Below are 288,358 nucleotides of genomic sequence, written 5' to 3'. Positions count from 1 at the left end.
CTGCCTTGTTGCAGAGGATGGGCGTCATCATCAAGAAACTTATGGACGAGAATGCCATGCTTCGCATCGAGCGCAACAGGCTGGTGGAGGAATCCATGGATGCTGCCAAGCAGCATATTAAGGACATGAAACTAATGAAAGAGATCATCGCCCGCCGCGAGAACTAGTCTCCGCGACCTGCAGCGCATAAAGAATGTAGAGATCAGCGAGCCAGATCGTTGTATGCGTCTTCCTTCTTCTTTTGCCCTTGTGTATTTCGGGCGTAGCCGCATGTGGCTTTTCTAATTATCTTCCTAATTATGTAAGACAATTATTATCCACTCTCATCATCCTTATATATATTCATCGGTCTTGCTATAAGTTGTAGTAGATTCTATATAGGTTCGTCGGATCTTACATCAAGATCCATGCACAATTTTCTTTTCAGATTTTCTTTTCTCTCTCTTAAATCTCAGTCGAGTGAGACATTGCCACACCATTAAACAGAGGCTCGGGCGCCATTAATGGAGACCTTGGGAGAGAGGTGGATGGCAGATGGAGGTCAAAGGGCTCGCACGCCTCCCGTACTCAAATAGCTACCCTGCACGGCGCCTCCTAGCTAATAAAAAAGGGGACGCGTGGCGCAACATAAATGGTAAATAGAACGCCCATGGTTTCAATAATACTTGTGTTTCCGATTGTAACGTGACAGCACTTGTTCCAAAATGACTTTGTTGATTGTTAATGTGTGCGCCTTCGCAAATAGGATAGCAAAATTACCATAGCATGTTGGTGCCATGTCATGACACCAAGCCAAGTTTCATGATTTTCATGCGTGTTTCAGATTTACAGGAATTTAAAAACCAAGTTTCTCAATGTTTCCAGCCGAGCCATGACGCCCAGATGTTTGAATTTCATTCCCATTTCTGGCATGGGACCTAGAAATTTACTTGAGGACACACATGTGATTTTTCAACCAGCTTTGGTGCACTGGAGCATGTGCTTGTATTTAAATTTTGAATTATGCACAAAAGGTGACACGTTCCCTCTCAGAACCACGAGCCTTCTTGAGAGAAGCTCCGATTTGCAAGAAACTTATACCAAAACTTGTTCCTATTCTACAATTTTTTTACCACAGCATGGTAGTACCATGACATGACACCATGCCAAGTTTCATGATTTTCAGACATGTTTTGGATTTACAAGAATTTTAAAACCAAGCTTCTCAATGTTCTCGGCCAAACCACGATGCCAGATGTTTGAATTTCATTCCCATTTCTTGCATGTGACCTAGAAATTCACCCGAGGACACACACGTGATTTTTCAATCAACTTTGGTGCACGGGAGCATGTGCTTCTACTTCAAATTTGAATTATGCACATAAAATGACCAGAAACTCAATTAATGTATAAAAAAGGCCAAACGAACCCGGAATAATTCCAAAATTTAACAGGGCACTCATATAGTTCTATGTGGCCTCTGTAAGAAAATTTGGGGGGAGGCAGCGTATATTAGAAATGCCGTTAGACATTGTTATTTTCACGTCAAACCCGTTGACCATCTTACATGACAAAAATAAGCCGATTCTCACAATGATAAGTTAATGGTCTCCAGCACAACACACCCCTCAAATAAAACTAAGCACCCTGGAATTCTTTGACAAAACCAAGCACCCTGAAATTCTTTGACAACTAAACTACTAGCTATATGATGTTGGCCATATATATTGTACGCATATAATGTGAAGAAATGAGTGGTAGTACTATACCAACTAAAAGATGAAATGTACGAAATATAATGAGAAGAAACATAACATAGTTCTGCTGGGGGCTCAGCACAACACACCCCTCAAATAAAACTAAGCACACCTGAAATTAAACTAAGCAACTAATCAGGTAGACACTGCATTAGAACCACCATGAGCAACGACACTGCCACCTTACTTGGACTCCTCATCCACGTCCTCGACTTTGTCCTTGTCCCTCTTCCTCTTGGCCGATACTTCTTTGCTTGAACCGCACACTTGGCTCTTGCTCTTCATCCACCCCTTGTAGATATTGAAACAAAGGTAGCCATCCATTGCAGCATAGTGGATGTGGTCTATATCTAGTACATTCCACTCCCATGCATGATAAAACTTGAACGGAGGTTTCTTCAGTGTAACGTACGAAGGATGAACCATGGCTCCTGCCAGGGTCATCATTGAAGGCTGATCACGGGAGGGCACCAGCCCTTTCTTCTGGAGGTCGAAGGGGTCGCCTACAACGAGGCCTATCCGACCCAGGATTTCCTTGTCATTCCTAAAGTCTACAGTAAAGAATTTTACTCGGCCGTCCTTGAGGAAATTCTTACAATCGTGGCACTCAACGTCGACATGGCATATGTGGTAGACCAAGCATAAGTCATGCACGCAAACCTGGATCATGGCGGGCTTCTTCTTCTCTGCCTCCTTTAGATTCTTCTCGCTTCCCAGGACTGTGGTGTACTCAACATCTAGCCCAGCGACCCACTCATCATTTGAGTTTTCGAACATGCGTTTGAAGCGAGAAAGGCATTCTTTCACCGTTGCAGAAGAATGGGTATAGATGACGTCGAACTCATCACTGGTGATGGTTCTAACCTTGTACTCACCGCCGATCATGGAGATTTAGGCGCCATGGATTTGGGAGGAGGGTTAGGATTAGTGGAACTGCCGTAATGTGAAAGGACGGGACGACTAGGAGCGGTTTATCGATTGTAAAAATGTCGAGTGGGGGGGGGGGCGTGTGCGAATGGCAGGGTAGTGGCTTGCCTGGTGGATAAATGGATTCATGCACAGTACTATGGGGGCTCAATTAGATGTCATGTCTACTCGACACCCAATTAAATGGCTTTCGATGTCATGTCAAGTGTCGGGAAAATTACAGGTGATACAAAGCTTTCCATTCTCCCATGATACGGGCTTCCGAGAGTCCTTGGATCTGAGATCGAACGGTTGCATGGCGTGATTCTAGACCTATGGGTGAATATCCTATCCTGGAGGGTTATTCTGCAAATTTTCAGCAACTTAGCATGCGACCGTTTGATCTCAGATCCAAGGGCTGCCAGCAGCCCGTATCATGGTCGCGCCTACCACGACCGTCACCTCGCTCGCGCGGCCGCGCCCTTGGAGATTTAACACAGTGCGTTAGGCTATCTGATGTTGGCATGTCATACATAGTCATCACTTAGTCACTCATACAACAAGGTTAGCTATAAGGTTGGCTATAAGAGTTTTTTTTGTTTACTTCTCTCTATCTCTTTCTTTGTAGTATTTATTGAATTTGCCAAGGAGTGAGCTCTTCCAATGAAATGGTGCTTAGATGAGGTGCTATGGGCATTAAATGGCTTAGCAACTCAAGTCCACAATGCTTAGGTGCTTAGTTTTTTGTTGCTAAGTTTGCTTCATCTAGGTACACGCACTTATCCTGTTTCTTCCAGGGGTTACCAAACTAGTCTGTCTCTTCTTAATTAACTTGCCACATCAGACTTTATGCCTATGTGGCAGGCTTAGCACCTGTAGGATCAGGTACAATAGTGGGCTATAAGCCTGCTTTACATGGCATTTTTGCATATCTGGGGGAAAGAGGCAAGGAAACAGTGGAGCAGTGGGCTCTCAAGCAAGAGCCAGCCTCTACATGGTGGAGCATCGGGAGAGGCACCTGTATGGAGGTGGTCAGGAATTAGGAGACTCAAGCCGGTTGTAGCACCGCAGTTAAAATGATAATGGCAAGTCAAATCACTCGGCCCCACCTGTCCAGCAGTAATTCACTATCAAATCACATAGCCCTACGTTTGCAACAGCCTACTCCCTCATCTTCTCGCATCTCTGTCGAACCGACTAGGTGGAACTACCCCGCCTACCGCGTGGGAAAAGCCCCGCCCTCGACTTTTAAATACTCCCTCCGTTCCTAAATATTTTTCTTTCTAGACATTTCAAATGGACTACCACACACGGATGTATGTGGACATATTTTAGAGTGTAGATTCACTCATTTTGCTCTGTATGTAGTCACTTGTTAAAATATATAGAAAGACAAATATTTAGGAATAGAGGGAGTAGTACATTATACTAATTTTGTATCCATGGATTGCGCCATGGAGCAAAACCTCAAGAAAACGGCGGTACACATGTACGGAGTATACATCATGCCCGTCGCGTTCGCGTCGCACCCCAGACGGTCGGTCGGTCTGTCACGCCACTCTTCGAATGGAGCGTGCGTCATATTGCATTTGCACACACATGTGGGACTGCAATTGAGAACCGACCATAGGCACACTTCCCGGCCCCACAAGTCGGGTGAGTTAATAGAAGTAGTACATATGTTGGTACCTGGACGATCCATGCAAGACACGGAAGATTAGTTCGTCCATGCATGTGACCAGACTCCAGCAGACACGCCTGGATTGGCTATCGTCTACATATCGTGTAGGTTGTGTTGTACATGGTTGTAGTTCTTGTGAGAAATCTAAAAAAAGAATTCTTGTCATCTCACAAAATTAGGTGTCATGTGCTTCGGATCACTGCGAGGGTTAAACAACGACAACTGAGTTGGGCTAGTCATTGGGGGCACATGCACGAAGACTACTCGGCTGCCATCTAGGTCAAGCGGGCTATGTTAATTAGGACATCTATCGACGGACCCCTTATCTACGAGTTTATCTTTAATTTGAGCTTTGATCCTCATCTAGTTTGTCCATGGGGATTCATCTTGTCTCCTTTGGGCAGTGAGGTTACGATTTCTTGTCATGTGGCATTTTTTCGTGTTATATGTTATACTCTGGTGCTTCAGATCAAAATGACGACAACTGTGCCTCTGGGGCACGTGCATTAAGACTTCTCGACAGTCATTGCCGAGGTCAAGCCGGCTCCGTCCGGTAGACAAAATAAAACTAGTACTCCACTATATAGGCAGGAGCCTCCGCGCTTGCTTGCTAGTGTTGCTCTCTTCACACTGTCTCGTCCTCTCTAGATCTAAACACAACAGCGGTGGCCACACACTCTCTCTCTACTCACCGCCGGTCACAGATCTAGCCGGATCCTTTCCGCCGGGGAAGGTGAGAAGGTGCAATGTTCACGTGGTTGTCCTCGGCGATGGCACTTACCCACTGCCGGCGTGTCCCGATCAGCGTGCCTTTCCGTTCTCTCCCAAGCATTGCTGGCAAGGGAGGGCCTCCCACCCCTTCTTCCTTGTTGTCGTAGTGTGGGCAGATCCGGCCTCCCGCCGCCCACCTAGCGACATCCCGGCGACCCTCAGGTATAACTTCCTTCGAAACCAGCCTTGCTCTACTTCCCGAGCTCCTGACATCGCTGCATTTGTATCTTTTACTATTTCTCAGCCCCCCTCATGTAGATAGGATCGATCGGCTGTTCGAAAACCACCTAATTTTTTACTGTTAAGAGGTAAAACTAGTTAATGCACTCGAATCTAGTAGTACTTGGTTCAAACAAGGAAGAAAGGGGGTGGGGGTGGGGAAGATTTGTTACCTGAATCTAGGACTTGGTTGAAAGAGGAAATAATGGGGGCAAAAAGTAGCAGAGACTGGCTATCCAACTGGTCTCTAGGTCTAATAGGGAAATGAAGGGAACGCAGTACAAACTCAATATAAACCCGATCTATTGGTTGAAAAAGGAAAGAAAGTGAGGACTAGGGGACAAGTCAATAGAGTAAGTCCAGCACTAGATTTGCTAGCCTCACATAGTATAAGGTGGCTATATACCGAACAAAAATGGGACCAACCCAGATATCCTCTTCTGATGTTTGTTGCCCTGAGCCGCTCATGTAATGCCACTGGTAAAATGTAGTAGTTGAACTGTTAAAAGTAACACTACTGGAATCCACTTCTTTGCTGTCCGCTAGCTGACGGCAAAGAGCTTCTTTGCCGTTAGTTCTCCAAAGCAGACGACAAAGAAATAGCTGATGGCACATGTTATTTTGCCATTAGCCAGTACTTTACCGTCAGCTCGCGGATGGCAAATAGTTCTATGTCGTCAGTTGGTCGATGGCAAAGAACTTTGTGGGCCCACAGACGCAAGGCTGTGGCTAGGTCAACTCTTTGCCATCCGCTGGCAGACGGCAAACAATTCTTTGTCGTCTGCTAGGCTGACGGCAAAGAGGGTAGGGGGCCCACCCGGGCACTGCGTTGAATCACTAACCTTCCCCCGCCGTGAACGCCTGCTTTCTCTCTCTAACCCACCAGTCAGCCGCCGCCCCGTCCCCTGTGCCCATCGCCGCCCCTCCCCGCCGTCCTACCGCCCTGTCGCCGCCCCCTCCCGTCTGTCGCCGCCCCTCCCCGCCGTCCTGCCGCCCCATCGCCGCCCCCTCCCACCCGTCGCCGCCCGTCCACGCTGTCCTGCCGCCCCGTCGCCACCCCTCCCCGCCGTCCTGCCGCCTCATCGCCGTCCTGCCGCCCCCCTCCCGTCCATTGCCGCCCCTCCTCGCCATCCTGCTGCCCCATCACCGCCCGTCGCTGCCCCCTCCCGCCCGTCGCCGCCGCCCTCCCACCCCGTCGCCGCCACTCCCTGTCACCGGCCAACCTCTTCCAACTCCCCACAGTGAGCCCCCTCTTCCACTTCCACACCCCCCTTTTTTTTAGATATTAGATATAATTTTAGATAGTTTACATATTAGAAAAGAAGAAGGAAAAAAGGAAAAGGAAAAAGAAAAAGGAAAAGAAGAAAAAATAAGAACAGGAATAAGAAAAAGAAGAAGAGGAGGAGGAGAAGAAAGAAGAAGAAGAAGAAGAAGAAGAAGAAGAAAAAGAAGAAAAGAGGAGGGGGGAGAAGAAGAAGAGGGAAAGGGAAAGGGAAAGGAAGAAGAAGAAGAGGAGGAGAAAAAGAATAAGAAAAAGAAGAAGACGAAGACGAAGAAGAAGAAGAAGAAGAAGAAGAAGAAGAAGAAGAAGAAGAAGAAGACGAAGAAGAAGACGAAGACGAAAAGGAAGAAGAGGAAGAAGAAGAAAAGGAAAAGGAGGAAGAAGAAAAAAAAGGAAAAATAGGAAAAAAGAAGAAGATGGGAAGAAGATGAAAAAGACACATTTTTATACTTTCTTATTTAGGGTTCCACCACGTTTTGCAGTTTCTTTCTTGTCTTTAGTTGAATGTTTTTATACTGCTAGCTAGTTGCCTAGTTTGCTGACTGAAAGAAGTTAAAATAGTTATTATATGAAATTCAACTAAAGTCAACATTTTTGACGACTAGTGCTACTAATAAATTCAACTAGAGCCATCATATGTCCACAAGTGCATTGTTTTTTGAATGAGAAATGATAACTTGGTGTGGTTGATTATCTTCTGCTCAAAATTTCTTATGTTATAATGTTGTATGATAATGTTGTAAGGGTACTAATTGGTCTCTTCTGCTGCTTATCAGAGATGGGGGGAAGCCGCCACCACAGACTCCGCTCTGCCACACCGGAGTACGAGTTGGATGCTTTCGAGTTCTTCAGTATCATACTTGGGACTTCAGTATCATCCACGAGGCAGGTATATAAAAGGAGAGATCTCCCCTTCACCCATCTCATTATGATAACTCTGTTGTTTTGCTACATCACTCATTGTCCCAAACTGCAGAGGCTGCCTGACACTTTTACGAACATGCTGGATGAAGATCCACCAAATAATGTGAAGCTGCGACAGGCCGGCAGCGGGTTTCACAGGCTGTGGGATGTGGAGTTGGTGATCAAGGAGGGCCACATGTACCTGTGTTGTGGCTAGGAGAAGTTCTACCGTGCCTACGACCTGCGGTAGGGGTACTTCCTTCTCTTCAGGTATGACGACGCCACCATACTCATCGTGAAGGTGTTCAACGCGACTATGTGTCGCATGCGCTACGCTGACGACGATGATGCAAGTACGTTCTGCCTCTTCTTATTCCTCTACATTTGGCTTTGTCTCGCATCGATTGTTAATGGTCATTGTTGCATTTGGACAGGCAATGGGAGCAGCAACAGCAATACTGGCTACAGCCAAAGCAGCAGTGATTCTGGCTGTAGCAAAAGAAACAGCGATTCTGGCTACAGCAAAGACAACAAGGAGGATGATCCGGACTGGAGTGAGGAAGAATAGGAGCAGAGTGGGCATCAGGCTGAGGATGACCTAGCGATGGTGGTGGCCGACCAAGGGCAAGAGATGGTGGTGGCTGACCATGGGCAAGAGATGGTGGTGGCTGAGGATGACCTAGCGATGGTCGTGCCTGTCCTGCCTGAAGATGGCCTCGCGATGGTGGTGGTGCCTGACAATGACCACACACTAGTGGTGGTGCCAGCGATCCCACAGCTGGGCAACATGACCACGCCAATTGTGGTAGAAGACTACATCCCACTGCCTCCACTACCTCGCCGCACTTGGCGCATCAGGCTGAGGAAGGAGAACGAGAAGAACAATGAGAACTGAACTATGTCAGGTATGTTTGATCTCCAAAATGATCTATATATACTTAGCTTTGTTTCCTCCGAAATGACATAAGTTAGCTCTAAGTTAGCTCTAATATGCTTAGTTACCTATGTTAGCTCTAATATGCTAAGTTATCTCTACTATGCTTAGCTTCCTATAGGTTAGCTCCAAAATTACTTATGTTAGCACAAAATGACCAAGTTTACATAATAAGCTTATAGTCTTCTTCTTCTTCTTCTTATTCTTCTTCTAGTCTTCTTCTTCTTCTTCTTCATTTTCTTCTGGGTTAGCTACATTTTACTTATGCTTACTTCTTATAGTCTTCTTCTTCTTCTTCTTCATTTTATTCTTGTTCTTCTAACATCTTGTTTATCATTTTGTATATTTGATTTAATTCACGGAAGCTTGCATGGATGGAGTGCTTCTTTTCCATTTGTGCTTTTATTTTGTATGAACTTGCATGGTTGGAACTTGTTATATGGATGGATGGATAACGGTGTTGGATGAACAATGTGAAACTTTTGTAATATGTAAGGATGGAACTATATATGTGTTGGTTATGTATGTATATATGATGAAACTAGTGTGTTGGATATGCTTGTTGTGTATATATGTATATCTGTGTATATCTGTGAATTGCTGTCAAATTGAATGAATTAAATTAAAAACAGGGATGTGCAGGCTCTTTGCCGTCAGCTAGCTGACGGCAAACATGCCACGTGGCAGCTACCTATGATTCCTGGGACTGGCATGTTTGAGCACTTTGCCGTCTGCCAGCGGACGGCAAAGACCTTAGCCTCTTTGTCGTCCGCTAGCTGATGGCAAAGCACGCCGTTAACCCCTAACAGCTCTCACCCCACCTCACTGCCGTCCACGATCTTTGCTGTCTGCTGGCCATCCACGGCGGACGGCACAATCCTTTGTCGTCCATTTCCAGGAAGCGGACGACAAAGAACGCCTTTGCTGGCACGTGTTCATCCGGACATTTTGTCGTCTGCTGGCGGACGACAAAGAAGTTTGCCGTCCACCATGGCGGACAGCAAAGAAGCTGATTCCAATAGTGTAAGGACACGTTAAACCAATGTTGTTTTCAATGTAATGCCTCCAGTAATATGAATCAATGGCACTTTTTTCATGTCCTGCTAAATTTCCCATTAAGATAAGTTGCTTCTTTTCGTTAGAGATGCAATTGTCCTGGTCCGCCTACTCTCTAGGAGCTTCATGACCAACCTTGATGTTGCTCAATTTTATTGCAACTAATGAAGAAGAATCTCTATGGGTTTCATTTTCTGATGGAAATGGAACCCGGGCTGGAGCCCTTTTCTTAAAAGAAGAAGAAGAAGTTGCTAGCTCATGGGACATTGCTTCATTTTAGGTGAACTGCACCAAAAGGTCCCATGAATTTAATCATCCATGTTGGTGACTGGTGTCATCCCTTCTTCGATGGCGTTGACTGCAGATATGGTTCCCATCACGAGGTATGTTCCTTTTTGGTCTGACCGTTTGCCAAAGATCCTGCATGTTGGTCCTGCTCTTGTGCTACTGTTTTGGCACTGCCATTATTTTGCACCTTAATCTAGTGGCACTATTATTTTGAGGCAATTTTTTGGCACCGCTAGTACCACTATTTTTTATATATCGAAAGAGGGGGTTCCCTCCGATTTCACTAAAGAAACCCAACCATAGAGAACCATTATCCGACAACATCTCAGTGTAAACGGGCAGTTATGCAACTACTACTAGAACGGACTGAGTACTAGCAGGAGACAAGTTCACCACATAAGCTAGGCAGGTAGGGGGACACAGCACCAGCTCAACCAAGTTTGGATTACAACCCAAATGCTACCACAGAAACATCAGGGGGAAGATAGGGACTGAAAAAGCCAGCTTCAGCATCCCAGTCTAAGCACCCCCAGCCTTCATCCTTGCGACGCACGGTACACCTCGTTTGCCACCTTCTCGACCCTAGTGTCACTGATAAAATGAAGTAATAATACAGTTAAGATAGAGCGAGTGTCCTCTCTATCATTTCATTTCCAATGTAGATAAAGAAAGTGCTTCTCTTTGTTAATGTATGTTTCATCAACTAGTCCCATTGTTAATGTTTAAGCGTTTCTACAAACTAGGGTGCTTAATTTTAGTTGATCTGCACAAAAATAGAGATTTGAATGTCTCAAGGCTCCTCCTTGTACTACCGTTGTACACTGATGTTCATCACTGGCAGAAGGTGTATCGGGGAGACTTGGGTCGATTTGCAGTATGATGTAATATTTTCTTCTGTTTATTAGTGTATGTTTCATCAACTAGTGCCACTATAATGTAATCATGCCTTTTCATTATCTGATAAACAGGGTTATTCAGCTGCATTTTGGTGGAACTGCACAAATGTATGGATGGAACCGGCATATATGCAAAGTGCGAGGTGCCAAGTAAAAATTACCAACACCAACCCTGCTCCATCTAAGCATTGGCATCCACCACCATCAGTGGGATGTGTGGCGCTCACTGTGGACGGATCTTTCTCGGCAGCAAATCCTCTAACCAAATACTAGTAGCTTAGACTTAAAAAAATACTAGTAGCTTATATTGGCGGTTTTCTAGGGGTGTACTCTTTTCTGAAAGAAGCACCAATCTATTTTTCTTCATTTGTACACAGTGTCACAGCTTTGATCCAAAGGTCTAGAGCTATTTTAGGGTGATTGGCGTAGTACTTGGAGACTGATTGTAAGCATGATTTTTATTAGTTGTCACACTGATTGTAAGCATGAGCAGATGGAAGATTAGGTTAGTGCAAAGCTTACCTTAAACCCTACCGACGCCGTTGAGACAAGGCGATCGTCGAGGTAACCGTGGAGAACGGCGGGGAAGCGATGTCGTGCCATCCGGCCTCCTCTTGCGGTAGGAGAACGAATACTCCTATGGCTTCGGCTAGCTCTACACCCTCACGAACGGCACACCGTACTCGATCGATTCGTTATCCTCTGGGTGCTTGACCTTTGACATGTACACCCACCACCTCCGCCTGACTTTTGCCTCGGGCGAATCTGTCTACTCCATCGCCCAAAGGAGATACTCGATGAACTCGAAGGACTACGGCGTGACTGCCGCCGAGGAGTACATCGCCGCCCTCATCGCCGTCATCTCGCTCTTTCACATACATTGCCACATGGCCCTCACCGTCCTCGAAATCTCTCACTCATTGTCAAACCAAGTAAGGATCTCCTTCAACCTGGCTAACTTTGCCTAGTCGCCGCCGGCGATCTGCCTGATTCGCCGCTGCATCCCCTCCATAGATGTCCTTCTGAGTGGTCCGTTACTAGCTTTGGAAGATGGGAGGAGAGACGGTGGTCTTGCAATAGAGAAGAGGGAGAGGCGAGATGGTGGTTTTGGAATGGAGATGATGGAGAGGACAGGGGTGGTTTTGAAATGGAGAAGAGGGAGAGGCGAGACGGTGGTTTTGGAATGGAGATTATGGAGAGGAGAGGTTCCCCTGCCTTTCGGTCGCTGATAGGTGATTCTCAGAGAATAAACTGCAAGTTTCAGTTTCAGATAAGAAACTCCAAGTTCAGTTTCAGATAAGAAACTGCAACTTTCAGAGGCAGAGCATTTATGTTAACACGACCTTTTCAAATAGTGTTAACATCATGCTGGAAGTTTTATTCATGGTCGAAACTGGAACTACCAGCCAGTTAACATCACGCTGATCAACATTCATGCATAGCACATCTTCATATGATGCACAATCAAAAAGATATGCTATTTTCAAGATGCCCACACAATGTCGAGTGTGCGAAAAACAGAGAAAACGAGGGATGAAGTTTTGGCAAGTGTTGGACGTGGTGTGCGTAGATTACAATTGGGACCCACATGTCAATAAAGGCAGAGGCAAAAATTTTGGAGATATTTTCTCTGCACAGGTGGAATCGAACCTGGGCGGAAGAGCTGTTGGGTAGTGTCACTCGGCCACTAGGCTAATTCAGTTGTTTCGTTACTAATAAGGAACTTCCTCAGGTGGTCGGATCTTCTCCTATGCCTTTGTGCGCTCACCGTGACGCCGTTGTCTGCCATTGTGAACATGCTGAACAAACAAGAGGAATCTGGAGAGGACTGTACATGGAGAGGCGGACAACCAGGACCCACCAGGTCTATGGCCGTACACAAGCAAGTGCCTCATCGAAAAAAATACTTCCTCCTAATGCTATACCGACGTTGGGGCCCACGGGTTTGTCAACATAGTTACATTTTTTAGGTGCTTCAACGTAATTACTATAGAATATAAATTCATAACGAAGCCGGGGAGCTGGCAGATATCATTTATTATCACTGGGGCAGCAAGTATCAGCTAGGTTTTGGGCTGCCCCATCTAGGCTTTCTTTTTTAACATGCGCAGCCCACGACCTCAGATGGGAGGTCCATAGGCCTGTTTGTATTTTCTTGAGGGCCGTCATGTATCGACCGACCTATGGACCTCCCATCCGAGGTTTTATTTTTCCTGAAACATCAGCAACCCAATTTATGTATTTTTTTTGAAGAAAACGCAGAGGTCTGTTCTGTTTTTCTATATAAGAATAGGAACGCCTGGTCCAACTTGTTTCCCTTCTAACTATATTATATATATTTAAATTATTTTAGATGTTATTATATATTATTTTTATTGTCATCATATATTTAACAGATACTTACATATGTAATAAAACAATATCCCACATCTTATTAACTTATAAAAATAATTTCTTAACAATAAAATCCTGGATTTTTTTGGCAATGAAAATCCTGGTGATTGTGTACAAAAGCTTGGTAAGATTTAAGGACCAATGTAATAATAAATCACTTATTATTTAAATATATATATATATATATAACAAAATGCTCAGCCCCTTTTTATTTTTTGATAACATTGCTGCGCCCACCCCAACATTATAATTATAATAAGCCCAGCAAAATCGTGTATTTCAAGAAAGTGCAAATGGGCTGTAATTTTTTAGGAAAAACATAAATGGGCCGCATGGATGCTACATTATTTGTTCACCCAACCCAGCTAATGGACTGTAATTAAAAAAAGATCAAATGGATTGTAAATTCTATCCCGCAAAAAAGACTTGTAAATTCTGAAAAATGGGTTGAATACGTGCCACATTTTTGGAGGCTGAAATGTGGGCCAATAGGTTGAAGCCAATGCAAGTCGTTGTCAACTTAGTCAACAAATGATTCTGACATCATTAGTCGTTGGATTTACATCCAACGACCGGCATCCATCTTCAATCTCTCGTCTTCTTCCTCTAGCGCCGCTAGGACCACCTACTCCCGCCTCCACCCCTCCACACCTCCTGTTCTTCTCCACCGACTACCGAACCACACCGCACCAGAACCAGTTAACCCTCGTACACGTCTCCGTCTGTGACTCTACTCCCGCGTCTTCCCATCTCTGGCTCGTTGCTGTTCGGGGCCTCGCCGTCGTCTAGCACCTTGGATGCGCTCGGTGCGGAGTAGTCAATGTGGTCAACGAACAACACCATCGGAAGTAGACTGTGCGTGGAGAGGCTGACAGCTGGGTCCATGGCCGCACGCAAGGAAATGCCTCCTTATTACACGCAAAATAATGATTCGTCCACCTGACAGCTGGGACCCACTAGAAGGGCCTCTATATTTCGCGAAAAACGTTCGCACCGCTCACAGGTCCTACCCACCAGCTATATCTTCGCACAAAAGGAAGTGCCTCCTTATTACGCACAAAAAATGAATACCCCCTTCTAGCTGGGACCCACAATAGTGGGAGGCTGACTTGTGGGCCAACTAAGTTGACGGGGACGGAGGGCTTTGTCAACTTAGTCAATATGAACGATACTAGCTCCAGTGACCGTATGATGTCCATCCAACGGCCGTAGTGCTTCTTCAACCTCTGGTCTTCTTGCTCCAGCCGCCCAAAGCAGCGCCGGTCGTGCCTCATGCTCCTGCCTCCCGTGGCCGGCTGCGATGCCGCGGAGGCCTCACCACCCCTACTACTCCCACCGCTGGCCAGGCCATCCCTCTACTCACCCACACCCCCTGTTATTCTGCGATGACGGCAGCTTCACACCGCAGCGAACCAGCAAACCCTCATTGTCGGTGTACTAGAGTAGGGGTACCCTAGTATCCCGAACTTGTGCACGGGCAGTCGCAGCGTCCCGCGACAAGGCTTGCCGGGTGACCGCCAAGATCCTCCGTGGTTCCTTTGGAGCCATTTAAGAACAAACAAGACCCCGGCAAGAGGAGCTTGCCGGGAAGGCTAACAAAAGCATCCCAAGACCCCGGCAAGAGGAGCTTGCCGGGAAGGCCACTCAAGGCATTTCAAGGAACTTGCCGCGGCGCACCACGCGTTTCGGCAAGACCCGGTGAGCGACAAGCTCCCGGACGCGACAAGACAACGACCGCGGCAAGGCGCTTGCCGCGGCAAGCCACCTCTCCGCGCCCGCGCTCCAGCACATCCACCAACGTGTCGCTCTGGGGACCTTCCAGGCGGAAGGCTGTGCAGCTAGGGACATGCGGTGGCAAGCGACGCTGACAAGATCGCCATCGTGGCGAACGGTGGCATCCCTGGCGGTCCCTTTTCGCACTGTTTAGGCGACACAGACGGGCATTTAAGGCCCTTGTCCCCTCCCGTCAGGGTTAGGTATGATACACTGTAGCAGGTAGCTGTGCCTACCACAGCACCTTTCCATTTTTGCCCTTTACCTCCGTTGCCACCTGTCGGTAGCCCCTTGAGCATATAAAAGGAGGCCCGTGTGCAACGTAGAGGGGGGTTAGCCAGTTCGAACACTCATGCTCGGTCTTGCTAGTCGCTGGTGTGTACTGTAGCACCCCGCGCTCCCGAGCTAGAAATCAATACAAAACCACAAAGCAGGAGTAGGGTTTTACGCATCCGTGCGGCCCGAACCTGGGTAAATCGCTCGCGTGCTTCGCCACGATTTGCTCTTTGCACGATCTCCGCCCCCGCCGAACCGAAAGGGACCCGGCCCGCCGGTCCCATAGGTGCCCGTGATCAGCACCCCGGCATCTTTGGCGCGCCAGGTAGGGGGCGTCGAAGTTGTGTGAACCAGATCCTGCGTTCTCACGAGCTAGATCTTCATCATCTTCATCAACATGCCGCCGAAGAAGAAAGTTTCGGAGGCAGCTGCTCCGTCCGCACCGAGCCAGCCACCGCCGGAGCAAACGGTTGGTGGGGCAGGCGCCGGCGGAAGGACACGCGTCGACGAGGGAACTCACGGTGCTGCCAGGTCCCAGGACAAGGCTGCGCTGCCCATCGGCGGCGTAGCCGGCTCCCACAATGACCGGGCGCACTCCAAGACCTCGGTGTCCGTGCATGCACCGCGCCCATCTCAGGAGGCGCGGGACCGGCAGCGTCATGGTACTCACGGTACCATGCGTTCGCTAGATCAAGATCGAGCTGGTGGATCTCGGAGCGCTCAGGACCACCATGCACGTCAACCTGCTGGCGCGAGCGAGACACGGTCGCCTGGACGAGATACTGCTCCTTCTAACGTAGTTAGAAGTCCGAGCATATCCCGCTCCTCGCACCATTCGCCACCGCCACCCGCCACCGCAGCAGAAGCTCTGGCGCGAGCTCAGTTGCTCCTAGACTACCCTCCAGCGGCGGACAAGATCGACGACTGGAGGGCCACTATCCAGAGTCTCATCGGCTTCGCCAACGGCGACACTCCACGGCAGCCGAGCACGTCTCAGCCGTAGCAAGCCAGCCAGGCACGAGCCAGAGACGACAAGACTGGTGGGGGTGCAACTACTGTGCACTCTCCACCCCGAAGGCCAAGATCGCCGACTCGCCGGGTCTACCTCGACAGCGACTCCACCACGTCGTCAGATCCGCGAGCTCGTCGCGATCAGCGCCAAGTTCTTCAAGAACGACAACAAGAAGACGCTCGTACTAGCATCGAGCGCCGGAGAGAAGCGCGGCGTCAATCAGACCAGCGCGCTGGGCCCTCTGTTGACATGCATGCGCCAGGGGAACCAGGTGACTTGCCGTACACGGTAGGTTGCCCTGCGTTCACTCGTGAGCTGCGGCAAGTCCAGTGGCCCAGTACGAAGAACTTCAAACCAGATGTACCAGAGAAGTACGACGGAAGTCGCATCCGTCGGAGTTCCTCAGCATCTACACCATCACGGTGCAGGCTGCTGGGGGGCGGGACGACAAGATCCTTGCCAACTACTTCCCGTTGGTGCTCAAGCCCAACGTCAGGTCCTGGCTCATGCACTTGCCGGACAACTCCATATCCTCCTGGGCTGATCTATGCCATCAGTTTGTCGGCGCCTTTACAGGCGGCCACAAACCTCATGGCCAAGAGAGTGATCTTCATCTGCTCGTCCAGAAGGAAGGAGAGCCCCTTCGAAAGTACATTCAGAGGTTCAGCCGTGTACAGTACAACATCCCAGACGTCCACCCCGCTGCGGTCATCAGCGCGTTTCATCAGAACCTGCGTAACCGCAGGATGCGGGAGGAGATGGCGATGCACAGGATCAGAGACGTCAGCGAGCTATATGCCCTGGCCGACAAGTGTGCACGCGCTGAGGAAGGGAGGCGACTCCCCGGAGAGAAGATCGGAGCAGAAGGATCTGACAGTGAGGATGCTGCCCCGGCAAAGAAGAACCTGCGGCGGAACAAGAAGAAGAAAGGCAAAGAGGTGCTAGTCGTTGAGCAGTCCGGCAACGAAGGTGGCGCCAAGAAGGCCAAAGTTGGTAGCTCCGGCAAGGAGATTGCCGCGTGCGCCAACTGCCAGGCTGTGGCGACCGCCGACAAGCAGGACGGCTCCGACAAGCAATACTGCAAGATTCACCGCACCAAGGGCCATGACCTCCAGAGCTGCAAAAAGGTCGAGCAGCTTGTCCAGCAGCAAAAGGCTGAGTACGAGCGGCGAGACAAGGAGAGGGCCCAAGGTGGTGCTGCAGAATCTGGCAAGAAGCGCGCCGGTCGAGGAGGACGCCGCAGTAAGGCCAAGCAGCGGCAAGGAGACAGACCTCCCCGTGGCCGCGACAACGATGAAGACGACGACGACGACGAAGACATGGATGATGTCGAGACCAGTGAGCATGAGTTTTAGAAAGCCACAGAGGTCTTGTGCATTGACGGCGGCGCTTCCCTGCACACTTCACACCGCCAACTCAAGCAGTGGGTGCGGGAAGTCAATGCAGCGGAACCACCTGTCGAATCGCGCAAACTTCTGAAATGTTCCAGCATGCCTATCATCTTTGACATTGAGGACCACCCTGATCGCACAACTGCGGTCGAGTGTTTGCCGATGTTGGTTTCACCAACTATCCGCAACCTCAAGGTCACCAAGATGCTAGTTGACGGCGGGGCCGGCTTAAACCTGATCTCCTCCGCTGTACTCCAAAAACTCCAGATCCCCGACAGCGAGCTTGAAGAGACCGGCACATTCCAAGGAATCAATCCGGGAAGGAGCAAGCCGAAGGGGAAGGTCACGCTGCCGGTAACATTTGGCAGTGAGCTAAACTTCAGGACTGAGAAGGTCACATTCGACGTTGCCGATATTCCATTGCCTTACAATGGGATACTTGGCCGTCCAGCACTCGCCAAGTTCATGGCAGGCTCTCACTACGCATATAACATGCTGAAGATGCCAGGCCCGATAAGCGTCATTTCTGTCCCCGGCGACAAGAAGGATGCTCTTATCTGTGCCGACAAGATCTACCGGGAAGCAGCAGCCACGGCAGATCGCAATCCACTCGCCACTGAAGCTCCCGGGGGGAAGAAGACCAAGTCTAGCAAGAGTTCTGATGCCCACTCCGGCAAGCGCACCTCTTCGGAGTGCTGCGCTGCCGTCGAGGACGCACCATCGAGCTCCACCGGCAAGTGCAAGAAGACGATGGCAGCTCCGCCAGAGACGAAGAAGGTATCCGCCAAGGAGGACGGCACTGGTGGTACCTTCACCATCAGTGCCACGCTCGACCCTAAATAGGAAAGCGCGCTCGTTGCTTTCCTGCGGGTGAATGTCGACATGTTTGCATGGCAACCGTCTGACATCCCCGGTGTTCCCAGGAAGGTAATTGAGCACCACCTTGCCGTTTGTCCCCATGCGCGGCCCGTCAAGCAGAAAGTCAGGAAGCAGGCAGTGGAGCGCCAAGAATTCATTGCAGAAGAGATCAAGAAACTGGAAGCAGCAGGCCTTGTCAGAGGAGTGCTCCATCCCACGTGGTTGGCCAATCCTGTAGTCGTGCGCAAGGCAAACGGGAAATGGAGACTTTGTCTCGATTTCACCGATGTTAACAAAGCTTGTCCCAAAGACCCATTTCCTTTGCCGCGCATTGACCAGATTGTTGACTCCACCGCCGGATGTGATTTGCTTTCATTCCTTGACGCATACTCAGGATATCATCAGATCTTCATGGCAGAAGAGGACGAGGAGAAGACTGCATTTATTACTCCATGTGGCATGTACTGTTTCGTACGGATGCCTTTCGGATTAAAAAATGCTGGTTCGACATTTGCAAGAGTAGTCCATGTTGCTCTTGAGCCACAAATACACAGAAATGTGGAAGCCTACATGGATGATATAGTGGTCAAGAGCAAGGACAGAGCAACCCTGATTCAAGATTTAGACAAGACCTTTGCAAATCTGCGCAAGATCAGCCTCAAGCTCAACCCAGAGAAGTGTGTGTTTGGAGTTCCCTCCGGCAAGCTTCTCGGGTTCTTCGTGTCTCAGCGGGGAATTGAAGCCAATCCCGACAAGATCAAGGCCATTGAGCAGATTGAAGCACCAAAGCGCGTCAAGGATGTAAAGAAACTTGCCGGTTGCGTGGCTGCTCTCAGCAGGTTTATATCTCGGTCTGCTGAGCGCGCCCTGCCGTTTTTCAGATTATTGAAAAAGGCAGGTCCAATGAAATGGACTCCAGAAGCGGAGGCTGCGCTGCAAGACCTGAAGAGATACCTGTCCTCCCCTCCAATACTTGTCGCACCTAAGCCACAAGAGAAGTTGCTGCTATACATAGCAGCAACCAATCAAGTGGTTAGTGATGCGTTAGTAGCAGAGAGGGAGGCAGATGATGAGCCAGCAACCGCGGCAAGTGCATCCAGCGACAAGCAGGGAGCCTCCCCGACAAGCTCTGGTCCCGACAAAGATGAATCTGCGCAGATACACGACGAGATACACAAGAAGATGGTGCAGCGCCCAGTTTACTTTGTCAGTTCCCTTCTGCAGGGGGCTAGGTCAAGGTACTCTGGTGTGCAGAAATTGCTTTTCGGCCTTCTCATGGCCTCGAGAAAGCTGCGCCATTACTTCCAAGCACATGAGATCACAGTTGTCACTCGCTTTCCGCTGAAGAGGATACTGCAGAATCCAGAAGCGACAGGCAGGATTGTTGAGTGGGCACTGGAACTGTCAAGCTTTGGCCTCAAGTTTGAAAGCACTTCAACTATCCAGAGCAGAGCATTGGCGGAATTCATAGCAGAATGGACGCCAACACCAGATGAAGAAATTCCAGAAACGAGCATCCCCGACAAGGAAGCAAGCAAAGAGTGGCTGATGTACTTTGATGGTGCCTTTTCGCTGCAAGGCGCCGGCGCTGGCGTGCTGCTTGTCGCACCCACCGGTGAGAACCTCAAGTACGTAGTCCAGATGCACTTCCCCAAAGAGCAAGCAACGAACAATACTGCAGAATATGAGGGCTTGCTTGCCGGTCTCCGGACCGCGGCAGACCTTGGGATCAAGAAGCTCATTGTCAGGGGTGACTCACAGCTTGTCGTCCGTAACGCCATCAACTGGACAGGGATCTTTGTGCTCAAGCTGGCTCAGCCGTCCGTAACGCCATCAACTGGACAGAGCAAGAAGAGGAAGTTGGTTTCTGGTGACTATTTGCCGGCAGAGCTCCCCGAAGCCGCCGCCAAGAAGGTCTCCAAGATCAACACCAAGAGCGCTGAGGAGCAGTCTGCTCCGGCAGACCCTAGGGTTTGTTCCGTTGAAGCAAGAGCTCCCGACAAGTTTTGCTCCGGCAAGCTTGCCAGGGAACGTCACGCTCCGGCAAAGCCGCAGGTTCTTGCCGTAGAAGCGGATATTCCCGCAGCAGTCTCCAAGATCAACACCAAGAGCGCTGAGGAGCAGTCTGCTCCGGCAGACCCTAGGGTTTGTTCCGTTGAAGCAAGAGCTCCCGACAAGTTTTGCTCCGGCAAGCTTGTCGGGGAACGTCAAGCTCCGGCAGAGCCGCAGGTTCTTGCCGTGGAAGCGGATGTTCCCGCAGCCGCAGATTTTCCTTTAGTCCTTGTTGTCGAGCCACAAGCTCCAACATGGGCACAGCAGATTGTCCATTTCCTTCAGACAGGAGGACTTCCCGAAGAGCAAGAAGAAGCGGAGAGAGTATCCCGGCAGTCAAGTATGTACCAGTTTGTCGACAAGACACTGTACAGAAGAAGACTCAACGGTGTGAAATTGAAGTGTATTCCCCGGGAAGATGGACAAAAGCTGTTGGCAGAAATACATGGAGGCATATGTGGTCACCACATTGGTGCAAGAGCACTTGTCGGTAAAGCTTTCCGGCAAGGTTTCTTCTGGCCAACAGCCCTCCAGGATGCAACTTCACAAGTAACCAAGTGTGAAGCGTGTCAGTTTCATTCCAAGCAGATACACCAACCAGCTCAAGCTCTCCAGACGATCCCTTTATCCTGGCCATTCTCGGTCTGGGGGCTCGACATCCTTGGCCCCTTTCCCCGAGCTGTTGGGGGCTTTGAGTACTTGTACGTTGCAATCGACAAGTTCACAAAGTGGCCGGAAGTGGAACCAGTGAGGAAGGTGACAGCACAGTAAGCAGTCAAGTTCTTCAGGTCGATTGTTTGCCGCTTCGGGATCCCTAACAGGATAATCACCGACAACGGCACGCAATTTACGAGCCGCACCTTCACGGAGTGCGTCCAAGATCTTGGCGCCAAGGTTTGCTTCGCTTCTGTTGCTCACCCGAGAAGCAACGGTCAAGCGGAGAGGGCAAATGCTAAAGTGCTGCGCGGGCTCAAGACCAGAACTTTCGACAGGCTGCACAAGTGCGGAAGAAACTGGATCGAGGAGCTGCCGGTGGTTCTTTGGTCGATCAGAACGACGCCAAATCGAGCCACTGGACAGACACCTTTTGCTCTAGTCTATGGAGCAGAGGCAGTTATCCCCACAGAACTCGTATACGGGTCACCTCGAGTGCTCGCTTATGGTGAGCTCGAGCAAGAGCGGCTGCGACAAGATGACGCGCTGCTCCTTGAGGAAGACCGTCTTCAGGCTGCTGTGCGAGCTGCTCGCTACCAGCAAGCTTTGCGCCGCTACCATAGCCGCAAAGTTAACGCCAGAAGTATCGAGGAAGGCGACCTTGTTCTTCGGCGCGTTCAGTCCGCCAAGAATTCCAACAAGTTGACGCCGAAGTGGGAAGGCCCTTACCGGGTGAAACGAGTCACTAGGCCTGGCGCTGTCCGCCTTGAGACCGAAGATGGAATTCCGGTGAGCAACTCCTGGAACATTGATCATCTTCGTAAGTTTTACCCGTAAGGCACGGTTGTCGGAACCTGTTCCGGCAACCACCTTTTGTACAAGTCTTGTCGCTGTTGCATGTAATCCTTTGTACAAAGCCAGGCGCAGATCCCGCGCATAAGTAAAGCTCATGTGCTCCGCACATTTTGTTAATTTTATGCTTTCTATTTTCTGGCATATATGATCTGACACTTTGTGCAGCACCTACTCCACGGTAAGCAATAACGAGCCATAAAGCTCCATATCTGTATTGTCTCTTCTTCCTTTTGAAAGCAAGGTTCCCCTCGCCCACAAGTTTGCCGTGGGGGAAAGGAGAAGACGATGGATGGTATGGGCCAGGCGTCGTTCGAGGAAGTTTCGCCTTGCCGGGAAGCAAACAACAGAAAAGCTAAGTTGCCAAAGTTTGAGCAATCGAATTTTTTAAATTTTAAGTTATCTCCCTTGAACGACCACACTTTGTATGGGAAACCTGTGCGCGGAGGAACCAACTGATAGCTAGTTGCGCCCCTACTTTGTTTCGATTCCGCTCAACAACTTAAGTGAGCTGCTAGCGCCCTTACTTTGCTTCGAGTCCGCTCAGCAACTTAAGTGAGCCGCTAGCGCCCTTACTTTGTTTCGAGTTCGCTTAGCAGCTTAAGTGAGCTGCAACTAGTTGCGACAAGGTTTCTTGCTGGTAGCGGCACCGCCAGCAAGCTGCTGACGTTCCGCACTCAGCGCTCGCGGCTCAGGTGCCTACACCGGCAAGTTCCCTAAAAGCATAGGGCAAAAACATACAAAGGGAGGAATCAAGTAAAGGGAGTAACGTTGCAATCATTGCCCACAATCAAGTTACATTACAAACATAGCTTGTCGCAGCTCTAACAGATTGTTTTCATGACATGATGGGCAGCGACAAGAAAAGAAGAAATGAGCGGCCTAATCTACATGATCGCCTTCGACCCGCTTGATCCCGCTCACCTTGTCCACAATGGGTGCGACAAGGGCCTTGAGCTCCTCCAGATCAGCTTCTGGTGGCAAGGACCTGAGGATGTTGGTGAGGCGGAGGCCCGGATTGCGGAAGGCCACCTTCATCAACACTTTCTCGAGGGCTCCTGCGCAGATCTCGCGCGACTCGTCAGCTAGTTGCTTGGGGATCCTCTCTCGGAGTCGCTGAAGGGCCGTCGCCACGCCCTTGAAGAATAGGACGAGCTTGGCGCTGGGCTGGAGGTTGTCGTCGGAAGGATACCCAAGATCTTCCATCCCCAGCTGTGCCAGCTCCTTGTCGATATCTGTGGCAGCGTTCACCAGACTCTCCGTCCAGTGCGTCACAGTCTCCCTGAAGGTGTTCTGGGCGGTGGCAGCGGTCTCCATCAGCGCCTTGTCGGCCTTGATTTCCTCCTTCAAGGCCGCCTCCCGCTTCTTGGCGCTGTCCAGAGTCTTGGTCAAAGTGGTTAGTTTAACTCAAGATCCACGTTGGAGACCTTGGCGGCGCTGAGCTCCTTGCCCTTCTCGGAGAGATCGGCCTCCAGCCGCGCCACCTTCGTCTTCAACTCCTCCTTGGCGGCCTCGGCGGCGGCGGCAGCGTCCTCCACTTGCTTGAGGGCTCCGCCAAGCTTCTCCTCGCGCGAGGCAAGCTCCTCCTCGTGGGCGTCGAGATTGACCTTCCGCTGCGCCAGCTCGCCCTCTTCCGCGGCTAGCTTCACAGCGGCAAGTCGCTGGCGCTCTTCGGCATCAGCCTTCTCGAGGAGAAAGGCCTTCCGCGCTTCAGCGAGCTGCTCCCGCTCCTCCGCCAGGGATCGGAGGGCTTCCCGGTGGAAACCCCCGAGCTCGTCCGCGCGCTTTTCAATGTCTTCTCCCGCCTTCGCGACAAGCGCCTCGCGGGACTCCAGCTTGGCTTGTCGCGCGCGGTAGAGCGACATCAACCTGCGCAGCAGCCGCTCTTCTTCGGGCTCATTGCTGCTGCTGCTTGGCGCGTCGACCAGCTTCAGCCCCGCGGAGGCGAGCACTTCTCCGTCGAAGACCTCCCCTTCGACCGGCACTCTGGAGCTTGATGCCCAGGGAAGATTGATGAAGACGTCGTCGCCGGCCTTCAAATAAACGCCCGGCTGGGGATCCTTGGAACTTGGCGCTGCGGCTTCGGCGGATGGGTCGGCGGTCGGCGTAGCGCCTAGCGCTCCTGCGGCCTCTGGGCCGTCAGTACGATCGCCAGATTCCTCGCCAGTTGCTGCGGCGTCAGCCTTGGCGGCCTCTGCGCCGGTGGCGTCTCCAGCACCGGCTGCTTCGTCGGCGGCGACCTCTGTCTCCATCTGCTCCGCAGCGGATGGATCTGACGGCCGGAAAAGGGGAGAAGAGTCAAACAGAATCCAGCAGAAACCCATAAAGATCAAGAAAAGAAGGATCCAAGAGAAGTTTTGAAGCAAGGGGAGTACCTGCACCAGGCTCTGCGGTCGTGGTCTGCGTCGCCGGGGGGCCGCTGGCGCTGTCCCTCGCCGGAGAACCCTCCCTTGCCAGAGACTTCTCCCTCACCGGGAAGCCTTCCCTTGCCAGAGAATTCTCCCTTGTCGGGGGATTCTCCCTTGGCTCCTGGTGGGGCTGCTCGGCTCCTACACAAGTCAACAAGCAGATATCAGCAAAGACAAGTACCCATGCGCGCCTCGCCGCGGAAAATAATTCACACACTTACGCTGGGGGCTGCCATGGAGGAAAGTCGCCGGCTCCGGCGAGGTTGTCTCGGGCGCGCCACCTGTTGTCGCAGTGGGCTCGTCCTCAATGATGATCACCGGGGCCTTAGCTCTCTTTGCCGCTCTCTAGGCCAGAGTCCTAAAAAGGAACAGATTCAGGGAAAAGCAAGTGAGAAACAAGACCAACAGCAAGAACTGAAGAAATGCAAGTACAACAAGAGAAGCTTACTCTTCTTCTTCCTCGTCCGAGCTTAACGCGGAGAAGTCGAAGCCCGGCGCGCGCCCGGCGAGAGGAGGCGGAGGAGAAGCTTCCCTTGGCCGCTTGGCGGGAGCAGTGGCGGCGGTCTGAGACGACCCCGCTCCGGCTGTCGGCGCGGCGTGAGTAGCGGCAGGGACTGAAGCGGTGGTCCGGCTAGACTCCGCTCCAGTTGTCGTCGTAGCATGAGGCGCTCGCGCGGCAACGGTGTTTGCCATGGTCGAGTGTGTCACGCGGCGTGGCGACTGTTGGCCCGCTTGCCGCTCCACCACATCACCAACCTTGCGGAGATGCCTTCTTGGTGGGGATGGAGGCTCTGCTTCTGGTGGGCTGTCTGAAGACGAGGTGGAAGAAGAGTCAATTTGCAACGAGCCGCTCGTGTCCTTGGCGGGCTCGCTCGGCTCGGTGTCTTGCCCGGAAAGCCCCTTCTTGCCGGCAGGCTCCCCTCGCTCGGCACGGCTTGCCGCTTCTGCTGCATCGGCCTCCTCCACAGTGAACCTGAACTCGCCCGTGGCTGCGGCTGCCGCTGCCTCCTCCAGCCTAGTGGCGATGAGCGCCATCTCCGCATCCGTGGTGTCGCGGGTGAGGCTGTCCTTCTCGTCGAGGCGGATTGGCACTTCCACCAAGTCGTCGAAGAATTGCTGCACGACCTCATCTGCAGGCTCCTGCCAAGTTGGCATAATCCCGTGCGAGTCGCACTCCGACATCATTGCACGGATGCGGTCGAGCGCGGAATTGTTGCACAAAGGCACGACGCCCCCCGGCAACCTGAACACCTCGGGATGCTGGGGGTCATATTTAAACAGCTCCTGCAGCACCGCGTTGAGCTCCAGGACTATGAAGTTGTAATTGAGGCCTGGCCGCAGCCTCATGATGTCTGCCGCGTTCTTGAACTCCCAAGTGGGCCTCCCCCGTTCCTGCAGGGGGGCGATGCGGCGGCGAAGGAAGTCTGCGCCAACAGCGCCAACAGTAAGCCCGGCAAGCCTCAGGCGCAGGATCCTGGTGACAGCAATCTTCAGCCTGGCGTCCTCCGGAGCCATGTCACTCCAGTCGCTGCCGCGTGCTACTGGGGTTCGGCGTCGGATGGTAAATGGCTGCGGGCTCTCCTCGTCAATCCAGCACCAATCAGCTCTCCACTCCTCCCACTTGCCGCAGAATTCTCCCTCCAGATAGGTCTCTTTCTTGCCGGGCCTTGAGATCCAGGCAATCCCGCCGGATAGAGGCTCTCCTCTCTCTACTCGGGGTATGAAAAAGTGGCGGAAGAGGGCTACGTTGGGAAGGACTCCGACAAAGTTTTCGCAGAGGTGTGCGAAAACTGCCATTGTCAGGACGGCGTTGGGGGTGAAGTCAAGGAGATGGAATCCGTAGGTGTTCATGATGTCGCAGAAGAAATCAGAGAAGGGCGGGCAGAGCCCGCAATAGAAGAACAATGCTAAGAAGGGGTACCCATTCGGAGCCTTCTTCCAAGCGGCGGCGGGGAGAACCTTTGTGCGCGGATGCGCGCGCGTCTCCGCCGACCAGAACAGATAGTAGTTCTCCCTCAGCTCCTTCGCGCCGAGCTTGGGGGGGGGGGGAATGGACTGCTCCTTCCGCAGCGCCGCGAGCCGCTGCGCCTCGGTCGTCTTCACGGTCTTCCCCTTGTCGGCTTTTGGAGCCATGGCGGAAGTAGTGGAGGAGGTCGACAGCATTGGTGGTGCTAGTGGCGATGGGGGCGGAGCGCTTCTCTCTCTCTCTCTCAGCTTTGGGGAGGCAAGGGAGCGGCCGAGATTTCTGAGATTGGGAACGGCAACGGGCGAGTGGGCCATCTGCCCCTGTTTCCCCTGCTTATAAAGGGGGAGGGGGCGGACGTTCCGCATTTCCGAATAAAGAAACCCCCACGACCTCTCCCACGACGCCGCATTCAACGCGTGCCGTTCGGGAAGGGCGCGGTGGATACGGAGTGAGATACGGCGTAACCTAGGCCGCGCGTGCCCGTGCCCTGTTTTGGGCCTGGCCCAACAGTGCTCAGCACCGTGTATGGCCCAGGCCCGGGGGCTCCTGTCGGTGTACTAGAGTAGGGGTACCCTAGTATCCGGAACTTGTGCACGGGCAGTCGCAGCGTCCCGCGGCAAGGCTTGCCGGGTGACCGCCAAGATCCTCCGTGGTTCCTTTGGAGCCATTTAAGAACAAAGTGTCCAAGCCAAGAAGACAAGACCCCGGCAAGAGGAGCTTGCCGGGAAGGCTAACAAAAGCATCCCAAGACCCCGGCAAGAGGAGCTTGCCGGGAAGGCCACTCAAGGCATTTCGAGGAACTTGCCGCGGCGCACCACGCGTTCCGGCAAGACCCGGTGAGCGACAAGCTCCCGGACGCGACAAGACAACGATCGCGGCAAGGCGCTTGCCGCGGCAAGCCACCTCTCCGCGCCCGCGCTCCAGCACATCCACCAACGTGTCGCTCTGGGGCCCTTCCAGGCGTACGTGGCGGAAGGCTGTGCAGCTAGGGACGTGCGGTGGCAAGCGGCGCTGACAAGATCGCCATCGTGGCGAACGGTGGCGTCCCTGGCGGTCCCTTTTCGCACTGTTTAGGCGACACAGACGGGCATTTAAGGCCCTTGTCCCCTCCCGTCAGGGTTAGGTATGATACACTGTAGCAGGTAGCTGTGCCTACCACAGCACCTTTCCATTTTTGCCCTTTACCTCCGTTGCCACCTGTCGGTAGCCCCTTGAGCATATAAAAGGAGGCCCGTGTGCAACGTAGAGGGGGGTTAGCCAGTTCGAACACTCACGCTCGGTCTTGCTAGCCGCTGGTGTGTACTGTAGCACCCCGCGCTCCCGAGCTAGAAATCAATACAAAACCACAAAGCAGGAGTAGGGTTTTACGCATCCGTGCGGCCCGAACCTGGGTAAATCGCTCGCGTGCTTCGCCTCGATTTGCTCTTTGCACGATCTCCGCCCCCGCCGAACCGAAAGGGACCCGGCCCGCCGGTCCCATAGGTGCCCGTGGATCAGCACCCCGGCACTCATACTCCTCTACACGTGGGCATCCACTGCGGCATCTTCCCCGGCTCCGCGTCATCCCCTTCCTAGGCCTCACCATCGTCCACTGCCCTGGTGCTCTCGGCGCGACGTGGTCATCGTGGTCAAGGAACGACTTCCATCGGAAGAGTACTATACGTGGAGAGGCTGACAGCTGGGTCCACGGCAGCCGCAAGGAAGTGCCTCCTTATTACGCGGAAAATAATTATTCCTCCACCTGACAGCAGGGACCCACTAGACGAGCCACCGTATTTGCCGAAAAAAAAGCTTCCCCCCTGACTGCTAGAACCCACCAGACGGGCTATCGTATTTCATGAAAAAATGTTCCCCCCGCTGTCAGCTCGGACCCACCGGAAGTGCCTCCTTATTACGCACAAAAAAATGAATACTTCCCCTGCTAGTTGGGATCCACCTTGGTGGGTGGCTGACTTGTGGGCCTACTAAGTTGACAGGGATATAGTGCTTTGTCAACTTAGTCAATATGAACGATTCTAGCTCTAGTGACCGTACGATGTCCATCCAACAGCCGTACTGCTTCTTCAACCTCTGGTCTTCTTGCTCCATCTGCCCAAAGCAGCGCCGGTCGTGCCGCATGCTCCTGCCTCCCGTGGCTGGCTCTACCGTCGCGGAGGCCTCACCACTCCCTACTATTCCCATCGCTGGCCAGGCCCTGCGGCGACGGCAGCCTCACACCGCAGCCGAACCAGTGAACCCTCGTACTCCTCTCCGCGTGGGCTTCCGCTACCGCGTCTTCCCTGGCTCTGCGTCGTCCTCTTCCTAGGCCTCGCCGTCGTCCACCGCCCTGGTGGTCTCGCGCAGCGTGGTCAACGTGGTCAAGGAACAGCTTTCATCGGACCTGGACTATACGTGGAGAGGCTGACAGCTGGGTCCACGGCCGCAGCAAGGAAGTGCCTCCTTATTACGTGCAAAATAATTATTCCTCCACCTGACAGAGGGTACCCACCGGACGGGCCACCGTATTTCGCAGAAAAATGTTTCCTCCTGACTGCCGGGACCCACCAGCTACATATTCGCATGCAAGGAAGTGCGTCCGAGCAAAAAAAATGATTCTCCTCGCTGACTGCTGGGACCCACTAGCTACATCTTCGCACGCAAGGAAGTGCCTGACAGTCGGGACCCACCTGGTCAAAGCGTACGTAGCATTGTCATTCTGGTCGCGAACATGTATGTACATACTGGTAGATGTAGAGGCGTGCACGTGTCGTAGCAGAGGCGCGCACGTAGCATGTACACGCACGTACAACGGCCAGGGTGCAAGAAAGTAAATACGACCACATACGTACATACGAGCGGGGTCTCGAATGCCTACCCGCGTGTACGTATGGCCAGGGCTCGTGTACATGGCTGGGTCGGAACGGAGAAACAACGTCGTCATTGTGTTCATGGGGAGCCAACCGGCTGGGTCAGAACGGAATGCATTGTCGTGTTCATCGGGAGGGCTTGGACGGAACAGCCGATGGAAACAAGGCCTGGCGTACCGCAGAACAGAGGAAACGACCTTGTGTTCGACCGGCCACGGTCGAAACGGGATCCTGTTCATCGGGAGGGGTCTAGCGTACCGCAAAACGGAGGAAACGGACCTCCTACAGTCGAAACGGGGGTCCTGTTGATCGGGAGGGGTGTGGCATACCGCAAAACGGAGGAAACGGACTTGTGTTGGAGCGCTACGATCGAATCAAGGGTCCTGTTCATCGGGAGGGGTGTGGCGTACCGCAAAACGGGACTCCACGTGATACTGTTCATCTCCACCGTCGACCCCCTCCAGCCTCCATGGGCTACTGTTCATCCACCGTAGACCTCCTCCAGCCTCCACCTGTGACTGTTCATCCATGGGCTCCTGTTCATCTAGCCTCCACCGTGCACTACTCCACGGGCTATTGTTCAACCAGCCCTCTCCACGGGCTCCTGTTCAACCACCTCTCCACGGGCTACTGTTCATCCAGCCCTCCACCATCTACTGTTCATCCTGCCCTCCACGGGGTGGTCTTGTTCATCCAGCCCTCCACGGGGTCTTGTTCATCCAGCCCCAACCGACTCGATCGATCGGGGTCCTGATCATCCAGAGGCAACACCACGGGGTCCTGTTCATCCACCCCCACCGGGAACTGTTCATCCAAACCCCCCAGCAACGCTCACTGTTCATCCAGAGGCAGCATCGATCGGCTTCAGTTAGCAGCAGTAGCAAAGGAATCGCTCGATCGGGTTCAGTTAACAGCCATCGATCGATCGCTCGGGTTCAGTAATGTGTAGCCTGCAGTGCAATCGCTCGGGTTCAGTTAGAGCCCAATGCCTCGCTCGGGTTCAGTTAGAGCCCAACGCCTCACACCCATGCGCGTGCGTGTACGAGAGAAACGCTCATCGCTCGGCCCTGACCACCCACTGTAACCGGGAACACCCCAATATTTTCCTCGCCCTCGCTTCTACCACGGTTTTTTCCGTCATGGACGGCCCAAAGAATGTCATGCAGCTGCGTCTCCGGCCCGCCCAGGACGAAAAACCGATTTTCTGTCATGATTTTTTGTCATAGAAGTAGGACCCCACCACATCTATGATGATACCGTGTTTTGTCACAATTATTGTCATAGAAGTGTCATAAGTATGATAGAAATTTTTTTCATTCGGCCCAAAATGTCACGGATGTGTCTTTTTTTTGTAGTGGAGAGACATTCATATAGTGTCATATTCTGTTCTAGTATCAAGTTGTAATATTGAGTTGTAAGTAAATAAAAGTGTGATGATCATCATTATTAGAACATTATCACATGTGAGGTTATCAAAATAAAAGTGGCCAAAGAAGCCCCCCCCCCAAAAGAGAGAGGCCAAAGAAGCCTAAAAAAAGAGAGAGAAACATAAAAAAATGAGAGAAAAGAGAGAAGGGACAATGTTACTATCCTTTTAGCACACTTGTGCTTTAGAGTAGCACCATGTTCTTCATATAGAGAGTCTCTTGAGTTATCACTTTCATATACTAGTGGGAATTTTCATTATAGAACTTGGCTTGTATATTCCAATGATGGGCTTCCTCAAGTGCCCTAGGTCTTCATGAGCAAGCAAGTTGGATGCACACCCACTTAGTTTTAGTTTGAGCTTTCATACACATATAGCTCTAGTGCATCTGTTGCATGGCAATCCCTACTCCTCGCATTGACATCAATTGATGGGCATCTCCATAGCTCGTTGATTAGCCACGTTGATGTGAGACTTTCTCCCTTTTTTGTCTTCTCCACAAAACCTCCATCATCATATTCTATTCCACCTATAGTGCTATATCCATGGATCACGCTCATGTATTGCATGGAAGTTGAAAAGGTTTGAGAACATCAAAAGTATGAAACAATTTCTTGGCTTGTCATCGGGGTTGTGCATGATTTGAATACTTTGTGTGGTGAAGATGGAGCATAGCCAGACCATATGATTTTGTAGGGATAACTTTCTTTAGCCATGTTATTTTGAAAAGACATGATTGCTTTATTAATATGCTTGAAGTATTATTGTCTTAATGTCAAATGATAGACTATTGCTTTGAATCACTCGTGTCTTAATATTCATGCCATGATTAGATTACATGATCAAGATTATGCTAGGTAGCATTCCACATCAAAAATTATCTTTTTTATCATTTACCTACTCGAGGATGAGCATGAATTAAGCTTGGGGATGCTGATACATCTCCGTCATATCTATAATTATTGATTGTTCCATTCCAATAATCTACAACTTTCATATACTTTTGGCAACTTTTTATACTATTTTGGGACTAACATATTGATCCATGCCCAGTGCTAGTTCTTGTTTGTTGCATGTTTTCTTGTTTCGCAGAAAATCCATACCAAATAGAGTCCAAACGGGATAAAAACTTATGGAGATTATTTTGGAATATATGTGATTTTTGGGAAGAAGAATCAACACGAGACGATGCCCGAGGGGGCCACGAGGCAGGGGGCCACCCATGACCCTTGTGGCCACCCCATAAGGCGGTTGGTGCCCTTCTTTCGCTGCAAGAAAGCCAATATCCAGATACAAATCGTGTTATAATTTCAGCTCAATCGGAGTTACGAATCTCCGGGAATATAAGAAACGGTGAAAGGTCAAAATCTGGAGCGCAAAAACAGAGATAGACCGAGAGACAGATCCAATCTCGGAGGGGCTCTCGCCACTCCGCCGCCATGGACCAGGGGGTAAACCCTTCTCCCATCTAGGGAGAAGGTCAAGGAATAAGAAGAAGAAGAAGGGGGGACCTCTCCCCCTCTCTCCCGGTGGCGCTGGAACGCCGCCCGGGCCATCATCGTGTGACGGCGATCTACACCAACACCTTCGTCATCTTCACCAACATCTTCATCACCTTCCCCCATCTATCTATAGCGGTCCACTCTGCTGCAACCCACTGTACCCACTACTTGAACATGGTGCTTTATGCTTCATATTATTATCCAACGATTTGTTGCCATCCTATGATGTCTGAGTAGATTCTTGTTGTCCTATCAGTAATTGGTGAATTGCTATGATTGGTTTAATTTTCTTGTGGTTATGTTGCTGTCCTTTGGTGCCCATCACACGCGCATGGATCACACCATAGGGTTAGTTGTATGTTGATAGGACTATGTACTGGAGGGCAAGAGTGACAGAAGCTTCAACCTAGCATAGAAATTGATGCATACGGGATTGAAGGGGGGCCAATATATCTTAATGCTATGGTTGGGTTTTACCTTAATGAACATTAGTAGTTGTGGATGCTTGCTAATAGTTCCAATCATAAGTGCATAGATTTCCAAGTCAGGGATTACATGCTAGCAGTGGCCTCTCCCACATAAAACTTGCTATCGGTCTAGTAAAGTAGTCAATTACTTAGGGACAATTTTGCAACTCCTATTACCACTTTTCCACACTCTCTATACTAACTTTATTGCTTATTTACCTAAAACAGCACCTAGTTTTTAATTACCCGATCTTTATATTCTTGCAAACCTATCCTGTTACACCTACAAAGTACTTCTAGTTTTATACTTGTTCTAAGTAAAGCGAACGTCAGGCATGCGTAGAGTTGTATCGGTGATCGATAAAACTTGAGGGAATATTTGTTCTACCTTTAGCTCCTCGTTGGGTTCGACACTCTTACTTATCGAAAGAGGCTACAATTGATCCCCTATACTTGTGGGTTACCAAGACCTTTTTCTGGCGCCGTTGTCGGGGAGTTATAGCATGGGGTGAATATTCTCGTGTGTGCTTGTTTGCTTTATCACTAAGTAGTTTTTATTTTGTGTTCTTGTTTTCTACCTTTAGTTATGGGTAGGAAACGCAAAATACCAAAAAAATAGTGGTACCTACTGAACCAATGGTTGAAGAACCACTCAAAATCTATCACACTACTAAAGCTTTTTAATTGGATCATCTTCGATCCCTATGTGCTCGGGCTGAAACCCCAACTAGCTTAGTTGAGGGAAAATCTTTAGATGAGCATGCTTGTTATGTGCGACACCACATATCTGAAAAAGGGAAACTTTTACTGGATCAAATTCATCGTTTTCAGTGCTATGCTTGGAATTTATGTGAAATATATGATTGTACTTGTTGTTCTAAAGACCCTAAGAAACACCTTCCTTACAAATGTGAGTTTAGTGATAATGGAATCGTATCTTCGTATACTAAGGGTGTTTATAATTACTATGATGTTGAACAAATTAAAGAATTTGTTGCTTTTAGGGGTACTTGTGAAATTGCTTCTTTTATTGAAGAGTGTGATACTACTCTCTACAAATCTGAAAATTTGGCCATACTTAAATATTGCTATGATAATTATGCTTCTAATCCTTATATTAAACCATATATTGAGGACCCCTCCGCCGTCCAAGAAGAGACTAATATTTTGCAGGAGTCTATGGAAGAAGAAATTAATGACATTGTGAGCTCATTGGATGAAAAATATGAGGAGGAGAGCAAAGAAGAAAAGGAGGAAGAGCGGATTGATCACCCGTTCCCACCATCTAATGAGAGTAACTCTTTATCCCATAAATTGTTTAATTCCCCTTTGAATTTACCGAAGGATGAATGCTATGATGATTGTTATGATCCCGTTGATTCTTTTGAAATATCCCTTTTTGATGATGCTTGCTATGCTTGTGGCCAAGATGCCAATATGAATTATGCTTATGGTGATGAACTTGTTATAGTTCCTTATGTTAAACATGAAATTGTTGATATTGCACCCATGCATGATAGTCCTATTATCTTTTTGAATTATCCCGACTACACTATATCGGAGAAGTTTGCCCTTATTAAGGATTATATTGATGGGTTGCGTTTTACTACTACACATGATGATTTGGATAGATATAATATGCCTAGCTTAATGGCTTTAAAGAAAGTGCTGCCAGGGAGACAACCTAGAAGTTCTAGAGAGTCATTTATTTCTGTTGTGTGCTTTTATATAGTTTAAAAACAAAAAATAAAGAGGGGAACCCAAAACTTCTTCAAAAAGAAAAGCGAAAGTGAGAAAGATGAGCATTGTTAAAGTGGGAGCTAGCCTTGAACTTTGTTCATGCGCACGGAAACTTTGTGACCCTTGATTACAGAAACTTTTCAACAAAAATAATTTTCCCCTTCTACAAATCCATTGTACCATAAAAATAACGTGCCAAGATTTCCCTTTAGGATGTTTACATTGCTTGTTGGTTTGTGCGGTGCAAAACAGAAACTTTGGCTGTAGTGCGCGATTTTACATTTTTTAATGCAACGTCAACTAGTTCTGAAACCTTTTGAAATATATTTCTATACAAATTTTTTATTGTTTCTAATTTTTTCAGAATTTTTGGAGTACTATAAGTATGGCGAATGTTCATATTACTACAGACTGTCCTGTTTAAGACAGATTCTGTTTTTGATGCATAGTTTGCTTGTTTTGATGAAACTGTCGATTTCTATTAGTGGATTAAGGCATGGAAAAGTTATATTACAGTAGCTACAATGCAAAAACAAAATATGAATTGGTTTGCAATAGTACTTAGAGTAGTGATTTGCTTTATTATACTAACGGATCTTACTGAAATTTTTGTTGAGTTTTGTGTGGATAAAGTGATCAAGGATCGAGGAGCTCTCGATAAGAGGAGAAGGAGGAGAGGCAAGAGCTCAAGCTTGGGTATTACCAAGGCACTCCAAGTAAATATTCAAGGAGACTCAAGCATCTAAGCTTGGGGATGCCCCGGAAGGCATCCCATCTTTCTTCAACAAGTATCGGTATGTTTTCGGTTTCGTTTCGTTCATGTGATATGTGCAAGTCTTGGAGCGTTGTTTGCATTTAGTTTTCACTTTTCTTTGATGCACCACGCTGGTATGAGGTAGTCCATGGTTGATTTATAGAATGCTCTTTGCACTTCACTTATATCTTTTGAGTATGGCTTTATAGAATGCTTCATGTGCTTCACTTATATCATTTGAAGTTTGGATTGCATGTTTCCCTACACATAGAAAAACGCCATTTGTAGAATGCTCTTTTGCTTCACTTATATTTGTTAGAGCATGGGCATATATTTTGTAGAAAGAATTAAACTCTCTTGCTTCACTTTTATCTATTTACAGAGTTGACAGGAACTGGTCATTCACATGGTTAGTCATAAAATCCTACATAAAACTTGTAGATCACTGAATATGATATGTTTGATTCCTTGCAATAGTTTTGCGATATAAAGATGGTGATATTAGAGTCATGCTAGTGTGTAATTGTGAATTTGAGAAATACTTGTGTTGAGGTTTGCAAGTCCCGTAGCATGCACGTATGGTAACTGTTGTGTAACAAATTTGAAGCATGAGGTGTTTCTTTGATTGTCTTCCTTATAAGTGGCGGTCGGGGACGAGCAATGGTCTTTTCCTACCAATCTATCCCCCTAGGAGCATGCGTGTAGTACTTGTGATCTACGTTTGGATTTTCCCCAAAGAGGAAGGGTGAAGCAATATAGTAGTGGATAACATTTCCCTCAGTAGAGAACCAAGGTTATCGAACCAATAGGAGAACCATGCAAACACTCATTGACAGCACCTACACACACAAGAGCAAATACTTGAACCCAACGCGCGCAAGAGGGTTGTCAATCCCCTTATACTCGTTAATTGCAAGGATCAAATCTGGTAATAGGTGATAGATAAATTGCAAAGTAAAGTAAAAGATAGAAAATTGCATCTAGGTGTTTTTGGTTTTAGCAATATGATTATAATAGACCCAGGGCCATAATTTTCACTAGAGGCATCTCTCTCACAAGAATAGCATTCGGTCGGTAGACAAATTACTGTTAGGCAATTGATAGAAAAGCGCATAGTATGACGTTATTCATGGCATGATCATGTACATAGGCATTACGTCCATGACAAGTAGACTGATTCATGCCTGCATTTACTACTATTACTCCACTTCAAGAGTGCTTCTATGGTTGCCTCTCTACGTATTAAGTTCATAACAAACAGAGTAATGCATGAAGTATGATGACATAATGTAGACAGAATAAAACCAAGTAATATGATTAAACCTCGTTGTATTACCCTTAGTAGTATGATGACACAATACAAATACATGCCTCGCTACCCCTGCTATCGCTGGGTGAGGACACCGCAAGATTGAACCTACTACTATGCACCATTTCTACTAAAGATAAATCAACTTTGCCAAAGAAAACCCTAGATCGGAAAGAATTACATAGCTATAACAATCATACATAATAAAGTTCAGAAAATACTCAATTACTTTTGATGAATAATCTGATCATAAACCCACAATTCATTGGAACCCAAGAAACACACCGCAAAAGAAGATTACATTGAATAGAACTCCAAGGAGAACATTGTATTGAAGATCAGAGGGAGAGAGAGAGAGAGATGGAGAGAGACAAAGACAGAGATCTAGCTAATCACTATCGACCTGTAGATCTGTGGTAAACTACTCACACATCATCGGAGGTGCAACAAGGTTGATGTATATGCCCTCCATGATCGATTCCCCCTCCGACAGAGTACCAGAAAAGGCCTCCAGATGGGATCGTGGAAGAACAGAACCTTGCGGTAGTAGCAAAATTGCTTCCGCCGGTTCTCTAGGGGTTTTCCAATATTTGAGAATTTATAGTGTAGGAATTAGGTCGGACGGAGCCACGAGGGGGCCACAAGGCATCAGGGCGTGCCCTATTTCCTTGTTGTCTACTCGTAGATCTTCTGGTCCTCCCCCGAAGCTTGGAGCACGGAGGAAGGAGAGACGGTGTAGATCGTCGATACATATCCCCGCAACTCAGATTTTATAATCTCCCAACCGCGAGGATGTTCTCCCTTGGACAGTCCCTCGGACAGCCCTTCGGGAGACCTCAGATAAAAACTCGACCAACCTCGAATAGTCCTTCGGGAGGCACATGGTTAGATCCTCGGACATAACCTCAACATATCTCTCGAACTAAGATCAAAACTACGACCTCTCTACCGGGTTGCACAAATACGATGTCAGCTATCCGGAAGGGTTTCATCGTCCAGAACTAGGCCCTACCGAAGACTAGACAGCCTTCCGGCTCTACGAAACTATTTCATGTGAGTGTGAGAGATAGAAGATCATGCTGAAGGAAATATGCCCTAGAGGCAATAATAAAGTTATTATTTTATATTTCCTTATTCATGATAAATGTTTATTATTCATGCTAGAATTGTATTGATTGGACACCTAAGTACATGTGTGAATACATAGACAAACACTGTGTCCCTAGTGAGCCTCTATTTGACTAGCTCGTTGATCAAAGATGGTTAAGATTTCCTAACCATGGACATGAGTTGTCATTTGATAACGGGATCACATCATTAGGAGAATTATGTGATGGACAAGACCCACGCATTATCTTAGCATTATGATCGTTCAGTTTTATTGCTATTGCTTTCTTCATGTCAAATACATATTCCTTCGACTATGAGATTATGCAACTCTCGGATACCGGAGGAATGCCTTTTGTGCTATCAAACGCCACAAGTAAATGGGTGATTATAAAGATGCTCTATAGGTATCTCAGAAGGTGTTTGTTGAGTTGGCATAGATCGAGATTAGGATTTGTCACTCCGAGTATCGGAGAGGTATCTCTGGGCCATCTGGGTAATACACATCATAAGCTTGCAAGCAAATCACTAAGGAGTTAGTCACGAGGTGATGTATTACAGAACGAGTAAAGAGACTTCCTGGTAATGAGATTGAAGGTATGAAGATACCGACGATCGAATCTTAGGCAAGTAACATACCGATAGATAAAGGGAATAACGCATGTTGTCATAATGGTTCGATCGATAAAGTTCTTTGTAGAATATGTAGGAGCCAATATGGGCATCCACGTTTCGCTATTGGTTATTGACCGGAGAGGTGTATCGGTCATGTCTACATAGTTCTCGAACCCGTAGGGTCCGCACGCTTAACGTTTGATGACGATATTGTATTATATGAGTTATGTGATTTGGTTACCAAATGTTGTTCGGAGTCCCAGATGAGATCACGGACATGACGAGGAGTCTCGAAATGGTCGAGAGGTAAAGATTGATATATAGGACGATGGTATTCATACATTGGAAGTGCTTCAGAGAAAACCGGATAGTCATCGGAGTATCGGTCACCCCGAGAGTATATTGGGCCTATTGGGCCACAAGAGGGGAGCACACCAGCCCACAAGGGGCTGGCACGCCCCCCATGGCAGCCGACCAAGTGCGGAAGTAAAGGGGGAGGATTCGGCCTCCCCTTCCTTCTCTCTTCCCCCTTTCCTTTCTTCTCCGGCAATTAAGGAAAGGGGGCGCCACTTGGGGAGGACCCCAAGTAGGATTCGTCCTACTTGGGGCACCCTCCTGGCTGCTCCCGCCCCACTCCCACCTGTATATATGTGGGGGCGGCCCTAGCACACACGAGACAATAGTTTTAGCCGTGTGTGGCGCCCCCCTCCATAGTTTACACCCCCGGTCATATCTTTGTAGTGCTTAGGCAAATCCCTGCGAAGATAACTTCACCATCATCATCACCACGCCGTCATGCTGATAGAACTCATCTACTACCTTGACGACTTGCTGGATCAAGAAGGCGAGGGACGTCACCGAGCCGAACGTGTGAAGAACTCAGAGGTGTCGTATGTTTGGTGATTGATCGGTCAGAGCTAGAAGAAGTTAGACTACATTAATTGCATTGTCAAACGCTTGCGCTTATGGTCTACGAGGGTACGTAGACACTCTCTCCCCCTCGTTTCTATGCATCTCCATGGATAGATCATTGCATGTGCATAGATTTTTTTTGTTTTCATGAAACATTTCTCAACAGTGGCATCATGAGCCAGGTCTATGCATAGTTGACATGCACGAGTAGAACACAAAAAGTTGTGGGAAGTGATAGTCATACTACTTACCACCAACGTCTTATTTTGATTCAGCGATATTGTGGGACGAAGCGGCCCGGACCAACCTTACATGTCTACACACATGAGACTGGTTCCACCGACAGACATGCAACTAGTTTTGCATAAAGGTGGCTGGCGGGTGTCTGTTTCTCCTACTTTGAATCGAATTTGACTGCGGCAGGTCCTTGAAGAAGGTTAAAACAGCAAACTTGACAAAACACCGTTGTGGTTTGATGCATAGGTAAGAACGGTTCTTGCTAGAAGCCCGTAGCAGCCACGTAAAACTTGCAACAACAAAGTAAAGGACGTCTAACTTGTTTTTGCAGGGCATGTTGTGATGTGATATGGTGAAGACATGATGTGATAAATGTTACTGTACAAGATGATCATGTTTTCTAAGATATCTGACAACCGATAGGAGCCTTATGGTTGTCTCTTTATTGTATGAAATGCATCAAAAGCCATGTAATTGCTTTACTTTATCACTATGCGTTAGCGGTAGTTGTAGAAGCAATAGTTGGCGAGACGACCACGACGCTACGATGGAGATCAAGGTGTCAAGCCGGTGGTGATGGAGATCATGATGATGCTTTGGAGACGGAGATCAAAAGCACAAGATGATGATGGCCATATCATGTCACATATTTTGATTGCATGTGATATTTATCTTTTATGCATCTTATTTTGCTTAGTATGGCGGTAGCATTATAAGATGATCCATTAGCTAAATTTCAAGGTAAAAGTGTTCTCCTTGAGTATGCACATTGCTACATTTCGCATGTTGAGACACCACGTGATGATCGGGCGTGATAGACTCTATGTTCACATACAATAGGAGCAAGACAGTTTTGCACATGCGGAATACTCGAGTTAAACTTGACGAGCCTAGCATGTACATACATGGCCTCGAAACACTAGAGACTGAAAGGTCGAACGTGAATCATATAGTAGATATGATCAACATAGAGATGTTCACCATTGATGACTACTCCATCTCACGTGATGATCGGACATGGATTAGTTGATTTGGATCACATATCATTTAGATGACTTGAGGGATGTCTATCTAAGTTGGAGTTCTTAAGTAATTTGATTAATTGAACTTAATTTATCATGAACTTAGTCCTGATAGTATTTGCATATCTATGTTGTAGATCAATGGCCTGTGCTACCATTCCCCTAAATTTTAATGCGTTCCTAGATAAAGCTAAGTTGAAATATGATGGTAGCAACTACATGGACTGGGTCCATAACTTGAGGATTATCCTCATTGCTGCATACAAGAATTATGTCCTTGATGCACCTCTAGGTGGAAGGCTCCTGCAGGAGCAGATGCTGATGTTTTGAACATCTGGCAAGCTCGATCTGATGACTACTCGATAGTTCAGTGTGCCATGCTTTACGACTTAGAATCAGGACTTCAAAGACGTTTTAAACGTCATGGAGCATATGAGATGTTCCAGGAGTTGAAGATAATATTTCAAGCAAATGCCCAAGTTGAGAGATATGAAGTCTCCAACAATTTCTATAGCTACAAGATGGAGGAGAACAATTCTGTCAGTGAACACATACTCAAAATGTCTAGGTATCATAATCACTTGACTCAGCTGGGATTTAATCTTCCAAATGATAGTGTTATTGATAGAGTTCTTCAATCACTGCCACCAAGCTACAAAGGCTTCGTGATGAACTATAATATGCAAGGGATGGAGAATATAATTCCCGAGCTCTTCACAATGCTCAAAGCCGCGGAGGTAGAAATCAAGAAGGAGCATCAAGTGTTGATGGTTAACAAGACCACTAGTTTCAAGAAAAGGGCAAGGGAAAGAAAGGGAACTTCAAGAAGAATGGCAAGAAAGTTACCACTCCCAGGAAGAAGCCCAAAGCTGGACCCAACCCTGAAACTAAGTGCTTCTACTTCAAAGGGACTGGTCACTGGAAGCGGAACTACCCCAAGTATTTGGCGGATAAGAAGGATGGCAAAGTGAACAAAGGTATATTTGATATACATGTTATTGATGTGTGCCTTAGTAATGCTCTTAGTAGCGCTTGGGTATTTGATACTGGTTTGGTTGCTCATCTTTGTAACTCAAAACAGGAGCTACGGATTAAACGAAGATTGGCTAAGGACGAGGTGATGATGCGCGTCGGAAATGGTTCCAAGGTCGATGTGATCGCCGTCGGCACGCTACCTCTACATCTACCTTCAGGATTAGTTTTAGACCTAAATAATTTTTATCTGGTGCCCTCGTTGAGCGTGAAATTATATCTGGATCTTCTTTAGTGCGAGACGGTTATTCATTTAAATCAGAGAATAATGGTTGTTCTATTTATATGAGTAATATCTTTTATGGTCATGCACCCTTGAAGAGTGGTCTATTTTTGTTGAATCTCGATTGTGGTGATACACATAATCATAATATTATGCCGAAAGATGCAGAGTTGATAATGATAGTGCAACATATTTGTGGCACTGCCATTTAGGTCATATTGGCGTAAAGCGCATGAAGAAACTCCATGAGTATGGACTTTTGGAATCACTTGATTATGAATCATTTGATACTTGCGAACCATGCCTCATGGGCAAGATGACTAAAACTCTGTTCTCCAGAACAATGGAGCGAGCCAATGAATTATTGGAAATAATACATACCGATGTATGCGGTCCGATGAGTGTTGAGGCATGCGGTGGGTATCGTTATTTTCTGACCTTCACAAATGATTTGAGCAAATATGGGTATATCTACTTAATGAATCACAAGTATGAAACATTTGAAAAGTTCAAAGAATTTCAGAGTGAAGTGGAGAATCATCATAATAAGAAACTAAAGTTTCTACAATCTGATCGCAGAGGCGAATATTTGAGTTACGAGTTTGGTCTTCATTTAAAACAATGTGGAATAGTTTCACAACTCACGCCACCTGGAACACCATAGCGTAATGGTGTGTCCGAACATCGTAACCGTACTTTATTAGATATAGTGCGATCTATGATGTCTCTTACGTACCGATTTACCACTATCGTTTTGGGGTTACATATATGCATTAGAGACAACTGCATTCACGTTAAATAGGGCACCGTCTAAATCCATGGAGATGACACCGTATGAATTGTTGTTTGGCAAGAAATCTAAGTTGTCGTTTCTGAAAGTTTGGGTTGCAACACTTACGTCAAAAGGATTCAGCCTGATAAGCTCAAACCCAAATTGAAAAAGTGCGTCTTCATAGGATACCCCAAGGAAACAATTGGGTACAAATTCTACCACAGATCCGAAGGCAAGATCTTTGTTGCCAAGAATGGAACACTTCTAGAGAATGAGTTTCTCGCGAAAGAAGTGAGTGGGAGGAAAGTAGAACTTGATGAGGTAGTTGCACCTTCTCTCGAATTGGAAAGTAGCAGATCAGAGAAATCTGTTCCCGTGATGCCTACACCAACTAGAGAGAAAGCTAATGATGATGATCATGAAACTTCAGATCAAGTTACTACTGGACCTCGTAGGTCGAACAGAGCATGTTCCGCACTAGAGTGATGCGGTAATCCTATTCTAGAAGTTATGTTACTAGACCATGGCAAACCTACGAACTATGAAGAAGCTATGATGAGCCCAGATTCCAATAAATGGCTTGAGGCCATGAAACACGAGATAGGATCCATGTATGAGAACAAAGTATGGACTTTAGTGGACTTGCCCGATGATCGGCGAGCCATAGAGAATAAACTAGATCACTGATGGCGCGCGTTGCCGCGCCCATCCATTTCTATGATGGAATGATTGGTACTACCATAGGCACACAATGTTTTAAGTGCATAAACATAGCCATATTTTGTCGGTAATGAAAGTTGGAATCTTTTAAATCTTCATCGGTATGCATAAATGGAGCACAATGTTGATAACTAAAGAGGTGAATTTTATTTGGCCTAAAGAGGAGAGTGAGATAGGTATGGAATTACAAGTCAGGACTCACATGGGTTTCAGTTTTCTGGATTGAAATATGTATTAGAAGATTGGTGATAAACCCAGAGTAACACTCAAGGCAAGATATACAGTAGACTAACTGTTACAAAAATAATCATGCTTAACGTAGACTCCTTCCATACCAAGTATAGAGAACTAGCTTTTAACCCTTTAGTATATATCCTAATTAATTGACTGCAAACTCTATGGGAGTAGAAAATTTCATCATTATATGCAAGTATGTGTGTGATGCGCCATCTGTGTTGTCGCGCCTACCCATGTGTTCGATAGAATGATATAAATTTTGTAAATACGTATAGATATGAGAAATGTAAGTTATTTTTTTGTGGATAGTATAATGTGCACAATGTATATATATCCATATATTATATATGTAGGAAAATGCAAGCATGTTCATATAAGCTAAGAACATGGGACTGATGACAACATGACAACATGATCGAGGATGATATATATATATACATATATATATATATATCTGTGTGTGTGTAGGAAAATGCAAGCATGTTTGACAGGATGAATCAAGTCCTCAATGGATTAATATTTCATATTAATTATCATTTGCATTTACTATTTTTCCAATGAATAATATCATCCACTAACAGTATTTTTCCAACCAATATTATCATCCTCGATGGTTGCATATTTTCTCCGTGTAAAGTACAACATACCAATAGCGGGACATCATGAATATTAGCTTTGGTCCATATAAAATTTGATATATTTCACAACAATCCATAACCAAAATAAGATAAGGATGGATATCACATATGTTTAGAGGAAGATATAGGAGTGCATAATACATGAATGAACCCCTTGCATCAATGTGACAAATTTTTTAACAAATAGGTGTAACATTTCAGTCATATATAAAGTCCATTTTTCCTGGTGGGATGTAGGTTTGCTTGTCGCATTCAACCCTGAATGATGAGCAAGCTTATGTACATGCAAAGTAGGCCCATCATAGTGAGTAAACTTATGTTCTTTGTACTACCTTAAGAGTTGATGAATAGATCGGAATTTTTTCTCGCAAAATAATTATTATTATTATGACCCATAGTATCTTCTTTTTACATTTGATTTCTAGTACGTAATACTGCATCGTTGTCCATCTTTCAAAGTTCCGATTGTTGATTTTTCATCATAAGGTGTGGCAAACTGGATTCAACAAAAACTCTGAATCGTTTCTAATCTCAGTGTTATCATAATCTTCCCTGCCAAACAATCATAATTTTTAAAACTTAAAAGCAAGAAATATATATGGTTAAATATTCTACTATGATAGAAATGCACAGAAGAGAAAGAAACCTGATTGTGCCCCAATACTTAGCTTTTATCTCTTCATTGGAATAGTAAAAGACAGTACACATGCATGAGCCAATAGCAGATTGATCAGTTATTGATAATTGTTATGTTTTCCTCATTTGTATGGAAAGAACCTTTGGCATCATAAATTAAAAAAGGAGCTCTTGGGAAAATTCAGTCATAACTAAACAAGATATCTCAATACAGAAACCAACCTTTGTGTCTTTGGACAGATTCTTAATTAATGCAGGAATCAATCTCTTCCTGTCTCTTCTCTTGAACAATGATCTAAGAAATATCAGCAATAGAATATACCATAAATAGGATTGGAAAGGAGGGGGCGTTCAAAAGGGACTCACCAGTACAAACCACAGCCAGATCTGGGCTCTCATAGGCAAAGAAGACATGACATCCATGAAAGAAACAAGGTGGAAACAGAAAGGGCTCCTCACTACTGCAAGGAATGTCTTGGGATGCGTCCTACACTGCATTCTCGTCTCATCAGGAGAAACATAGTGAAGGTAAGATGATTTTACCTCTGGCGCAAAAAGGAGGAAATTGATTCAACCTATCTGCTTCGCTATCGCCTCCACACTGTATGCTGAGTTCACACAACCTTGACAGCGAGCAAAGGGGCCAGATCAAGAGAAAGCAGATGGGAGGGAGATGTCGTGACGCCTTGGTACTGGGATATCATCACGACGGCGAGCGGACCTAGGGCAGAGGTCACGACTTGCGAGAGGAGAGAAGGAGGACTCATGCGGTGTCGATTGCTTAATCTTCTCTAAAAGGCCGAGGTTGGACCAGTTAACCAGAGAATCCCAATTTTGTTATGGGAGCAGCGGCCCGTTCTCATTTGCAGGTACTGTTGCGCTCTAAGGTTGATCCGACGGCCGAAAACTGACACGACTATAGATCCGACGACCAACAATACTAATGGCCTTAGAGGGCTGGAACAGTGCTCGGTTGTAATGTATCTAATGGATCTTCAAGAAGAAGAGTGACACTGATGGTAATGTTACTGTCTACAAAGCTCGACTTGTCGCGAAAGGTTTTTGACAAGTTCAAGGAGTTGAGTACAATGAGACTTTCTCACCCGTAGCGATGCTTAAGTCTGTCTAAATCATGTTAGCAATTGCCGCATTTTATGATTATGAAATCTGGCAAATGAACGTCAAAACTGCATTCCTTAATGGATTTCTTAAAGAAGAGTTGTATATGATGCAACCAGAAGGTTTTGTCGATCCTAAAGGTGCTAACAAAGTGTGCAAGCTCCACCGATCCATATATGGACTGGTGCAAGCATCTCAGAGTTGGAATACACGTTTTGATGAAGTGATCAAAACATATTATTTTATACAGACTTTCGGAGAAGCCTATTGAGGGAGTCCTGGATTAGGGGGTGTTCGGGTAGCCGGACTCCTGGACTATGAAGATACAAGATTGAAGACTTCGGTACGTGTCCGGATGGGACTTTCCTTGGCGTGGAAGGCAAGCTTGGCAATGCGGATATTCAAGATCTCCTACCATTGTAACCGACTCTATGTAACCCTAACCCTATCCGGTGTCTATATAAACCGAAGGGTTGTAGTCCGTAGGCAATCAACTCCATACACAACAATCATACCATAGGCTAGCTTCTAGGGTTTAGCCTCCTTGATCTCGTGGTAGATCTACTCTTGTACTACCCATATCATCAATATTAATCAAGCAGGAGTAGGGTATTACCTCCATTGAGAGGGCCCGAACCTGGGTAAAAAACATCTTGTCCCTTGTCTCCTGTTACCATCCGGCCTTGACGCACAGTTTGGGACCCCCTACCCGAGATCCGCCGGTTTTGACACCGACATTGGTGCTTTCATTGAGAGTTCCTCTGTGTCGTCGCCTTTAGGCCCGATGGCTCCTTTGATCATCAACGACGATACGGTCCAGGGTGAAACTTTTCTCCCCGGACAGATCTTCGTCTTCGGCGGCTTCGCTCTGCGGGCTAATTCACTCGGCCACCTGGAGCAGATCGAAAGCTACGCCCCTAGCCATCAGGTCAGGTTTGGAAGCCTAAACTACACGGCTGACATCCACGGGGACTTGATCTTCGACGGATTTGAGCCACAGCCAAGCATGCCGCACTGTCTCGATGGGCATGATATAGCTCTGCCGCCGAACAGCGCCTTGGAGGCCACATACACATCGGTTTCGACCATTGATTCGGAGCATACTACGCCGATTGAGGATCAGCGGTTAGACGCTGCCTCAGGGGCTGCGATCTCAGAGGCGATCCAGCCGAACTCCAGCCCCGCACTCCACATGGCCCGTGACTCCGAGGATCCGGACTCCTCCCCGGACTCCGAACCCCCCGCGCCCCTGCCAATCGAATCCGATTGGGCGCCGATAATGGAGTTCACCGCTGCAGACATGTTTCAGCATTCGCCTTTTGGCGACATCCTAAACTCTCTTAAGTCTCTCTCTTTATCAGGAGAGCCCTGGCCAGACTACGGTTAGTGAGGGTGGGATATGGACGATAAGGAAATTCAAAGCCCACCCACCACCCACTTTGTAGCCACTGTCGACGATCTAACCGACATGCTTGACTTCAGCTCCGAAGATATCGACGGCATGGACGACGATGTAGGAGACGAACAGGAACCAACACCTATAGGGCGCTGGAAGGCCACCTCGTCATATAAAAGATGGAGATGGCGATGGAACAGTGGGGGATGACGCCCCCAAGAAACAGCCAAAGCGCCGGCGTCAACGGCGCCGCTCTAAATCCCGCCGAAGCAAAAACGGTGATTCCGGCACGGGAGATAATACTACCCCGGATAACGCCGAAGAACACCCACCTCAGCAAGATTCGGCACAGGAAGATGGAGAAGCCAGCCCTCATGAGAGAGCGGCAGACCGAGAGGTCGAGGATGACAACTATACACCTCCCTCCAAAGACGAGGCAAGCCTCGATGACGACGAATTCGTCATACCATCAGACCCTGCCGAACAAGAGCGTTTTAAACGCAGGCTTTTAGCCACGGCAAGCAGCCTCAAGAAAAAGCAGCAACAGCTTAAAGCTGCCCAAGATTTGCTAGCTGACAGATGGACTGAAGTCCTTACGGCCGAAGAGTATGAACTGGAACGCCCCTCCAAGAGTTACCCGAAGCGCTGGCCGCTACCCCGATCAGAGGAGGAAGCACCTACATCACCAGCGCATGACATGGCAGACCGGCCACCTCGCGGCCGCGACAGAGAGGCCCCTCGGCCCTCCACCCAAGCCATGCCCCGACACCGCTCAACTAAGGCACGGGAAAATGCGCCCGACCTGCGAGACATACTGGAGGATAAGGCAAGACAAACAAGATCGATCTACGGATCGCGCAGGCGCCCTACGGCATGTGACAATGATCTTCACTCCGGATACAACAAATCCGGCCGGGCCGAACACAACAGACATAGCGCTTCCGAGCTACGTCGTGATATAGCCCAGCACAGAGGCGCCGCACACCCGCTATGCTTCACGAATGAAGTAATGGATCATAAAATCCCAGAGGGTTTCAAACCCGTAAACATCGAATCATACGATGGCACAATAGACCCGGCGGTATGGATCGAGGATTATCTCCTTCACATCCACATGGCACGCGGCGATGATCTACACGCCATCAAATACCTCCCGCTCAAACTTAAAGGACCGGCCCGACATTGGCTTAACAGCTTGCCAGCAGACTCAATCGGTTCTTGGGAGGACCTGGAAGCCGCATTCCTCGACAACTTCCAGGGCACTTACGTGCGACCGCCGGATGCCGACGACTTAAGCCACATAATTCAGCAGCCAGAGGAATCGGCCAGACAATTCTGGACACGGTTCCTAACAAAGAAAAACCAAATAGTTGACTGTCCGGACGCAGAGGCCCTAGCAGCCTTCAAGCATACCATCCGCGACGAGTGGCTTGCCCGGCACCTGGGACAGGAAAAGCCGAAATCCATGGCAGCCCTCACGACACTCATGACCCGCTTTTGCGTGGGAGAAGATAGTTGGCTAGCTCGCAGTAACAACTTATCAAAGAACCCTGGTAATTCGGATACCAAGGACAAAAGTGGCAGGACACATCGGAATAAGCAAAAACGCCGCGTTAACAGCTACAACAATGAAGACATGGCAGTCAATGCCGGATTCAAAGGCTATAAATCCGGTCAGCGGAAAAATCCATTCAAAAAGAATACTCAGGGCCCGTCCAGTTTGGACTGAATACTCGATCGCTTGTGCCAGATACATGGCACCCCCGAAAGGCCAGCCAATCACACTAACAGGGATTGTTGGGTGTTCAAGCAGGCAGGCAAGTTAAGGGCCGAAAACAGAGAGAAGGGGCTGCACAACGACGACGAGGAGCCCAAGCCGCCGAACAACAATGGACAGAAGGGCTTTCCCCCACAAGTGCGGACGGTGAACATGATATACGCAACCCACATTCCCAAGCGGGAGCGGAAGCGTGCGCTACGGGACGTATACGCGATAGAGCCAGTCGCCCCAAAGTTCAACCCATGGTCCTCCTGCCCGATCACTTTTGATCGAAGGGACCATCCCACTAGCATCCGTCATGGCGGCTTCGCCGCATTGGTTCTCGACCCAATCATCGACGGATTTCATCTCACAAGAGTCCTCATGGACAGCGGCAGTAGCCTGAACCTGCTTTATCAGGATATAGTGCGGAAAATGGGCATAGATCCCTCAAGGATTAAGCCCACAAGAACGACCTTTAAAGGCGTTATACCAGGTGTAGAAGCCAACTGTACAGGCTCAGTAACACTTGACGTGGTCTTCGGATCCCCGGACAATTTCCGAAGCGAAGAGTTAATCTTCGATATAGTCCCGTTTCGCGGTGGCTATCACGCCCTGCTTGGACGAACCACATTTGCAAAGTTCAATGCGGTGCCGCACTACGCATATCTCAAGCTCAAGATGCCAGGCCCTCGAGGAGTAATTACGGTCAACGGAAACACCGAACGCTCCCCCCGTACGGAGGAGCATACGGCGGCTCTCGCAGCGGAGGTGCGAAGTAGCCTTCTCAGGCAATTCTCTAGTCCGGCCATTAAAAAACCAGACACTGCCAATCGCGCCCGGAGTAACCCATAGCAGGACCGCCTATCACACTCTGAGCAAGCATAGCAATGCGGCCCCAACCCCAGCTATCACGACATAGCGAAACCAGTACCTCGCGTACATAACTACGCCCTTGAAATACCATGGGCACAGGGGAAGGGGCACAATAACGGCACGCCCAGAATACGGCTTAAAACGTACTAGGGGCTGCCGGATTCTCTTTTTAATTTTTTCTTACCTTCAGGACTCCATACTTCGGACGACCTGTTCGGCAATTCGACTGCCGCACAAATGATGCAAGATCCAGGGAGGCAGACAAGCCATGCCGCACTATGGAACTCCCAGGTGGTCTCTGTTACGACCGGTATACCTATTTTAAATACAATTCCGCGGCCTGCCCCCGATCAGGACATACTGAATAGTCCAATATCTTTTGCTTACCGCACTATTTGTATCGTTCGGCTTTGATAAATAGCCTTTATATAAACAATGCATAGCTTTTGTCTATTTTCTGCATTACTCTCTTTTATATATGTTCATTAATGACATGTTGCACCCGTACACTGTGGTACGACAAGCACGCCAGGGGCTTCAGTACCCTTTAATATGGTGTGAGAAGTCCGTACATTTACACAAGTGCGGCACCCCGAACTTATAGCACTATATGCATCGGCTCCGAATCATGATTTGGGTCAATAGTTGGGTTTGCCCGGCTCCTATGTTTTGGTGCCTTACGTTCCGCTATATCGGCTAAGGTAGCACTAGGAGAACCACTGCAATTGTGCCCCGGTTAAGCTGGGTTAAGCACCTCAGTGGAGAAAGCTAAAACTGACTGTCATGATGAGGTGAGAGACCGGTCGCTGTTCGAGAGGTTTTTTCGAGTCCCCAAAGACTTATGCCGCTTCGAGCGAGGAGCCGGATTTGTCCGGCCAAGGCGTGGATAGCGCCCCGAACTCGGTCTTCCGAACTAGGGGCTTCGCCGAAATTTAAAATTATAAAGTTCTATGGCTAAGTGAGAGTGTTCAAGCATTATAGTCCGATTGCCTGGTTCGTTGTGCTGAGTGCCTCCCTTGAAGGACCCAACTATGGGAAAAAGAGCGCTCAGGTTTATCCTGAACACCCCAGCACTAGTGGCATGGGGGCAGAAGCCGATGACTGGCCATCTCTCAATTTTTTGATAAACGGCCGCACAGAAAATAATATTTTAAATTCAACAAGCATTGCTTAAGCGCCTATGAACAAGTTTTCAGCGCATAGGATAAAAACGAGCGAGTTTATTCAAAAATTACATCCTTGATACATTCATCCACCACAAGGCGGGCACCCGCAAGAACATCCTTGTAATAGTTCTCGGGCTTGCGATGCTCCTTCCCCGGCGGCGGCCCGTCCTTCACAAGCTTCTCACCGTCCAGCTTACCCCAGTGCACCTTTGCACGGGCAAGGGCCCGATGGGCACCTGCGATGCAGACGGAGCGCTTGATGACCTTGAGCCTTGGACAGGCCTCCACCAGCCGCCGCACCAGCCCGAAGTAGCTCCCAGGTAGGGCCTCTCCGGGCCATAGCGGAACTATGAAGCCCTTCATGGCCTGTTCGGCCGCCTTGTGGAGCTCGACCAGCTGTTTCAGCTGGTTGCTCAAGGGCACAGGGTGTCCGGCCTCAGCATACTGAGACCAGAACACCTTCTCCGTCGAGCTGCCCTCTTCAGCTCGGTAGAATGCGGCGGCGTCGGATACGCTGCGGGGAAGATCTGCGAATACCCTTGGAGAACTCTGGATTCGGGTAAGTAACAAGTAGTTTACTTTTATATTTCTGCTTTGCATAAAGAATTCTTTACCCGCTGCTATCTTCTTAATCTCCTCCAACTCTTGGAGGGCCTTTTGGGCTTTGGCCTTGGCAGACTTGGCAGTCTCAAGGGCCGCCGCGAGCTTGGACGCTTGGGTCTTTGACTCAAGCTCCAAACTCTCATGTTTTTTCATGAGAGCATGAAGCTCTTGCTGCACCTCGCCGACCTGAGCCCCAAGTTTCTCTCGCTCGGTGCGCTCCGCGACCGTTTTCTTTTCGGCCTCGGACAGCGCCTGCTTGAGGGTCGCCACCTCAGTCGTGGCCCCTATAATAAGCAGTGCAATCCTGTTATTTTTTGCAATCACGCCTCTCTATAGGCACTTTTTCTGTAAGGTATTTCCTACCTTCTTTTTCCTCGAGCTGCCGCTTGGCAAGGCCGAGCTCTTGCTCGGTCCGCTTGAGGTCCTGTTTCAGGACACCCACCTCCGCAGTCAGTGCGGCGGTGGATAGCAGCGAAGCCTGCAAACGCATATTGACTCTTTATTGTTAGACTCCTACGAAATTTACTAGATCCTCTATTCGGCTTTTCTTTCCGAACGCCAAACAGAGCATCAGGGGCTACTGTCTATGCGGTTATATTTTTACTTACCTCGAAGCCCGTTAGGAGGCTAGCGCAAGCTTCACTCAGTCCGCTCTTGGCGGACTGAACCTTCTGGATCACCGTACTCATAATAGTATGGTGCTCCTCGTCGATGGAGGCGCCGTCAAGCACCTCGAGCAGATTGTCCGGCACCTCCGATTGGACGGAGGCCGCCGGCTCAGAAGGCTTGCTCCTCTTGGAAGGAGTTCGCCTACCGCGGTCCGGAACTGTTGAAGATTCCAGCGCGGTGTCCGACACAAAACCGGACTTGGAGCCCTGGGGGGTCTTGCCCCCTTTACTCCTAGGGTCCGGGAGGTCACCCTGCGGCTCCTCCAGGATCACCTCCTCCTGCCCCGGAGCTCGTTGCGATGCCACTTCGGCGTCGTCCGCCGTGCGGGGGGAGACAGCGGGCGGAACTGAGTTCACGTCCGATGAATCCAGGGAGCCGCTCGACGACTCGTTGAGTTCGGCCCGGGGCGGGCTGCGTAATTATGTTCGACATTAGGGAACGTTGTCCAACAAAGGAACATCATGAGTTATTCTGATATCTGAACTTACGATTTCGCCGGACGCTTGGCCCTGTTTGGCCGCTCCTCTTTGCCCTCTTCGGCGTTGGGGGCGTAGTCCGGCGGAGGGGTCTTCCTTTTCCTAGACCCCTCGGCCTCCCCCGTTGGGGCGGCCTTCCTCTTCTCTCCTCCCCCCGCTAGGGGGGGAGAGGTTTCTTCTTCCTCCTCCTCGTCTTCACGGGGGGTGCGTCTCGGACTCGTCGTACGACGAGTCCGACACCACCATATGCCGGGAACTCTTTCGAGTCCCCATGGCCTTCTTCTTCTTGGCCTTCTTCTCCGGCACCACATAAGGTGCCAGAACCAGCAGCTTCGCTAGTAGAGCGGGGGCTGGGTCTTCGGGCAAGGGAGCTGGACAGTTAATCGATCCGGACTTCGCCCGCCAAGCCTGTCAAAGGTAAGGGAGATTAGATCCCGCATAGAGTCAAACTATGAAAAAACTTAACATCCTGTAAAAGGTGAAAATAGCTTACCTCGCTAGCATGACGCTGCGATCTGTATCCGCGGTCCTCGGAAGCGGATGTGGGAGCCTCGGTGCCTTTGGTTAGCACCTTCCAGACATCTTCATACGTCGTGTCGAAGAGCCTGTTAAGGGTTTGGTGCTGCGCCGGGTTGAACTCCCACAGATTAAAGCCCCGTTGTTGACACGGGAGGATCCGGCGGACGAGCATAACCTGGACTACATTGACGAGCTTGATCGGCTTGCTCACCAGGGACGGGATGCATGTCTGCAGTCCGGTCACCTCTTTTTCGTCGCCCCATGACAGGCCCGTCTCTTTCCAGGACATAAGCCGCGCGGGGGGTCCGGATCGGAACTCGGGGGTTGCGATCCATTTCGGATCGCGCGGCTCGGTGATGTAAAACCACCATGATTGCCACCCCTTCAGGGTCTCCACGAAGGAGCCCTCGAGCCATAGGACGTTGGCCATCTTGCCCGCCATGGCGCCTCCGCATTCCGCTTGGCTGCCGCGCACCACCTTGGGCTTGACGTTGAAGGTCTTGAGCCAGAGGCCGAAATGGGGGCGGATGCGGAGGAAGGCCTCGCACACGATGATGAACGCTGAGATGTTGAGGATGAAGTTCGGGGCCAGATCGTGGAAATCCAGGCCATAGTAAAACATGAGCCCCCGGACAAATGGGTGGAGTGGAAAACCCAGTCCGCGGAGGAAGTGGGGAAGGAATACTACCCTCTCATGGGGCCTTGGGGTGGGGAGAAGCTGCCCCTCCTCGGGAAGCCGGTGTGCGATGTCTTTGGACAAGTATCCGGCCTTCCTTAGCTTTTTGACATGGCCCTCCATGACGGAGGAGACCATCCACTTGAATCCCGCTTCGGACATTGCTGGAGAAGGTTGAGGTTGGAAGTGCGGGCTTGGGCGCTGGAGCTCGAGTGCGCAAGAGATGGATAGGCAAAAGAGGAAGAAGGCGTAGGTAAAAGGGTGGATCCTTATCCCCTTATATGGGCGGATGCGGTTGTGCGTCCCCACCAGCCTAGTAAAACTCGCTTGCCTCCCAAGCGCCGTGATAAATGGCGCGGTTGGGTTACCCACGTCCGTATTGATGAGAATCCCGTAAAGGGGGTACACGATCTCTGCTTTGACAGGACGTGCCAAGGAAACCGCCTCGCAAAACATGCTGAGGTGGAAAAGTAAAAATGATTCGAGTAAAGGACTTGGCCGTAGTGTGATGACGCACTGCGGAATATGTCGGCAGATTTGATTTGTGTCAATATTATTCTCTCTATGGCAATATGTGGAAACTTATTTTGCAGTGCCGGACACTACTCTTGGTGTTTACAATCTTCTACAAAGGACTTGGAGGAGGAACCCGCCTTGCAATGCCGAAGACAATTTGCGCGCCGGACTCGTCGTCATTGAAGCCTGGTTCAAGGGCTACTGAGGGAGTCCTGGATTAGGGGGTGTTCGGGTAGCCGGACTATACCTTCAGCCGGACTCCTGGACTATGAAGACACAATATTGAAGACTTTGTCACGTGTCCGGATGGGACTTTCCTTGGCGTGGAAGGCAAGCTTGGCGATGCGGATATTCAAGATCTCCTACCATTGTAACCGACTCTATGTAACCCTAACCCTATCCGGTGTCTATATAAACCGGAGGGTTGTAGTCCGTAGGCAATCAACTCCATACACAACAATCATACCATAGGCTAGCTTCTAGGGTTTAGCCTCCTTGATCTCGTGGTAGATCTACTCTTGTACTACCCATATCATCAATATTAATCAAGCAGGAGTAGGGTATTACCTCCATCGAGAGGGCCCGAACCTAGGTAAAAAACATCTTGTCCCTTGTCTCCTGTTACCATCCGGCCTTGACACACAGTTCGGGACCCACTACCGGAGATCCGCCAGTTTTGACACCGACACCTATATTTACAAGAAAGTGAGTGGGAGCTCTATAGCATTAATAATATTATATGTGGATGACATATTGTTGATTGGAAATGATGTAGAATTTTTGGATAGCATAAAAGGATACTTGAATAAGAGCTTTTCAATGAAAGACCTCGGTGAAGCTGCTTATATATTGGGCATCAAGATCTATAGAGATAGATCAAGATGCTTAATAGCACTACAAAAAAATACACTTCCATGATGATACGTGTTTGTCACAGTAGGTCACATTTTATGTCATGCATGTACATCCATGACAAATTTGTGACAGAATCAAGATAGTCATACATTTGATGTCATAGAAGTGTTCCATGACATTACCAAAATTATCATCATGGAAGTGTCCACTTCCATGACGATAAATCGTGCGTCACAGAAGTGCTTTCGTCAAGGGTGACCGACATGTGGCATCCACCGTAACGGAACGACATTAAGCTATCGGGTCCGGTTTTGGATCCAATAACCCGTTAACAGCCCCGACCAATGGGGATTTTCCACGTGTAAAATCATCGTTGGCTGGAGGAAACACGTGTCAGCTCACCGTTGGGACATATGTCATCCACTCATTGGACCAAAGCGCCTGTGATACGTCGACACGTGGCACGGCCCAACAGAGGCCTATTCCTGTGAAAAGGCCGGCCCGTTTGACTTGGTCAAAAGGTGGCGAGCCAACCCATGACAAGCCTGTTAACGACCTGTTCGCATATAGCCCAGTTACAGCCCGCTAACCCAGGGCCCGTTTACGGCCTATCCGAATTAGGCCCAGTAGCGTCATCTGGGCCGTCCAATATAATTCTAGCCCGTTTTAACTTCCGGCCCATGTATGGCCCATGACATCTTTCGGCCCATATGAGGCCCTTAGTAACCCTCAGCCCATTAATGGCACGTGGTGAAACTGGCCCGTAATGAACAGTGTATCAGTTTATACCCATTGACGGCCCATTATTTTGTTGGGCCGTTTCCAGCCCATGTTATCTTTCGGCCTTCTTAGGGCCCATTTATTCTTGGGCTCATTTCCAGCATTCGTTTACTTATGGCCCGTTACTGTCATCGTCTGCTTATGGGCCAAATTCAGCCCGTGGTTACAGTCGGCCCGTTTGTGGCCCGTTAATACGTTGGGCCGTTTTCATAGCGTCATCAAATAGAGCCAATTAATGACGTCCCGTTATGGTCGGCCCATGAACGGACAATTTCAACTCTAGCCCATTTATGGCCATAATGTGGTCTGTTATTGGCCCATGTTTGGCCAACCGATCATACGGCTCGGAGAAGGCCCATTGATGATACGACCCGTAGAAGGCCCATTGTGTCTAAGGCCCGTATAAGGCCCATTGTTTCTATGCCCCGTAGAAGGCCCATTGCTTCTACGACCCTTAGGAGGCCCATTGTCAGTGTCAAAACCAGCGGATCTCGGGTAGGGGGTCCCGAACTGTGCGTCTAAGGCGGATGGTAACAGGAGGCAGGGGACACGATGTTTTACCCACGTTCGGGCCCTCTTGATGGAGGTAAAACCCTACGTCCTGCTTGATTAATATTGATGATATGGTAGTACAAGAGTAGATCTACCACGAGATCATAGAGGCTAAACCCTAGAAGCTAGCCTATGGTATGATTGTATGTTATTGTGTCCTACAGACTAAAACCCTCTGGTTTATATAGACACCGGAGAGGGTTAAGGTTACACAAGGTCGGTTACAAAGGAGGAGATATCCATATCCGTACTGCCTAGCTTGCCTTCCACGCCAAGTAGAGTCCCATCCGGACACGACACGAAGTCTTCAATCTTGTATCTTCATAGTCCAATAGTCCGGCCAAAGGATGTAATCCGGCTGTCCGGAGACCCCTAATCCCGGACTCCCTTAGTAGCCCCTGAACCAGGCTTCAATGACGATCAGTCCGGCGCGCAGTGTTGTCTTCGACATTGCAAGGCGGGTTCCTCCTCCGAACATATCACAGAAGAGTTTGAATACCAGGATAGTGTCCGACCCTGCAAAATAAGTTCCACATACCACCGTAAAGAGAATAATATTTCCACAAATCTAATTTGCTGACTTGTTTTGGCAAAACGACATTATACCATGGCTCGGTGATTATTCGAACCGTTTCCTTTAACTGGCCCCGCACATAACGTGAGGCAGTTTTTTGACACGTCTTGTCAAAGCAGAGATCGTGTCCCCCTTATTACGGGATTTTCATCAATACGGGCGTGGGTAACCCAACCGCGCCATCGATTACGGCGCTTGGGGGATAAGCGAGTTTTACGAGGCTAGTGTGGACGTATAGTTTCGGCCGCCCTTATAAAGGGACAAGGTTTAACCTTTTTCTACCCACGCCTTCTTCCTCCTTGCTCATCCACTCTTGCGCACTCGAGCTCCAACGCCCAAGTCCACATCTTTCTCCTCAACCTTCTCCAAACATGTCCAGAGCGGGAGGCAAGTGGATGGCTTCCTCCGTTACGGAGGGACACATCAAAAGCTGCACGGAGCCGGATACCTAGCTGCGAATATCGCGCATCGGCTGCCCGCTGCGGGGCAGATCGTCCCTACCCCGGAACCTCATGAGAGGGTAGTTTTCCTCCACCTCTTCCTCCCCGGACTGGGGTTTCCCCTCCATCCATTTGTCTATGGTCTCATGTTCTACTACGAGATGGACTTCCATGATCTGGCCCCAAACTTCATCCTCAACATTTCAGCGTTCATCATCGTGTGTGAGGCTTCCCTCCGCATCCGGCCCCACTTCGGCCTGTGGTTAAAGACCTTCAATATCAAGCCGAAGGTGGTGGGCGGCCAATAAGCAGAATGCGGTGGAGCCATGGTGAGCAAGATGCCCAATGTTATATGGCTTGAAGGCTCCTTCGTAGAGACCATAAAGGGGTGGCAATCGGCGTGGTTCAACATCACTGAGCCGCGAGACACCAAATGGGTGGCTGCCCCCAAGTTTCGATCTGGATTCCCCACATGACTCACTTCCTGGAAAGAGAAGGGCTTGTCGTGGGGTTCATCGGTGGAGCTGGATGGACTCCAGAAATGTATCCTGAATATGGCAAGCAACAAGTTTAAGCTTGTCAACATAGTCCAGGTCATGCTCGTCCGCCGGATCCTCCCGTGCCAACAACGGGACATCAACTTGTGGGAGTTCGACCCGGCCCAGCACCAGACTCTGAGCGAGCTCTTCGACACGACGCACAAGGACGTCTGGAAGGTGTTGTTCAAGGGCGCAGAGGTCCCTCGCTCTCTCATCGAGGACCGCAGGCTAAGCGCGAAGCGCCGAGCGCATTCGGTGAGTTCTATACATCCGGTAGGATATTTTATTTCCCCTAGCTTAATCATGCGCGGGGTCTGATCTCCATGCCTTTGACAGGACTGGGTGGAGACGTTGGGGCAAATTAACTATCCGGCCCCTCTACCCGAAGACACTGCGGACGCTCTCCTTACGGAGATGCTGACTCCGGCCCCTTATAAGGTGCCGGAGAAGACCAAGAAGGCCAAGGGAACCCAAAAGAGTTCCCGACACCAGGCGTCATCGGACTTATCGTCCGATAACTCCGCGACGCACTCCTCCTCTGAAGACAAGGAGGAAGATGAAGATGCTCCCCCTCCAGTCCGGGGAGACAAGAAATGGAAGGCCGCCCTTACTGGGGGGGAAGGGTCCAAGAAGAGAAGGACTCTCATTCCGGATTACTCCACCACCGCCGCCGAGGGCGAAGACGAGTGGCTGCTCAGGGCCAAGCACCTGGCGAAGTCGTAAGTATTCGGATACCAGAGTAACTCATAGCATTCCTTTGTCGCACTGCTTCTCCTAAAGCGGAATTATGATTATGCAGACTGCCACGAGCCCGTATCGACGTATCGTCGGACGGCTCCCTGGGCTTGTTGGATATTGATAGCGATCCACTTCCGACCGCCACCTCCCTTTGCCCTACGGACAATGCCGAGGTATTGTCTCAAGAGGCACCGGGTCGAGGGGAGACAGTCCCGGAGGCGCCTCAAGGTGACCTTCCGGACTCCGGGAGCAAAGGGAGCAAGGCTCCTGAGGGCTCCGTGTTCGGCCCTCAGCCGAACACTGCACCAGAACCTCCAATGGTTCCGGGCTCCGGCAGGCGGCCTCCTTCCAAAAGGGGCAAGATGCCTGTGCCGGTGACCTCTGTCCAACCAGAGGCACCGGACAATCAGCTGGGAGCGCTTTGCAGCGCTTCCATCGATGAAGAGCACCACACTATTATGAGTGCGGTGGTCTAGAAGGTTCAGTCCGCCAAGAGCGGATTGACTGAAGCCTGTGCCAGCCTTCTAACAGGCTTTGAGGTAAGTGTTTGAAATATAGGAAAAATATTACCGCATGGACAGTAGCCCCTGATGCTCTGTTCGGTGTTCAAAAAGAAAAGCCGAATAGAGGATCAAACAATATCGCAGGAGTCTAACACAAGTATGTCTATATGCGTATGCAGGCTTCGCTGCTGGCCGCTGCCGCACAGACTGCGGAGGTTTCCGTATTGAAGCATGACCTCGAGGGGTCCAAGAAAGAGCTCGGCCTTGCCAAGAGGCAGCTCGAGGAGAACAAGGGTAAGTAATACCCTGTCTATAGATATGTATATATAAAATAAGACGCGATTGCAAAATGACAGGATCATCGTGAATTTGCTAGTGGCCACGACCGAGGTGGCGACCCTGAAGCAAGCGCTATCCAAGGCCGAAAACAAAGCGGCCAAGGAGCGCACCGAGTGGGAAAGGCATGAGGCATGAGTGGGCGAGGTGCAGCAAGAGCTCCAAGCTCTCGTGACAAAGCATGAGGCGTTAGAGCTTGACTTGAAGATGCGGAGAAGAAGATTGATGCGGTGAAGAAGATAGCGGTGGGTAAGGCATTCTATATGCAAAGCAGGCATGTGAAAGTAAATTACTTGTTACTTACCCGAATCCAAAGCTCTCCAGGAGCATTCGCAGATTTGCCCCGCAGTGTGTCGGATGCCGCAACGTTTTACCAGGCCGAGGAGGGAAGCTCATCGGAGAAGTTGTTCTGGGCCCAATATACTGGGACCGAACACCCGGTGCCTATGAGAGACTAGCTAAAGCAGCTGGTCGAGCTACACAAGGCGGCTGAATAGGCCATGAGGGGCTTTATAGTCTGGCTATGGCCCGGCGACGCCCTTCCGAACAGCTACTTCGGCCTAGTGAGGCGGCTTGTGGATGCCTGCCCATGGCTGGAAGTCGTCAAGCGGTCCGTCTGCATTGAAGGTGCACGCCGGGCTTTCGCCCGTGTGAAGGTGCAGTGGGCCAAGATAGACGCCGTGAAGCTGATCAAGGAAGGGCCGCCGGCGGGCAAGGAGCATCGCCACCCCGAGATGTACTATGATGGTGTCCTGAAGGGTGCCCGTCTCGTAGCGGACGAGTGTGCAAAAGATGTAATATTTGAATGAACTTTCTCGTGTAATCCTGTATTATGAAAACTTGTTCATATGCACTATGTAACGCTTGTTTGAATTTAAAATATTACCTTCTGTTCGGTTGTTTATCAAATCTGAGAGATGGCTAGTCGTCGGCTTCTGCCCCCATGCCACGAGTGCTGGGGTGTTTAGGGTAAACCTGAGCAATCTTGTTCCCATTTTTGGGTCCTTCGAGGGAGGTGCTCGGCACAACAAACAAGGCAATCGGACTAATAATGCTTTATCACTCTCACTTAGCCATAGAATTCTATAATTTTAAATTTCGACGAAGCCCCTAGTATTTGGAAGGCCGAATTCGGGGCGCGATACACGCCTTAAGCCGGACAGGGACGACTCCTCGCTCTAAGCGGCATAAGTCTTTAGGGACTCGAAAACCTCTCGAACAACGAGCAGTCTCTTGCCTTATCATGATAGTCAGATTTAGCTTTCTCTACTGAGGTGCTTAGCCCAGCTGAACTGGGGCACAATCATAGTAGTTCTCCCAGTGCTACCTTAGCCGATATAGCAGAACGTAAGGTACCAAAACATGGGAGCCGAGAAAACCCAACTATTGACCAAAGACATGATTCGGAGCTGATGCATATAATGCTATAAGTTCGGGGTGCCGCACTTGTGAAAGTGTTCGGACTTCTCACACCATATTGTGGGGTACTTAAGCCCCTGGTGTATTGGTCGTACCAAAGTGTACGGTTGCAAGGTGTCATTAATGAACACATATATATAAAAAAGGAAGAATGCAATAATAGTCTTAATGCTATGTATTGTTTATTCAAAAAGGTGCGTTAGAGCGGAATGATACATGCAGTGCAAGAAGAAAAAAGTAGGACCATATCCCCTCCAAGGGCAAGCTGAGGAATAATGTTAAGGCAAGTATTTCACTCGTTATCGTAATCCACCTGGGAGTTCTGTTTTGTGATGTAGCTTTCTGCCTCCTTGGTTGCTGCATCATGTGTTCGGCAATCGTGCTGCCGTACAGGGTTTCCAGAGATTAATGTCCTGAAAGAACAATGACAAAGCGGGAAGCCCCTAGTGCGGTTTAAGCCGCGTCTTGGGGTGTGCCGTAGTTGTGCCCCCCTCCCCACCTGTGCCCATGGTATTTTTAATGCGTAATTATGTACGCGTGGCACGAATTTCGCCATTTGGCTGGGGCCGGGGTGGGGGCCGCATTGTTATGCGAGCTCGGGATGTGCCAGGCAGTCCAGTTGCCGATTACTCCGGGCGCGCTTGAAGGTGTTCGGGTCCTTGAACGCCGAACTAGTGGATTGCCTTAAGAGGCTGCTTTGCGCTTCCGCTGCGAGGGCCGTAGTGTGCTCCTCCGTTCGGAGAGAGCGCTCTGTGTTTCCATTAACTGTAATGACCCCCTGAGGTCATGGCATCTTGAGCTTGAGATATGCATAATGCGGTACTGCATTGAATCTCGCAAATGCGGTTCGCCCGAGCAATGCATGATAACCACTGCGGAACGGGACTATATCGAAGATTAACTCTTCGCTTCAGAAGTTATCCAGGGATCCGAAGACCACTTCCAGTGTGACTGAGCCTGTGCAATGGGCCTCTACACCTGGTATGACGCCTTTAAAGGTCGTTTTTGTGGGTTTGATCCTTGAGGGGTCTATACCCATTTTGCGCACTGTGTCCTGGTAAAGAAGGTTCAGGCTGCTGCCGCCATCCATAAGGACTCGAGTGAGGTGAAATCCGTCAATAATTGGGTCTAAGACCAGTGCGACGAATCCACCATGACGGATACTAGTGGGGTGGTCCCTGCGATCGAAAGTGATCGGACAGGAGGACTATGGGTTGAACTTTGGGGCGACTGGCTCCAACGCATATACGTCCCTGAGTGCACGCTTCCGCTCCCTCTTGGGGATGTGGGTTGCATATATCATGTTCACCGTCCACACTTGTGGGGGGAACCTCTTTTGTCCTCTGGTATTCGGCTGCCGGGGCTCCTCCTCGTCATCGCTATGTGGCCCCTTATCTTTGTTTTCGGCAATTAACTTGTCGGCCTGCTTGAACACCCAACAATCCCTATTGGTGTGGTTGGCTGGCTTGTCGTGGGTGCCGTGTATTTGACACGAGCGATCGAGTATACGGTCTAAACTGGACGGCCCCGGAGTGCTTCTTTTAAATGGCTTTTTCCACTGACCGGGTTTAGAGCCTTTGAATCTGGCATTGACTGCCATATCCTCGGTATTTTCGCTGTTAATGTGGCGCTTATGTTTGTTGCGACTTGACATGCCATTGCCATCCTTGGTATCTGAAGTACCACAGTTCTTTGATATGTTATTACTACGAGCCAGCCAGCTGTCTTCTCCCGCACAAAAGTGGGTCATGAGTGTCGTGAGGGCTGCCATAGATTTCGGATTTTCCTGACCAAGGTGCCGGGCTAGCCACTCGTCGCGGATGTTGTGTTTAAAAGCTGCTAGGGCCTCTGCATCCGGACAGTCGACGATTTGATTTTTGTTTGTTAGAAACCGTGTCCAGAATTGCCTGGCCGATTCCTCTGGCTGCTGAATTATATGGCTCAGGTCATCGGCGTTTGGTGGTCGCACATAGGTGCCCGGAAAGTTGCGAGGAATGCGGCTTCCAGATCTTCCCAACAACCAATGGACTCTGCTGGCAAGCTGTTGAGCCAGTGTCGAGCTGGTCCTTTAAGTTTGAGTGGGAGATATTTAATGGCGTGTAGATCATCACCGCGTGCCATGTGGATATACAGGAGGAAATCCTCGATCCATACCGCGGGATCTGTTGTGCCGTCGTATGATTCTATATTTACGGGTTTGAAACCCTATGGGATTTGATGATCCATTACTTCGTCTGTGAATCATAAGGGGTGTGCGGTGCCTTTGTACTGGGCTATATCGCGATGCAGCTCCAATGATTCTTGCCCGCCGTGTTCGGCCCGGCCGGATTTACTTTTGATGAATCCGGCGTGACGATTATCGTCTCGCGTAGTGGCGCGCCCTTGTGATCCGTAGATCGATCTTGCATGTTTTGCTTTGTCCTCCAATACGTCTCGCAGGTCTGGCATATTTCCCCATGCCTTTTTATTTGAATGGCGTCAGAGTGCAGGCTGAGCTTTTGGCTAGAATGCCTCTCTGTCGCGGCCACGGGGTGGCCGATCAGCCACATCATACACTTCTTCCTCCAGTCGGGGTAGCAACCTGCATTTTGGGTAACTCTTGGAGGGGCGTTCGAGTTTAAATTCCTCGGTCGCCAGGACTTCAGTCCATCTGTCAGCTAGCAGATCTTGATCAGCTTGAAGCTGCTGCTGCTTTTTCTGCCGACGCTTGAAGCGCTCTTGTTCGACGGGATCCTCTGGCACGACGAATTCGTCATCGTCGAGGCTTGCCTCATCTTCGGAGGGAGGTATGTAATTATTATCCTCTTCCTCTCTATCTGCCACTCTCTCATGAGGGTTGGCTTCTCCATCCTCCTGTGTTGGATCTTGCTGGAGGCGGTTGTCTTCGGCACTGTCCGGGGTGTTGTTATCTCCTGTGCCGGAATCACCGTTTTTGCTTTGGCGGGACTTAGAGCGGCGCCGCTGACGTCGGTGCTTAGGTTGCTTCCTGGAGGGGTCATCCTCCGCTGTCTCGTCGCCATTGCCTTCTTTGGGTGTGTCCACCATGTATATATCGTATGATGAGGTGGCTGTCCAGTGCCCTGTGGGCAGTGGTTCCTCTTCGTCTCCCGCATCGTCGTCCATACCGTCGATGTCTTTGGAGTCTAAGTCGAGCATGTCGGTTAAGTCGTCGATAGTGGCTACTAAGTGGGTGGTGGGTGGGCAGTGAATTTCTTCGTCATCCGCATCCCAATCCTGCCGGACATAGTTCGGCCAGGATCCTCCTGACAAGGAGAGAGACCTTAATGAGTTCAGTATGTCGCCAAAGGGCGAGTGTTGAAAAAGATCCGTAGAGGTGAACTCCATGATCGGCGCCCAATCGGATTCGCTAGGAACGGGCACAGGCGGTTCAGAGTCCGCGGCCGTAGAAGGATCCGACAGTTTGACAACATGGCTCTCGTCAAGGGTAAGGTCAATATCCGGCTCGATCGCCGCTGAGGATACAGCCTTCGTTACGGGGTCTATCCACCCGTCTATGGATGGCGCAACTGGCTCCGAATTGAGGCTCGGAGCGGCTGCCGGTGCGATCTCCTGAATGTGGTCCGAAGGTAGAGCTAAATCGTACTCATCGTCACCGCGTGGCGCACAAGGCAGGGGCTCGAATCCGTCGAAGATCAAGTCTCCGCGGATATCGGTCGTGTAATTTAAGTTTCCAAATCTGACCTGATGGCCAGGGGCGTAGCTTTCGATCTGCTCCAGATGGCCAAGCGAGTTGGCCCGTAGTGTGAAGCCGCCGAACACAAAGATCTGTCCGGGGAGAAAAGTCTCACCCTGGACTGCATCGCTATCGATGGTAGAAGGAGCCATCAAGCCTAATGGCGACGACATAGAGGAACTCTCAATGAAAGCACCAATGTCGGTGTCAAAACCGGCGGATCTCGGGTAGGGGGTCCCAAACTGTGCGTCTAAGGCGGATGGTAACAGGAGGCAGGGGACACGATGTTTTACCCAGGTTCGGGACCTCTTGATGGAGGTAAAACCCTACGTCCTGCTTGATTAATATTGATGATATGGATAGTACAAGAGTAGATCTACCACGAGATCAGAGAAGCTAAACCCTGGAAGCTAGCCTATGGTATGATTGTATGTTATTGTGTCCTACGGACTAAAACCCTCCGGTTTATATAGACACCGGAGAGGGTTAGGGTTACACAAGGTCGGTTACAAAGGATGAGATATCCATATCCATACTGCCTAGCTTGCCTTCCACGCCAAGTAGAGTCCCATCCGGACACGAGACGAAGTCTTCAATCTTGTATCTTCATAGTCCAACAGTCCGGCCAAAGGATGTAATCCAGTTGTCCGGAGACCCCTAATCCCGGACTCCCTCACCCGTGTTAACTACAATAAATATGTAGCCCATGGTTAATGTGGCCTAGTTTTAAAAAACAGGTTATTGCAGCCACTAGCAAACTGCGGAAAAAGAACAACACTGACTACAAGAAAACAAATAAACAAGACAATAAGGAAATAAATAAGCAAGCAACTTACGCTAGGCTATCACGGCTATTACACATATTACATCCACTGGGCATCAAAGTTCGCCACCAGTGCAAATATAGGGAACAAAGCAGCATATAAACACCGCAGTAAAACAAGTCCAAAAATGAAACCACTTCAGAAGAGCTCAAGAAACAATATCCTGGGTACCCATAATGCTGGCAAGATGCTTAGCAAGCTTATTAACTTTCTCTTGTTTGGCGCTTAAATCCTCCAGCACTTGTTGTTGCACCAGAAAGTATGCATCTGAATTCTGCAGGGACTTCCTCAGTCCTTCGGCTTCCTGTCGCATAACATCTGATCGACGTCTTTCAACTTGAAGTTGAGACTCAAGAAGCCGAACTCATTCAGGCAGCGAGTTCGTAGAGCTGGTGCCAGCAATAGTAGCCAGTAACTTGAACACTACATCAAGACAGGACTTTGGGGTTGTCTCAGTGTTTTCAATATATTTTTTATCAACTTTCTTGGAGACCAACAGGGATGTCTCACTATATTGAACCTTATCTGCATTACTTCCTTTACCATTGCATAACGGGGTTGCTCTTCTCCAATATTTTATCCGCGTTCTAAAAGAGAAACAAACAAACACATCACAGGTTTACAATGTAGTATATGAAACTCATTTTGGTAAACCAGTTCAGTATTAAGGTGGACAGGATAATAGCATGTAACAAACATATATCTATGTAGTATGGTCACTGTATGGTCTATAACATTCTAGTTTATGTTGTCAAATCAAGATAGATACAGTTCGACTCATATCTATTTAAGACAAAGAAGCATAGACAGAATATAAGTGTGGGAAACTACACAACAATAACAACACTTGTAATGTGCATGGCATGAGAACATAACTGTTTATTCAATTGAAACTAAAATCAACATAGAGCAAGTTACAACAGCAAACACGTTAAAGAAACAGGTTTAAACATACCTGTTGCGCCATTGGAGTTTCAATTGCATCCTTCAAATTTGAAATTAGTTGGTATGAGTAAATACAGTCATGCAAGAGCAAAGTAGTAAGAACCATAGCTACGGAACCTGACCTGAGAACAATACTTCTTCTACTTTAAGCGTTGACTTAGGGTTTGGAGTGGTGGTCCTCATGCTTTGGGCACAGCAGTTGCCTCACTAACTGTTCGTATTTGGGTGCTCTGTGGTGGAGATGGTGTTGTGTCAACGGGAACTGGGTTACTATCTGCTGGGGTTGGGGTTAAAAGGGGTGTAGCTGGTTCTCTGTCCAACTGGCTAGGGGTACAATCTGCGTGAGTCTGGGTTATGTGTGGTGGGGCTGGTTCTTGGGCAAGTACAACCGTGGTTCTATCTCCATCGACAAGTAGCACGAACTTTTCTGAAGACCGTGTTTTTACTCCCACAGATACTGCCATCACCCCCTCCAATTGAAATGGCTGATAAACAAGAAAAGTAATTGAATGTGCAGACATTGTAAGATAGACAGGTGCAATGGATAGTAAGGAAGAAAACAAGGCATGAAATAATTCACATTTATGTGGTCTAACCAAACAGAATAGCAGGACATAATTTCACATATATGATAGCTAATTAAACAGGATAGCATGACACAATTTCACATGTATGATGGCTAACTAAACAGGATAGAATGACATACTTGAAAATATGATGACTATGTAAACATGATGACATGATATAACTATACGATGTGTCTATTAAAGTGGTTGGTATGCCATAAATCACAAACATGCCATCGATGGCAACATGATGACATGATATAATTCACGGATAGAATGACATAATTCAAAATATGATGACTATGTAAACATGATGAGGTGGTATAACTATATTATGTCTTTAGAAAATGGGTTGGCATGCCATAATTCAGATACATGCTGTCTATGTAAACATCATGGCATGATATAATTCAAATATATGATTTATATACTAGGGAAGTGAGCAGAGGGCAATCGCATATATGATGTGTCAACTAAGGAGATGGCATTCAATATCGTGTATATGATGTAAAAACTAAGCATTGCAATACAACATATGCATGATATGAGTAATATAACCCTGGCAAGTTTGAGCATACACCTCAGGGGGATAATAGGACTGGTCATCTGCCTCTGAATCCTCCTCTGAAGAGCTATCTATAACCAGAAATATACACTACAAAGAAAATACACTTCCGTGATGATACGTGTTTGTCACAGTAGGTCACATTTTTTGGCATGCATGTACATCCATGACAAATTTATGACAGAATGAAGATAGTCATACCTGTGCTGTCGTAGAAGTGTTCCATGACATTACCAAAATTATCATCACGGAAGTGTCCACTTCCATGACGATAAATCGCGCGTCACATAAGTGCTTTCATCAAGGGTGACCGACACGTGGCATCCACCATAACGGAACATCGTTAAGCTATCGGGTCGGGTTTTGGATCCGATAAACCGTTAACAGCCCCGACCCATGGGAAATTTCCACGTGTAAAATTCTTATTGGCCGGATGAAACACGTGTCAGCTCGTCAGTGGGTCAGATAGGCACCTATGATACATCGACACGTGGCACGACCCAACAGAGGCCCATTCCTGTGAAAAGGCCGGCCCATTTGACTTGGTCAAAAGGTGGCGGGCGGCCCATGGAAAGCCTGTTAATGGCCTGTTCACATATAGCCCATTTACAGCCCGCTAACCCAAGGCCCGTTACGCCCTATCCGAATTAGGCCCAGTAGCGTCATCTGGTCCATCCAATATGATTCCAGCCCATTTTCACTTATGGCCCATGTATGGCCCATGACGTCTTTCAGCCCATATGAGGCCCTATGTAACTCTTGGCCTATTAACGGCCCGTGGTGAAACTGGCCCGTAATGAACAGTGTATCACTTTACACCCATTAACGGCCCGTGGTGAAACTGGCCCGTAATGAACAGTGTATCACTTTATACCCATTAACGACCCGTTATTCCATTGGGCCGTTTCCAGCCCATGTTATCTTTCGGCCTTCTCAGAGCCCATTTATTCTTGGGCTCAATTCCAGCATTCGTTTACTTACGGCCCGTTACTGTCATTTTCTGCTTGTGGGCCAAATTCAACCCGTGGTTACTGTCGGCCCGTTTGTGGTCCGTTAATACGTTGGGACGTTTTCAGAGCGTCATCAAATACGGCCTATTAACGATGGTCCGTACGGTCGGCCCATGAACGGACGATTCCAACTCTAGCCCGTTTACGGCCATAATGCGGCATGTTATTGGCCCATGTTTGGCCAGTCAATCATACGGCCCGTATAAGGCCCATTGATGATACGGCCCGTAGAAGGCCCATTGTTTCTACGGCCCGTAGAAGGCCCACAGTTTCTATGGCCCGTAGGAGGCCCAGTGTCACTACAGTAAATATTAGCCCATGGTTATTGTGGCCTATTTTTAAAAAATAGGTTATTGCAGCCACTAGTTAACCGCGGAAAAAGAACTGCAATGACTACAAGCAAACAAATAAACAAGACAACATGGAAATAAATAAGCAAGCAACTAACGCTAGCCTATCACGGCTATTACACATATTACATCCACTGGGCATCAAAGTTTGCCACCAGTGCAAATATAGGGAACAAAGCAGCATATCATATACATTGTCCGTGAAAATTGGCCACCAGCGCAAATAAACGCGGCAGCAAAACAAGAGCATAACTGAAACAACTTCAGAAGAGCTCAAGAAACGTTATCCTGTGTATCCACCATGCTGGCAATAAGCTTAGCAAGCTGATTAGCTTTGTCCTGTTTGGCGCTAAAATCCTCCAACACTTGCTGTTGCACCAGAAAGTATGCATCTGAATGCTCCAGGGACTTCCGTGGTCCTTCCGCTTCTTGTCACAACATAGTTGATCGATGTCTTTCAGCTTGTAGTTGAGACTCAAGAAACCGAACTGATTCAGACAGTGAGTTTGAATAGCTTGTGCAAGCGGTAGTGTCCAGTAACTCCAACACTAAACCAAGACAGGATGTGTCACTATCCTGAACCTTATCTGCATTACTTCCTTTACCGTTGCTTAATAAGGCACTCTTCCCCAATATTCTGTCAGCATTCTAAAAGAAGAAACAAGCAGACACATAACAAGTTTAGCATGTACTAGTATATGAAACTCATTTCGGTGAACCAGTTCATTAGTAAGGTGGACAGGATTAAACTACCAAGTCTTCTATTGCCAAGCACTAGTACATAATAAAAGCATCAAACAAACATATATCTATGTCCTATAGTAGCAATGGAATCTTAAATTAGAACAGTTGTTCTTCAGGTTTAGGCACTTGTTCTACATGAACAGAGTACAGTAAGACGCAAGAATATAATACTTAAAAATAGAAAATGAGCTCATAGACCTTACCACATTCTTGGTTCGGGACCAGTACAGAACAAGGCATTCCCAGTCATCGTCCAGTAAATGTGTCTCAGGAGAACGTAAGGGAATTTGATGAGTTTCTTTGCCGGTGAAGTACGTTTTCTTCAGGTAATTCCGATACTGCCACCAAGCATTCTTGAAGATAGCAGAGGTATTAGCACAGGTTACCTCATCCTGAGTTTCCAAATCGGTCCTTCTCTATAGAGAAAAATGGGAAAATTTGTTGTATTATAACCATCATGGAGGTAGGATGTATGGGACGAAGCAAAGTAATTGCCATGAATAACATTACTTACACATAACTCCTGGACAAACACCTGCAACTGGCATTTTCCTTCATCTTCAGTATAATATTTCCAAGATGGGAAGATATGCACATACGATTTAACAACATCAAATGCAATAGATGCTAAACTACGACTAGCTGGTTGTGCTTCCTCCACAGGAATAGGTGTACTAACTGGTGGAGTTGGGGTTCGCCGTGATAGTACTGGCCCTTTGGCACTGGAGCTTCCTTACTAACTGCTCTTGTTTGGGAGCTCTGTGGTGGAGATGGTGTTGTGTCAATAGGAACTGGGTTACTATCGGCTGGGGTTGGGGTTAGATTGGGTGAAGCTGGTTCTCTGTCCATCGTAGTAGGGGTACAATCTGCGAGATTTTGGCTTATGTGTGGTAGGGCTGGTTCTTGTGCAGGTACAACCGGGGTGCTATCTCCACCAAGAGGTAGCACTGTTTTATTTGAAGACCGTGTTTTTAGTCCGCTAGATACTGGCATCACCCGCTCCAATTCAAATGGCTGATAAACAGGAAATATAGTTGAATGTACAGACATTGTATGAGAGACAGATGCAATAGATAGTGTGGAAAAAAGAGGGCATGAAATAGTGGACATGTATATTGTTTAACTAAAACGGATAGCATGACATAATTTCACCTATATGATGTCTATGTAAACTGGATAGCATAGCATAACATATTTCAAAGATATGATGAATAACTAAACAGGATCGCATGACATAATTCACCTACATGTTATCTAAGTAATCAAGATCGCATCATTTAATTCACATATGTGATTTATATGCTAAACAGAGGGCATTCGATATGATGTCTGGAATAAGAACATGGTGTTGAATACTGTGTATATGATGTCTAAACTATGCAATGCAAGACACCATATGCATGATATGAGCAGTATAACCGTGCCAAGTTAGAGCATACACCTCAGTGGGGGAATAGGACTGGTCATCTATCTCTGAATCCATCTCTGAGCAGCTATCGGGACCCAACAAGAGATCTGCTTCGACAGGTAGCACTGTCTGCTCTGAAGGCCTTGTTTTCACTCCAGATTTTTCCATCTCCCACCCAAATGGCTGATTCACAGGAAGAGTAGTTTAATGTACAAACATTATCGACAAATGGAAATGTAATGAAGAAAAGGATGGGCAAGATATCATTCAAATATATGATGCCTGGTTAAACAGGATGGCATAGCACATTTCACATATATTATGGCCGGCTAAAAGACATGAGACTGCATAATTCCCATATATGATATAGAAACTAAACAGGTGGCATTACAGAACATGTCTAAACTAAGCAGATGACATATATGATGTCAAAAGTAGGCACTGCAAGGCAACATATGCATGATATGACTAACATCATCATGCCAAGGTAGAGCAAACACCTTGGGGGGTAAATAGGAGTGGTCAGTGGCGTCCGAATCCGCCTCAGAACAGATATCTTCCTCTGGATTACAATCTGGAGAGGGGTGGGGAGGGTTTGCCATTGAACCCACCATGGAGCGATGTCTGCATGACATTGTATTGCCGCACAAAACTCTTCTCTTTTTCTCTACATGTTCAGCATGACTGTGTACAATATCTGACATGCATACGAAAAATATGTGGTGAGATTATGTAAGGAGAGCATGCAGAAATTTAGAGTGATGGTAACAACCAGTGGATCAATGTTTTTCCATTGAACCAAAATAGCCCTAATGGATCGACGTGAATGTATAGTAATAAGTGATGCAACAAGTGTACAACCTCTTTGCCGTAGCCGTGTCGACCTCAGCATCATTGGGTTGGTCATTGAAGTAGTTGAGGTAGAGGTGGTTGTCGGAGGTGTGGAGAAAGATCTAAGGAATCTGTAGACGGCGTCCAGGGAACTGCTCTGTTGTGATGGATCGTTCTGTCGTTGGAGCAGCTCCGGTGAGCCGTAAGACGTCAAGGCTGAAGCAGCACAAGACAGACATCGTCAATCTCAAGTGGGATTCTAATAGCATCTCCAATAGATGATGTAAAATGGATGTAAAATTAACATCACCAAAAACCACCTGACTACAACAGATGAGGTAAAAACTGTTGACTCTGAACTTAACTGTCGAAACTGAAATTTACTGTGGAATCTGAATGCTACTGTCGAAACTGAACGCAATTGTAGCAGAGAGGCACTTGACATGTAGTTTAGGGAGGGCCTGCAGTTCATCTTCAACCTGCACCCCCCTGAGCCGCCAGCCACCACCGGCCGAACTGCCGGCCCCAGCGCCGCCTCGCCGCCCCGAAACAACTCGCCATCGCCGCCCCAGCCAGCCCTCTAGGCCCCCCGCCCCCCCACCCTGAACACTAAGATAGATAGTGGGGTACCTCTCCGGCGAGCCCCCGTCCCCGTTGCGGGTGGTTCTTCCTTAACTCCGGCGAGCCCCCCCCCCAACCCCAGAAAATAGACTGACCCAAAAGTCGACTCAGTCGACTGAAGTGTGGCTTAATCGGAGCAGAGCAGCAGCACGAGCGAGGGGGAGAGCAGCAGCAGCAGCTGGGCAAGCGAGCGATCGAACGAGAGCCGGAGCAGCAGTAGCAGATCCGGCTGGTATGGACGCCGCCGCCGAAGGGGCCTCGCACTGGGGGAGAGCCGCCGTGGAGATGTCGCCCGCGGCGCCGGCTTCAAGGTAGCCGCTCCATGGGGGTGCGGGATGGAGCACCATAGGCGCCAGGAGGTCGAGTTAAGGAGAAGGTGTGATGCGATGAGTGTACAACCTCTTTGGTGGCGCCGAGTAGGCCTCGGCTTTGTCCGAGGAGTCGGTGAGGATGTTGCGGTTCCGGTGGAGCAGGTTAAGGCGGCATTGTGGGGATGGAGCAGCCGCGATAGGCGAGGCGATCGTCGGAGCAGCTCCTTGGAGGTGGAGGACGGGGCGGCTGAACCGGCGGGACGGCGAGATGGACGACGGATCCTCATCCGGGGAGGTGGACGAGGGACGTCAAGCTGTTGCGGTGGACGAAGTCGTCGGGGAAGAGGCTCCAGCTGGGCAGCGGTGACGTGGCAGATGGAGGAGGGTGGGGTTTCGTGGCTGGAGCGGAGAGGTTATGGTGGCCTGGGATTTCGAATGGCGAAAAGGGGGCGATGGGAGGGGGTGAAGCATGACTTAGGAACGCACTTGTCCAAAATGTAGGTTGTGTTACAAAAGTACCCCCCACCGATTTGAACTAGCGTCCCTTTCGGCTCATGGTTAGAAGGGGGATTTCGCGTGTCAGGATTTGGCAGCTGGAGGGAGTTTTCGCGCGTGTTGTAATTTCGGGATAGCAAGGCGCGGGTTGTGAAGGCGCCAGTTTTAGGAGCACGATATCTGAATTTTCGGGATATAACAAGATGCGGGTTGAATTTTAGGGACAAGCCTAACGTGTACTAATATTGTACTTGTACGTACCAAATCAATTCGCACTTCCCTCAACCAAAAAGAAAACGAAAAAAATAAAACTATTCACACCACACAAAGAGAGAGTCTTGCCCCATTTTACTATAGAAATACTATTCAAAGCTACTCCCTCCTTCCATCTATATAGGGCCTAATGCATTTTTCGATGCTAACTTTTACCAAATATTAGAGCAATGATATATGACAAGCAACTTACACAAAGCACACCGTTAAATTCGTCTGTGAAAGGTTCTTTCAATGATATAATTTTCATGTTGTGCATGTCATGTACTATTAATCTTGTCAATAGTCAAAGGCGGTCTTAAAAATTTCATTACGCCCTATATAGATGGAAGGAGGGAGTATGAATCCATGTTATGTCCGATTAATTTTTTTCGCTTGCTGTATAATGCAAGTAACCTACTCATACCAACATTTTAGTGCATTCCAAATGTCTATACTACCGCTGCAATTCGAACTAAATTTGAATTCGTTTCTCTATTTCAATAAGAATCTACAATCATGATTGTTGCCAACTTCAACCATCATAGTTTCCTTGCTATCCATGAGATATAAATCAGACGGCCTATAATGCAGGATGGCAGGCACACCATCATCAACAACTCCGTTTTTTTATGAGTGGAGATAAAATATATTAAATGTAGTATACCATGTTGATAACCACACCATGTGTATCACCGTTATATATATTCACACATCCGTCGGTTTGAAACACTATGATAAATTCTTCAAATATCCGAATTCGCTTTTTATAATGAAGTATATATGATCTATATTCATCTTTTACACTCACACAACCCTCTTATCTTTGTAGCTAGCGCTAACTTTCTCTTATGCATGCACACGCCTGCATCCCTCTCACCCTCCCTCAGCATTCTCTAGCTCCATCGCGAAAATTCGTCTTTTCACTTTAGGTCGTTCACCCACGGTGTGTGTAGGCCCCCCAACTCCTTCTTTACGGCACACATCGATCGATATGCCTCTCTAGCCAGGTGTGCCTAGCACAAACACAAGCTTCCCATCTTCTCTTGTCACCGTCCATGCCTCACTCCCACCACTATTTTCATCGTTCTCATACTCGCACACTCCTCCCCCTCGATATAGTATGCCTCTCGTACCACCTCCTACATGCATCCCTCTCTCTCTATCCTTCTCCTCGTGCCTCATTTGCTCATAACACACACATGCATGTATACCGATCGATCTCCCAACATATACCTAGATCGACTTTAACTACCCCCATCGATCGACGTACCTCACAAGTTATGTCTCTCCTTTCTCTTACAAAGGGCGATTGATCTTCCTATGTAGTTACGTCAGCTTACCACAGCCACATCGTCCCCCCTCATCATTCGTGCATGCCTCCTGACCCGTCTCTCACACGCACGTGCACAGACAACAAGCAGCCATCTCCTCTCTTATTGATATTGCGGGCGTGCCCTCCGCTTGTCTAGCAAGCCTATCCCACCATTTGTTAGAAGCAACTCCACTACCACCCCCTCCAACACTCTAGCTCTGTCTCTCTCCCAACCTTATTCATCTCCTGCACATATGCATGGATGCCGATCGATCTCCCTTAATACATGAGGCAGATCGATCTCCTTAATACATGAGGTAGGCCTCTCTCCTCCTCCACACATATACCAGCCATTGTACCTCTATAGTTAATTGGGCCTCCCTCTTCCCCCACCACACACCGATAGTCGAGCGCTGCAGGTAGGTATCCATGCCACAGAGACAAACTGCACATGTCCCATCTCACGTTCCAGTAGGCCAACCACTCTATATCTTTGACGTGGGCACACACAAATTCGATGGCACTCTTTATCGATCGCGCACGCGCGCACACACACACATCATCCCTCTCTTCGATTCTATGGACACCTCAAGCCGATGATACCTCCGCTCTCTTCTCGTGGATCGCCCCCTCTATATATATGTTATATCCAGGACTCTATTTCACACACATTGCATATGTTAAATTTTTTGATTGACCCCCCCCCACACACAAAAAAAACTCTCAAGAACCCACACACTATATCTCTCTAGGTTTGTATCTCTCTCACACAACCCCATGTAGGTGGTGTACGTATACAAGAAGAGAATAGGTGCACCGTGCATGTACTCACGCTTCGTGCCCAGCCACACCCGCGCGGGTACACGGTGAAGCTCATTTCTTTACGAAATGGCAGCCCACGTGCTAATTTGAACGCCTGTAGCGGTTGTTTACCTAGGGAGGTCATGTACCACGCGTGCACAAAACAAAGTTCGACTTGACGCGTGTCGCGTTATTTTTAAATAAACTTATAGCGCTCAATGGCACGTACATAGAATATAAAACAATTTTTATGGAGGAAAAGGTAGTCCGCTCTTTAGAGTATCTCACACAAGGCTCCGGTGGCCTCTCTCTGTCTCACCGTTGGTCACTAATCCGGCTGCATCACGTCCTCCGGGGGAAAGGGAGTTCGGTGGCCTCTCTCTCTCTCTCTCTCTCTCTCACCGTTGGTCACTGATTCGGCCGCCTCTCGTCCGCCGGGGGAAAGGGAGTGCGGTGGCCTCTCTCTCTCTCTCACCGTTGGTCACTGATCTGGCCGCATCCCGTCCACCGGGGGAAAGGGAGGAAGTGCATCGTTTCTCTGTTCGACGGCGCCGAGGCAGCACGTCTCGATCTGCGGTACACGCCGTTCTCTTTGACCAAGCTCCGGCGCGGCAGGGCCTACGCCACCTGCTCACAGATTCCGCTCGCCGCCGCTCACCTAGTTACATCCCGATGACCTCCAAGTATCCCCTCCGGCCTTGCTCCACTACCCGTTTTCCCACGTCGCTGCATGTGGATCTTCCATAGTTCTTTGCCCAAAACGTAGCTCGTCTGGCGTACTTTCCATATTGCATTCTCGTCCTCACACCGTTTTAGACAAACACAACCGTGTTGTTATCTTCCCTTAGGACAAGGAATATGCTTCTTTTTTGTCGTCGCATGTGTCATCAACTGTTATTGGCCAGTAATTGTTTCCTTTCTACCTCTTTTTTTTGTAAACAGGGCTATCCATTTCACGTCGTTGCTATTGCGACCTTTTGGTGAACTACACAAATCACTTTTTTCTTAAGAGTGTTTTGTGCAGTTGTACTAAAATGTCACACGGGCAACGTCTCTACATTTCAGTGCGACTGCACAAAGGGAGATTGGTTTTGCTCTATCCTCCTCATCCAACTACGAGCCTAATCTTCTCCAACTAGTTAGTCTTAAGAGAGACTGCAAAGGTGACCAACTTCTATTGTGTGTTTATTGTTTCATCAGCAGTCCTCTATTATCGTAATCACACTTGATATCTTTGGAACAGGGACGCTCAGCTCTATTTTAGTGGAACTGCACAAAATGATCAGAATGTTGCATGCTCCAGACAGCTACTTTTTTCCCAACATGCCTTGTTGATTTAGACAGAGCTAGGGGGACGTTGCTGCCAATGAAAGCATGGATCAATTTTAATTTAACACTTTCTCACAACTTTGTCTTCAGTTGTGATGTAATTATGAGCTCTGATCTTCTAATAATTGACATGCATTAGCAAGGAAGTTAGTTTTTTATTGTTTCCGAAAGAGCATCGATGGCAAGACATGCGAAACAAAAGTTGAAAGCTCACACCATTGTACAATTTCATGTCACTAGAAAATTATTTGTATAGTACGTCAATTATGTAAACAAATGATGGAAGCTTAATAGGTTTGCCAGAAGCCTCTTCATCATCCGGGTCCATGTGCCATGCAAAAAATTATACTCCTTCATTCCTAAATATTTATCTTTTTACAAATTTCAAACGGGCATATTTTAGAGTGTAGATTCACTCATTTTGCTTCGTATGTGTACTCCCTCCGTTCCTCAATATTCTATTCGTCTTAACAGAGATTTCAACAAGTGACTACATACGGAGCAAAATGAGTGAATCTACACTCTAAAATATGTCTATATACATCCGTATGTGCCAGTCCATTTGAAATCTCTAAAAAGACAAATATTTGAGTAGTCACTCGTTGAAATCACTAGAGAGACAAATACTCCGGAGTATATATAAGAACCGAGGGGGTACTACACAACTGCATGGGAGACTCAGCCCGGTCATTGCGCCGCATTAATAGTGAGTAATTGATACGTCCATTTTGCATCATGCTTTTATATCGATATTTATTGCATTATGGACTGTTATTTCACTTTATGTCACGATACTTATGGCTATTCTCTCTTATTTTACAAGGTTTACATAAGGAGGGAGAATGCCGGCAGCTGGAATTCTGGTCTGGAAAAGGACCAAATATTAGAGACCTATTCTGCACAACTCCAAAAGTCCTGAAACTCCATGGAACGTCTTAAAAGAAATAAAGAAAAATCCATGCCAAAGATGAAGGCCAAGGGGCCCACACCCTACTCACGGGGGTGGGGGCGCGCCCCCCTAGGGCGCGTCCCCTACCTCGTGGGCCCCCTGGTGGCTCTCCAACGCCCATCTTCTCCTATATGAGGTCTTTCGATGAGAAAAAAAATAAGAATGAACTTTTCCGGACGAGACTCTGCCGCCATGAGGCGGAACCTTGGCGGATCCAATCTAGAGCTCCGGCAGAGCTATTCTGCTGGGGAAACTTCCCTCCCGAAGGGGAAATCATCACCATCGTCATCACCAACGCTCCTCTCATCGGGAGAGGGCAATCTCCATCAACATCTTCACCAGCACCATCTCATCTCCAAACCATAGTTCAACTCTTGTATCCAATTCTTGTCTCAAAGTCCGGGATTGGTGCTAGTAGGTTGCTAGTATTGTTGATTACTCCTTGTAGTTGATGCTAGATGGTTTATTTGGTGGAAGATCGTATGGTCAGATCCTATATGCATATTATTACCCCTCTGATTATGAACATGAATATGCTTTATGAGTAATTACGTTCGTTCCTGAGGACAAGGGAGAAGTCTTGCTATGAGTAGTCATGTGAATTTGGTATTTCGTTTGATATTTTGATAAGATGTATGTTGTCTAGCCTCTAGTGGTGTTATGTGAACGTCGACTACATAACACTTCACCATTATTTGGGCCTAGAGGAAGGCATTGGGAAGTAATAAGTAGATGATGGGTTGCTAGAGTGACAGAAGCTTAAACCCTAGTTTATGCGTTGCTTCGTAAGGGGCTGATTTGGATCCACATGTTTCATGCTATGGTTAGGTTTACCTTAATACTTTTTTTGTAGTTGCGGATGCTTGCAATAGAGGTTAATCATAAGTGGAATGCTTGTTCAAGTAAGAACAGCACCCGAGCACCGGTCCACCCACATATCAAATTATCAAAGTATCGAACGCGAATCATATGAACGTGATGAAAACTAGCTTGACGATATTCCCATGTGTCCTCGGGAGCGCTTTTCCTATTATAACAGTTTGCTCCGGCTTGTCCTTTGCTACAAAAGGATTGGGCCACCTTGCTGCACTTTATTTACTTTTGTTACTTGTTGCTCGTTACAACCTATATTATCACAAAACTATCTGTTACCATTTATTTCAGTACTTGTAGAGAATACCTTGCTGAAAACCGCTTATCATTTCCTTCTGCTCCTCGTTGGGTTCGACACACTTACTTATCGAAAGGACTACGATAGATCCCCTATACTTGTGGGTCATCAAGACTCTTTTCTGGCACCGTTGCCGGGGAGTGTAGCGCCTTTGGTAGGTGTAATTTGGTAAGGAAAAAATTATATAGTGTGCTGAAATTTACTGTCACTCGTTACTATGGAAAGTAATTCTCTGATGGGCTTGTTCGGGGTATCTTCACCCCGACCAGTAGAGCAAAGAGTTGCTCCTCAACCTACTGAACCTATTGAAAATGAAATTCCTTATGAGTATCGTTCGGGTAAGATAGAAAAACTGCTAGCTAATCCTTTTACAGGACATGGAACAAAGCATCCTGATGCGCACTTAATATATGTGGACGAAGTTTGTGGATTATTTAAGCTTGCAGGTATACCCAATGATGTTGCTAAGAAGAAGGTCTTCCCTTTATCTTTGAAGGGAGACGCATTGATATGGTATAGGCTATGTGATGATATGAGATCATGGGACTATAAAAGATTGAAGCTGGAATTTTATCAAAAGTATTACCCTATGTATCTTGTTCATCGTGATCGCAATTATATATATATAATTTCTTTCCTCGCGAAGGAGAAAGCATTGCTCAAGCTTGGGGGAGGCTTAAATAAATGTTATATTAATGCCCCAATCATGAGCTCCCGAGAGAAATAATTATGCAAAGTTTTTATGCTCGGCTTTCTGAAAACAATCGCACCATGCTCGATACTTCTTGTGATGGCTCTTTTATGATGAAGACTATTGAATTCAGATGGAATTTATTGGATAGAATTAAACGCAACTCTGAAGATTGGGACCTCGACAAAGGTAAAGAGTCAGGTATGACACCTAAGTTTGATTGTGTTAAATCTTTTATGGATACCGATATTTTCCGTAAGTTTAGCACTAAATATGGACTTGACTCTGAGATAGTAGCTTCTTTCTGTGAATCTTTTGCTACTTATGTTGATCTACCTAAGGAGAAGTGGTTTAAATATCATCCTCCCATAGAAGTAAAAGTAGATGCACCTATTAAAGTTGAAGAAAAGACTGTCACTTATAATGATCCTATTGTTCCTACTTCTTATATTGAGAAACCACCTTTCCCTGTTAGAATAAAGGATCATGCTAAAGCTTCAACTGTTGTTCGTAAAAGCAATATTAGAACTTATACACCTCCTGAACAAGTTAAAGTAGAACCTAATATTGCTATTGTTAAAGATCTCTTGTCTAATAATATTGATGGGCATGTTATTCAGTTCGAAGGTGAAACTGCTAGAATTGCTAAACCTTGTGATAAAGATAAACATAGACCTATGGTAGGCGTGCCTGTTATTTCTGTTAAAATAGGAGATCATTGTTATCATGGCTTATGTGATATGGGTGCTAGTGCTAGTGTTATACCTCATGACTTATACAAAGAAATTAAGAATGAAATTGCACCTGTTGAGTTAGAAGATATTGATGTTACTATTAAACTTGCCAATAGAGATACCATTTCACCAATTGGAATTGTTAGATATGTTGAAGTCTTGTGTGGGAAAACTAAATATCCTGCTGATTTTCTTGTTCTTACTTCCCCACAAGATAGCTTTTGTCCCATTATATTTGGTAGACCCTTCTTAAATACTGTCAATGCTACCATAGATTGCACTAAGAACGTTGTTACTGTTGGCTTGGATGATATGGTTCATGAGTTTAATTTCTCTAAATTTAGTAAACAACATCGTGAGGAAGAATTACCTAGTAAGGATGAAATTATTGGTCTTGCTTCTATTGCCGTACCTCCTAGTGATCCTTTAGAACACTATTTGCTAGACCATGAAAATGATATGTTCATGAATGAAAGAAGGGAAATAGATGAAGTATTCTTTAAACAGGAACCTATTCTGCATCACAACTTGCCTATTGAAATCTTAGGGGATCCTCCTCCACCCTAGGGTGATCCCGTGTTTGAGCTTAAACCTTTGCCTGATAATCTCAAATATGCTTATCTTGATGAAAAGAAGATATATCCTGTTATTATTAGTGCTAACCTTTCAGAGCATAAAGAAGAAAGATTATTGAAAACTCTGAAGAAGCACCATGCTGCTATTGGATATACTCTTGATGATCTTAAGGGCATTAGTCCCACTTTATGTCAACATAAAATAAATTTGGAAGCATATGCCAAACCAGTTCGTGATCCTCAACGACGTCTGAATCCTAAAATGAAAGAAGTGGTAAGAAAAGAAATACTAAAGCTTCTGGAGGCAGGTATAATCTATCCCGTTGCTGATAGTGAGTGGGTAAGTCATGTCCATTGTGTCCCTAAGAAGGGAGGTGTTACTGTTGTTCCTAATGATAAAGATGAATTGATTCCACAGAGAATTATCACAGGTTATACGATGGTAATTGATTTCCGCAAATTAAATAAAGCTACTAAGAAAGATCATTACCCCTTACCTTTTATTGATCAAATGCTAGAAAGATTATGCAAACATACACATTACTGCTTTCTGGATGGTTATTCTGGTTTCTCTCAAATACCTGTGTCCGCTAGAGATCAATCAAATACTACTTTTACATGCCCTTTTGGTACTTTTACTTATAGATGTATGCCTTTTGGTTTATGTAATGCACCTGCTACCTTTCAAAGATGCATGATGGCTATATTCTCTGGCTTTTGTGAAAAGATTTGTGAGGTTTTCATGGACGACTTCTCCGTCTATGGTTCCTCTTTTGATGATTGCTTGAGCAATCTTGATCGAGTTTTGCAGAGATGTGAAGAAACTAATCTTGTCTTGAATTGGGAAAAGTGCCACTTTATGGTTAATGAAGGTATTTTCTTGGGGCACAAAGTTTCTGAAAGAGGTATTGAAGTTGATAAAGCCAAGGTTGATGCTATTGAAAAGATGACATGTCCCAAGGACATCAAAGGTATAAGAAGTTTCCTTGGTCACGCTGGATTTTATAGGAGGCTCATTAAGGACTTCTCAAAAATTTCTCGGCCTCTGACTAATTTATTGCAAAAAGATATACCATTTGTCTTTGATGATGACTGTGTAGAAGCATTTGAAATACTTAAGAAAACATTAGTCTCTGCACTTGTTGTTCAGCCACCTGATTGGAATTTACCCTTTGAAATTATGTGTGATGCTAGTGATTATGATGTAGGTGCTGTTCTAGGGCAAAGAGTTGATAATAAATTAAATGTTATTCATTATGCTAGTAAGACTCTAGACAATGCTCAAAGAAATTATGCTACTACTGAAAAAGAACTCTTAGTAGTTGTATTTGCTTGTGATAAGTTCAGATCTTATATTGTTGATTCTAAAGTAACTATTCAAACTGATCATGCTGCTATTAAATATCTTATGGAAAAGAAAGATGCTAAACCTAGACTTATTAGATGGGTTCTCTTGCTACAAGATTTTGATTTGCATATTGTTGATAGAAAGGGAGCTGAGAACCCCGTTGCAGACAACCTGTCTAGGTTAGAAAATATTCTTGATGACCCACTACCTATTAATGATAGCTTTCCTGATGCACAATTAAATGTTATAAGTACTTCTCATAGTACTCCATGGTATGCTGATTATGCTAATTATATTGTTGCTAAATTTATACCACCTAGCTTCACATACCAACCAAAGAAAAAGTTCTTCTATGATTTAAGACATTACTTTTGGGATGACCCACATCTTTATAAAGAAGGAGTAGATGGTGTTATTAGACGTTGTGTACCTGAGCATGAACAGGAACAGATCCTACGCAAGTGTCATTCCGAGTCTTATGGAGGACACCACGCTGGAGATAGAACTGCACATAAGGTATTGCAATCTGGTTTTTATTGGCCTACTCTCTTCAAGGATGCCCATAAGGTTGTCTTGTCTTGTGATGAATGTCAAAGAATTGGTAATATTAGTAGACGTCAAGAAATGCCTATGAATTATTCACTTGTTATTGAACCGTTTGATGTTTGGGGTTTTGATTATATGGGACCTTTTCCTGCCTCTAATGGATACACACATAGTCTAGTTGTTGTTGATTATGTTACTAAGCGGGTAGAAGCTATTCCAACTAGTAGTGCTGATCATAACACTTCTATTAAAATGCTTAAAGAAGTTATTTTCCCGAGGTTTGGAGTCCCTAGATATTTAATGACTGATGGTGGTTCACAGTTTATTCATGGTGCTTTCCGTAAAATGCTTGCTAAATATGATGTTAATCATAGAATTGCATCTCCTTATCACCCACAGTCTAGTGGTCAAGTAGAGTTGAGCAATAGAGAGCTCAAATTAATTTTGCAAAAGACTGTTAATAGGTCTAGAAAGAATTGGTCCAAGAAACTTGATGATGCATTATGGGCTTATAGAACTGCATACAAAAATCCTATGGGTATGTCTCCGTATAAAATGGTCTATGGAAAAGCATGTCACTTACCTCTCGAACTAGAACATAAGGCATACCGGGCTATTAAAGAGCTCAACTATGATTTTAAACTTTCCGGTGAAAAGAGGTTATGAAAATGCCAAGTTGTTTAAAGAAAAAGTTAAAAGATGGATGACAAAAGGATACAAAAGCGTGAGTTTAATATAGGTAATTGTGTATTACTATACAACTCTCGTTTAAGATTTTTTGCAGGAAAACTTCTCTCTAAATGGGAAGGCCCCTATGTTATCGAAGAGGTCTATCGTTCCGGTGCCATAAAAATCAACAACTTCGAGGGCACAAATCCGAAGGTGGCAAATGGTCAAAGAATTAAACATTGTATCTCAGGTAATCCCATAAATGTTGAAACCAATATTATTGAAACCATAACCCCGGAGGAATACATAAGGGACACTTTCCGGAACGTTTCAGACTCCGAAAAGGAATAGGTATGTGGTACGGTAAGTAAACCGACTCCAAAACAATTTTTAAGGCAATATTTCTCCGTTTTGGAATATTTAGAAAAATAGAAAAATAAGTAGCAGCCTGGGAAGGACACGAGGGCCCCATGAGGGTGGTGGGCGCGCCCTACCCCCCTGGGCGCGCCCCCTACCTCGTGAGCACCTCGTGTGCATTCCGGACTCCGTTTTCTTGCACATTACGTATTTTGGTCGGTAAAAATTCATTCTATATTCTCCCGAAGGTTTTAACTCCCGTATCATGCAAAAACCTCCTGTCTTTGTTTTGAGTTGTCCCGTTGCAGATTAAATCAACATGTCTTCCCAGGATTCGGAAGGAGAAAGCTATGTGGATGATTACTTAGCAAATCCAAAGGTTTATGGAGATGTGGAACATAATGGATGGACCACGGAGGAAGAAGAGGACTATGAACCCAAGGAGAAGGAGGAGACGAGCTCAGATGAAGATGAAGCACCATTACCTCAACCTGGGGACATGCACGTGGAGTTCAAAAAGTCAAGTCTCCCTGATAGGGTAAAGAAACCCAAGTTCGAGTTTATCCCTTTTCGTCTCTTGCAGGAAAATAAGCAGGACCTATGCAAAAAGATATTAACCCTGGAGTGGTAAATTGATGATCTGAGGGATCAAAATGTCGTCCTCAAGCGCAAATTAAGGGAGAAGACTAAGCCATCAACTAAGCCAACAACACCTCCACCTTCTTCACCGACAGAGGAGATATAATCACATGGGTATGGGCACTCCCCTTGGCAACTGCCAAGCTTGGGGGAGGTGCCCCGGTATCGTATCACAATCACAACTCCTATCTTTACCTTTTTCTTAGTTCGATCCTATTAGTAGTATCTTGATCTAGTAGAAAAAAATTATGGCATGATCTAGTTTTGAGTTTTGCCTTATGATCTCTCTATGTAATCGAGTCCGTGAGCTATATATAATAAAGATTAGTGTTGAGTCAAGGGCTTGATTATTTTTGCCATGATCTTGGGTGAATAAAAGAAAAGAGAAAAAGAATAAAAGAAACAAAAAGGTTCATATTGATCTTATTGAGAGTGATGACTTCACATAGAAAGAGTATGATGATTAAAAGTTGTTGAGAGTTGGCAGACATAGCTTTGGTCATTGTTGCAATTAATAGGAAGTAATAAGGAAAGAGAGGTTTTCACATATAGATATATTATCATTGACATCTTTTATGATTGGGAGCACTCATTAAAATATGACATGCTAAAGAGTTGATGTTGGACAAGGAAGACAACATAATGAGTTATGTATTTCTTATTATCTGAGATAAAGTATGTTGTCATGGATCCTCTAACTTGTTGAGCTTGCCTTTCCCCCTCATGCTAGCCAAATTCTCAGCACCAAGTAGAAATACTACTTGTGCTTCCAAAATCCCTAAACCAATTTTTCCATGAGAGTCCACCATATCTACCTATGGATTGAGTAAGATCCTTCAAGTAAGTTGTCATTGGTGCAAAGCAATAAAAAATGCTCTAAATATGTATGATTGATTGGTGTGGGAGAAATAAGCTTTATACGATCTTGTGATGTGGAAGTAATAAAAGCGATGGACTGCATAATAAAGGTTCATATCACAAGGGGAAATATAAAGTGACGTTCTTTCGCATTGAGATTTTATATATCCAACCATAAAAGCGCATGGAAACCTCTGCTTCCCTCTGCGAAGGGCCTATCGTTTATTATTATCTTCTACCTTATGCAAGAGTCATGGTGATCTTCACCTTTTCTTTTTCATTTTATCCTTTGGCAAGCTCAGCATGTTGGAAAGAACATGATATATATATATATATATATATATCTAATTGGATGTAGGGGAGCATGAACCATTATTGTTGACATTACCTCTGAGGTAAAAGGTTGTGGGGCAAAACTATAAGCCCCTATCTTTCTCTGTGTCCGATTAAAACTCCGTAACCACAAGTATCGCGTGAGTGTTAGCAATTATGGAGGACTAAATGATAGTTGAGTATGTGGACTTGCTTTTTAGCTCTCACATAGACTCTTTCCGATGTTATGATAAATTGCAATTGCTTCAATGACTGAGATTATAGTTTGTCGGAGCCCAATAAGGTTTATGATTTATACTCTTGCATTGTGAATATATCATCACTTGAACATAAGTAATCATATGACAAAATCTATATATGTTGTTGTTATGAGAATAATCATGATGCCTTCATGTCCGTATTTTATTTTTATCGACGCCTCTACCTCTAAACATGAGGACATATTTATTGTTATCGGCTTTTCTCTTGAGGACAAGCGAGGTCTAAGCTTGGGGGAGTTGATACGTCCATTTTGTATCATGCTTTTATATTGATATTTATTGCATTATGGACTGTTATTTCACTTTATGTCACAATACTTATGGCTATTCTCTCTTATTTTACAAGGTTTACATAAGGAGGGAGAATGCCGGCAGCTGGAATTCTGGTCTGGAAAAGGAGCAAATATTAGAGACCTATTCTGCGCAACTCCAAAAGTCTTGAAACTCTATGGAACGTCTTAAAAGAAATAAAGAAAAATCCACGCCAAAGATGAAGGCCAGGGGGGCCACACCCTACTCACGAGGGTGGGGGCGCCCCCCCTAGGGCGCGCCCCCTACCTCGTGGGCCCCCTGGTGGCTCTCCGATGCCCATCTTCTCCTATATGAGGTCTTTCGATGAGAAAAAAATAAGAAGGAACTTTTCGGGACGGGACTCCGCCGCCACGAGGCGGAACCTTGGCGGATCCAATCTACAGCTCCGGCAGAGCTGTTCTGCCGGGGAAACTTCCCTCCCAGAGGGGGAAATCATCACCATCGTCATCACCAACGCTCCTCTCATCAGGAGAGGGCAATCTCCATCAACATCTTCACCAGCACCATCTCATCTCCAAACCCTAGTTCATTTCTTGTATCCAATTCTTGTCTCAAAGTCCGGGATTGGTGCTAGTAGGTTGCTAGTAGTGTTGATTACTCCTTGTAGTTGATGCTAGTTGGTTTATTTGGTGGAAGATCGTATGTTCAGATCCTATATGCATATTATTACCCATCTGATTGTGAACATGAATATGCTTTGTGAGTAATTACGTTCGTTCCTGAGGACAAGGGAGAAGTCTTGCTATGAGTAGTCATGTGAATTTGGTATTTCGTTTGATATTTTGATAAGATGTATATTGTCTAGCCTCTAGTGGTGTTATGTGAACGTCGACTACATAGCACTTCACCATTATTTGGGCCTAGAGGAAGGCATTGGGGAGTAATAAGTAGATGATGGGTTTCTAGAGTGACAGAAGCTTAAACCCTAGTTTATGCGTTGCTTCGTAAGGGGCTGATTTGGATCCACATGTTTCATGCTATGGTTAGGTTTACCTTAATACTTTTGTTGTAGTTGCAGATGCTTGCAATAGAGGTTAATCATAAGTGGGATGCTTGTTCAAGTAAGAACAGCACCCGAGCACCGGTCCACCCACATATCAAATTATCAAAGTATCGAACGCGAATCATATGAACGTGTTTAAAACTAGCTTGACGATATTCCCATGTGTCCTCGGGAGCGCTTTTCCTATTATAAGAGTTTGTTGCGGCTTGTCCTTTGCTACAAAAGGATTGGGCCACCTTGCTGCACTTTATTTACTTTTGTTACTTGTTGCTCGTTACAACCTATATTATCACAAAACTATCTGTTACCACTTATTTCAGTACTTGCAGAGAATACCTTGCTGAAAACCGCTTATCATTTCCTTCTACTCCTCGTTGGGTTCGACACTCTTACTTATCGAAAGGACTATGATAGATCCCCTATACTTGTGGGTCATCAGTAATGAGCAGTCAAATCATAAGCCCCACCTTTCCCACTGTAAGTTGCTCTGAAGAAGCAACCATTAATACGCTCTTCTTTGAATCCGCTCATACTACTCCATCCGTCACTGTTTATACAACGCGCTTCAGAAAAAAGAACAAAAAATCTGTGGGACCAAGGCGACTAGCGACCGGCCTGAAAAATAGCATTGGTAGTTATAGCACGACATCTATTACTAGAGGGAATAATGCGTACACACATGCATGCAGTGCTTCCATCCCGATACACACATGCATGCACTCCGTAGTAGTACAGTACATGGAGAGAAAATTGTGGACTTGATTGCGGTTACCACACCCTAATTAATTGAGCATCAAACCAAATGCGTCTAAAGTCTCTCTGGTGGTGGAAATGCATTGAGAGAAATGCATCATAATGAAGTGCGCCCTGTAAACTGTGACGGAGGGTGGAGTAGTATGAAGGTGCAAAACCAAGTACGCATACTATTGCGCTTTGCTCTTCGCCCCTTCGTGAAGTCGAACAATGATGGTACTCCACATGTTGGGTACTACAGTGTATGCCTCTGACAATCTGACACCGAATGGACTGATGCATGTCCACCGAGGGTAGGTTGCATTAGTCAAAAGGCGTAAGCGAGCTTCACCTTGTCCTGCAAGCTTCTCCTCGTTCTGCGAGTTGATGGGACACACCAAAAAGTAGTGCTAGTCCATACTCCCTCCTTTCCGGTTAATATGGCTTAATCTTTTTTGCGGGTAAATGAGAGAGCTTTATTCATATATAAGCATTCTTAGGACGATCAGCCAAGACACTGGTCACTAGGAAGCGAGGTACCCCGCAAAAAAAGAAGTAGGAAGCGAGGTGTTTCATCAAGCCAGCTCTCGGCCACATTCAAAGTGCAGCAAGCACGGTTCGCACGAAGATGCGCCGCAAGGTTTGCTGACCTGTTTACATGCTGAATAACAAAAAAAGAGGAAATATTACTAAGCGCTACTATTTTTAACAGGATATGAGCCAGAATTAAGCGAGAATTGTGGCGAGTGTTCCATGCAATCAACTTCCATTATCACATGCGAGAACCCTCGAAGAGAACCAAATGTGTTGAAGATTGCTTTATCACATTTTAAAATTATAATAAGAGTGCAGACGCTCCTCCATCCGGTTCCTAGTACTAGTATAGTACGTACCTTTATGGACTATAGTAGTAGTACTAGTAAACTTTGTGCTTGGCTGTTCGGGAAGTCGAACAATAATAGCACTAGTAGTATAGTGTATGCTTCTGGCAATCTGACACCGAATTAACTATTGCATGTCCACCGCCTGAGCGAGGGAGAGCTTGCATTAGTCAAAAGTTTCTCCTTGTCATGCGAGCCACCGCGCGCAAGCTTCTCTCGTCCCGCAACCTTCTCCTCGTTCGGCAAGTTGACGGGACACAGCAAAGTAATGCTAGTCCATGCTGCCTCCTCTCCGGTTAATATGGCTTAATTTCAAACGAGATAAATACACTGTCTGTCACTGTATATTTGTAAAAATACGGTCAGTGGACTTCATAATACGCTCATTGCGCTCAATATACATATTTTCCGATGGTCATACGGTCACTAGCTCACCCTGACTGAGTATGTGTGTGCATGCACATGTAGGTTGAGCACTTGAGCGTGACCATGTGTGTTCCGTCGTGTGCTCGGACATGCATGCATTAGGGCGTCGCGCGCGTTTTTGCATCCATGTGTACGTGTGACTGTTGCATACACATAGGGGGAGTACGTGTAGGGGCCACTAAGGAGCAGTCAAATCACAGAGTAAGTTAGTCGAAAGAAGCAACCATCATTTCACTCTTGAATGACACATACGCAATATAAAATGGTTGATATGGAGAGAAAAAGAAAACCACTATATATACACTAGCAGGAGCCTAAGCTACAAGCCTGCTTGCAAGCATAGAACGACGGGCCTGATCCCGTAGCTAGGGGAAGGGAACAATGTTCTTCGTAGACATGGTTGACATCGGCGAGGGAGAAAACCCACAGTCGGTGCGTCCCAATCAGGGGTCACCGTGGTATGGGCCGATGCCGCGTCCCAACCGCCCTTCTAGCTACAGCCCGACGTCCCAGGTAGTCCATCTTCCTTTAGGAGCCGGCTTGCTCCACTGCCGTAGCTCCATCTCCATGTCGATCTTTCTCTACTTCTACAGGTTTCTATTTGTGATGAGCTTATGTCTCATGAACTAGTGCCAGTACTATTATTCTAATCACACTTCTTCAATATCTTTGCCATCAGGGATGCTCAGGTCGATTTTAGTGGAACTGCACAAAAGCATCGTATGATCCGAGGGTGCCAGCCGTTTTTCCTTCCCGACATGGAAAGTGCTATGGAACAAGAGGTACCAGAAGGTGGAGAACCAAAGAGTGCTGCTTCTATTGTTGCTGACATTCTCACTAAAGAATCTCCCTCTAGCACATTCCTTTGACAGGTTCTACCTAGCCAGGAAATTAAATCATGTTTAGGGTTTAGGGATTAAGTCGTAGTGACCCCATCAGTAGTTTTTCTATCGTACATGCTCTCACAACTTTTTTCTTTAGTTGTGAAGTAAATATTGGCTATGATCTGTGAATCATTGAGATGCATCAGCATGCGTGTTAGTTTTCCTTTGTATTTGATGGAATGTTGTAATGAGGCAACCTTGGAATAGGAATGAAAATGGAGTGGAAAAGTTTCCGTTTTTCCGGAGAAAAAATGGAAATGGAGAGAAACCAATGTTTCATTTCATTGGATCGCGCCATCGAGCAAAACCAACGTTTAAATCACGTCTGTCGTGTTCGTGTCTCACCCTCCTCCACGGCTCGACCCCACACGGTCGCTCGGCATGCCACTCACGGCAAATCGAGTAGTATACCATAAATTTCCCGCCTGCTTGTCGATGGATCGCGCCATGGAGTACTAGCACTACTGGAAGAGATTGACGAGTTGGGGGAGGACAGCTAGCTGTAGCACGGGCTCCCAAGAACTTACTACTGGAAGAGATCACGCATGTTGTAGCCGGCTATTGCGACCTTTGAACGCGGAGCAGCCGCGTGCACCCGGAAGCGGCGCGGGCGACGCTTTCTCGGCCGGCGCGCCGCAATCAATGCCGGCGCCAGTGAGAGGTCGCGTCCGCTCTGGCCGGGCATGAATGCGACACTGATTGTTTCGGGCGGGAAGCACGCGCGGGTGATGAAGAGGGTTCGGGTTGGTCAGGACCGGCCGTGGCAGCGGTCTGGACGTGCGCAAACAAGAGATGTTGTACGTTAATATTGCTGCGTATATAATTAACAACGTAAATAATGTGCCAGTTGGACAAATATGATTGGAGATGGAGTTGGAAATGGAATTTTACGTAAACACGGATATGCATGTCTATGTCTATGTGTGTGTGCGCGACGACTCTCGTGACCTGGAAGCGGGGGCGTGTTTTTGATCGAGTTTTCTTTCTTGGTATGTTAGAAAATCAGTTTGTCTAATTCACATCTAGATGTTATTTAAGGATATCACATCTAAGCTCCCACAAGTATATAATGTATCAACAAGAAACAAAAAAACTAGGAAAAGACCACAAACAGAGTGGACATCAACTTATATGTGACATAACTATGTCACATCTAGATGTGTCCTAGACAAACCCTTAAAAAATTGTCCACCAGTTTTCGTTTCTTTTTTCCGGGAACGTGCGTATTCTATTTAAAACCACTGCTATGGAGAGATTTTTTTTACTCCATTATACCCTCTTGTTTGATAGAGTTTCTCGCATCTCGCTCTCTCACCATCTCCATATCAAAACAAAATGACAGTGTCCACTCTATCTCTCTCCTCACCGGTGGTCACAGATCCGGCCGAATCCCATCTGCTGCGGGAGGTGAGGGGGTGCAGCATTGACGTTGTCGCCGTCGGCGACGGAGGAAGCCGATGCGCACCGTCCTCTCGGAGCCGGCGCTGGCGCATACGAAGATCCTCCGCGCCCTTGTTCGCTGCCGTCATGTGGGCAGATCTCGCCCACCCGCCTAAACGACATCTCGCCCACCTGAGGTATAACTTCTTGTACTGGTCCAGCTCCCCAGGTCGCTGCGTGCGGGTTTTATTCTATGCGACTACTCCCCAGCTCCCCGTGCATAGTAGCTAGGGTTCGTCGGCTGGTCCAACATCACCTACTAGTACTATTATAGAGGAAATGCCACTCAAAAAGTTGTCCTCATTTATGCCTCGGTGGAGGTATACATGTTGTTTCGACAAAAAGTACATGGTGGTTGTGCGGTCATTGTCCATATGGTGGTAGTACTATCACTGGTTAAATGAAGAAATGCTTTTTTTCTCGGGTATCCTGGTTTAGTTCCCATCAAGATAATTATGATGCTTCTGTTTGTTGGTGTACTTTTCATTAATTCTTATTGACAATTGAGATGTCCTTGCTAACCCTTTTTATATTTTTGGAAACAGCGATGCGTGTCTCCATACCCGGGCATGTCTTCCTCAATTTTAGTGGAACTGCACAAAATTGGATGGCCATTGTTGTTCCGCCTCACTATCCTCTGTCACGTGGTTCTTCCTTCCTCGAGCTTGATTACTGAGAAGAAACAGACCACGGTGAGGATTTGTCGAACTTCTTAGGTGCCTCACCCAAACTTGATGCCAACTGGATGATGCATCACCACGATGACCTATCGATGCTCATGGTTGCGCCTCATGGTTGCATCGGCTGGTGAAGCTGATCGATTTTCGACAAAAAACAAGCTGTCTTCCATCAGTGCTCTTTGCTTGTTACGCACAAATATGATATCCTTCGTCAGTTCACCTTGGTTGCGTTGGAGACGCAGTCGTCTTTCACGTTGGTGCAATTTTTGCTAGGGTTTTATGACAGGTGGGCCCAAAATGTGGCTGGCTCACCTGTCATATAGCCAAAAGCAGGTGCAGTGAAGGCACCGGAGCTTAGTCCGTACTACAGTAGTATATATATATATAAGCGGGAGCCTCAGCGCTTGTTCGCTAGAGTTTGCACTCTCCACACGCTCGCCGCACTACATATATGTTACACGCTGGAGGCTCGGCATTCATTTGCTAGGGTTTGCTATATTCAGAGTCTCTCACCCTCTCTTCACCAGATCTAAACAAGACTGCATTGGACTCTTGTCTCTCTCTCCCCCCTCACAGCTGGTGAAGGAGGCGTCCGTATCCCGTCGCACCGGGAAGGGGAGGAGGTGCAGCGTTCACTCTATCGCCTTCGGCGAGGGAGGCAATCCACTGCAGGCTGCGCTGTTCTCTTTCACCTAGCGCCTGTGCAGGAGGGCCACTGACCCCTTCTTCCTCGCTGCCGTACGTAGTGTGGGCTGATCCGGCCTCCTGCCGCACGCCTTGCCACATCCCGACGACCCTAAGGTATAAGTTTCTTTCAAACCGTCGTTGCTCTAGCTGCATGTGGATCTTTTTCGATCTGTCGTCGAATCTAGGTCTTGGTTCAAAGAGGAAAGAAGGGTGCCGTGGGCTGGAGCAAGAATCTAGGACATTGTTCAATGAGGAAAGGAGGGGCGGAAAGTAGTATAGACTGGCTATCCAGCCGCTTTGTAGGTCGAAAAGGGAAAAGGGGGGTAACCCAGTACACACATCTGTAAGGAACCGATCTCTTTGTTGAAAAGGGAAAGAAACTGGGGGGTCGGGTAGTTTGTGCACGACTAGATTTTCTGCCCTCACATAGGAAGAAGGTTCAAAGAGAACAAATATGGGACCAGCGCATATATGCTACTTGGCTACATACTCTGCATCACCCATTTATACGTGTGGACACACATGGTGCTGGCATGTCCCATGCAGCTATTTTGCTGTTGTTAATCTCAGAATTAACTACTGATCTGTTTTAAAAGAATTTCTCTATTAATATGAATCAATGCAGCCGTTTTAGAAATGCTACTGTCCTATACTTTGTTTTCCATCAAGATAAGGTAGATGCTTCTTTTTGTGGCCGCATGTTTCATCCTCCTTTATTGGCCAGTAATGGTTTTCTTTTTTGCCTCTTAAAACAGGGATATCTATTCAACTTGTTGCTATAGAAAACTTAAATGTCACACCGGCAACTTTGCTAGATTTCAGTGCAACTACACAAAACTTGATTGGCTTTCCTATTCGTGTTGGTAGATTCGTATTTTATGTTGGTCGTCTCATGAAAGGTCAGTACAAGCCTTCATCCACATGATTGTGTAGTGTGCTTTGAGATGCTGTGCTACTTGTATTGGTACTGTTTTAAATAAATGATGAATTGAAGCTATTGTATTGCTGTCTTTTCCCATTAAGTAGTGAACAAAAATGGGACCAACCCAGACATGATGCTTGTTGCTTTGTTACAACAAATTCAGCATCACCCCCTTTATAAGCCAGTAATTGATGCCACTCTCAGAATTAACTACTGAATCTTATTTCAAAACGGTAACACTTGTTAGGGATTGGCGGGATTACCATTTTTGTGGCCGCATGTTTCATCCTCCTTTATTAGCCAGTAATTGATTCCCTTTTTGCCTCTGTTTATACAGGGATATCTATTCAACTTGTTGCTATTGTGACATTTTGCTTCGCTACCTGAAACACTTTGCTTGATTTCAATGCAACTGCACAAAATGAGATTGGATTTCCTATTTGTGTTGGCAGATTCGTATGTGATCTTGTGTGCGTCATGACAGGTTGGTACTTGCCTTCATCCACATGATCGTGAAGTGTGTTTTGAGATGATGTGCTACTTGCATTGGTACTGTTTTAAATAAATGATGAATTGAAGCTATTGTATTGCTGTCTTTTCCCATTAAGTAGTGAACAAAAATGGGACCAACCCAGACATGATGCTTGTTGGTTTGTTACAACAAATTCAGCATCACCCCCTTTATAAGCATTGTCGTTCTTTATACATGTTGAAACAAGGCATTGTTAAGGTAATGTCTCAGTCAATATGAATGAATCACACTGATGGAGAATTGCTACTCTCTTGCTTTGTTTCCCATTAAGATAAAGTAGATCAGTATATGTTTTTCTTCTGGGAGTACAAGTCATCAACCGTTATTTCTTAGTAATTGTTTCCCTTATACCTATTGTTGCTTACAGGGATATCAAAATTAAAGCTCGGTTTTATTCCAACTTCGATTTTAGTTGAACTGCACAAAAGGAGCCAATGTGTAAGGCAAACTGCTACATTACTGGGTCTAGTTGGTCGTTCCACTTTGCAGAAAGAAGCAGTCACTGTTTGCACTACATTACAGAAGGAATGACCGAGAAGCTTTACAGAGTATTATTAGACACCGGCGACATGACTAGTCTGCAGAGACCATTGGCAATTTAACAACACGTGGAGTGCCCTGGGCAAAAAGTGCCCAAACAAGTACAAAAGCTACGACGGGACTCCACGATCATAGGCATTACATATTTTGAATGGGAAAAGCTTGTCGAAGTTTAATCATTGATGTTAGCAAGAAGACGTTAGTTTAATATATTGGAATTGGAAAACCTTGTCAAAATTTGCTCATTGATGTTAGCCAGAAGACATGCATTTGATATTTTTGAGTGGGACGCCCTTGCTGTGAGCAGCGTCGAGTGTTTTTTTCCTATTCCTATGTTCAATTTAGAAGTAAATAGTTACTCTGCTGAGATATTCCTGTGTTAAGAGTTTGTTCTGAATATTGTCTATGTAATGCGAGGCCTTGTGTTTGATTGCAAAGTTGAGCTTGGAATGTTGTGGCATGCGGCATCGCAAGCTGTTCACCATGCCTCCTGAGAATAATGCTTCGTATTTTTTTGCATGTCGATCTAATGCTAGTGATTTGCTTGTTAAGAAGATCATCCTATTTTGTTGTTTCCATGCTTAAGAAGTTCATCGTCTGATGTTTCATTCATAGCCTATACGACAAGTCGGGTAGGTTAGACGTGAAACCATATGATCTTCCGACCAACTCATGATATTATGCTGTGATTGGATCGTCGTTTTCCAACCAAAACTGCTTGTAAAACTGACGCTTGTAAATTAAAGCAGATGGTCTCGGGCGAAGGCGCTTGGTTGGTTGATTTCGACTAGTAAAATATTGGAAGTACTTGACACACGATAAAAACGCTAAACGACACTCGGACGATTGCTAATCCAGCCGTTAGCTGTTGTTTCAGCCTTGCCCATGGATGGCATGATATGCACGTTGTGCATGTATCGTCTGGTAATGTCGTCCATATAGCAGTGCTCGTAAAATATACACTGGTCTCTCAAATTACACGCGTAACCCGCCGGTTTTACTTACAGACCTCGGGCCGTCGGTTTCATTACACCTGTATTTTACACGTTGTTTTCGATGACGAGTAAATTACACTTGTATGTTAATACAGGTTTGAAATAAACCAGAGCTCCCAAGCGCGGCCTTACCGTTTCATGCCGTCTCGGTTTCTCGAAGGTGCTCATAGGTGTCCGATGATCCTGGCTTTTTGAATGAGTAGCGGGCGCTGTATCAGACCATCCATAGGGCCCGCGAGGCCCTCTCCGTTGTCCTTCGAGTTGTTGCGCTCGCCGTGGCGCCGAGCATTTTTAACATCGTCAACGAACATGAGGATTCAGGAGATGACTTTATTTTGACTGGATGACACTAGGGACCCACTAGGGCCATAGCCGTACGTACGCAAGTGCCTCCTTATTATGTACAACTATATTTTTTTTTGCTTTCTCCTGGTTTCCTGACATCATAGTCCCACACCATTGTCAACCTATGTAGTCAATATAAACAAGAGAATTGCACAAGGTGCGGCCGACAGCTGGGACCAAGCAGCTCGAGCGGTATTTGTGTTTTTGAGGCATGAGCACTGCATAGTTTTTCTTAGCGATGATTTCGCTGTTGTTCAGAGGAGAGCAGGGTATTAACTGGGCGGGATGTGGCCCGTCTAGCCCAGGCCAGATATCCAGCCCAGATACTAATTTTTTCAAGATGAAAATGGCTAGCCCAACTATACGTATTTTTGAGGCATACCCAGGCAAGGTCAACTTGTTATTCTCCGCCCCGTTGGGCTGCAAATCTTTCCTAGGAGGGATGCATTAGGCTTAACAGGAAAATGGGCTTTAAAAAATAATAAATTGGATGTAATTATAAAAACTGGGCAGTAACTATAAAAAATGCACCAAACACGAAATTATTTTATAAAATATTATTTATGGATTTTGAAAATCTTAAATTTTCATTGTTGCGCGCACAATGTTTCGTTGGATTTTTACGTAATACAAATTTATATTTAATCTGACTTGAAATTTCGGGATAAAAATATTTCGGAGCCCATCAAAATGTGGGAAATTTTATTGAATTCTGTCTTCAATGGTTGGTTGAAATTATTAATCACTGTCCTAGCTAGAAAATGGGCTATACTTTTAACAAACTGTAAATGGGCTGTTGTAAATTCCATTAGATTTCCAAAATGGGTTGTACATTCTTACAAAACGCAAATGGGCTATAAGTTCTCTGCCACACACTTGTGGGCCTACTAAGTGACGCGTCCCCTAAAAAAATAAGTTGATGCGTATGCAAGGCTTTGCCAACTTATTATAGTCAACACACGGTTCTAGCAGCAGTGGCCGTCGGATGTCTATCCAACGGATGTCGTGCTTCTTCTTCAATCTCGGATATTCTTAGCTTCGGCCGCCCAAAAAATGATTCCTCCCCCTGACATCTGGGGCGCACCGTTTCGGAGGCTGACCTGTGGGCCTACTAAGTTGGAGCGTACCAAGGGCTTTGTCAACTTAGTCAATAATAAACGTTTCTAGCTTCAGTGACCGTACGATGTCCATCCAACGGCCGTAGTGCTTCTTCAACCTCTGGTCTTCTTGGTCCAGCCGCCCAAAGCAGCGCTGGTCGTGCCGCCTGCTCCTGCCTCCCGTGGCCGGCTGTGCTGTCGCGGAGGCCTCACCGCCCCCATACTACTCCCACCGCTGGCCAGGCCATCCCTCCACTCACCCACACCCTCTGTTATTCTGCGGTGATGGCAGCCTCACACCGTAGTCGAACCAGTGAACCCTCGTACTCCTCTCCGCGTGGGCTTCCACTGCTGCGTCTTCCCCGGCTCCGCGTCGTCCCCTTCCTAGGCCTCGTCGTCGTCCAGACCACCGCCCTGGTGCTCTTGGCGCGGCATGGTCAACGTGGTCAACGACCGACTTCCATCGGAAGAGTACTGTACGTGGAGAGGCTGACAGCTGGGTCCAGGCAGCCGCAAGGAAGTGCCTCCTTATTACGCGCAAAATAATTATTCCTCCACCTTATAGCAGGGACCCACCGGATGAGCCACCTTATTTCGCGAAAAAACGTTTCCCCCCTGACTTCTCGGACCCACCGGACGGGCCAACGTATTTCGTGAAAAAAAATGTTCCCCCACTGTCAGCTCAGATCCACCGGAAGTGCATCCTTATTACGCACAAAAAAAATGAATACTCCCCCTGCTAGCTGGGACCCACCATGGTGCGAGGCTGACTTGTGGGCCCACTAAGTTGACTGGGACGGGGGCCTTTGTCAACTTTAGTCAATATGAACGATTCTAGCTCCAGTGACCGTACGATGTCCATCCAACGGCCGTACTGCTTCTTCAACCTCTGGTCTTCTTGCTCCAGCCGCCCAAAGCAGCGCCGGTCGTGCCGCATGCTCCTGCCTCCTGTGGTCGGCTCTGCTGCCGCGGAGGCCTCACCGCCCCCTACTATTCCCACCGCTGGCCAGGCCCTGCGGCGACGGCAGCCTCACACCACAGCTGAACCAGTGAACCCTCGTACTCCTCTCCGTGCGGGCTTCCACTGCCGCGTCTTCCCCGTCTCCCCGTTATCCCCTTCCTAGGCCTCGCCGTCGTCCACCGCCCTGGTGCTCTCGGCGTGGCATGGTCAACGTGGTCAAGGAACGACTTCCATCGAACGTGGACTGTACGTGGAGAGGCTGACAGCTGGGTCCACGGCCGCAGCAAGGAAGTGTGTCCTTATTATGTGCAAAATAATTATTCCTCCACCTGACAGCGGGGACCCACCAGACGGGCCACCGTATTTCGTGAAAAAAACATTTCCCCCCTGACTGCTGGGACCCACCAGCTACACCTTCGCACGCAAGGAAGTGCGTCCGGGCAAAAAAACAAAACAATTCGCCCCCCTGACTGCTGGGACCCACCAGCTACATCTTCGCACGCAAGGAAGTGCCTGATAGTCGGGACCCACCTGGTCGAAGCGTACGTAGCATTGTCATTCTGGTCGCGAACGTGTACATACATATATACTGGTTGATGTAGAGGCGCGCATGTGTCGTAGTAGAAGCGCGCATGTAGCATGTACACGTACGTACAGCGGTCAGGGTGCAAGGAAGAAAATACGGCCACGTATGTGTACATACGGGCGGGGTCTCGAACGCCTACTCGCGCATACGTACAGCGAGGGCTCGTGTACACGGCTGGGTCGGAATGGAGAAACAGCATCGTCGTCGTGTTCATGGGGAGGCAACAGAATGCGTCGTGTTCATCGGGAGGGCTTGGACGGAACAGGCGATGGAAACGAGGCCTGGCGTACCGCAGAACGGAGGAAATGGCCTTGTGTTCGACCGGCCACGTTCAAAACAGGATCCTGTTCATCGGGAGGGGTGTGGCGTACCGCAAAATGGAGGAAACAGACCTCCTACGGTCGGGGGTCCTATTGATCGGGAGGGGTGTGGCGTACCGCAAAACGGAGGAAACGGACCTCCTACGGTCGAAACGGAGGTCCTGTTGATCGGGAGGGGTGTGGCGTACCGCAAAACAGAGGAAACGGACTTGTGTTGGAGCGCTACGGTCGAAACGGGGGTCCTATTCATCGGGAGGGGTGTGGCGTACCGCAAAACGGGACTCCACGGGATACTGTTCATCTCCACCATCGACCTCCTCCAGCCTCCATGGGCTCCTGTTCATCCAGCCTCCACAGGCTCCTGTTCATCCAGCCTCCACCGCGCGCTACTCCACTAGCTACTGTTCAACCACCCCTCCACCGTCTACTGTTCATCCAGCCCTCCTCACCACGGGGTCATGTTCAACCACCCCTCCACGGGCACCCCTCCACCGTCTACTGTTCATCCAGCCCTCCACACCACGGGGTCCTGTTCAACCACCCCTCCACCGTCTACTGTTCATCCAGCCCTCCACACCATGGGGTCCTGTTCATCCACCCCTCCACGGGCACCCCTCCACCGTCTACTATTCATGCAGCCCTCCACCACACCACGGGGTCCTGTTCATCCAGAGGCAACGCCACCGTTCATTGTTCATCCAACCCCCCTACAACGCTCACTATTCATCCCATCAATCGGCTTCAGTTAGCAGCAGTAGCGAAGGAATCGCTCGATCGGGTTCAGTTAACAGCCATCGATCGATCGCTCGGGTTTAGTTAGATCCCAACGCCTCGCTCGGGTTCAGTTAGAGCCAACGCCTCGCACACACGCGCGTACGTGTACGAGAGAAACGCACATCGCTCGGCCCCCGACCTCCCACCGTAACCGGGAACTCCCCAAAATTTTCCTCCCCCTCGCTTCTACCATGGTTTTTTCCGTCATGGACGACCCAAAGAATGTCATGCAGCTGCGTCTCCGGCCCGCCCAGGATGACAAGCCCATTTTCTGTCATGATTTTTTGTCATAGAAGTAGGAGCCCACCACATCTATGATGATACCGGGTTTTGTCACAATTATCGTCATAGAAGTGTCATATGTATGACAGAAAAAAATTTCATTCGGCCCAAAATGTCACGGATGTGTCTTTTTTTGTAGTGATATCTTCTTCAGCAGGTAGCATTGTCTGCTCTGAAGACCTTGTTTTCACTCCAGATTTCTCCATCACCAATTCAAATGGCTGATGCACAGGAAGAGCAGTTGAATATACAAACATTGTCGACAAAAGCAATGAGAAATACAAAAAAAGTATGGCATGGTATAATTCACATATATGATGCTTGGCTAAACAGCATGGCATTGCATAATTCACATATATAATGCCATGCAACAAGATAGCATTGCATAATTCACATATATAATGTCTTGCAACAAGATGGCATTGCATAATTCACATATATGGTAATTAGACACTAAACAGGTGGCATTCACACAAAGCATGTCTAAACTAAGCAAATGACATAGCAATGAAAGATACCATACGCACGATATGAGCAACATAACCTTGCCAAGTTAGAGCATGCACCTCGGGGGAGGGGGATAGGACTGGTCATCTGTCTCTGAATCCTCCTCTGAGGAGCTATCTGTAACCAGCAAGACATGCGCTTCGTCAGATAGCATTGTCTGCTCTGAAGACCTTGTTTCCACTCCAGATTTTTCCATGACTATGTCGAATGGCTGATGCACAGGAAGAGCAACTGAATGTACTAAAATTGTTGACAAATTTAACACATAATAAAAAATGATGTCATGGTATAATTCACATATAAGATGACTGGCTAACTAGGGTGGCATTGCAAAATTCACATATATGATGCCTTGCTAAACAAGATGGCATTACATGATTCACATATATGATAAAGAAACTAAACAGATGGCATTGACACAAAGCATGTCTGAACTAAGCAGATGACATCTTTGATGTCTATAGTAAGCAATGCAAGGCACCATATGCATGATATTACCAACATCAGCATGCCAAGTTAGAGCAAAGACCTCATGGGGTAAATAGGAGTGGTCTTCTGCTTCTGAATCCCCCTCAGAACAGTTATCTTCATCTCGATTACGATCCAAAATGGGTGGAGGGGGGCTGCCTTTGCGCCCACCATGGAGCGATGTCTGCATGAAATTTTATTGCCACGCAAGGCTCGTCTCTTTTGCTCTACATGTTCAGTTCCATTATGTACAATAACTGACATGCATAGGAATAAAACATAGTGAGATTATGTAAGGAGTGCATGCACAAATCCAGAGTGATGGTAGCAAACTATGGATAGACCCAAAACCAATGATAGCAGGAAGATAATAGCTTTAGTTAAAAAATATAGATAATGGATCCTTTAATGTTTGTTTGCACCCAACATGAAACTCATAGTAGACACCCGAGATTAACCAGATAGTAGACAGATAGTACTGATTGCTGCCCCAATATGTACCCCACAACCATTTAAAAACTCAAGTTTCAGCATAAGTTTGGACCTGACTCGGAGTCTAATAGGTGAACACGATGATAAAGTAGCATGTCACAATATTAAGCGATGCATAACGTAAGCAGACACGGAAGAGTGCGACCTCTCTTGCGGACCCGTGTAGTCCTCAAGGTCATCTGCTCAGTTGATGATGGTAATGCAGTTGTCGTGGATGTCGGCGACAGGGAAGAAGATCTGAGGCAGCAAAAGACAGTCTGGAGAGCGGATCCCTGATGTGGTGAACCCTTCCGTCATTGGAGCAGCTGAGCTGGGGTGGAACACAACACTGCAGGAGCAAGACAAACCACACAAGGTTTTCTTTTGGCACATATATGTAACAGAAATAATTGTTTAAGGTCTTGTTTGAATTTGAGGATTCTAACGATGCAGGGATAGGAAATAGACAGGAATAGGACAGGAATGCACGTGCAAAACAGAGAATTTAAAAACACAAGATTTCTGCCAATCTGGGTGTTTGGTTCACAAGAATTGGAAGAACACATGATGCAAAGAAGCATGGTGAGATTAAGTCAAACCACAAGAAAATGTACGGTTATAATGCTATTATGCTACTATCTCTTAGTCTTGTGCTTCATGAATAGGAATTTGAAAAGGAGGACAAGTGGAAATTAAAATTCCTACGGTTTTTCTTTCATGGAGACACTAAAGGAACAAATCCTACAGTTTTCCTTTGCTCCATTCCTTTGCACCAAGTTCATGAAAAGTAGTACCATAGGAAACTTTCCAATTCCTATGTTTTTCATTCACTTTTTCTTTCAAGCACTGGTGATTTTAGTAGGCAGGCTTGAGCAAGGAAAAGCCTACACTAAAAAATGTTTTTGTGCTACTTCTATTGCTTTGGACCCAGGCCACTGCCCTACTAGCTCAGCTCCCAGGGCCATCGACAAATGCACAACTCAAACGCACAGAGATAAATAATGATGGCATTCAAGAGAGTCCATCACGGATAGCAAAGTTTCCTGGTACCTCACTGCTTGTCATATAGTAGGATAAAATAATCGTATTTCCCGTTACTCCGTGTCCTCAGTGGACAATATATATAACATGTAGAGTAAAAAAGAGATGCAACAAGTGTACAACCTCTTTGGTGAAGCCATGTCGATCTCAGCGTGATTGGGTTGGCCGGTGAGGATGCTCCGGCTGACTTGGCTATTGGAGGAGGGGAAGAAGATCTTAGGCGTCTGGAGACGGAGCCCGAGGTACTGCTCCGCTGTGATGGAGGGTTTTGTCGTTGGAGCAGCTCCGGTGAGTTGTACGACGCCGAGGCTGAAGCAGGACAAGAGAGACAATGTTAACCTAAGTGGAATTCTAATAGAATCTCCAATAGATGATGTAAAATACATAACCACAAAGTGCTAGATGTAAAATACATCAGCCGCTCATCTCTGAACTTAACTGGCGAAACTGAATTTAACTATCGAAAGTGAACTTAACTGTCGAAACTGAATTTTCCTGTCGAAACTGAACGCACTAGAGGTGAGGCTACACGTCAGCCGACTGACTTTTTCATCTCTGGCCAGTCGATTTTGCAGCCGTTGGACACGAAATCAAGGGCATGCAGTTCATCTTCAACCTCCACCCCCTGAGCCGCCAGCCACCACCGGCCAAACAGCCGCCCCCCGTCGCCCGCGGCCGGTGATGCGTCGCCCCGCCCGCCCCGAAAACACTCCCCACCGTCGGTCCGCCGCCGCCCCGGCCATCCCTCTATGCCCCCAGGCCGAGCTTTTTCTCAGGCTATCCCCACGCCACCGCCCCACCACCGCCGGCGACCACCGCCCCCACCCTGAACCCTAAGATAAATAGTGGGGCACCTCTCCGGCGAGCCCCCCTCCTGGCTGCGGCTGGTTCTTCCTTAACTCCTGCGAGCCCCCCACCCCCTGAAAATCGACTGACCCAAAAGTCTATTCAGTCGACTGAAGTGTAGCTAAATCGGAGCAGCATCGGAAGCAAGAGCAAGAGCAAGAGCAGCAGCGCGAGCAAGAGCAAGAGCAGACAAGGCAGGGGACCGAGAGCAAGAGCAGAGCAGCAGCGCGAGTGAGAGCTAAAGCAGCAGCAACTCCTACTGATGTGGACATCGCCGCCGAGGGAGCGATGCCATGGAGGAAGTGGCCAGCGACGCCGCCATGGATGGAGCCGCGCCGTGTCGGCCGGCTCGGGACCGAGCGCCGACAGCATGGTGAGATCGAATCAAGAAGAAAATGCGGCGATTAGTGTACAACCTCTTTGGTGGCGCCGATTAGGCCACAGCTTCATCCGAGGAAACGGTGATGATGATGATCTTCCAGTGGTGCAGGTGAAGATGGCGGTGTGGGAATGGAGGTGGCATGAAAGACGAGGGGAACGTCGGGGCAGCTTCTTGGAGGTGGAGGACGGGGTGGCTGAACCGGCGGGACGACCAGATCGATGACGGATCCTCATCCACTACGGTGGATGAGGGTCGTCAAGGTGTTGTTGTGGACGACGTCGTCGGGGAAGAGGCTCCGGCTGGGAGGCGGACGGAGGAGGGTGTGGGGCTTCGCGGATTTTCCCGGCCTCGGTATACGAATGGGTGGACGGATGAGATGGGAGTGGGGAACCATGGCTTAGGGACGTGCTTGTCCGAAATGTGGGGTAAGTTACGAAAGTAACCCCACCGATTTGAGGCGGTTCTTTCGGTTCAGGGGTATCACGGGCATTTCACGTGTCGGGATTTCACAGGAGGTGGGAGTTTTCGCACGCGTTGTAATTTTGGAATAGCAAGGTGCGGGTTGAGATGGAGGGTGTTGTCGGAGCACAACAAGACAAAGATATATCTTAAATATTTTGGCTAACAAGGCGCGGGTTGAAATTTCCGGACAAGCCTAACATGTACTGTACCAAATCAATTCGTACTACAAATGTCATTCATAACTTTGAATTCATTTTATGTTCAATTAAAATATTTCGCTATGTGTATAGTGCATGCAACCTACTACTCAAATGAACGTTTTAGTGCATTCCAAACGTATATACTACCGCTTCAATATGAACTAAATTTGAATTCATTTCTCTATTTGAATAAGATCTACAATAATGATTGTTTTGAAGTCAAAGCATTTGAATTCGTTTCTCTATTTTAATAAGATCTACAATCATCATTATTGTCAAGTTAAACCATCGTTTATGTATTATCTTCACAGCACACCACATGATTAGTCTCGAGTTCCATATGAACTATGTGTACTATATGAACTCGAACTCAATATTTTGAATCCACTCTATGTTGATTTCAAATCATAGTACATTTCAAGCTCTAGCTAGATCTTCATAATCTAAACCATGTCTCATATGTATAATGTGTTTATCACATTATGTATGGTGCCCCGCCCCTACGCCTACAAGTATTTAGATGTGAGTTGCCAACACCACACATTACCACAAATTCAAATAAAATGTGAGAATGTTCGATATATAGTATTGTTTAGATTGTTCAATATTTAGTTGTAAGCTGCAAACGTCACACATTATCACAAATTCAAATAAAAGGTGAGATTGTTCGATGTATAGTATGGTTTAGATTGTTCGACATTTAGCCGTGAGTTGCAAACGCCATGCATTATCACATTATGGTATAACATGTGCAAAACCACAACACGCGTATCACCGCTATATTCACGCATGCATATGTTTAAAACACTATGATCTCCTATTCAAATATATGAATCTACTTTTCTAACATCCCAAAATTCTAAATTTTGGAATGTTATAATAAATAGATAGATTTGATTGATTGTTTGATTGATTGTCTGAAAGTGAGTGAATTCAAAGCTTTTTGAAAGTTAAATGAGAGGGAATAAAAGGACTTTCCCAAACTTTCATATTTGCTTTCTGATCTCCATGAATTCAAATTATTTTCAAATACAAAACCCTTGAGTGAAGATGATATGACTTCTTCCATTTAAATTAAATGAAAGGGTATTTGAAAATAATTGAATTTCATTTGGAAATATTTCAATTCATAACTTCATGCAGCTCAATGATTTTCATGAGAGAAGATAAAATGACTTCTTCAAATTATATGAAATATGAGTTGGGAGTTTCAAAGAATTAAATTCAAAGTTCTTTTGAATTTATTTTCAATTTGGAGTTATTTGAGTTTTATTCAAATTATTTTTCTCCAAAAATAAAATATATGGAAATTAGGGTAACATGATTCCCTACAATAGAAAATTGGAGAGAAATAAATTTGATTTCATTTTGGTATTTTTAAAATGATTTTGTTGGATCTTATTAGAGCAGGAGCACTGTTGGAATTATTAGAATTTGTGTGTATTTTATTTAATGCTAGAAAAATATTCATGTCGTAGAAAAATCTTTTTCTGAAAATTTTGATATATAATATGCCTATATAAAAATTTTATTTTATTTTTTTATTCGGTTTTCCTTCTGTTTCTATTTTTTTTAAAACTGTACGTGCGGCCCATATTTATTTATCGCAAACATGCGCAGTATAGTAGCTTCTGGCGCCCCATTGTTTTTTTTTCTCTTAAATGGGTCAGGCCCAGCCAGCCTTTCCATTTTTAGGCCGAATTTTGTTTTAAAAAAAACTGCACCACAGCGTGCGCGCGGCCGGCCGAAGGCCTTTAGGCCCATCCGCCTCTTTTCTTCTCTATTTCGTATATTTTCGTCTATTTTTAGTCCCACGTTGCCTAGCCTTTAACCCCTAAGCCTCTTTTCCACTAATAAATATAGACCCATAGAGCCTCCAAAAATCATTCGATTCGGATTAAATCAATATTTTGGTTTGACTAGATTCATTTAAGAAAAATATATTTCTCCTCTCCGGCGCGACTTCTGGAAATTGTCTCTTCTCTCCAAAGTTGTCTTTTCTCTGCCTTATAAAGGTATCTTTCTTTGTTTTTTTTATTCTTATACCTCCGTAATTTATTATTTTTAGACTAATATGATAAAATAATTAGATTATCAATTAGTCTACGTATTTATACATTAGACCCTAGCCCGTAGCTATTTTTTCTTTCGTAAAACAGTTTGGCCCTGATTTTTCAAATAGCCATAACTTTTCACTCGTTAATCCAAATTAGATGAAACCAGCGCCTATAGCTTCGTTTTGTTTTCACCTATCCAGTGAACCTGTCACATCAAATTTTTGAAATTTTCAAATTTCGAATTTTGTTCAGATTCATATTCAAACTTCTTTTGAACATAACTTGAGTTTCGTAACTCTGATTTAGTTGATTCTTTTTGCAAATCGAAGCTCTTGACCTAAACTTTATGATAAGGCCAAATTCACTTAATTTTGGTACTGTTAGAAATTGTTTTATGTTGCAAGAGTTATTTGCTTGGTTTTGACGTTTTCCGAATTGTTTTCTTTGTTCTCTCCGATCTTTGAGTGATTGCTTATGTGTGGTTACTATTGCTTGCTTACGATAGATTGACCGGAGTGTGACGAGTAGAACTATCAAGAGTTATGAGTGCGAATTATCTTCATCAACATTGTAGGCAAGTTCACACTTTGATCATATCCCTTTCATACCCAGTTTTTATGCATTAGTTTCACCCTCAAACATTGCATGAGTTGGATTGATAACATGTGGGTATTGGGAAGTAGTTGATCAGGTAGGAACCTATTGCCCTGCATTCAAACCTTGGGAGTTACTATTACGTTATGCTTATATTGCCATGCTATGCTCGTAGACGTGGATTGGGTTTGAGAGTATTTCATGACAGATGTGAGATCGTTAATTAATGGTTTACTTAAGGTGGCAACTTTAACACACATCTGGGTGGATTGAGGCACCTGGGTATTCCAGCGATTGCCTGTCTAGGCACCTGGGTATTCCAGGATTACCTGTTTTTTTATGGACCGCCACCCAGGCTCAAAGGGATCATGAGATTATTCATACTAGAAACTTCCGTGTGCAGCCACAAGCTATTATGGGCTCTACCATAGTTGATTAAGTCGTGTGAACTCTTACAGTGGTAGAACTAGCAGATGTAGGGGTTGTAGGTGGTACGGTCTACCCATCGTAAGGTGCAAACGCTTCTGAAAGACTATGTCTCGGTCATCCGTTTCTCAAACACCATGTAGTGCGAGAAATCCAACGGAGGAGATCGAGTCTTGTGGGGAAAAGTGCGCAAACCTCTGCAGAGTGTATAACCTAATCATGATTAGCCGTGTCCCTGGTTATGGACGTTTTGAGTATCTAGTACTTGGATTATCATGTGAATCTCATCATGTTACTTTAAATAATTTTGTTGGGTTTAATGATGTTACTTAATTGGGATTGAGAATGCTGTCAACCATTCTCAATGTTCAACAACCACCATGATAGTTAAATAAAATTTATTCCTTTGCAGTAGGGAAAAATTGGCTTTTCGCAAAAACATATAACCATAGAGCTTTTCCACCAGGCATATATGCATGTAGTGATATCCATTGTTCATCATTTCTCTCTATGGTGTGAATTTGCTAATACATTCAATGTACTGACCCTTTGTGGCTGCAACGTCTCATGTTGCAGGATATCTTACGACAAGTAAGTGATACGTTAGGGTTACGATTTCTACACTCAAATTTGCCGTTGGTGTTGATGGGAATCCACAACCTTGTTACTTCCGCTATTTTGGATTGAGGTAATAGTATTTATGTTACTTTACACATGTGATTTACCTCTGTTATAAATCCTCGAGTACTATGTGTGTCAGCATATCGATCCAGGGATGACACTTAAGCACAGAGACTTGACCGTCTGAGGTCGGGTAGCTAGAACTTTCATATCAAATTATGATCTTTGTTAGCCTCTTACACCCACACAATCCTCTAACCTTTGTAGCTACCACTAACTTTCTCTCGTGCATGCACACGCCCTCCTCACCCTCCCCCTCCCTCGGCATTCTATCCATCGCGCACATTCCTTTTTTCTTCTTTAGGTCGTTCTCCCGCAGTCTCCACAACTCCTTTTCGACACACACCGATCGATAAACCTCTCCAGCGATGTCTGCCTACAACATACACACGCACATTCAATCTCCTCCTTTATGTGTCCTTGCCTCGTGTGTCTCATATGGTCCCACACACGTGTAAACTCTCGCCCCTCTTTTCATCGATCTCACAACCGCACACTCCTCCCCCTATCTAGCTAGTAGCTAGGCCTCTCGCACCACCTCCTAGCTCCATTCTATATGTATATCCATCTCGCCAGGCCTTATTTGCCTCTAACAAATGGACGTACACTGACCGATCTCCCGCTATACATATAGCTAGCTAGGTCCTTATAACTCGTTTTTCCCCACGCGTCGATCGATCTACCTCATTAGTTATGTCTCTCCCTTCCTCCGACAAACAACAATTGATCTACCGATCTAGTTAGGTTTGCTTACCAAACACATGGTTCCCTTTCATCATCCATGGATGCGTCCCGATAGATCTATCACGCACGGGCACACAGAAACACATCCCCACTCTTATTGATAATATTGCAGTTCCACCCTCAGTTTGTCTAGTAGGCCTCTCCCGCCATCTTCCAGAAGCAACTCCATCACCCATCCAGCACTCTACCCCTCTCCCTCCCTCTCTCTCCTCTCTCTCTCTGTCCCATCCTATTTCCCGTCCTTCAGTTATGTATGGATGTCGACCGATCTCCCTCAAGACATAGCTGGGTCTCTCCTTCTCAACACATATATGAATCGTTCTACCTATATAGTTAGGCCTATGCCTACCCCTCCCCCACCCCCCTCCCACACACACACATCGATACATCGAGCGCTCTAGTCATGTCTCCCTGCCACACACAAACTTGACATGTGCCCTCTGACGTTCCGGTAGGTCAGTCACCCTATATCCACTACTAGGGAAAAGCTTATACATAGGATCTTACCAGCAGCGAGTTCTAAAATAAGGCGCTGCTGTAATGTAGCAATAGCGCGCTCCATCAATACACACTGCTGAAATAGACATATCAGCAGTGCGCCTCCTCTAAGCCCCGCTACTGCTATAATTCGCACGATCCCGCCGCGAAGCTAGTTCTAGCAGCAGCGCGTTTACTGGGACCGCGCTACTGATAGGTACTTCAGCAGTAGCGACTTTGCCTTTAGAGAGCTACTGCTAAAACTAGCTATCTCCACCCCCATGTACGCTCCTCTCCGCGATCCACACTCACACACTCAGACTCACTCCCCCTCAACCCCCCGCGCACCGGTCCTCCCCCACCGGCCGCCGTCGCCCCGGCCAGCCGCCGTCAACTCCTCCTCCTCGCTGGACTCGATACCGCCCTCCTCCTCCGTCCTCCCTCGACTCGCTGCCGGCCGGCCTCTCCTCGCTCCGCCTTCCTCCTCCGTCCTACTCTCTTCTCCCTCCTCGAGTCGCCCCTCCTTCTCCCTCCTCCCTGCTACATTTTGATTTAGTAGGCTAGTTCATATGCAACATTTTGATTTAGTTGATTTAGTAGGCTAGTTGATTTAGAACATTTTGATTTAGTAGATTTAGTAGGCTAGTTGATTTAGTTGATTTAGAACATTTTGATTTAGTTGATTTAGTAGGCTAGTTGATTTAGTTGATTTAGTAGGCTAGTTGATTTAGTATGCACCATTTTATTGTTATTTTTTCTGTACATGGATATGTAGATGTTTTTAATTTTTGGTAATAAGTTATTTTTTGGCAAAATGTAGGTGCCAATTTAGTTAAAATCACATGCTACTATTTTTCTTTCCTGTGAAGTGGATCATTAATACTTTGCTCATATTGCTTTAGGAAAATGGCGCCGCCACCACCACCACTATGTCGACTGTGCAAGTCAAGGTGCGCCAGCAGCCTTGCAACTGGCAAGCTGTTCGGCATCTACTTCCAGCCGAGTTTTCGTCATGCGGTGGTAAGAAATTAGATGAAATGTAACAACTATTTTATTTTTAGTGTTGACATTACTGCATTGTGTCATTTTGCTTTTTTTACACAGATCGTCCCATGCAATGTGAGGTTGAAATTCAACAAGCTGACAGGAGACACTATGGCATTTGAGGCTCCTGGGGGGCCGTACACTATGGAGGTCGAGAAAGGAAGCAATATGTCGCAGATTGGAGGAGATGGATGGGCCCGTTTCGTCGCCCACATGCGTCTTACTGGTGGTGAGTTGATCAGGTTCTCCTTCAGAGCAGAAAGACCCAAGCTGGCTGTCATTTATCTCAACCTGGTGGAAGATGATGAAGATGACGAACATGATGAAGATGACGAAGATGATGAAGATGACGAAGATGATGAAGATGATGAGAACCCACTTCATGAAGCCATCGTAGCTCAAAGAATGAGGCTGAGCGAGGAGGAGGTGCGCAACCTATGGGACATAATTCCTCCACGTGATGACTTTGTTGGGGTGCCATTCGTGACCCGCCTGACAAGTACCATGGTCGATCGGCATGAAATGGTATGTTATACTGACTGTAGTAAGTTGATGGTATATATATATGCTTTATTGTTATACTTACAAATGCAAATTATCTGATGATATGCTTAGTGTCGAGTCCAATGATATGCTATGTGGAATCTAGTCGATGATATGCTATGTGGAATCTAGTAGATAATCCATATATACTTATTAGTAGAATTCATGATTAAATAGTACAAATGCGTAGTACTGTGTCTTTTGATAGTGTAGAAATATAGACTTAGTAGAAATATATTTGCAAGAGTATGTGCGAAGCTATTTATTTATTGATATGTTTTTCTTATTCAGAAATTGCCAAAAAAACCTATCTGCGAGTTGTGGTATCGAGCCTGATGAAGAAGGCCCAGCTGGACTACGCCTTACCACAAGGGGCTCCGTCACCACCTGTACTTACCACATGGACACAGACGACGGTCGCACACACTTAAACTCGGTTGGGTGGAAGAGATTCCTCGTTGGCAAGAATCTTCGTGTTGGACAGGCCATCCTAATCACTATCAGGAACACCCGCCGCCCAGGCTTGAGGATGATGATCGTCGTCGATATCATCTAGAACTACATATGTGTGTGTGTGGCTATATCATCTAGAACTACATATGATGATTGTCATCGATATCATGTAGAACTACATATGATGATCGTCGTCGATATCATCTAAAACTACATATGATGATCGTCGTCGATATCACCTAGTACTGCTTGAGGATGCATGTTGAGTATATATGAAATTGTTATCTAGTACTCCCACCATTTCAAATTACTCGTCGTGGTTTTAGTTCAAATTTGAACTAAAACCACGACAAGTAATTTGGAACCGAGGGAATACTACCTAGTACCTATAATGCTTTATGGCTTTATGAAATTGATATCTAGTAGTACCTAGTATCTCGAAATTGTAGTTTATTGAAGCTAAAACGGGGTTGAAATGATGAAAGATATAGCAGTAGTGCGGGGCTAGGAAATCGCTACAGCTAACTAATAGTAGCGCGTTCTGTATAAGCGATGCTGCTATAGTCAATAGTAGTAGCGCGGGTACATACAGCGCTACTACTAAGAGTTAGTTGTAGCGCCTTATTGGTAGCGCGGCCACCTGCGCTGCTGATAGCCTAAAAACCCACGCTACTACTAGAGTTTTCCCTAGTAATGATCTTTGACTTGCACACACACACAATTTCGATGGCTCTCTTCATCGATCTCGCACCCACCCACTTGATCCTCTCTTTGACTCTATCGATATCTATGACCCCTCCCTCTCTTCTCGTGGATCGCCTGGCCCTCTATATATGATATGGATAGGCCTCCATTTCACACACATTACATGCAAATTTTTGTTTTGAGATGTCATCGACACATATTCCCAAAAATACATTCACGAAATCAACCTCCCCCCAAAACAAAAAACACTCACGAACTCACAAGCCATTTGTCTAGGTTTGTATCTCTCACACACACCCACGTAGGTGGGGGACATGCACGAAGAGAAGAGGTGCACGCACGGCGCACATACTCCCGTCTCTTTGCCAACCACACCCGCGTGGGTACACAGTGGAGCTCATTTCTGTACGAAAAGGTAGCCCACGTGGTAATTTGACACGTGTATTGGTTGTCCACTAGATGGAGGAAGGATCGTCTACCACGGGTGAACAAACAAATTGCGACTTGATGCGTTATGTTAAAAAAGAGGCAAACCATGTGGGGCCTACCTTAGAGGCAAGGCTCTATACACTAGAGTACTTTTGATGTGCCTCGTCAACTCGCAGAACGAGGGGAAGCTTGCTTAGTATGCCGTCTCACCCGCCCATGGGCGCGGTGGCTCGCGGGATGAAGTGTAGCTTGCTTACTAGTAGTAGTACTGTACGCCTTACGCCCGCTCCCTCGCCCACGCGCGCGGTGGCTCGTAGGACGAGGAGAAAATTTTACTACTCCCTCCATTTACTCCTCGTCCCTACTACCTTGGTTAGAGAGATTATCATATTGTTTGGAATATATATGTCCTTTAGTAGATTTCAATATGAACTACTAGTACATACTCCAAACACTGATGTATATAGATGTATTTTAGAGTGTAGATTCACTCATTTTGCTCCGTATGTAGTCCATATTGAGGCCCTGTTTGGTTCATAAGTCCTAGGAATTTTTCTAGTCCCAACTAAAAAGTCCCTACTCCTTAAAAAGTCCTTCCCTGTTTGTTTTTAGGGACTAAAAAGTCCCTAGTCCCTCCCTAGAGGTTATTGAATGACCATGTTACCCCCAGTATACAGAAAAATAACAACCAAACAACACCATGGGGCGGCGGGGCAATGGGTGCCGAGAGGGGCATTGTTGGAAAAGTCCCAAAAAAGACTCTCCTTGAGAGTCTTCTTCATTAAGTGCCAAAAACCAAGTTTTAGTCCCTAGTAGTCCCTCCTGTTTGGTTAAAAAGTCTCTAAGAGGGACTTTTTCTAGTCCCTACACTAAAAAGTCCCTGGAAACAAACACCCCCTACATAAATGAGACACTTATTTCGGAACGGAGGGAGTACATATTTGCTATGATCTGTCAATCATTGAGATGCAATAGCATGCATGTTAGTCTCCTTTGTATTTGATGAAATGTTGCAGCGGGCAACCTTGGACGCAAGATACATGTAACAGAAGCTGGAAGCTTCATAGCATTGTACTATCTTGCTGATAAATTACAGTACGTACTATACTAGTACTTCCTCCATTCCTAAATATAAGTCTTTGTAGAGATTTCACCATGAACCACATACAGATGTATATAGATGCATTTTAAGTGTAGATTCATTCATTTTGTTCCGTATGTAGTCCACCTGGTGGAATCTCTACAAAGACTTATATTTAGGAATGGAGGGAGTACTATGTAAAGACTTAGGTGTCGCACGGTGTCCAGAAAATATGGTGATAGTGTGAGGTGGGCCATGTAATCACTGAGCCTGCATGTTTCCACTGCTCTTGCACTCCTCCGCCGTAAGAATGGAGAAAATTGTAATCTACTAGTACCTCCTTTCACCGAAAGCATGGGACATCCAGCAGTCCTACCACCTCAGTAATAATGACCAATGAGCCGTCAAATCACATAGACCCAGCAGTAAGTTGGACGGACGAAGCAACCATCACTCTTGAATCTGCTTCTCCCTTCAATGCAGACGCCAGTGAGAGGTTGCGTCCGCTCTGCCCGGGCATGAATGCGGCACCGATTCTGTGGAGCGGCGCTGACCGTTTCGGGCGGGAAGCGCGCGTGGGCGATGGAGGGGCTTTGGGTGGGCCAGGATGGTCAGGAGCGGGCATGGCAGCTGTCCGCCTGTCCCTACGGGACGCCCGGATATGAGAGGATGCACCGACTCTCGTGGCTAAAATCGTACACTACACACCATCTCTCTGTAGGAGTAGGTCGATATGTCGCTCTCTCTAACACACACATGCTGTTAAACACACACACACACTGTAAGTGCATCTAGTGCCACCCCTAGTTGGTTTTGGAGTATTGACGACAAACCTAGTTGAGGGACTAATGTGTTTGTGAGAATTGCAGGATAACACAGGTAGAAGTCCCTCATTGATTCGGTTTTCCTACCAGAGATGACCCCTAAAAATGTATGAAGACATTGAAGTCAAAGGTGGTATATGAAGATATTCACATTGAAGACTATGACAAGAGAAGACACCACATGAAGCCTCTGGAGCTCGAAGACTTAGATCTTTCATAGTTCTCTTTCTTCTGTGTTGAGTCATAGGAACCACCGTACTGTTAAGTGGGGTCCAAGAGAACCAGTCAGAATGACTGAAGTGGTGCTTAAACAAAACCTATGTCTTCAAGTGAAGACTTTGAGAGCGAATCTTGTCCAGAGTCGGGCAAGTCAGCTTTGCTTGAAGCCCAATTAAAGTTGCCATGTGAGTTTGAAATCTGACCGTTGGAACACGTGTCAGTTCCTTAGTGACCCAGGGTCATTTCGGACAAATCAGGTCGGGTTGCCAAGTGGCTATAAATAGCCCACCCCCTACAACCATAAACGGTTGGTTGCTCAGATTCAGAGTACGGCTTTTGTCGTTTGAGAGCAACCCACCTCGAAGCCTTTGAGAGAGAATTCCTTGCGAGGATAAAGCCCTAACCACCCAGAGCCAAAGAGAATTAGGCATCACTTAAGTCTTCTTGTCTGTGTGATCTGAAGACTTATTACACTTGAGGACTGTGCATCCTCCAGCCGGTTAGGCGTCGCGTTCTGAGCATCCAAGAGACATTGTGGATTGCCGGTGAACGAAGTCTGTGAAGGTTTGGGAGTCTACCTTGAAGACTTACCAGAGTGATTGGGCGAGGTCTGTGTGACCTTAGCTCAAGGGGAATACGGTGAGGACTGGGTGTCCTGAGCTGCGTGTTCAGGACTGGGTGTCCGGGACTGTGTGTCCTAAGGTTTAAATACCTAGCCGCCCTAACCAGACGTACAGTTGTCACAGCAACTGGAACTGGTCCAACAAATCATTGTCTTCAGCGAGTCACTGGTTTCATCTTCCTTTCCCTTTACTTACTGTTACTCCTTGTGAAGTCATTGTATGCTCGCACTATCTTTTGTCTTCACTGAGTGACTACGTGTTCTGTGTGGCTTCACAATATCTTCCTACCTGATCCTTACTACATTGCTGCTATTAGTCATTGTGCTTTCACTCTATTGAATACTTGACTATGGCTTGCCTAGTGTAGTCTACCTTCCGCTGCAGGGTAATAGGTTTATTTCTATCGTTTGTTTTCATAACTTCCACATTTTGAAGACTTTCATAAAAATCGCCTATTCACCCCCCCTCTAGTCGATATAACGCACTTTCAATTGGTATCAGAGCAATGTTCTCCCTTGTTCTGTGTGATTCGGTTTAACCACCTGGAGTTTTAGCTATGTCGACTGTAGGAATAATTAAAGTCTCCGCTACGTGCCCCGTCTTTGATGGAACTGAATATCCCAACTGGAAGAATAAGATGCGCATGCATCTTGAAGCCATTGACGTCGACCTGTGGTATGTCGTCAAGAACGGCATTTCCAAGGCTGGAGAAGGTGTCACTGCTGCTGATGTCAAGAAGTTCGTTCAACTGGACTCTACTGCCAAGAATATCATCTGTGGTCATCTGACCAAAGGACAGTATGGCCGTGTGAGTGCTTTGGAAACATCTAAGTTGGTCTGGGACTGGCTCTCCAAGGTCAATGAAGGCGTCTCAACCCAGAGAGATTAGCGAATCAGTGTCCTTCACAACCTCTTCAACCGCTTCAAGCGAAATGATAATGAGAATGTCCAGCTCACATTTGACCGACTCACTGACATCACAAATGAGCTTCAAGCCCTCGGCGCCACTAAGATCACCAAACATGAAGTCGTCAAGGCACTACTGAGATCACTTGATAGTTTGTTTGACACTCTAGCCCTGATGATTCAAGAACGTCCTGATTTCAAGACACTCGATCCGTCTGACATACTTGAGAGGCTCAACACACATGAGTTTCATCTTTCTGAGAAAAGAGATATCTACGGTCCAAACTATGGGAGAACTCGTGCCTTGAAGGCAAAAGCTGTCTCCTCATCTGAAGAAGAATCTGACAGCAGTTCGGATGATCCTGAAGACATTGGAAGGGAACTTGCTATGCTTGTGAAGAAGTTCCAAAAATTCACCAAGAAGAAAGGTTTCAGAAAGTCTTCCCGATCAAGCTCAAGGAATGATGAAGCTTCTGCTCACGACTACAAGAAGAAAACATGTCCTAAGTGCAAGAAACCTGGCCACTTCATCTCTGAGTGTTCACAGTGGGACAATGAGAACAAAAAGAAGAAGAAGAGCAAGGAATATGACTCTGACGACAAGAAGAAGAAGAAATACTCAAAGTCTTCTTCTAAGTCTTCCTCAAAGTCTTCATCACACAAGAAGAGCTCATCTGGCAAGGCACGTGCGTTTGTTGGCAAGAAATGGATTCAAAGGAGGAGTCCGCTTCTGAGGAGGCGGAGGTGGAGTCTGAGGAGGAGTCCGATTCAGGCGTCACAAGTCTGGCTACAGCATACGTTGCCAAGTCCATCTTCAACACTGAAGACAATGACTTCATCACCGACACCGATGCAAATGACAAGGACTACTCTGCTTCTACCTACTGCTTCATGGCACGCGGTGCCAAGGTAAACACACGCACTACTCACTATCAAACATCTAGTGACGATGACTCTGATTGTGGTTCAAAACCCAGCTACAAAACACTTGCTAAAATTGCAACTGAACAACAGAAAGCTATGGAACATATTCAAAAACTGTTAGACAGAAGTGATGATCTGTTAGGTGCTGAAATGACTCGATCTGAATCCTTAATTGAAGACATAAAAAATCTTCATGTTAAGTATGAGGAACTTGAAAGTCGTCATGAAACTCTCTCAACAACTCATGAAAAGCTTTCCTATGATTATCTTCAAAGGAAGCAAGATCTTGAGAAATTGAGAGCGGCTCATGAAGATCTTCAAAAGGAAAACGAGTCACTTCGCGCCAAACATATCAGTTCCGCTCAGGAAGGATTTGAACCACCATGTCTTAAATGCATTGAGTGTGATAATGCTAGTTCTGTTGCTGAATGTTCTACTGCTACTACTGTTGCAATATCTTCAACTGTTGATGTGGTAACTAACCCCTCTGCTGAGAATACCACTGCTATTGCTGATGAGAATGCTAGGTTGAAGACATTGCTTGAAACAGGGATGTACAAAAGTCTTAAAGGGCATCAGACACTATGTGATGTCCTCAAAAAGTAGATTCTGAACCGAAACCCAAGGAAAGAGGGTGTTGGGTTCATAAGGAAAATGAATGCTGATGGCTCTTACTGGAAACCTGAGCAGTACCCCAAAACCACGTGGGTTGCTGCAAAGGAACCTTCAGTAGATCCATCCAATCTATCTGGCTTCACTTGTGCTAACCCCATTATCATTGATGAATCCCTTGATGCAAACTATAAACTGTTTAAGAATCAGAATGGTGAAGTGTTTGCCAGGTACATTGGTACTAACTACAGGAATGGACCGCCTATGAAGAAGATCTGGGTTCCGAAAAGGTGTCTGGAGAATCTTCATGTGAATGTCATCATGACACCTCACGTGAAGAAGACAAACCTCAGACCAAAGGCTTCATACGGTCCAAAGGCTTCATACAGACAGAGGACTCACCTGAGTCGCACTAACGCAAATGTTTTGCAGGGAAACCATACTCAGGCATATGAATATGAGAGCGGTTCATCAAACCGCCATGTTCATAAGACCAAGAACTATTCTTCTTATTATTATGAGTACTATTGTCCACCTGCAAGACTATTTGCTAGGGCTCCAAAGCCAAAGTTCTCAGATGCTGCACTTAGACTTATTGCTTCTAAGCCACCCTTGAAGATGTGGGTGGCTAAGAAAGCTTAACTCTCTTTTGCAGGGAAAGGTCTCCAGCAGAAAACCAAAATCGTCTGACGCTATTGCTAGGGACCTTAAACATCTTGTAGGGCGCAAGATCAAATGCCCGAATGGTCTTACTATGTACTTCGTTCCTGAATCGCTTGCTACTCTCCCTATTAGTCCTAATCTGGATCTAAGCTTTCATAACCCACTGGTTCGTCAAATGTTTTTGCTTCACAATGCTCTTCGTGAAGCCTATCCCCCTAACTGCACTGTAGGGTACGACACCAGCGTCTTCAGAATGGATTATTGATAGTGGGTGTACAAATCACATGACTGGCAAAAGAAGCCTTCATGGAACCTGAATGGATTCAAGCTATGCAAGATGAGCTTCAACAGTTTGAGCTGAATAATGTATGGGAACTGGTCAAGCGTCCCGATCCTTGGAAGCACAACATAATAGGCACCAAATGGATATACCGCAACAAGCAAGATGAGCATGGTCAAGTTGTCAGAAACAAAGCTCGTCTCATTGCTCAAGGATATACTCAAGTGGAAGGCATTGACTTCGATGAAACATTTGCTCCTGTGGCTAGACTTGAAGCCATACGCATACTGCTGGCCTATGAAAATCATCACAACATACTTCTTTATCAAATGGATGTGAAGAGTGCCTTCCTCAATGGCAAGATTGAATAAGAAGTGTATGTTGCACAACCTCCTGGCTTTGAAGATCCAAAACATCCTGACATGGTATACAAGCTCAACAAGGCACTGTATGGCCTCAAACAAGCCCCTCAGGCCTGGTATGACACACTCAAATACTTACTGAAGAGCAAAGGCTTCATACCTGGTTCTCTCGACCCCACTCTCTTCACGAAGACATATGATGGTGAACTGTTTGTGTGCCAAATATATGTGGATGACATTATCTTCGGCTGCACCAATCAGAAGTACAGTGAAGAGTTTGGATATATGATGCAAGAGCAGTATCAAATGTCTGTGATGGGAGAGATAAAGTTCTTTCTCGGTCTTCAAATACGACAGCAACGCAACGGCATCTTCATATCTCAAGAGAAGTATCTCAAAGATTGCCTGAAGAAGTTCGGTATGCAAGACTGCAAAGGCTTCACGACGCCAATGCCAGCCAAGCATCATCTGGGTCCTGACGACAATGGTAAAGAGTTTGATCAAAAGGTATACCGCTCCATGATTGGTTCTTTACTTTATCTATGTGCGTCTAGGCCAGATATTATGCTTAGTGTTTGCATGTGTGCTCGATTTCAAGCAGCACCAAAGGAGTCGCATCACTTAGCTGTGAAGCGAATTCTTCGATATTTGGCTCACACCCCAACTCTAGGATTATGGTATCCAAAGGGCTCAGAGTTTGATCTGGTTGGATTCTCGGATGCTGATTATGCTGGTGACAAAGTTGATCGCAAGTCTACATCAGGCACATATCACTTTCTGGGACGATCACTTGTATGTTGGTCTTCAAAGAAGCAGAACTGTGTATCTCTCTCCACTGCTGAATCTGAATACATTGCTGCTGGATCTTGCTGCGCTCAGCTTTTGTGGATGAAGAAAACGCTCAAAGACTATGGCATTCATCTGAAGCAAGTGCCACTCTACTGCGACAACGAAAGCGCCATCAAGATTGCCAACAACCCAGTTCAGCACTCGAAGACAAAGCACATTGAAATTCATCATCACTTTCTCAGAGATCATGTTGTGAAGGAAGATATTGATATCATACATGTCAACACTGAAGAGCAATTGGCAGATATCTTCACCAAGCCCTTGGATGAGAAGAGATTTTGCAAGTTACGGTGTGAGCTAAATATCCTGGAATCCTCAAATGTCCTGTGATCAGGCACACATCCTAACCCTTATGCATATTGATGACTTAGATGTGCAACACACGAAGTAAAGTATATCTTCATTCAATGAAGACATACATTCTAAGTGTGAATACATTAATGTGGAATTTGACTTTGGAGCGCCACGATAATTGTGCGCCGTGTCTGGGTCTAATACTTCCTATACGGTGGGTAACGCCACCACCAAATGTTCTATTTTGAAGTGTTTCACTCATGGCGTTACCTTGCTATGTCTTCACATTTGGTTTGGCTTCAATCTCAACATGTCTTCATGATTATCTTCACTATGTTGATTATATATATATATATACTAGTGTTCTGTCCTCTACAGCATTCACTTATAGCTATGTCTTCTTGTTGAATCTTTTGAACTAAGTGAATGTGATCGGACCCTAACCTCTCTATGCTATCTATCTCAAACTCTATCTCTCCAAATCATATGCATTCTATTGAAACTGTCGAATGTCTTCTTTGCGTCCTTGTCAGTAGAAGATACAAAGACAAACCTTAAGTCCACTTTCAATGCTCATTCCTCCACATGAAACCCGGAGAAGTAGGAACGACCACCCGACAATCCAGGCGTGTGTGGGACGTGGAACAAACCCCAAAATTCTGCATGATGGCAACGTGTTCCTCAGATGCGAATCGCCAGGGGCACCTGTGTAATAACGCAGTGCCGCCCCTGTACCTATAAATACACACTTCACGGCGGTCATTATCTCTTCTTCCACTCTCGCACGAACCCTAGCGCCACTGCTAGCCCTCGACGACGCCGGCGACGAAGCGCTTCGCTGCCGCAACCTCTCCGACGCCGTCTTCACGCCGACCGCGGACATCGTCCCCTCCGCCGTCGCCGTAGGTGTCCTCCGTCGCCAAGTTAGGGCATGGAAGATCGAACTGCTCGGCCTCATCTTCCACTCAGTCTAGCAGTTCTTAGTGTGGTAAATAAAACTTCCTTTTTACGGCACCGTTGATCCTATGGCTTTGTCACTTTCTACCACAAGCAGTTTCTATTCACACAAGTTAGATCTCTCTCATACTGCATCTCATAACATGCCTAGTATATTCACTTATGCTTCACAAAGTAGTTAGATTCCTCACTTGTACTGATCTCTGGATTCGTACAAATCTGGAACCAACTCCTTATGTATGAGTGAATGTCTTCGCACGATGAGGTCAATGTCTTCTAAACTGATTTATATTCAAAATCTTCTGAGAATGCATATGACCTCTTCCCCTTCCCTCGCACCTTAATGCTGTCACAGGTACATGTCCGTGGGAGAATCCCTTGGTTCTCATAGTCTGCATTCATTTGCAGAATTCTTACAGCATCATATAAATTCTCCCGAAGCAAGTTCCTGTTTGTCCAGCAAGCGAAAATCTTTGAAGCCTTTGAACGTGTTGAAGCCTTTCAGTTTAAAGTTCATGGCTTCAGAGAAATCAGCAAGGAAGGGTGGCAGAAAGCGTCGTGGAGAAACATCTAGAGATCTGCCAGATGACCTCTCAGAACTGTACAAGACAGATCCTGAAGAGGATTACAATCAGCGCAAGACCCGAATCCAATGGATTCGAAGATATTGGGCAGAACAATGGTTCAAATACCGATTTGTAACCCAGGAATATGCTGAGAAAAATGCCATCAAGAGACCGTGGGGAGACATCCTATACAAGAATCTTCAACCCAGGTCCAGAGATGAAGCCATTGAACAAGGCTTCTATCCCTGCATGGTCCGTGGGCCACAGCCTGTTGATGCACACCCATCGTCACTACTATGGTGTCGTGACCACATTCTGTTCAAGCGCAACTTCCAGTTTGCCCAGAACTCAGCGAAGCAAAACAAGAAGACATTGGGACTAGACTTCAACCCTGGTCCCTCAGCTCCAAGGGCTGATGGCACACAAGATGCAGAACCCAATGTCGTCGGTCCTTTCTACAACCTTGAAGGCCTCATCACCCATATCTTGGTTCAAGGGACTGCAGTGAATGAGCCTGCAGCTGACGCCGAATCAGATGAAGCGCTTGCAGCACCGAAGCCAAAGAAGTTGAAGAAGCCTAAAGCTTCAAAGCCTTCCCCTTCACCAAAAATCTCACGGGCGAAGCCACTGGCAACTGCACCTCCTGAAGACAGTGTGCAGTCCGAAGATTTATCACGCATCTCCAAGCCCCAGAAGGTCAAGATGCCTCTGCCACACACCGGCCAAGAGCTAAAAGCTGCTGCCATTCTGCGCAATGATGCCATTGATCTGTCAAGTGATGAAGATCTTGCAGATGACGCTCTTGAGCAACTCATCAAGAGCAAAGAAGAAGCAGAAATCTTCAATGATATGCCTCTCTTTGATGTAACAATCATCCACAACTTCATTGATGAATGGTTTGACACGCCAAACATCAGCTTCGAAGATCTCCAACTACCCATTGGCCTCAGTGTCGCCTTCCATGGCGCCATTGCTTCAGAGTTAGCTATCGCCCAGCGCGTTGTTGAACTGAAGCAGAAGATTGACTTTGAGAAATCTCAGTTCAAGAAGCATATGGCCAAGCTCAGCGTGCAAGACGTGAAGAATTTCAAGATTATGCTGCACGAGCTCAAGGAAGCCTTTCTAACGAAACGTGCAGAAGCTCAGGGTTCTCGTGAGCACATGAAGGTCCTGGCTAATAGGTGTGTGCAAGCCTACAATGAGGCTGAGAAGCGCAAGGCCCTTGGGCGTCCTGGCATCGAACCTAGGATGGCTGCCAAGAAGCAGAAGAAGCCCGCTATGGCTGAACCTGAAGCACCAAGGCAGGAGGCAGATCCCCTTGTCTTCCCAACTAGCATGACTGGCCTGAAGCCAAAGGTCAGGTCAACCGCTTCGTAACTGAAGAAGACCAGGACTGCTGAGGCTGAAGCAAGGAAGAGAAAACATCCTGAAGCCTCTGCTACTGCCCCCGCTAAGAAGAAAAGAATGACCAAGAAGGAACGGGCTGCTCCCACAGAGCCCTTGATTGTGGAACCCATTTCCATGGTTCACCCCGACACCGATCCACAAGAACGTCAACTGACTGTCCATGAGCCTGCTTTCATAGAGGCTCATGAAGCTGAAGACTTTCCAGCAGCTGATCCCATCGCTGCTGAAGACATTGGTCATCATGACCATGTTGAAGATGATGCAGCCCTTCCTCAGCTAGAACACCAACAGGTATCATCGCCTGTGCCAATGCACAGCGAACTCATCAGCATTGGTCGTCCACTAACGCCAATTGCACAGGATGCTTCATGGGCGGATCGCCCACAAGAGAATGAAGACTTTGAGGCCCAGCCAATAGCAACTCCACAGGCGTCCCCGCATTGTGCAGGCTTCGCAAAGGTCCAAGGCCTCAAGTCTCTGCTGAAGACAATCCGGCTGCATCAGCCGCGGAAGAAGAAGTCCCACAAGTTGCCACTCCCCTGTCCCACCAAGAAGCAGTTCTCGAGGAGAACGTGATCGTGACCGATCCTCCTGCTCGTCAAGTGGAGGTTGAACATCTTGAGGCTGCCACCACCAACACCACTGAAGCCACTGACGCTGTCATGGCTAAAGCTAATGTGGAGCCCTCACCAACAAAAGCACCAGAAGTCAGCGAAGCCACTGATCCCACCACTTCTGTTCCTGAGTCTGCTGCCGGTCCCCAGTTCGACTATGATGTTGAGCACAGGCCTCGGGTACAGAAGCCAATCCCAAGATTGCCAAGGTTCCCAGGTCCTGCATCATCACCTGGCTCCTTCAATATCAATGGCTTCAGAGCAGACAACACATTCTTCAATAGCTCTAGGAACCCCTACTCAAGGGAAAGGATATCATCTGATCGGTTCTGGAGCTATCCACAGCGAAGCTATTACTCCTGCATTCTATACAATCAAGGTCGCATCTTCCCCCACAAGCGTCTTGACATTGAAGCTATAGCTGGTCTGCCCTGTCTGGAAGAAGCTCTGGATTGCTTCAAAGAAGTTGGATTGCTGCCATTCGTCACTGACCAAGAGCATTGGAATGAAGAGTTGCTGCTCCAATTCTATGCCACACTTCACATCCGCGGGTATAACAGAGATCCGAAGACTTGGGTCCTGGAGTGGATGATAGGAAACGTTCATCACGAAGCCAAAGCCTTTGACATCATTGAGCTCACTGGTCTGCCCACTCCCGGAGATCTCTACGAATCTGGCTGTCAACTTCACAGTGAAGCTGTGGAGAGCATCTTTCAGAAGCCTGAACCTAACATGAGTCAGATGCTCAGTATGATGAAGCCATTACCCCAAGATGCTGCATATCCCAAAGAGTTCTTTGTTGAAGACCTAGAGTATCTGCCAAGGACTATTTATCACATCATAAGGCGAACTCTCTGGCCCATCAAAGGGCACTCTCCACATGCCAAGCTTGAAGGTGCAATGAAGACTTTGCTCTTCTATATTCTTCATGGAAAATGCTTCAATGCACAGGACTTCTTCATTCGCCAACTTGCTGCATCAGGCTCTGATCTGTTTGGCTTGAAGTTCCACGCCCCATGGGTCATGCGGCTGATTAAACTTCACTCCACTATCTCATATCAGCCATCTACTCGCAATCATCGGATTTTTTTGCCTGATGTGGATATGTCGATTGAAGCCATCTATCCTGAGCCTGCCAAGGAACCCCTAAGTCTTCAGAATGCAGAGCATCAGAGTTTTTCTCAGAACATTGAAGGAGTTGAAGCAGTCGCTCGTGTGTATCCTTTGGCTGGCACTACACGTGCACCGCATCCTGCTCTCACTGAAGCCACTGACAGTACAACTGCTCCACGACCCAAGAAGCACACTCGTGTTCTCAAAGACCGAGAGCTTCTTGTGGCTCTTCATCAGAAACAGGATAGGCATCATGACTGGCTGAAGCGTCAGATGCAAAGCCTCTTGGTGGATGTTAATCGCATTCGCAATCTTGCCACCAAGAATACTTTTGTTGCCCATGAAACCTCTCGCCGCACATGGAAAGGGCTAACGCTGATGTGTTTTGAAGATGATCTTCAAGAGGATGGCTTCATTGAGCGATTCAAGTTTGACTCCACACCTCCTCGAAGGGCAGTGCTGCGACGAACTCCATCCCTTGAAGACTCTGAGTTCTCTTCCTCTGCTGCAACTGTGAATGCCAGAGTGATCGAGGATGAAGATGATGCTACTTCACCGCCACCTCCTTCAGCATGCTCCGACTCTACTCCAAGCTCTTCAGCACCGCCAAACACCACCAACGACCCTGCTGCTTCACCTACTCCTCATGGGAACGAGTAGATGCTCTATGTCTTCTTTTTGGTCCTTACTAACAAAAGGGGGAGAAGCATATGAGGTTGATAGTCTTCAAGCGGGTCCATATGGGCGGGTGCTTTATATTTTGCTTCGTGCTTACAACTCTCATTTTGCTACATTTGGTTCTTTGAGTTGTAACACTTAAACTTGATGGTCGTCTGCTACTTATCTGCCACCTTGTGTTGCGACGATAAATTCCGCACTTAGATCATTCTGCAGACATCCATTTTCCATTATGCATGTCATTATCTTCATATACTTTCACATGCATAGTGGATTGTCATCATAAGTTGAAGTGGATCTCCAGAAGTACAACCTGCCATGTGCATTTGCATTCCAAAAGCAAATTACTTATATGCACATCTTCAGGGGAAGCCCTTGCAACTTATGAAGACAATTCCTTATCCTTTACAATTTCACAGATTATATTCCCTGTTGAAAACTTCAACTAGTTTGTCATCAATCACAAAAAAGGGGGAGATTGTAAGTGCATCTAGTGCCACCCCTAGTTGGTTTTGGAGTATTGACGACAAACCTAGTTGAGGGACTAATGTGTTTGTGAGAATTGCAGGATAACACAGGTAGAAGTCCCTCATTGATTCGGTTTTCCTACCAGAGATGACCCCTAAAAATGTATGAAGACATTGAAGTCAAAGGTGGTATATGAAGATATTCACATTGAAGACTATGACAAGAGAAGACACCACATGAAGCCTATGGAGCTCGAAGACTTAGATCTTTCGTAGTTCTCTTTCTTCTGTGTTGAGTCATAGGAACCACTGTACTGTTAAGTGGGGTCCAAGAGAACTAGTCAGAATGACTGAAGTGATGCTTAAACAAAACCTATGTCTTCAAGTGAAGACTTTGAGAGCGAATCTTGTCCAGAGTCGGGCAAGTCAGCTTTGCTTGAAGCCCAAGTAAAGTTGCCGTGTGAGTTTGAAATCTGACCGTTGGAACACATGTCAGTTCCTTAGTGACCCAGGGTCATTTTGGACAAATCAGGTCGGGTTGCCAAGTGGCTATAAATAGCCCACCCCCTACAACCACAAACGGTTGGCTGCTCAGATTCAGAGTACGGCTTTTGTCGTTTGAGAGCAACCCACCTCGAAGCCTTTGAGAGAGAATTCCTTGCGAGGATAAAGCCCTAACCACCCAGAGCCAAAGAGAATTAGGCATCACTTAAGTCTTCTTGTCTGTGTGATCTGAAGACTTATTACACTTGAGGACTGTGCATCCTCCAGCCGGTTAGGCGTCGCGTTCTGAGCATCCAAGAGACATTGTGGATTGCCGGTGAACGAAGTCTGTGAAGGTTTGGGAGTCTACCTTGAAGACTTACCAGAGTGATTGGGCGAGGTCTGTGTGACCTTAGCTCAAGGGGAATACGGTGAGGACTGGGTGTCCTGAGCTGCGTGTTCAGGACTGGGTGTTCGGGACTATGTGTCCTAAGGTTTAAATACCTAGCCGCCCTAACCAGACGTACAGTTGTCACAGCAACTGGAACTGGTCCAACAAATCATTGTCTTCAGCGAGTCACTGGTTTCATCTTCCTTTCCCTTTACTTACTGTTACTCCTTGTGAAGTCATTGTATGTTCACACTATCTTTTGTCTTCACTGAGTGACTGCGTGTTCTGTGTGGCTTCACAATATCTTCCTACCTGATCCTTACTACATTGCTGCTATTAGTCATTGTGCTTTCACTCTATTGAATACTTGACTATGGCTTGCCTAGTGTAGTCTACCTTCCGCTGTAGGGTAATAGGTTTATTTCTATCTTTTGTTTTCATAACTTCCACGTTTTGAAGACTTTCATAAAAAATCTCCTATTCACCCCCCCTCTAGTCGATATAACGCACTTTCACACACGCACACGCACACATAGGTTCATAGAATAGGAAAATCATGCGAGTGCGAAGCCACAGGAAGTGAGATACAAATGGAGTACGTACAAGAAGCGAAGAGGTGACGAATATTCCATAAAACCTGGACTGAGCAGTAGTACTCCCTCCGTCTAGGTGTTAAGTCATCTTACGGAAATCAGATATTCCCAAAATGTTTAGGCGTCGTCCATTAACTTCGCATCTCAATCCCCTCCTGGCCTCGTTGCTAGCGAGCGTTGTTACTTAGGGAGCGTTTGGATCCTTAGCAAGAACAGCTTATAGCATAGCCGGGCAAGGTTAGGCATTTGGAACTGTTAAAATATGTTAGCTTTTGTGGGCCAGCTAGCTTGGATGGGCTAGAAAAACCTTGCTAGCTCAGGAGAGCCAGATCGGCTCGCTTCTGCCGGCAAACTTCGCATAGTAGTAACATAGACTAGTAACATATGCATGTTACTAGTCCAAGTTACTCACCACTAGGACTAGCCTAAGCAATGTAACCAAACGCTCCTTACTCTGCCTTGTTATCTCCCCCGGAAACCCAATGCATGGAGCGCAACTACGCATTGATCAGCCAAGAAATCAAAGTCGTCTTACATGCGAGTTAATACGTGGCCCTGCATGGTAGCTAAAGCGGCATCTCTTAGTTGTTTAGATTAATTGTTGCGTTTAGAGATAGAAATCAGGGCTTTGATTGGAGGAATGACCGATCAAGTTTCTCCTTCTCCTCCGATCTGCTTGCACCTTGGTCCCGCTGCACCTTCTAACGTGACTTAATACACCTAGACGGAGGGAGTCGTACGAGATACGGTGGCACATTGACTTAGGTCGAATACAAGTGCCCAAAATTGTGTGCATGTTATAATAAGGATTCGCTTAAAATAGTACGTGAGCGAACAGAGGGATCAATTGGACAATGTTCCCGAGAAGTAGCGAGATGTGTGAGGTAAGATACACCGCTGGCGCTTTTAATTTTTCTTAGTAATTTGTTTGTTTCACCCTCTGACTGGTGGGACCCAACGTACTACGTGGAGAGAGGTAAGGTGACTAAGGCTGCATTATTTCTGCACCACTGTGGATAGTCTTACCACCAAATCCACATGACACGATTATGATTTAAATCCCAATGACTCTCACAGACAAAAAAACACGGCATGCTTGTCACACGAATGCAGGAATGTATAAAAGGTTATTTTCCTCTCGTTGAACATAACGGGTGGGTTGTGTAGCTGGTTAGCCTGTTCGCTCATCAAACTTGATGTCTTGGGTTCGATAACTACACTTGAGCATTCGTGCCAGGAGGATTCTTTGTCTGCTCAAAATGGATGGATACGGAGCTATACGATCAGCTGCAGCCTCAACACTTGTTTTCTAGGGCTTGCACTCTTCACACTCTCTCTAGTATATATATACACGCTGGAGCCTCAACGCTTGTAGTTTCTCTCTTCACACTCTCTCACCCTTTCCAGATCTAAACAAGACTTCGTTGGCCTCTCTCTCTCCCCTCACTGCTGGTCTGCTTGTAGTTGCTCTCTTCACACTCTCTCACCCTCTCCAGATCTAAAAAAGACTTCGTTGGCCTCTCTCTCTCCCCTCAATGCTGGTTAAAGAGCCGACAGGATCTGTCCACCGGGAAGGGAAGGAGGCTTAACGCTGTCGCCGTCGGCGAGGGAGCGAATCCACTACCGGCGCAGCTGTTCACTTTCACCTAGCGGGGGCGCGGGAGGGCCTCCGACCCCTTCTTCTTCGCCGCCGTACATAGTGTGGGCCGAACGGCCTCCGGTCGCCCACAGAACGACACCCCAAGAACCTTAAGGTATAATTTACTTATTCCACATGCATTGCTCTAGCTGCATGTGGTCTTTTTCCACTTCTGCACTCGAATCTAGGTGTTGGATCAAACAGGAAAGTAGTGGGGAAAGTTGTATACCATGAATCTAGGACGTGGTTCAAAGAGGAAAGGAATGGGGGAAAGTAGTGGGAAAAGTTGTATAGCATGAATCTAGGATGTGGTTCAAAAAGTAAAGGAAGGGGGAAAGTTGTATCGCATGAATCTAAGATGTGGTTCAAAGAGGAAAGGAATGGGTGAAAGTAGTGGGGAAAGTTGTATCACTACAAAAAAAAGACACATCCGTGACATTTTGGGCCAAACAAATTTTTTTCTGTCATACTTATGACACTTCTATGACAATAATTGTGACAAAACACGGTATCATCATAGAGGTGGTGGGGGTCCTACTTCTATGACAAAAAATCATGACAGAAAATGGGCTTTTCGTCCTGGGCGGGCTGGAGACGCAGCTGCATGACATTCTTTGGGCCGTCCATGACGGAAAAACCATGGTAGAAGCGAGGGCGAGGAAATTACCGGGGTGTTCCCGGTTACGGTGGGTGGTCAGGGCCGAGCGATGCGCGTTTCTCTTGTACACGCACGCGTGTGAGTGCGAGGCATTGGGCTCTAACTGAACCCGAGCGAGGCGTTGGGCTCTAACTGAACCCAAGCGATTGCACTGCAGGCTACACGTTACTGAACCCGAGCGATCTATCGATGGCTGTTAACTGAACCCGATCGAGCGATTCCCTCGCTACTGCTGCTAACTGAAGCCGATCGATGCTGCCTCTGGATGAAAAGTGAGCGTTGCTAGGGGGTTTGGATGAATATTTCCTGTTGGGGGTGGATGAACAGGACCCCGTGGTGTTGCCTCTGGATGAACAGGACCTCGATCGATCGAGCCGGTTGGGGCTGGATGAACAGGACCCCGTGGAGGGTAGGATGAACAGGACCACCCCGTGGAGGGCTGGATGAACAGTAGACGGTGGAGGGCTGGATGAATAGTAGCCCATGGAGGGGTGGTTAAACAGGAGCCCGTGGAGAGGGCTGCTTGAACAGTAGCCGGTGGAGTAGCGTGCGGTGGAGGCTGGATGAACAGGAGCCCGTGGATGAGTAGTCGCAGGTGGAGACTGGAGGAGGCCGACGGTGGATGAACAGTAGCCCGTGGAGGCTGGAGGGGGTCGACGGTGGAGATGAACAGTATCCCGTGGAGTCCCATTTTGCGGTACGCCACACCCCTCCCGATGAACATGACCCCCGTTTCGACCGTAGCGCTCCAACACAAGTCTGTTTCCTCCATTTTGTGGTACGCCACACCCCTCCCGATCAACAGGACCCCCGTTTCGACCGTAGGAGGTCCGTTTCCTCTGTTTTGCGGTACGCCAGACCCCTCCCGATGAACAGGATCCCGTTTCGAACATGGGTGGTCGAACACAAGGTCGTTTCCTTCGTTCTGCGGTACGCCAGGCCTCGTTTCCATCGGCTCTTCCGTCCAAGCCCTCCCGATGAACACGACAATGCATTCCGTTCCGACCCAGCCGGTTGGCTCCCCATGAACACGACGACGACGTTGTTTCTCCGTTCCGACCCAGCCATGTACACAAGCCCTGGTCGTACGTATGCGCGAGTAGGCGTTCAAGACCCTACCCATATGTACGTACGTGGCCGTATTTTCTTTCTTGCACACTAGCCGCTATATGTACGTGTACATGCTATGTGCGCGCCTCTCCTACGACACGTGCACGCCTCTACATCGGCCAGTATGTACGTACACGTTTGCGACCAGAATGACAATGCTACGTACGCTTCGACCAGGTGGGTCCCGACTGTCAGGCACTTCCTTGCCTGCGAAGATGTAGCTGGTGGGTCCCAGTAGTCAGGGGGGCGAATCGTTCTTTTTTTCCCAGACGCACTTCCTTGCGTGCGAAGATGTAGCTGGTGGGTCCTAGCAGTCAGGGGGAAATATTTTTTCGCCAAATACGGTGGCCTGTCCGGTGGGTCCCTGCTGTCAGGCAGAGGATAATTATTTTCCACGTAACAAGGAGGCACTTCCTTGCGGCTGACGTGGACTCAGCTGTCAGCCTCTCCACATACAGTACTCTTCCGATGGAAGTCGTTCCTTGACCATGTTGACCACGCCGCGCCGAGAGCACCAAGGCGGTGGACGACGGCGAGCGGCGAGGCCTAGCAAGGGGACGACACGGAGCCGGGTAAGACGCGGCAGTGGAAGCCCGCACGGAGAGGAGTACGAGGGTTCACTGGTTTGGCTGCGGTGTGAGGCTGCCGTCGCTGCAGGGCCTGGCCAGGGTGGGAATAGTAGGGGCGGTGAGGCCTCCATGGCAGCACAGCCGACCATGGGAGGCAGGAGCATGCGGCACAACCGACGCTGCTTTGGGCGGCTGGAGCAAGAAGACCAGAGGTTAAAGAAGCACTACGGCCGTTTGATGGACATCGTACGATCACTGTAGCTAGAATCATTCATATTGACTAAGTTGACAAAGCACTCCGTCCCCGTCAACTTAGTAGGCCCACAAGTCAGCCTCCCACCAAGGTGGGTCCCAACTAGCAGGGGGAGTATTCATTTTTTGTGCGTAATAAGGAGGCACTTCCGGTGGGTCCGAGCTGACAGCGGGGGGGGGGCATTTTTTCGCAAAATACGGTGGCCGTCCAGTGGGTCCCAGCAGTCAGGGGGAAACGTTTTTTCGCCAAATATGGTGGCCCGTCCGGTGGGTCCCTGCTATCAGGTGGAGGAATAATTATTTTCCGTGTAATAAGGAGGCACTTCCTTGAGGCTGTCGTGGACTCAGCTGTCAGCATCTCCACGTACAGTACTCTTCCGATGGAAGTCGTTCCTTGACCACGTTTATCATGCCGCGCCGAGAGCACCAGGGCGGTGGACGACGGCGAGCGGCGAGGCCTAGGAAGGGGACGACGTGGAGCCGAGTAAGATGCGGCAGTGGAAGCCCGCGCAGAGAGGAGTACGAGGGTTCACCAGTTCGGCTGCGGTGTGAGGCTGCCGTCGCCGCAGAATAACAGGGGGTGTGGGTGAGTGGAGGGATGGCCTGGCCAATAGTGGGAGTAGTAGGGGCGGTGAGGCCTCCGTGGCAGCACAACCGGCCACGGGAGGCAGGAGCAGGCGGCACGACCGACGCTGCTTTGGGCGACTGGAGCAAGAAGACTAGAGATTGAAGAAGCACTACGGCCGTTGGATGGACATCGTACGGTAACTGCAGCTAGAATCGTTCATATTGACTAAGTTGACAAAGCCCTTCGTAAGCGTCAACTTAGTAGGCCCACAGGTCAGCTTTCGAAATGATGCACCCCAAATATCAGGGGAAGGAATCATTTTTTGGGCAGGTGAAGCTAGAATATCTGAGATTGAAGAAGAAGCACAGCATCCGTTGGATGGACATCCGACGACCACTGCTGCTAGAACCGTGTGTTGACTATAATGAGTTGATAAAGCATTGCATACGCGTCAACTTTTTTAGGGGACGTGTCAACTTAGTAGGCCCACAAGTGTGTGGCAGAGAACTTATAGCCCATTTGCGATTTGTAAGAATGTACATCCCATTTTTGAATTCTAATGGAATTTACTACATCCCTTTTACAGTTTGTTAAAAGTACAACCCATTTTCTAGATAGGACAACGATTAATAATTTCAACCAACTGTTCAAGACAGAATTTAATAAAATTTCCCACATTTTGATGGGATCCGAAATATTTTTATCTCAAAATTTCTAGTCAGGTTAAATATAAATTTGTATTACGTAAAAATCTAACAAAACATTGCGTGCGCAACAATTAAAAAAAAGATTTTCAAAATCCATAAATAATATTTTTTAAACTAATTTTGTGCTTGGTGCATTTTTTTATAGTCACTGCCCAGTTTTTATAATTACATCCCATTTATTATCTTTTTACAGCCCATTTTCCTGTTAAGCCTAATGCATCCCTCCTAGGAAAGATTTGTAGCCCAGTGGGGCGGAGAATAACAAGTTGACCTTGCCTGGGTATTCCTCAAAAAACGTATAGCTGGGCTAGCCATTTTCATCTTGAAAAAAATTAATATCTGGGCTGGATATCTGTCCTGGGCTAGACGGGCCACAGCCCACCCAGTTAATACCCTGCTCTCCTTTGAACAACAATGAAAACATCGTCAAGAAAAACTCTGCAGTGCTCGCGCCTCAAAAACACAAATACTGCTCGAGCTGCTTGGTCCCAGCTGTCGGCCGCACCTTGTGCAATTCTCTCGTTTATATTGAGTACATAGGTTGGCAATGGTGTGGGACCGTGATGTCAGGAAACCAGGAGGAAGCAAAAATAATATAGTTGTACATAATAAGGAGGCACTTGCGTACGTACGGCTATGGCCCTAGTGGGTCCCTACTGTCATCCGGTCAAAATAAAGTCATCTCCTGAATCCTCATGTTCATTGACCATGTTAGCAATGCTCGACGCCACGGCGAGCGCAACAACTCGAAGGACGACGGAGAGGACCTCGCGGGCCCTACGGATGGTCTGATACAGCGCCTGCTGCTCATTCAGAAAGCCAGGATCATCGGACACCTATGAGCACCTTCGAGAGACTGAGACGGCATGAAACAGTAAGTCCGAGCTTGGGAGCTCTAGTTTATTTCACACCTGTATTAAGATACAAGTGTAATTTACTCGTCATCGGAAACAACGCGTAACATACAGGCGTAATGAAACCGAGGGCCCGACGTCTGTAAGTAAAACCAATGGGTTACCCGTGTAATTTGAGAGACCGGTGTATATTTTACTAGTCGAAATCGACCAACCAAGCGCTTCGCCCGAGACCATCTGCTTTTATTTACAAGCGTCTGTTTTACAAGCGGTTTTGGTTGGAAAATGACGATCCAATCACGGCCTAAGATGATGAGTTGCTCGGAAGATCATATGGCTTCACGTCTAACCTACCCGATTTGTCGTATAGGCTATGAATGAAACATAAGACGATGAACTTCTTAAGCACGGAAACAACAGAAGAGGATGATCTTCCTAACAAGCAAATCACTGGCATTAGATCGACATGCAAAACAATACGAAGCATTATTCTCAGGAGGCACTATGAACAGCTCATGATGCCGCATGCCACAACATTCCAAGCTCAACTTTGCAATCAAACACAAGGCCTGGCATTACATAGACAATATTCAGAACAAACTCTTAAAATATTTTACATAAGTCAACATTCATGTGACTATGCATCTCAGCAGAGTAAATATTTACTTCTGAACTGAAGACAGGAATAGGAAAAAACAATCGACGTTTCTCACAGCAAAGGGCGTCCCACTCAAAAATATCAAATGCATGTCTTCTGGCTAACATCAATGAGCAAAAATTGACAAGGTTTTCCAATTCCAATATATTAAACTAATGTCAACTTTGAAAAGCTTTTCCCATTCAAAATATGTAATGCCTATGATTGTGGAACGGCCAGGGTTTGTCAATAGTTTGTCATCTGATATTCCGGTGGCTCAAGGTGACGACGAATGATTAGAGAACCATTCGATGTATTGTGCATGATGTGAAGTATTATGGAGGACATGAACCATTTGAACATTTTTTGCAGTTGCACTAAAATCAAGCTGAGCATCCCTGTGGATTTCGTATTTATATGCTGCCAGAAAACAAAGACACATTAGCACACACATGAATATTGGCCTAGTGTCAACCCACCAATTGGTGGACTAACAAACTGAAAGTACGGTAAACAGATTACCATACCCAGATGCCCCATCATTGTTGCTTAGAGTGACATTGACAGACTTGGAGTCCTGTCCTGGCTTCTTGGTACTTGTTTGGGCACTTGTTTGCCCAGTGTTCCTTGGGCACTAGTTCATGAGACATAAACTCATCACAAGTAGAAGCCGGTAGAAGTAGAGAAAGATCGACATGGAGATGGAGCTACGTGGGGAGCTGCGGCAGTGGAGCAAGCCAGCTCCAAAAGGAAGATGGACTACCTGGGACGTCGGGCTGTAGCTAGAAGGGCGGTTGGCACGTGGCATCGGCTCATACCACGGTGACCTCCGATTGGGACGCACCGACTATGGATTTTCTCCCTCGCCGATGTCGACCGCGTCTACACAGAACATTGTTCCCTTCCCCCAGCTGCGGGATCAGGCCTGATATGTGACCAGCGGTGTGGCCACCGTCGTTCTATGCTTGTGAAGAGAGCAACCCAAGAAAGCAGGCTTGTAGCTTAGGCTCCTGCTAGTGTATATATAGTGGTTTTATTTTTCTCTCCATATCAACCATTTTATATTGCATACGTGTCATTGAAGAGTGAAATGATGGTTGCTTCTTCCGACTAACTTACTGTGTGATTTGACTGCTCCTTTAGTGGCCCCTACACGTACTCCCCCTACGTGTATGCAACAGTCACACGTACACATGGACGCAAAAACGCGTGCGACGCCCTAATGCATGCATGTCCGAGCACACGACGGAACACACACAGTCACGCTCAAGTGCTCAACCTACATGTGCATGCACACACATACTCAGCCAGGGTGAGCTAGCGACCGTATAAACACCGGAAATGTATATATTGAGCACAATGAGCGTATTATGAAGTTCACTGACCGTATTTTTACAAATATATAGTGACAGATAGTGTATTTATCTCGTTTGAAATTAAGCCATATTAACTGGAGAGGAGGTAGTATAGACTAGCATTACTTTGCTGTGTCCCGTCAACTTGTCGAACAAGGAGAAGCTTGCAGGACAGGAGAAGCTTGCGCGCGGTGGCTCGCAGGACAAGGAGAAACTTTTGACTAATGCAAGCCCTCCTTCGCTCAGGCGATGGACGTGCAAGAGTTAATTCGGTGTCAGATTGCCAGAAGCATACGCTGTACTAGTACTATTATTGTTGCACTTCTCGAAGAGGCGAAAAACCAAGCGCAAAGTTTACTAGTACTTGTACTACTACTATAGTCTATATAGGTATGTACTATACTAGTACTAGGAACCGGATGGAGGAGCGTCTGCACTCTTATTATATTTTTAAAATGTGATAAAGCAATCTTCAACACATTTGGTTATCTTCGAGGGTTCTCGCATGTGATAATGGAAGTTGATTGCATGGAACACTCGCCACAATTCTCGCTTAATTCTGGCTCATATTGTATTACAAATAGGAGCACTCGGTAATATTTCCTTGTTTTGTTATTCAGCATGTAAACAGGTCAGCAAACCTTGTGGCGCATCTTTGTGCGAACCGTGCTTGCTGCACTTTGAATGTGGCCGAGAGCTAGCTTGATGAAACACCTCGCTTCCTACTTCTTTTTTGTGGGGTACCTCGCTTCCTAGTGACCAGTGTCTTGGCTGATCGTCCTAAGAATGCTTATATATGAATAAAGCTCTCTCATTTACCCGCAAAAAAGATTAAGCCATATTAACCGGAAAGGAGGGAGTATGGACTAGCACTAATTGTTGGTGTGTCCCGTCAACTCGCAGAACGAGGAGAAGCTTGCAGGACAAGGTGAAGCTCGCTTATGCCTTTTGACTAATGCAACATACCCTCGCCCAGGCGGTGGACATGCATCAGTTCATTTGGTGTCAGATTGCCAGAGGCATACACTGTACTAGTACCGAACATGCGGAGTACCATCATTGTTCCACTTCACGAAGAGGCGAAGAGCCAAGCGCAAGGTTTAGAAGTACTACTACTAGAACCGCATGGTGGAGCCTCTGTACTCTTATTTTTTTATCTCTGATAAAGTACACATTTATTTCGGAGAAGGGCGGAAAACGGCAGCCCAACATGTAATGATGATATCGATCAACCATGCTCGAACATATCTTGGCCTCTGTGCGAGCCCGTCTGTGTGTTCTCGCTCCTCGTCTCTCTCAGACTAGCCACACTGGGAGTAACTTCAATAGTAACATGGAGTCCAACTCAGCAAATTTGCTTATGTGGCAATGAGTTAATGAGGAGAGAGGTAGTTACAATAACTTAGCTAGTTACTGTAACATCACATGTCCCAAAGCAATATGACTCTATAACCTAATAATTGAAGGTTTGCATGTTATCATACTTATGTTACTGCCCACTATGAAGGTAGTAATATAGTCTAGGGATATGTGTATGTTACTAGTGTATGTTACTCTCCATTGTTGCTAGTCTCAAGGAACGGTGGGTTGGCCATTTTGTCGTCAATTGAGATTAGTTTGCTCACACTCCGGTCCCACATGTCAGTGATATGCCAAGAGGAGGTGCGTTGACCGACTGGCCATATGCGTACTTGGTTTTGCACCTTCATACTACTCCTCCCTCCGTCACAGTTTACAAGGCGCGCTTCATTATGATGCATTTCTCTCAATGCATTTCCACCACCAGAGAGACTTTAGACGCGTTTGGTTTAATGCTCAATTAATTAGGGCATGGTAACTGCAATTTTCTCTCGATGTAGTACTACGGAGTGGAGTAAGTGCATGCATGTGTGTACCCGGGGTGGAAGCACTTCATGCATGTGTGTACGCATTATTTCCTCTAGTAATAGACGCTGTGCTATAACTACCAATGCTATTTTTCAGGCCGATCGCTAGTCGCCTTGGTCCCAGAGATTTTCTCTTTTTCTGAAGCACGCTCTATAAACAGTAATGGATGGAGTAGTATGAGCGGATTCAAAGAAGAGTGTATCGATGGTTGCTTCTTCCGAGCAACTTACAGTGGGAAAGGTGGGGCTTATGATTTGACTGCTCATTACTCACTATTAATGCGGCGCAACGACCGGTCTGAGTCTCCCATGCGGCTGTGCACTACCCCCTCGGTTCTTAAATATACTCCAGAGTATTTTTCTTTCTAGAGATTTCAACGAGTGACTACTCAAATATTTGTATTTTTAGAGATTCAAATGGACTACTACATACGGATGTATATAGAAATATTTTAGAGTGTAGATTCACACATTTTGCTCCGCATGTAGTCACTTGTTGAAATCTCTAGAAAGACAAATATTTAGCAACAGAGAGTGCACATACGAAACAAAATGAGTGAATCTACACTCTAAAATATGCCCATTGAAATTTGTAAAAATACGAATATTTAGGAACGAAGGAGTATAATTTTGTGCATGGCACATGGACCCGGATGCCGAAGAGGCTTTTGGCAATGCTATCAAGCTTTCAGCATTTGTTTACATAATTGACGTACTATACAAATAATTTTCCAGCGACGTGAAATTGTACAATGGTGTGAGCTTTCAGCTTTTGTTTCGTGTGTCCTGCCATCGATGCTCTTTCGAAAACAATAAAAACTAACTTCCTTGCTAATCAGAGCTAATATTTACATCACAACTAAGTTGTGAGAAGGTGTTAAATTAAAATTGATCCATGCTTTCATTGGCAGCAACGTCCCCCTAGCTCTGTCTAAATCAACAAGGCATGTTGGGAAAAAAGTAGTTGTCTGGAGCATGCAACATTCCGATCATTTTGTGCAGTTCCACTAAAATAGAGCTTATCGTCCCTGTTCCAAAGATAATAAGTGTGATTACGATAATAGAGGACTGATGATGAAACAATAAACACACAAATAGAAGTCGATCACCTTTGTTGTCTCTCTTACGACTAACTAGTTGGAGAAGATTAGGCTCGGAGTTGGACGAGGAGGATAGAGCAAAACCAATCCCCCTTTGTGCAGTCACACTAAAATGTAGAGACGTTGCCCGTGTGACATTTTGGTAGAACTGCACAAAACACTCTTAAGAAAAAAGTGATTTGTGCAGTTCACCAAAAGGTCGCAATAGTAACAAGGTGAAATGGATAGCCCTGTTTGCAAAAAAGAGGTAGAAAGGAAACAATTACTGGCCAATAACAGTTGATGACACATGCGATGACAAAAAAGAAGCATATTCCTTGTCCTAAGGAAGATAACAACACGGTTGTGTTTGTCTAAAACGGTGTGAGGACGAGATTGCAATATGGAAAGTACGCCGGACGAGCTATGTTTTGGGCAAAGAACTATGGAAAATCCACATGCAGCGACGTGGGAAGACGGGCAGTGGAGCAAGGCCGGAGGGGATACTTGGAGGTCGTCGGGATGTAACTAGGTGAGCGGTGGCGGGCGGAATCTGCCCATACTGCGACAACGAGCAGGTGGCGTAGGCCCTACCACGCCGGAGCTTGATCAGAGAGAACGGCATGTACCACAGATCGGGACGTGCTGCCTCGGCGTCGTCGAATGGAGAAATGATGCACGTCCTCCCTTTCCGCCGGCGGGATGCGGCCGGATCAGTAACCAACGGTGAGAGAGAGAGAGAGGCCACCGCAGCCTTGTGTGAGATACTCTGAAGAGAGACAAACCAAGCAGGCAGGCTCCATTGTATATAGTGGAGCGGACTACCTTTTTCTCCATAAAAACGTTTTATATTCTGTGTATGTGCCATTGAGCGATATAACTTTATTTAAAAATAACACGCCAACGCATCAAGTCGAACTTTGTTTCGTGCACGCGTGGTACACGACCTCAGTAGGTAAACAACCGCTACACGCGTTCAAATTAGCACATGGGCTGCCATTTCGTATAGAAATGAGCTCCACCGTGTACCCGTGCGGGTGTGGCTGGGCACGAAGCATGAGTACATGCACGGTGCACCTATTCTCTTCTTGTATACGTACACCACCTACGTGGGATTGTGTGAGAGAGATACAAATATAGAGAGATAGTATAGTGTGTGGGTTCATGAGAATTTTTTTGGGGGGTGGGGGGTGGGGTCAATCAAAAAATGTAACATATGCAATGTGTGTGAAATAGAGTCCTGGATATATCATATATATAGAGGGGGCGATCCACGAGAAGAGAGTGGAGGTATCATCGGCTTGAGGTGTCCATAGAATCGAAGAGAGGGATGATGTGTGTGTGTGTGCGCGCGCGCGATCGATAAAGAGTGCCATCGAATTTGTGTGTGCCCACGTCAAAGATATAGAGTGGCTGGCCTACTGGAACGTGAGAGGGGATATGTGCAGTTTGTCTCTGTGGCATGGATACCTACCTATAGCGCTCGACTATCGGTGTGTGGTAGGGGAGAGGGAGGCCTAATTAACTATAGAGGTACAATGGCTGGTATATGTGTGGAGGAGGAGAGAGGCCTACCTCATGTATTAAGGAAGATCGATCTACCTCATGTATTAAGGGAGATCGATCGACATCCATGCATATGTGTAGGAGAGGAATAAGGTTGGGAGAGAGACAGAGCCAGAGTGTTGGAGGGGGTGGTAGTGGAGTTGCTTCTAACAAATGGTGGGATAGGCTTGCTAGAAAACTGGAGGGCACGCCTGCAATATCAATAAGAGAGGGGATGGCTTCCTGTCTGTGCACGTGCGTGTGAGAGACGGGTCAGGAGGCATGCACGAATGATGAGGGGGTGATATGGCTGTGGTAAGCAGACATAACTACATAGGAAGATCAATCGTCCTTTGTCAGAGAAAGGAGAGACATAACTTGTGAGGTACGTCGATCGATGGGGGGGAATAGTTAAAGTCGACCTAGGTATATGTTGGGAGATCGATCGGTATACATGCATGTGTGTGTTAGAAGCAAATGAGGCATGGGGAGAAGGATAGAGAGAGAGGGATGCATCTAGGAGGTGGTGCAAGAGTCATACTATATCGAGGGGGGTGGAGTGTGTGAGTTTGAGATCAATGAAAAGAGAGGTGGGAGTGAGGCATGGACGGTGATAAGAGAAGAGGGGAAGCTTGTGTTTTGTGCTAGGCACACCTGGCTAGAGAGGCATATCGATCGATGTGTGCCGTAAAGAAGGAGTTGGGGGCCTACACACACCATGGGCGAACAACCTAAAGTGAAAAGACGAATTTGCGCGATGGAGCTAGAGAATGCTAAGGGAGGGTGAGAGGGATGCGGGCATGTGCATGCACGAGAGAAAGTTAGCGCTAGCTAGCTACAAAGATAAGAGGATTGTGTGGGTGTAAAAGACGAATAGAGATCATACTTCATTATAAAAAGCGAATTCGGATATTTGAAGAATTTATCATAGTGTTTTAAAAAGACGCATGTGTGAATATATATATAACGGTGATACACATGGTGTGGTTATGAACATGTTATACTACATATAATATATTTTATCTCTACTCTTATAAAAAAATGGAGTTGTTGATGATGGTGGGCCTGCCATCCTGCAATATAGGCCGTCCGATTTATATCTGACGGATAGGAAGGAAACTATGGCAATTTTGAAAAAACATACCCACACCCCTCTCCATATTTGCAAATTAGGCCTCCCCTTGATCATGTTGATGTTCTGTGGAACGCATGGGCATCTTGCTAGTACTACGTATAATATATAGAACATTGATCATAATTTGGGCTAATGTGTGGCTTTTGCAGCTCAGATCTAAATACTTGTCATAATGTAGGGGGCGGGGCACTATACTATGTGTGATAAACACGGTGTACACATATGGAACATGGTTTAGATTATGAATATATAGTTAGTACATCAAATGTACTATTATTTGGAATCAACATCAAGTGTATTCAAAAAATAGAATTCGAGTTCATGTAGTACACATAGTTCATATCTATCTCTATAGTAATCATGTGGTGTGTTATTAAGGTAATACACGAATGATGGTTGAAGTTGGCAACAATCATGATTGTAGATTCTTATTGAAATGGAGAAACAAATTCAAATTCAGTTCGAATTGCAGCGGTAGTATAGACATTTGGAATGCACTAAAATGTTGGTATGAGTAGGTTACATGCATTATACAGCAAGCAAAAAAATTTAATTGGACATAACATGGATTCATACTCCCTCCTTCCATCTATATATGGTGTAATGCGTTTTTTAAGACCGGCTTTGACTATTGACAAGATTAATAGTACATGACAAGCACAATATGAAAATTATATCATTGAAAGAACCTTTCACAGGCGAATTTAATGGTGTGCTTTGTGTAAGTTGCATGTCATATATTATTGCTCTAATATTTGGTCAAAGTTAGCATCGAAAAACGCATTAGGCCCTATATAGATGGAAGGAGAGAGTAGCTTTGAATAGCATTTTTATAGTAAAACGGGGCAAGACTCTCTCTTTGTGTGGTGTGAATATTTTTATTTTTTTCGTCTTCTTTTTGGTTGAGGGAAGTGCGAATTGATTTGGTACGTACAAGTACAATATTACACGTTAGGCTTGTCCCTAAAATTCAACCCGTGCCTTGTTATATCCCGAAAATTCAGATATCGTGCTCCCAAAACTGGCACCTTCACAACCCACACCTTGCTATCCTGAAATTACAACGCACATGAAAACTCCCTCCAGCTGCCAAATCCTGACACGCGAAATCCCCCTTCTAACCCTGAGCCGAAAGGGCCACTAGTTCAAATCAGTGGGGGGTACTTTCGTAACACACCCTACATTTTGGACAAGCGCGTTCCTAAGTCATGGTTCACCCCCTCCCATCGCCTCCTTTTTGCCATTCGAAATCCCAAGCCTCCATAACCTCTCCGCTTGAGCCATGAAACCTCACCCTCCTCCGTCCGCCACCTCACCGCTGCCCAGTCGGAGCCACTTCCCCGACGACTACGTCCACCGCAATAGCTCGACGTCCCTCATCCACCTCCCCGGATGAGGATCCGTCGTCCATCTCGTCGTCTTGCCAGTTCAGCCGCCCCGTCCTCCACCTCCAAGGAGCTGCTCCAACGATCGCCTCGTCTATCGCGGCTGCTCCATCCCCACAGCGCCGCCTTAACCTGCTCCACCGGAACCGCAACATCCTCACCGACTCCTCGGACGAAGCCGAGTCCTACTCGACGCCACCAAAGAGGTTGTACACTCATCGCATCGCACCTTCTCCTTAGCTCGACCTTCCAGCGCCGACGGTGCTCCATCCCGCACCCCCACGGAGCGGCTACCTTGAAGCCGGTGCCGCGGGCGACATCTCCACGGCGGCTCTCCCCCAGTGCGAGGCCCCTTTGGCAGCGGCGTCCATACCAGCCGGATCTGCTGCTGCTGCTCCGGCTCTCGCTCGCTCGCGCTGCTGCTGCTGCTCTCCCCCTCACTCGTGCTGTTGCTCTACTCCGATTTAGCTACACTTTAGTCGACTGAAGCGACTTTTTGGTCAGTCGATTTTCAACTGGGACAGGGGCTCACCGGAGTTAAGGAAGAACCACCCGCAACGGGGACGGGGGCTCGCCGGAGAGGTACCCCACTATCTATCTTAGGGTTCAGGGTGGGGGCGGGGGGCCTATAGGGCTGGCCAGGGCGGCGGCGGACCGGCGCTGGGGAGTTGTTTCGGGGCGGTGAGGCGGCGCTGGGGCCGGCGGTGAGGCCGGTGCTGGCTGCCGGCTCAGGGGGTGCAGGTTGAAGATGAACCGCAGGCCCTCCCTAAAGTACATGTCAAGTGCCTCTCTACTACCATTGCTTTCAGTTTCGATAGTAACATTCAGATTCCATAGTAAATTTCAGTTTCGAAAGTTAAGTTCAGAGTCAACAGTTTTTTCCTCATCTATTGTAGTCAGGTGGTTTTTGATGATGTAAATATTACATCTATTTTACATCATTTATTGGAGATGCTATTAGAATCCCACTTAAGATTGACGATGTCTGTCTTGTGCTGCTTCAGCCTTGACGTCTTACGGCTCACCGACGCTGCTCCAACGACAGGACGATCCATCACAACAGAGCAGTGCCCTGGACACCGTCTACAGATTCCTCAGATCTTCCTCCACACCTCCGACAGCCACCTCTGCCTCAACTGCTTCAGCGACCAACCCAAGGATGTTGAGGTCGACACGGCTACGGAAAAGAGGTTGTACACTTGTTGCATCACTTATTACTATACATTCATGTCGATCCATTAGGGCTATTTTGGTTCGACAGAAAAACATAGCAATAGGGAATTTTCCAATGGCACTCTACTATTCAATTATTCATGCATTTTGTTGAAAGGAATGAAGCAAAACATCCACCTGGACCTACTTTTCAAAATCCTATGCATGAAAACAAGGCCAAGTGCATTAGTGGCAGAATAACATTCTAACTATACACGCTTTCATATGTTTCACTTTATTTTGGCCATGTTTCTTTGCATTCCTCTGCTCTTCCAATTCCTGTAAACCAAACACTCAAGTTGACAGAAATCCTGTGTTTACAAATGCTCTATTTACCATGTGCATTCCTATCCTGTTCCGGTGTTTTTCCTATCCCTGCATTTTTAGAATCATGCAAGCCAAATGAGCCCTTGCAGAATTACTTCAGTTACAGGTAGGTGTCGAAGGGAACTTTGTGTGGTTTGTCCTGCTCCCGCCGCGACATCGTCCACCTCAACGTAGCTGCTCCATCGACAGAAACATCCACCAAACCAGACATCATGACTCCTGACCGTCTTTCGCCGCCTCATATCTCCTTCCCTACCGCCGGCACCCACCGCAACGGCATCACCATCATCGACTCAGCAGATGAACCTGAGGAGTACACGGGTCCACAAGAGAGGTTGCACTCTTTTGTTTCTGCTTATGTTATGCATTGCTTAAAATTACCTGCTACTTTATCGTCCTGTTCACCTCTTGGACTCCAAGTCAGGTCCAAATTAATATTCAAACTTGAGTTCTAAATTAGTTGTGGGGCACATATCGAGGAAGCAATGAATAGTATCTCTGTCTAATATCTGGTTCACCTAGGGTATGCCTATGTTGTTCATCTTGGGTCGGAAACAAATAGTAAAGCAATCAGCATCTGTCTTTTTATTAAATTAAAGCAATCATCAGCCTGCTATCATTATTTTTGGATCCATCCACTGGTTGTTACCATCACTCTAAGTTTTTGCATGCTCTCCATACATAATCTCACCATATTTTTTCGTATGCATGTCAGATATTGTACACAGTCATGCTGAACATGTAGAGAAAAAGAGAAGAGTTTTGCGCAGCAATACAATGTCATGCAGACATCGCTCCATGGTGGGTTCAATGGAAAACCCTCCCCACTCCTCTCCAGATTGTAATCCAGAGGAAGATATCTGTTCTGAGGAAGATTCAGACGCCCGCTGACCACTCCTATTTACCCCCCAAGGTGTTTGCTCTACCTTGGCATGATGATGTTAGTCATATCATGCATATGCTGCCTTCCAGTGCCTACTTTTGACATCATATATGTCATCCGCCTAGTTTAGACATGTTCTGTAATGCCACCTGTTTAGTTTCTATATCATATATGAGAATTATGCTGTAACATCCCAAAATTCTAAATTTTGGAATGTTATAAACACATAGCTAGATTGTTTGATTGTTTGATTGATTGCGTGAATTGAGTGAAATTTGAATTCTTTTTGAAAGTTAATGAGAGGGAATAAAAGGACTTTCCCAAACTTTCATATTGGTTTTCTGATCTTCGTGAATTCAAATTCTTTTCAACACAAAACCCCGGAGAGAAGATGACATGACTTCTTCCATTTATTTAAATGACAAGGGGTGTTGAAAATATTTGAATTTCATTTGAAAATATTTCCAATTCAGAAACTTTAAGCAACTCAATGATTTTCACGAGAGAAGATAAAATGACTTCTTCAAATTATATGAAATATGAGTTGGGAGTTTCAAAGAATTAAATTCAAAGTTCTTTGAATTTATTTTATTTTCAATTTGGAATATTAGATCATCATGCATATCTTATTTTCTTGCTTTTTGGTCGATCCTAGAAATTTCACGCAGCTCAAGGACCTTTGGAGAGAGTTGGAGATTTCGTTATTTTCCTATTTGAGAGTTTTCTCGAATTGGAAAAGAGGATCATTTGATTTATTTATTTCATCTTCAATTATTTTTTTTATCAAAAAAATATGAGAGAGGGAATAATATGACTTTCCCAAATTTAGGAAAAAAATTAAGATTTAATAAATAGATCAATTTTGTTTTTCCGGAGTTTATTTGCATTTTATTTGGATAGGGAAAAATGCGCGTTTTTGAAAAATTTTATTTTAAGTCCGGAGAAAAGTTCATTTTGTTCGGCTCATTTTTAGGAGTCGGGGAAAATTTACTTTTAGAATTTTCGAGCCCGTTTAGTTTTCTTTTTCGTTTTTTGTCTGCGCGCGAAATCTGTTTATAAAAAAATAAAAAAATTGAGCAGCGCCTTGGGCCAAAGGCCCAAGCCAAGCCACCTACCGCTGCGCTCCCAGGCGCCAGGCGCCGAGCCAGGAGCCGGCCGGCCGCCGCCGCCTCTTGCTAGGACCGAATCCTTTTAGGATTCTAGGGCGCCCCCTTGTCCCCTTTTCCTTATTTCGTTTTCTTTAGTCCTACTCCGTTTATTTTCTAGATCTTTCCTACTCTTATTTTAATTCCTTGCCCTCTATCCCAAGTTTTGTCACCCCTCCCCAATATAAATACCCCAACACCCCCCCTCTCCCCACACAAAATTCCAAGCCCCTCTCTCCTCTCCAAGCCGCGCCCCACCCCGCGCCTCTCACCCGCCGCCGCCGCACCTCGCCGCGCCGCCGCCGCCCTGCGTCACCGCCGCTGCCGCACCTTGCCATGCCGCCTCACCCGCGCCGCCGCCCTTGTGCATCGCCGCCGCGCCCAACGCCGCTCACCCACCGCCGCCATACACCGCCGCCGCCGCCATGCATCACCGCGCCGCCACCGCCCTGCGTCAACGCCGCCGTCGCCGCCGTTCGCCGGAGGTACCGCGCCGCGTCTCTTCTTTCCCTCGGTTCGGTTTTTCCTATAAATCGTTCCGATTCATTTCTTCTCCACCGATTCGTTTTTCTTTCCGGTTCTTCGCTAAACCGTTCTGGTTTTCTAGATCGGTTTTCGTTTCGGTTTTCTTCTCCGAAACCCTAGATCGGATTCGTTTTCTTTTCCGATTTGGTTGCCTTGGACCGTTCGCCGGACCGTTCGTCCTAACGAACGTGATCACCGGATTCTTCTAGGTTAACGGACGTCCGTTCGTTTAACCGTTCTTCTTTTTCTTCTCGTCGGATTTATTCCGCGATCGCGATCTCAGATCCGATCTTCGTTCTAGTTTATCTTCTCGCTCGTTTATCGGAATCAGGTGATTCAAGCGCCTGGAGTTTCGTCTCGAAACCGCCGTTCCGTCTAATCAACTTGAACAAGTTTTTGCTACAGTAAAATTTGACCTAGTTTCAACTTGCTAGAACCGAGTTGTTTTCTGCCGCCGTTTGTTTTCCGTTTCTTTGTTCGGTTCGTTCTTTCTTTGTAACCGGAGTTCTTAAGTTGAACTATCTGGTTCGATCTCTTGTTTGAGTTTTACTTGTGCATTAGATGAGTACTTATTGTGTGGTTACTATTGTTTGCTTACGATAGATTGACCAGAGTGCGACGAGTAGATCTATCATGAGTTTTGAGTGCGAATCTTCTTCATCTACATTGCAGGCAAGTTCACACTTTGATCATACCTTTTCTACAACCCAGTTTTATTGCATTAGGTCAATCCTCTCACATTGCATGATTAGGATCTAATTAAATTGTGGGATGGGAAGTAGATGAGGTAGTACCTATTACCTGTATTATTATGAAACCCTTGGGAGTTACTTCTACGTTTGCTTATTATGCCATGCTATGCTAGTAGACGTGGATTGGGTGAGTGATATCCATGACAGATGTGAGTTTATTAATTTTAATGGTTTATCTAAGGTGGCAACTTAAACACACATCTGGGTGGATTGAGGCACCTGATGTCTATCAGGACTTGCCTGTTTTTTTTCGGACCACCACCCAGGCTCAAAGGGATCATAAGATCTTTCATGCTAGAAACTTCCGTGTGCAGCCACAAGCCATTATGGGCTCTGGCATAGTTGACTAAGTTGTGCGAACTCTTACGGGGTGGACTAGCAGATGTAGGGGTTGTAGGTGGTACGGTCTACCCCACATGTAAGGTGCTAGCGCTTCTGAAAGACTGTGTCTCGGTCATCCGTCTTCTCAAACACCTTGTAGTGCGAGAAAACAAATGGAGGTGACCGAGTCTTGTGGGGAAAAGTGCGCAAACCTCTGCAGAGTAACAAACTAATCATGATTAGCCGTGTCCCCGGTTATGGACAACTTGAGTATCTAGTTCTTGAATATCATTGTGAATCTCAACATGTTACTTCTAATTAATGTTGTTGGGTTTTAATTACTTTTAATTGGGATTGAGAATGTTGTCAACCATTCTCAATGTTTCACAACCACCATGATAGTTAAATAAATTTATTCCTTTGTAGTAGGGAAAAATTGGCTTTACGCGAAAACCTTATAACCATAGAGCTTTTCCACCAGCCAAATATGCATATAGTGATAGCCATTGTTCATCATTCTCTATGGTGTGAATTTGCCAGTACATTCAATGTACTGACCCGTTTCGGGCTGCAACGTCTCATGTTGCAGGTTTCTTACGACGAGTAAGTGTTACGTTAGGGTTACGATTTCTACACTCAACTTTGCCGTTGGTGTTGATGGGAATCCACAACCTTGTTGCTTCCGCTATATGGATTGAGGTAATAGTATTTACGTTACTTTATACATGTGATTTACCTCTGTTATAAATCCTTCGAGTACTGTGTGTGTCAGCATACTGATCCAGGGATGACACATAAGCACAGAGACTTGATCCATTCGGGTCGGGTCGCTACAAGATGGTATCAGAGCACATGTTGACTGTAGGACGTGACCCTAGAAATTGGCAAGCCCATAGCAAAGATTTTTCTCTACAACTTTCCCTTTCAAAAAGATCTTTTACCTCTCTTCTCTTCTGAGCTTATTCAAAAATTCTCTTTAGTGAGACCATACCCCTTTCCCCTTTTGACCACTCGAGGATTCGACTGATGAGACCACTCCAAGAAGTACAAGATATCGGACAACTGAGACCACTATGGAATGAAGGAGATTTTACCATACATTATGATAATGGAAACTACAACGGTTGAAGACCGAAGACAAGTAGAATTTGAAGGCTCTGAAGAATTCCCAGATTTGTATGACCTAGGAAGGCTACCCTTATGGAACTTGGCAGATTATGGAAGTTGTCAATACCCGAGATCAAGGTGTATCGAAGAAAGACTGAAACAAGGAGTACGAGAACTCGAAGAAAATCCTAAGGCAGGGGATATCAACTATGGAAGATAGCTCATGGCAATGACAAGGGCAGAAACACGGTTATCCGTGATGTCATCACCCGCTAATGCTATTGTCACCGTGCTGAGTTAAGGATGCAAGTCTTCAGAATGGATTTGATGGAAGAAGGCTGACGGAGCACCTATCATAAGATGAAGTTTTAACCCTAGCTGGTGTATCACCAGGATCTGGAGTAGTACATCAAGAAGTTTAAAATGGAGCTCCAGGAAGTCGTATTAGACAAGGAAGTATTTCATGAGGAACTCGGGATCCTGAAGATGAGAGTAGCCAAGCTGGAAGAGCTACAACCTCGAGATACCGGAGAATTGTCAAGAACTGAAGGACAGTATGACCATGGCTCATGCCAAGGATGTTGAAACCCAGAAGTTTGAAATGCAACTCCAGAATATTAAAGGATGTCACGAGAGACTTCGCGACAACAGAGTTGATCTGGCAAAAGAACTTGAGAAGGACAAGCATGATTGGAAGAAGCCATTGGAGGCATGAACAAGACTTGAAGAGTTTGGCGACGTTGACCTTTAGAAGACCAAACCCCTGTTATATACCTGCGTTAGATGCGACGTTTGTGAGCTGTCATTTGTTTGATGTTTTCTCGACAGCCACACCAAAAAAATCTGTCTTTTCAAAACTGTTGCTTGCATTGTGTGCATCCCTCTCTTGATCTCTCTTATCTCACCCCAAAACCCTTGGACCCAATAGAGGATGAATGAAGATGAGCTTGTATTTTCTGGACCGATGAGTCAATTGGAGACGGACCGATGGATTCAGAACATGGAGGATCATATGGAGAACAATCCTATAGTCGAAAAGGATATGGCCCAGCATGCTCTTCAATGCTTTGAAAGAGGTGCTGCTACTTGGTGGAGGATGTACCAAACCATCAATGGATGGCAAGGAGTAACCACTTGGAAAGAATTTAAGTTGACTTTGCTAAAGTCACAGTTTGTGTCCCAGAAGTTGAAGCCTTATGGAAAGGATATGAAGAAACATTGTGCATGCAAGATTTGTGGAGAAATCAGACACACCCATAAAGAACACGAGGATGAATGCCCTAATTGTGAAGGAAGTCACCCAGCTGAAGAATGCCCAACTAGACAGATCACTTGTTTCTTGTGTGAAGGGACTACCCACTACCCTGCACAGTGTCACATTTACCCCTTGGTACAAAGAACCATCCAGCAGAAGGAAGAAGCAATGAAAGGAGCCCTAATGGAAAATTTAGAAGAACCTGCGATGAAGGAAGAGGTGGAGGACACACCGAAAGAGGAACCAATTAAACCCTGCACCAAGTCTTGCTATTCATGTGGAGAAGAAGGACACGTATCTCAAAACTGTATGAAGGGGGATCTAGTAGAATTCCCGACAGAGGAAGTAGAATATGACCCACAGGAAATAGAAGCCATGATTGGAATGGAAAGGTCCAGGAAAAGAAACCGATTGGAGCCCAGAAGGAACCTGAGTCATGTCATCTGTTACAAATGCAAGGAGTCAGGGCACTACCTCAGCAATTGCCCACAAATGGAGCCAAGGACCCAAGTAGGCTATATAATCACAAGGAAACCTCGAAACTTGCCCGAAGTAATATGTTTCCGTTGTAATGGAGCAGGGCACTTTGCCAGAGGTTGTCCGAAGGAGAAGGAGACTTGTGATAAATAGTTGAGTTTGTAACAGAAGTAATATAGTAGTGGTAGTGAGAACATTTTCTTTTATATAGAGGTATTGAGTTGAGGCATGTAATGGAAAAACAGGAGATTGTAATGATTTGAGAATTAATAAAGTTAGCCTCGTTGGTACTGATATGGATTTTATGAGTTGCTACTCTATGAAGGAGGATTTTGACCATTTTTGAGGATAAGAGAAATATGGTCTATGGAAGATTTGTGCATTTTAAGGGTGGTAGTACCCTGTAAGAACCTTTGACCCCCAGAAAGGATAAAGATACTCCACTGCGTGGATTTTGGACAAAATGAATACGAGTTTTGTCTCGATATGTGTGATGCCCCAAGAATATGTGGGATGAAGTTGGAGACCGACAGTTGTTTGGACCAAAGGAGTCAGAACAGAATGTTAAGTTTATTCGAGATAGACTGAAGGTAGCTTAGTCCAGGCAGAAGAGTTATGTAGACTCACAAACTCAAGGAGGTAGTCTATGAAATTGGAGATAGAGCATGTCTTCGTGTGACCCCTCTGCGAGGAGTTAAACGGATGGGAGTTAAGGGACAGTTAGCCCCGAGATTTGTAGGACCATACCGAGTTTTGGAGCGTATGAGAGAAGTGGCCTACAAGTTGAGTTACCCGAAGGACTGTCAGGAGTTCAAGATGTGTTTCACGGTTCCCAGTTGAAGAAGTGCCATGCAGAGATGGCCAATATTCCCTTGTAAGGACGCTTGACCCTGGAAAGGATAATGATGTGGAATATGGACTCCATAAGTATGTTTTTTATCTCGGTATGAGGGATATTCCATGAGGATGAAGAAATAAATTACTAATGGATATAAAGGAGGTATGATGTTGGAAATATGGATCAATGGAAAACTCCATGATGAGTCTGAGTAAACATGTCCTAGTTTGGTGCAAATAGAAGGAAGGAAGACACTACAATTGGATGGAATTAAGAATACTTAGAAGTTGGAAGTTGAAATAATGATCAGTTGCCCGATGATAAGCTCAAGGACTGCAAGTGATGAGATGGGCCATAACCCACAGGCCCTAGAACCTGCCAAGAAGCAAGCACATTCTTGCTGAAGGAAAAACCCTGGAAGTGGATATACCTTTGTCGATAGACGATTTTATAGGAGTAACGCAAACCTGAGAGTTGTGAAGGAACGATAGATGTTTGTCTGGCTTGCAGAATCCATGGATTATCCGAACTTGGTTCATCGACGAGAGAAATTCTGCAATGCTTGTGAGGATGACCGAGTGTTAGAATGCGAGATTCGCTAAACTGTATACAAGGTAATGATTTGGGTGCGGGATGGATTGATCACCATACCGACTTACTCTTATTATTCGCCTTGCTATATGGAATGGTAAATCTGAGTGACTTACCTATAGTAGAGAGACGACGATATTAAACCTTGTTAAACCTTAGAATGGTATACGTAATTTTTCCCTTGTACATGGCAGCTTTTGCCAACCGTAGGTTATACGGTGAGGATCAACCCAGACCCATTTCCTGCAGAAGAAACCATAAATTGTTGACCACCATGAGATATCGATAGTTGTTTAGTTTTGGCGCCAGACCCGTCAGCTAAGAAGACCCAGTCTCGGAAGAACCTTACCTAGATGAAAGACAGAAGAATTGAGGAAAAGGTTATGCCACTACCGGAAGAGCTCGGAGAAGGAATTTTCTCGAGGATCTGAGAAGACCGACGCTGTCAAGAATATGGATGGAGTATATGAGTATTGATGGAACAGTAACGATGTTTCTAAGGGTGGTAGCACCCCAGACCCCGGAGACGATTGATGGATTTTTTTTGGAGACCCCCAAACCCTAACCTATTTCTTTCTAGCCTCTCCGAATCTCGAGGACGAGATTCCTTTTAAGGGTGGTAGGTTTGTAACATCCCAAAATTCTAAATTTTGGAATGTTATAAACACATAGATAGATTGATTGATTGTTTGATTGATTGCGTGAATTGAGTGAAATTCGAATTCTTTTTGAAAGTTAAATGAGAGGGAATAAAAGGACTTTCCCAAACTTTCATATTGGTTTTCTGATCTTCGTGAATTCAAATTCTTTTCAACACAAAACCCCGGAGAGAAGATGACATGACTTCTTCCATTTATTTAAATGACAAGGGGTGTTGAAAATATTTGAATTTCATTTGAAAATATTTCCAATTCAGAAACTTTAAGCAACTCAATGATTTTCACGAGAGAAGATAAAATGACTTCTTCAAATTATATGAAATATGAGTTGGGAGTTTCAAAGAATTAAATTCAAAGTTCTTTGAATTTATTTTATTTTCAATTTGGAATATTAGATCATCATGCATATCTTATTTTCTTGCTTTTTGGTCGATCCTAGAAATTTCACGCAGCTCAAGGACCTTCGGAGAGAGTTGGAGATTTCGTTATTTTCTTATTTGAGAGTTTTCTCGAATTGGAAAAGAGGATCATTTGATTTATTTATTTCATCTTCAATTATTTTTTTCGTTATCAAAAAAATATGAGAGAGGGAATAATATGACTTTCCCAAATTTAGGAAAAAAATTAAGATTTAATAAATAGATCAATTTTGTTTTTCCGGAGTTTATTTGCATTTTATTTGGATAGGGAAAAATGCGCGTTTTTGAAAAATTTTATTTTAAGTCCGGAGAAAAGTTCATTTTGTTCGGCTCATTTTTAGGAGTCGGGGAAAATTTACTTTTAGAATTTTGGAGCCCGTTTAGTTTTCTTTTTCGTTTTTTGTCTGCGCGCGAAATCTGTTTATAAAAAAAAATTGAGCAGCGCCTTGGGCCAAAGGCCCAAGCCAAGCCACCTACCGCTGCGCTCCCAGGCGCCAGGCGCCGAGCCAGGAGCCGGCCGGCCGCCGCCGCCTCTTGCTAGGACCGAATCCTTTTAGGATTCTAGGGCGCCCCCTTGTCCCCTTTTCCTTATTTCGTTTTCTTTAGTCCTACTCCGTTTATTTTCTAGATCTTTCCTACTCTTATTTTAATTCCTTGCCCTCTATCCCAAGTTTTGTCACCCCTCCCCAATATAAATACCCCAACACCCCCACTCTCCCCACACAAAATTCCAAGCCCCTCTCTCCTCTCCAAGCCGCGCCCCACCCCGCGCCTCTCACCCGCCGCCGCCGCACCTCGCCGCGCCGCTGCCGCCCTGCGTCACCGCCGCTGCCGCACCTTGCCACGCCGCCTCACCCGCGCCGCCGCCCTTGTGCATCGCCGCCGCGCCCAACGCCGCTCACCCACCGCCGCCATACACCGCCGCCGCCGCCATGCATCACCGCGCCGCCGCCGCCCTGCGTCAACGCCGCCGTCGCCGCCGTTCGCCGGAGGTACCGCGCCGCGTCTCTTCTTTCCCTCGGTTCGGTTTTTCCTATAAATCGTTCCGATTCTTTTCTTCTCCACCGATTCGTTTTTATTTCCGGTTCTTCGCTAAACCGTTCCGGTTTTCTAGATCGGCTTTCGTTTCGGTTTTCTTCTCCGAAACCCTAGATCGGATTCGTTTTCTTTTCCGATTTGGTTGCCTTGGACCGTTCGCCGGACCGTTCGTCCTAACGAACGTGATCACCGGATTCTTCTAGGTTAACGGACGTCCGTTCGTTTAACCGTTCTTCTTTTTCTTCTCGTCGGATTTATTCCGCGATCGCGATCTCATATCCGATCTTCGTTCTAGTTTATCTTCTCGCTTGTTTATCGGAATCAGGTGATTCAAGCGCCTGGAGTTTCGTCTCGAAACCGCCGTTCCGTCTAATCAACTTGAACAAGTTTTTGCTACAGTAAAATTTGACCTAGTTTCAACTTGCTAGAACCGAGTTGTTTTCTGCCGCCGTTTGTTTTCCGTTTCTTTGTTCGGTTCGTTCTTTCTTTGTAACCGGAGTTCTTAAGTTGAACTATCTGGTTCGATCTCTTGTTCGAGTTTTACTTGTGCATTAGATGAGTACTTATTGTGTGGTTACTATTGTTTGCTTACGATAGATTGACCAGAGTGCGACGAGTAGATCTATCACGAGTTTTGAGTGCGAATCTTCTTCATCTACATTGCAGGCAAGTTCACACTTTGATCATACCTTTTCTGCAACCCAGTTTTATTGCATTAGATCAATCCTATCACATTGCATGATTAGGATCTAATTAAATTGTGGGATGGGAAGTAGATGAGGTAGTACCTATTACCTGTATTATTATGAAACCCTTGGGAGTTACTTCTACGTTTGCTTATTATGCCATGCTATGCTAGTAGACGTGGATTGGGTGAGTGATATCCATGACAGATGTGAGTTTATTAATTTTAATGGTTTATCTAAGGTGGCAACTTAAACACACATCTGGGTGGATTGAGGCACCTGATGTCTATCAGGACTTGCCTGTTTTTTTTCGGACCGCCACCCAGGCTCAAAGGGATCATAAGATCTTTCATGCTAGAAACTTCCGTGTGCAGCCACAAGCCATTATGGGCTCTGGCATAGTTGACTAAGTTGTGCGAACTCTTACGGGATGGACTAGCAGATGTAGGGGTTGTAGGTGGTACGGTCTACCCCACATGTAAGGTGCTAGCGCTTCTGAAAGACTGTGTCTCGGTCATCCGTCTTCTCAAACACCTTGTAGTGCGAGAAAACAAACGGAGGCGACCGAGTCTTGTGGGGAAAAGTGCGCAAACCTCTGCAGAGTAACAAACTAATCATGATTAGCCGTGTCCCCGGTTATGGACAACTTGAGTATCTAGTTCTTGAATATCATTGTGAATCTCAACATGTTACTTCTAATTAATGTTGTTGGGTTTTAATTACTTTTAATTGGGATTGAGAATGCTGTCAACCATTCTCAATGTTTCACAACCACCATGATAGTTAAATAAATTTATTCCTTTGTAGTAGGGAAAAATTGGCTTTACGCGGAAACCTTATAACCATAGAGCTTTTCCACCAGCCAAATATGCATATAGTGATAGCCATTGTTCATCATTCTCTATGGTGTGAATTTGCCAGTACATTCAATGTACTGACCCGTTTCGGGCTGCAACGTCTCATGTTGCAGGTTTCTTACGACGAGTAAGTGTTACGTTAGGGTTACGATTTCTACACTCAACTTTGCCGTTGGTGTTGATGGGAATCCACAACCTTGTTGCTTCCGCTATATGGATTGAGGTAATAGTATTTACGTTACTTTATACATGTGATTTACCTCTGTTATAAATCCTTTGAGTACTGTGTGTGTCAGCATACTGATCCAGGGATGACACATAAGCACAGAGACTTGATCCATTCGGGTCGGGTCGCTACATATGCAGTCTCATGTCTTTTAGCCAGCCATAATATACGTGAAATGTGCAATGACATCCTGTTTAACCAGGCATCATATATTTGAATGATATCTTGCCCATCCTTTTCTTCATTACATTTCCATTTGTCGACAATGTTTGTACATTAAACTACTCTTCTTTTGAATCAGCCATTTCGGTGGGAGATTGAAAAATCTGGAGTGAAACAAGGCCTTCAGATCAGACAGTGCTACCTATCGAAGCAGATCTCTTGTTGGGTCCCGATAGCTCCTCAGAGATGGATTCAGAGACAGATGACCAGTCCTATTCCCCCACCGAGGTGTATGCTCTAACTTGGCACAGTTATACTGCTCATATCATGCATATGGTGTCTTGCATTGCATAGTTTAGACATCATATACACAATATTCAACACCATGTTCTTAGTTCAGACATCATATCTAATGCCCTCTGTTTAGCATATAAATCACATATGTGAATTAAATGATGTGATTACTTAGATAACATGTAGGTGAATTATGTCATGCGATCTTGTTTAGTTATTCATCATATCTTTGAATTATGTTATGCTATGCTATCCAATTTAGATAGACATCATATATGTGAAATTATGTCATGCTATCTGTTTTAGCTAAACAATATACATGTCAACTATTTCATGCCCTCTTTTTTCCACACTATCTATTGCATCTGTCTCTCATACAATGTCTGTACATTCAACTATGTTTCCTGTTTATCAGCCATTTGAATTGGAGCGGGTGATGCCAGAATCTAGCAGACTAAAAACGCGGTCTTCAAATAAAACAGTGCTACCTCTTGGTGGAGATAGCACCTCGGTTGTACATGCACGAGAACCAGCCCTACCACACATAACCCAAACTCTCGCAGATTGTAACCCTACTGTGATGGACAGAGAACTAGCTAAAATAGTGCTACCTCTTGGTGGAGATAGCACATCGGTTGTACATGCGCGAGAACCAGCCCTACCACACATAACCCAAACTCTCGCAGATTGTACCCCTACTGCGATGGACAGAGAACCAGCTTCACCCAATCTAACCCCAACCCCAACAGATAGTAACCCAGTTCCTATTGACACAGCACCATCTCCACCACAGAGCTCCCAAACAAGAGCAGTTAGTAAGGCAGCTCCAGTGCCCTAAGGGCCAGTACTACCACGGCGAACCCCAACTCCACTAGTTAGCACGCCTATTCCTGTGGAGGAAGCACAACCAGCTAGTCGTAGTTTAGCATCTATCGCATTTAATGTTGTTAAATCGTATGTGCGTATCTTCCCATCTTGGGAATATTATACTGAAGATGAAAGAAAATGCCAGTTGCAGGTGTTTGTCCAGGAGTTATGTGTAAGTAATGTTATTCATGGCAATTACTTTGCTTTGTCCCATACATCCTACCTCCATGATGGTTATAATACAACAAATTTTCCCATTTTTCTCTATAGAGAAGGACCGATTTGGAAACTCAGGATGAGGTAACCTGTGCTAATACCTCTGCTATCTTCAAGAATTCTTGGTGGCAGTATCGGAATTACCTGAAGAAAATGTACTTCACCGGCAAAGGAACTCATCAAATTCCCTTGCGTTCTCTTCGGACACATTTACTGGACGATGACTGGGAACGCCTTGTTCTGTACTGGTCCCGAACTAAGAATGTGGTAAGGTCTATGAGCTCGTTTTCTATTTTTAAGTACTATATTCTTGCGTCTTACTATACTCTGTTCATGTAGAACAAGTGCCTAAACCTGAAGAAGAACTGTTCTAATTTAAGATTCCATTGCTATCATAGTTCAAAAAAGCGCTAGGCGTTAATTGTGTGTTTTGCCACCGCCTTGTGCTTTACTAACCAAAGCGCATGCTTATGCGCAGTTATGCACAGATTAAGCGTAGTTATGCGCAATGCATTTCGCCAACGCCTAGAGCTTAGGCGCGCTTAAGCGCTCGCTTAGGCGCGCCTTTTTTAACTATGATTGCTGTCGTGCATAGTGCTTTTCTCTTGTATCACTGTATTTACTCATACAAACTTATTTTTAAATTGAAGGATCCAATCGAAACTCCAATGGCACAACAGGTATGTTCACGCATGTTTCTTTAACAGGCTTGCTCTTATCAATAGCTCTGTTGATTTCAATTCCAATTGTGTATACAGTTGACTTCTCATATCATGCACATTACTAGCATCACAACAGAGCCAATAGTGTTGTTGTACATGTAGACCCGTGGTACCCATCTGAAATCTTCTTGTGCCGTGTAGTTTCCCACGCTTTCTATTCTTTCACTGCTGCTTTATCTTGAACTGATATGATTTGAACCGTGTCTCTATTTTGATTTGGCAAGACAATGCAGTGACCATAGGACATAGATATATGTGTGTTTGATGCTTTTATTATGTACTAGTACTTGGCAATAGAAGACTTGGTAGTTTAATCCTGTCCACCTTACTAATGAAGTGGTTCACCGAAATGAGTTTCATATACTAGTACATGCTAAACATGTTATGTGTCTGCTTGTTTCTTCTTTTAGAATGCTGACAAAATATTGGGGAAGAGTGCCTTATTAAGCAATGGTAAAGGAAGTAATGCAGATAATGTTCAGGATAGTGGCACATCCTTGTTGGTCTCCAACAAAGCTGATAAAACAGCTAAGGAAGACTATCTCGAAGACAATGAGACAACCCCAAAGTCTTGTCTTGGTTTAGTGTTCGAGTTACTAGCCACTACCACTTGCACAAGCTATTCAAACTCACTGTCTGAATCAGTTTGGTTTCTTGAGTCTCAACTACAAGCTGAAAGACACCGATCAGCTGTGCTGCGACAAGAAGCGAAAGGACTGCAGAAGTCCCTAGAGCATTTAGATGCATACTTTCTGGTGCAACAGCAAGCATTGGAGGATTTTAGCGCCAAAGAGGACAAAGCTAATAAGCTTGCTAAGCTTATTGCCAGCATGGTGGATACCACGTTTCTTGAGCTCTTCTAAAGTTGTTTCAGTTATGCTCTTGTTTTGCTGCCGCGTTTATTTGCACTGGTGGCCAATTTTGACGGCCAGTGTATGTAATATGCTGCTTTGTTCCCTATATTTGAACTGGTGGCAAACTTTTATGCCCAGTGAATGTAATATGTGTAATAGTGGTAATAGACTAGCGTTAATTGCTTGCTTATTTATTTCCTTATTGTCTTGTTTAGTTGTTTGCTTGTAGTCACTGCAGTTCTTTTTCTGTGTTTTTCTAGTGGCCCTAATAACCTATTTTTGGAGAATAGGCCAAAATAATCATGGCAACACACTGACTGTTGTAACCATGGGCCTCTTGCGAGCCGTATGATCCATGGGCCTTCTACGGGCCGTACGATCCATTGGCCTTCTATACGGGTCGTAGGAGCCATTGGCCTTCTACGGGCCGTAGGATCCATGGGCCCTTTATGGGCCGTAGGATCCATGGGCCTTCTACGGGGCGTATCATCATTTCGCCAATCATGGGCCGTACTATTCGTGGACAATAACGGGCCGTTAATAGGTCGTATTTGATAACTCTATGAAAACAGCCCAACGGGTTTTTTCGACATGAAAACGACCCAACGTATTAACGGGCCACAAACGGGCCAACTGTAACCACGGGCCGTAAGTAACTGAATGCTAGAAATGAGCCCAAGAATAAATGGGCCCTGAGAAGGCCAAAAGATAACATTGGCTGGAAACGGCCCAACGGAAATGGGACGTTAATGGGTATAAAGTGATACACTGTTCATTACGGGCCAGTTTTACCATGGGCCATTAAGGGGCCGAGGGTTACTAAGGGCCTCATATGGGCCAAAAGACGTCATGGGCCATACATGGGCCGGAAGTTAAAACGGGCTGGAATTATATTGGACGACCCAGATGACGCTACTGGGCCTAATTCGGATAGGCCGTAAACGGGCCCTGGGATAGCGGGCTATAAATGGGCTATATGAGAATAGGCCATTAATAGGCTTGCCGTGGGCCGGCCCGCCACCTTTTGACCAAGTCAAACGGGTCGGCCTTTTCACAGGAATGGGCCTCTGTTGGGCCATGCCACGTGTCGACGTATCATAGGCGCTTTCGGTCCAATGAGTGGATGACATCTGTCCCAACGGTGAGCCGACACGTGTTTCCTCCAGCCAATGATGATTTTACACATGGAAAATACCCATTGGTCGGGGCTATTAACGGGTTATCGGATCCAAAACCAGACCCGATAGCCTAACGGTGTTCCGTTACGGTGGATGCCACGTGTCGGTCACCCTTGACGAAAGCACTTCTGTGACACGCGATTTATCGTCATGGAAGCGGACACTTCCGTGATGATAATTTTGGTAATGTCATGGAACACTTCTATGACAGCACATGTATGACTATCTTGATTCTTTCATAAATTTGTCATGGATGTACATGCATGACAGAAAACATGACCTACTGTGACAAACATGTATCATCACGGAAGTGTATTTTTTTGTAGTGTATAGCATAAATCTAGGTCGTGGTTCAAAGAGGAAAGGAAGGGGGGAAGTACTAGTACAGACTGGCTATCCAGCACCTACGTTGGTCGAAAAGGGAAAACAATGACAAACGCAGTACGCACATCTGTAACGAACTGATCTTTTGTTTTGGGGGACAAGGCTATAGAGTTTGAGCAGGACTAGATTTGCTGCGCTCACATAGGGAAAGGTGTCTAAAGATAACAAAACTGGGATCAACACAAATATGCTCCTTGGTTGTTTGTTCTTTGTTGCAACAGACTGTGCATCACCCCAGTACATCGATAGATGCACATGGTGCTGGTGCGTCCACTATCCCATGCAACTCTTTAGCTGTTGTTAATCTAAGGCCCTGTTTGGTTAAAAATTCCCTAGTCCCTACCTGCTTGGTTCCAGGGACTAAAAATGGACTAGAGGTTATTAAATGACATGCTAAAAGACCATGTTACCCCTAGTAATGAACTAATAGAGACAAGGTGCGATGCGTGGCAGGGGCAACTGTTGGAAAAAGTCCCAAAAAGACTCTCCCTCGGGGTCTTCTTTCTTTAGTCCCAAATGCCCACTTTTAGTCCCTAAAAGTCCCTCCTGTTTGGTTTAGATGGGACTGACACGGAGTTTTTTTAGTCCCCCACAAAAATGTCCCTGTAAACAAACACCCTCTAATAATGCCACTGGAAAATTGATGCAATGCCATAGTTAAAAGAAAATTACATGTTTAATGAATTTTATTGTTAATATAATCTCTCTGTTAATATTAATCAATGCCACCGTTTGAGAAATGCTACTGTCTTGCTTTCTTTCCCATTTAGATAAGGTAGATGCTTCTTTTTGTTGGCTTCTATGTCATCCACCGTTATTAACCACTAGTTGTTTCCTTTGCACCTCCGCGTAAACAGGGTTATCTACTTCACCTCGTTGCTATTGTGACCTTTTGTTGCACTACACAAAACACTTTTGTTTTAAGAGTGTTTTTTGTAGTTCAACCAAAATGTCACACCGACAACGTTGCTTGATTGCTTGATCTTAGTGGAACTGCACAAGAGGAGATCTTACTTCCTATCCGTGTTGGCAAATTTTGTCAGGACCCCGATTCCAAGCCACATCGATCTAGCCGGTAACACCTCATATCACTTTGCGGCCTCACGCACAGTATCCCACGGGTGTCGCCTTACCATGGCCCGGGACCGTTTGCGCCTTTTGGCTCACGTATATGGTAGTGTCGCTAGCATCCATATGACAGAGAACCCAGGCCGACATGGCTAGTCGTGAACCCAAAGTGACACAGACCTATGGAGACAGGCATACATGAATCACATCGAGCATGTCGGTCATCAGCGAGTGATTCCGGGCTGTAGCACTGGGCTAACAGGACTCCGGGGAACCCGGGCTGTAGCAGGCTAGGCAGGACTCCAGAAGTCACCGCGTGACATTTCCCCGAAGGGACATACATAGGAACGAAGTGAAACACATGCCGGCCAATCAAGAGTCCTGAACAGTAGTGCTGGGCTAGCAGGACTCCGGTGTACCGGGCTGTAGCGGACTACTATGGCTCGAGGAACACTAGACTACATTTCCCCATAAGAAAGGCTGCCAAGGATAAACAACTAGATTGTTTCAATCATACACACAATATGCCCTATATGAGTACATACAACATGGCATCACAACAAAATTCTACAACTCAAGTACTTTATTTAAAGCTCCAGGGCGCCATACATAACAAGCTCATACAGATAGGGGTCACATGACCCGAAACTCAAGTCATACAATCATACAAGCACATGCGGAAGCAACTAGTCTGAGTACAGACTCTAGAAAGAAAGAAGGCTTCTCGAAGCCTGTCTATCTACATAGGGCCCTCCATGGCCAGGATCACCACCTGGGTGGCTAGTCACTCATCGACGTCAAGGTCTACGTAGAACCCATCGGAGGGGACGGTGTTATCATCTAAAAACAGTAATTAAGCAAACATGAGTACAAAGGTACTCAGCAAGTCTTACATCAGAACCTACTGTACATGCTTATTCTCAAGAAGGTGGTGGGGTTAATGCAGCAAGCCAGCTTTGACTCTTGGCTAAGCTATCCTACGGAACTCCACCAGTAAAATAGTTTTCGCACACGAGTCCACTACTCACCAACACAATACTCCACCGGGGATCCTCCCTCGTCATCCTACGAGAGGGCCATCCTCGGTACTCACACTTATCTTGAGTCTTTTAGTAGTATCCATTAACTTGTCTATGAACTGTATAGGCAACCCAGTAGTCCTTTACCGCGGACGCGGCTATTCGAATAGTTTTATACCCTGTAGGGGTGTACTTCTTCATACACGCTTTCACCACTTACCACCGTTTACACGACATGTACTCGGCAACCTTCAAGCGGAAGCCCAGCGAGGGTGTCGGCCACGGCCTACCTAAACACTTAAGTCTCTAGTCCAGGTTTATCGCCTATCCAGGTTCCATCCACAGGGAGTCCGGCCGAGGTTTCCACATACGGCCCCGAACGATGTGTACAGGGTTCCCAAGACACCAAACGGGTGACTCGGTACACCGTGCCACGGTGTATCTACCGCAACATAGCCCACCCCTAGGGTCAGCGCTACGCACGGCCGCCAACACATAACCTACAAACACCAGAAACTATTTGCAACTCCTGGACAGAGTACTAGGGTGATTAAGAAGCCGAGAGGGTCCATTGGTTTCGGGCCCAATGTACGGTAGTAACTGCATCTTAAATCACACATACAGATCTCAGTTCTTATGGACGGCCTCAATGAAACAACCCACCATGTACTCCTACATGGCCTCTCATCGATACCTTTACCAAAACATGTTCAACACATCCCTCATATTACCGACACAAGCATTTCACTCTAGCCCATCACCCAGATGAACCAGACCTGACACAACTCTAAGCATAGCAGGCATAGCAAGGTAGGAATCACATACATGGCTCAATCAACTCCTACACATGCTAGTGGGTTTCATCTAGTTACTGTGGCAATGATAGGTCATGCAGAGGATAAGGGTTCAACTACCGTAACACACAGCAGTTTGAATCGCGTTGTCTTAATGCAATAAACCAGAGCAGAAGCGAGAACAAGGGTTTGTATCGAAATGATCAATGTTGCTTGCCTGATGGAGTGGTAGTGGGATACTGCCCTTCAGTTGGATACTCGTGAATATCCTCGGAGGCAGAACCTACCACAAAGAACACATCGGAACACAATCAACACAGGACGATATGCAACAATATGATGCATGCTATGACATGGCAATATGAATGTGTCTTGGCCTAATGCAACTTATAACAGAAAGGAATGAACTCATTTGAATCAAAGATTCAAATATTAGCTCATTAAACATGGCCTTAATAGTGCATTTCCTTATTCTGCTTAAACAGCAAGATAAACTTGTTTTGTCATGCATGAAACCATTACAGATGGATAGATTGAATTTTTCTGATCATTTTTCATATATAAATCTTTGCATTTGGAGCTATGGTTGATTTTCTATGATTTTTAGAAGTTTTGACTATTTTTTGGAATTTCCTATTAAAGAATAAATCCAGTAATTTAATTACTGCGTCAGCATTACGTCAGGATGACGTCAGTGGTCAACGGGGACGTCCAGGTCAAACCTGACTGGTGGGTCCCGCGTGTCAGTAGTTAATTAAGCTAATTACTTTTAATTAAAACTAATCTGATTTAGTTAACAGAGGGGGCCCACTTGTCATTGACTCAGGGGAGTCAAACTGGGGTCAAACCCCTGGTCAGCGGGGCTAATCCCGCCGGCGACTCGATGCCGGCGAGGTCCGAGACGGTGGCGCGGCTCGGAAAACGCCCACAGGGCACGGGCGAGGCCGTTCTTGGGCTCGTTGGAGAGCTCTTGCAGGCGCGCATCTAGTGGTGGTGGAGGCCGGGCCTATGGTGGCCGGAGACAACGACGGCGAGCTCCAAGGCGGCGGCCGGAGTTCGGCCATGTGCGGGGTTTGGGCTGCGGCGTGCAAACACGGAAACTGAGGCGCTAGCGAGGCACTACGCGATGTGGCAAGAACGTTGCATAGCACGGGATGACCAAATGGTCGCCGGAGCGACGCCGGCGACAAGCTCGAGCGGAGACGAGCTTCGGCCATGGTGGAACTATGGCCTAGAGGGTGCAAACGCGTGGGAAAGAAGAGGGGAGAAGCAGCGGAGCTCACAGGGAGGTCGATGAGCAGATCAGTGGGCTCGGGGGCGACCGGAGCGAAGCGAATCGATGAACGGCGTCCGGCGGGTACCGAGGTTGAAGACGGCGCGATAACGGCGATGCAGGGCCTCCGGCGAAACGTGGCTCGGTGGGGATGGCGAGGGCGTCGTGGCGGAGCGATTTGGCTTGTCTGAGAGGCAAGGGGGTGGCTCTGGCGTCGTCTACGGCGAACGGCGGCGAGGAACGCGCTCGGGCATCGCGGGAGAGAGTGAGGGAGACGAGGGGGACAGTGAGCGAGGATGAGAGGGGGACGTGGGGGTCGCGTGGCATCCCTGGACGTCTCCAGGACGTCGACAGAAGCAGGAGGTGGCCGGCGTGTGGCCGCGGGCGCCGGCCACGCGCTCCGCGTCCTTCTGGCGGGAGGAGGACGACGACTGGCAGCCAGTCGGCTGGGCCGAGCCAGGTGGGCTGGGGCAGCACAGGTAAGGCCCAGGTAGCTTCCCTCTCTCTCTTTTATTTTTATTTGTTTCTGTTTTTCTATTTAACTGCAAATGTTGGGCTTTAATTAAAATACTAAAACGTTTCCAAAAATCCTGAAAATAATTTTGGGCTTTGTTTAGAATATTTCCAACAGCAAACATTTATTTCCAGAATTATTTGAGCATTTAAATTATTTTATAGCATTTAAATGCCCAAATTCAAATACTTATGATTTAATTCAATGACCTTCTATTGACCTAGAAAATTGTGCACCAATTTTTCCAGAGGTTTTAACCCAAGACAAAGAGGATGAACTTTTTAGAAGGGCATTTCAGCTTCATTGAAAATAATTTTAGTAAACCCTAGTTGTTTCCAGGGGGTGTTGGGGGTTTCTGCTTTCCCCATTTCAAATTTAAGAGAAATTTAAACATGATGCACACTCTAATGCTTGAACTAGCTAGGGTGTGACAACTCACCCCCACTCAAAAGAATCTCGTCCCGAGATTTAGGATCCTCCGGGAAGAAGGTGGGGTACTCGAGTCGAAGACGATCCTCCCTTTCCCAAGTGGCTTCTTTCTCAGAATGGTGTGACCATTGAACCTTGAGAAACTTGATATTCTGACGTCGAGTGGAACGCTCGGCTTGATCAAGGATACGAACGGGATATTCCCGATAGGAGAGGTTATCTTGTAGATCAAGCGTTTCGTGGTCCACTCCACGGATAGGATCCGCGAAGCAACGCCTAAGTTGTGAAACATGGAAGACATCGTGAACTCTGGAAAGATGCGGAGGTAGTTCCAATTGGTAGGCAACTTCTCCTCGTTTGGCAAGAATGCGAAAGGGTCCAATGTAACGAGGAGCCAATTTGCCTTTGATACCGAAACGATGGGTTCCCTTTAACGGAGTAACCCGAAGGTAAGCCTTCTCGTCGACTTCATAAATCATAGGCTTATGTTTACGATCATATTGACTCTTTTGACGAGATTGGGCTGTTTTCAATTTCTCACGAATAACGCGAACCTGCTCTTCTGCTTCCTGAATCATATCCGGGCCAAAGAGTTGTCTTTCCCCGGTTTCTGACCAGTTAAGAGGCGTTCGACATTTTCGTCCATAAAGAACTTCGAAAGGAGCCTTGCCTAAGCTAGCTTGATAACTATTGTTATAAGCAAACTCCGCGAAGGGAAGGCATTTCTCCCAACTCATTCTGAACGATATGACAGAAGCTCGGAGCATATCTTCTAGAATTTGATTGACTCGCTCTACTTGACCACTTGATTGAGGATGGAAGGCGGTACTAAAAGAGACGAGTTCCCATAGCATTTTGGAAACTTTCCCAAAATCGAGAGGTGAAGAGACTCCCACGGTCTGAGTTAATTTCCAATGGAACACCATGAAGAGACACTATTCGGGAGATGTATAAATCGGTTAGCTGGCTAGCGGTGATACTCTCACGAACAGGTAGGAAATGGGCTACTTTGGAAAGTCGGTCGATCACGACGAAGATGGCATTATTCCCTCTCTTGGTTCTGGGAAACCCAGTGATGAAATCCATACTGATTTTATCCCATTTCCATTCAGGGATAGCCAAAGGTTGAAGGGTGCCAACAGGCCGTTGATGCTCTGCTTTAACACGACGACAAACGTCGCAATTAGTAATGTATTGAGCGATTTCCCTCTTCATCCTAGTCCACCAAAACCTCTGGCATAGGTCTTGATACATTTTGGTACTACCGGGATGAATGGTGAGAGGGGATTCATGAGCTTCCTTAAGGATCAGCCGCCTCAGGTTTCATGCCTTTGGAACCACTAGGCGATTCCCAAAGTATACAACACCTTGATCATCAATGGAGAAACAATTCGCGACTCCTTTCTTAATGTTTCTCTTAATACGGGAGATTCCCAGATCTACCTTCTGTGCCTTGATGATCTGATCCATAAGGGTAGGTTTCGCCACCAGGGTGGATAGGAATCCTCGAGGAACAATGTGAATATTTAGCTTACGCAATTCCTCATGGAGAAATGGTTGACTTTGTTGTAACATCAGGTTGTTACAATAGGACTTACGGCTTAGCGCATCAGCCATGACATTGGCTTTGCCCGGGGTGTAAGTTATTCCTAAGTCGTAATCCGAGATCAACTCAACCCAACGTCTTTGCTTGAGATTCAAATCTGGTTGGGTGAAGATATATTTCAAACTTTGGTGATCGGTGAAGATCTCGCAACGATTACCGAGAAGGTAATGTTGCCAAGTTTTAAGTGCATGGACTACGGCTGCAAGCTCTAGATCATGTGTGGGATAATTTCCTCATGTGGGTGTAATTTCCGTGAAGCATAGGCAATTACCTGACGATCTTGCATGAGTATGCAACCTAGTCCTTGTCGCGAGGCGTCGCAATAGATAATAAAGTCCTTGGAGAAATCTGGTGGTACCAGTACGGGAGCAGATGTCAGGCGTCTTTTCAGTTCCTGAAAGCTGAAATCGCACTGTGGAGTCCACTCGAACTTTTTATCTTTCTTGAGGAGTTCAGTTAGAGGTTTAGCAACCTTGGAGAAATTCTCGACGAAGCGGCGGCAATAGCTCGCTAAGCCAAGGAAGCTCCGAACTTGCTTGACCGTCTCAGGTGGAGTCCAATCAAGGATGGCTTGAACTCGCTCGGGATTGACAGTAATACCCTTACCAGAGATTACATGGCCTAGATAGGTCACTTCTGGCAACCAAAATTCACACTTGGAGAATTTGGCATAAAGGCGATGCTCTCGAAGTTTCATCAATACCAGCCTTAGATGTTCGGCATGTTCCTCTTCATTCTTGGAGTAGATGAGTATGTCATCGAGGTATACTACGACAAATTTATCCAAATACTCCATGAAGACCGAGTTCATTAACCGGGAGAAGGTGGCTGGGGCATTGGTTAAACCGAAGGACATAACGGTGTACTCGTATTAGCCATAACGAGTAACAAAGGCTGTTTTGGGAATGTCCCCGTTTCTGATTTTGATTTGATGGTAGCCCAACCTCAGATCCATCTTGGAAAAGACTGAGGATCCAGCAAGCTGATCATACAGATCATTGATCCTGGGAAGCGGATATTTGTTCTTGATGGTGACCAAATTGACAAGTTGGTAATCCACAACCATTCGATCCGTTCCATCCTTCTTCTTAACGAAAAGGACGGGGCAAGCCCAAGGAGAGGAACTAGGACGGATGAAACCCTTTTTCAAGGACTCATCGAGTTGGTTCTTAAGCTCGGCTAGTTCTAAGGGTGCCATCTTGTAGGGTCTTCTAGAAATTGGAACGGTTCCTGGAACAAGGTCTATCACAAACTCAACATCCCTGTCAAGTGGAACACCTGGCAGTTCTTCTGGAAAGACATCCAGAAAGTCTCAGACTACCGAAACATCCTCAAGGTCTGGAATAGGGTTGGCATTTAGGGAGTAAAGCTGGCGCTTGGCCACTCGAGTTAAGACATTGACTGTCTCGCCCGATGGTGCGTAAGTTGAACGGTTCTAGTGGCACAATCGATCTTAGCATAATGAGCTGACATCTAGTCCATACCCAAGATGATGTTTATGTCCGTGGACTTGAGAGCTATTAATGATGCAAGGAAGACAAGTCTATCGACAAGAATTTTGTTCCCATGGCTTACTCTAGAAGTTTGCCATTTGGAACCCGGAGTTTGAATTACCATGGAAGTGGGCATGTCACAGAATGTCATGTTGTGCAATCGAGCATAGTTCTCGGATCTAAATGAAAGAGATGCTCCAGTATCGAAAAGAACAGATGCCGGATGGTAGTTAACAAGGAGCGTACCAAGGACGACGTTGGGATCCTCATGAGCCTCCTCGGCTGAAACATAGTTGACATGGCCACGGGTAGTAGTGACCGGCTTGGCGTAGAATGTTTTTCTCGCGGGCTTACCACGGCCAACGGACTTTCTAGCTTGAATGGGGTTGTTGTTCTGGGGACACTCTCGGCTATAGTGACCCGGCTCTCCACACTTAAAGCATGTCACCACAGTGGGGCGTGGAGCAGCATTAGCAGCGGGGCCACCATTGGACTTGGGCGGTGCAAATTTCTGGTTGGGACGAGGCGCCTCAAAGGATGGCCTCGGGATGAACCTGGGTGGCAGTGCCGTGCTTGGAATCCACACCCGGCGCTTCTGAGTTCCGGAGCCAGATGAAGAGCCAAAATCACGGGAGTGCTTGCGTGAAGCGTCATAATCAGTCTGGCATGTCTCAGCACTGATGGCTTTATTGACCAACTTCTGAAAGGATGTGCACTCGTGTAGACGGAGATCGCGGCGAAGCTCAGGGCTAAGTCCCTTGCGGAACCTTGCCTGCTTCTTAGCGTCAGTAGATACCTCTTCAGGGGCATAGCGTGCCAGATTCCCAAATTCACGACTATATGCATCCACAGTCAGTCTTCCTTGGGTGAAGTTGCAGAACTCCTCCCTCTTGCGATCCATGAGACCTTCCGGGATGTGATGCTCACGGAAAGCCTCACTGAATTCAGCCCAAGTAGTGATTTGGCCGACCGGGTGCATAGCTTCGAAGTTTTCCCACCAAAGGCTAGTAGGGCCTTCGAGGTGATAGGCAGCATAAGTAACCTTGTCGGCTTCGGCTACGTTGGCAGAACGTAGCTTGTGAGTGATGCTGCGAAGCCAGTCATCCGCGTCGAGGGGTTTGACGGAATGGTTAAACTTTGGTGGGTACAGCTTGATGAAGTCATTGATTTACACCAAGTCATTTCGCAGATGGCGTGCAGTGTTCTGTTAAATCCGCTCTAGCAGGCGGTTAGTCTCACTCTTGTTTCTTTCCGCCTCCAGCATCACTTCGGCCAGAGAAGGCGGGTGAGGCAGATTTTCACCCCTAGCTGCACTGGCTTCCCCCTGCTCCGAGGCAGCAGGGTTGCTGCGGATGTTGACCATCCTAGGAGAAAACAAAACAATGGTTTAGACAATGATGGCTCAAACTTAGCAAGGAAGTGCAGAATGTAATGGATAACACGGAATGCAGAGATGTTCATCCGTATGTCATGGTAATATAAAACTGCCATATATATACCATCGGTCATACACATCATACATAGTTTAGTACAAGCCCAGGCTACAGTACAACTATGATGAAAGACGTTACATCTCATCGGAGGTATTCCAAGCTCCTATACATTATTTGTCTACACCTCCGGAATTGATTACACACTAAGTCGTAGTCCACCAGTCACGCAGGACAGTGAAGATACAACTATTACAATACTAGTGATACTACTACTAACTTAGATGGCTCCGTAGTAGTCCTCATAGAAGTCACCTCCATAGCCTGGAAGTTCAACGTGACCATGCGGGAACAGACGGTCCTGAGGAGCCTGTGGACCATAGGGACTAGGATGAGGTCTTGGACCAACAAACGGTGGCCTGCGGGGACCACGGGGTGGGGTGATGCCTCCCACATCACGCCAATCCACCATGTCTGGCAGAGCTGATCTCACAGGATACAGATCCCTTGTATCCATACATCCAGCTTGCATCGCAGGTGCAAACCGAGTCAATGTGGCCCAATGATAAGCACGGGTATTGAAAAGCTCCAGCCTCAAGGCCCGATTCTCTCGGTCCTTATCTTCGAGCATCTCAGCAGTGGTACGAGTTAATGAGTCCTCCTGAGTGGAGTCAGCATAGATAGCCTGAAGATACCCTTGTGCTCCCGGAAGTGAAGCTGGCATGTAACGGAAGTCGGTGTTCCGAAGCAGGCCAGTCCGGACTCGCATAATGGTCATCATGGAATAGGCAGCATCCTGCACAGCCATCTCAACAGTAACCCCGAGTCCATAGGAACAGTGAAGGGGCTTGATAGATCCAGGATAAGAAGGAAATATCCTGACGGTGCAGAAATATTGGCTTTGATTAAATTCGCGGAATTGCTCTTCAACGGTGTATTCGGGATACCAATGGTAACCCATCTCGATCATTACCCGGACTAACATAGCAGTATGACCGGGCACGTCGAGGCACCGGGTCAGGCGAACCACTTGGTTTTGAACACGGTTGGCCATCTGAAAGCACAACCACAATGCAAAGACATCCGAATTTCTAGGGAAAATTGGATAGCATAACAGCTATAAATGCTCAGAAAAAGATTTGAGACATCCACAACAGTTCGCAATACCACTCAACAACATCATATCAAGGTTTTGATCCAATTAGCAACATACTAAGAATAGTAGAAACTGAACTGGGACTTGTAACAACAATCCTATAAGCTACTACGGATTAGTAACACGTGAACCTGATAGAAGAAGAGAGCCTAGTCCTTAACCCACATTGAATGAGAAGAGAATGACTCAGTTCAGAGGCATAGGGTAAAGGAGTAAAAGAGCCTTACGTTCCCTCCCACAATCAATTCCCCTACATATAACTAAAGCATTTCTAGACTCGACATCGACCAGCTTGGCTCAACGAACCTACAGGCAGTCCGGCTCTGATACCAACGCTGTCAGGACCCCGATTCCAAGCCACATCGATCTAGCCAGTAACACCTCATATCACTTTGCGGCCTCACGCATGGTATCCCATGGGTGTCGCCTTACCATGGCCTGGGACCGTTTGCGCCTTTTGGCTCACGTATATGGTAGTCTCGCTAGCATCCATATGACAGAGAACCCGGGCCGACATGGCTAGTCGTGAACCCTAAGCGACACAGACCTATGGAGACAGGCATACATGAATCACATCGAGCATGTCGGTCATCAGCGAGTGATTCCGGGCTGTAGCACTGGGCTAACAGGACTCCGGGGAACCCGGGCTGTAGCAGGCTAGGCAGGACTCCGGAAGTCACCGCGTGACATTTCCCCGAAGGGACATACATAGGAACGAAGTGAAACACATGCCGGCCAGTCAAGAGTCCTGAACAGTAGTGCTGGGCTAGCAGGACTCCGGTGTACCGGGCTGTAGCGGACTACTATGGCTCGAGGAACACTAGACTACATTTCCCCATAAGAAAGGCTGCCAAGGATAAACAACTAGATTGTCGGATCCCACTCATACCAAGCATTTCAATCATACACACAATATGCCCGATATGAGTACATACAACATGGCATCACAATAAAATTCTACAACTCAAGTACTTTATTTAAAGCTCCAGGGAGCCATACATAACAAGCTCATACAGATAGGGGTCACATGACCCGACACTCAAGTCATACAATCATACAAGCACATGCGGAAGCAACTAGTCTGAGTACAGACTCTAGAAAGAAAGAAGGCTTCTCGAAGCCTGTCTATCTACATAGGGCCCTCCATGGCCAGGATCACCACCTGGGTGGCTAGTCACTCATCGACGTCAAGGTCTACGTAGAACCCATCGGAGGGGGCGGTGTTGTCATCTGAAAACAGTAATTAAGCAAACATGAGTACAAAGGTACTCAGCAAGTCTTACATCAGAACCTACTGTACATGCTTATTCTCAAGAAGGTGGTGCGGTTAATGCAGCAAGCCAGCTTTGACTCTTGGCTAAGCTATCCTATGAAACTCCACCAGTAAAATAGTTTTCGCACACGAGTCCACTACTCACCAACACAATACTCCACCGGGGATCCTCCCTCGTCATCCTACGAGAGGGCCATCCTCGGTACTCACACTTATCTTGAGTCTTTTAGTAGTATCCATTAACTTGTCTATGAACTGTATAGGCAACCCAGTAGTCCTTTACCGCGGACGCGGCTATTCGAATAGTTTTATACCCTGTAGGGGTGTACTTCTTCATACACGCTTTCACCACTTACCGCCGTTTACACGACATGTACTCGGCAACCTTCAAGCGGAAGCCCAGCGAGGGTGTCAACCACGGCCTACCTAAACACTTAAGTCTCTAGTCCAGGTTTATCACCTATCCAGGTTCCATCCGCAGGGACTCCGGCCGAGGTTTCCACATACGGCCCCGAACGATGTGTACAGGGTTCCCGAGACACCAAACGGGTGACTCGGTACACCGTGCCACGGTGTATCTACCGCAACATAGCCCACCCCTAGGGTCAGCGCTACGCACGGCCACCAACACATAACCTACAAACACCAGAAACTATTTGCAACTCCTGGACAGAGTACTAGGGTGATTAAGAAGCCGAGAGGGTCCATTGGTTTCGGGCCCAATGTACGGTAGTAACTGCATCTTAAATCACACATACAGATCTCAGTTATTATGGACGGCCTCAATGAAACAACCCACCATGTACTCCTACATGGCCTCTCATCGATACCTTTACCAAAACATGTTCAACACATCCCTCATATTACCGACACAAGCATTTCACTCTAGCCCATCACCCAGATGAACCAGACCTGACACAACTCTAAGCATAGCAGGCATAGAAAGGTAGGAATCACATACATGGCTCAATCAACTCCTACACATGCTAGTGGGTTTCATCTAATTACTGTGGCAATGATAGGTCATGTAGAGGATAAGGGTTCAACTACCGTAACACACAGCATTTTGAATCGCGTTGTCTTCATGCAGTAAACCAGAGTAGAAGCGAGAACAAGGGTTTGTATCGAAATGATCAATGGGTTGCTTGCCTGATGGAGTGGTAGTGGGATACTGCCCTTCAGTTGGATACTCGTGAATATCCTCGGAGGCAGAACCTACCACAAAGAACACATCGGAACACAATCAACACAGGACGATATGCAACAATATGATGCATGCTATGACATGGCAATATGAATGTGTCTTGGCCTAATGCAAGTTATAACAGAAAGGAATGAACTCATTTGAATCAAAGATTCAAATATTAGCTCATTAAACATGGCCTTCATAGTGCATTTCCTTATTCTGCTTAAACAGCAAGATAAACTTGTTTTGTCATGCATGAAACCATTACAGATGGATAGATTGAATTTTTCTGATCATTTTTCATATATAAATATTTGCATTTGGAGCTATGGCTGATTTTCTATGATTTCCTATTAAAGAATAAATGTAGTAATTTAATTACTGCGTCAGCATTACGTCAGGGTGACGTCAGTGGTCAACAGGGACGTCCAGGTCAAACTTGACTGGTGGGTCCCGCGTGTCAGTAGTTAATTAAGCTAATTATTTTTAATTTAAACTAATCTGATTTAGTTAACAGAGGGGGCCCAATTGTCATTGACTCATGGGAGTCAAACTGGGGTCAAACCCCTGGTCAGCGGGGCTAATCCCGCCGGCGACTCGACGCCGGCAAGGCCCGAGACGGTGGCGTGGCTCGGAAAATGCCCACGGGGCACGGGCGAGGCCGTTCTTGGGCTCGTTGGAGAGCTCTTGCAGGCGCGCATGTAGTGGTGGTGGAGGCCGGGCCTATGGTGGCCGGAGACAATGACGGCGAGCTCCAAGGCGGCGGCCGGAGTTCGGCCATGTGCGGGGTTTGGGCTGCGGCGTGCAAACACGGAAACTGAGGCGCTAGCGAGGCACTACGCGATGTGGCAAGCTCGTTGCATAGCACGGGATGACCAAATGGTCGCCGGAGCGACGCCGACGACAAGATCGAGAGGAGACGAGCTTCGGCCATGGTGGAACTATGGCCTAGAGGGTGCAAACGCGTGGGAAAGAAGAGGGGAAAAGCGGCGGAGCTCACAGGGAGGTCGATGAGGAGATCAGTGGGCTCGGGGGCGACCGGAGCGAGGCGAATCGATGAACGGCGCCCGGCGGGTACCGAGGTTGAAGACGGTGCGATAGCGGCGATGTAGGACCTCCGGCGAAGCGTGGCTCGGTGGGGAGGGCGAGGGCGTCGTGGCGGAGCGATTTGGCTTGTCGGAGGGGCGAGGGGGTGGCTCTGGCGTCGTCTATGGCGAACGGCGGCGAGGAACGCGCTCGGGCATCGTGGGAGAGAGTGAGGGAGACGAGGGGGAGAGTGAGCGAGGATGAGAGGGGGACGTGGGGGTCGCGTGGCATCCCTGGACATCTCCAGGACGTCGGCAGAAGCAGGAGGTGTCCGGCGTGTGGCCGCGGGCGCCGGCCACGCGCTCCGCGTCCTTCTGGCGGGAGGAGGACGACGACTGGCAGCCAGTCGGCTGGGCCGAGCCAGGTGGGCTCGGCCAGCACAGGTAAGGCCCAGGTAGCTTCCCTCTCTCTCTTTTATTTTTATTTGTTTCCGTTTTTCTATTTAACTTCAAATGTTGGGCTTTAATTAAAATACTAAAACGTTTCCAAAAATCCTGAAAATAATTTTGGGCTCTGTTTAGAATATTTCCAACAGCAAACATTTATTTCCAGAATTATTTGAGCATTTAAATTATTTTATAGCATTTAAATGCCCAAATTCAAATACTTATGATTTAATTCAATGACCTTCTATTGACCTAGAAAATTGTGCACCAATTTTGCCGGAGGTTTTAACCCAAGACAAAGAGGATGAACTTTTTAGAAGGGCATTTCAGCTTCATTGAAAATAATTTTAGTAAACCCTAGTTGTTTCCAGGGGGTGTTGGGGGTTTCTGCTTTCCCCATTTCAAATTTAAGAGAAATTTAAACATGATGCACACTCTAATGCTTGAACTAGCTAGGGTGTGACAAATTTGGTTCAGATCTTCTTCTTGTGAGTTGTTTGAATTCCACGTCATGAGAGGTCAGTACTAGCCTTCTTTCACATGATTCTGCAGTGTGCTTTCATATGTTGTGCTACTTGTACTGTAATGTTTCTTGATTTTAGTGAACTGCATAAATGGAGACAAGACTCCCAATCTGTATGTGCACCGTAATATCCCATTAAGGTAAGATAAGGATATTTCACAACTGTTGGCCTGTATTTTGCCACTTTCATCAGAAAATTAATGTCATTGTTTAGTGCTATACTTGTGCAACCTAATTGACATGTCAAATCTTACATTGAAGGCGAAGCTTGTCTGTTATTGAACCAAGTGATGAAGGGGAAGAACAAGCGGAAGAAAAACAAAAATCAACTCCCGGTGCTGTAATGAAGCACTGGAACTATGATGACACAAGTAATGATATAGTTTTGCATCTTAATTTATTGCTATGGCTGGAACAAGCAATTGTTTTGCCACTGATTTGATGCCACTCTTAATGGAATACGTAATTATCTCTACTTGTGCAAACAGGGATCTTCTTTGAAGATACCATATATTTTAGTGGAACTGCACAAGAAGATGTTGGAAACATTAAACTAATCGAGGACTATATAGTAAGCATGGCCACCACAGTAGATAGCAACAGATGGTTCCGGAGAAGTGCTTCATCTGTATGCTCTACACAATAAGCCTCCTGATAAAGGTTGGTACTCGCCCACTGATTTCATCCATATGATTGAGCTTTGTCATCTCTATTGGTGTTGTGCTACTGTTTAGATACTGTCATCAAAAAGTGGTATTGTCATTGAGAAGTGCTTCATCTATGTTGTTTTAAATATTTCCTTTCCTTTTTCTCGAGCAAACAGGGATGCTAGCATTTAGTTGTCCTCTTGTCTTTGCACAACAGGATCATCCTCCTCTGAAGAAGAATATGGAGTACGTGAAGTGACTAGTTCCGATCATGCCAGGATGAAGAAGCCATGTCTATCTTCTCATCATAAGGAGCAGTTGAAGGATGGTTACATTACCCCCCACAAGACCAAACTAACTTCAGCTCAGAAGGACTGAAAAATCTCCATTTTCTTGCTATGATGCGCGAGTACAATGTTGTTCTAGGATTCTTTCCGGTGAGTTCCATTTTTCTAAAAGTGTGCTATACATGGACCGTGTAGGTGCCTGTTTAAACTGTCAATTCATGGTACAATTTGCTTTATACTAATCACTTTTTTGTATTGGTGCAAACAAGGGTGCTCAGCTTGATTTCAATGGGAATTGCACAAAATGTTCATGAATACATCGAATCATTCATCTCCACCACAAGAAAGGAGATGCCGAGCAAATTTGGTTGATTTTGGTGGAACTGCACAAGAAGAACAGCTGGTTTATTTAGCACGACGTGCCATGTCAATGTCCAAACTGATGGCAAACTCTGCACATTCCACAATCATAGGCATTTGATATTTTGGAATGGGACAACCTTGTCAAATTTTGCTCATTGATTTTAGCAAGAAGACATGAGTTTGATATTTTCGAATGGGACGCCCTTTGTTGTCAGCAGCGTCGATCCATTTTTTATTTATTCTTTACTTGTGAAGTAAATATTGGCTCTGACATGTGAATTGCTGAGATGCATAATCATCGATTGTTTTGAATGTTCTCTATGAATTGCCAGGCTTGTGTGTTTGATTGCAATGTATAGGAACGCTAAAAAGCTGCTCAAACTCTTTGTACTCCTTCTGTTCCTTTTTACTTCGCACACTGTGAAAGTGCATACTTTTTTATATAAGATTGGTCAAAGTAGAGATACTTTGACTGCAGACAAAACTTGTATGCAGACTAGAAAGGACCGGAGGGAGTACATGTGAAACTGCTATAAACGAGGTGATCACCCTGGGAATAATACTAGTACATATTGTTTTGCATGTTTATCCAATGCCAGTGATACAAGAATTCGAACTAATCAAAATAAGTTCATTCATACACGATCGGATTTCATATAAATATGCCGGATTTCATTACATTTCATACATTCTTCAACTAAAAAGGGGTGCGCTGGATGTATAATTAATTAACCGAAGCTACCCACCTATGTCCGGCCAGCCAAACAGAAGCTTCAGTGACTTAACTGCAGGTGCAGTTGGCTGACTGACACGTGGCCCAGACTTAACTGTAGGTGTAGTTGCGTAACTGACATGTGGCCCAGATGCCTGTTGGGCCCATGTGTTAGTCAGCCAACTGCACCAGCAGTTAAGTAGAAGCAGCGTCCTTCTCCAACATAGCTCTCCGACTCCACGTCGCCGCCAAGAAGCTAACCGGCCATCAGTGGTAAACCCGCCTAGCTTGTCATAGCGATTAGGGAAACTAGGAGCCCAATGATCAGGATCCCCACATGACAAACACCTTTCTTCTTGTCATTCTTCTTGTTGAAGTTCGTGTGTTGCACAGCCTTGTTCTTCCCATCAAACTTTGCTTTACCATGAAACTTGCCCTTGTTCTTGAACTTGTGGGGCTGGAAGTTCTTCTTCTGTACCAGATTGGCACTAGATCCTCCCTCAATTCTTTGAGCACGTGTGTCCTTTGCTCTCACCTTTTCTTCCACATCAAGAGTTCCAATGAGATCCACGAAGGAGGAAGCTTAGTGATGATACCTCCGGCAACAAACTTGTCCGGTAGCATACAACTGAAGTGCTCAAGTTCTCTAGAAAATGACTGTATCTCATGAGCTTGCTCAACCACGGAGCTCTCTTCAATCATCCTGTAATCATAGAATTGCTCCATGATGTACAGCTCAGTGCCAGCAACCGGAGGGTAGCAGCGGTGGCCTTACTTGGACCCGAGCGGCGGCGACCTACTGTGTTCTACTCTTCCTCGTTTTCTGTGTGGCGTGGCCTCATTGGCAGCGGGGCGGGGCCTCGGCGGAGCCGGCGATGTCCTCTGTCTCGTTGCCGGCGGGCAGCGCCTCGGCGGAGCGGGGGAAATCCTCCCCCTCGTTGCCGGCAGGGTGGGGCCTCGGCGGAGCCGGCGGTATCCTCTGGCTCGTTGTTGGCGTCGCGGGGCCTCGGCGGAGCAGGGCCTCGTCGATGCTAGCGGAGCGGGGACTCGTAGGAGCCGGCAGTGTCCTCTGCCTCGTCCTCGGTCTCGCCAAACAACGCCTCACCCACTTCATCGCCCTCTTTATAGGCGTCCGCAGCCTCCGCCACCCGCATGCGGTACCGCCAGCGCTCGAGGCGGCCCTCGCGGGTGGAGTGGTACGAGTCAAGCAGCGCCTCCTGCTCCGCCCACTCCACAGCGATCTGCTCCTCCGCCTGCATGTGCTCCTGGAGGAGATGGTGGTTGTAGGCGGCGTCGGCCTGTGACTCCCGGAACTGCTCCTCATGCTTCTGCCTCACCATGTCCATTTATTGGGCACGGTCCTCGCCGATGGTCATGGTGCAATGCACCAGCGAGGATGGCGCAGAGGAGGGGGTTGGCACCGGATCGTCGACTACCATGTTCTCCATTGGGGCGTCGTCGTCCTCCAGCTGCCTGCCGGCCAGCCAGTCGGCAGCAATGGCTGCCATCTCCTTGTGGTCCGTCGTCCGCCCGTCCCGAAGAGTGCTGGAGCGCGAGGAAGCCATGGTGGGAAGTAGTGGTGTGGACAGGAGAAAGGGCATGGATGCAGATGACTGCAGCTATGGCCGGCGCAGCAGTTTATATAGCAATGGTGGGCGGCGGAGGGACGAACGTGTGGTGCCGGAGTAGCCGCCTCGGCAACCGCGTATCATTAATGTGGGCGGCAGAAGGACGGACGGCACTTGTGTCGTTTGAAGGCGGAGCAATCGCCTGCACTAGGAAGCGGGGCGGGCGGCGCTGACCGTTTTGGGCGGAAAGCGCGTGCAGGCGAGGGAGGTGGTCTGGGTGGGCCAGGGCAGTCAGACTCATTCTTGGCAGCGGGTCAGTCCAGCAGCCGGACATGCTGGCTCGCTAGCTAGCTCGCCGAGCTGAGCGACGACAATCAGACGATGGACGTAGTTTCCGACCAGGAGCCGGCGCCACTGTCCAAGCCGGTTCATTCCGTGTTCACCATAGAGCAGGTGCGGCCGCTCTTCGACGCCCTAATGGCGGAATAGCTACTAGTGCAGGAGGACCTGTGCTACAACCTCCGTCTCCTCAACGAGCACCGGTGAACAAGCGAACGAAAATGCCGCCATGGACATGTGGCCCTATGATCCTGGCTTCCCGAATGAGCAGCGGGCGATGTATCACCATCCGTAGGGCCCGTGAGGCCCTCTCCATTGTCCTTCGAGTTGTTGGGCTCGCCGTGGCGCCAACGTCTCGTGTTGTCAACATGGTCAACGGACATGAGGATGAGGAGATGACTTTACTTGGAGAGGATGACAATGGGGACGCACCAGGGCCATAGCCGCACGTACGCAAGTGCCTCCTTATTAGTATATAAAACTATAATCTTTTTGCTTCCTCTTGGTTTCCTAACATCACGGTCCCACACCATTGTCAACCTATGTAGTCAATAAACGAGAGAATTGCACAAGAAGCGGCCGACAGCTGGGACCAAGTAGCTCGAGCAGTATTTGTGTGTTTGAGGTGTGAGCACTACAGAGTTTTTCTTGAGCGATGTTTAGCCTAGATATTGATTTTTCTCCGCTAAACAACAATGAAAACATCGCTGCAGTTATTAACTGGGTGGGCTGTGGCCCGTCTAGCCCATGCCAGATATCCAGCCAGATATTAATGTTTTTCAAGCTGAAAATGGCTAGCCCAACTATACTTTTTTTAGGAATACCCAGGCAAGGTCAAGTTGTTATTCTCCGTCCCGCTGGGCTGCAAATCTTTCCTAAGAGGGATGCATTAGGCTTAACAAGAAAATGGGCTTTAAGAAATAATAAATGGGATGTAATTATAAAAAATGGGCAGTAACTATAAAAAATGCACCAAACACGTAATTACTTTATAAAATATTATTTTTGGATATTGAAAATTTTAATTTCATTAATTATTGTGAGCGCAATGTTTCGTTGGATTTTTACATAATATAAATTTATATTGAAATTGTATTTAATCTGACTAGAAATTTCAGGATAAAAATATTTCGGATCCCATCAAAATGTGGGAAATTTTATTGAATTCTGTTTGAACGGTTGGTTGAAATGGGTTGTACTTTTAACAAAATGTAAATGGGTTGTAGTAAATTCCATTAGAAATCAAAAATTGACTGCACATTCTTACAAATCTCAAATGGGCTATAAGTTCTCTACCACACACTTGTGGCCTTACTAATTTGACGCGTCCCCTCAACAAAAAAGAGAGTTGACGCGTATGCAAGGCTTTGTCAACTTATAGTCAACACACGATTCTAGCAGTAGTGGTCGTTGGATGTCCATCCAACGGATGTCGTGCTTCTTCTTCAATCCCGGATTTTCTAGCTTCACCCGCCCAAAAAATGATTCCTCCCCCTGACATCTAGGGCGCACCATTTCAGAAGCTGGCCTGTGGGCCTACTAAGTTGATGCGTACCAAGGGCTTTGTCAACTTATCAATATGCACAATTCTAGCTCCAGTGACCATACGATGTCCATCCAACGGTCGTAGTGCTTCTTCAACCTCTGGTCTTCTTGCTCCAGCCGCCCAAACCAGCGCCGGTCGTGCCTCGTGCTATTGCCTCCCGTGGCCGGTTGCGATGCAACGGAGGCCTCACCGCCCCCTACTACTCCCACCGCTGGCCAGGCCATCCCTCTACTCACCCACAACCCCTGTTATTCTGCAGCGACGACAGCCTCACACCGCAGCGAACCAGTGAACCCTCATACTCCTCTACGCGTGGGCATCCACTGTCACGTCTTCCCCGGCTCCGCGTCATCCCCTTCTTAGGCCTCGCCATCATCCACCGCCCTGGTGCTCTCGGCGTGGCGTGGTCAACATGGTCGAGGAACGACTTCCATTGGACGTGGACTGTACATGGAGAGGCAGACAGATGGGTCCACGGCAGCAGCAAGGAAGTGCCTCCTTATTACGCGCAAAATAATTATTCCTCCACCTGATAGCGGGGACCCACCGGACAGGCCACTGTATTTCGCGAAAAAAACGTTTCCGCCTGACTGCTGGGACCCACCAGCTACATCTTCGCACGCAAGGAAGTGCGTCCAAGAAAAAAACAATTCGCTCCCCTGACTGTTGGGACCCACCAGCTACATCTTCGCACGAAAGGAAGTGCCTGACAGTCGGGACCCACCTGGTCGAAGCATACGTAGTGTTGTCATTCTGGTCGCGAATGTGTATTTACATACTGGTCGATGTAGAGGCGCACAAGTGTCGTAGTAGAGGCACGCACGTAGCATTGATACGTCTCCAACGTATCTATAATTTTTGATTTCTCCATGCTATATTATCTACTGTTTTGGACATTATTGGGCTTTATTATTCACTTTTATATTATTTTTGGGACTAACCTATTAACCGGAGGCCCAGCCCAGAATTGCTGTTTTTTGCCTATTTTAGGGTTTCGAAGAAAAGGAATATCAAACGGAGTCCATACAGAATGAAACCTTTGGGAACGTGATTTTCTCACCGAACATGATCCAGGAGACTTGGACCCAACGTCAAGAAATAAAGGAGGAGGCCACGAGGTAGGGGGCGCGCCTACCCCCCCCCCCCAGGCGCGCCCTCCACCCTCGTGGGCCCCCTGTAGCTCCACCAACGTACTCCTTCCTCCTATATATACCTACGTACCCCCAAACGATCAGATATGGAGCCAAAACCCTAATTCCACCACCGCAACTTTCTGTATCCACGAGATCCCATCTTGGGGCCTGTTCCGGAGCTCCTCCGGAGGGGGTATCCATCACGGAGGGCTTCTACATCAACACCATAGCCTCTCCGATGAAGTGTGAGTAGTTTACCTCAGACCTTCGAGTCCATAGTTATTAGCTAGATGGCTTCTTCTCTCTTTTTGGATCTCAATACAATGTTCTCCCCCTCTCTTGTGGAGATCTATTTGACGTAATCTTCTTTTTGCGGTGTGTTTGTTGAGACCGATAAATTGTGGGTTTATGATCAAGATTATCTATGAACAATATTTGAATCTTCTCTGAATTCTTTTATGTATGATTGGTTATCTTTGCAAGTCTCTTGGAATTATCAGTTTGGTTTGGCCTACTAGATTGATCTTTCTTACAATGGGAGAAGTGCTTAGCTTTGGGTTCTATCTTGCGGTGTCCTTTCCCAGTGACAGTAGGGGCAGCAAGGCACGCATTGTATTGTTGCCATAGAGGATAACAAGATGGGGTTTTTATCATATTGCATGAATTTATCCCTCTACATCATGTCATCTTGCTTAAGGCGTTACTCTGTTTTCATGAACTTAATACTCTAGATGCATGCTGGATAGCGGTCGACGAGTGGAGTAATATTAGTACATGCAGGAAGGAGTTGGTCTACTTGTCTCGGACATGATGCCTATATACATGATCATACCTAGATATTCTCATAACTATGCTCAATTCTGTCAATTGCTCAACAGTAATTCGTTCACCCACCGTAAAATACTTATGCTCTAGAGAGAAGCCACTAGTGAAACCTATGGCCCCTGGGTCTATCTTCATCATATTAATCTTCCAATACTTAGTTATTTCCTTAGCTTTTATTTTACTTTGCATCTTTACCACAAAAATACCAAAAATATTATCTTATCATATCAATCAGATCTCACTCTCGTAAGTGACCATGAAGGGATTGACAACCCCTTATTGCGTTGGCTGTGAGGAGTTATTTGTTTTGTGCAGGTACTAGGGACGCGCGCGCAACCTCCTTCTGGATTGATACCTTGGTTCTCAAAAACTGAGGGAAATACTTACGCTACTTTTCTGCATCATCCTTTCCTCTTCGGGGAAATCCAACGCATTGCTCAAGAGGTAGCAAGAAGAATTTCTGGCGCCGTTGCCAGGGAGGTTCGCGCAAGTCAAGATTTGACTCCCGACAACGAGCCATTTCTGGCGCCGTTGCCGGGGAGTTTTGCGCAAGTCAATATTTGACTCCCGACAACGAGCCATTTCTAGCACCGTTGCCAGGGAGGTTCGCGCAAGTCAAGATCTGACTCCCGACAACGAGCCATTTCTGGCGCCGTTGCCGGGGAGTCTACGCAAAAGTCAACATACCAAGTACCCATCACAATCCTTATCTCCCGCATTACATTATTTGCCATTTGCCTCTCGTTTTCCTCTCCCCCACTTCACCCTTGCCGTTTTATTCGCCCTCTCTCTCTCTAACCCCCTCTCTTTCTCTATTTGCCTCTTTTTGCCCGCTTGCTTTTTGTTTGCTTGTGTGTTGGATTGCCTGCTTGTCAAGATGGCTCTTCCCCGATTTGGTGATCCTCACATTAAAAGGTTAGAAGAAATCGAAAACAACGTTAGGAGTTTTATGGTCTTGCAATTTGAGCATAATAGTTTCTTTAGAAATGAGCTTAAGGAACAAAAAAGTTTTATGAGTTTTATGAATAAAGAGCTCGATGATATGTCTAAATAATTTGATGGTTTAAGATCCCAAATTGCTCGTCTTGAGAAATTGACTGCTGAAATTTCGGATAAGCAGGCTACCTTAGTTAATAGGATGGCCGCTAAACCAGACTTTTATGAAAATAAAGATGAAGATCTAACGTTATTGATGTGTCCCCTATTAAATCTTTGTTTTGCAATATGAATCTTGATAATGATGGGACTGAATATGATCCACCTTTACCTAGAAGGCGTTCCAAAAACTCTGAGTTTTTAGATCTTGATGCTAAATTTGATGAAAGTGGGATTGAAAAAATTAAAACCCTAGATGTTGCTAAACCCAACATTTCGGATTTCAAGGAATTTAATTATGAAAATTTTCCTTTGAGTGATTGTATTTCCTTGTTGCAATCCATGCTAAAATCTCCTCATGCTTATAGTCAAAATAAAGCATTTACTAACCATATCGTTGATGCCTTGATGCAATCTTATGAAGAAAAACTTGAGTTGGAATTTTCTATCCCTAGAAAACTTTATGATGAGTGGGAAACAACTATTAAAATTAATATTAAAGATCATGAGTTCTATGCTTTATGTGATTTGGGTGCTAGTGTTTCCACGATTCCAAAGACTTTGTGTGATTTGTTAGGTTTCCGTGATTTTGATGATTGCTCTCTAAACTTGCACCTTGCGGATTCCACTATTAAGAAACCTATGGGAAGAATTAATGATGTTCTTATTGTTGCAAATAGGAATTATGTGCCCATAGATTTTATCGTTCTTGACATAGATTGCGATCCTTCATGTTCTATTATTCTTGGTAGACCTTTCCTTAGAACGATTGGTGCAATTATTGATATGAAGGAAGGAAATATTAGATTCCAATTTCTGTTAAGGAAAGGCATGGAACACTTTCCTAGAAATAAAATTAAATTACCTTATGAATCTATTATGAGAGCCACGTATGGATTGCCTACCAAAGATGGCAATACCTAGATCTATCCTTGCTTTTTATGCCTAGCTAGGGGCGTTAAACGATAGCGCTTGTTGGGAGGCAACCCAATTTTATTTTTATTCCTTGATTTTTGCTCCTGTTTAGTAATAAATAATTTACCTAGCCTCTGTTTCGGTTGTGTTTTTTGTGTTTAATTAGTGTTTGTGCCAAGTAGAACCGTTGGGAAGACTTGGGGTCTTGATATCTTGCTGTAAATTGAAATTTGAGAATACATGCATGCTACGAGACTTGCAAACCTAGGAGCATTTCTCAAATCCTGTATGGTAAACGTTATGTAACAAATTTGAAACATGAGGTGTTCTTTGATTGTCCTTCTTATGAGTGGCGGTCGGGGACGAGCGATGGTCTTTTCCTACCAATCTATCCCCCTAGGAGCATGCGTGTAGTGCTTGGTTTTTGATGACTTGTAGATTTTTGCAATAAGTATGTGAGTTCTTTATGACTAATGTTGAGTCCATGGATTATACGCACTCTCACCCTTCCATCATTGCTAGCCTCTTTGGTACCGTGCATTGCCCTTTCTCACCTAGAGAGTTGGTGCAAACTTCGCCGGTGCATCCAAACCCCGTGATATGATACGCTCTTTCACACATAAACCTCCTTATATCTTCCTCAAAACAGCCACCATACCTACCTATTATGGCATTTCCATAGCCATTCCAAGATATATTGTCATGCAACTTTCCACCATTCCGTTTATCATGACACATTCATCATTGTCATATTGCTTAGCATGATCATGTAGTTGATATAGTATCTGTGGCAAAGCCACCGTTCATAATTTTCATACATGTCACTCTTGATTCATTGCATATCCCGGTACACCGCCAGAGACATTCATATAGAGTCATACTTTGTTCTAGTATCGATTTTTAATCATTGAGTTGTGAATAAATAGAAGTGTGATGATCATCATTCATAGAGCATTGTTCCAAAAAAGGCCAAATAAAAAAAGGAAAGGCCAAAAAAATAAAAAATAAAAGGGGCAATGCTACTATCCTTTTTCCACACTTGTGCTTCAAAGTAGCACCATAATCTTCATGATAGAGAGTCTTTTGTTTTGTCACTTTCATATACTAGTGGGAATTTTTCATTATAGAACTTGGCTTGTATATTCCAACAATGGGCCTCCTCAAGTGCCCTAGGCCTTTGTGAGCAAGCAAGTTGGATGCACACCCACTTAGTTTCTTTTGTTGAGCTTTCATACATTTATAGCTCTAGTGCATCCGTTGCATGGCAATCCCTACTCCTTGCATTAACATCAATCGATGGGCATCTCCATAGCCCATTGATTAGCCTCATTGATGTGAGACCTTCTCCCTTTTTGTCTTCTCCACATAACCCTCATCATCATATTCTATTCCACCCATAGTGCTATGTCCATGGCTCGCTCTCATATATTGCGTGAAAGTTTATAGTTTTGAGATTACTAATGTATGAAACAATTGCTTGGCTTGTCATCGGGGTTGTGCATGATGAGAGCATTCTTGTGTGACGAAAATGGAGCATGACTAAACTATATGATTTTGTAGGGATGAACTTTCTTTGGCCATGTTATTTTGAGAAGACATAATTGCTTAGTTAGTATGCTTGAAGTATTATTATTTTTATGACAATATGAAATTTTATCTTGAATCTTTCGGATCTGAATATTCATGCCACAATTAAGAAGAATTACATTGAAATTATGCCTAGTAGAACTCCGCATCAAATTCTATTTTTATCATTTACCTACTCGAGGACGAGCAGGAATTAAGCTTGGGGATGCTTGATACGTCTCCAACGTATCTATAATTTTTGATTGCTCCATGCTATATTATCTACTGTTTTGGACATTATTGGGCTTTGTTATTCACTTTTATATTATTTTTGGGACTAAGCTATTAACCAGAGGCCCAACCCAGAATTGTTGTTTTTTGTCTATTTTAGGGTTTCGAAGAAAAGTAATATCAAACGGAGTCCAAACGGAATGAAACCTTCAGGGACGTGATTTTCTCACCGAACATGATCCAGGAGACTTGGACCCTACGTCAAGAAATAAAAGAGGAGGCCACGAGGTAGGGGCCGCGCCTACCCCCCTCCCCAGGCACGCCCTCCACCCTTGTGGGGCCCCTGTAGCTCCACCGACGTGCTCCTTCCTCCTATATATACCTACGTACCCCCAAACGATCAGATACGGAGCCAAAACCTTAATTCCACCGCCGCAACTTTCTGTATCCACGAGATCCCATCTTGGGGCCTGTTCCAGAGCTCCACCGGAGGGGGTATCCATCACGGAGGGCTTCTACATCAACACCATAGCCTCTCCGATGAAGTGTGAGTAGTTTACCTCAGACCTTCGGGGCCATAGTTATTAGCTAGATGACTTCTTCTCTCTTTTTGGATCTCAATACAATGTTCTCCCCCTCTCTTGTGGAGATATATCCGATGTAATCTTCTTTTTGTGGTGTGTTTTGTTGAGACCGATGAATTGTGGGTTTATGATCAAGATTATCTATGAACAATATTTGAATCTTCTCTGAATTCTTTTATGTATGATTGGTTATCTTTGCAAGTCTCTTCGAATTATCAGTTTGGTTTGGCCTACTAGATTGATCTTTCTTGCAATGGGAGAAGTGCTTAGCTTTGGGTTCAATCTTGCGATGTCCTTTCCCAGTGACAGTAGGGGCAGCAAGGCACGTATTGTATTGTTGCCATCGAGGATAACAAGATGGGTTTTTTATCATATTGCATGAATTTATCCCTCTACATCATGTCATCTTGCTTAAGGCACTACTCTGTTTTCATGAACTTAATACTCTAGATGCATGCTGGATAGCGGTCGATGAGTGGAGTAATAGTAGTAGATGCAGGCAGGAGTCGGTCTACTTGTCTCAGACGTGATGCCTATATACATGATCATACCTAGATATTCTCATAACTATGCTCAATTCTGTCAATTGCTCAATAGTAATTCGTTCATCCACCATAAAATACTTATGCTCTTGAGAGAAGCCACTAGTGAAACCTATGGCCCTGGGGTCTATCTTCATCATATTAATCTTCCAATACTTAGTTATTTCCTTTGCTTTTTTACTTTGCTTTTATTTTACTTTGCATCTTTACCACAAAATACCAAAAATATTATCTTATCATATCTATCAGATCTCACTCTCGTAAGTGACCGTGAAGGGATTGACAACCCCTTATCGCGTTGGTTGCGAGGAGTTATTTGTTTTGTGCAGGTACTAGGGACGTGCGCGCAACCTCCAACTGGATTGATACCTTGGTTCTCAAAAACTGAGGGAAATACTTACGCTACTTTGCTGCATCATCCTTTCCTCTTCGGGGAAATCCAACGCAGTGCTCGAGAGGTAGCAAGCATGTATACATACGTACAGCAACCAGTGTGCAAGAAAGAAAATACGGCCATGTACGTACATACGGGCGGGGTCTCAAACGCCTACTCACGCAAACGTACGGCCAGAGCTCATGTACATGGCTGGGTCGGAACGGAGAAACTGCGTTGTCGTCATGTTCATGGGGAGCTAACCGGCTGGGTCGGAATGGAATGCGTCGTCGTGTTCATCGGGAGGGCTTGGACGGAACAGCCGATGGAAATGAGGCCTGGCGTACCGCAGAACGGAGGAAACGGCCTTGTGTTCGACTGACCACGTCCGAAACGGGATCCTATTCATCGGGAGGGGTCTGGCGTACCGCAAAATGGAGGAAACGGACCTCCTACAGTCGAAACGGGGTCCTGTTCATCGAGAGGGGTGTGGTGTACCGCAAAACGGAGGAAACGGACTTGTGTTGGAGCGCTACGGTCGAAACGGGGGTCCTGTTCATCGGGAGGGGTGTGGCGTACCGCAAAACAGGACTCCACGGGATACTGTTCATCTCCACCGTCGACACCCTCCAGCCTCCACAGGCTACTGTTCATCCACGGGCTCTTGTTCATCTAGCCTCCACCACGCGCTACTCTACCGGCTACTGTTCAACCAGCCCTATCCACGGGCTCCTGTTCAACCACCCCTCCACAAGCTACTGTTCATCCAGCCCTCCACCATCTACTGTTCATCCAGCCCTCCACGGGGTGGTCCTGTTCATCCAGCCCTCCACGGGGTCTTGTTCATCCAGCCCCAACCGGCTCAATCGATCAGGGTCCTGTTCATCCAGAGGCAATACCACGGGGTCCTATTCATCCACCCCCACTGGGAACTGTTCATCCAAACCCCCCCACCAACGCTTACTGTTCATCCAGAGGCAGCATCGATCTACTTCAGTTAGCAGTAGTAGCGAAGGAATTGCTCGATCAGGTTCAGTTAACAGCCATCGATCAATCGCTCGGGTTCAGTAACGCGTAGCCTGCAGTGCAGTCGCTCGGGTTCTGTAGGCGAACGCCTCGCTCGGGTTCAGTTAGAGCCTAACGCCTCACACCCATGTGCGTGCGTGTACGAGAGAAATGCGTAAACCTCCGTGCATCGCTCGGCCCGACCACCCACCATAACCGGGAACACCCCGATATTTTCCTCGCCCTTGCTTCTACCACGGTTTTTTCCATCATGGACGGCCCAAAGAATGTTATGCAACTGCGTCTTCGGACCGCCCAGGACGAAAAGCCCATTTTCTGTCATGATTTTTTGTCATAGAAGTAGGAGCCCACCACATCTATGATGATACCAGGTTTTGTCACAATTATCGTCATAGAAGTGTCATAAGTATGACAGAAAAAAAATTTGTTCGGCCCAAAATGTCACGGATGTGTCTTTTTTGAAGTGTAGGACTTTCACAAAGCACATACCTTGATAAAGTTTTGAAGAAGTTCAAAATGGATAAGTCAAAGAAAGGGTTCTTCCTCGTATTGCAAGGTGTGAAATTGAGTGAGACTCAAAGCCCGACCACTACAGAAGATGGAGAGAAAATGAAAGTCATTCCTTATGCCTCAGCCATAGGTTCTATCATTTATACTATGCTGTGTACCAGACCTGATGTGTGCCTTGCCATAAGTCTGGCAGGGAGGTACCAAAGTAATCTAGGAGTGGATCGCTGGACAGCGGTCAAGAACATCCTGAAGTACCTGAAAAGGACCAAGGATATGTTTCTCGTTTGTGGAGGTCACAAAGAGCTCATCGTAAATGGTTACGTTGATGCTAGCTTTGACACTGGTCTGGATGACTCTAAATCACAAACCGGATACGTATTTGTATTGAATGATGGAGCTGTCAGTTGGTGTAGTTCCAAGCAGAGCGTCGCGGCAGGATCTACATGTGAAGCAGAGTACATAGCTGCTTTAGAAGCAACAAATGAAGGAGTCTGGATCAAGGAGTTCATATCCGATCTAGGTGTAATACCTAGTGCATCGGGTCCAATGAAAATCTTTTGTGACAATACTGGAGCAATTTCCTTAGCGAAGGAATCCAGATTTCACAAAACAACCAAACACATCAAGAGACACTTTAACTCCATCCGTGATCAAGTTAAGGAGGGAGACATAGAGATTTGTAAAATACATACGGATCTGAATGTAGCAGACCTGTTGACTAAGCCTCTTCCACGAGCAAAACATGATCAGCACGAAAACTCCATGGGTGTTAGAATCATTACAATGTAATCTAGATTATTGACTCTAGTGCAAGTGGGAGACTGAAGGAAATATGCCCTAGAGGCAATAAAAAAGTTGTTATTTTATATTTCCTTATTCATGATAAATGTTTATTATTCATGCTAGAATTGTATTGATTGGAAACCTAAATACATGTGTGAATACATAGACAAACACCGTGTCCCTAGTGAGCCTCTACTTGACTAGCTCGTTGATCAAAGATGGTTAAGGTTTCCTAACTATGGACATGAGTTGTCATTTGATAAGGGGATCACATCATTAGGAGAATAATGTGATGGACAAGACCCATCCGTTAGCTTAGCATTATGATCATTCGGTTTTATTGCTATTGCTTTCTTCATGTCAAATACATATTCCTTCGACTATGGGATTATGCAACTCCCGGATACAAGAGGAATGCCTTGTGTGCTATCAAACATCACAACGTAACTGGGTGATTATAAAGATGCTCTATAGGTATCTCCGAAGGTGTTTGGTGAGTTGGCATAGATCAAGATTAGGATTTGTCACTCTGAGTATCGAAGAGGTATCTCTGGGCCCTCTCGATAATACACGTCATAATCTTGCAAGCGAATGACTAAGGAGTTAGTCACGAGGTGATGTATTAAGAAACGAGTAAAGAGACTTGCCGGTAACGAGATTGAACTAGGTATGAAGATACCGACGATCAAATCTCGGGCAAAGTAACATACCGGTAGACAAAGGGAATAACGTATGTTGTCATAACAGTTCGACCGATAAAGATCTTCGTAGAATATGTAGGAGCCAATATGGGCATCCAAGTTCTGCTATTGGTTATTGACCGGAGAGGTGTCTCGGTCATGCCTACATAGTTCTCGAACCCGTAGGGTCAGCATGCTTAACGTTCGATGACGATATTTTATTATATGCATTATGTGATTTGGTAACCGAATGTTGTTCGGAGTCCCGGATGAGATCACGGACATGACGAGGAGTCTCGAACTGGTCGAGAGGTAAAGATTGATATATGATACGTCTCCAACGTATCTATAATTTATGAAGTATTCACGTTGTTATATTATCATTCTTGGATGTTTTACAATCATTTTATAGCAACTTTATATCATTTTTTTGTGACTAACCTATTGACCCAGTGCCCAGTGCCAGTTGCTATTTTTTCCTTCTTTTTTAATCATAGGAAATCAATATCAAACGGAGTCCAAACACCGCGAAACTTTTTGTGGATTTTTTATGGACCAGAAGACATCCAATGGGCCAGAGCAGCACCTGGGGGGTTCCCCGAGGGGGGCACAACCCACAAGGGCACGCCTGGGGGCCCAAGCACGCCCAGGTGGGTTGTGCCCACCTCGGTGGACTCCCGTACCCCCTCTTCGCCCTATAAATCGTCAAATATTCCAAAAACCCACGGGGTTACCCTGGATCGGAAGTTCTGCCACCGCAAGCCTTTGTAGCCACCAAAAACCAATCTCGACCCCGTTCCGGCACCCTGCCGGAGGGGGATATCATCACCGGTGGCCATCTTCATCACCCCGGCGGCCACCATGATGAAGAGGGAGTAGTCCACCCTGGGGGCTGAGGGTTTGTACCAGTAGCTATGTGTTTAATCTCTCTCTCTCTCTCTCTCTCGTGTTCTTGATGGCATGATCTTAATGTATCGGGGGCTTTGTTAATATAGTTGGATCATATGGTGTTTTCCCCTCTCTATCTTGTTGTGATGAATTGAGTTTTTCCCTTTGAGATTTCGTTGTTATCGGATTGAATACTTTTATGGATTTGAGAGCATTTGATATATGTCTTGCATATGAAAACTCATGGTGACAATGGGGTATCATAATGATTCACTTGATATGTGTTTTGGCACTCAACCCACGGATTCCCGTGGTGACATTGGGGTAATCTATGCATAGGGGTTGATGTGCGTTCTTGCCTTTGTTTCTCCGGTAGAAATCTTGGGGCACTCTTTGAGGTTCTTTGTGTTGGATTGAGTATTATGAATCTGAAATTATTTGGTGTTATTTTAGTATGAACTCTTGGATAGATCGATCGAAAATAATAGCTTCAAGGTGGTTTCGTACCCTACAAACGATTTCTTCATATGTTCTCCGCTAGATAGGAACTTTGGAGTGATTCTTCGTTGCACTTTGAGGGATGGTTATATGATCCAATTATATTAGCATTGTTGAGAGATTACACTAGCAAAAGTACGGACCCTAGGCCTCATTTTCAAGCATTGAAATACCATTTGTGCTCCATTTTATCAATTGCCATCTTGCTGTTTTTTATTGTACTTATTACAAAAATCAATATCTACTATCCATATTACACTTGTATCACCATCTCTTCACCGAACTAGTACACCTATACAAATTACCATTGTATTTGGTGTGTTGGGTACACAAGAGACTTTTTATTATTTGGTTGCAGGGTTGTTTGAGAGAGACCATCTTCATCCTACACCTCCCACATATTGATAAACCTTAGGTCATCCACTTGAGGGAAAATTGCTACTGTCCTACAAAACTCTGCGCTTGGAGGCCCAACACGTGTCTACAAGAATAAAGTTGAGTAGTAGACATCAATATATAGGATGATGGTATTTGACCGGAAGTGTTTCAGAGAAAACCGGATAGTCATCAAAGTACCGGAGGGTGTACCGGTCACCCCCGGGAGTATATTGGGCCTATTGGGTCACAAGAGGGGAGAACACCAGCCCACAAGGGGCTGGAACGCCCCCCTTGGCAGCCGGCCAAGTGGGTAAGGAAAGGGGGAGGATTCGGCCTCCCCTTCCTTCTCTCTTCCCCCCTTTCCTTTCTTCTCCAGCAATTAAGGAAAGAGGGGCGCCACTTGGGGATGACCCCAAGTAGGATTCGACCTACTTGGGGCGCCCTCTTGGCTGCTCCCTCCCCCTCCCACCTATATATATGTGGGGGCGCCCCTAGCACACACAAGACAATAGTTTTAGCCGTGTGTGGTACCCCCTCCACAGTTTACACCCCCGGTCATATCTTTGTAGTGCTTAGGCTAAGCCCTGCGAAGATCACTTCACCATCACCATCACCACGCCCTCGTGCTGACGAAACTCATCTACTACCTCGACGACTTGATGGATCAAGAGGGCGAGGGACGTTGATGTCTACTACACAACCTTCTTCTTGTAGACGTTGTTGGGCCTCCAAGTGCAGAGGTTTGTAGGACAGTAGCAAATTTCCCTCAAATGGATGACCTAAGGTTTATCAATCCGTAGGAGGCGCGGGATGAAGATGGTCTCTCTCAAGCAACCTTGCAACCAAATAACAAAGAGTCTCTTGTGTCCCCAACACACCCAATACAATGGTAAATTGTATAGGTGCACTAGTTCGGTGAAGAGATGGTGATACGAGTGGTATATGGATGGTAGATAAAGGTTTTTGTAATCTGAAAATATAAAAACAGCAAGGTAACTAATGATAAAAGTGAGCGTAAACGGTATTGCAATGCGTTGAAACAAGGCCTAGGGTTCATACTTTCACTAGTGCAAGTCCTCTCAACAATAATAACATAATTGGATCACATAACTATCCCTCAACATGCAACAAAGAGTCACTCCAAAGTCACTAATAGCGGAGAACGAACAAAGAGATTATGGTAGGGTACGAAACCACCTCAAAGTTATTCTTTCCAATCAATCCTTTGGGATATTCCTATAAGTGTCACAAACAGCCCTAGAGTTTGTACTAGAATAACACCTTAAGACACAAATCAACCAAAACCCTAATGTCACCTAGATACTCCAATGTCACCTCAAGTATCCGTGGGTATGATTATACGATATGCATCACACAATCTCAGATTCATCTATTCAACCAACACATAGAACCTCAAAGAGTGCCCCAAAGTTTCTACCGGAGAATCATGACGAAAACATGTGCCAACCCCTATGCATAGGTTCATGGGCGGAACCCGCAAGTTGATCACCAAGACATACATCAAGTGAATCACGTGATATCCCATTGTCACCACAGATATCCACGGCAATACATACATCAAGTGTTCTCAAATCTTTAAAGACTCAATCCGATAAGATTACTTCAAAGGGGAAACTCAAATCATTACGAGAGAGAAGAGGGGGGAGAAAACATCATAGGATCCAACTATAATAGCAAAGCTCGCGATACATCAAGATCGTATCATCTCAAGAACACGAGAGATAGAGAGATCAAACACATAGCTACTGGTACATACCCTCAGCCCCGAGGGAGAACTACCCCTCCTCGTCATGGAGAGCACCGGGATGATGAAGATGGCCACCGGAGAGGGATTCCCCCTCCGGCAGGGTGCCGGAACGGGTCTAGATTGGCTTTCGGTGGCTATGGAGGCTTCTGGCGGCAGAACTCCCGATCTATTGTGCTCACGGATGTTTTTAGGGTATATGGAGATATATAGGCGGAAGAAGTACGTCAGGGGGCCACGAGGGGCTCACGAGGGTGGAGGGCGCGCTCAAGGGGGTGGGTGCGCCCCCCTGCCTCATGACCTCCTCGCAGATCCCCCGACGTGCACTCCAAGTCTTCTGGGCTTATTTCCTTCCAAAAATGAGTTCCGTGAAGTTTCAGGTCAATTGGACTCCGTTTGATTTTCCTTTTCTTCGAAACCCTAAAACGGGGTAAAAACAAAAACTGGCACTGGGCTCTGGGTTAATAGGTTAGTCCCAAAAATGGTATAAAAGTGTATAATAAAGCCCATAAACATTCAAAACAGTAGATAATATAGCATGGAGCAATAAAAAATTATAGATATGTTGGAGACGTATCAGACGTCACCGAGCTGAACGTGTGCAGAACTCGGAGGTGTCGTACGTTTGGTACTTGATCGGTCGGAGCTAGAAGAAGTTCGACTACATCAACTTGTTGTCAAACGCTTCCGCTTATGGTCTACGAGGGTACGTCGACACACTCTCCCCCTCATTGCTATGCATCTCCATGGATAGATCATTGCGTGTGCATAGAATTTCTTTTGTTTTCATGCAGTGTTTCCCAACACATGCATGCCTTGTGTTTTTGAGAGAGAATGAGTGAAATGGAGAGCTCTCCCCACCTCTATTTATAGTGGGAGGCAAGGGGTAGAGGTCACTTGAAAATACCAAAAAGTCCTTGGATATTTTCCTCCCAAAAGCCACCAAAGGTGGGTGGAAGCCCCTTGGGTGCCCCCCATACCATGGCGGTTTGGGCTGCCTCATGCGAGCCGCCACCTCCCCAAAACATGCTCCATAACTTTAAGGACAAAGCCCCAAAAGGTGGCTTTCAAATAAAGCCACCAAACATGGCAATAGTGTTGCCTACATCATCCCACAATTCATGGAATCTTGTCCCCTCAGACTAGGACAAGATTTTTTTCGCGGCCCTTTAATCTAGAAAAAAATCCCGAAGGTCCAGAACACTGTGTTTGGCTAGGCGATGATGGATACCGTAACACCAAGAGGACCCAAAGAACATTTCTCATCGTCAATTTATCTTGAGCTATCAAGTACCTTGTCATACTTTTCCATGAACTCGAAAGCCGCCATAATAGCCACCCTATTATGGATGACTTTTAACTAACCCCAAAGTTCATGAAGCAAGTATGAAGGAACTCGATACTCTCATGGTCTAAGGAATTATGCAAACGCTAACTTTTGTTGTGTTCTAAAAAAATTAACTTTTAACGAATGTATCCAACTTGGATCGATTCAAGACAACTGTTCTTCTAACATTGTGTCCTCAAAGTTGCTGACATAGACATGCCCATGATCAGGAAAGCATAATCATCATGCAACACTTGGGCTAGTCTTAGACGCATGACTAGGAATGCATTTATGATACGTCCATTTTGCATCATGATTTTCTACTATTATTTATAATGTATTATGCATAATAATGCTTTATGGAGTAATTCTAATGCCTTTTATCTCATAATATGCAAGGTATACACAAAGAGGGAGAATGCCGGCAGCTGGAATTCTGGACCTGAAAAGTGATATGTCTCCAACGTATCTATAATTTTTTATTGTTCCATGCTATTATATTATCTATTTTGGATGTTTTATATGCATTAATATGCTATTTTATATTATTTTTGGGACTAACCTATTAACCAAGAGCCCAGTGCCAGTTTCTGTTTTTTCCTTGTTTTTGAGCTTCCAGAAAAGGAATACCAAATGGAGTCCAAACAGAATAAAACCTTCACGATGATTTTTCTTGAACCAAAAGACACCCATGAGACTTGGAGTGCAAGTCAGAAGAGCTATGAGGCGGCCACAAGGGTGGAGGACGCGCCCAGGGGATAGGGTGCACCCCCTACCTTGTGGGCCCCTCGGTGACCCCCTGATCTAGATCTTCCTCCTATATATTCACATATATTCCCAAACCACCAAAAGCATCCATGAAAACACTTTTCCACCACCGCAACCTTCTGTACCCGTGAGATCCCATCTAGGGGCCTTTTCCAGCATCCGGCCGGAGGGGGATTCGATCACGGAGGGCTTCAACATCAACTCTATTGCCCTTCCGATGAAGCGTGAGTAGTTTACCACAGACCTACGGGTCCATTGCTAGTAGCTAGATGGCTTCTTCTCTCTCTTTGATTCTCAATACCATGTTCTCCTCGATGTTCTTGGAGATCTATCCAATGTAATAATATTTTGCGGTGTGTTTGCTGAGATCCGATGAATTGTGGATTTATGATCAGCTTATCTATGAATATTATTTGAAACTTCACTGAATTCTTATATGCCTAATTTGATATCTTTGTAATTCTCTTTGAACTATCAGTTTGGTTTGGTCAACTAGATTGGTTTTTCTTGCAATGGGAGAAGTGCTTAGCTTTGGGTTCAATCTTGCGGTGTCCTTTCCCAGTGACAGTAGGGGCAGCAAGGCACGTATTGTATTGTTGCCATCGAGGATAAAAAGATGGGGTTTTCATCATATTGCTTGAGTTAATTCCTCTACATCATGTCATCTTACTTAATGCGTTACTCTATTATTCATGAACTTAATACTCTAGATGTAGGTAGGAGTCGGTCGATGTGTGGAGTAATAGTAGTAGATGCAGAATCGTTTCGGTCTACTTGACACAGACGTGATGCCTATATTTCATAATCATTGCCTTAGATATCGTCATAACTTTACACTTTTATATCAATTGCTCGACAATAATTTGTTCACCCACCGTATTATTTGTTATCTTGAGAGAAGCCACTAGTGAAACCTATGGCCCCCGGGTCTATTTTCCATCATATAAGTTTCCGATCTACTATTTTCCATCATATAAGTTTCCAATCTACCATTTTCCATCATATTAGTTTCCGATCTACTATTTTGCAATCTTTTACTTTCCAATCTACAAACCAAAAATGCCAAAAATATTTACTTTATCGTTTGTTTAGTTTCATCTATCTCTATCAGATCTCACTTTTGCAAGTAACCGTGAAGGGATTGACAACCCCTTTATCACGTTGGGTGCAAGTTGTTTGATTGTTTGTGCAGGTATTGGTGATTTGTGGGTTGTATCCTACTGGATTGATACCTTGGTTCTCTAACTGAGGGAAATACTTATCTCTACTTTCCTGCATCACCCTTTCCTCTTCAAGGGAAAAACAACGCAAGCTCAAGAAGAAGTGATACGTCTCCAACGTATCTATACTTTTTTATTGTTCCATGCTATTATATTATCTGTTTTGGATGTTTTATATGCATTAATATGCTATTTTTTATTATTTTTGGGACTAACATATTAACCTAAGCCCAGTGCCAATTTCTGTTTTTCCTTGTTTTTGAGTTTCTGCTACCTCTTGAGCTTGCGTTGGTTTTTCCCTTGAAGAGGAAAGGGTGATGTAGCAAAGTAGAGATAAGTATTTCCCTCAGTTTTGAGAACCAAGGTATTAACCCAGAAGGAGACAACACGCAAGCCACTGAATACCTGCACAAACAAACACCAACTTGCACCCAACGCGATAAAGGGGTTGTCAATCCCTTCACGGTTATTTGCAACGTGAGATCTGATAGAGATGGATAAACAGTAAAGTAATATTTTTGGTATTTTTGGTTTATGGAACGGAAAGTAAAAGATTGCAAAGAAAGTAAATCGGAAACTAAAATTATAGATCGGAAACTTATATGATGGAAAGTAGACCTGGGGGCCATAGGTTTCACTAGGGGCATCTCTCAAGATAGAAATTATTACGGTGGGCGAACAAATTACTGTCGAGCAATTGATAGAAAGCGCAAAGTTATGAAGATATCTAAGGCAATGATCATGAATATAGGCATCACGTCTGTGTCAAGTAGACCGAACTACTACTATTACTCCACACATCGACCGCTATCCAGCATGCATCTAGAGTATTAAGTTCATAAAGAACAGAGTAACGCCTTAAGCAAGATGACATGATGTAGAGGAATTAAGTCAAGCAATATTATGAACCCCATCTTGTTATCCTCTATGGCAACAATAAAATACGTGGCAGTTCCCCTTCTATCACTAGGATCGAGCAGCGCAAGATTGAACCCAAAGCTAAGCACTTCTCCCGTTGCAAGAAAAAACAATCTAGTTGGCCAAACCAAATCGATAGTTTGAAGAGACTTGCAAAGATATCAAATCATGCATAAAAGAATTCAGAGAAGTTTCAAATAATATTCATAGATAATTTGATCATAAATCCACAATTCATCGGATCACGGCAAACACACCGCAAAAGAGTATTACATCAAATAGATCTCCAAGAACAACGTCTACAAGAAGAAGGTTGTGTAGTAGACATCAAGCTCTTTTCTTGCGCCGTTGCCAGGGAGGTGAGTGCTTGAAGGTATATCTTTAGATCTTGCAATTGAATCTTTTAGTTTCTTGTTTTATCACTAGTTTGGTTTATAAAAAGAAAATGACAAAAAATGGAATTTAGGTTGCATCATATTATTGATCATATTTATAATGTCTTTCTTCAAAATAATGGTTCGGAAAATTGTGCTCAGTTGTTAGAAGAAGAAGTGAATAAAATGATTGGCATAAAATATTTGAATGATGAGCATGATTGCAATGTTGTTAGTATGAAATTCTTTGAATATCAAAAATGCTAATGATGATTGCACAGGCCATGACAAAAATGTTTCTTATAAGCATGTCACTTTTTGTGGAGTGAATTGGGAGTGTAATTGCGCACCAAAAATGGAAGATAGATTTTGTAAGAAGCATAAATATTTAGAAACGAGAAAGTTACAAGAGAGGCTAGATGATTGTGCTGAAAGATTTAATTTTTTTCATCATCCTTGTGAACTTTGCAATGAACATGGTCATTTAAATCTCCAATGCAAATTCTTTCATGATCAAATTGTGTCCAAAAATTGTGATAACTTGATTACCCTTGAGCATCATAAAGAGCTTAGTATTCTTTTGGGGTATGAAGAAATGAAACGTATAACTAAGGGTATTCCCAAATTTAATCTCGAGAGATTTCTTGATTTTGATCTAGAGGAAATTTATATGTTTTGTGCGGTAAATTGCATTGAGAATCCTTATATTGCCAAATATCTATAGTCAAGAAAACAAATGGAATATGAAGAGAGTACTAATGAAAGGGAAAATGTTTCCCAATACCCTCCTAGTGTTTATTGTGATGAATCAGGTAACGAGGAGGAGCTTCCTATCCTATGAATCTCTTCAACAAGAAGCTTGAAAAAATTAATTGAACCCACACATGATGTGGTGAAGAAGAAGAAGAAGAAGAAGAAAGAATAAAGGTAAAAGGGTATCTCTCCCAAATAATGTTGCTCTTATCACCATTGTGCCTCATGAAAGTGAATCAAATATGTCAATGGAGGATGATGATATTGAGTATGATTTTGCGATACCTACTACTTGTTGTAATGATTATTATAGGGAAGACAACAATATCCATTTTGACCTTGAAAATCTTTTTAGCACTTGCTTGGAAGAATATGGTAATAATGCTTGCTATACTATTGGTGCCATTCATGCTATTGATAAGAATGATTGTGATGATATGCAAAACCACAAGCTTGGGGATGCTATGTTTAACCAGTATGATATGTTTGAAGATTTATTTGCTGGAAATAATGCTTGTCCTAAGCTTGGGGATGCTTTGCTTAATGAATATGATCCTTTCATTCCTTCTACTTTCGATAAGAAAATTTATTATGATGATAGCATGCCTCCTATTTATGATGATTTCATTGATGAAAGTGGGTTTGGAAGAGTGTAAACTCTAGGTAGTAGTGATCCCACTATTTTGGAGGGTGTTGAATCTTATTACAATATTGATGAAAGTGGATTTGGAGAGGTCATGACTTTATTTAGTGATACATCCACTATTTTGGAAGAGGTTTCAATTGACTATGACGATAAAGTTGCTATCTATGATGATTATTATGATGACATGTATGCCATAAAGAGTAATAAATCCTCTATGCTTGTGCATCATGAAAAGAGTGATGTATATGATAGTTATATTGTTGAATCCAATCATGATATTTCTGAAAATTATTATGAGGAAGGAACTTATGCTCTTACATATCTCAATAATATCAAGTTTCTTCTCTATGTGCTGATTGTTTTGAAGTTGCACTTGTTTTGCCTTCCTATGCTAGTTGATTCTTGTTTCCATAAGTTGTTTGCTCAAAAAATCCCTATGCATAGGAAGTGGGTTAGACCTAAATGTGCTAGTCATATGCTTCATGATGCTCTCTTCATGTTTCTATTCTTATCTTTTATGCGAGCACCATTTGAATCATCATGCCTAGCTAAAAGGCATTAAAGAAACGCGCTTGCTGGGAGACAACCCAACATTTTTACCTACTGTTTTTGTGTGTTCACACGATTAGGCTACTGTATTAATCGTGTTTTATTGCTTTTCATTCAATAAAATGCCAAGTAAGACCTTTGGGATGGCTTACGGTGATAGTTGATTTGATCTTGCTGAAAAACAGAAACTTTTGCGCTTAGAAAAACAATTAACATTTTTAACAGAAGCGTGATAAAATGCTGATTGTTTTTGCAGAATATTAATATACAAATTTCTCAGGTTGTCCTATTTTTTCATAATTGTTGGAGTAGCAGAAGTATGGTTTGAGTATAGATTACTACAGACTGTTCTGTTTTTGACAGATTCTATTTTCAATGCATAGTTTGCTTGTTTTCTAGTTTCCATGGCTTATATTGCTAAATATAAATTGTGGAAATGATATGATACAGTAGGAATTGTGTGGAAACAATTATGAATCTTGTCTTTGACGCTACCAAAGTGAAATGGTTTGCTCTTTATCATACTAACCTATCTCACGAAATTTCGTTAAGTTTTATGTGATTGTGGTTTTCAAGTTTTGGGTGAGATATCGATATGAGGGGAATAAGGAGTGACAAGACCCTAATCTTGGGGATGCTCAAGGCACCCCAAGTTAATATCCAAGCAACTAATCTTGGGGATGCCCCGGAAGGCATCCCCTCTTTCGTCCTCAACATTATCAGTAACCTCACTTGGACCTATGTTCTCATTCGTCACATGATATGTGTTTTTCTTGGAGTGTCAATTTATTTTGTTAGGATTTACTTGCTGTTATTTAGAATAATGTTTTGCATCTTTTATTTCAATAAAAGTGGCATGTATAGCCTTTGATATGCTTATTCTGCAAGTATACATGTTGCTCTTTGAAAATAGAAAGTTTACCGTTGTTGCAAAAATTCCCTAGAAAAGTCAGAATGTGATAAAATGTTGGAACTTTTTTAAAAATGAGCTCTGATAAATTTTCTACAGTATGGTAAATTTTCATAACTTTTGGAGTTAGGGAAGTATTGATACTCTTGCATTCTTTACAGACTATACTGTTTTGCCAGATTGCTGTTATGTTTGCATTGTTTGCATATGTTTGCTTGTTTAATGATTCTATTTGAGGATAGGAGTATTAAATATGTAGAGGAATTTAGTATTAAATTTTGAATAATAATTTTAGTGATTTACTACAGTAGAGAATGATAAGGTTTTTGCATTGGTTTATACTAACTTATCTCACGAGTTCTTGTTGAGTTTTGTGTGGATGAAGCTTTTGAGATTTAGGAAAACCGTGATATGAAAAGAATTAAGGAGACACAAAAGCTCAAGCTTGGGGATGACCAAGGCACCCCAAGATAATATTTCAATAAGTCTCAAGCATCTAAGCTTGGGGATGCCCCGTTAGGCATCCCACCTTTCCTCTTCAACAAGTATCGATTAGTATCGGTTGAGCCTAAGTTTTTGCTTCTTCACATGAGTTGTGCTATTATTAAGATGCCATTTTGTTTTGCTTCGCTTGCTGTTTTAATAAAATGCTTATATCTGAAAGTTTTAAATAAAATAGAGTCCTCAAATAGTTGCCAAGGAGGCTAAGTAAGCGCCATTCACATTCCGTCAAAGAAGCTCTTTTCTATGTCATTTACTCTTGTGCTTCACTTATATCCTATGGGTAAATTGTTGAATAAATTGAATGTCATGAAGTTGAAATCATATCATGCCTAGTGGTAGCTTCACATTGGGTTTAGAAAGTGAGATATTTTGAGGCTTGCCAATCACAACATTGGTCATACAAGCAATTCATGAATAATTAGTATAAGGAAGAGAACTTTCACATGCAAATACACTATCATGGAAATCTATTGTGATTGTGAGCCCCCATCAAAATATTATATGCCAAAATTGTTGACGTTGGACAAGGAGGACAATGTAATGGTTCATGTTTTTTCATATTCACATAGAAGTTATACTGTCATAGATCCTTCAACATGTGGTGCTTGCCCCCCATCTTTGCTAGCCAAAAATTCCACACCAAGTAGAGATACTACTTGTGCATCCAAAAACCCTTAAACCCAAATCTTATTTTCAAGAGTCCACATACCTACCTAAGGATTGAGCAAGATCCTTCAAGTAAGTTGTCATCGGTGCAATAAGGTAATAAAACTTGCTTCTAAAAGTGTAAGATCATTTAGTGTAAGAGAAAATTGAGCGTCGTATGAACTTGTGATGGTAAAGCAATAAAAGTGACAGACTGCATAATAAAGGTTGCTATCACAAGGGGCAATATAAAGTGATGTTCTTTTGCACTAAGGGATTGAGCACGCAAACAAATAAGCGCATGGCAACCTCTGCTTCCCTCTGCGAAGGGCCTATCTTTTACTTTTCAGTATTTACTTTTATGCAAAGAGTCAAAGTATTCCTCTCTATTCCTTTTTATTTTCTCTTTTGGTAAGCATCATGTGGTGAGGAAAGATCTAGGCACATATGTCCAGTTGAATATGGGTAGCATGAGTTATTATTGTTGACATCACCCTTGAGATGAATACGTTGGGAGGCAAAGTAAATGAGCCCCTATCTTTCTATGTGTTCGGTTGAAACGTTTTGCTCATGTGTATGCGGTGAGTGTTAGCAATCATAGAAGACTATATGATGGTTGAGTATGTGGAGCTCTTACTTAAACTCTGTTGAATAAGTTGAATTGCAATTGCTTGGTGACTAAGAACATAGGTTGTTGGGTTTCAAGATAATTCATTGTTTGAACCTTAACATGTGAATTGGTTGCCACGATAACATGAGAAGTTTCATAAGAAAGAATTGTTGTTATGATGCTAGGAAAAGTGATTGAAATTATCATTGATAAAACTTGTGCACTTTGCTAGCATTCACACTTCATAAATTATTTCTTTTATCATTTACCTACTCGAGCATGAGTAGGAATTAAGCTTGGGGATGCTGATACGTCTCCAACGTATCTATAATTTATGAAGTATTCATGTCGTTATATTATCATTCTTGGATGTTTTACAATCATTTTATAGCAACTTTATATCATTTTTTGGGACTAACCTATTGACCCAGTGCCCAGTGCCAGTTGCTATTTTTTGCTTATTTTTTACATCGCAGAAAATCAATATCAAACAGAGTCCAAACACCGTGAAACTTTTTGTGGATTTTTTATGGGCCAGAAGACTCTCGATGGGCCAAAGCAGCACCTGGGGGTGCCCCGAGGGGGCACAACCCACCAGGCGCGCCAGTGCCCCCTGGCGCGCCCAGGTGGGTTGTGCCCACCTCGGTGGCCTCTCGTACCCCTTCTTTGCACTATAAATTCCCAAATATTCTGAAACCCTCCGGGGTTAACCTATATCAGAAGTTCCGCCGCCGCAGGGCTCCGTAGCCACCGAAAACCAATATAGACTCGTTCCGGTACCCTGCTGGAGGGGGAATCATCTCTGGTGGCCATCTTCATTATCTCAGCGGCCACCACGATGAGGAGGGAGTAGTCCACCCTCGGGGCTGAGGGTTTGTACCAGTAGGTATGTGTTTAATCTCTCTCTCTCGTGATCTATATCATGGGCTTTGTTAATATAGTCGGATCATATGATGTTTCTCCCCTCTATACCCTTGTTGTGATGAATTGGATCTTTACCCTTTGAAGTTTTGTCTTGTCGGATTGAATATTCAGATATGACAACACATGATGTATGTCTTGCGGTATGAATACTTGAGGTGACAATGAGGTATCATATTGATTCACTTGATATCTGTTATGTCACTCAACTTGCGGATTCTCGCGGTGATATTGGGGTAATCTATGCATAGGGGTTGATGCATGTTTTTATTATCTTTTCTTCGATAGAAACTTTGGGGTCTTTTGTAGTTATTTGTGTGGATTGAGTATTATGAATATGAATATGCTTTGGTGTTATTCTAGTACGAACTCTAGGATAGATCAAACAGAAAAAATAGCTTTGTGTTATTTTAGTACGAACTCTTGAATAGATCAAGCGGAAAGAATAGCTTTGAGGTTGTCTCGTACCCTACAAACAAATTCTATCTTTTGTTCTCCACTAATAGGAACTCGGGAGTGATTATTTGTTGCACTTTGAGGGATAATTATATGATCCAACTATGTTAGCACTGTTGAGAGATTGCACTAGCGAAAGTACGGACCCTAGGCCTCATTTTTAAGCATCGCAATACCGTTTTTGTTCCCATTTACTATTTGTTGCCTTGTTGTTTTTATTTATTCAAATTATAAAAATATATTTCTACCATCCATCTCTTCGCTAAACTAGTGCACCTATACAATTTGCCATTGTATTGGGTGTGTTGGGGACACAAAAGATTTCTTGTATTTGGTTGCAGGGTCATTTGAGAGAGACCATCTTCTTCCTACACCTCTCACAGATTGATAAACCTTCGGTCATCCACTTGAGGGAAAATTTCTACTATCCTACAAAACTCTGTGCTTGGAGGCCCAACACGTGTCTACAAGAATAAAGTTGCATAGTAGACATCACCCCACCCTTGTGGGCCCCTCGTGACCCCCTGACCTAATTCTAGCACCTATGTATTCCCAAACCACTAGAGGCATCCACGGAAACACTTTTCCACCGCTGCAACCTTTTGTATACGTGAGATCCCATCTAGGGACCTTTTCCGGCACCCTGCCGGAGGGGGATTCGATCACGGAGGGGTTATACATCAACTCTGTTGCCCTTCCGATGAAGCGTGAGTAGTTTAGCACAGACCTATGAGTCCATATCTAGTAGATAGATGGCTTCTTCTCTCTCTTTGATTCTCAATACCACGTTCTCCTCGTTGTTCTTGGAGATCTGTCTGATGTAATACTCTTTTGCGGTGTTTTTTTTACTGTACACAGTAGGGAAAAGCCCCACTGCAATTTTTATAAATTAAAAAGAGCAAAGTCTTACAAGGCTTGAGCTAAGCCAAAAGGAATAAAAAGGATATATCTTAAAGAGAAAGAAGAAGAAACAAAAGAGAAAGGAGAAAGTAAAGACTAAGAAACTAAAACTAAAAAGAACTAGGAAAATTAGAACAGATTGTCCAGCCAAGCATTGAACCCAGGGGCATGCTTCTATTTGATTCTATATCTGAGCCATTTTAATTCCTCAAAGAAAATGTGCTTCCAATTCTGGAAGGATGGTTGCATTCATTGAAAGATGAGATTATTCCTTGAGATCCATATTGCCCATGCAGCTAGAATTACAATATCCATGAAGAAAGGTACCCTAAGCTTTTGTCTCATGTCATCGTCTGCCTCCAAGACTGAGGTGGGATTGTCTCTTGATGGACAAAGAAAATTCCAGCATCTGATAGCAAAAGGGCAGCCCTAGAACAGATGAAAGATAGTTTCCTCTTGCTGACGGGCCATTAGAGCACAACTATAAGTTTCCAGATAGAAGGTTTTCCTCCTCAGCAGGTTTCTGGTGTTTACTCTATCACGGAGAAGCATCCAGAAGAAAATTTTGTGCTTTAGTTGACAAGAAGAGTTCCAGATCCATTGAAATTGTTGAGGTACCACATTGATCCCAATCATCACTACATAGGCTTTTCCAGCACTAAATTTATCAGACCCCCAGATGTAGGACCATGTATCTGTGTGGTTGTTGAACTCAGAGTCTCTCAGGCTTTCACACATAGTCTCAAGTTGCAGGAATTGGTCATAGGCTTGCACTGTAAGTGATAGGTGAAAAAGGTCCTCTAAATATTCAGTTTGAAGGGTTTCATGGACTGAGATCATAGAGTTTCTGGCAAAGGAGAACAAGTGGGGAAAACTCTGGTGTAAACAAGTGGTGTGCCAAAGGTCAGTCCATAGAAGAGCAGATTTTCCATCCCCCAGATTGCATCTTGCTAATATGTCTCCAACGTATCTATAATTTTTGATTGCTCCATGCTATATTATCTTCTGTTTTGGACATTATTGGGCTTTATTATTCGCTTTTATATTATTTTTGGGACTAACCTATTAACCGGATGCCCGGCCCAGAATTGCTGTTTTTGCCTATTTTAGGGTTTCGAAAAAAAGGAATATCAAACGGAGTCCAAACGGAATGAAACCTTCGGGAACGTGATTTTTTGGAACGAACAAGATCCAGGAGACTTGGACCCTACGTCAAGCAACCAACAGGGAAGCCACGAGGTAGGGGGGCGCGCCTACCCCCCCCCCAGGCACGCCCTCCACCCTCGTGGGCCCCCTGTTGCTCCACCGACGTACTCCTTCATCCTATATATACCTATGTACCCCCAAACGATCAGATACGGAGCCAAAACCCTAATTCCACCACCATAACTTTCTGCATCCACGAGATCCCATCTTGGGGCCTGTTCCAGAGCTTCGCCGTACGGGGCATCGATCACGGAGGGATTCTACATCAACACCATAGCCTCTCCGATGAAGTGTGAGTAGTTTACCTCAGACCTTCGGGTCCATAGTTATTATCTAGATGGCTTCTTCTCTCTTTTTGGATCTCAACACAAAGTTCTCCCCCTCTCTTGTGGAGATCTATTCGATGTAATCTTCTTTTGCGGTGTGTTTGTTAAGACCGATGAATTGTGGGTTTATGATCAAGTTTATCTATGAACAATATTTGAATCTTCTCTGAATTATTTTATGTATGATTGGTTATCTTTGCAAGTCTCTTCGAATTATCAGTTTGGTTTGTCCTACTAGATTGATCTTTCTTGCAATGGGAGAAGTGCTTAGCTTTGGGTTCAATCTTGCGGTGTCCTTTCCTAGTGACAGTAGGGGAAGCAAGGCACGTATTGTATTGTTGCCATTGAGGATATCAAGATGGGGTTTTCATCATATTGCATGAGTTTATCCCTCTACACCATGTCATCATGCTTAAAGAGTTACTCTGTTCTTATGAACTTAATACTCTAGATGCATGCTGGATAGCGGTCGATGTGTGGAGTAATAGTAGTAGATGCAGGCAGGAGTCGGTCTACTTGTCTGGGACGTGATGCCTATATACATGATCATACCTAGATATTCTCATAACTATGCTCAATTCTGTCAATTGCTCAACAGTAATTCGTTCACCCACCGTAGAGCTATTGAGAGAAGCCACTAGTGAAACATATGGCCCCCGGGTCTATCTTCATCATATTAATCTTCCAACACTTAGTTATTTCCTTTGATTTTTACTTTGCTTTTATTTTACTTTGCATCTTTATCATAAAAATATGAAAAAAAATATTATCTTATCATATCTATCAGATCTCACGCTCATAAGTGACCGTGTAGGGATTGACAACCCCTTATCGCGTTGGTTGCGAGGATTTATTTGTTTTGTGTAGGTGCGAGGGACTCGCGCATAGCCTCCTACTGGATTGATACCTTGGTTCTCAAAAACTGAGGGAAATACTTACGCTACTTTGCTGCACCACCCTTTCCTCTTCAAGGGAAAACCAGCGCAAGTGCTCAAGAGGTAGCAAGAAGGATTTTTGGCGCCATTGCCGGGGGGGTTAGCTCTTGAAGGTATATCTTTAGATCTTGCAATCGAATCTTTTTGTTTCTTGTTTTAGCACTAGTTTAGTTTATAAAAGAAAACTACGAAATATGGAATTGAGTTTGCCTCATACGCTTCATCTTTTTAATATCTTTCGTGAGTATGATGGAAAGGAAAATTGTGCCAAAGTGTTAGAAGAAGAATGCATTAAAATGTTTGGCACTAAATCTTTGAATGATGAGCATGATTGCAATGTTGTTTGTATGAAATCCTTGAATATCCATAGTACTAATGATGATTGCACTAGTTATGATGAAAATGTCTCCTATAAACATGTCAATTTTTGTGGAGTGCATTGGGTTTGCAAGTACACACCAAATAGGGAAGATGGATATTGCAAGAGGCATAAGTACTTAGAAACTAAATTGTTGCAAGAAAGGCTAGATGTTTGTGCTGAAAGATTCAATATTTATCGCCATCCTTGTGAACTTTGCAATGAACATGGTCATTTAAAGCTCCAATGCTATTTGTTTCATGATCAAGTCGTGTCCAAAAATTGTGATAACTTGATTACCCTTGAGCATCATAAAGAGCTTAGTCTTCTTTTGGGTTATGAAGAGATGAAACATATAACTGAGGGTATTCCAAAATTTAATCTTGATAAATTTCTTGATTTTGATTAGAGGAAATTTATATGTATTGTGCGGTGAATTGCATTGAAAACCCTTATATTGCCAATTACATAAAGAAAAGAAAACAAATAGAGGATGAAGAGAATACTAATGAAAGGGAAGAGACTTGCCAATATCCTCCTATTATTTCTTATGATGAATCAGGTAACGAGGAGGAGCCTTCTATTCAACCAATCTCATTAATAAGGAGCTCCAAAAAGAGGATTGAACCCACACATGATGTGGTGAAGAAGAAGAAAAGAAAAAGGAAGAGAGGTAAAAATATATCTCTCCCAAATAATGTTGCTCCTATTACTGTTGTGCCTCATGAAAATATAATTGTGGAAGATGATGCACTTGATGATGATCTCATTATGCCTATTGCTTGTTGTGATGATTATTATTGGGAAGATAATGATACTTTTATGATCTTGAAAATCTTTTTGGCACTTGCTTGGAAGAATATGATAATTGCTATACTATTGGTGCTATCCATACTATTAATGATGAGAGTGATTATGCTTATGATATGAAAAGAACCAAGCTTGGGGATGCTATGTTTGATGAGAATGACATTTTTGAGAATATATTTGCTGCAATTAATGTTTGTCCCAAGCTTGGGGATGCTACGTTTAATGAAGATGATACTTTTAGTCTCCCAAGTTTTGATATGCAAATTTATAATGATGATAGCATGCCTCCTACTTATGATGATTATATTGATGAAAGTGGCTTTGGAAGAGTGTCAACTTTAGGAAGTAATGATCCTACTATTTTGGGTGATGTTGAATCTTATTATGATAATTATGAAAGTAGATTTGGAGAGGTCATGACTTTATTTAGTGATGATTCCACTATCTTGGAAGAGGTTTCAATCGATTATGATGAGAACAAAGTTGCTACTTATGATAATTATTGTGATGATACATATGCTATAAAAAGTAGTGATGAATATATTTATAAAAAATTTCATGATTATTATTACCCTTTTTCTGAACATTACTCTTTTAATGTGGAAACAATTTATAGTATTCGGGTCTCTTATGATACTCCCACTATTCTGATTGAGAAGAATTTTGCTTATGTAGAGAGTAGTAAATTTTCTATGCTTGTAGATCATGAAAAGAATGCTTTAGGTGCTAATTATATTGTTGAATTCATTCATGATGCTGCTGAAAATTATTATGAGGGAGGAACATATGCTTGTAGGAATTGCAATAATATCAAGTTTCCTTTCTATGTGCTTAAAGTTTTGAAGTTATGCTTGTTTTGCCCTCCTATGCTAGTTGATTATTGTTCCCATAAGTTGTTTGCTCACAAAATCCCTATGCATAGTAAGAGGGTTAGGATTAAATGTGCTAGTCATATTCTTCATGATGCTCTCTTTATGTTTCAATTCTTATCCTTTATGTGAGCATCATTGAAATCATCATGCCTAGCTAGGGGCGTTAAACGATAGCGCTTGTTGGGAGGCAACCCAACTTTATTTTTGTTCCTTGATTTCTTTATCCTGTTTAGTAATAAATAATTCATCTAGCCTCTTTTTAGATGTGGTTTTATGCTTTTAATTAGTGTTTGTGCCAAGTAGAACCTTTGGGAAGACTTGGGGAAAAGTCTTGTTGATCTTGCTGTAAAAAATAGAAACTTTAGCGCTCACGAGAATTGCTGCCATTTTTTATTGGATAGTGATATTTAGTTAATTATTTTTTCATATGATTAATATATAAATTCCTCATGTCAAGTTATTTATTTTAGAATTTTTTGGGTTCCAGAAGTTCGCGTTAGTTACAGATTACTACAGACTATTCTGTTTTTGACAGATTCTGTTTTTCGTGTGTTGTTTGCTTATTTTAATGAATCTATGGCTAGTAAAAGAGTTTATAAACCATAGAGAAGTTGTAATACATTAGGTTTAACACCAATATAAATAAATAATGAGTTCACAACAGTACCTAAGTGGTGATTTATTTTCTTATACTAACGGAGCTTACGAGTTTTCTGTTAAGTTTTGTGTTGTGAAGTTTTCAAGTTTTGGGTAAAGATTCGATGGACTATGGAATAAGGAGTGGCAAGAGCCTAAGCTTGGGGGTGCCCAAGGCACCCCAAGGTAATATTCAAGGACAACCAAGAGCCTAAGTTTGGGGATGCCCCGGAAGGCATCCCCTCTTTCGTCTACTTCTATCGGTAACTTTACTTGGAGCTATATTTTTATTCACCACATGATATGTGTTTTGCTTGGAGCGTCGTGTATGATTTGAGTCTTTGATTTTTAGTTTACCACAATCATCTTTTCTGTACACACATTTTGAGAGAGACACACATGATTCGGAAATTATTAGAATACTCTATGTGCTTCACTTATATCTTTTGAGTTATATAGTTTTGCTCTAGCACTTCACTTATATCTTTTAGAGCAAGGTGGTGGATTTGTTTTATAGAAACTATTGATCTATCATGCTTCACTTATATTACTTTGAGAGTCTTAAATAGCATGGTAATTTTCTTAAATAATCCTAATATGCTAGGTATACAAGATTAATAATAAAATTCTTTTATGAGTGTGTTGAATACTATGAGAAGTTTGATACTTGATAATTGTTTTGAGATATGGAGATGGTGATATTAGAGTCATGTTAGTTGAGTAGTTGTGAATTTGAGAAATACTTGTGTTAAAGTTTGTGATTCCCGTAGCATGCACGTATGCTGAATAGTTATGTGATGAAGTCGGAGCATGATTTATTTATTGATTGTCTTCCTTATGAGTGGCAGTCGGGGACGAGCGATGGTATTTTCCTACCAATCTATCCCCCTAGGAGCATGCGTGTAATACTTTGCTTTAATAACTTGTAGATTTTTGCAATAAGTATATGAGTTCTTTATGACTAATGTTGAGTCCATGGATCATACGCACTCTCACCCTTCCACCATTGCTAGCCTCTCTAATACCGTGCACCTTTCGCCGGTATCATACACCCACCATATACCTTCCTCAAAATAGCCACCATACCTACCTATCATGGCATTTCCATAGCCATTCCGAGATATATTTCCATGCAACTTTCCACCTTCCGTTTACTACGACACGCTCCATCATTGTCATATTGCTTTGCATGATCATGTAGTTGACATTGTATTTGTGGCAAAGCCACCATTCATAATTCTTTCATACATGTCACTCTTGATTCATTGCATATCCCGGTACACCACCGGAGGCATTCACATAGAGTCATATTTTGTTCTAAGTATCGAGTTGTAATTGTTGAGTTCTAAGTAAATAAAAGTGTGATGATCATCATTATTAGAGCATTGTACCAAGTGAGGAAAGGATGATGGAGACTATGATTCCCCCACAAGCCGGGATGAGACTTCGGAAGAAAAATAAGATAAAATAAAAAGAGGCCAAAGAAGCCCAAATAAAAAATAAAAAAATGAGAGTAAAAGAGAGAAGGGACAATGCTACTATCCTTTTACCACACTTGTGCTTCAAAGTAGCACCATGATCTTCATGATAGAGAGTCTCCTTTGTTATCACTTTCATATACTAGTGGGAATTTTCATTATAGTACTTGGCTTGCATATTCCAATGATGGGCGTCCTCAAAATGCCCTAGGTCTTCGTGAGAAAGCAAGTTGGATGCACACCCACTTAGTTTCTTTTTGAGCTTTCATATACTTATAGCTCTACTGCATCTGTTGCATGGCAATCACTACTCACTCACATTGATATCTATTGATGGGCATCTCCATAGCCCGTTGATACACCTAGTTGATGTGAGACTATCTTCTCCCTTTTGTCTTCTCCACAACCACCATTCTATTCCACCTAAAGTGCTATGTCCATGGCTCACGCTCATGTATTGTGTGAAGATTGAAAAAGTTTGAGAATGTCAAAAGTATGAAACAATTGCTTAGCTTGTCATTGGGGTTGTGCATGATTTAAATACTTTGTGTGGTGAAGATAGAGCATAGCCAGACTATATGATTTTGTAGGGATAACTTTATTTGGCCATGTTATTTTGAAGAGACATAATTGCTTAGTTAGTATGCTTGAAGTATTATTATTTCTATGTCAATATTAAACTTTTGTCTTGAATCTTTCGGATCTGAATATTCATACCACAATTAAGAAGAATTACATTGAAATTATGCCAAGTACCATTCCACATCAAAAATTCTGTTTTTATCATTTACCTACTCGAGGACGAGCAGGAATTAAGCTTGGGGATGCTTGATATGTCTCCAACGTATCTATAATTTTTGATTGCTCCATGCTATGTTATCTTCTGTTTTGGAAATTATTCGGCTTTATTATTCACTTCTATATTATTTCTGGGACTAACCGATTAACCAGAGGCCCAGCCCAGAATTGTTGTTTTTTGCCTATTTTAGGGTTTCGAAGAAAAGGAGTATCAAACGGAGTCCGAACGGAATGAAACCTTTAGGAACGTGATTTTTGGAATGAACAAGATCCAGGAGACTTGGACCCTACGTCAAGCAACCAACAGGGAAGCCACGAGGTAGGGCGGCACGCCTACCCCCCCCCCCCCCCAGGCACGCCCTCCACCCTCATGGGCCCCCTGTTGCTCTAACGACGTACTCCTTCCTCCTATATATACCTATGTACCCCCAAACGATCAGATACGGAGCCAAAACCCTAATTCCACCGCCGTAACTTTCTGTATCCACGAGATCCCATCTTGGGGCCTGTTCCAGAGCTTTGCCGGAGGGGGCATCGATCACGAAGGGCTTCTACATCAACACCATAGCCTCTCCGATGAAGTGTGAGTAGTTTACCTCAGACCTTCAGGTCCATAGTTATTAGCTAGATGGCTTCTTCTCTCTTTTTGGATCTCAGTACAAAGTTCTCCCCTCTCTTGTGGAGATCTATTCGATGTTATCTTCTTTTGCGGTGTGTTTGTTGAGACCGATGAATTGTGGGTTTATGATCAAGATTATCTATGAACAATATTTGAATCTTCTCTGAATTCTTTTATGTATGATCGGTTATCTTTGCAAGTCTCTTCGAATTATCAGTTTGGTTTGGCCTACTAGATTGATCTTTCTTGCAATGGGAGAAGTGCTTAGCTTTGGGTTCAATCTTGCGGTGTCCTTTCCCAATGACAGTAGGGGCAGCAAGGCACGTATTGTATTATTGCCATCGAGGATAACAAGATGGGGTTTTCATCATATTGCATGAGTTTATCCCTCTACATCATGTCATCTTGCTTAAAGCGTTACTATGTTCTTATGAACTTAATACTCTAGATGCATGCTGGATAGCGGTCGATGTGTGAAGTAATAGTAGTAGATGCAGGCAGGAGTCGGTCTACTTGTCTCGGACGTGATGCCTATATACATGATCATACCTAGATATTCTCATAACTATGCTCAATTCTGTCAATTGCTCAACAGTAATTTGTTCACCCACCGTAAAATACTTATGCTCTTGAGAGAAGCCACTAGTGAAACCTATGTCCACCGGGTCTATCTTCATCATATTAATCTTCCAACACTTAGTTATTTCCTTTGCTTTTTACTTTGCTTTTATTTTACTTTGCATCTTTATCATAAAAATACCAAAAATATTATCTTATCATATCTATCAGATCTCACTCTTGTAAGTGACCATGTAGGGATTGACAACCCCTTACCGCGTTGGTTGCGAGGATTTATTTGTTTTGTGTAGGTGCGAGGGACTCGCGCGTAGCCTCCTACTGGATTGATACCTTGGTTCTCAAAAACTGAGGGAAATACTTACGCTACTTTGCTGCACCACCCTTTCCTCTTCTAGGGAAAACCAACGCAAGTGCTCAAGAGGTAGCACTTGCCATGGACTTGAATTGGTCCAACAATTTCAAATTTTCTTTCCACCAAAATGACCCACATAATTGTCGATTTATGATCAACTTATCTATGAATATTCTTAGAATCTTCTCTGGATTCTTATATGCATGATTTGATATCTTTGTAATTCTCTTCAAACTATTGGTTTGGTTTGTCCAACTAGATAGGTTTTTCTTGCAATGGGAGAAGTGCTTAGCTTTGGGTTCAATCTTGCGGTGTCCTTTCCCAGTGACAGCAGGGGCACCAAAGGCACATATTGTAATGTTGCCATCAAGGATAAAGAGATGGGGTTTTCATCATATTGCTTGAGTTTTCCTCTTCATCATGTCATCTTACTTAATGCGTTACTCTGTTCTTCATGAACTTAATACTCTAGATGCAGGCAGGAGTCGGTCGGTGTGTGGAGTAATAGTGGTAGATGGAGAATCGTTTCGGTCTACTTGACATGGACGTGATGCCTATATTTGATAACTATTGCCTTAGATATCGTCATAACTTTGCGCTTTTCTATCAATTGCTCGGCAGAAATTTGTTCACCCACCATATTATTTGCTATCTTGAGAGAAGCCTCTAGTGATACCTATGGCCCCCGGGTCTATTTTCCATCATATTAGTTTCTGATCTACTATTTTGCAATCTTTTACTTTCCGATCTATAAACCAAAAATACAAAAAATATTTACTTTTCTCTATCTCTATCAGATCTCACTTTTGCAAGTAACCATGTAGGGATTGACAACCCCTTTGTCGCGTTGGGTGCAAGTTGTTTGATTGTTTGTGCAAGTATTGGTGATTTGTGGGTTGTATCCTACTGGAATGATACCTTGGTTCTCTAACTGAGGGAAATACTTATCTCTACTTTGTTGCATCACCCTTTCCTCTTCAAGGGAAAAACCAAAGCAAGCTCAAGAAGTAGCAAAAAGCTACGTCCGAGATACCTATTATGCACATCTCCAAATGAGCTAAAAATTTATGAAGAATTATTTTGGAATATATAAAAAATACTGGAGCAAATAACTACCGGAGGGGGGCCACCTGGTGACCACATGACACCGGGGCGTGCTAGGCCCCCCAGGCGCGCCCTAGTGGGTTATGGTCAGCCCAGCCCACCTTCGGTGCCCATCTTCTAGTATATAAGTCATTTTGACCTAGAAAAAAAATAAGGGGAGGACTTTCGGGATGGAGTGCCACCGTCTCGAGACGGAACTTGGGCAGGAGCACTTTTGCCCTCCAGCGAAGCGATTCCGCTGGAGGAACTTCTTTCCCGGAGGGGGAAATCGAAGCCATTGTCATCACCAACAACCCTCTCATCTTTGGGAGGCCAATCCCCATCAACATCTTCAACAACACCATCTCCTCTCAAACCCTAGTTCATCTCTTGTGTTCAATCTTTGTACTGGAACCTTAGATTGGTACCTGTGAGTGACTAGTGGTGCTGATTACATCTTGTAGTTGATTACTATAAGGTTTATTTGGTGGAAGATTATATGTTTGGATCCACTATGCTATTTAATACCACTCTGATCTTGAGCATGAATATCACTTGTGAGTATTTACCTTCATTCTTGAGGTCACAGGAGAAGTCATGTTGCAAGTAATCATGTGAACTTGATATGTGTTTGATATTTTGATGATATGTATGTTGTGATTCCCTTAGTGGTGTCATGTGAACGTCAACTACATGGCACTTCACCATCTTTGGGCCTAAGAGAATGCATTATGGAGTAGTTATTAGATGATGGGTTGCTAGAGTGACAGAAGCTTAAACCCTAGTTTATGCACTACTTCTTAAGGGACCGATTTGGATCCAAATGTTTAATGCTATGGTTAGATTTTATCTTAATACTTTTCTCGTAGTTGCGGATGCTTGCGAGGGGGTTAATCATAAGTGGGAGGTTTGTTCAAGTAAGAACAACACCCAAGCACTGGTCCACCCACATATCAAATTATCAAAGTAGCGAACACAAATCAAACCAACATGATGAAAGTGACTAGATGAAATTCCCGTGTGCCCTCAAGAACACTTTTCTTATTATAAGAGACTGTTTTGGCCCGTCCTTTGCCACAAAAGGATTGGGCTACCTTCTTGCACTTTATTTACCGTTATCATTACTTGTCCGTTACAAATTATCTTGCTATCAAACTACTATTACCGACTATTTCAGTGCTTACAGAAAATACCTTGCTGAAAACCACTTGTCATTTACTTCTGCTCCTCGTAGGGTTCGACACTCTTACTTATCGAAAGGACTACAATTGACCCCCTATACTTGTGAGATATCAATTTACCGTTTATTATTCCACACGTGCATATGATCTAGTTTACCTCCAAGCCTCGTGGTTATTGCAGACTCGAGAACCATAGCAGTTATAGCATGGAATATCTCTACTCCTAATGGAGCAGTTGGTAGGATTGCATCCAAGTTTTTTCTTGTCCCACCACTTTCGTACAGTTTATTTTCAACCGGTTTTTTTGTCCCCTCCCTAAACCCACCCACGCACGCAGCCCAAAAAATAGTTTGGGACTCGCAACGTGTGAATGAGCAAGCGAAGCCTCCAGGGTGCCCTCGAGCGACGCCACACTAGATCTGTTCGCCGCCGCCCTCGCACATCAAGTCACCGCCGATCCATCCCTTCGCCGCCGTCCTCGCACATCAATCTGCCGCTGATCCCTGTGCTACCTCGAAGGGAGCCATCGATCGTCTCGCTACCAAGTCGATCCACTTCAGGAGACGCCGCCGATCCCGTTGAGGAGCCGCCACCGATCACGTCTAGGATCCGACGCCGATCCCCTTCAGGAGCCTCTGACGACATCATTGCGGACCATCTAGGTGCTTTTTGTATGTTATGTGCTTTTTGTATGAGATACTATTGGGGCACTCTTTTGGGGTAATCTTATCCAGAGAGGAGATATCGACAGAGATTTGTTTGATGTGTTGAGAAAGATTCAAAGCTTCACTATTTGTTTGGTAAACTAATCAATGTTTTCACAACACAACTATCCGTTGGTGTATTGTGATTTTTACTATGTCTCTGAACTATCTGGATGATGAACTATGTACTGTAATTTTTAGTTTGTCGCAAGAAAGTGAACCTATTTTTTAGTCTGTCTAAATCACGTGCAGATTGGGCACTCTGGAGCACGTGTGAGGAGGAGAAGGATGGGAGGTGTGTAGAATTCGGCGCCAAGGGAGACGATTGAGATGGTGGAGCAGAATCCAGTGGACGCCGGGAGACCAGGTAGAGGAGAGGCGGCACCCAAAGCCCTTCAATCCAGTGAGCAGTGTGTGTTGTTCTTGGTTCCGATTTCGTGATGCAGGTGTTCTGGCCCAACTTTTTCTTTTCTTTCTTTGTGGTCCATCTACTGCGGTGAGCGGGGGATTGCTAACTTTGTGGCATTTTCCTTCTTTGAATGATGCCCATGATTTGATCTATGAACTTAACACGATCCTAGTTCTGATTTGGTTGCTCCTTGCAGATCGCCGCACAGGTAACCTGTTGAGCCGACATCGATGCCAAGTGCAGCGATGCCTCTTCCAATGATTGGGAGGGCGAGTTCTTCCTGGGCATTACCAAGATCAACTATGAGGTGAGAGGCCATTGACCTTGAACTGAATAGATTAATTGTTGTTAAAAGGTTGCTTCTAGTTTAACATTTGTCCTTGAAAAAATGTACTGCATGGTCCAACTAGCAAGAGGCCGCTTTCTTACAAGTGGCATAACGTGGAGGAAGTGATTCTTGTAAAGAAAATGTAAGTATGATTTGCAGAACTATGCCTTTTTGGTATATATCCTTTTAATTTATTTGTACATCATGTGCTGCACTAGGATTATATATTTGTTTGTGCTACAGGTTAGGTTGTAGTTCAGTGTGGCATTCTGGCATACGTTCTGGGGTACTAGAGGAGATCCTTTTGGTGTACCTATAGAGAACTGGCCTTGGGAGGATGGCACGAATTCCCTGGCCATGGCTAAGAAAAGAAGTATGGGAATTACCTGATCTTGTGTTTTAGGTCCATGGCTGGAATCAACAACTTATGCTTAGATTTCTGTTTCGGTGATTGTAGGATCTAGAAGTAGATGTGTCTAGAGGGGGGTGATTAGACACTTAATGCTAAAGTTGCAATTTTTAAGCTTTTTTGGTTTAAGTGGAGTTTAGGCACAATTTCAACACACACAATACATATCAAGCAAGCATGCAAAGAGTATATGAGCAGCGGAATGTAAAGCATGCAACTTGCAAGAATGTAAAGGGAAGGGTTTGGAGAGATCAAACGCAATTTGAGACACGGATGTTTTTCCCGTGGTTCGGATAGGTGGTGCTATCCTACATCCACGTTGATGGAGACTTCAACCCACAAAGGGTAACGGTTGCGAGAGTCCACACAGGGCTCCACCCACAAAGGGTAATGGTTGCGCGAGTCCACACAGGGCTCCACCCACGAAGGGTCCACGAAGAAGCAGCCTTGTCTATCCCACCATGGCCATCGCCCACACAGGACTTGCCTTACTAGTGGTAGATCTTCACGAAGTAGGCGATCTCCTTGCCCTTACAAACTCCTTGGTTCAACTCCACAATCTTGTCGGAGGCTCCCAAGTGACACCTAGCCAATCTAGGAGACACCACTCTCCAAGAAGTAACAAATGGTGTGTAGGTAATGAACTCCTTGCTCTTGTGCTTCAAATGATAGTCTCCCCAACACTCAACTCTCTCTCATAGGATTTGGATTTGGTGGAAAGAAGATTTGAGTGGAAAGCAACTTGGGAAGGCTAGAGATCAAGATTCATATGGTAGGAATGGAATATCTTGATCTCAACACATGAGTAGGTGGTTCTCTCTCAGAACATATGAGTTGGAATGGTGTATGCGTTCTGATAGCTCCCTCTTCGAATGAAGAGGAGGTGGAGGGGTATATATAGCCTCCACACAAAATCCAACCGTTACACACAGTTTTCCAATCTCGGTGGGACCGAATCAACAAACTCGGTCGGACCGAAAAGGTAAACCTAGTGACCGTTAGAGATTTCGGTGGGACCGACTGGATCAAGTCGGTGGGACCGATGTGCTATGGTTAGGGTAAACCCAAAACTCGGTTTGACCGATTACTCAAACTCAGTGGGACCGATTTGGGTAATAAGTGAAACTGAGATTTGGCCAAGCAAACTCGGTGGAACCAATTGCATATCTCTGTGGGACCGAGAATATTGCAATGGGTAACAGAGAGTTTGCAAGCCCATCTCGGTGAGACCGAGATCCCATCAGTGAGACCGAACTGATTAGGGTTTGGCAGTGGCTTATGACAAGTGAAACTCGGTGGCGCCAGATAGGAAGAATCGGTAGGACCGAGTTTGGCTTAGGGTTTAGGTCATATGTGGAAGTGGGAAAGTAGCTGAGGGTTTTGGAGCATATCACTAAGCACATGAAGCAAGAGGCTCATTAAGCAACACCTCATCCCTCCTTGATAGTATTGGCTTTTCCTAAAGACTCAATGTGATCTTGGATCACTAAAATGTAAAATGATGAGTCTTGAGCTTGAAGCTTTAGCCAATCCTTTGTCCTTAGCATCTTGAAGGAGTTCCCACAACCTTTAGTCCATGCCACTCCATTATTGAACTTATCTGAAACATGCTAGATCGAAATGTTAGTCCAACAAGAGATATGTTGTCATCAATTATCAAAACCACCTAGGGAGCACTTGTGCTTTCAGTGATATCTCAATTTGAGTTCATGGATAAGCTTGGAGTTGACAGGTGGTGCTTCCATGACAGGGACGTCACCCGTGATGGCAAAACACTCGCGGTATGATTTTATTAGCATGATTCTTGAAGTTGCAAGTTGCAACCCTCAGTTAGGGGAATTGAGACTGGTAATGAACGACATTAGAGCCGTTTTATTATGATTGTATTTACAAGGGTACATGACTATGTTTTCAGCACAAGGAATATGGTTGTTGATGGTTTACGCCCCGGCTGCGCCCAAAACATCCTAACACCAAGTTCGAGACCAAGTTCTAACCCCTATATCCAATCTACCTCCATGGATCTTGCCTCTCACTAACCAAGAGCATCAATTCAACTCAATAAATTGACAGAAGAGATGGACCTAGAGTTTGAGGCTTGGGTAGTGTACATTGACCTAATGATGAGTGTTGTATGGTGGTCAAGTGGTGCCACTTCCCCTCGCCACACGCTGCTTGCTCTACTCGCTGAAGGTGCTCTCTGTTGGTGTTTGGCTGTTGTTGCTGCTGTAGGTCAAGGTATGTAGCATCTTCTTGCAATGAATTCTGTTTTATGGCTATATACAAATTATTTTGGTATAGATTTGTGATTTTTTTTCCGTCCACTTAACCTAGTATATAGCAGCAGCTTTTGATGTATTTTCCTCAACGAATGTCAAAATTTATCATGTGTGCAAATATTTTTTGACTGTAGTACGAGAACAAGGTTTAGAGAAGTTCAGTCAAATGGCAAGGCATGCTTAGTACTCCCACCGTCCCAAAATAAGTGTCTCAACTTTGTACTTTGTACTAAGCTTGAGACACTTATTTTGAGACAGAGGGAGTATCTCATAGGCTATTCCATTTTAACGTTGCATTGTACAGGATTTCAATACAGGAGATGATTTGGAAGCTCAACATAGAAAATTATTTACTCTAATGCATATTACATAGCTATCCATGACAAAATTTAATATACCCATTTATTTGACTTGAAGATTCTGGGTTCGACACTTCACTAGATGGGAAGGCGGTTGCCGCCGTTGTCCCTCGGTGCTAGCCTACCATGGCAGCGTCACTCACTTGCTCAATGAGAATACGAATTCGTGGGGTCGTGAGTTGCTTCCGATTTGTTTTTCATTGCTTTTTAGCGTATTTCTGATGTATCCCTAACTTGCTTAGTCATTTTGTAGCTTTGATTTCCAATCTACGTCAGCCTAAATATCCCATGGTCAGCACATTTGCATGGTCAGTGGACATTGTCCCTTTTTTATTCAGTGATGAATGAAAAGTCGGAAATGACAATTCTGTTGTATTATTCAATTTGAACTAACGTTTAGTCTTCTATATTGACGACATAAATAATTTTTATCTGCTTGATTTATGAAGTGCATGGTCAGTCAACATATTTTGTAGCTCTTTCATATGTGAAAGTGCATGTTACATAAGAAATCATTATCTCTGAAGCATACTCACATTGGACCAAGAACTAGGCGAGGTTCATACTTCAGAGAAATGATAACAAGGTTAGTTCCTCACTCCTCTGTTATACTTTTAGTTTCAAGTTCACATAACTTTGATGATTTCTTATCAGCTTCATAAGTCTGTATCAGCTTCATAAGTCTGTATGTTTGCTGGTTCTTACTTGATATGTGATAATCAGAGCCAAAACAAATTTGGTCATGTTATTGAGGGGTTTGTCTGAACTCCAGCACAAGGACTTTTAAAAAAGGGACTTTTGGTCTCTTTAATCAAAAATTGATGTCAACATCGTGTTAGTCATCCATTATCTCTAAAAGGATTTGCTAATAACAACAGAATAATCAGTACCACCACTAACCCTTTACATGATGCAATGTCAGCATATGTTTCACATCACGCCGCATCCTTTCTCTTAGTGTAGTCAGAGAAATAATAACAAGGTTAGTTTCTCGCTCCTTTGTTGGACTTTTAGTTTCAAGTTCACAGAAGTTTGATGATTTCTTATCAGCTTCATAAGTCTGTATGTCTGCTGGTTCGTACTTGATATGTGATAAACAAAGCCAAAACAAATTTGTTCATGTTATTAAGGGGTTTGTCTGAATTCCAGCGCAAGGACTTTCTGGTTAAAAAGAGACTTTTGGTCTCTCTAATTACAAATTGACTACAACATCGTATTAGTCATCCATGGTCTCTAAATGGATTTGCTAATAACAATAGAATAATCAGTACCACCACTAACCCTTTACATGACGCAATGTCAGTATATGTTTCACATCACGCCGCATCCTTTCTCTTAGTGTAGTCAGAATGTTCATCATTTTTTGCAATTGGCCTGAAATATATCGAACCTCTAATATGTGGTCGTAAGATGTGCTTTGGTTAAACTTGAAGGAAATATGCCCTAGAGGCAATAATAAAGTTGTTATTTATATTTCCTTATATCATGATAAATGTTTATTATTCATGCTAGAATTTTATTAACCGGAAACTTAGTACATGTGTGAATACATAGACAAACATAATGTCACTAGTATGCCTCTACTTGTCTAGCTCGTTGAATCAATGATGGTTATGTTTCCTAACCATAGACATGAGTTATCATTTGATTAACGGGATCACATCATTAGAGAATGATGTGATTGACTTGACCCATCCGTTAGCTTAGCACGATGATCGTTTAGTTTGTTGCTATTGCTTTCTCCATAACTTATACATGTTCCTATGACTATGAGATCATGCAACTCCCGAATACCGGAGGAACACTTAGTGTGCTATCAAAGGTCACAACGTAACTGGGTGACTATAAAGATGCTCTACAGGTGTTTCCGATGGTGTTTGTTGAGTTGGCATAGATCGAGATTATGATTTGTCACTCCGAGTATCAGAGAGGTATCTTTGGGCCCTCTCGGTAATGCACATCACTATAAGCCTTGCAAGCAATGTGACTAATGAGTTAGTTACGGGATGATGCATTACAAAACGAGTAAAGAGACTTGCCGGTAACAAGATTGAACTAGGTATTGAGATACCGACGATCGAATCTCGTGCAAGTAACATACCGATGACAAAGGGAACAACGTATATCGTTACGCGGTTTGACCGATAAAGATCTTCGTAGAATATGTGGGAGCCAATATGAACATCCAGGTTCCGCTATTGGTTATTGACCGGAGACGTGTCTCGGTCATGTCTACATATTTCTCGAACCCATAGGGTCCGCACGCTTAACGTTCGGTGACGATCGGTATTATGAGTTTATGAGTTTTGATGTACCGAAGATAGTTCGGAGTCCCGGATATGATCACGGACATGTCAAGGAGTCTCAAAATGATCGAGACATAAAGATTGACATATTGGATGACTATATTCGGACACCGAATGAGTTTCGGGGGTCACCGGATAATTATCGGAGTGTCGGGGAGTTATCGGAACCCCCGGGGGTACTAATGGGCCACCTGGGCCTTAGTGGAGAGAGAGAGGGCCAGCCAAGGCAGGGCCATGCGCCCCTCCCCTCTAGTCCGAATTGGACTAGGGAAGGGGGGCCGGCGCCCCCATTTTCCTTCTCTTCTCTCCCTCTCCTTCCTTCCCCCTTCCTCCTCCTAGTAGGACTAGGAAAGGGGAGTCCTACTCCTACTAGGAGGAGGACTCCTCCTATCCTGGCGCGCCCCAAGGGCCGACCGGCCTCACCCCCTTGCTCCTTTCTATACGGGGGCAGCGGGGCACCCTAGAACACACTAGTTGATCATTGATCCCTTAGCCGTGTGCGGTGCCCCCCTCCACCATAATCCGCCTCGGTCATATCATGGTAGTGCTTAGGCGAAGCCCTGTGATGGTAGCATCATCATCACCGTCATCACGCCGTCGTGCTGACGAAGCTCTCCCTCGACACTCAGCTAGATCAAGAGTTCGTGGGACGTCACCGAGCTGAACGTGTGCAGATCGCGGAGGTGCCGTACTTTCGGTACTAGGATCAGTCGGATCGTGAACACGTACGACTACATCAACCGCGTTGTCATAACACTTCCACTTACAGTCTATGAGGGTACGTGGACAACACTCTTCCCCTCTCATTACTATGCATCACCATGATAGATCTTGCATATGCGTAGGAATTTTTTTGAAATTATTGTGTTCCCCAACAGTGGCATCCGAGCCTGGTTTATGCGTAGATGTTATATGCACGAGTAGAATACAACGGAGTTGTGGGCGTGGGTATATACATATTGCTTGCCGTCACTAGTTGATTCTTAATTCGGCGGTATTGTTGGATGAAGCGGCTCAGACCGACATTATGCGTACGCTTACGCAAGATTGGTTCTACCGACGTGCTTCGCACACAGGTGGCTGGTGGGTGTCAGTTTCTCCAACTTTAGTTGAATCGGATTCAATGAACAGGGTTCTTTCTGAAGATCAAAAAGCAATCACTATACCGCGTTGTGGATTTTGATGCGTAGGTAAGAACTGTTCTTGCTCAGCCCGTAGCAGCCACGTAAAACTTGCAACAACGAAGTAGAGGACGTCTAACTTGTTTTTGCAGGGCCTGTTGTGATGTGATATGGTCAAGACATGACGCTAAATTTTATTGTATGAGATGATCATGTTTTGTAACACAGTTATCGGCAACTGGCAGGAGCCATATGGTTGTCGCTTATTGTATGAAATGCAATCGCCATGTAATTGCTTTACTTTATCACTAAGCAGTAGCGATAGTCGTAGTAGCAATAGTTGGCGAGACGGCAACGATGCTTTGATGGAGATCAAGGTGTTGAACCGGTGATGATGGTGATCATGACGGTGCTTTGGAGATGGAGATCAAAGCACAAGATGATGATGGCCATATCATATCACTTATATTGATTGCATGTGATGTTTGTCCTTTATGCATCTTATTTTGCTTAGTTCAGTGGTAGCATTATAATATGATCTCTCACTAAATTTCAAGGTATAAGTGTTCTCCCTGAGTATGCACCGTTGCTACAGTTCGACGTGCTGAGACACCACGTGATGATCGGGTGTGATAAGCTCTACATTCACATACAACGGGTGCAAGCCAGTTTGCACAAGCAGAATACTCGGGTTAAACTTGACGAGCCTAGCATATGCAGATATGGCCTCGGAACACTGAGACCGAAAGGTCGAGCGTGAATCATATAGTAGATATGATCAACATAGTGATGTTCACCATTGAAAACAACTCCATCTCACGTGATGATCGGACATGGTTTAGTTGATATGGATCAAGTGATCACTTAGATGATTAGAGAGATGTCTATCTAAGTGGGAGTTCTTAAGTAATTTGATTAATTGAACTTTAATTTATCATGAACTTGGTACCTGATAGTATTTTGCATGTCTATGTTTTTGTAGATAGATGGCCTGTGTTGTTGTTCCGTTGAATTTTAATGCGTTCCTAGAGAAAGCTAAGTTGAAAGATGGTGGTAGCAACTACATGGACTGGGTCCGTAACTTGAGGATTATCCTCATTGTTGCATAGAAGAATTACGTCCTGGAAGCACCGCTAGGTGACAAACCTGCTGCACGAGCAACGCCAGATGTTGTGAACACCTAGCAGAGAAAAGCTGATGACTACTCGATAGTTAAGTGTGCCATGCTTTACGGCTTAGAAGCGGGACTTCAACGACGTTTTGAACGTCATGGAGCATATGAGATGTTCCAGGAGATGAAGTTAATATTTCAAGCAAATGCCTGGATTGAGAGATATGAAGTCTCCAGTAAGTTCTACAGCTGCAAAATGGAGGAGAATAGTTCTATCAGTGAACACATACTCAGAATGTCTGGGTACCACGACCACTTGACTCAGCCGAGAGTTAATCTTCCTGATGATAGTGTCATTGACAGAGTTCTTCAATCACTGCCACCAAGCTACAAGAGCTTCGTGATCAACTATAATATGCAAGGGATGGATAAGACGATTCCTGAGCTCTTCGCAATGCTAAAGGCTGCGGAGGTAGAAATCAAGAAGGAGCATCAAGTGTTGATGGTCAACAAGACCACCAGTTTCAAGAAAAAGGGTAAAGAGAAGAAGGGGAACTTCAAGAAGAATAGCAAGCCAGTTGCTGCTCAAGTGAAGAAACCCAAGCCTGAGACTGAGTGCTTCTACTGCAAAGGGACTGGTCACTGGAAGCGGAACTGCCCAAGTATTTGGCGGAGAAGAAGGATGGCAAAGTGAAAGGTATATTTGGTATACATGTTATTGATGTGTACCTTAATAATGCTCGCAGTAGTTCCTGGGTATTTGATACTGGTTCAGTTGCTAACATTTGCAACTCGAAACAGGGGCTAAGAATTAAGCGAATATTGGCTAAGGACGAGGTGACGATGCACATGGGAAATGGTTCCAAAGTCGATATGATCACCGTCAGCACGCTACCTCTACATCTACCTTCGGGATTAGATTTTTACCTAAATAATTGTTATTTGGTGCCAATGTTGAGCATGAACATTATATCTGGATCTTGTTTGATGCGAGACGGTTATTCATTTAAATCGGAGAATAATGATTGTTCTATTTATATGAGTAATATCTTTTATGGTCATGCACCCTTGATGAGTGGTCTATTTTTACTAAATCTTGATAGTAGTGATACACATGTTCATAGTATTAAAGCCAAAAGATACAGAGTTGATAATGATAGTGCAACTTATTTGTGGCACTGCCGTTTGGGTCATATTGGTGTAAAGCGCATGAAGAAACTCCATTCTGATGGACTTCTGGAAACACTTGATTATGAATCGCTTGGTACTTGCGAACCATGCCTCATGGGCAAGATGACTAAAACTCCATTCTCCGGAACAATGGAGCGAGCAACAGAGTTATTGGAAATCATACATACTGATGTATGTGGTCCAATGAACATTGAGGCTCGCGGCGGATACCGTTATTTTCTCACCTTCCCAGATGATTTGAGTAGATATGGGTATATCTACTTAATGAAACATAAGTCTGAAACATTTGAAAAGTTCAAAGAATTTTAGAGTGAAGTGGAAAATCATCGTAACAAGAAAATAAAGTTCCTGCGATCCGATCGTGAAGGAGAATATTTGAATTACAAGTTTGATCTTCATTTTAAACAATGCGGAATAGTTTCGCAACTCACGCCACCCGGAACACCATAGCGTAATGGTGTGTCCGAATGTCGTAATCGTACTTTACAAGATATGATGCGATCTATGATGTCTCTTACTGATTTACCGCTATCGTTTTGGGGTTATGCTTTAGAGACAGCTGCATTCACATTAAATAGGGCACCATCTAAATCCGTTGAGACGACACCTTATGACCTGTGGTTTGGCAAGAAACCCAAGTTGTCGTTTCTTAAAGTTTGGGGCTGCGATGCTTATGTGAAGAAACTTCAACCTGATAAGCTCGAACCCAAATCGGAGAAATGTGTCTTCATAGGATACCCTAAGGAGACTGTTGGGTACACCTTCTATCACAGATCCGAAGGCAAGATATACGTTGCTAAGAATGGATCCTTTCTAGAGAAGGAGTTTCTCCCGAAAGAAGTGAGTGGGAGGAAAGTAGAACTTGATGAGGTAATTGTACCTGCTCCCTTATTGGAAAGTAGTTCATCACTGAAATCAGTTCCAGTGATTCCTACACCAGTAAGTGAGGAAGCAAATGATGATGATCATGAAACTTCTGGTCAAGTTACTACCGAACCTCGTAGGTTAACAAGAGTGAGACCCGCACCAGAGTGGTACGGTAATCCTGTTCTGGAGGTCATGTTAATTGACCATGATGAACCTACGAACTATGAGGAAGCGATGATGAGCCCAGATTCCGCAAAATGGCTTGAGGCCATGAAATCTGAGATGGGATCCATGTATGAGAACAATGTGTGGACTTTGGCTGACTTGCCCGATGATCGGCAAGCCGTAGAGAATAAATGGGTCTTCAAGAACAAGACTGACGCTGATGGTAATGTTACTATCTACAAAGCTCAACTTGTTGCGAAAGGTTTTCAACAAGTTCAAGGAGTTGTCTACGTTGAGACCTTCGCACCCATAGCGATGCTTAAGTCCGTCCGAATCATGTTAGCAATTGCCGCATGTTATGACTATGAAATTTGGCAAATGGATTTCAAAACTGCATTCCTTAATGGATATCTTAAAGAATAGTTATATATGATGCAACCAGAAGGTTTTGTCGATCCAAAAGGTGCTAACAAAGTGTGCAAGCTCGAGCGATCCATTTATGGACTGGTGCAAGCCTCTCGGAGTTGGAATATACGCTTTGATAGTGTGATCAAAACATATGGTTTTATACAAACTTTTGGAGAAGCCTATATTTACAAGAAAGTGAGTGGGAACTCTGTAGCATTTCTGATATTATATGTAGATGACATATAGTTGATCGAAAATGATACTAAATTTCTGAATAGCATAAAAGGATACTTGAATAAGAATTTTTCAATGAAAGACCTCGGTGAAGATGCTTATATATTGGGCATCAAGATCTATAGAGATAGATCAAGACGCTTAATTGGACTTTCACAAAGCACATACCTTGATAAAGTTTTGAAGAAGTTCAAAATGGATCAGGCAAAGAAAGGGTTCTTGCCTGTGTTACAAGGTGTGAAGTTGAGTCAGACTCAATGCCTGACCACTTCAAAAGATAGAGAGAAAATGAAAGTCATTCCCTATGCTTCAGCCATCGGTTCTATCATGTATGCAATGCTGTGTACCAGACCTGATGTGTGCCTTGCTATTAGTTTAGCAGGGAGGTACCAAAGTAATCTAGGAGTGGATCACTAGACAGCGGTCAAGAACATCCTGAAATACCTGGAAAGGACTAAGGATATGTTTCTCGTTTATGGAGGTGCCAAAGAGCTCGGCGTAAATGGTTACGTCGATGCAAGCTTTGACACTGATCCGGATGACTCTAAGTCACAAACCGGATACGTATTTTCATTAAATGGAGGAGCTGTCGGTTGGTGCAGTTCCAAGCAGAGCGTCGTGGCGGGATCTACATGTGAAGTGGAGTACATGGCTGCTTCGGAAGCAGCAAATGAAGGAGTCTGGATGAAGGAGTTCATATCCGATCTAGGTGTCATACCAAGTGCGTCGGGTCCAATGAAAATCTTTTGTGACAACACTAGTGCAATTGACTTGGCAAAGGAATCCAGATTTCACAAGAGAACCAAGCACATCAAGAGATGCTTCAATTCCATCCGCGGTCAAGTCAAGGAGGGTGACATAGAGATTTGCAAAATACATACGGATCTGAATGTTGCAGACCAGTTGACTAAGCCTCTCTCACGAGCAAAACATGATCAACACCAAGACTCCATGGGTGTTAGAATCATTACAATGTAATCTAGATTATTGACTCTAGTGCAAGTGGGAGACTGAAGGAAATATGCCCTAGAGGCAATAATAAAGTTGTTATTTATATTTCCTTATATCATGATAAATGTTTATTATTCATGCTAGAATTGTATTAACCGGAAACTTAGTACATGTGTGAATACATAGACAAACAGAATGTCACTAGTATGCCTCTACTTGACTAGCTCGTTGAATCAATGATGGTTATGTTTCCTAACCATTGACATGAGTTGTCATTCAATTAACGGGATCACATTTATGAGAATGATGTGATTGACTTGACCCATCCGTTAGCTTAGCACGATGATCGTTTAGTTTGTTGCTATTGCTTTCTCTGTAACTTATACATGTTCCTATGCTATGAGATCATGCAACTCCCGAATACCAGAAGAACACTTAGTGTGCTATCAAACGTCACAACGTAACTGGGTGACTATAAAGATGCTCTACAGGTGTCTCCGATGGTGTTTGTTGAGTTGGCATAGATCGAGATTAGGATTTTTCACTCCGAGTATCGGAGAGGTATCTCTGGGCCCTCTCGGTAATGCACATCACTATAAGCCTTGCAAGCAATGTGACTAATGAGTTAGTTACGGGATGATGCATTATAGAACGAGTAAAGAGACTTGCCGATAACGAGATTGGACTAGGTATTGAGATATCGACGATCGAATCTCGGGCAAGTAACATACCGATGACAGAGGGAACAACGTATATCGTTATGCGGTTTGACCGATAAAGATCTTCGTAGAATATGTGGGAGCCAATATGAACATCCAGGTTCCGCTATTGTTTATTGACCGAAGACGTGTCTCGGTCATGTCTACATATTTCTCGAACCCATAGGGTCTACACGCTTAACGTTCGGTGATGATCGGTATTATGAATTTATGTGTTTTGATGTACCGAAGATAGTTCGGAGTCCCGGATATGATCACGGACATGACAAGGAGTCTCAAAATGATCGAGACATAAAGATTGATATATTGGATGACTATATTCGGACACCGGATGAGTTCCGGGGGTCACCGGATAATTATCGGAGTGCCGGGGGTTATCGGAACCCCCGGGGGAACTAATGGGCCACATGGGCCTTATTGGAGAGAGAGGACCGGCCAAGGCAGGGTCGCGCACCCCCTCCCCTCTAGTCCGAATTGGACTAGGGAAGGGGGCAGCGCCCTTCTTTTCCTTCTCTTCTCTCCCTCTCCTTCCTTCCGCCTTCCTCCTCCTAGTAGGACTAGGAAAGGGGAGTCCTACTCCTACTAGGAGGAGGACTCCTCCTCTCTTGGCACGCCCCAAGGGCCGGCTGGCCTCCCCCTTGCTCCTTTATATACAGGGGCACCCGAGAACACACAAGTTGATCATTGATCCCTTGGTCGTGTGCGGTGCCCCCCTCCACCATAATCCACCTCGGTCATATCATCGTAGTGCTTAGGCGAAGCCCTGCGATGGTAGCATCATCATCACCGTCATCACGCTGTCGTGCTGACGAAGCTCTCCCTCGACACTCAGCTAGATCAAGAGTTCGTGGGACGTCACCGAGCCGAACGTGTGCAGATCGCGGAGGTGTCGTACTTTCGGTACTAGGATCGGTCAGATCATGAAGATGTACGACTACATCAACCGTGTTGTCATAACGCTTCCGCTTATGGTCTACGAGGGTACGTGGACAACACTCTTCCCCTCTCGTTGCTATGCATCACCATGATAGATCTTGCGTGTGCGTAGGATTTTTTTTGAAATTACTGCGTTCCCCAACAAAACTTTGTATTTACCCACCTTTAGGATAATTGTAAATGGCATTTGGTTATTCATGTATACCACCAGTAGGACTCATGGGATTTATGGATTGTCAATAGCCCTCATCTGATTGCTTGATGTTCTTGTATCGCTTTCTTTTCAGTCTCCATTTCATTCGAGCGAGCGATGAGGGAAATAACTGGTTGTGGTGAAAGTCAGTTTAGTGCGTCAAGGATTGGAGGTTCTGGGATTTGCCAGAGGTGATGCAGGATGTTTAGTTACTTTGGCTCATGATATAGTACTGGAAGATGAGTACAAGCATAAGCTTATTCAAAATCTACAGTTCCTGACTGCACGAGACATATACTCCCTCTGTTCCTAAATATAAGTTTTTTTAGAGATTCCACTATAGAGACTAGATTCGGATGTATATAGACGCCTTTTAGAGTATATATGTTTGTTCATTTTGCTCCGTATGCAGTCTATTGTGAAATCCACAGAAGCGCCCAGTCATTGTCCGTTTTGAGGGTCTATTTGTCCGTGCATGCAATCATACTCCTCATTTTCTCCCTTATATATCCGATGACTTGCATGTGCTTGGTGGAGACGAAGAGAGAGAAAGAAAAGAAAGAAAAGGTAGTCTAGGGTGGGCCACATCCTACGTGGTGGGTCGACCGTGCGCGTCTATGAGCCTCGTATCCTCCCCATATTTGGTGTGAATATGAGAGCTTGCAGATAGCCTAGACTGGGTATGATATAAGGGGTCAAGTTGGGTTACTTTTTTCCTTCTCTCTCTTGTTCGGTCAGCGATCGGGCGTGTCCGTAGATTTGAGGGGACCGGCTATATGTCCTCTAAGATTATTGTGTTTGATAATATGGTGTGTGTTAGCCAACTATCGAAAAAAAGATGTGAGTTAGCTTAGACGACATTGTTCTCGATAATAGTAGCTCAGTGAGTAGTACCTTATCTTTTTTCTTTCAAAAGCCCGTGGCAACGCACGGGCGTTCTACTAGTAAACATAATTACGAACATGGAGATAAATAATAACATTTATAATTGCCCCTAAGGCATATTTCCTACTTACCCTGCCCTTTTGAGGCCATGGGCCTCGTCTTGCATTGATTTTTTCGCCAAAAATTCTGATGATTTCAATAAAAAATTCAGGGCATCCCGACTCTATGATTTTTTCACATAAAACTCCCAAAACAATAGAAAACATGAACTGACCTTTGACACTGGATTAATAGGTTAGTCCAAATAGAAATAATATAAATTCTTGCCAAAAATATGTAAAATTGGTATGATAATAGCTTGAAACAATAAAAAGCTAAAGATACGTCGGAGACGTATCACCGGAGCAGGCAGATGCGGCATACAGGACGCACTAGTGGAGCTCGAGGTCGTCATAGCGAAGGAGGCAGTGGAGCAGGTCATCCTCGAGTTCATCTAGTCTGAGACGGAATTGAAGTGTGAGCAGCTCTTCACGAACGAGGAGGACGTGTGGGAGTTTCGCCCGGCCACCAATGACCATGAGGCCGGCTGCTTCAGCAAGGACGTCATCAACATATCCGATGACGAGTAGATAGTTTCCTTGTTTTTAGCTATGTACATAGATGAATTTCACATTGCATACAGTAGTATGGATATGAGGATGAAGAAATGAGAACAATATTTGCAATGTCCATGAAATGAGGGGTGTCTATCACTGTCCCCGCACGTAAAGGGTCCGATTTTGTGAAGTCTAGTTTTTCTAAGGAAATACCATCATGGCTAGTTTTATTTCATCTCAAATAAAGATACATCATCCATCATAAGACTATGGATAAAAGAGGGAGGTTCGTCCGTCCACACACACAGAGGATCAACCCTAGCCCTTCTAGCTAGCTCATGAGCCACGCGATTCGACTGCACACGCAATGCTCAGTAACAACATGCCCAAGATTATTACAAGTATCAAAACAATCATTGAGGATAGGGGCTGCTACCGAGTTCACCGCTCCTTGATGAATCTCCTTAACCAATTCTGCACAAGCAAAGTGAACCAACATATCATTTTTTTGAAACTAGGCAAAAGATTTGCCATTTTCATTAATTAAGAAGAGAGTATTGTTACAGAAATGTCGTCAAACGGCAAAAGCCTAAACGGATTACTCTCGCGGCATTACATTGCTCAAGTTCTTAGCACCGGCAATAGCCCAAATAGACATTTCTTCTTTGATGATCCGTGTGACGATCGCAACCGGCGCCGCCTTGATTCTGAAGACGCGTGCATTCCGTTCCTTCCAAAGTTCCCACCGCACAAGAAGTAGTAGAGAAGATAAGGCCTTAACCGGTTGGGTGTTGTTCGAGAGTAGCTCATCCCACCAAGATTTAACTGTACCAAATTGGTGCCAAGTAACCGTGGGAATAGCAAGCCCGAGCCAGGAGAACACCTCATCCCAAACCCGGAGAGAGAACTTGCACTTGAAAAGGAGGTGGGCTGTTGATTCTTGCACTTGATTGCAAAGCAGGCACCGGTCACAGTTTGGCCATCCTCGGCGTTGCAGCCTATCCGCGGTCCAAATTCTATTTTGATTGACTAACCAGGCAAAGAATTTGCATTTAGGAGGAGCCCAAGCCTTCCAAACCGAGACCTGAAAGCTAGGGTGGGTGAGTCCAGCGAACTGCACCAAATATGCAGACTTAGTGGTGTAGTTGCCATCATTGGCGAGCTTCCACAAAATGCTATCTTTGATGCCCGGTTGGATGACAACACCCGCAAGCTTTTCCCATAGGGCCGAGAATTGATGAAGATGCTCAAGCGTGAGGCCGCTTTGGGTGTCAATTTGAGCTATCCAATGATGATCCCTCAAGGCCTGGGTAATCATTCCGCCTTTCTTGTGAGAAATCTCAAAGATCTTTGGTGCAATGTCCTTGGGTCTTATACCCTCTAGACAAGACGACTCCCAGAAAATCGCTTTATTCCCATCACCAATCATCACCTTGGTCGCAGCCACAAAAAGATCACGGTCCGCAGTTGTGCATGACGTCTCCTGACCGCACCACGCCCTTGAGGGTTCATCCCAGTCTAGCCAAAGCCACCGAAGTCGGAGGGCAATGGCAAACTTGCCGAGATTTAGAATGCCAAGACCTCCATATTCCTTTGGTTTACAAACTTGCTCCCAATTAACCTTGCATTTGCCACCAGTAACCTTGTCCGTACCGGCCCAAAGGTAGGCACGTCACAGCTTGTCAATTGCCTTTAGGACCTCCACTGTAAGGTCCGGCGGAGTGATGTGATAGATGGCCACCGCCATGAGAACTGCTTTGACCAAAGTCATGCAACCCGAGATAGCAACATGCTTGCCTTTCCAAGGCACCAATTTGCCAGCCATGTTGTCCTCTAGCAGTTGTAAGTGAATCCTCTTAAGTCTCTTGATCGCGAGAGGGAGACCAAGGTAGCGGATAGGCAAGGAGGAACGACAGGCCGGGAAGGATTGAAGAATACCATCGAGGTCCACATTGGCACATCTGATGGGCGCAACAATACTCTTGGCGCAGTTAGTGGACAAGCCCGTGGACTCACCAAATGAAGCTAGCATGGTGGACAAGAATTGGACATCCTCCTTCTAAGGGGCACAGAAAACAGCAGCATCATCGGCATACAGGGAGGCACGAATCCCCGCGTGCCTCCCAGGTAGGGGGTGAAGCTTCCCATGTGTGGTGGTTTTTTGAGGATATGGTGAAGCGGGTCGATCGCGAGGATGAAGAGCAAAGGGGAAAGCAGGTCACCCTGTCTGAGGCCACAACCATGCTTGATGGGGTCGCCAGCAATTCCGTTTAGTAAGACTCTTGAGGATGCCGAGGAGAGGAGGGCCGAAACCCAGTCTCGGAAGCGAGTAGGGAAACCATGATGGCTCAACATCTCCAGCAAGTAGTCCCACCTAAAAGAGTCGAATGCCTTCCTAATGTCAAACTTGAATAGAAGCATGGGTTTTTTTGTGCGGTGAAATCTTCTTGCCGAATTCCGCACATACATAAAGTTGTCATTTATACCTATTTTTTTATGAAAGCACTCTGGGTGATGGAGACGATGTCGTTCATGTGGGGAGCAAGCCTAGTGGAAAGAATCTTTGCAATGAGCTTGGCCACCGCATGGATATGGCTGATTGGTCGGAAGTCAGAAATCTACTCCGCTCCATCCTTCTTGGGAACGAGAGAAATATTCATCGAGTTGAGCCAGTGAAAATTTCTAGCTTGAAGATTGGAGAAGCTATTGATCACGATCAAGATGTCATCTTTAATGATCTCCCAACAACTTTTGAAGAATTTTCCTGTAAAACCATCCGGCCCCAGTGCTTTGTCACTAGGGAGAGCAAAGATTGCAGCCTTCACTTCCTCTTCTGTAATTGCATCTCCAAGCATGGATAGATCATGGTCAGCATGGGGAATGGCTGCCCAGTTGATGGTCTTTGGGCGCGAGGCACCCCTCTTCATGATCTCATAGAAATGCGAGTGGACAATATTCTTCTTGTGGTCATGATCTGTCACCCAGCCATTGCCCTGTTTGAGTCGGTGAATTAGATTTTTTCCGTCTCCGACCATTAATCCTAAGGTGGAAATACCGGGTATTCGCATACCAACATATCATGAATGCCCAAAGAATCTGCAAGTTGTAACCCCTTCTTCATCGCCAAAGCTTCTGCTGTATATGCATCTATTGTTGGCCTCAAGTAGCAGATCTCCGCTGTCATGAGATCTCCAGCATCATCTCTCAGAATTACGCCGGTGGAAGCCATATTCCCTTCGTATTCAAATGATGCATCAACATTCAATTTGACTGTACCCAATGGTGGTCTAGCCCACATCACTTCCTTTCCGGATGACCTACAGTAGCTGCCCGGTGAAAGTCCAATGCAAGAGCTTGTATTGATAAGGCAGAACGATCAGGCTTCATGATCTTCTCTCCTTTTTCACATTGTCATCTTTCCCACCATAAAAATCAGCTAGCCATCGCTATCAAACATGGTACAGGGATTTGAGCAAGATATAATGGATCATCACTCCTACTACAAATCAATTCCTCTAGTACCGCAGAGCCAGACATATCAAAGTTGAGAGATTTTTCCACTTTCTCTCTAGTAAACATAGGTTCTCCAAAACTTTCTGTGCTGGACCACTGTCGGGGGTTGGGTGCGACATATGCCAAAGGATGGCTTATCATGGTGGGGGCGAGTAGAACGTCGTCGGTGCCTGGAAACGGGATAAGGTGAAGACATGCACGCCGGCGAATCTTACCCAGCTTCAGGGCTCTCCGGGGAGATAATACCCCTACTGCTGCTCTACGGGGTCTCCGCATGATCACTATGGCAAAGTATTTACACGGTTGCTCCTTGAGCTGTTTCCTGGAGGTAGGAGAAGGCAAGGCTAGCTCTCTCCTTCCTATATGATCTGGTCTAGTGCTAATGGATTCCAACCCTTTGCATGGATGCCCTGGGGGGTTTATATAGGCCTACCCCCTAGGGGTACAATGGTAATCCGGCTGGGCGCGGGCCCAGCCGTCAGTCTCTCTGGCCGCCGTCTTATCCGCCGACTCCTGGGGCCCGCCGACTGGTGGGCCCCGCCGACTGGCTTGGTGTCGAGCCGACAGGCCACGTCCGCCATGGGCGGGTCTTGCCGGCTGCAGATTACTGTAGCCGTGCCTCTAATGACGCAGGCTCGGTCATGAGGTCGTGGCGACAGCCCCGCCGTCTGGCGGGCGATCACTATGGCCACTACTTGTCGTGTCTGGTTAATGGCGCGTGGGGCCCGTGGGAGGGGCCGGCCGACTTCTGGTGGCCGACTCCCATCCGGGCCGACTGGTGGTGCTTTCGCCATCTTTCGTACACCCGCCGACTGGTGGGACCCATCATCCCTGGGTCGTACCAGCAGGCCGTCGTGGGCACAGGGCTCCGCCCCCTGGGGCTGATGTCAGGGCCGGCATGGCAACAGTGTCACGCCGCGCGGAGATCTCCACGGGTACGGCGTACTGTAGCCACGCCTGCCCTTGGAAAAGGGGTGGGAGTGGACCTTACTATGGCCACTCCCCGTCACGTCCCTCTTTATGAGGGCATGGGGGTTGTTGGCGTCGCGGGCCGACTCCCCAAGGTCGGCTTCTCTGGAAGTCACCAGTCAGGAGTCGGCTCATCCTGAAGTCGTTCCTAGGACTCGGCCGTGAGTGGGCAGCCGGCCGCCTCGCCGCCGACTCTCAGAAGGCGGCACTTCATCCTTGGGTCTCGAGGGGCGCAGTCTGCCCCAATGTCTTGAAAGGTTCTGGGACTGGGTTAGCCTACCCGTGGCCCATTACTCCGACAGTAGTCCCCGAAGCTGGTGAGGCTCCGAGGGCGACATGTCGTGGAGCCTCAATAGTTTCTTCTCTCTGGCGGTCGGATCTGGGCTTCGATAGCCGTCTTCTGTCAAGCCGACTAGATGGAGTCGGACTTGCTCAAGGCCGACTTGCCCCTAAAAAAGTTTGAACGTTGCGGCGGAGTTCAGGCAGCGTGCCTGATAAGCTTCCGGGTTGCCGCCCGTGGTTGACCCGTCGTGAGGCACCACGTGGCAGAGCTAGTTTGATCACCCACGCACGCGACAGGACAGGCCTATAGGCGGGGCCCTCCACTACCGCGCCTCGGCATGCGAACGGATCTGTTGCGGCAGCGCGACGGTTGGGGTTCCCGTGCGGTTATGGCGTGTGGTAACTTCATGTGGTAAATTATGGGGGTCGTGGGGTCCCGGGCGCAGTTAATCCCACGTCCGCCCCCTCGACTTCTCAGCCCACGAGCCTACAAGTAGGCGGGGGGAGGGGGCGGCGAAGCACGCGCGCCCATTCTCCCCACTTCCTTTCGCTCCTTCCTGCTTCTTCTTCTTCTTGCCGCTGCTGCTCCGAACCACGCCGTGCCCACAGCGATGAGCTCCTCCTCCGCCGTCGCGCCTCCTGCTGTTCGCTCCGGAGTGTGGGATGGCCCGAGGTTGACGACGACGACATCGAGATCCTCCGCCAGACACGGCGGCTGCCTGGCAGGGACTTAGTGCAGGTCCGCCTCGCGCCGGAGGGAGAGATATCACCGGCGCCGGAGGAGGGCGAGCGAGTCATATTCTGCTTGCACCTCATGCACGGCCTGGGACTGCCGGTGAGCGGCTTCTTCTGCTCCTTCTTGGAGTTCCACGGGCTCCAGCCGCACCACCTTACTCCGAACACGGTGGTGCTGCTGGCGGCCTTCGCCACCCTGTGCGAAGGCTTCCTCGGCATTCTCCCCACCATCGAGCTCTGGGTGAGTTCTTCCAATCCAAGCTCGGCACACACATCGCCGGCGTGCCGGCCCAGTGCGGTGCATTCATCGCGATGCGGAGATCAGTGGCCGACAATCCGTTTCCCACCATAGCACTGATTAAGTCGGTGAAGATGTGGCAGCGGTCATATTTTTATGTGAAGAACGTCGCCCCAGAAGGTGACTGGGTCAACCTGCCGGCTTACGATGCCGGCACACCGGCTGGAAGGCTCCCCAGCTGGTCACACCGAGCCAGGACACTGTCTCCCGCTGGTGCCGCCGCCGTCGCGCGACTCTGAGTGCTGACGCAGTCGGAGGGCCTGACCGGGCCGACTTGCTGGCCGCCTTCGTGGCGCGCCGAGTCCTCCCACTCCAAGGCCGATCTCACCTGATCTGCCAGATGAGCGGTCATCGGGACCCGAGTCGGATGAGCTCCAAGGACATGCCTCACGCGGAGGTGGCGAACACGGTGAACTACATCGTGAACTGTGGTCTCTCGGTGGACTGGCGGTTCGGCAAGGAGCCGTATTCGCGCGCCAACCCCCCACCTATTGTAAGTCGTCTTCCTTCTTCTTCTATTTCTTTTGCTGCCGAGTCCGACTTGTCAAGTCTGACCGTTTTTGTTTTGAATCAGAACCCTCTTGTCCCTCCCTCAGCCGGCACCCCGGGGCCGGCTGGTCAGTTTGTCCCCGATCGGGCGGAGAGCGACGTCGACGATCCTGACTTGGGGGCGGCAGCCATGGAAGCCGACGCCGAGGGAGGAGGAGGAGAAGCAGGCGGCTCCAGGCCTTCGGCCACTTTCGCCGACTGGCCTGACAACGAGGCCGAGGGAGAAGTCGCCCCGCGTCGCCAGCCAAAAGCCGGCCAGCCAAGCACGAGTTCCTCCGCCGGCTTGGACGCTCAAGGCGGTGCGAAGAAGCACCGGGCCGGACCGAGTGCGCTTGGTGGCCGGTCAAAGAAGTTCAAGAGAGCGGCCGCCGCGACCAAGCGGGAAGAGGCGGCCGCGAAAGCCAACCGCTTCCGCAAGGAAGTGAAGAAGCCGCCGCTGGTCTCTGCGTAAGCGCCTCCATCCCTTATCATTATTTTCTCTTTGTTGATCTTGTCTGAGTTTTTCATATGCTTTTCTCACCTCAGAGCTCCCCTCACTCTTGAGAGGGTTGCCGCCGCCTCCGTTATGGGGTCGGTGGAGACGTCTGCCACCACTCGGCGGATTGACCCCGCCGCCGACCTTCGGGAGGCGACGGAGCGGAACGCGCGGGAGAAACGCGAGGAGGACGAGGCCGCCCGCTGGGAGAAAGCGGAGGCCGAGAAGGCGGAGGCCTCCGCCCTGAAGAAGCTGGAGGCGGCCGAGGCCGCCGCTGCGGCAAAGCAGCCGGCTAAGGAAGTCGCACCCCGGCGGTCGGTGGTGTTCGTCACCCCTTTGAACTCCGCGCCGCCACCCCCGGAGTTCACGGGGCAGTCAGGGGAAGCCGGCGGCGAGTTCCCGATCGTGGAGAGAGGCGGCGGCGACACCCCCATGTCGGACGTGGTCGCGCCGCCACAGCCGCCCCCGCCGCCGTCTAGAAGTGCGCAAGGCAAACAGCTGGCGGATCCGCCCCTGCCATCGACTGAAGACGAGGCCGTGGCAAGGCTACTCCTTCAAGTCGGCTCGCCAACGCACCGCCGTCTTGAGAAGGCGACTTCGGCGCCACGCCCCTTGGAGACCGACACCGCCAGCTCGACGATTCCAGACGCTGAAGCCACGAGCGCCGCGCCCATTGGGTGGGTACGAGGAGGCGGCACGGGCCCACTGAACCAGGCGATTCTGGATGTCTAGACGAAGCTGCGAGCTGAGAGCGATGCCATCCAGAACTGCACCAAGGCGCACCTAGCGTCGCGGGCAGCCATCCGGGTATGCTTTCTCCTTTGTCCCTGTTTTCTTGTTTCTCTCTGTGGGGGCGCGCCAGCGCACCCACTGGGTGTAGTCCCCGAGTTTTGGGCCGGCTGCTGAGCAGGCGGCCCGAAACTCCAATTGGTAAGTTCCGGGTACTAACCTTTGTTCTGAAATACTTGTTGCAGGACTATCACAACCTCCGTGTCACCGCCTTCAACCACAATGTTGAAGAGTTGGGCAAGCGGACTGCCGACTTGTCGGAGAGCCTGAGTGAGTCCTTTTTCTTCTTTGCGGGGGCGCGCTGGCGCACCCGCGGGCTGTAGTCCCCGAGATTCGGGCCGACTGCTGAGCAGTCGGGCCGGATCTCCCCGTCGACCTTCTTCGTTGATGACTTAACGCCTTCTTTCTTCTTTCTCTTCAGGGGCCAACACCGCTCTTCAACAGCAGCTGAGCGAAGCCAACTCCGCGTTGCGCGCCAAGGGGGAGGGGTGCAGCAAGCTCGCCGCAGAGCGCGATCTGCTGGCCGCACAATTGGCAGAGCAGAAGGAGCTGCTTACGAAGATGCGGAAGGAGGTGGAAGCCGCCCTTCTGGCCGAGTTCGCGAGCGAGCGCTCCTCCTGGACCGACAAGGAGGCAATGCTAGTCTCCGGCTTCCACGAGATCGAGGACCTCGTCGACGGTGAGCTTCTTTGCTTTCCTTCTTCGAGCCGCCGACTATATGTCGAGCCGACTCCTGGTTTTTTTTGACTTGTTCTTCATTTTTTCCGTCTTGGCAGACTTCTTCCCCGGCCACTCGCAGGCCGCCATTCAAGCTATCGAGGCCGACCGCGAGGAACGGAGGGCGGGTGGCGCAGAGATTGCTGCTGATGCCCCTTGGACTCTTGATGAGCACATTCTGAGCATTGGGGCTCGCCTGCGGCCGGCCCACCAGATGTTGCGCCGGCTTCAACGTGTCGGCGCCCAAGCGATCGCCGCCCTGTGGCCAGACATGCAGGCTCCGCGCACCCCCAGTCGGACTGCCGACTGGCTGGAGGTCGCGGCTGGCCGTCTTGAGGCCTGGAAGGGTTCCTCGGCCCGGGCCGGAGCGCGCCGAGCCTTGGAATTCGTCAAGGCGTGGTATCCGGGGCTGGACCTGGACCGGCTGGCCACACTCCGGTCAGAGGCCCAGCCGGAGCTGGCAGCCGCGGAAGATGCCCTTGTCAAGCGTGTGGCGGCGATCGCCGAGTACACCGACACCAGCATATTTGTCCCCGAGCGGGCTGAAGACGGCGAGGAGGTGCCGCCGGAGTGGTTTGGGCTGAACCCCGACTACGGCGAGGACTCAGCAGAGGTGATTGGCTCCAGCGCCGAGGAGGAAGACGAGGCGGAGGACGGAAGCGAGACGGAGGCACCGGAAGACGGAGCGGACGGCCAGCCTCAGCTCGACCGTGCCTCCAGCAACGAGCCGTGCCCGCCCGAGCCGACTGCTGCCGGAGGTGATCAAGCCGAGACCGCCCAGCCGGCCGCCCCAACATCCGACACCGCCGTCTCCTCCGATCCTCCAAACCCGTCTGCCGCCCCTTAGGCTGCCACCTCGTCTTTGTTTTATTTGTTCTAATAGTTTTTGAAGAACTCGTTAATCCGCACAATTCCACCCGCGGGGTGTATTTTGAAATTCTGCTCGAAGATTCGGCCAAGGGCCTTTGTTATGTAAATATTCATCCGACTTCTATCTTTCTTGCTCGTTGTTCTTTTGGCTTTTTCCTTTGCTGTATTCCCTCAGTTGCCGTCTTTGTCAGTCAGACAGCCGCTCCGCGGACTGCTGCTGGATCAAATTCTTGGTCACTTTGGGAAGGCAAGTACTTAGCCGTTTTTAGGGTTGTTTAACAAGTCGGATAGAAGGCGCCAAGCCGACTATTCAAGAGTCGATTTGCGAAAAAAGGCTGGAAGCCAGCCTTAAGCTATGTTTGTGCTTTGAGTCCTTAGCCATTTTTCATGTGGACGCCAATTCGTCCTTACTCCTGCCCACCAGACAGTCGCTCTGCGAGCTGCGGCTTCTGGCAGGAGACAGTTTAGATGCCACACACTACTTGTCCAGCTGCAGGAAGCATTTCATAGCACAAGTCGGCAAGTCCCCGGGCCGACTAGTCGAACCCGGTGCCAAACGGCATAACAAAGAGTAATATACTCGACGGCATATTTCTTATCATATAGATAAAAGAGGGCAGTCCCCGAGCTCTTCTCGGGGGGGCCGAAGTCTTGGTACTTTTAATACAAAAGGTAGCGTGATACATACTGTGTTTAACTGTAAAATTTTCGGAGGAGATTTGCATTCCATGGCCGCTCTGTCTCTTTGCCGGAGTCGCCCCTCTTGCGTGCTCGGGGCTTCTGAGCGTCGATCAGGTAGTAGGAGTCGTTGCCCAGCACTTTGCTGATGATGAAGGGGCCTTCCCAAGGTGCCGACAGCCTGTGCTGGCTGGCTGTTCGCTGGATTAATCGGAGCACGAGGTCGCCCTCCTGGAAAGATCTCGGCCTGACCTTCCTATTGTAGTATCTGCGCAGGCTCTGCTGGTAGATGCTGGACCAGCTGAGTGCCAACAGCCGGCCCTCTTCCAGCAGGTCGACGCCGTCTTGTCGTGCTTCTTCTGCTTCTTCCTCGGTGTACATGGTGACTCGTGGGGAATCGAACTCTATGTCCGTTGGGATGACGGCTTCAGCACCGTAGACAAGGAAGAAAGGCGTGAAGTCGGTTGACTTGTTTGGAGTCGTGCGCAGACTCCAGAGGACGGCTGGCAACTCGTCGAGCCAGCAGCCAGCCGAGCGCTCCAGAGGCTCGATCAGTCGGGGCTTGATGCCGGACAGGATGAGGCCGTTTGCTTGCTCCACCTGGCCGTTTGACTGTGGATGGGAGACGGATGCTAGGTCCAGTCGGATGCCCTGTGTCGCACAGAAACGGGCCAAGGCACCTTTGGCAAAATTCATGTCGTTGTCGGTGATGATGTTGTGTGGTATGCCGTACCGAATTGTGATGTCGGAGATGAAAGTCACGGCAGTCGGACCGTTCAGTTTCTTGATTGGCTTCGCTTCTATCCACTTGGTGAACTTGTCCACCGCGACAAGTAAGTGAGTTAAGCCACCTCGTGCCGTCTTGAATGGTCCCACCATGTCTAGACCCCAAACCGCGAAAGGCCAGGCAATGGGGATGGTCTTGAGTGCAGAAGCCGGCTGATGCGGCTTGGAGCGGAACTTCTGGCACCCTTTGCATTTTTGGACCAATTCCTTGGCCTCTTCTAAGGTCGTTGGCCAAAATAAACCGTGTCGGAAAGCTTTGGCGACGAGTGCTCTTGAAGCCGCATGGTGGCCGCACTCACCTTGATGGATGTCTTTGAGAATTGCTTGGCCTTGCTCTGGCTCTACGCAGCGCTGGTAGACACCAGTGACGCTGCGCCTGACCAGCTCTCTGTTGACTATGGTGTAGGATGCCGCTCGGCATTGTACTTGCCAAGCTAAGGTCTCATCAGTCGGCAGCTCTTTGCTCACCAGAAATTTGAGGATGGGCTGGGCCCATGAGGGTGCTGCTATTTCTTCGACTGCCAAAACTGCGACTTGGACGAGGGCAGCTGGGCTGGAGTCAACAACCGCTTGCTGGATTAATGAAGTCCCCAGGCCGACTGGCGCAGCTCTTGGGCCGAGTTCTGGAGTCTTCGGGTCGGCCGCCGCAGTCCCCGGGCCGGGTTCTGCAGTCCCTGGGCCGGCCTCGACTGTGGCGGTTTTGGAGCCATCTGCCAAAATCCCCGTACCGTCCGTCGGGGCTCTGGAGTCGGATCCGACTTCTTCGGGAGGAGCCAGCATGAAGATGGAGTCTGATTCTGGTGAAGGCTTGACAGACGGCTTGAGGAGGCGTTGAAGGGCGACGTTGGATGGTATTGCTTGGCAGGTAGAGCCGATTCGTGCCAAGGCGTCTACTTGGTCGTTGTCGTTTCTTGGCACATGGAGGAACTCGCACCCCTCAAAATACCCACTGAATTGCTGCACGAGGAAATGGTAACTCGCCATGTTTGCATCTTTGGCGTCCCAGTCGCCAGACGACTGCTGGACCACTAAGTCCGAGTCGCCATAACACAGGATCCGGCGAATGCCAAGTTCTTTGGCAAGCCGGAGCCCGTGAATGAGCGCCTCGTACTCGGCGACGTTGTTGGAGGCGGCAAAATGGATTTGCAGTGCGTATTTGAGCTTGTCGACTTTAGGAGAAGTGAGGACAACGCCGGCTCCCAAGCCGGTGCGTATCTTGGAGCCGTCGAAATGCATCCGCCAATGGGTGGAGTCGGGCGCTGGAGGTAGGTACTGGGTCTCGGCCCAGTCGACGAGAAAGTCGGCCAGTGCTTGTGACTTGATGGCGGTGCGGGGCTGGTAGTGGATGGTGTAGGGAGCCAGTTCTATGGCCCATTTGGCCACTCGGCCAGAAGCATCTCGGCTTCCGATGATCTCGGCAAGTGGGTCCATGCAGACCACAGTGATTGGATGCTCTTGAAAGTAAGGCTTCAATTTCTTGGCGGCAAAGTGCACGCCGTAGCACATCTTCTGGTAGTGGGGGTAGTTCTGCTTGGAGGCCGACAGTACTTCGCTCAGGTAATATACCGGTCTCTGGACAGGTAGTGCCTTGCCTTCCTCCTTGCGTTCCACTACAATGACTGTGCTGACTACCCGGCTGGTGGCGGCGATGTACAGGAGCATAGGTTCCTTAGGAGTCGAAGCCGCCAGAACGGGTGGAGTAGTCAGCATCTTCTTCAACTGGAGAAAAGCTTCGTTCGCCTTGTGGTTCCACTCGAAAAAAGTGGTCTTCTTCATGAGCTGGTATAAGGGGAGAGCTTTCTCGCCGAGCCGACTGATGAATCGGCTGATGGACGCCAAGCAGCCGGTGAACTTTTGCACGTCCAGCAGTCGGCTGGGTACCTCCATCCTCTCAATGGCCTTGATCTTTACAGGGTTGCACTCTATGTCGCGTTCAGAGACCAGGAAGCTAAGGAGTTGGCCGGCTGGTACTCCGAAGACGCACTTCTCAGGGTTGAGCTTGATCTGGAATCGGCGCAGGTTCTCAAAGGTCTCCTTGAGGTCTTCCAGCAGCGTTCCACGCTTTTCCGTCTTCACCACCACATCGTCCACGTAGACGTGGGCGTTTCTGCCGAGTTGCTTGAGGAGGCACTTCTGCATGCAACGCTGAAAGGTGGCGCCGGCATTCCTCAAGCCAAACGTCATGGTGAGGTAGCAGAAGGCTCCAAACGGCGTGATGAAGGCGGTCTTCAGTCTGTCAGCCGGGTTCAGCTTAATCTGGTGATATCCTGAATATGCATCCAAAAAGCTCAACAGCTCGCATCCGGCTGTGGAGTCTATCACCTGATCAATTCTTGGTAAAGCAAACGGGTCCTTGGGACAGGCCTTGTTGAGGCTTGTGTAGTCAATACACATTCGCCACTGCTTGTTCTTCTTCAGTACCAGGACCGGGTTGGCTAGCCACTCTGGAAAGAATACTTCCATAATGAAGCCGGCTGCTAGGAGTCGGGCTATCTCTTCTCCGACAACTCTTCTCTTTTCTTCTGATAGGCGGCGCAAGGGCTGCCTGACCGGCTTTGCATCAGATCGAACATATAACTTGTGCTCGGCGAATTTCGTCGGTACACCTGGCATGTCTTTGGGGGACCATGCGAAGATGTCCCAATTCTCATGGAGGAAATCAACGAGCTCGCCTTCCTATTTGCTGTCGAGGTTTGCGCCTACGACAGCGTACCTCTCTGGGTGCTCTGGATCCAAGGGTATCTTCTTTGTCTCTTTGGTCGGCTTGAACGAACCCTCAGCCTCCGACTCCTTTGGGTTAGGCGACACCTCTAGCTGCTTGCCGGCCATCGCCACAACCCGGTCAAGGAGCCGCTTCTCAGTCGCGATCACTAGGGACTCGGCCAGCCGACTACTCTCAGCCGCGCAGGTAGACGACTTCTGGTAGTCGCCGGCTACGGTCAGAATCCCCCTGGAACTGGGCATCTTCATTTTGAGGTAGGCGTAGTGGGGGACCGCCATGAACTTAGCCAGGGCGGGTCGGCCAAGTAATGCATGGTATGGGCTCTCGAGGTCCACCACCTCAAACCAAACTGACTCTCGACGGAAGTGATCTTTGTCTCCAAAGAGGACGTCCCTCAGGATCTTGCCGATTGGTGAGCAGGAAAGCCCAGGAACAATGCCGTGGAACACAGTCCGACTGTTCTGAAGCTGTCTTTGCTTGATTCCTAATTTCTCCATGGTGTCCTTGTACAGGATGTTGATGATGTTGCCTCCATCTATTAGAACTCGCGAGAAACGAGCAGCTCGTCTATCCGTGGCAAAGGTGGCATCCAAGACCAAGGCATAAGAGCCCGGACTCGGCATCACCTCTGGGTGATCAGCCCTGCTCCAGATGATAGGCTTCTCGGACCAGTGCATGAACTCTGGCGTCTCTGATGCTACTGCATTCACCTCTTGTCGCTGCAGTCGCCTGCTGCGTCGATCATCAGCCACGCTGGTAAATATCACGTAGGCTCCGTGCTCTTCGGGGTACTCATCTTGTATTGCGCCGACTGGCCTGACAGCCGGCTGCTGGGGCGGAGGAAGAGGTTGCTGCCCAGCAGGAGGGGGAGGTAGGAGGCTGTCTCCTTTGGCGATCCTGGTGAGCCAGTGGCACTTCCGGGTGGTGTGATTCGACGGCTTCACGTCGCTATGAAACTTGCAAGGACCATCCAGAGTCTGCTCGTATGAGAAAGCCGGCAACCAGCTGGGCTTGCCACCTTTCTGTCGCTTGGGTGGAGGCTGCCCATCCGGCTGCTGGTCTTCAACTATCGCGACCTGCCGACTGCTGGAAGCCGGCTGCGGGGCCTTGCGCTTGTGGTCGTTCTACTGTTGCCGCCGACTGGCGTCTCCTGCCAGAGTTCTTCGAGCCTGAGGGGCCACTTTGCCAGTTGCGCTAACTTGAATATCCGCCTTCATGGAGGAGTCGGCCGTGGCATACTTGTCTGCTATGATCAGCAGCTCGTCGAGGGTTTTTGGCTCGTCGCAGAGGAGCTTGTGCTTGAGGAGGGTGCCTTCTCTGCACCCGGCGGTGAAGTACTCGATAGCCTGCACCTCGTGCACGCCCTCGCAGGAGTTCCAAAGCTCGGCCCAACGCGTGAGGTAGTCGCGAGTCGACTCGTTGGGGCCTTGCATGCACAAGGAAAGCTGACGAGGCTTGGGAGGACGCTTGTACGTGCTTGTGAAGTTGCGAACGAATGCTTCGGTGAAGTCGACCCAGCTATTGATGCTGCGGGGCTTCAGGCTGTTCAGCCATGTCTGGGCCGTGCCCTGGAGCATGAGCGGAACGTATTTTACGGCGACACGCTTGTTGCCGTTCGCTATGTTGACAGCCATGGAGTAGTCAACCAGCCAGTCCTCCGGCTTCACGGAGCCGGTGTACTTGGGCGTGTCTCTTGGGAGCGTGAACCCTTTGGGAAAGGGCTCGTCTCAAATGCGGGGCCCGAAACAAGGCGGACCCAACTCGTCTTCTTCTTCCAGCGCCAGGGATCGGTGAAGTCGGTCGATCCGGTGGCGGGCGTCGTTTTCTCCGACTCCCTCTCGGCGGCCAAGGCGGTCGCCGAGAGTCAGATGGTCAGCAGGCGGCGGGGAGACTCACCTTTCCTTGCGAGGAGGAGGAGGCGGACAGTCGTCCCGTCGTTCCACTGCTCTCGGGCGGCCGTCTTGGTCGCGCTCTATGATAATGTGAGTCCGACTGTGGCTGACAGCCGGATCCTTGTCTTTCCTTCCTCAGGCGCCGCCAGTCGGCGTCCGAGACATCGCGCCTTGATCTCGGTGAAGGTCGTCGTTTTGCCGTTGCGGCGCCTCCGTGCGGCAGCCGGCCTCGTTCTGCGTGGCAGCTGCGTCGAGGAGCCGCTGGACTCGCTCCATCATCAGGCAGCGCTCTTCGCCCTCAAAGTTGTCCAGCTCGTCCGCCGCCGCCTAGGCGGCTCGAATGTTCTCCGCAGACGTGGCGTACATAGGGCGACTTGCCCCGAACAGGTTGGTGATGGCCACGCCGCGCTGCTGGACCGCGCCAAGGCGGCTGGGCCCAGCTGGGGCTGGCGAGCCACCCACAGCGCGATCCATCTCACGCTGGTAGGCTTCTGACAAGCGTCTCATGCTAGCCAGCTTCTTCACGCCTTCGACGAGCTGAAGGTGGCGCGCCTCCAACGTCTCCGCGTCAGCGTCTTCCGGAATATGCGCAGTCAGGTCTTGTAGTGCCGCGCCAAGTGGGTCATGCGCTCCTCCGCCGGGAGGCTCGTCATGACCGATGACGAGCACCTCGGTGACGGTGCTTCCGTCGCTCTCCGTGCGAGGGAGAGGCTCGTCGTAGACCACCACATTGGTGGGGAACGCGTCGAGCGACGCGGTGTCGGAGTCGACCAGCATCGGGTCGGTGGAGCCTACAGACTCCAAGTCCACGGCAGGCTCGCCGGCGACGTGGAGTTGGTCGAGGAGGCCCGCGAGGAGGCTCTCGGGGCCGCCCGTGCCTGCGTTGGATGCAGGTTCGTCAGAGAGGCAAACCTCGCCGACAAGATCGGCGAGGCAGCTGGCCGCACAGGCGATCTCAACACCGTGCAGCGCGTCAGCGCAAACTCCGTCTGGCGTGTCGGGCTGGCTGCGCTCGCCAGGGAAAAAAGGGTTCCCGTCCAAAGTAGGTCTCCGGACGACGGTGCACCAGGCCCCACGGTGGGCGTCAAATGTCGGGGGTTGGGTGCGACATATGCCAAAGGATGGCTTATCATGGTGGGGGCAAGTAGAACGTCACCGGTGCCTGGAAACGGGATAAGGCGAAGACATGCACACCGGCGAATCTAACCCAGCTTCAGGGCTCTCCGGGGAGATAATACCCCTACTGCTGCTCTACGGGGTCTCCGCATGATCACTATGGCAAAGTGTTTACACGGTTGCTCCTTGAGCTGTTTCCTGGAGGTAGGAGAAGGCAAGGCTAGCTCTCTCCTTCCTATATGATCTGGTCTAGTGCTAATGGATTCCAACCCTTTGCATGGATGCCCTGGGGGGTTTATATAGGCCTACCCCCCAGGGGTACAATGGTAATCTGGCTGGGCGCGGGCCCAGCCGTCAGTCTCTCTGGCCGCCGTCTTATCCGCCAACTGGTGGGCCCCGCCGACTGGCTTGGTGTCGAGCCGACAGGCCGCGTCTGCCGCGGGCGGGTCTTGCCGGCTGCAGATTACTGTAGCCGTGCCTCTAATGACGCGGGCTCGGTCATGAGGTCGTGATGACAGCCCCGCCGTCTGGCGGGCGATCACTGTGGCCACTACTTGTCATGTCTGATTAATGGCGTGTGGGGCCCGTGGGAGGGGCCGGCCGATTTCTGGTGGCCGACTCCCATCCGGGCCGACTGGTGGTGCTTTCGCCGTCTTTCGTACGCCCGCGGACTGGTGGGACCCATCATCCCTGGGTCGTACCAGCAGGCCGTCGTGGGCACAGGGCTCCGCCCCCTGGGGCTGATGTCAGGGCCGGCATGGCAACAGTGTCGCGCCGCGCGGAGATCTCCGCGGGTACGGCGTACTGTAGCCACGCCTGCCCTTGGAAAAGGGGTGGGAGTGGACCTTACTGTGGCCACTCCCCGTCCCGTCCCTCTTTATGAGGGCATGGGGGTTGTTGGCGTCGCGGGCCGACTCCCTAAGGCTGGCTTCTCTGGAAGTCGCCAGTCAGGAGTCGGCTCATCCTGAAGTCGTTCCTAGGACTCGGCCGCGAGTGGGCAGCCGGCCGCCTCGCCGCCGACTCTCAGAAGGCGGCACTTCGTCCTGGGGTCTCGAGGGGCGTAGTCTGCCCCAATGTCTTAAAAGGTTCTGGGACTGGGTTAGCCTACCCGTGGCCCATTACTCCGACAACCACATTCAAACATAGCATGACGGATATCTTCAGCACGTTCCTGACACACAGGGCATACAATATTACTCCCTCCGTTCCTAAATATAAGTCTTTTTAGAAATTCCACTACGGACTACATACGGATGTATATAGACATGTTTTAGAGTGTAGATTCACTCATTTTATTTTGTATGTAGTTCGTAATAAATTTTTTAAAAAGACTTATATTTAGGAACGGAGGGAGTAGTTTTTCTATGCCGGTTAGCAAGAATAGATTTACACGGAATAACTCCCATGTAACATCCGCCACACATGAACCTTAATTTTGCCTGGGACTTTCAATTTCCATAGTAGCTTCCAGATTGGGTTGACAGCCGAGCCACCCTGGATGTTGCTTCCTTCAAACTTGCTTCCATACCGACCATTCCACTCTAGTTATAGATGCTCTTACGCTCATCTATGCCACAAACCGAGGTTTGGCGCAAAAGATTGCAGTGGCAAAAAGATTTATTTCTTTTGTGTTTATGTTTCCTACCCGCAAAAAAAAATGTTTTTTTTACAGGGAAAGAAAAAGGAAAATATTGTTGGCTCGAAAATTCTTTGATTTCAGTGCTTCGGCTTTATTCTGCTCACCTTCTATAAACTTCTTTTCGCTCCTTCAAATCCAGGCAAAGAATACAGCATATTCTATTGCAAGGCATGTGCAGTGGTACTGTAATGTAGTAAGTTACTACAGGAAAGAAAAGGCTAGTGGCCACATCTTTTCCTAATTTAATTTTGATAATCAACATTTTTAGATGCATTAATCAATACTCCCTCTGTAAAGAAATATAAGAGCGTTTAGACTGTGTTCGGGACAAAGGAATTTTACAGGATTCGTCTAGGTTTCCTTTCCAATGGATATCTTTCCTTCAGAGGTGTTCGGTACACAGGAATAGCCACACCGATTCCTCAGGAAATGTTTCCCATCCTCCATTTTTCACGGGAACTAGAACATGCGCTCGAAGCTCATTTTTCGCGTAGGCCCGAGGCAAACAGGTGCAGCTCTGTGACTGCAGGATTTGATGTGCTTGACTGTAAAAGCGGGGTGCACCTGGTTTAGGAGAACAACGCAAGGAGACAAAGCAAAAAGGTAGTGGTGCATGTGGTCTGTGTTCATGTGTGACAATGATTCATCAAGAGACATGCACGGCCGGTCCTCCATTTTTCAGCATGGTGCATAAAAGCATTTTTAGATCCAATTTAGGATCTCTTGACATTGACATGAGTATGACATGTAGACCTCGGTTTTGTGAACAAACTAAACTGAACAAAAAACACTACGAAGAAAACACTCCACACTCCTTCAATTATTATTATAAGATAATGAAGCAGTGGTGTAATAGTAGCATGCCCTAGGCCTTCTCCATTTGTTGCACCAGAATGCAAAATGACGATGGAACGGACGTAACATCATGTTCCACGTTTGAGGTTTTCTCCAGATTTTGTGGACCCAACTACTAACAGATCTGATGCAATTCCACTAATGATAATAGATGCAAAAAATTCCCTACAAAAAGAACCAACCAATCGGCCAGTCTCTTTCACAGCTGTTGAAGTCTTGTTGGTGCCATAGATCAGAGGAAGATATTCTTTCGGATATTTCAAGTGACAAAACTTCACTGCCATCAATCTCCGTCACGTATCCTACATTGTTCAGTGGTGAAATCGCACCACAATGCATGTGATGTTGTCTGAGCTGTGCCGGGAGTGGGCCATTTCCGTCAGCTTCACCGCCGCTGCCTCAGGCCCGTCAGTTGCTCTCATAAGTGAAATAACATCCTTGTTTGTAAAAAGACACGAGATACTGATTAGCAGTGGACCAAATGAGATGCACAAATGATATGAAAGACCATGTTCACCACATTGAATGTGCCAACATGCAGCTACATCACTAAACCCATTATGGGCCGACCATGTGTTTGGGTTTATGCATCGGTAAAAAAAACTAACAAGGTTCTACTAAACCTTTCCAGATGCAAAGTTTAGTATTATTAGCGAACACAAGTCATGCCGCCATATGCCGTGCTAAATAGGTACCTCATTTTGCACAACATCCCAAAGACCATCTGTAGCGAGAACCAGGTATTCCAGGTCACTGTTGACCTGCGTTTCCTGCATTTTACAGTAGAACAGTACAAAAGATTCAGCAAGTAACACTTAAAATACTTTTCCAACAGCAAGACCTTCAGTGAAGTTGCGTTAACACTAGAATACTAAAAAAATCCTGCATTCAGAAGTTCCAGAATCTAAATAAACTTCAGAACACACCATTTCCATTTTCCAGTGAAGTTGTGTTAACTGCTTGAGGCCCTTTGTCCCTTTTCATAAATTAACCTTCTGAAATGAGCTGTATAATATGACAAACATTGTTGTGACTTTACTGTTACCAGATATACACATAATATTCTGACAATGTTGGTTATCGTTATTCAATCTGCCTATCTACATGTTGACATTCCTCTCCAGAGTCCAGGCAAACAACTACTCCCTCCGTTCCTAAATACTACCTCCGTAAACTAATATAAAAGCGTTTAGAATACTAAAGTAGTAATCTAAACACTCTTATATTAGTTTACAGAGGGAGTATTTGTCTTTTTAGAGATTTTAAATGGACTACCACATACGGATGTATATAGACATATTTTAGAGTGTAGATTCACTCATTTCGCTCCGTATGTAGTTACTTGGTTGAAATATCTAGAAAGACAAATATTTAGGAACGGAGGGAGTACATCAATAGCAAAATCCTGAAGGCTTGCCAAGGAGCCGCATATGATAGTTACACCCAAAAAAGGATTTTAAACATGCCCTGTTATGTAATCGTAGCAATATTATCTATTACTATTAGAACAGGGCTTAACCTCCCATCTTCGTTTCCCTGAAAAAAAATCACATCTCCATTTCATACAACACCTCTTTCACTTCCCACTCAAAATACCAGGAAAAGAATCCTCTCTCAGAGACAAATTAATGTAGTCTTCCTCCCGCCTCACAAACTCCTAAAATTAAGGAGGAAATGTGAAAAATTCTACAAAAGAATGCTGCCTATAAGATAAAACCACAACATCATATCTTGCATCACTGAAATGAGTTCTTGCTGCAGACAGCAATAGACGTGAACGTGAGTGTCTCTCACTAGGACGTGAAAATATCCATCCATAAGAATATCAGATAAACATGTGAAGGATGATAAAAATATTGGCATACATGATTTCTTTTGGTTTCGCAAGTAGCCTAGATTATTCTACTTCCAGTTGGAAGACCCATATAGATACCCAAGTTAAAGTTACAGCTTTCAGGACTGGAGTCAAGGTTGCAACAAGAATCTACTACCATCATCCAATAAATCTCTCCTACTTAAAAAAACGTAACATTCTGTCGTCCACCTCATCTTTGGTCCAACCTTACTTACGTCCTCCCCTCCCCCTTTCCGTTTTGATTTTCCCCCTCCTATCTCTGTTTCTTTCAATCGGTTTTCCCTAAAAACCACCTTAACTGCCCCACCTTTTATTAACTTCCCAAATAAAATTCGGATTTCTTAGGTAAGCCAATAAGTGCTACCAATACGTATTTACCAAATAAAATCATATTTCCTTACACAATCACATTAATACGGGCAGGTGAATTGCAGGCTAACATACTATAATATTTATACCTGTTGTGACGCACGGGCAATTATCTATCTACAGGACAATTATAAAATTCCAACTGTTTGATCCAGCAAGCAATGGTCCAGATCACAGGTGATTAAAGGTGCCACCATCCCCATATTTTCTAACATGATCAATCAGTAAACGACATAATTTTATTAGACAGACTGAAATTGCAGTTTATGAAGGACTGCGGAAAATCCATTTGAATTCAGGTCAATGGTCTGTGAAGTGGGCATTCGTCCTTTCTTCTCAGGTTGATGGTCCATAAAGTGGGAATTCATTATTCCTCAATTGCATGGAAATGGATATTTGAGTCTACAAAAACAAAAACAGCACGAGGAAACCCCCGGTTCCTTCCTCAATAATACTGAAGTCCCAGGGACTGGGAATTAACACAGAACTAAATTAGATACCTGAATGTCAGGCTCTGCTATCACATAATTCTTCAATCCACGGTTGCCAAATGCACGGGACATTGCCAGAATTCCATCAACCCTCCAAGTAAAACCTGCAGAAGAGCTCGTACGAAAACAGAAAAACAAACCAAAATGATAACAGTATTTCTAAAGAACCTTCAACTAATAGAAAAATAGGAGACATGTGGTGTTAGACATGTACACAATTACTCGTGTAATTTCCCCATTTTAAAAACTTTGGATTTGAATAAGGAAAAAATGTAGGTTGACTTATAGTTCCCCATTGATGCCTCAAGAAAATAATTAAGGTAATACCTCGATTCTGGCTAGCTTCTACATCCAATTAAGTTGAAGCTAGCTAATACCAGAAGAGTACTGTAAGAACGAAGTCTTACCATCATAACTAACGCCACCTCCAGCATTCTCAATTCTCGTTCGCTCATCCTTTAAGTTAGGTTTATGGTCATCTGAGAGTGGGATAGCTACAAAACAGTGACAACCATGTCTTTTTATATTATTCACGGGTAAGACGGAACCAGAGAACAATTAGTGCTCAAAATTTGTAGAGCAATATAGCAACATAACAATGTATGCATGTATGGAAGAATTAAAAAAAGCTGAGGTGAACAGTCAATAACTGAATTTAGTATTTAGTGGGCCAGAGTATTCATTCCTTAACACACTAAAATAAATAACTGAAAAGCACTCATTTCATAACTGGGACTCAGAAGACACATGTCAAATCCCTAGCAAATACTCCCTCCACGAAAAGAATTATGGATCGGAGGGAGTATCATTTAAGCAAGTTTAATTGTACTATTAACTACATTACAAGGATATGCTAGCCACTGGATGGCAGAGAGTTTCAGTGTAGAGTAAGCATTGGCAGTTGTTGGTTGTATTGGATATCAGAAAGAAGGATCTTCACTAACAAAAATACGATAAGAAAAATATTACCTTTGCCACCTTTTAAAGCGATAGCACGTGAATCGCCAACATTTGCTACATAAAGTTGTTCACCAACCAAAACAGCAGCCAAAGCTGTCGAACCATCCTCCCTATAAGGAGTGGTTACCGATTCTAAGAAATCAGCATCACTTTTCAGGAAGGTCGTCTCTGTTTTAAAGTAGTCAACAGTGATAAGATAAGTATGATGTGGCACTGGTAAGGGCCTTACTATGCAAGAAGGTATAGTAAACAGAAGGAAAAACACATTACTTAGAGCAAGCTTTGGGTTTCTCAGGAACTGAGGATGCTCGATAAGGTTGTCAAGCAGATGTTCCTTTAGATATTCAGCAGCAAGTGCTCCTGCATGACCTAGTGTACCAAATATTTTAAAAGCATAAACATGGTAGCCAATGAATCACAGACTAATGAAGGCAAGTTTTAAGATAATACCATCAAATACACCAAACAGGCTAACTGTCTGTCCCTTAATTTTAGCGAACTTTACGTCGTAGCGATCCTCCATAGTAGGTCTCCTCCCCTTAAAACTTGAATATCCACAGCTCAGATTACCATCCTCACTGGCAACAAATTGTTTATATTACATCAATCCAAATAGTATGTCAACCTCTTAATACAACGAAGAATCATGAGCACATGAAGTGAAAGGAATTGCACGTACAAGCTACCTGGAGGTCAATGGCTAGAAGATAAATTTAATCGTAGTGTAATTATTTTTTAGAAGTATTCAAAATGAAATACAGTAGCTCATATTGCTAGGATTGTAGTACAAAAGTAACTCTCTGAGATGTTTCAGAAGCTAATGAAGCACAACTGAATCGCCTCTTCTTTTCAGTCAGCGCTTCAGAATAGATGGTATGGCGACATTCCCTAGCATTTTATCCAATTGGTATCTGTCAATGGCGCTCTCGGCGCGGCGGTGGCACAAACCCAGATTGAACGCCCGCCGGTAAGCATCTAGATATGGCCAGCATCCATGGGTTTCCACGAACACGCCAGTGGCGCACACGGGCATTAAGGCATCACCAGGCGGGGTGTTCATTGGACCTTTAAATTACCTCTCGAAGCCGCCGCTAAGCAAGTCACGCAGCACCGCTCGTCTCGTCGCCAAGCCGCGCCGCGGCTGCAACTGTGGTAGAGCCGACGAGGACGAAGAGGAGGATTCAGGCGTCGTCCTGCCCACAGAGCCTGAGGCCGCGGCCCGGAACCCGCGCCCGCCGGGTGTCGCGCGGTGCGTCACGACGGAGGCGGTCACCCGGCGCCGACCCGCCGCTCCAATGCCGACCAGACCACGCAGGTTAGCGGCAGCGACGCGTGCCATCACTAGCAGGTTTCTAGACCTTCCGGAGGGGGCTAGTGAGCTGGGTCTTTGGTTCTGGATGGGAGAAAAGGGAGAGAAAAAAGGGGCGGTTATTCAAGGGCAAACCTAGACATATGTGCCGTGCTTATAGGGCCGGCCCATGGGCATGGGGGCATGGGTTTTTGGCACAACACGGCACGCGAATATATATGGGCCAGGCTGGCTTTCGGCCTGCCACAGATCACAGGCTTAAGCCGGCACGCCACGACCCTTTTAGCACAGCATGGCCCGGCAAGTGGCTCAAGTCGGCCCTTTTAGCAGTTTTGACTTGTTTCAGGCTTTTTTTGGGGTTGTTTTAGCCTCTCTTTTTTTACGAAATTTTACCTTTTAACTTAAAATTAGGATGCCCTCAAAAAAAACTTAAAATTAGGAAATATGCACGTGCTTTACAACAGGAGAAACAAATTGTCGCATGTCCCTAGTGATTTTATCTATGCTGCCACTTCTCTTCGCATTTGTAATTCAGTAAACTTGTAATGATGGTTGGCATCACCCTGTCTCGTATACACTTGGTGCATGGACCGTCCCCAACATTCATGCTTTACTACAGTGCAACCGCCTGCGCTCAAACATCCCTTGCCCATCATCAACACCATCAGCTTTTTATTATGCAAAGGATTTGTGAAAGGTGAAAGATACATCATGATGCAAGAATTGTATTAGAAAAATATCAATATTTTTAAGTTCTAACTAACTTCACATAGGTTTGTGTCAATCCACCATCTTCATGAATATGAAATGTGATTTTATTCTTCCAAGTATTTGTGTGTGTGTGTGTGTGCAGGTATGGTCGACAGTTGTTTGCGTGAATCTTCTATTGGTTCGATTAACCTTGGTTCTCTAGTGAGGGAAGTACTATCTGCTACTATACTACATCACCCTTCCTCTTCGGGAAAATCCCAACGCCCATCACAAGGAGGAATGATGACTGCAACAAGCAAATAATTAACGTGGTTCTAACAAAATATAACGGAAGGCATCTAGAGCATCGGTCTCGGGCTGTTACAACTCTCCCCCACTTATAAGAGATCTCGCCCCGAGATCTTAGGAATGAGAAGAGGAAGTAGTAAAACTAAGTTGCTTCTTTCACAAACGAGTGAAATCAACGACCGTTGAATGGTTGAGAAGCTAAGAAGGTACACAAAGGAGATTAATGAAGTTCAAATCACTCAGTAGAAAAGAGAAAGGATGAATACCATGAGAACCTTGGAGATTGCAAAGACATATAGGATGCATAAAGTGTTGGAAATATGTCCTAGAGGCAATAATAAAATGGTTATTATTCTATTTCCTTGTTCATGATAATTGTCTATTGTTCATGCTATAACTGTGTTATCTAGAAATCGTAATACATGTGTGAATACATAGACCACAACATGTCCCTAGTGAGCCTCTAGTTGACTAGCTCGTTGATCAATAGATGGTTACGGTTTCCTAACCATGGACATAGGATGTCATTGATAACGGGATCACATCATTAGGATAATGATGTGATGGACAAGACCCAATCCTAAGCATAGCACAAGATCGTGTAGTTCGTCTGCTAAAGCTTTTCTAATGTCAAGTATCCTTTCCTTAGACCATGAGATTGTGCAACTCCCGGATACCGTAAGGGTACTTTGGGTGTGCCAAACGTCACAACGTAACTGGTTGGCTATAAAGGTACACTACGGGTATCTCCGAAAGTATCTGTTGGGTTGGCACGAATCGAAACTGGGATTTGTCACTCCGTATGACGGAGAGGTATCTCTGGGTCCACTCGGTAGGACATCATCATAATGAGCTCAATGTGATCGAGGAGTTGTTCACGGGATGATGTGTTATGGGAACGAGTAAAGAGACTTGTCGTAACGAGATTGAACAAGGTATCGGTATACCGACGATCGAATCTCGGGCAAGTATCGTACCGATAGAAAAAGGGAATGTTATACGGGATTGATTGAATCCTCGACATCGTGGTTCATCCGATGAGATTATCGTGGAGCATGTGGGAGCCAACATGGGTATCCAGATCCCGCTGTTGGTTATTGACCGGAGAGTTGTCTCGGTCATGTCTACGTGTCTCCCGAACCCATAGGGTCTACACACTTAAGATTCGGTGACACTAGAGTTGTAGAGATATTAGTATGCGGTTAACCGAAAGTTGTTCGGAGTCCCGGATGAGATCCCGGACGTCGCGAGGAGTTCCTAAATGGTCCGGAGGTAAAGAATTATATATAGGAAGTCCAATTTCGGCCACCGGGAGAGTTTCGGGGGTCACCGGTATTGTACCAGGACCACCGGAAGGGTCCCGGGGGTCCACCGGGTGGGGCCACCTATCCCGAAGGGCCCCATGGGCTGAAGTGGCGTGGGAACCAGCCCCTGGTGGGCTGGTGCGCCCCACCCAAGGATCCAAGGCGCCTAGGGTTGGAAACCCTAGGGGGGGGCGTTGCCCCCCGAGGGGGCATGTGCCCCCTGGTTGGAAACCCTAAGGGGGCCGTTGCCCCCCGAGGGGCCGCCGCCCCCCCTTTAGATGAGATCTCCAAGGGGGCATGCGCCACCCTAACCCCTATATATAGTGGTGGGGAGAGAGGGCAGCCGCACCCTAAGCGCTGGCGCCTCCCTCTCCCTCCCGTGACACCTCTTCCTCCTCCAGTAGCGCTTGGCGAAGCCCTGCTGGAATCCCGCTACTTCCACCACCACGCTGTCGTGCTGCTGGATCTCCATCAACTTCTCCTCCCCCCTTGCTGAATCAAGAAGGAGGAGACGTCTCCGCTCCGTACGTGTGTTGAACGCAGAGGTGTCGTCCGTTCGGCGCTAGGATCATCGGTGATTTGGATCACGACGAGTACGACTCCATCAACCCCGTTCTCTTGAACGCTTCCGCTCGCGATCTACAAGGGTATGTAGATGCACTCCTCTCTCCCTCATTGCTAGATGACTCCATAGATTGATCTTGGTGATGCATAGAAAATTTTAAATATCTGCTACGATCCCCAATAGTGGTATTGGAGCTAGGTCTATGCGTAGTTTCTATGCACGAGTAAAAAACAAGTTGTTGTGGGCATCGATTTTGTCAATTTACTTGCCGTTACTAGTCTTATCTTGATTCGGCGGCATCGTGGTGTTGGGTTTCGTAGTAATTTCAAAAAAAATCCTACGCACACGCAAGATCATGGTGATGCATAGCAACGAGAGGGGGAGAGTGTGATCTACGTACCCTTGTAGATCAACAACGGAAGCGTTAACTTGGTTGATGTAGTCATACGTCTTCACGGCCCGACCGATCAAGCACCGAAACTACGACACCTCCGAGTTCTAGCACACGTTCAGCTCGATGACGATCCCTGGACTCCGATCCAGCAAAGTGTCGGGGAAGAGTTCCGTTAGCACGACGGCGTGGTGATGATCTTGATGTACTACTGTCGCAGGGCTTCGCCTAAGCACCGCTACAATATTATCGAGGACTATGGTGGAAGGGGGCACCGCACACGGCTAAGAATATGATCACGTGGATCAACTTGTGTGTCTAGGGGTGCCCCCTGCCCCCGTATATAAAGGAGCAAGGGGGAGGAGGCCGGCTGGCCCCTATGGCGCGCCAAGGAGGAGTCCTCCTCCTAGTAGGAGTAGGACTCCTACTAGGAGGGGGAAAGAAGTGGGGAGGGAGAAGGAAAGGGGGGCGCCGCCCCCCTCTCCTAGTCCAATTCGGACCAGGGGGGAGGAGGCGCGCGGCCCACCTTTGGCTGCCCCTCTCTCTCTCCACTAAGGCCCATATGGCCCATTACCTCTCCCGGGGGGGTTCCGGTAACCCTCCGGCTCTCCGGTTTTCTCCGAAATCACCCGGAACACTTCCGGTGTCCGAATATAGCCGTCCAATATATCAATCTTTATGTCTCGACCATTTTGAGACTCCTCGTCATGTCCGTGATCACATCCGGGACTCCGAACAACCTTCGGTACATCAAAATGCATAAACTCATAATATAACTGTCATCGTAACCTTAAGCGTGCGGACCCTACGGGTTCGAGAACAATGTAGACATGACCGAGACACGTCTCCGGTCAATAACCAATAGCGGAACCTGGATGCTCATATTGGATCCTACATATTCTACGAAGATCTTTTATCGGTCAGACCGCATAACAACATACGTTGTTCCCTTTGTCATCGGTATGTTACTTGCCCGAGATTCGATCGTCGGTATCCTATACCTAGTTCAATCTCGTTACCGGCAAGTCTCTTTACTCGTTCTGTAATACATCATCCCGCAACTAACTCATTAGTTGCAATGCTTGCAAGGCTTAAGTGATGTGCATTACTGAGAGGGCCCAGAGATACCTCTCCGACAATCGGAGTGACAAATCCTAATCTCGAAATACGCCAACTCAACATGTACCTTTGGAGACACCTGTAGAGCTCCTTTCTAATCACCCATTTACGTTGTGACGTTTGGTATCACACAAAGTGTTCCTCTGGCAAACGGGAGTTGCATAATCTCATAGTCATAGGAACATGTATAAGTCATGAAGAAAGCAATAGCAACATACTAAACGATCGGGTGCTAAGCTAATGGAATGGGTCATGTCAATCAGATCATTCAACTAATGATGTGATCCCGTTAATCGAATAACAACTCTTTGTCCATGGTTAGGAAACATAAGCATCTTTGATTAACGAGCTAGTCAAGTAGAGGCATACTAGTGACACTCTGTTTGTCTATGTATTCATACATGTATTATGTTTCCGGTTAATACAATTCTAGCATGAATAATAAACTTTTATCATGATATAAGGAAATAAATAATAACTTTATTATTGCCTCTAGGGCATATTTCCTTCAGTCTCCCACTTGCACTAGAGTCAATAATCTAGATTACACAGTAATGATTCTAACACCCATGGAGCCTTGGTGCTGATCATGTTTTGCTCGTGGAAGAAGCTTAGTCAACGGGTCTGCAACATTCAGATCCGTATATATCTTGCAAATCTCTATGTCTCCCACCTGGACTAGATCCCGGATGGAATTGAAGCGTCTCTTGATGTGCTTGGTTCTCTTGTGAAATCTGGATTCCTTCGCCAAGGCAATTGCACCAGTATTGTCACAAAAGATTTTCATTGGACCCGATGCACTAGGTATGACACCTAGATCGGATATGAACTCCTTCATCCAGACTCCTTCATTCACTGCTTCCGAAGCAGCTATGTATTCCGCTTCACACGTAGATCCCGTCACGACGCTCTGTTTAGAACTGCACCAACTGACAGCTTCACCGTTTAATGTAAACACGTATCCGGTTTGCGATTTAGAATCGTCCAGATCAGTGTCAAAGCTTGCATCAACGTAACCGTTTACGATGAGCTCTTTGTCACCTCCATATACGAGAAACATATCCTTAGTCCTTTTCAGGTACTTCAGGATGTTCTTGACCGCTGTCCAGTGATCCACTCCTGGATTACTTTGGTACCTCCCTGCTAGACTTATAGCAAGGCACACATCAGGTCTGGTACACAGCATTGCATACATGATAGAGCCTATGGCTGAAGCATAGGGAACATCTTTCATTTTCTCTCTATCTTCTGTAGTGGTCGGGCATTGAGTCTGACTCAACTTCACACCTTGTAATACAGGCAAGAACCCTTTCTTTGCTTGATCCATTTTGAACTTCTTCAAAATCTTGTCAAGGTATGTGCTTTGTGAAAGTCCAATTAAACGTCTTGATCTATCTCTATAGATCTTTATGCCTAATATGTAAGCAGTTTCACCGAGGTCTTTCATTGAAAAACGCTTATTCAAGTATCCCTTTATGCTAAATTCTATATCATTTCCAATCAGTAATATGTCATCCACATATAATATCAGAAATGCTACAGAGCTCCCACTCACTTTCTTGTAAATACAGGCTTCTCCAAAAGTCCGTATAAAACCAAATGCTTTGATCACACTATCAAAGCGTTTATTCCAACTCCGATAGGCTTGCACCAGTCCATAAATGGATCGCTGGAGCTTGCACACTTTGTTAGCTCCCTTTGGATCGACAAAACCTTCCGGTTGCATCATATACAACTCTTCTTCCAGAAATCCATTCAGGAATGCAGTTTGACATCCATCTGCCAAATTTCATAATCATAAAATGCGGCAATTGCTAACATGATTCGGACAGACTTAAGCATCGCTACGGGTGAGAAGGTCTCATCGTAGTCAACCCCTTGAACTTGCCGAAACCCTTTTGCGACAAGTCGAGCTTTGTAGACAGTAATATTACCGTCGGCGTCAGTATTCTTCTTGAAGATCCATTTATTCTCAATTGCTTGCCGATCATTGGGCAAGTCAACCAAAGTCCATACTTTGTTCTCATACATGGATCCCATCTCAGATTTCATGGCTTCAAGCCATTTTGCGGAATCTGGGCTCACCATCGCTTCTTCATAGTTCATAGGTTCATCATGATCTAGTAGCATGACTTCCAGAATTGGATTACCGTACCACTCTGGCGCGGATCTCACTCTGGTTGATCTACGAGGTTCAGTAGTATCTTGTTCTGAAGTTTCATGATCATTATCATCAGCTTCCTCACTAATTGGTGTAGGTGTCACAGAAACAGTCTTCTGTGATGCACTACTTTCCAATAAGGGAGCAGGTACAGTTACCTCATCAAGTTCTACTTTCCTCCCACTCACTTCTTTCGAGAGAAACTCCTTCTCCAGAAAGTTTCCGAACTTAGCAACAAAAGTCTTGCCTTCGGATCTGTGATAGAAGGTGTATCCAATAGTCTCCTTTGGATATCCTATGAAGACACATTTCTCCGATTTGGGTTCGAGCTTATCAGGCTGAAGCTTTTTCGCATAAGCATCGCAACCCCAAACTTTCAGAAATGACAACTTTGGTTTCTTGCCAAACCATAGTTCATAAGGCATCGTCTCAACGGATTTTGATGGTGCCCTATTAACGTGAATGCGGCCGTCTCCAAAGCATAACCCCAAAACGATAGCGGTAAATCAGTAAGAGACATCATAGATCGCACCATATCTAGTAAAGTACGATTATGACGTTCGGACACACCATTATGCTGTGGTGTTCCGGGTGGCATGAGTTGCGAAACTATTCCGCATTGTTTCAAATGTACACCAAACTCGTAACTCAAATATTCTCCTCCACGATCAGATCGTAGAAACTTTATTTTCTTGTTACGATGATTTTCAACTTCACTCTGAAATTCTTTGAACTTTTCAAACGTTTCAGACTTATGTTTCATTAAGTAGATATACCCATATCTGCTTAAGTCATCTGTGAAGGTGAGAAAATAACGATATCCGCCACGAGCCTCAATATTCATCGGACCACATACATCTGTATGTATGATTTCCAACAAATCTGTTGCTCTCTCCATAGTACCGGAGAACGGCGTTTTAGTCATCTTGCCCATGAGGCACGGTTCGCAAGTACCAAGTGATTCATAATCAAGTGGTTCCAAAAGTCCATCAGTATGGAGTTTCTTCATGCGCTTTACACCGATATGACCTAAACGGCAGTGCCACAAATAAGTTGCACTATCATTATCAACTATGCATCTTTTGGCTTCAACATTATGAATATGTGTGTTACTACTATCGAGATTCAATAAGAATAGACCACTCTTCAAGGGTGCATGACCATAAAAGATATTACTCATATAAATAGAACAACCATTATTCTTTGATTTAAATGAATAACCGTCTCGGATCAAACAAGATCCAGATATAATGTTCATGCTTAACGCTGGCACCAAATAACAATTATTTAGGTCTAATATTAATCCCGAAGGTAGATGTAGAGGTAGCGTGCCGACCGCGATCACATCGATTTTAGAACCGTTTCCCACGCGCATCGTCACCTCGTCCTTAGCCAATCTTCGCTTAATCCGTAGTCCCTGTTTCGAGTTGCAAATATTTGCAACAGAACCAGTATCAAATACCCAGGTGCTACTGCGAGCATTAGTAAGGTACACATCAATAACATGTATATCACATATACCTTTGTTCACCTTGCCATCCTTCTTATCCGCCAAATACTTGGGGCAGTTCCGCTTCCAGTGACCAGTCTGCTTGCAGTAGAAGCACTCAGTTTCAGGCTTAGGTCCAGACTTGGGTTTCTTCTCTTGAGCAGCAACTTGCTTGCTGTTCTTCTTGAAGTTCCCCTTCTTCTTCCCTTTGCCCTTTTTCTTGAAACTAGTGGTCTTGTTGACCATCAACACTTGATGCTCCTTTTTGATTTCTACCTCCGCAGCTTTCAGCATTGCGAAGAGCTCGGGAATAGTCTTATTCATCCCTTGCATATTATAGTTCATCACGAAGCTCTTGTAACTTGGTGGCAGTGATTGGAGAATTCTGTCAGTGACGCAATCATCTGGAAGATTAACTCCCATTTGAATCAAGTGATTATTATACCCAGACATTTTGAGTATATGCTCACTGACAGAACTGTTCTCCTCCATCTTGCAGCTATAGAACTTATTGGAGACTTCATATCTCTCAATCCGGGCATTTTCTTGAAATACTAACTTCAACTCCTGGAACATCTCATATGCTCCATGACGTTCAAAACGTCGTTGAAGTCCCGGTTCTAAGCCGTAAAGCATGGCACACTGAACTATCGAGTAGTCATCAGCTTTGCTCTGCCAGACGTTCACAACATCTGGTGTTGCTCCAGCAGCAGGCCTGGCACCCAGCGGTGCTTCCAGGACATAATTCTTATGTGCAGCAATGAGGATAATCCTCAAGTTACGGACCCAGTCCGTGTAACTGCTACCATCATCTTTCAACTTTGCTTTCTCAAGGAACGCATTAAAATTCAATGGAACAACAGCACGGGCCATTTATCTACAATCATGCATAAAACAAGCAAGATACTATCAGGTACTAAGTTCATGATAAATTTAGGTTCAATTAATCATATTACTTAAAGAACTCCCACTTAGATAGACATCCCTCTAATCCTCTAAGTGATTACGTGATCCAAATCAACTAAACCATGTCCGATCATCACGTGAGATGGAATAGTTTCATTGGTGAACATCACTATGTTGATCATATCTACTATATGATTCATGCTCGACCTTTCGGTCTCCGTGTTCCGAGGCCATATCTGTATATGCTTGGCTCGTCAAGTATAACCTGAGTATTCCGCGTGTGCAACTGTTTTGCACCCGTTGTATTTGAACGTAGAGCCTATCACACCCGATCATCACGTGGTGTCTCAGCACGAAGAACTTTCGCAACGGTGCATACTCAGGGAGAACACTTCTTGATAATTAGTGAGAGATCATCTTATAATGCTACCGTCAATCAAAGCAAGATAAGATGCATAAAAGATAAACATCACATGCAATCAATATAAGTGATATGATATGGCCATCATCATCTTGTGCTTGTGATCTCCATCTCCGAAGCACCGTCATGATCACCATCGTCACCGGCGCGACACCTTGATCTCCATCGTAGCATCGTTGTCGTATCGCCAATCTTATGCTTCCACGACTATCGCTACCGCTTAGTGATAAAGTAAAGCATTACAGCGCGATTGCATTGCATACAATAAAGCGACAACCATATGGCTCCTGCCAGTTGCCGATAACTCGGTTACAAAACATGATCATCTCATACAATAAAATTTAGCATCATGTCTTGACCATATCACATCACAACATGCCCTGCAAAAACAAGTTAGACGTCCTCTACTTTGTTGTTGCATGTTTTACGTGGCTGCTATGGGCTTAAGCAAGAACCAATCTTACCTACGCATCAAAATCACAACGATAGTTTGTCAAGTTGGTGCTGTTTTAACCTTCACAAGGACCGGGCGTAGCCACACTTGGTTCAACTAAAGTTGGAGAAACTGTCACCCGCAAGCCACCTATGTGCAAAGCACGTCGGGAGAACCGGTCTCGCGTAAGCGTACACGTAATGTCGGTCCGGGCCGCTTCGTCCAACAATACCGCCGAACCAAAGTATGACATGCTGGTAAGCAGTATGACTTATATCGCCCACAACTCACTTCTGTTCTACTCGTGCATATAACATCAACATATAAAACCTAGGCTCGGATGCCACTGTTGGGGAACGTAGTAATTTCAAAAAATTTCCTACGCACACGCAAGATCATGGTGATGCATAGCAATGAGAGGGGGAGAGTGTGATCTACGTACCCTTGTAGATCGACAACGGAAGTGTTAACTTGGTTGATGTAGTCGTACGTCTTCACGGCCCGACCGATCAAGCACCGAAACTACGGCACCTCCGAGTTCTAGCACACGTTCAGCTCGATGACGATCCCCGGACTCCGATCCAACAAAGTGTTGGGGAAGAGTTCCGTCAGCACGACGGCGTGGTGACGATCTTGATGTACTACTGTCGCAGGGCTTCGCCTAAGCACCGCTACAATATTATCGAGGACTATGGTGGAAGGGGGCACCGCACACGGCTAAGAATATGATCACGTGGATCAACTTGTGTGTCTAGGGGTGCCCCCTGCCCCCGTATATAAAGGAGCAAGGGGGAGGAGGCCGGCCGGCCCCTATGGCGCGCCAAGGAGGAGTCCTCCTCCTAGTAGGAGTAGGACTCCTACTAGGAGGGGGAAAGAAGTGTGGAGGGAGAAGGAAAGGGCGGCGCCTCCCCCCTCTCCTAGTCCAATTCGGATCAGGGGGGGAGGAGGCGCGCGTCCCACCTTTGGCTGCCCCTCTCTCTCTCCACTAAGGCCCATATGGCCCATTACCTCTCCCGGGGGGTTCCGATAACCCTCCGGCTCTCCGGTTTTCTCTGAAATCACCCGGAACACTTCTGGTGTCCGAATATAGCCGTCCAATATATCAATCTTTATGTCTCGACCATTTCGAGACTCCTCGTCATGTCCGTGATCACATCTGGGACTCTGAACAACCTTCGGTACATCAAAATGCATAAACTCATAATATAACTGTCATCGTAACCTTAAGCGTGCGGACCCTACGGGTTCGAGAACAATGTAGACATGACCGAGACACGTCTTCGGTCAATAACCAAGAGCAGAACCTGGATGCTCATATTGGCTCCTACATATTCTACGAAGATCTTTTATCGGTCAGACCGCATAACAACATACGTTGTTCCCTTTGTCATCGGTATGTTACTTGCCCGAGATTCGATCGTCGGTATCCTATACCTAGTTCAATCTCGTTACCGGCAAGTCTCTTTACTCGTTCTGTAATACATCATCCCGCAACTAACTCATTAGTTGCAATGCTTGCAAGGCTTAAGTGATGTGCATTACCGAGAGGGCCCAGAGATACCTCTCCGACAATCAGAGTGACAAATCCTAATCTCGAAATACGCCAACTCAACATGTACCTTTGGAGACATCTGTAGAGCTCCTTTATAATCACCCAGTTACGTTGTGACGTTTGGTAGCACACAAAGTGTTCCTCTGGCAAACGGGAGTTGCATAATCTCATAGTCATAGGAACATGTATAAGTCATGAAGAAAGCAATAGCAACATACTAAACGATCGGGTGCTAAGCTACTGGAATGGGTCATGTCAATCAGATCATTCAACTAATGATGTGATCCCGTTAATCAAATAACAACTCTTTGTCCATGGTTAGGAAACATAACCATCTTTGATTAACGAGCTAGTCAAGTAGAGGCATACTAGTGACACTCTGTTTGTCTATGTATTCACACATGTATTATGTTTCCAGTTAATACAATTCTAGCATGAATAATAAACTTTTATCATGATATAAGGAAATAAATAATAACTTTATTATTGCCTCTAGGGCATATTTCCTTCACGTGGGATGAAGCGGCCCGGACTGACCTTACACGTACACTTACGTGAGACAGGTTCCACTGACTGACATGCACTAGTTGCATAAGGTGGCTAGCAGGTGTCTATCTCTACTACTTTAGTCGAATCGGATTCGATGAAAGGGGTCCTTTTGAAGGGTAAATAGAAATTGGCGTATCACGTTGTGGTTTTGGCGTAGGTAAGAAACGTTCTTGCTAGAAACCTATAGCAGCCACGTAAAAATTTGCAACAACAATTAGAGGACGTCTAACTTGTTCTTGTAGCATATGTCGTGTGATGTGATATGTCCAAAAGGATGTGATGAATGATATATGTGATGTATGAGATTGATCATGTTCTTGTAATAGGAATCACGACTTGCATGTCGATGAGTATGACAACCGGCAGGAGCCATAGGAGTTGTCTTAATTTATTGTATGACCTGCGTGTCAATGAAAACGCCATGTAATTACTTTACTTTATTGCTAACCGTTAGCTATAGTAGTAGAAGTAATAGTTGGCGAGACAACTTCATGAAGACACGATGATGGAGATCATGATGATGGAGATCATGGTGTCATGCCGGTGACGATGATGATCATGGCGCCCCGAAGATGGAGATCAAAAGGAGCAAAATGATATTGGTCATATCATGTCACTATTTGATTGCGTGTGATGTTTATCATGTTTTTACTGCTTAGAACGACGGTAGCATAAATAAGATGATCCCTCATTAAAATATCAAGAATTGTGTTCCCCCTAACTGTGCACCGTTGCTAAGGTCCGTTGTTCCGAAGCACCACGTGATGATCGGGTGTGATAGGTTCTAACGTTCGCATACAACGGGTGTAAGCCAGATTTACACATGCAATACACTTAGGTTGACTTGATGAGCCTAGCATGTACAGACATGGCCTCAGAACACGGAAGACCGAAAGGTCGAACATGAGTCGTATAGAAGATACGATCAACATGGAGATGTTCACCGATGATGACTAGTCCGTTTCACATGATGATCGGACACGGCCTAGTTGACTCGGATCATGTATCACTTAGATGACTAGAGGGATGTCAATCTGAGTGGGAGTTCATTAAATAATTTGATTAGATGAACTTAATTATCATGAACATAGTATAAAACTTTGCAATATGTCTTGTAGATCAAATGGCCCACGCTAATGTTGCCCTCAACTTCAACGTGTTCCTAGAGAAAACCAAGCTGAAAGACGATGGCAGCAACTACACGGACTGGGTCCGTAACCTGAGGATTATCCTCATAGCTGCCAAGAAAGCATATGTCCTTGATGCACCTCTAGGTGAAGCACCTGTTTTCCCAGCAACTCAAGACGTTATGAATGCCTGGCAGTCACGTAGTGATGATTACTCCCTGGTTCAGTGCGGCATGCTTTACAGCTTAGAACCGGGGTTCCAAAAGCGTTTTGAGCAGCACGAAGCATATGAGATGTTCCAAGAGCTGAAAATGGTTTTCCAAGCTCATGCCCGGGTCGAGAGATATGAAGTCTCTGACAAGTTCTACAGTTGTAAGATGGAGGAGAATAGTTCTGTCAGCGAGCACATACTCAAAATGTCTGGGTTGCACAACCGCTTATCTCAGTTGGGAGTCAATCTCCCGGATGATGCGGTCATTGACAGAATCCTTCAGTTGCTCCCACCTAGCTACAAGAGCTTTGTGATGAACTTCAATATGCATGGGATGGAAAAGACCATTCCTGAGGTATATTCAATGCTGAAATCAGTGGAGGTGGAGATCAAAAAGGAACATCAAGTGTTGATGGTGAATAAAACCACTAAGTTCAAGAAAGGCAAGGGTAAGAAGAACTTCAAGAAGGACGGCAAGGGAGTTGCCGTGCCTGGTAAGACAGTTGTCGGGAAGAAGCCAAAGCATGGACCCAAGCCTGAGACTGAGTGCTTTTATTGCAAGGGAAACGGTCACTGGAAGCGGAACTGCCCCAAGTACTTAGCGGATAAGAAGGCCGACAATACCAAAGGTATATGTGATATACATGTTATTGATGTGTACCTAACCAGCGCTCATAGTAGCTCCTGTGTATTTGATACCGGTGCAGTTGCTCATATTTGTAACTCAAAACAGGAATTGCGGAATAAGCGGAGACTGGCGAAGGATGAGGTGACGATGCGCATCGGGAATGGTTCCAAGGTCGGTGTGATCGCCGTCGGCACGCTACCTCTACATTTACCTACGGGGTTAGTTTTAAACCTCAATAATTGTTATTTAGTATCAGCTTTGAGCATGAACATTGTATCTGGATCTCATTTAATGCGAGATGGCTACTCATTTAAATCTGAGAATAATGGTTGTTCTATTTATATGAGAGACATGTTTTATGGTCATGCCCCACTGGTTAATGGTTTATTCTTATTTAATATCGAGCGTGATGTTACACATATTCATAGTGTGAATGCCAAAAGATGTAAGGTTGATAATGATAGTCCCACATACTTGTGGCACTGCCGCCTTGTTCACATTGGTGTCAAACGCATGAAGAAACTCCATGCAGATGGACTTTTGGAGTCTCTTGATTATGAATCATTAGACACGTGCAAACCATGCCTCATGGGCAAAATGACCAAGACTCCATTCTCCGGAACAATGGAGCGAGCAACCAACTTATTGGAAATCATACATACTGATGTGTGCGGTCCAATGAGTGTTGAGGCTCGTGGTGGTTACCGTTATGTCCTTGCCCTCACTGATGACTTAAGTAGATATGGGTATGTGATACGTCCATTTTGCATCATGCTTTTATATCTATATTTATTGCATTATGGACTGTTATTTCACTTTATGTCACAATACTTATGGCTATTCTCTCTTATTTTACAAGGTATACATAAGGAGGGAGAATGCCGGCAGCTGGAATTCTGGGCTAGAAAACGAGCAATATTAGAGACCTATTCTGCGCAACTCTATAAGTCCTGAAACTCCATGGAAAATCTTAAAATAAATAAAGAAAAATCCTCGCCAAAGATGAAGGCCAGGGGCCCCACACCCTGCTCACGAGGGTGGGGTGCGCACCCCCCTAGGGCGGCCCCCCCTACCTCGTGGGCCCCCTGGTGGCTCTCCGACGTCCATCTTCTCCTGTATGAAGTCTTTCGATGAGAAAAAAATCAGAAGGAACTTTTCGGGATGAGACTCCGCCGCCACGAGGCGGAACCTTGGCGGATCCAATCTAGAGCTCCGACAGAGCTGTTCTGCCGGGGATACTTCCCTCCGGGAGGGGGAAATCATCACCATCATCATCACCAACGCTCCTCTCATCGGGAGAGGGCAATCTCCATCAACATCTTCACCAGCACCATCTCATCTCCAAACCCTAGTTCATCTCTTGTATCCAATTCTTGTCTCGAAGTCCGGGATTGGTGCTAGTAGGTTGCTAGTAGTGTTGATTACTTCTTGTAGTTGATGTTAGTTGGTTTATTTGGTGGAAGATCATATGTTCAGATCCTATATGCATATTATTACCCCTCTGATTATGAACATGAATATGCTTTGTGAGTAATTACGTTTGTTCCTGAGGACAAGGGAGAAGTCTTGCTATTAGTAGTCATGTGAATTTGGTAATCGTTTGATATTTTAATAAGATGTATGTTGTCTAGGCTGTAGTGGTGTTATGTGAACGTCGACTACATAACACTTCACCATTATTTGGGCCTAGAGGAAGGCATTGGGAAGTAATAAGTAGATGATGGGTTGCTAGAGTGACAGAATCTTAAACCCTAGTTTATGCGTTGCTTCGTAAGGGGCTGATTTGGATCCACATGTTTCATGCTATGGTTAGGTTTACCTTAATACTTTTATTGTAGTTGCGGATGCTTGCAATAGAGGTTAATCATAAGTGGGATTCTTGTTCAAGTAAGAACAGCACCCAAGCACCGATCCACCCACATATCAAATTATCAAAGTATCGAACGCGAATCATATGAACGTGATGAAAACTAGCTTGACGATATTCCCGTGTGTCCTCGGGAGCGCTTTTCCTATTATAAGAGTTTGTTCCGGCTTGTCCTTTGCTACAAAAGGATTGGTCCACCTTGCCGCACTTTATTTACTTTTGTTACTTGTTGCTCGTTACAATCTATCTTATCACAAAACTGTCTATTACCACTTGTTTCAGTACTTGCAGAGAATACCTTGCTGAAAACCGCTTATCATTTCCTTTTGCTCCTCGTTGGGTTCGACACTCTTACTTATCGAAAGGACTACGATAGATCCCCTATACTTGTGGGTCATTAAGACTCTTTTCTAGCGCCGTTGCCGGGGAGTGTAGCGCCTTTGGTAGGTGGAATTTGGTAAGGAAAAATTTATATAGTGTGCTGAAATTTACTGTCACTTGTTACTATGGAAAGTAATTCTCTGAGGGGCTTGTTCGGGGTATCTTCACCCCGTCTAGTAGAGCAAAGAGTTGCTCCTCAACCTACTGAACCTATTGAAAATGAAACTCCTTTTGAATTTCCTTCGGGTATGATGGAAAAACTGCTAGCTAACCCTTTTACAGGAGATGGAACAAAGCATCCTGATGAGTACTTAATATATGTGGATGAAGTTTGTGGACTATTTAAGCTTGCAGGTATACCCGATGATGTTGCTAAGAAGAAGGTCTTCCCTTTATCTTTGAAGGGAGATGCATTGATATGGTATAGGCTATGTGATGATATGAGATCATGGGACTATAAAAGATTGAAGTTGGAATTTCATCAAAAGTATTACCCTATGCATCTTGTTCATCGTGATCACAATTATATATATAATTTCTGGCCTCGCGAAGGAGAAAGCATCGCTCAAGCTTGGGGGAGGCTTAAATCAATGTTATATTCATGCCCCAATCATGAGCTCTCAAGAGAAATGATCATTCAAAAAATTTATGCTCGGCTTTCTGAAAACAATCGCACCATGCTCGATACTTCTTGTGCTGGCTCTTTTATGATGAAGACTATTGAATTAAGATGGAATTTATTGGATAGAATTAAACGCAACTCTGAAGATTGGGACCTCGACGAAGGTAAGGAGTCAGGTATGACACCTAAGTTTGATTGTGTTAAATCTTTTATGGACACGATATTTTCCGTAAGTTTAGCACTAAATATGGACTTGACTCTGAGATAGTAGCTTCTTTCTGTGAATCTTTTGCTACTTATGTTGATCTCCCTAAGGATAAGTGGTTTAAATATCATCCTCCCATAGAAGTAAAAGTAGCTGCACCTATTAAAGTTGAAGAAAAGACTGTCACTTATAATGATCCTATTGTTCCTACTTCTTATATTGAGAAACCACCTTTCCCTATTAGAAGAAAGGATCATGCTAAAGCTTCAACTGTTGTTCGTAAAAGCAATATTAGAACTTATACACCTCCTGAGCAAGTTAAAGTGGAACCTAATATTGCTATTGTTAAAGATCTCTTGTCTGATAATATTGATGGGCATGTTATTCAGTTCGAAGGTGAAACTGCTAGAATTGCTAAACCTTGTGATAAAGATAAACATAGACCTATGGTAGGCGTGCCTGTTATTTCTGTTAAAATAGGAGATCATTGTTATCATGGCTTATGTGATATGGGTGCTAGTGCTAGTGTAATGCCTATTGACTTATACGAAGAAATTAAGAATGAAATTGCACCTGCTGAGTTAGAAGGTATTGATGTCACAATTAAACTTGCCAATAGAGATACTATTTCACCAATTGGAATTGTTAGAGATGTTGAAGTCTTGTGTGGGAAAACTAAATATCCTGCTAATTTTCTTGTTCTTGGTTCCCCACAAGATAGCTTTTGTCCCATTATATTTGGTAGACCCTTCTTAAATACTGTCAATGCTACCATAGATTGCACAAAGAATGTTGTTACTATTGGCTTGGATGATATGGTTCATGAGTTTAATTTCTCTAAATTTAGCAAACAACATCGTGAGGAAGAATTACCTAGTAAGGATGAAATTATTGGTCTTGCTTCTATTGCCGTACCTCCTGGTGATCCTTTAGAACACTATTTGCTAGACCATGAAAATGATATGTTCATGAATGAAAGAAGGGAAATAGATGAAGTATTCTTTAAACAGGAACCTATTCCGCAACATAATTTTCCTGTTGAAATTTTAGGGGATCCTCCTCCACCCAAGGGTGATCCCGTGTTTGAGCTTAAACCTTTGCCTGATAATCTTAAATATGCTTATCTTGATGAAAAGAAGATATATCCTGTTATTATTAGTGCTAACCTTTCAGAGCATGAAGAAGAAAGATTATTGAAAACTCTAAAGAAGCACCGTGCTGCTATTGGATATACTCTTGATGATCTTAAGGGCATTAATCCCACTCTATGTCAACATAAAATAAATTTGGAAGCAGATGCCAAACCAGTTCGTGATCCTCAACGACGTCTGAATCCTAAAATGAAAGAAGTGGTAAGAAAAGAAATACTAAAGCTTCTGGAGGCAGGTATAATCTATCCCGTTGCTGATAGTGAGTGGGTAAGTCCTGTCCATTGTGTCCCTAAGAAGGGAGGTATTACTATTGTTCCTAATGATAAAGATGAATTGATTCCACAAAGAATTATCACAGGTTATAGGATGGTAATTGATTTCCGCAAATTAAATAAAGCTACTAAGAAAGATCATTACCCCTTACCTTTTATTGATCAAATGCTAGAAAGATTATGCAAACATACACACTATTGCTTTCTAGATGGTTATTTTGGTTTCTCTCAAATACCTGTGTCGGCTAGAGATCAATCAAAGACTACTTTTACATGCCCTTTTGGTACTTTTGCTTATAGACGTATGCCTTTTGGTTTATGTAATGCACCTGCTACCTTTCAAAGATGCATGATGGCTATATTCTCTGACTTTTGTGAAAAGATTTGTGAGGTTTTCATGGACGATTTTTCCGTCTATGGTTCCTGTTTTGATGATTGCTTGAGCAATCTTGATCGAGTTTTGCAGAGATGTGAAGAAACTAATCTTGTCTTGAATTGGGAAAAGTGCCACTTTATGGTTAATGAAGGTATTATCTTGGGGCACAAAGTTTCTGAAAGATGTATTGAAGTTGATAAAGCCAAGGTTGATGCTATTAAAAAGATGCCATGTCCCAAGGACATCAAAGGTATAAGAAGTTTCCTTGGTCACGCCGAATTTTACAGGAGGTTCATTAAGGACTTCTCAAAAATTTCTCGGCCTCTGACTAATTTATTGCAAAAAAGATATACCATTTGTCTTTGATGATGATTGTGTAGAAGCATTTGAAATACTTAAGAAAGCATTAGTCTCTGCACCTGTTGTTTAGCCACCTGATTGGAAATTACCCTTTGAAATTATGTGTGATGCTAGTGATTATGCTGTAGGTGCTGTTTTAGGGCAAAGAGTTGATAAGAAATTAAATGTTATTCATTATGCTAGTAAGACTCTAGACAATGCTCAAAGAAATTATGCTACTACTGAAAAAGAGCTTTTAGCAGTTGTATTTGCTTGTGATAAGTTCAGATCTTATATTGTTGATTCTAAAGTAACTATTCAAATTAATCATGCTGCTATTAAATACCTTATGGAAAAGAAAGATGCTAAACCTAGACTTATTAGATGGGTTCTCTTGCTACAAGAATTTGATTTGCATATTGTTGATAGAAAGGGAGCTGAGAACCCCGTTACAGACAACTTATCCAGGTTAGAAAATATTCTTGATGACCCACTACCTATTAATGATAGCTTTCCTGATGAACAATTAAATGTTATAAGTACTTCTCGTAGTACTCCATGGTATGCTGATTATGCTAATTATATTGTTGCTAAGTTTATACCACCTAGCTTCACATACCAGCAAAAGAAAAAGTTTTTCTATGACTTGAGACATTACTTTTGGGATGACCCACATCTTTATAAAGAAGGAGTAGATGGTGTTATTAGACGTTGTGTACCTGAGCATGAACAGGAACAGATCCTATGCAAGTGTCATTCCGAGTCTTATGGAGGACACCACGCTGGAGATAGAACTGCACATAAGGTATTGCAATCTGGTTTTTATTGGCCTACTCTCTTCAAGGATGCCCATAAGTTTGTCTTGTCTTGTGATGAATGTCAAAGAATTGGTAATATTAGTAGACGTCAAGAAATGCCTATGAATTATTCTCTTGTTATTGAACCGTTTGATGTTTGGGGCTTTGATTATATGGGACCTTTTCCTGGCTCTAATGGATACACACATATTCTAGTTGATGTTGATTACGTTACTAAGTGGGTAGAAGCTATTCCAACTAGTAGTGCTGATCATAACACTTCTATTAAAATGCTTAAAGAAGTTATTTTCCTGTGGTTTGGAGTCCCTAGATATTTAATGACTGATGGTGGTTCACACTTTATTCATGGCGCTTTCCGTAAAATGCTTGCTAAATATGATGTTAATCATAGAATTGCATCTCCTTATCACCCACAATCTAGTGGTCAAGTAGAGTTGAGCAATAGAGAGCTCAAATTAATTTTGCAAAAGACTGTTAATAGGTCTAGAAAGAATTGGTCCAAGAAACTTGATGATGCATTATGGGCTTATAGAACTGCATACAAAAATCCTATGGGTATGTCTCCGTATAAAATGGTTTATGGAAAAGCATGTCACTTACCTCTCGAACTAGAACATAAGGCATATTGGGCTATTAAAGAGCTCAACTATGATTTTAAACTTGCCGATGAGAAGAGGTTATTTGATATTAGCTCACTTGATGAATGGAGAACCCAAGCTTATGAAAATGCCAAGTTGTTTAAAGAAAAAGTTAAAAGATGGCATGACAAAAGGATACAAAAGCGTGAGTTTAATGTAGGTGATTATGTATTGCTATACAACTCTCGTTTAAGATTTTTTGCAGGCAAACTTCTCTCTAATGGGAGGGCCCCTATGTTATCGAAGAGGTCTATCGTTCTGGCGCCATAAAGATCAAGAACTTTGAAGGCACAAATTCGAATGTGGTAAATGGTCAAAGAATTAAACATTATATCTCAGGTAATCCCATAAATGTTGAAACCAATATTATTGAAACCGTAAACCCGGAGGAATACATAAGGGACACTTTCCGGAGCGTTTCAGACTCCGAAAAGGAATAGGTATGTGGTACGGTAAGTAAACCGACTCCAAAACAATTTTTAAGGCAATATTTCTCCGTTTTGGAATATTTAGAAAAATAGAAAAATAAGTAGCAGTATGATACGTCTCCAACGTATCTATAATTTTTGATTGCTCCATGCTACTTTATCTACTGTTTTGGACTATATTGGGCTTTATTTTCCACTTTTATATTATTTTTGGGACTAACCTATTAACCGGAGGCCCAGCCCAGAATTGCTGTTTTTTGCCTATTTCAGTATTTCGAGGAAACAGAATATCAAATGGAGTCCAAACGGAACGAAACGGAATGAAACATGGAGTCCAAATGGAGTCTCACGAGATTTCTATTGAGTTTTGTGTTGTGAAGTTTTCAAGTTTTGAGTGAATTCTTTTGATGGATTATGGAACAAGGAGTGGCAAGAGCCTAAGCTTGGGGATGCCCATGGCACCCCCAAGATAATCCAAGGACACCAAAAAGGCAAAGCTTGGGGATGCCCCGGAAGGCATCCCCTCTTTCGTCCACTTCCATCGGTAATTTACTTGGAGCTATATTTTTATTCACCACATGATATGTGTTTTGCTTGGAGCGTCTTGCATTATTTGTGTCTTTGCTTGTTAGTCTACCACAATCATCCTTGCTGTACACACCTTTTGAGAGAGCTATGCATGAATTGAAATTTGTTAGAATACTCTATGTGCTTCACTTATATCTTTTGAGCTTGATAGTTTACTCTATGTGCTTCACTTATATCTTTTTGAGCGTGATAATTTTTGCTCTAGTGCTTCACTTAGATCTTTTAGAGCACGGTGGTGGTTTGTTTTAAAGAAACTTGATCTCTCATGCTTCACTTAGATTATTTTGAGAGTCGTTAATAGGATGGTAATTTGCTTAATGTTAATATACTTGGTATTCAAGATATGTGAAACTTTCCTTTTAGTGGGTTGAATACTAAGATAAGTTTGATGCTTGATAATTGTTTTGAGATATGGAGGTGATAATATCATAGTCGTGCTAGTTGAGTAGTTGTGAATTTGAGAAATACTTGTGTTGAAGTTAGCAAGTCCCGTAGCATGCACGTATGGTTAAAGTTGTGTAACAAATTTGAAACATGAAGTGTACCTGGCTTGTGCATCCTTATGAGTGGCGGTCGGGGACGAGCGATGGTCTTTTCCTACCAATCTATCCCCCTAGGAGCATGCGTGTAGTACTTGATTTTTGATGACTTCTAAATTTTTGCAATAAGTATATGAGTTCTTTTGACTAATGTTGAGTCCATGGATTATACACACTTTTACCTTTCCGCCATTTGCTAGCCTCTTCGGTACCGTGCATTGCCCTTTCTCACATTGAGAGTTGGTGCAAACTTCGCCGGTGCATCCAAACCCCGTGATATGATACGCTCTTTCACACATAAACCTCCCTATATCTTCCTCAAAATAGCCACCATACCTACCTATCATGGCATTTCCATAGCCATTCCGAGATATATTGCCATGCAACTTCCATCATCATCATCATCATCATCATCATCATCATCATCATCATCATCATCATCATCATCATCATCATGACATGCTTTACTTTTGTCATATTTCCATTGCATGATCTTGTAGTTGACATCGTATTTGTGGCAAAGCCACCATGCATTATTTTTCATACATGTCACTCTTGATTCATTGCACCATCCCGGTACACCACCGGAGGCATTCATATAGAGTCATATCTTGTTCTAGTATCGAGTTGTAATCGATAGAAGTGTGATGATCATCATTATTAGAGCATTGCCCAATCAAAAAAAAGAGAAAGGCCAAAAAGAAAGGAAAAAAAGAAAGGCCCAAAAAAAGAGAGAAAATAAAAAGGGCAATGCTACTATCTCTTTTTCCACACTTGTGCTTCAAAGTAGCACCTTGTTCTTCATGTAGTGAGTCTCATATATTGTGCTTCAAAGTAGCACCATGATTTTCATATAGTGAGTCTCATAAGTTGTCTTGTTCATACTAGTGGGAATTTTTCATTATAGAACTTGGCTTGTATATTCCAACGATGGGCTTCCTCAAAATGCCCTAGGTCTTCATGAGCAAGCAAGTTGGATGCACACCCACTAGTTTTCTTTTGTTGAGCATTCTTAGCTCTAGTGCATCCGTTGCATGGCAATCCATACCCCTTGCATTAACATCAATTGATGGGCATCTCCATAGCTCATTGATTAGCCTCGTTGATGTGAGACTTTCTCCTTTTTTGTCTTCTCCACACAATCCCCATCATCATATTCTATACCACCCATAGTGCTATGTCCATGGCTCGCGCTCATGTATTGCGTGAAGGTTGAAAAAGTTTGAGATTATTTGAGTATGAAACAATTGCTTGGCTTGTCATCGGGGGTATAGAAGTTGGGAACATCTTTGTGTGACGAAAATGAAGCATAGCCTAACTATATGATTTTGTAGGGATGAACTTCCTTTGGCCATGTTATTTTGAGATGACATAATTGTTTGATTAGTATGCTTGATGTATTATCATTTTTATGTCAATATGAACTTTTGTCTTGAACCTTTTGGATCTGAATATTCATACCATGATTAAGAAGATTTACATTGAAATTATGCCAAAGTATCACTCCGCATCAAAAATTCTCTTTTTATCATTTACCTACTCGAGGACAAGCAGGAATTAAGCTTGGGGATGCCTGATACGTCTCCAACGTATCTATAATTTTTGATTGCTCCATGCTACTTTATCTACTGTTTTGTACTATATTGGGCTTTATTTTCCACTTTTATATTATTTTTGGGACTAACCTATTAACCGGAGGCCCAGCCCAGAATTGCTATTTTTTGCCTATTTCAGTATTTCGAGGAAACAGAATATCAAACGAAGTCCAAACGGAATGAAACCTTCGGGAACGTGATCTTCTCACCGAACGTGATCCAGGAGACTTGGACCCTACTCCAAGAAGTTTCCGGGGAGGTCACGAGGGGGAGGGCGCCCCCCTGGGCGCGCCCCCTGCCTCGTGGGCCCCTCGGAGCTCCACCGACGTGCTCCTTCCTCCTATATATACCTACGTACCCCCATTAGACCAGAGGGGGAGCCAAAAACCTAATTCCACCGCCGCAACTTCCTGTATCCACGAGATCCCATCTTGGGGCCTGTTCCGGAGCTCCGCCGGAGAGGGCATCCATCACGGAGGGCTTCTACATCAACACCATAGCCCTTCCGATGAAGTGTGAGTAGTTTACTTCAGACCTTCGGGTCCATAGCTAGTAGCTAGATGGCTTATTCTCTCTTTTTGGATCTCAATACAATGTTCTCCCCCTCTCTCGTGGAGATCTATTCGATGTAATCTTCTTTTTGCGGTGTGTTTGTTGAGACCGATGAATTGTGGGTTTATGATCCAACTTATCTATGAATAATATTTGAATCTTCTCTGAATTCTTTTATGTATGATTGAGTTATCTTTGCAAGTCTCTTCGAATTATCCGTTTGGTTTGGCCAACTAGATTGGTAGTTCTTGCAATGGGAGAAGTGCTTAGCTTTGGGTTCAATCTTGCGGTGTCCTTACTCAGTGACAGAAAGAGTTGCAAGGCACGTATTGTATTGTTGCCATCGAGGATAACAAGATGGGGTATTTATCATATTGCATGAATTTATTCCTCTACATCATGTCATCTTGCTTAAGGCGTTACTCTGTTTTTAACTTAATACTCTAGATGCATGCTGGATAGCGGTCGATGAGTGGAGTAATAGTAGTAGATGCAGGCAGGAGTCGGTCTACTTGTCACGGACGTGATGCCTATATACATGATCATACCTAGATAACCTCATAACTATGCTAAATTCTATCAATTGCTCAACAGTAATTTGTTCACCCACCGTAGAATATCTATGCTCTTGAGAGAAGCCACTAGTGAAACCTATGCCCCCTAGGTCTATTCTCATCATATCAATCTCCATTACTTTATTTTACTTGTTTTGCTTTTACTTTTTACTTTACATCTTTATACCAAAAATACCAAAAATATTATCTCTATCAGATCTCACTCTCGTAAGTGACCGTGAAGGGATTGACAACCCCTATGCGTTGGTTGCGAGTTGCTACCGTTTTGTGCAGGTACGAGGGACTTGCGCGTGACCTCCTACTGGATTGATACCTTGGTTCTCAAAAACTGAGGGAAATACTTACGCTACTGTGCTGCATCACCCCCTCCTCTTCGGGGAAAACCAACGCTAGCTCGAGACGTAGCAAGAAGGATTTCTGGCACCATTGCCAGGGAGGCCTACGCCAAGTCAAGTCAAGATTTACTCTCCCGTCAACGAGCTATTTCTGGCGCCGTTGCCGGGGAGGCCTACGCCAAGTCAAGTCAAGATTTACTCTCCCGTCAACGAGCCATTTCTGGCGCCATTGCCGGGGAGGCCTACGCCAAGTCAAGTCAAGATTTACTCTCCCCGTCAATGAGCCATTTCTGGCGCCGTTGCCGGGGAAGCCTACGCAAAAGTCAACATACCAAGTACCCATCACAATCTCTATCTCTCGCATTACATTATTTGCCATTTGCCTCTCGTTTTCCTCTCCCCCACTTCACCCTTGCCGTTTTATTCGCCCTCTCTTTCCCTTTGCCTTTTGTTTGCTCGTGTGTTAGTTTGCTTGCTTGTTCGTCATGATGGCCTTACCTAATTTTGGTGATCTTCACCTTAAAAGGCTAGAAGATATCGAAAACAATGTCAGGAAGTTTATGGTCTTGCAATTTGAGCATAATAATTTCTTTAGAAACGAGCTTAATTAACAAAAGAGTTTTATGAGTTATATGAATAAAGAGCTCGATGATATGTCCAAAGAATTTGATGGTGTAAGAGCCCAAATTGCTCATCTTGAAAAAATGACCGCTGAAATTTCAGATATGCAAGCCACCTTAGTCAATAAGATGGCCGCTAAACCGAATAACTATGAAAATCAAGATGAAGATCTGAAAGTTATTGATGTGTCCCCTATTAAATCGTTGTTTTGCAATGTGAATCTTGATGAATCTGATTATGATCTTCCCTTACCTAGAAGGCGTTCTAAGAATTCTGAGTTTTTAGATCCTGATGATGAAATTGATAAAAAAGGGATTGAAAGAAATAAAAATCTAGATATTGCTAAACCCACTATTTTGGATCTCAAGGAATTTAACTATGAAAATTGCTCTTTAATTGATTGTATTTCCTTGTTGCAATCCGTGTTAAATTCTCCTCATGCTTATAGTCGAAATAAGGCCTTTACCGAACACATTGTTGACGCCTTAATGCAATCTTATGAAGAAAAGCTTGAGTTGAAAGTTTTTATCCTTAGAAAACTCCATGATGAGTGGGAACCTACAATTAAGATTAAAATTAAAAATTACGAGTTTTATGCTTTGTGTGATTTGGGTGCTAGTGTCTCTACTATCCCCAAAGCTTTGTGTGATTTGCTAGATTTCCGTGACTTTGATGATTGCTCTCTAAACTTGCATCTTGTGGATTCCACTATTAAAAAGCCTATGGGAAGAATTAATGATGTTCTTATTGTTGCAAATAGGAATTGTGTGCCCGTAGATTTTATCGTTCTTGATATAGATTGCAAGCCTTCATGTCCTATTATTCTTGGTAGACCTTTCCTTAGAACGATTGGTGCAATTATTGATATGAAGGAAGGGAATATTAAATTCCAATTTCCCTTAAAGAAGGGCATGGAACACTTTCCTAGAAAGAAAATAAAATTACCATATGAATCTATCATGAGAGCCACTTATGGATTGCCTACTAAAGATGGCAATACCTAGATCTATCCTTGCTTTTATGCCTAGCTAGGGGCGTTAAACGATAGCACTTGTTGGGAGGCAACCCAATTTTATTTTGTGTTTTTTGTTTTTGGTTCTGTTTAGGAATAAATAATCCATCTAGATTCTGTTTAGATGTGGTTTTATCTTTTAATTAGTGTTTGTGCCAAGTTAAACCTATTAGATCTTCTTGGAAGATAGTTATTTGATCTTGCTGTAATTTCCAGAATCTTTGCGCTCAGTGCCCGAATTGTCAAAAATCACCAGAACGTGATAAAATAGTGATTCCAATTGCTACTGATCAATAAACAAATTTCCAAGGTCTTCTAATTTTGGTAGAATTTTTTGGGTTCCAGAAGTTTGCGTTAGTAACAGATTACTACAGACTGTTCTGTTTTTGACAGATTCTGTTTTGCGTGTGTTGTTTGCTTATTTTGATGAATCTATGGCTAGTAAAATAGTTTATAAACCATAGAGAAGTTGGAATAAATTAGGTTTAACACCAATACAAATAAAGAACAAGTTCACTACAGTACCTTAAAGTAGTCTTTTGTTTTCTTTCTCTAACGGAGCTCACGAGATTTCTATTGAGTTTTGTGTTGTGAAGTTTTCAAGTTTTGAGTGAATTCTTTTGATGGATTATGCAACAAGGAGTGGAAAGAGCCTAAGCTTGGGGATGCCCATGGCACCCCCAAGATAATCCAAGGACACCAAAAAGGCAAAGCTTGGGGATGCCCCGGAAGGCATCCCCTCTTTCGTCCACTTCCATCGGTAATTTACTTGGAGCTATATTTTTATTCACCACATGATATGTGTTTTGCTTGGAGCGTCTTGCATTATTTGTGTCTTTGCTTGTTAGTCTACCACAATCATCCTTTCTGTACACACCTTTTGAGAGAGCTATGCATGAATTGAAATTTGTTAGAATACTCTATGTGCTTCACTTATATCTTTTGAGCTTGATAGTTTACTCTATGTGCTTCACTTATATCTTTTTGAGCGTGATAATTTTTGCTCTAGTGCTTCACTTAGATCTTTTAGAGCACGGTGGTGGTTTGTTTTAAAGAAACTTGATCTCTCATGCTTCACTTAGATTATTTTGAGAGTCGTTAATAGGATGGTAATTTGCTTAATGTTAATATACTTGGTATTCAAGATATGTGAAACTTTCTTTTTAGTGGGTTGAATACTAAGATAAGTTTGATGCTTGATAATTGTTTTGAGATATGGAGGTGATAATATCATAGTCGTGCTAGTTGAGTAGTTGTGAATTTGAGAAATACTTGTGTTGAAGTTAGCAAGTCCCGTAGCATGCACGTATGGTTAAAGTTGTGTAACAAATTTGAAACATGAAGTGTACCTGGCTTGTGCATCCTTATGAGTGGCGGTCGGGGACGAGCGATGGTCTTTTCCTACCAATCTATCCCCCTAGGAGCATGCGTGTAGTACTTGATTTTTGATGACTTCTAAATTTTTGCAATAAGTATATGAGTTCTTTTGACTAATGTTGAGTCCATGGATTATACACACTTTTACCTTTCCGCCATTTGCTAGCCTCTTCGGTACCGTGCATTGCCCTTTCTCACATTGAGAGTTGGTGCAAACTTCGCCGGTGCATCCAAACCCCGTGATATGATACGCTCTTTCACACATAAACCTCCCTATATCTTCCTCAAAACAGCCACCATACCTACCTATCATGGCATTTCCATAGCCATTCCGAGATATATTGCCATGCAACTTCCATCATCATCATCATCATCATCATCATCATGACATGCTTTACTTTTGTCATATTGCCATTGCATGATCTTGTAGTTGACATCTTATTTGTGGCAAAGCCACCATGCATTATTTTTCATACATGTCACTCTTGATTCATTGCACCATCCCGGTACACCACCGGAGGCATTCATATAGAGTCATATCTTGTTCTAGTATCGAGTTGTAATCATTATGTTGTAATCGATAGAAGTGTGATGATCATCATTATTAGAGCATTGCCCAATCAAAAAAAAGAGAAAGGCCAAAAAGAAAGGAAAAAAAGAAAGGCCCAAAAAAAGAGAGAAAATAAAAAGGGCAATGCTACTATCTCTTTTTCCACACTTGTGCTTCAAAGTAGCACCTTGTTCTTCATGTAGTGAGTCTCATATATTGTGCTTCAAAGTAGCACCATGATTTTCATATAGTGAGTCTCATAAGTTGTCTTGTTCATACTAGTGGGAATTTTTCATTATAGAACTTGGCTTGTATATTCCAACGATGGGCTTCCTCAAAATGCCCTAGGTCTTCATGAGCAAGCAAGTTGGATGCACACCCACTAGTTTTCTTTTGTTGAGCATTCTTAGCTCTAGTGCATCCGTTGCATGGCAATCCATACCCCTTGCATTAACATCAATTGATGGGCATCTCCATAGCTCATTGATTAGCCTCGTTGATGTGAGACTTTCTCCTTTTTTGTCTTCTCCACACAATCCCCATCATCATATTCTATACCACCCATAGTGCTATGTCCACGGCTCGCGCTCATGTATTGCGTGAAGGTTGAAAAAGTTTGAGATTATTTGAGTATGAAACAATTGCTTGGCTTGTCATCGGGGGTATAGAAGTTGGGAACATCTTTGTGTGACGAAAATGAAGCATAGCCTAACTATATGATTTTGTAGGGATGAACTTCCTTTGGCCATGTTATTTTGAGATGACATAATTGTTTGATTAGTATGCTTGAAGTATTATCATTTTTATGTCAATATGAACTTTTGTCTTGAACCTTTTGGATCTGAATATTCATACCATGATTAAGAAGATTTACATTGAAATTATGCCAAAGTATCACTCCGCATCAAAAATTCTCTTTTTATCATTTACCTACTCGAGGACAAGCAGGAATTAAGCTTGGGGATGCCTGATACGTCTCCAACG

The 288,358-nt window shown here is 45.6% G+C and overlaps 2 protein-coding genes across 3 annotated transcripts; one reads left to right on the top strand and one right to left on the bottom strand.

The window, feature by feature from the left end:
* Positions 1-243,407: 243,407 nt before the first annotated feature.
* On the top strand, positions 243,408-243,983 carry LOC147960257 (uncharacterized). Its single transcript, XM_087533235.1, has one exon. The coding sequence runs from the start codon at positions 243,408-243,410 to the stop codon at positions 243,981-243,983; it is 576 nt and encodes a 191-aa protein (XP_087389361.1).
* A 9,647-nt stretch (positions 243,984-253,630) lies between these two features.
* On the bottom strand, positions 253,631-258,798 carry LOC125524472 (putative protein phosphatase 2C 56). 2 transcript variants are annotated; one of them, XR_015610674.1, is made up of 9 exons: positions 258,446-258,798; positions 257,820-257,947; positions 257,640-257,738; positions 257,379-257,537; positions 256,817-256,903; positions 256,419-256,513; positions 254,621-256,320; positions 254,390-254,464; positions 254,092-254,131 (listed from the first exon to the last, which is right to left on the bottom strand). XR_015610674.1 is itself a non-coding variant. In XM_048689524.2 (8 exons), exons 1-8 carry the CDS (start codon positions 258,706-258,708, stop codon positions 254,006-254,008), a joined length of 1,032 nt encoding a protein of 343 aa, XP_048545481.1. In that variant the 5' UTR covers positions 258,709-258,791; the 3' UTR covers positions 253,631-254,005. The 2 variants fall into 2 exon arrangements, 1 of the variants encoding a protein (XP_048545481.1); XM_048689524.2 differs by lacking the exon at positions 254,621-256,320 and having other exon boundaries at positions 253,631-254,131; positions 258,446-258,791.
* Positions 258,799-288,358: the final 29,560 nt, after the last annotated feature.

This window comes from Triticum urartu, chromosome 7A (genome assembly GCF_056163025.1).
Source record: "Triticum urartu cultivar PI428250 chromosome 7A, HENAU_Tu73, whole genome shotgun sequence".
Classification (NCBI taxonomy): Eukaryota; Viridiplantae; Streptophyta; class Magnoliopsida; order Poales; family Poaceae; genus Triticum; species Triticum urartu.
The sequence above is the reverse complement of the archived record's forward strand: the minus strand, read 5'-3'. Positions and strand labels throughout refer to the sequence as shown.

Excerpts from the sequence above, each read along its gene's own strand:
- LOC147960257 (XM_087533235.1), top strand. The coding sequence starts at position 243,408 with ATGCAGGCTCCGCGCACCCCCAGTCGGACTGCCGACTGGCTGGAGGTC.
- LOC125524472 (XM_048689524.2), bottom strand. The coding sequence starts at position 258,708 with ATGGCACGCGTCGCTGCCGCTAACCTGCGTGGTCTGGTCGGCATTGGA. Across the intron at positions 257,538-257,639 it reads AAACCCAAAGCTTGCTCTAA|AGACGACCTTCCTGAAAAGT; the intron begins GTAATGTGTTTT and ends ACTTTAAAACAG. Across the intron at positions 256,514-256,816 it reads AGGTGGCGTTAGTTATGATG|GTTTTACTTGGAGGGTTGAT; the intron begins GTAAGACTTCGT and ends GCTCTTCTGCAG.